The sequence below is a fragment of the Chlorocebus sabaeus genome, chromosome 20 (genome assembly GCF_047675955.1).
Source record: "Chlorocebus sabaeus isolate Y175 chromosome 20, mChlSab1.0.hap1, whole genome shotgun sequence".
Lineage (NCBI taxonomy): Eukaryota > Metazoa > Chordata > Mammalia > Primates > Cercopithecidae > Chlorocebus > Chlorocebus sabaeus.
The window spans coordinates 14,665,015-14,953,372 of NC_132923.1; the positions used below are offsets into that span (position 1 = coordinate 14,665,015).

Genomic DNA, 288,358 nt, shown 5'->3' on the forward strand with positions numbered 1-288,358 from the left:
TTCCTTATCAAAGGGGCATCGGGAGTGTCAGACACTGACTGCACTGGCTTGTGATGGCATATCACTGGCCCTGCGGGGTGGGGTGAGGAAGCAAGTGATTTGGTAGAGACCTAGGAAAGAAAAAGGGAAACAAAGGCAAAGGCACAGAAAAACTCCCGGTTGTGTAGGGGACAAACCTGCCTCTTGAGATTTCCCTGGTCACCTCTCCCATAGTACCTGATGCCTGCTTCTGTGACAAAACCTGATGTCAGCCTCTGTGGCTGAACCCACAGCTGGAGTCACTCAAAAGCAGGGGCAGGGGAGTTCCTGCAAGGGTCTTCCTGCAAGGGATTCCCCAAATGATTCCGGGATGGGGCCAGTTGGGATTCCAAAGAAAGAAGTTCTAAAATGCCAAGGTGATTAGTTAAAAGCATTTACCGTATAAGGTGAACTGTATTACAGAGGGTGCCGGAGAGCATCCTCCTGAAAGACAGTGACACAAGGGACGTCTTACCTAGGTACATCTGCAATGAGGAGGTCAGGGTATGGAGCTTATATGAGGGTTTAAGGAGTTTGACTCGGGGCTGGGGCTAGTCTCTTTCAGTGTTTTGGGCAAAAACCTAAACACCTTTATCAGTGCCTGGAAATGTTCAAGGGCCCACTTGGGTTCAAGCCTGCAGGAGAAAACATGTATCTGGCTGGGAGAGTGGAGCAGGTGCTCTGTGTTTCCTGGCAGGACCAGGAAAAAAGTCGGGGGAGTTGGAGGACACTGCAATAGTGCTTGTTTTATTCCAGGCACTGGTTGAGGTACTTTATATGCATATTAACTTATTCTTTCCTCACAACAACCCTATGATGAGGTACTACTATTATCTCTATTTTATAGATGGAGAAATGGAAACAGAGAGGTTAAGACTCTCGCCCAAAGCCGTACAACTAATAAGTGGCAGAACTGGGATTCAGATGCAAGCAGCCTGGCTCAGCGTCCATGCTTGTAACCACCACAGTGGTTCACACCTTCTACTGAAACGTGCCTTTTTCCCCTCAGTCTCAGACTGTAGATTCCTGAAGGTCAGGAACTTAGATTTACTCATTGTGGTATCCACTCTGCTTAGCTGAGTACTTGGTACATGGTATGTTCTCAACCAATGTATTCTCTTTCCCCTCAGATCCTCCATATTCCTAGGATTCTAGGAGCCCACTGAGCCCTCATAGATTTCATCCCACAATCCCCACTTCAATCCCTGCCACCCAACAGGCTTGCTCTCTCACTAGCAGGGTCCCCTACTCAAGAGTATATATTTCTTTTTTCCCTTTCTCCCCTCTCCAAATCCTACAGGGCCTTCCATGTGACAAGATCCTGCAATCAGAAATATTAATTTATGCCAATGTTAATCGTTTATAAGTTATTTCCTCTCTTGGTGGAATTTGCTATCCCAAGTGGAAAAAATTCCAAATCCATTATTTCAGACAATCCAGCAACTCTTTAGAATCTGACTCATGAGCCTGTTCCCTTCTGAGACTGTCCCCAGGTCAGGGACAGAGTGGTACCTGCTACTTCCTTCAGTCAGTGTGATCACAGCCTCCTGTGGTGGTGTCCCGCCTGAGAGCTTCTGCCAATCCTCCTCCCTAAGGACGTTACCCCGCTCCATCCCCTCCTCGGCTCACTGGGCAGCCAACAGAACTGCAAGGACTGGAGCTCAGCTGTCCTAGGCAGCTGTAGTCCCCTCCCCTGATGGCTAAGCTGCCCACCTGAAATATTCTGCTGGTAGGCATGCAGGGATGTCTGGGGGGCTGTCATGAGATAAGGTGGTTCGTGATCAGCCTCTTTGAAGAAGTCTGGCTAAGAAGCCATGTGGGGAGAATTGGTGAGGGAAACTTTGACCCTGTCAGAACATAGGAAGCGCAGAGCCTTGTGTCTCCTGAATGAGTCATGAGACCTCTGAGTGGCCTCAAATGGCACTGCCCAATCTCTCTCCTCTCTCCCCATTACCCAAGAACTCTCTGAATGTGGAAATTTCCCCCCAGGCCTTCCTGATGCAATGAAATCAGCATGGGATTAGCACTCCAGCATGAGAATTTGCATTCTGGCCACATCATCTACTGAGTGTGTGCTGGGCATTGTGTAAGCACTCTACATGTATTAATCCACTGAATCCTTGTGCCAGCCCTAAGAGGCTGGCAACTGGTATGTCACTCTCTCTCTCTCAACCTTGGCAGTTCTCCTCCCACTCTGCACTTCTCTCTAGCTGCTGCCTTACAATGCTCTCCCATCTCAGCTAGGCTTCTGCCAAAACCTTGTCTACCTTCTCATACCTTGTTTGCTTCTCATCCCATTGCAATCATTCCCATCCTCTCTATTTTGATTGTATTGGCAAAGTCCCATAATGATCTCCATGCTGCCAATTTATATGTGTGTTTTCCTCATTTTATGTCATCTCTCTGTGGTAGTTGATGAAGTTGACTGATATCTCTTACTCAGCTTCCAAGATACTGTGTTTTCCCCTACATTCTCCTGTTGTCCTTCGAAATCTAGTTCAGACTCCACATCCCTCAGGAAACCATCTTCGATTTCTGCCTCTCTTCTCTCTACTCAGTGACTCTCTCTTTTGTGTTATGATACCTCTGAACACTGTACTTCCCTTCTTTGCTGTACTTATCACATTATACTGTAAATTTAACCCATGTATGTCCTCTATTAGGCAGAGAACTCCTCTGAGGGAAGAACCCATAATCTATCCTCTATTCCCAGTCTATTATTCATAGTAGGTCCTCAATACATTGCTTATTGCATAAATTCATAAGTGGGTAAATTGCTGAGGAAGGCCAGGTATGTGGATAGCTCATTTAATATGTTTGCTAAGGAAAGACAAATGCAACTATAGCTGTTGGTTGGAAACAGGACTAAATGATAGAAGAGTATGGTTTTGTGTGTTTGTTTTGTTTGAGGGATGACCAAGACCTAAGAGAAGTGGTCCCAGGAGACAGAAGAGGTTTTTAGAAAAGGGGAGAGCAAAGCATGTTTGCAGGCGGAGGGGGGAAAGACCATGGAATAGGCAGAAGCCTGGAATGAGTGGGGGAAGTGGCTGAAGCAAGAGTCTGTGAGGAAAAGTCAGGATGGGCCCAAGAGCACAGGTGAAGGGATTACTGTGAAGGCAGAGAAGGGCTCTCTCCTTAACCAGTTGGGTCCCTGCCTTTCACAGCTGCTGCCAGCGCTTGACCACTCCCTCAGCTGGGATTCCCACTTCCTCAGGCATCAGCACACCCATTACCACCTCAGCTGCTGCCACTGCAGAGACCCAGGGAACAGGTGCTGCTTCTCCTCTCAGTAATTCCTGAACTCTGAGGGCAGCAGGGTCACCACCCAGATGTTAAAAATGCCTCTCTTAGGCCACAGCATAGAGCCGCCATGTGCCCCTAGAGCCCTTACAGCAGCCCTAGCTCCAGAGCTTCTTTGCTGACTTGCTCCTCCTGCTTAGTGTAATTCCCTGCTTAGCTGGAGGGCCTGGCAGGGCCAGAAGACACTGTGGGTGAGACCTTGCTGTTACCAGAAATGGGTCCCGATCCAGAACCCAGGAGGGAGCTCTTGGTTCTTGGATCTCACACAAGAAAGAATTAATGGCGAGTCCACAGAGTAAAGTGATAGTAAGTTTATTAAGAAAGTAAAGGAATAAAAAATGGATACTCCATAGGCAGAGCAGCAGCATGGGCCACTCAGCAGCTTATACTTATTGTTACTTCTTGATTATATGCTAAACAAAAGGTAAATTTTTCATGAGTTTTCTAGAAAAGGGACGGGTAATTCCCAGAACTCAGGGTTTCTCCCCTTTTTAGACCATAGAGGGTAACTTCCTGACATTGTACAATATTTGTAAACCGTCACAGTGCTGGTGGGCGTGTCGTTTAGCATACTGATGCATTATAATTAGCATATAATGAGCAGTGAGGATGACCAGAGGTCACACTCATCGCCATCTTGGTTTTGGTGGGTTTCGGCTGGCATCTTTACCGCAACCTGTTTTATCAGCATGGTCTTTGTGACCTACATCTTGTGCCAACCTCCTGTCTCATTGTGTGACTGAGAATGCCTTAACCTCCGGGGACTGCAGCCCAGTAGGTCTCAGCCTTATTTTACCCAGCCCCTATTCAAAATGGAGTTGCTCTGGTTCAAACGCCTCTGACTCTATTATTTTTGTATATACTGGGGCACAAAATGGTCCAAAAAAACACAAACAAAAAATGACTCTAACTTTATGTGTGTGTTGGTGGTGGTGGTTCCAATGAGGGAAAATTTGTTTTTAGATCTGTTAGGTCTGGGTTCAGGGTCCAGCCCATGCAAGGGGAGTGGGTGGATAGCTGGAAGAACACTTGTGGGGGCCATAGGTAGGTGAAATATGGCTTTATTCAATAGCTCTCTCATCAGCAGCTCTCTTACACTGTTTGCTTTGTTATGGCTGCTTGAGTCAACCACTCCCATGCATAGCTGTGCAGCCAGCTCTCCTTTGTCTCCAGGGTCAGTAGCTTAACTCTTTCTTTCTCTGGGCACAAGCCGGTTCCTGGCTCTCCCCTGCCTGCCTGCAAGACAGACAGCTTTGGCTCTCTCTCTCTCTCTGGGCACCAGTTTGCAGAGGCATATCGACCTATGTCCAGAAGCTGAGCCGATCCATGTTCCCCATGCACAGCATCAGCAGGGCAGTTATACCTTTTCAAACAATAGTGGCTCCAAGGCAAGTATGAACTTATGCAAACAGGTTGTATAAAAAGTGGAGTAGGCAGAAGATGGGTGATTTCTGCATTTCCAACTGAGGTACCGGGTTCATCTCACTGGGGCTTGCCAGACAGTGGGTGCAGGACAGTGGGTGCAGCCCAGTGAGCATGAGCTGAAGCAGAGCGAGGCACTGCCTCATCTGGGAAGTGCAAGGGGTCAGGGAATTCCCTTTCCTAGCCAAGGGAAGCTGTGACAGACCTGGAAAATTGAGTCACTCTCACCCTAATACTGTGCTTTTCCAATGGTCTTAGCAAACAGCACACCAGGAGATTGTATCCTGCACCTGGCTCAGAGGGTCCCACACACATGGAACCTCACTAGCACAGCAGTCTGAGATTGAACTGCAAGGCGGCAGTGAGGCTGGGGTAGGGGCACCTGCCATTACTGTGGTTTGAGTAGGTAAACAAAGCCGCCCAAGAAGCTCTAACTGGGTGGAGCCCACCTCAGCTCAAGGAGGCCTGCTTGCCTCTGTAGACTCCACCTCTGGGGGCAGTGCATAGCCGAACAAACGGAAGCAGAAACCTCTGCAGACTTAAATGTCCCTTTCTGACAGCTTTGAAGAGAGTAGTGGTTCTCCCAGCACAGAATTTGAGATCTGAGAACGGACAGACTGACTCCTCAAGTTGGTCCCTGACTCCCGAGTAGCCTAACTGGGAGGCACCCCCCAGTAGGGGCAGACTGACACCCCACATGGCCAGGTACCCCTCTGAGATGAAGCTTCCAGAGGAATGATCAGGCAGCAACATTTGCTGTTCAGCAATATTTGCTGTTCTGCAGCCTCCGCTGCTGATACCCAGGCAAACAGGGTCTGGAGTGGACCTCCAGCAAATTCCAACAGATCTGCAGCTGAGGGTCCTAACTGTTAGAAGGAAAACTAACAATCAGAAAAGACAGCCACACCAGAACTCCATCTGTACATCACCATCATCAAAGACCAAAGGTAGATACAACCACAAAGATGGGGAAAAAACAGCAGAAAAGCTGAAAATTCTAAAAATCAGAGCTCCTCTCCCCCTCCAAAGGAATGCCTCTCCTCGCCAGCAAAGAAACAAAGCTGGACGGGAAATGACTTTGACAAGTTCACAGAAGTAGGCGTCAGACGATCAAACTTCTCCAAGCTAAAGGAGGAAGTTTGAACCCATTACAAAGAAGCTAAAAACTTTGAAAAAAGATTAGACGAATGGCTAACTGGAATAACCAGTGTAAAGAAGTCGTTAAATGACCTGATGGAGCTGAAAACCATGGCACAAGAACTACATGATGAATGCACAAGCTTCAGTAGCTGATTTGATCAAGTGGAAGAAAGGGTATCAGTGATTGAAGATCAAATGAATGAAATGAAGTGAAAAGAGAAGTTTGGAGAAAAAAGAGTAAAAAGAAACGAACAAAGCCTCCAAGAAATATGGGACTATGTGAAAAGACCAAATCTACGTCTGATTGGTGGACCTGAAAGTGACGGGGAGAATGGAACCAAGTTGGAAAACAGTCTGCAGGATATTATCCAGGAGAACTTCCCCAACCTGGGAAGGCAGGCCAACATTCAAATTGAGGAAATACACAGAACGCCACAAAGATACTCCTTGAGAAGAGCAACTCCAAGACACATAATAGTCAGATTCATCAAAGTTGAAATGAAGGAAAAAATGTTAAGGGCAGCCAGAGAGAAAGGTCAGGTTACCCACAAAGGGAAGCCCATCCGACTAACAGCAGATCTTTCAGCAGAAACTCTATGAGCCAGAAGAGAGTGGGGCCCAATATTCAACATTCTGAAAGAAAAGAATTTTCAACCCAGAATTTCATATCCAGCCAAACTAAGCTTCATAAGTGAAGGAGAAATAAAGTCTTTTACAGACAAGCAAATGCTGAGAGATTTTGTCACCACCAGGCCTGCCCTACAAGAGATCCTGAAGGAAGCACTAAATATGGAAAGGAACAACTGGTACCAGGCACTGAAAAAACATGCCAAATTGTAAAGACCATTGGTTCTAGGAAGAAACTGCATCAACCAATGAACAAAATAACCAGCTAACATCATAATGACAGGATCAAGTTCGCACATAACAATATTAAACTTAAACGTAAATGGGCTAAATGCTCCAATAAAAAGACACAGACTGGCAAATTGGATAAAGAGTCAAGACCCATCAGTGTGAGGTATTCAGGAAACCCATCTCACGTGCAGAGACACACATAGGCTCAAAATAAAGGGATGAAGGAAAATCTACCAAGCAAATGGAAAGCAAAAAAAAGCAGGGGTTGCAATCCTACTTTCTGATAAAACAGACTTTAAACCAACAAAGATCAAAAGAGACAAGGCCATTACATAATGGTAAAGAGATCAATTCAACAAGAAGAGCTAACTATCCTAAATATATATGCATCCAATACGGGAGCACCCAGATTCATAAAGCAAGTCCTTAGAGACCTACAAAGAGACTTAGACTCCCATACAATAATAATGGGAGACTTTAACACCCCACTGTCAACATTAGACAGATCAACAAGACAGAAAGTTAACAAGGATATCCAGGAGTTGAACTCAGCTCTGCACCAAGCAGACCTAATAGACATCTACAGAACTCTCCACCCCAAATCAACAGAATATACATTCTTCTCAGAACCACATCATGCTTATTCCAAAATTGATCACATAGTTGGAAGTAAAGCACTCCTCAGCAAATGTAAGAGAACAGAAATTATAACAAACTGTCTCTCAGACCACAGTGCAATCAAACTAGAACTCAGGATTAAGAAACTCACTCAAACTGCTCAACTACATGGAAACTGGACAACTTGCTCCTGAATGACTACTGGGTACATAACGAAATAAGGTAGAAATAAAGATGTTCTTTGAAAACAATGAGAACAAAGACACAACATACCAGAATCTCTGGGACACATTTAAAGCACTGCGTAGAGGGAAATTTATAGCACTAAATGCCCACAAGAGAAAGCAGGAAAGATCTAAAACTGACACTCTAAAATCACAATCAAAAGAACTAGAGAAGCAAGAGCAAATACATTCAAAAGCTAGCAGAAGGCAAGAAATAACTAAGATCAGAGCAGAACTGAAGAAGATAGAAACACAAAAAACCCTTCAAAAAATCAAAGAATCCAGGAGTTGGTTTTTTGAAAAGATCAACAAAATTGATAGACTGCTAGAAAGACTAATAAAGAAGAAAAGAGAGAAAAATCAAACAGATACAATAAAAAATGATAAACGGGATATCACCACTGATCCCATAGAAATACAAACTACCATCAGAGAATACTATAAACACCTCTATGCAAATAAACTAGAAAATCTAGAAGAAATGGATAAATTCCTGGACACATACACCCTCCCAAGACTAAACGAGGAAGAAGTTGAATCCCTGAATAGACCAATAACAGGCTGTGAAATTGAGGCAATAATTAATAGCCTACCAACCAAAAAAAGTCCAGGACCAGACGGATTCACAGCCAAATTCTACCAGAGGTACAAGGAGGAGCTGGTACCATTTCTTCTGAAACTATTCCAATCAATAGGAAAAGAGGGAATCCTCCCTAATTCATTTTATGAGGCCAACATCACCCTGATACTAAAACATGGCAGAGACAAAACAAAAAAAAGAGAATTTTAGACCAATATCCCTGATGAACATCGATGTAAAAATCCTCAATAAAATACTGGCAAGCCAAATCCAGCAGCACATCAAAAAGCTTATCCACCATGATCAAGTGGGCTTCATCCCTGGGATGCAAGACTGGTTCAAAATATGCAAATCAATAAATGTAATCCAGCATATAAACAGAAACAAAGACAAAAAACACATGATTATCTCAATAGATGCAGAAAAGGCCTTTGACAAAATTCAACAGCCCTTCATGCTAAAAACTCTCAATACATTAGGTATTGATGGGACATATCTCAAAATAAGAGGAGCTATTTATGACAAACCCACAGCCAATATCATACTGAATGGGCAAAAACGGGAAGTATTCCCTTAGAAAACTGGCATAAGACAAGGATGCCCTCTCTCACCACTCCTATTCAACATAGTGTTGGAAGTTCTGGCCAGGGAAATCAGGCAAGAGAAAGAAATAAAGGGTATCCAATTAGGAAAAGAGGAAGTCAAATTATCCCTGTTTGCAGATGACATGATTGCATATTTAGAAAACCCCATCGTCTCAGCCCAAAATCTCCTTAAGCTGATAAGCAACTTCAGCAAAGTCTCAGAACACAAAATCAATGTGCAAAAATCACAAGCATTCTTATACACCAATAACAGACAAACAGAGAGCCAAATCATGAGTGAACTCCCATTTGCAATTGCTTCAAAGAGAATAAAATACCTAGGAATGCAACTTATGAGGGATTTGAAGGACTTCTTCAAGGAGAACTACAAGCCACTGTTCAACGAAATAAAAGATAACACAAACAAATGGAAGAATATTCCATGCTCATGGATAGGAAGAATCAATATCATGAAAATGACCATATTGCCCAAGGTAATTTATAGATTCAATGCCATCCCCATCAAGCTACCAATGACTTTCTTCACAGAATTGGAAAAAAGTACTTCGAAGTTCATATGGAACCACGAAAGAGCCCACATTGCCAAGACAATCCTAAGCCAAAAGAACAAAGCTGGGGGCATCATGCTACCTGACTTCAAACTATACTACAAGGCTACAGTAACCAAAACAGCATGTTACTAGTACCAAAACAGAGATATAGACCAATGGAATGGAACAGAGTCCTCAGAAATAACACCACACATCTACAACTGTCTGATCTTTGACAAACATGACAAAAACAAGAAATGGGGAAATAATTCCCTGTTTAATAAATGGTGCTGGGAAAACTGGCTAACCATATGTAGAAAGCTGCAACTGGATCCTTTCCTTACTCCTTACACGAAAATTAATTCAAGATGGATTAAAGACTTAAATGTTAGACCTAAAACCACAAAAACCCTAGAAGAAAATCTAGGCAATACCATTCAGGACATAGGCATGGGCAAGGACTTCATGACTAAAACACCAAAAGCAAGGGTAACAAAAGCCAAAATTGACAAATGGGATCTAATTAAACTAAAGAGCTTCCGCATCAGCAAAAGAAACTCCCATCAGCATAAACAGGCAACCTACAGAATGGGAGAAAATTTTTGCAATCTACCCATCTGACAAAGGGCTAATATCCAGAATCTAGAAAGAATTCAAACAAACTTAGAAGAAAAAAACAGACAACCCCATCAAAAAGTGGGCAAAGGATATGAACAGACACTTCTCAAAAGAAGACATTTATGCAGCCAACAGACACATGAAAAAATGCTCATCATCACTGCTCATCAGAGAAATGCAAATCAAAACCACAATGAGATACCATCTCACACCAGTTAGAATGGTGATCATTAAAAAGTCAGGAAACAACAGATGCTGGAGACGATGTGGAGAAATAGGAACGCTTTTACACTGTTAGTAGCACTGTAAACTAGTTCAACCATTGTGGAAGACAGTGTGGCGATTCCTCAAGGATCTAGAACTAGAAATACCATTTGACCCAGCCATCCTATTTTTGGGTATATACCCAAAGGATTATAAATCATGCTGCTATAAAGACACATGCACATGTATGTTTATTGTGACACTATTCACAATAGCAAAGACTTGGAATCCACCCAAATGTCCATCAATGATAGACTGGATTAAGATAATGTGGCACATATACACCATGGAATACTATGCAGCCATAAAAAAGGATGAGTTCATGTCCTTTGCAGGGACATGGATGAAGCTGGAAACCATCATTCTCAGCAAACTATTGCAAGGACAAAAAAACCAAACACCGCATGTTCTCACTCATAGGTGGGAACTGAACAATGAGAACACTAGGACACAGGAAGGGGAACATCACAAACCGGGGCCTGTCGTGGGGGGGCGGGGGGAAGGGGGCAGGCAGGAGGGATAGCATTAGGAGACATACCTAATGTAAATAACGAGTTAATGGGTGTGCAACACACCCACATGGCACATGTATACCTAGGTAACAAACCTGCATGTTGTGCACATGTACCCTAGAGCTTGAAGTATAATAATTAAAAAAAAGTAGAGTATGCATCTGTGCCCTAAACCTGCTGAGTCATTCTGTTCCAGATGTCTGCCTCAGTTTTGTTGACCAAAGCACATCCATGTACTTTACACTCCACCCCCTAAGCTGAGGGAGACATAGATTTTGGACACATAGGTCCAATTCACAGGTTTGGCACATAGGCCCCAACCCAGACTCACACGTCTGACACATAAGCTTTTGGCCCACAGGCCCGATACATACACATATGCTTGACACATAAGCCTGGCACATAAGCTTTAGGCATGCAGGCCCAATATACACACATAGACTTGACACGTAAGCCTGGGCACACAGGCCTGATACATAAACATAGGCTTCTGGGCACACAGGCCCATTACATACATAGGCCCTGAAAAACTGCCCAGCTATTGGCGCAGACTACCTTAGGTATCACCTCCTTGGTGATTACCATTTACATTGCCCTGAGTTCAGCTCATTAGCTACTCTGTCTACACCTGGTTTCAAACCACATTGGTGTCAGAACTAGGCTGGACTGCACCAGCAGTCCAGGCAGCAGTAGCACCCTGGCTAGACCTAGCTATGTACCATGCCCTATCAGGAATGGGAGGTCACCCTTCCTTAAACGGTGATGGCTCAGGGTCTAGGGGTGCCTCAGGCCCCATGGCCTTATCTCGCATTAGGACTATAGGCCCTAAAACCTCTTGTAACTCTGCTGCTAAGGGACTTGTACTCAGCGTACTCCGCTGTTCCAAGTAGACACCCCACTTCACTAAAATGGATGTCTACGCCATCCCTGTCCGGCAGGGGTGGTTACCCATGAATGTACCCATCCCACTATTGGGTAAGTCACCCAGACGATGACTGTAGCCCATCCTGCCACACTCTTATGAGCCCAAAGGGCAGCATATGCAGTTGCTAACTGCTTTCCCAGTCCAAAGGGTTGTTACCCATGAATGCACCCATCCCGCTCTTACTGCTTCTATATTAAGGAATACCAGAACTCAGCTCCCTTCCACAGCTGGCACCAAAAGCCTGTTGGTGTTCTCAGGTGCTCCGTGTGCTGCTATAGGCCCTAACTGAAACTATCTGTGGTCACACGTACATTTAGCTCAAATGGGCACCCCTGGCTAACTACCCATAGGGTTTGTGTCTGCTAAATAGCCTGCTCGGCTACCAGGAAGGCTGTCTCATCCGCACCATCCCAATCCCAGGAAAGAGGGGTGTTATCCCTTCTAAACCTGTAAGAGAATCAGAGGTTAATATAACATCATCAATAAGGCCATGACACACGGTAGGGCTAGGCATATAGCCCGGCAGCAACACTGTGAAAGTCTATTGTCACCTTCCTATGAAGGCAAACTGTTCGTGGCTCTCTGGAGCGACGTCAATTAAGAGGAATGCACTAGCCAAGTCCACCACACAGTGGCACCATCCCTGTTCCACTGTCAAGCAGTCCATCAGATCTGTGATAGAGGGTACCGCTGCGTGCAGAGGGGGTGTCACCTTATTCAGTTCCCGATAATCCACTGTCATCTGCCAAGTCCCATCAGGCTTTCTGATTGGCCATACTGGAGAACTGTAGGAGCTATCGGTGCCACACACTATTTGCACCTCCTCTAACTTCTTAGTAGTCTTGGTTATCTCTGTCTGCTCCCCTGGCAAGCAGTATTGATGAGTAGAAGTAACCTGTTGGGGTTGTGGCAGAGCTTGGGACTGGTGATGTGTGTGTCCCCACAGTACTAGCTTTACTATACAACCTCGGAGTCTGAATTCTCTAGCCATGGTGTGCAAGTCCAGACCATGCAAAATGTCCACTCCCAGAATATATTCAGGTGTGGGAGAGACATACAGAGTATATAGGCAGGGAACTGAGCGGCCAATGCCAAGATGCAAAGACACAGGTTTCACTTTCACTGACTGGCCCCCATAACCGTCAATGAATGCAGCTTTGCCCAGAAACTTATCTGGGTTCGGGGACCAGTGGATTGCCAAGTTCACATATGGCCTTTGGTTGTCCAGTGTCCCCCACGAGCTGGTCACTTTGGCCAGTTCTCTTATCAAACAGAAAAGGCACTTTCGCCTGACTGCAGCAGGTAATTTTGAACTGGAACGCTTGGGTGGGACTGGGTTGCACAGCAACGTCCTTCTCCCAAATGACTTATACTAAGTCTGTACATGACTGCCGACATTACTTGCTGAACTCCCGCAACTCAGCAGGGGCACAGGAACCATAGAAAATGTGTTCCACCACAATAAGGGGGGTCCCTGGGCTCACCCTTGGGGCCCGTCACCCTTCTGACAGATCCCTGGGCAAGCCTGCAACAGAGGTTCTTCTTCCTCCCTGCGCTGTGTCCCACAGGGACTGGGCATGCACTTCCTGCAGCACAGTCACAAACGCCCATCTGACTCTACTGGCAAAGGCATGTTCCTCCTTGGTGTTGTGCACCTCCAGGTACTTCAGCGCCTTCTCCATACTCATGGCGGACCTGTCCGTTGCCTCTCACATTTCCACCAGGGCCCATCCAAGCAGCACCACTGCCACTGGGTACCACAGCCCATGCTGTGGCCACATAGCTGACCCGGGAGCCCTAAGGGTCTGAAGACCCACTCATCTTATCCTGCTGATGTCACCAATTGTTAGGTCCACCCCCTGTTTAGCATATAATCAAGAAATAACCATACAAATGGGCAACCAGCAGCCCTTGGGGCTGCTCTGCCTATGGAGCAGCCATTCTTCACTCCTTTACTTTCTTAACAAACTTGCTTTCATCTTACTCTATAGATTTGCCTCGAATTCTTTCTTGAGTGAGATCCAAGAACCTTCTCTTGGGGTCTGGACTGGGACCCCTTTCCAGTAACAAGGAGACCAAAAATAAACATCCTGTGAAAGAAAAATAAATCTCAGGATCCCAAGATCACTAAGCCAAAGGGAAAAGTCAAGCTGGGAACTGCATCAGGCAAACCTGCCTCCCATTTTATTCCTAAATAAGAGAGTTACGAAGATAAAAAAGCCACATACTTCCTTCATGATTCGGCCACTATGAAATTCCTTGTGAGCCTCAAGATCTTTACCCTAAAAGGGTTCTGTTGAGTTTTACCCTGACAATGTAAATTGACAGCTTATCCTCAGAGGCAGGACAAAGGACAGAACTCTAAGTCGTCCCTCTGCTCACCTGAGACAAATGCATATCTGATTGCTTCCTCTGATGTAAAAATGCAGATTCACTGAGCTAGACTCTTCTTCTACCTACCCCCCTCGTCATGTGTAAATTTTGTATTCAGTGAAAGACTGCTCAAAAAATCAAAAGAATACAACTGTTTGTCTCTTATCTACCCACACCTTTAAGAATTTTCTTTCTCTTTCCCCAAAAGCTGCCCTTTTCCCTAAATATGGAAGCCCTCAAAGTCATCTTTGGAGAAAGGCACAGAGCTGCCTCCCAGGCGCACATCCTTAACCATGGCAAAGAAAACTTTCTAAATTCATTGAGACCTGTCTCAGATATTTTTGGTTTACAATCTTAAATAAATAACTTGTATAATGTATTAGAAGGTGATAAGGACTATGGAGAAAATCAAGCAAAGATGTGGTAGCCAACCTCCAAGATGGCCCCCAGTTCCTCACCTCCTGGAAACACACCTTGTATTTCTTCCCACATTTAATGGAGCTGGCCTGTGAGACGGACACCAATAGGATATGGCAGAAGTAATGGTGTATGACTTCCAAGGCTAGATTTTAAAAGATATTGCAGCTTCTGCCTCGCTGTCTTGGATTGCTTGTTCTGGGGGAAGCCAGCTGCCATGTCATGAAGCACACCCAAGCATTCTTGGGAGAGGTCTGTGTGGGCAGAACTGAGGCCTTCTGCCAACAGCCATGTGAATAAGCCATCTTGGAAGCCGATCCTCTATCCTGGCTGACATGTGACTGTAACCTGATAAGAGATCCCAAGCCAGAACCATTCAGCTAAAGCGCTCCCTAATTCCTAACCCACAGAAACTGTGCAAGATAATGAATGTCTGTTGTTATTTAAGCTATTAAGTTTGAGGGTAATATGCTACACAGCAATAGTTAATGAATACACAAGGGACCAGGAGTGACAACAAGGTGGGGTGGGGGGTGAAATTTTAAATTGGATGATCAGAGTGGTGCTCACTTAAAAGGTGATATGAGCAGTGATTTAAAAGAGGTCTGGGAGCTAGGCAGGCACATATCCGGGGGAAAGCATCCCAGGGAAAGGAAAAAGCCAGTGCAAAGGCCTGAGGAGACAGCCTGCCTAGATTTGAGGAACAGTAAGGACAGCGTGCTGCAGTGAAGAAAGGAGGGAGAGAAGTCAGAGATAAGTCTGAAGAGGTCATGAGGGGAAGGACAGTGGCCGATCATGAGAAATGGCTATTGGATTGAGCTCCAAAGAAGTCATTGTTGACCTTGACGAAAGTAGTTTCAGTGAAATGATGGAGATGAACGCCTGCTTGGAGTGGATTTACAACGTAACAGAAAAAAGGAATTGAAGGCAGCCACTCTTTCAAGGAGTTTTGCTGTAAAGAAGAAAAGAGAAATCAGATGCAGCTACACAAGAAAGTGGGGTCAAGAAAAGATTGATTTTTTAGATGGGAGAAATAATAGCATGTGGGCATGCTAATGAGAATGATGCAGTGATGACAGATGATAAAGAGACAAAGATAAGGAAAACTGCTAAGCAATATCCTTGAGTAGGTGAAAGGGGATGGGATTGAAGACAGAGGCAGAAGAGTCAGACTTAGAGAGGAGACAGAGGGTTCGTCTGTGTTAGAAGCAGAAAGGCAGAGTATATGGGACAGATATTGTAGGAGAGTAGATGTAGTGATAGAAGGCTATGGTACTTCTTGTCTAATTATTTATCTTTGTTTATTGGAGGAAGTCAAAGATTTTCCTGGCAATATACTGATAAAAACTGCATATAAAATGAACCTCTAGCCAATACATAAGAAAAACAGAAAATAAAAGTCCAAGACGAAGAAAAACATACCTCAGCATAGCCTGTTGTTTAGAAAAAATGGCATGGCACACAGACGGGAATCTATAGAACTAGAATAAGAGAATTATGAATTTGACCAGAACACGGGTAATTCTTTTATCAGACCTAAGGATTTTTATCAGTTCTTTAGCATGTCTACTTTATATCCTTTATAATTTGTGTATGCATTTATGTGTGACTTAGCCATATGGTAAAGATATAAAGTTCTAACTCCAGAATGTGGGCTCAATTATTCTTAATTAATTCAGCCATCTTCATAAGGTTCCAAGGTAAAAAGATACTTTTCTTATAGAGAGGGATCTGGATTGAATGGACCTTACACAACTTTCGAAGTGGTTCAAAGGTGCCCAAAGTGGTCAGAATCAGCAAAGACAGAGAATCCCTTGAGATTTTCCCAGGAGGGCATACTATATTATATATCATCACTCAATGTTATATTCACAATCATTCCTCCGCTTATACCCAGTGTCCCTAAATTGAGTTGGTACACTTGTCTGTCCCTTCCCTCCAGGTAAAATGTTTCAGTGTGGAACTTTAAAATGCATCTCTCAGAATGATGGTTCGGAATGATGGTTAGCAAACTATTGCAAGGACAAAACCAAACACTGCATGTTCTCACTCATAGGTGGGAATTGAATGAGAACACTTGGACAGAGGGTGGGGAAACATCACACACTGGGGCCTGTTGTGGGGTGAGGGGAGGGGTGAGGGATAGCATTAGGAGATACACCTAATGTCAATGATGAGTTAATGGGTGCAGCACACCAACATGGCACATGTATACACATGTAACAAACCTGCACGTTGTGCACATGTACCCTAGAACTTAAAGGATAATTTTTTAAAATGGCATCTCTCTTACGATCTACAATTATTACAGGCAATTATTAGCTCCAATTGGTCCCATCTCCCTTGAGGCTCATTAAGCCCCTATACAAACAGAACCAGTGGCAGGGTACCCTGCATACTCCGACATGCTTTGATATGCTTGAGCTCCCTAAACAGGAAGGCTGACTTAGCTCCTCCACCCTAGGCTCTCCCTACCTCCCCTTTGTTCCATAAACTGAGGGGGAGAATATTTCTTTTTTTTTTAATTTATTATGACCCATCTAGGAAAAGTTAAATAGCCTGCTGATTTTCCCTAAACATCATGAGTTATTTTCAAGTCTCTTTAGGTGGCACTGGGGGAGGTTGGTGGAGAAAGTGGCAGAGGGAGTGTTTGACTAATGTTTGAGAAATGTACTACAATAAAAAGATTTCCTTAAAAACTTAGATTCCTTCTGTACGTGATTTTCATTCAAATACAAAGCTTCTCTTTATTTAAGAAAAAATCCTTATTGTACTAACACTGCATTACCAAAGTCCTCAAATTAAATTATAAGAGAACTGAGAAAATCAGGCTATTAAAATATTTGAGTTACTTACTGAAGTTGAGTGAGGGGAAATAAAAGACTGTTCCAGCTTCCCCCTACCTTCTACCCACTACGTTGCTTCTCTCTCCCCCACCCTCTCTCTCTTGCTATCACTTTCACTCTCTCTGTCTCTCTCTGTCCTACTCTGACAGGGGAAATAGCTTTTGGAGAATGGCACGAGGGGCCCTTGGGAACAGGGTCCTGCCACAGATTTAAGTGACTGTCATGAGGACCCTGTTCTACTCCTCCTTTTCATGACATTCCAACTGGAATCACTCAGTCCATAGGCACTGCATTCCTACTATGTCCATAGCACTATGATCTATAATTTGAGAGGAGGAGAGGCTTAAAGAATTGAAGACAATAGTCTCTTTATAAAGAGAAATCATATATGAAATACATACAGCACCAGATTTAACAAGTCTTTAAGTATAAACACCATATTGTGTTAAAGGAGAAGGGAAGAGAGAGGGATAGAGAACTAAGATTTATAAGTTGCCTCCTATTTGCCAGGCACACTGTGCTAGAGGATTCACATATGATCTCTCATGTACTCTCCAAAACATGACACAGATACAGACCCCACCCATTTCTTTAGAGACAGGGTCTTGCTCTGTTGCCCAGGCTTGAGTGCAGTGGTGCAATCTTGGTTCACTGCAGCCTTGAACTGCTGGGCTCAAGCAATCCTCCTGCCTCAGACTCCCAATTAGCTAGGACTTTAGGTGTGTGTCACACCTGGCCAGTTTTTTAAAATTTACTTTTTGCAGAGATGAGTTCTCACTATGTTACCCAGGCTGGTCTTGAATTCCTGGACTCAAGGATTATAGGCATGAGCCACTGTGCCCAGCTCAGACCTCTTTTATGGTTGAAGAAAGTAAGGATTTGAAAGGACAAGGAACTCACCCAAAATTACATAGATGGTAAGGAAGGAGTGGTCACTCTCAATGAGAAAAGATGAATAAGATGGAATTTTAAAGATTGACAGGGGGCAGGTGCAGTGGCTCAAGTCTGTAATCCCAGTAATTTTGAAGGCCAAGGTGGACAGATCACCTGAGGTCAGGAGTTCAAGACCAGACCATCCTGGCCAACATGGTAAAACCCTGTCTAAACTAAAAATACAAAAATTAGCCAAGCGTGGTGGCAGGCACTTGTTATTCCAGCTACTTGGGAGGCTGAGGCAGGAGAATTGCTTGAATCTGTGAGGCAGAGGTTGCAGTGAGCTGAGATTGCTCCATTGCACTCCAGCCTGGGCAACAAAAGCGAAATTCCATACCAAAAAAAAAAAAAAAAAAAAAAAGAGATTGACAGGAAGGAGAGGAGAGAGCATCCCAGGCTGTGGGCAGAAATCCCTGGAGCCAGGTCAGAATTAAAAGAACACTGGGTTGGCAGAGCTTGGGGAACCAACTCAAATCACCCTACAAATAGTACAATGGCCCATTGTGGGTTAGGGTCCTGCACTTACAGGGAAACAGATACTTAGATTTAAGACTTGTTAGGGAGAAGAGTCTCACACTCACTGCCATCCAGTATCAATTAAAATCTAGACCAGTACACCACAGTGAACTGGCTCCCTGGAGTGCTGCTTTTCTTCCTTTTTTTTTTTCCTTTTAATTAAAAAAAAAGGATTCTGTTCCAAGATGGCTGAATAGGAACAGCTCTGGTCTGCAGCTCCCAGTGTGATCGACACAGAAGATGGGTGATTTCTACATTTCCAACTGAGGTACGTGGTTCATCTCACTGGGACTGGTTGGACAGTGTGTGCAGGTCATGGAGGGTGAGCAGAACCAGGGTGAGGCATCGCCTCACCCGGGAAGCACAAGGGGTCGGGGGATTTCCCTTTCCTAGCCAAGGGAACCTGTACCTTCACCGAAGACTGTACCTGGAAAAACGAGACATTCCCGCCCAAATACTGTGCTTTTCCAATGGTCTTAGCAAATGACACACCAGGAGATTATATCCCGTGCCTGGCTCGGAAGTCCCACACCCACACAGCCTTCCTCACTGCTGGTGCAGCAGTCTGAGATCCACCTGCAAGGCAGCAGCCTAGCAGGGGGAGAGGCACCTGCCATTACTGAGGCTTGAGTAGGTAAACAAAGTGGCCAGGAAGCTTGAACTCAAGGGAGCCCACCACAGCTCAGCAAGGCCTGTGTCTCTGTAGGCTCCACCTCTGGGGGCAGGGCATAGCTGTACAAAAGGCAGCAGAAACTTCTGCAGACTTAAACATCCCTGTCTGACAGCTAAGAGAGCAGTGGTTCTCCCAGCACAGTGGTTGAGCTCGGAGAACAGACAGACTGCCTCCTCAAGTGGGTCCCTGACCCCCGAGTAGCCTGATCACCTCCCAGCAGGGGCCAACTGACACTTCATAAAGGTGGGTGCCCCTCTGGGATGAAGCTTCCAGAGGAAGGATCAGGCAGCAAAATTTGTTGTTCTCCAATATTTGCTATTCTGCAGCCTCTGCTGGTGATACTCAGGCAAACAGAGTCTGGAGCGGACCTACAGCAAACTCCAACAGACCTGCAGCTGAGGGTTCTGACTCTCAGAAGGAAAACTAACAAACAGAAAGGAAAAGCATCAACATCAACAAAAAGGACATCCACACCAAAACCCCATCTGTAGGTCACCAACATCAAAGACCAAAGGTAGATAAAACCACGAAGATGTGGAGAAACCAGAGCAGAAAAGCTGAAAATTCTAAAAACCAGAGTGCCTCTTCTCCTCCAAAGGATTGCAGCTCCTCGCCAGCAATGGAACAAAGCTGGACGGAGAATGGCTTTGATGAACTGACAAAAGTAGACTTCAGAAGGTTGGTAATAACAAACTTCTCTGAGGAAAAGGAGGATATTCAAACCCATCGCAAGGAAGCTAAATCCTTGAAAAAAGATTAGACGAATGGTAACTACAATAAATAGTGTAGAGAAGACCTTAAATGACCTCATGGAGCTGAAAACCATAACATGATAACTAAGTGATGCGTGCACAAGCTTCAACAGCTAATTCGATCAAGTGGAAGAAAGGGTAACAGTGATTGAAGATCAAACGAATGAAATGAAGCGAAAAGAGAAGTTTAGAGAAAAAAGAGTAAAAAGAAATGAACAAAGCCTCCAAGAAATATGGCACTATGTGAAAAGACCAAATCTACATCTAATTGGTGGACCTGAAAGTGACGGGGAGAATGGAACCAAGTTGGAAAACAGTCTGCAGGATATTATCCAGGAGAACTTTCCCTACCTAGGAAGAGAGGCCAACATTCAAATTCAGGAAATACGGAGAACACCACAAAGATACTCCTTGAGAAGAGCAACCCCAAGACACATAATTGTGAGATTTTCCAAGGTTGAAATGAAGGAAAAAATATTAAGGGCAGCCAGAGAGAAAGGTCAGGTTACCCACAAAGGGAAGCCCATCAGATTAACAGCAGACCTATCAGCAGAAACTCTACAAGCCAGAAGAGAGTGGGAGCCAATATTCAACATTCTTAAAGAAAAGAATTTTAAACCCAGAATTTCATATCCAGCCAAACTAAGCTTCATAAGTGAAGAAGAAATAAAATCTTTTACAGACAAGCAAATGCTGAGAGATTTTGTCACCACCAGGCATGCCCTACAAGAGCTCCTGAAGGAAGCACTAAACATGAAAAGGAACAACTGGTACCAGCCACTGAAAAAACATGCCAAATTGTAAAGACCATTGATGCTAGGAAGAAACTGCATCAACTAATGAGCAAAATAACCAGTTAACATCATAATGACAGGATCAAATTCACACATAACAATATTAACCTTAACTATAAATGGGCTAAATGCCCCAATTAAAAGACACAGACTGGAAAATTGGATAAAAGTCAAGATCCATAAGTGTGCTGCATTCAGGAGACCCATCTCACGTGCAGAGACACACATAGGCTCAAAATAAAGGGATGGAGGAAGATCTAACAAGCAAACAGAAAGCAGAAAAAGAAAAAGCAGGGGTTGCAATCCTAGTCTCTGATAAAACAGACTTTAAACCAACAAAGATCAAAAGAGACAAAGCAGGCCATTATATAATGGTAAAGGGATCAATTCAACAAGAAGAGCTAACTATCCTAAATATATAGGCACCCAATACAGGAGCACCCAGATTCATAAAGCAAGTCCTTAGAGACCTACAGAGACTTAAAGACTCCCACACAACCATAATGGGAGACTTTAACACCCCACTGTCAATATTAGACAGATCAACAAGACAGAAAGTTCAGAAGGATATCCAGGAAAGCAGACCTAATAGACATCTAGAGAACTCTCCACCCCAAATCAACAGAATATACATTCTTCTCAGCACCACATCACACTTACTCCAAAATAGACCACGTAGTTGAAAATAAAGCACTCCTCAGCAAATGTAAAAGAATAGAAATCACAACAAACTGGCTCTCAGACCACAGTGCAATCCAATTAGAACTCAGGATTAAGAAACTAACTCGAAATTGCACAACTACATGGAAACTGAACTCACTCATAGGTGGGAATTGAACAATCAGATCACATGGACACGGGAAGGGGAACATCACACACCTGGGCCTATTGTGGGGGGTGGGGAGGGAGGAGGGATGGCACTGGGAGTTACACCTGATGTAAATGACAAGTTGATGGGTACTGATGAGTTGATGGGTGCACTACACCAACATGGCACATGTATACATATGTAACAAACCTGCACGTTGTGCACATGTACCCTAGAACTTAAAGTATAATAATAAAAATAATAATTAAAAAAAAAGGAATAGAAACCTGTTCAGATCAGAGCATCAGAGCTAGTCGGTTGCAGGAGTCATGAAGCATGATATGCTGTTAGGAGGAGCTCCAGAGAGCAGAGCCCTGTATGAACCATAAGCAAGAACTGTTTGATCCTCACCCAGATTTCCAAGCTCAGCAAGAGAAAAGGAAGGAAAGTAGAGGGAAAAAAATGTCTTTTCTGTGTTGCTACTCATTATTAGGAATGATTTGGAAATGCCAGTTCATAATATTATCCTAGAATTGAGCTTCTGCTTCTAATAGTTTCAGTGATCTTGTTATACCTATGGTGTTAAAATATGTACATTTATGTAGTCCTGAAGTACTCAAGGTCTCTGGCCTTTTAATACACAAATAACAATAGCTAAGTCCCTATCCTCTATCCTCTAGGGCTGCAGAAAATCTCTTTTATCAGGCTCGCCTCCTCAAGTATCTCCAGTGGTCACTGAGAAAAGCTCCCTGGTTCCATAAACCCTCTCTGTTTGTCACATGTCATCTCAGCTCAAGCCCTTGCCCCCCAGAATAGTGAGGTGCCATGCTCCTGCTTTCACCTCTTGTCATCTTGTAACTCCAGGAATACCATCTCCCTCGACATGCAGTGCCTTAAATATGCATATAGCTGTGTTCCTTAGCTTCCCAAACGTGGCTAATCTGAATCTAATCTGGGTGTGTAATAAATGCCCTTGGAACAAAGACATACAACAGAGAGTAGCTGACAAAGGTCATTATATCTCCATGCCCAGAATCTAGGCTCAATTTCCACCAGACCCAAAGATCTCCCCCATTTTCAGTCCAAAGCCCACCTCATTTCTCTGTCTCTGTAGAGCATCTACTGTCTTTCATTCTCTTACAGGGCACAGTGAGGCCCTATTTTGTAACAAAAATGGCCTATTCTGTACTAAATAAAACCATGTGGCACAAGAAACAGTCCACATCCTCTCCAGTCTGTTATCTGGTGTGCAGTAAAGAGACAATAAGGCCTGTGCATCACACCTGCCATAACCTTGCCTCCTGTGCTCAGTGTGCAAATGCTTGAGCAAAACCCATATGCATTTCATACACATAGAATGCACAGAATACCACAGCTCAAATCCATGTGTAGAAAAAAAAGGTCCTAAATCTGCAGGTCACACTCCAGATAACAGATCCAAATAGAATACTTAGCAGGTTTCCCCAAGGACAAGTGGATTCTTACATCTGCCTGACCAAAGAGATCACTTACAAGACTCTCTCAGAAAAAAAGGGTCTCAAAACAAGAGAAGGATCTTAATACACTCCAGTATCCTCACCTGAGTGCAGAGGCTGTTTACAGGCCTCTAGCTGGCACTTTTCCTGCTCCATTCATGCAAAGATCGACCCGTCACTTGAAAACCTATTAATTACCCCTCTATGATACCTTCATTGTATCTATTCCTGATTCTGGTTCTAATATCCTCAAAGGTAGCAAAAAGTCTTATGCACAAAACTTAAACATCTGAAAATGTCCAAACCAGCTGCTAATCTAAATAACTATTGTCATTGCATTGTAGTGATATCACAGTGCCTGTGATACCTTGTCATTTATGTTTTTTTCAATAGCAACTTGATCATTTTAGTTCGAGGTTGTGTCTCCATAAATAGTTGGGTTGAATATGAGAATAAGTAATTTTTTTAACTTTCATAAGAGGCAGGAACTGAATAAAGAATCAATCCCTAAAGAGAGTCACTCCAGTTATCCTGAAGACTCAAATAACTACGTGAGTTTAGTTGACATACGTCAGCCTTCTAAAACTTGGACACTCCTGGGTTACTGGTAAAATGGATCCTATGAAGCTGAAGACCAGTCTCCATATTTATGATGAGCTCCCAAAGTGTGGCCATGGCATGAGGACCTTCCTGGGCCATCACCATCCAGCTTCTCTTTGGCAACGCTTTAGCTATAGCAGCACACAGGTGCCAGATAAGGGGTACTTTTTGCTAAATAACAAGGACCTTGTTATCAAATTTAGCTTGAATGAATAGTACTCTCACCTGTAGAAACCCTAAGATTTATTTTCAGCTCTTGATCACTTGCTGCTGCTATTTTTGGCTATCATATTTTGTTACTAAGTGCCAATCTCTGTGATAAGCTATTTTTGTATATTATCTCTAAGCTTTAAGAAAATCCTGTGAGGTGGCCATTATTTTCATATTTTAAAGATAATAACAGGAAAGTTCAGCAAGATGAAATGCCTTGTCTACAGCCACCCAGAGGTGGCAAAACTGGGATCCAAATGCATATGTCTAACTCAGACACTCTCTTTCTTACTTACATTCTGATCATTTCTTGACAGTTTATCAGAGTATAAATATTAGTAGCCATCTGTATAAATTGGAATCCAATAAAGAGAGATATCACATAGTAATATGAGCAGAGAAAGTATAATATAATATAATATAATTCACCATAACAGAGAGTTGGAGTAAAGAATTATCTAGTAAAAAGTGAAGGAGAGTTCTGATAACTCAATGATAAGAAGGCAAACAATTCATTTTTTAAAAAAATAGACAAAGGACTTGAACAGATATTTCACCAACGAAGATATATGAATGACTAATAAGTGCATGAAAAGATGCTCAACACCATCAGTGCCCTGTCTGAAGACAGCAGTTGCTACTTCACTCCAGTCAACTGCAAGGTGGAAATACAGGTATGGAATTGCCAGATCACCTAGTTGTCCCCCCACCAAAAGCTAGAAATTCAGATTTTTATCTAAGATTTTCCTTTTTCCCATGTTGAAAACAAATTCAAAATATTTCTTAAAACATCACATAGTTGAAACAAAGCATATCAACAGGACTGATATGACTTGTTCGTGACTTCCTTCATAGGTTTTCTATCTGGGCAGGGACATGGGAGAAGCAGTGTTTCGGGAAGATATTTCTGGCAGCAGTATGCACAGTCTAGACTGAAGAGGAGAGGGTGAATCCAAGAAAAACTAGAAACAAGTCCAGGGATGGAAAGGAACAGACCTGACTAGGGTGGTGGCACTGGCACAAAGGAGAGCATGCCATGTTCATCCTTCCCTCCACAAAGCAGCTGGAGGAGACCCAACCAGAGATGGGATCTCTGTAGCATCATTTTCCAGAGGAACCTGGCACACACCAAGTGCTGCCTCCATTTCAAAGTCCATTCATCTACCGACATTCACCTACCCTCTCAGCCTTGATCCCACTCTCCTGAGGTGCCTGAGGGATCTTGCCACTGTCCACATGGCACTAAGGAACTCTGCCTGCCAGTCCCAGAACTGCCCTTGTCTCACTCTGTTACCTTATGCAAATGGAAGGCATGGGGAGCCTGTTGCTCCATCTGGGAAATCCTCTGGACCACCCAACCTTCCTCTCAAAGAAAGTAAAGGGAGCAATAAGGAAATATTTGCCAAGCCCTCTACAACCACCTGTTTGCAGAGAGAGGGAGAGTTGCCATATTAATTATTAAGCAGACCGATCTAAGCCAAAGAGAGTCATGGAAACTTCATTATCATGCGTGGTATGTGGCTGTCTTTGGAATATTCTGCTTGCTTGGTTTCTAATTTCCTTTTCTTACGTGAGTCTTTCTCCCTCATAAATCTTTGCATCTCAGTGTTCTGTTCTCTCCTCCTTTGTGTTCTGAACTAGGAGTTCCCACAAGCCCTCTGTGGTTAAATCTACTCCTCCAAACACCACAGGCTCCAGGCAGCATCGTGCAGGGTTATTGCTCAAGAAGGTGGGTGACACCCTTTGGCCTCCACCCTCTGGAAGGGCCTGCTGAGTGAAGGCCCAGTTAGGGAGGGGAGGGGTGGAGGGGTATTGAGGAGAGTGAGGTAGGCAGGGAGTCCCCCCACCTCTCCCAGCTGCCCAAGGAAACACTCTCCAACTGTTTCTCTAGAACAAACCAACCAACAAGCGCCAGGAGCTTTCTGTGAATCTGACAGCCGGCTGATCACAGAATCCTCCCAGCAGTGGCACTTAGCCCAGAACTGGCAGCAAGTGCCCTCTAGAGGGAGTCAGAGGCACCTTCTCTGAGAGGCAAATTCTAATGTTCTGCCTGAATTGGGTATTTAGAGGGGCTTAGCAAATGATACCAATGGGGTGGGGGGGAAAAGGAAAGAAGAGAAAAGTGGGGCAACTGCTGTCTTCATCACTAAAAGACAGAGAGAAGGCTTCCTTTGGTATCAAGAGGAGTCTAACAGACTGTGCGATTCAAATTAGGCTACATTTCTGTGGCAGAAGCAGTGCGCACGGCAGAACCAGCAGTGGGGCGTGAGCTCCACGGGCTCACTCTGGGAATCTGCCTCTAGCACACAAGGTGCCAGGCCTTAATTTGGTCTTCCTGTTGCTCCTGCTTCTGAAATGTGTTGAAGCAGATACAGCTGTTTAAACTGGCATCCCTGTTTATCTTTGTGTTCCCAGTGTCTAGTATTTAAGTACCTGAACTGAATTTAAATTGCCATCAGCTTGTTAACTGCAAAATAATAGAACAATTTCAGGAAGATGGTGGTTGGGGCCGTATTTCGACCACTCCGCTTTCTCATACAGACACCTTGCTCCCCAGGCCTTCTGCCAGATATCAAAAGAAGAGGGTATGTGCTAGGCCTGGTTTTTTAATGCCCTGAGGATGAACACAGTGTAGTGAGAAAATCCTGGCTTTTGGAGTCAGACCCGACTGGATTTCCGTATGAGTCCCTCACTTACTAGCTGTGAGACTGGAGACGTTTTTAAAACTTTCTACACATTAGTTTGCCCATCTTTAAAATGAAAATATTAGTACTTATCTCAGAATCTATATACTTTATTTAACATAATATAAACGATTTAAATCACACATACATTTTTAATAACATGGAAAATGCATGATATATTAAGGAAAAAATAAGGTGGTTATGGAACATTGTTATAGACTGAAATCACACCATTGTGTGGCTGCCTCAAGTTTTCTGTGGTGTTTGGGTCCACTGCTACCACATACACATCGCACCATGTTGGAAATACATGGATCCACCTAGTACATGGGTCCCTATTCACTCCTGCTGGTTTTCGTCGAGACCACTGCCTCCTGATCTCTACTGCTCTCCAGGGAGGAATCTCTGTGTCTTTTGCCATCACCACTTGCGTCCTTTTTTCTTCATAAAAGCATCCTTTGGGGGTTGGCATTCCAGGCCAGAGAGTAAGGAATACCGGTGAGCTGATGAGAAGAGCTTTACACTTTACAGTTTCAGGTTTTCTACGCATATGACCCAAAGGGAATTAATCTCACCTAAGAAGCAAAAGACTCCATACTGTCACCAATTAATATTTAACCAATAATTATCTCTTCTATAAAATGATAGAAAAAATGCATTGAAATGGGCCTTCTGATGCCCTGTTGTACTCTGTTGACAGTAAAAACTGATTCAACCCTTTGGAAAATTATCCATCAAGAGCACTGAAAATGGCATACCTGGGTGGGCACAGTTACTCATGCCTGTAATCCCAACACTTTGGGAGGCTGAGGCAGGAGAATGGCTTGAGCCCAGGAGTTTGAGACCAGTCTGGGCAACATAGCAAGACTCTGCCTCTACAAAAAAAAAAAAAGAAAGAAAAACAGCCAGGCATGATGGCATGTGCCTGTAGTCCCAGCTACTTGGGAGGCTTAGGTGGGAGGATTGCTTAAGCCCAGGAATATGAGGCTGCAGTGAGCTATGATCACGTTACTGCACTCCAGCCTGGGTGTCAGAGTGAGACCCTGTCTCAACAACAACAAAAATCTTACTCTGTAAACCAGTAATTCTACACCTGGGAATCTATCCTAAGAAAATAATTTAGAACACATGAAAACCTTTATTGCACAAAGATATTTATTGTAGCATTACTTAAACTAGTGAAAAACTAGAAAAAAATACTAGAAAAAGTATTAATTGTTCAAGGGATAAATACATTATGATACACCCAAAGGTTAAAACAGTTACTTACAATTATGGCAAGTGGTCTCCAAACATTGTGAGTGATGTTTTTCTTTCTACTTGAATATTCACCTCATTCTAAAAGAATAATAATTTTGAATTTGGAAAAAATAAACTTTATTATTTCAAAAAGAGTTTGGGTTAGGTAATCTCTAAAATCACTTGTCACAGGTTGGGTTCTTTGGAGGCAGATATTGAGTCGAAGTTTGGCTGTAAGATGTTTATTCAGGATCAACACCTGTGAAAGGAAGACGCAGAGAGTGGATTAAGCAGTGGAAGAAGTTAAACTGCAGTACAGACTCAAGAGAGCTTTAGAACAAACACTACCAACAAGGGTGTTCTACACTGGGTCAAAATGGCCTGGTTTTTATATTCTCACCTCACTTAGACACCAAATGCACCCAAAGGTCATGACCTGAGGTGAGGGGCTTTCTGTAATGAGACCAAATCTGAGAAAGCTACAGCTAGAGGATATCTGCACATTATACTCCCGACAGCTGTAAGTCTTTCCTGGAAAGGAGAAGGAGATCTGAGTGGGGCCTTTCCATGTCTGTTACCTCCCCCCTAGGTCTGTATTCTTGTGCTCCAATTTCATATGCTTATTTGTTGAACAAACACATTAGCAATAATAATACAATCTTATGTAGCACTTTTATAATGCTTTCACGTATGGCATGCCTCCCTAATTCACAGTACTGAACCAAGGAGTCTGAAGGATATTTTTTTTAAAAGTACTGTACAGATTTTTAATGACATTTGCTTTCACCACATTTCAGTAAGACCGTTTCATCAGAGTAGTTAAAATTGTGAAATAGGTAACATTTGTGCTGCTGCTTCTCAACACATCACTCTCCTGCTCCTATAACTCTTCTCCTTTTCCCTGTCAGACAGTTATAGCTCTAATATTGGTAAAAGTCTCTTTGCTCATTGTAGCATCCTACCCCAAACGCTCCTTCAGGTAGCTCACTCTCTTTTCTAAACTAAACTTCAACTGGCTGAAATTGGAAAATGACCAATACATTTATGCATACATGTTCTATGACTAATGACAGTGTGCTATCCTTTTAAACATTTCCTTTTTGCTTTTCAAAAGTAATTCCTGGATATAATACCAAAAGCACAGGCAACAGAAGAAAAAAAGTTGGACTTCAAAATTAAAAACTTGTGTCTCAAAGGACACTACTTTAACAGAGTGAAAAGGCAACTCACAGAACGGCAGAAATATTTGCAAATCATATATTAAATATTTGATAAGAGATTGATACCTGGACTATATAAAGAGCTCCTGCAACTCAAAAACAAAACAGACAATCCAATGCAACACTGGGCAAGGGACTTAAACAGACATTTCTCCAAAAAACAGATATACAAATGGCCAAAAATCACATGAAAAGATTCTCAGCATCACCAATCATTAGGAAAATTGCAAATCAAAGCCAATGAGATACCACATCATACCCATTAGGATCGCTGTTATTTAAGAAAAACAAAAACAGAAAATAACAAGTGTTGTCAAGGCTGTGGAATAATTGGAACCCTCGTGTATTGCTGGTGGGAATGTGAAATGGTGTAGCCACTATGGAAAACATTATGGTTGCTCCTTAAAGAGTTAAACATAGAATTACCACATGATCCAGCAATCCCACTTCTGGGTATGTACCCAAAAGAATGGAAAGTAAGAACGCAAACAGACATTTGTACACTCACGTTCACAACAACATTACTTACAATAGCCAACAGATAGGAAAAAATCCCAAATGTCCATCAACAAAATGTGATATGTACATACAGTAGAATATTGTTCTGCCTTAAAAGGGAAATACATTCCGATACATGCTACAGCATGGATGAAACCTGAAGACATTCTGCTACATGAAGTAATCCAAACACAAAAGGACAAATATTGTATGATTGCACTTATATGAGATACCTAGAGTAGTCAAACTCATAAAGACAGAACACAGAAAGGTGGTTGCCAGGGTCTGGGGGAGGAAGGAGTCAGTGGTTCTTGTTTGATATGATGGAAATTTCTGGAGATGGATGGTAGTGCTAGTTGCACAATATGGTGGAAGTATTTAACATCACTAAACTTTACTCTCAAAAGTGGTTAAAATAGTAAATTTCATGTCATGTATATTTTACAATTTCTTAAAAAAAAAAAAAAGTGATTCCCACTGACTGGCAAGGCTGTAAGGCCATTGGGGTATAAGCTCTTTGAAAGCATGGGCTACATGGCATAGTACCCAGAATTTGAAATCAGACAGTCATGAGTCCTAGTCCTCTCTCTAATACATATATTAGCAATGAGAATTTGAGTAACATACGCTAACTTCCCAAGCCATAATTTCCTTATCTCTAAAGTGGAGTTTATTATAACTACTGTAATGGTCTCTGTCTATCCAGTATCTATTTTCCTTTCACATAATAGGATGCCAAATTACCCTAGAGAACTACTCTTCCTTCACTCTTAGCCCATAAGGTTTAATTGGCTGAGTCCACTCTCTAGAAAGTAAAGAGGGCGGCCGGGCGTGGTGGCTCACGCCTGTAATCCCAGCACTTTGGGAGGCCAAGGCAGGTGGATCATGAGGTCAGAAGTTCGAGAGCAGCCTGACCAACATGGTAAAACCCTGTCTCTACTAAAAATACAAAAATTAGCCAGGCGTGGTGGTGCGCACCTATAAGCCCAGCCACTCAGGAGGCTGTGGCCGAAGAATCACTTGAACCCGGGAGGCAGAGGTTGCAGTGAGCCGAGATCGCGCCACTGCACTCCAGCCTGGTGAGAGAGCGCGAGTCCGTCTCAAAAAATCTATAAATAAATTTAAAAAATAAAATAAAGAGAGCATATGATCCAGGTCTAGTCAATTAGTATATTTCCTCCCTTTGGGCACAGCCCAAAGGTTCAGGAATGGGCTTGAGATCTGAGGAAGTTCAACAGAGGTAATCCCAAAACTTTTGCTGGAGCAGCTAGAAAGAATCTTTCTCTTTTGACAAGGGCTGCCAACAAGATGGAAGGTAATTGTGGAGGTCCTGGCAGCCACTAATGACTATGAAGGGAAAGCCTACCAAAGAATAAAGAAGACACAGGAAAAACAGAGCCAAGAGATGGAGAGAGAGATAGCATCAAGACAGGATCATCCAGTCCTGGGATCCAGCAGCACCTGAAGTCTACATCTGCATATTTTGGATACATGAGCCAATACATTTGATTTTCTTTTGTTTTATGTCATTAAGTTGTCTTTTTATCTCTTGCAACCAGAAAAATCCTGACTAACACACTTTTGTTACTGGAGGAAGTAAATGTAATAATTATACAGCAGCCTGGCACATTGTACTTTGTCCTATTCACCTCTGAATCCCACCCAGAACATGGTAAGTGCCCAACAAATTTTGTTAGACGGATAGAGTCATGAGAACACAAAATTGGGAATTCTGTGTCTGACCCACATTGTGCAAACTCAGAGTATGAGTATAAACCTAGCAAAGGATTGTGCTTCCCTGGGTAGTGAGTTCCCTCTTTCATGAAGCTGGAACTGGTATGCTGTGCTGGCAGACTAACACTCTACCAGTATAGGGTCATCACTTCAGAATAATTACACTGAACACTTATTTAGTGCTTACTATGAGCAAAGCACTGATGAAAAGAACGGTGAACACAAGCAGACAAATGCAATCAAACACAGAAGGTTTTTTAGAGATGATCACCTGCCATGGTTTGAATGTATCTCTCAAAGTTCACGTGTTGCAAACTTAATCCCCAGTTGACCTATGTTGAGAGGTGAGATCTTTAAGAGGTGATTAAGTCATGAGTGCTTTGCTCTGACAGATTAATGCCATTAGGAGTAGGTTCCTGATATAAAGGAACCTTCCCCTCCTGCTCTCTCTTGTGTGCTTTCTTGCCCTTCAGTCTTCCACCAGGGGACGATGCAGCACTAAGGCTCCTCCCAGATGCCACTGTCTTGATACTGGACTTCCCAGCCTACACAACTGTGATAAATAAATTCCTCGTCTTTATAAATTAACCAGTATGTGGCATTCTATAATACCAACCTAAAAGAAACCAAGACAGCACTTAAGGATTGGAGTGTAGTAAATGGAAGTCTGTCACTCTGCTTATGGAACCAGGGAAGGCATTTCTCAGGGAAGGTGGCCTCGAAAATGAGCTAGGTCTCAAAAATGAATATGCACATACACTAACATTTCCTAGGAAAAGAATACCTATGAGCAGATATAGCCTGTCCTGTTTTGGGATTGCAGGAGAGTGGGCCCATTTAGCACTCCTATATAAATTAGCCTCTGGAAGGGACTTGAGAAATTAGGCATTAGTTTATTTTAGTTTGTTTTTTCCACCAATTCTACCCACTTCCTCCTTTGGGGGAAAAAAATCTTCCCCTATGGCAAACAATATAATGTTAGTTAAAAAATCATCACATCAAAGTATGACGCTTGTAATTATTTGAAAAACAGTTTAATAAACTAAGTTCTGCAGCTGGAGGAGGGATATGGATTGATTTCCAGGTAATTTAAGGGATCCTGAGCACATAATTATAACACAGCTGTTTCTAGGACTCAGGGAGAACTAGTCTTTCCAAGGCAAATGTCCCATTGGTTTATCCTGCCAAAAGTTCTGGGCTTCTCGATGAAGCAGTGACTGTGGGGTTAGATGAGTAACAGTGGATTAGATCCTTAAAATCACCACATCTCACCTTGAATGAGCCATAGCTGCAGAAAGAGTATTTCATTAAGGAAAAAGCCATATTTCCTACCCAAGAGGTAAAGTGATTTCATGGATTTAAAATCACAAGGTACTAAAATAACATTATCTGACAGAAAGGTAGAGAGGGCTCCTGAACTTAGAAATACTTGGACTGAGAGTCTGAGTGTCTTGATGTAATAATGATCTAGGCTGCCATTTTCTCTTATTAGTCTAGTTACTAGCAAACTATGGATCCCTCAAAAATCAATTCAGTACCATACGACCTGCCAATTCTACTCCTAGGTATATACCCAAGAGAACTGAAAACTTGCTCATGAAAGACTTGTACACGGATGTTCATAGCAGCATTATTCACAATAGCCTTTATTCACATAGCATTACAGAATGCTATGTGAATAGCATAGAATAATGTGCTATAGCATTATTCACATAGCACATTATTCACAATGCCTATCAACAGATAAGTGGATAAATAAAATGTATATTATAATGTGGAATATTATTCAGTCATAAAAATGAAGTACCAATTCATGCTACAACGCAAAGCTTAAAAACATTACACATTATGCTAAGTGAAAGAAGTCAGACACAAAATGCCACATATTGGATGATTCCATTTATATGAAATGCCTAGAATTAGGGAATCCCTAGTGACAGAAAGTAGGTTACTGGTTGCTAGGGGTTCAGGGAAGGGAAGAATGAAGAGTGACTGCAAATGGGCTTGGGGTAATAAATGTGTTCTGGAATTAGATAGTGGTAATGATTGCGTGATTTTGTGAACATACTAAAAATCAGTGAATTGTAATCTTCAAAAGGGTGAATTTTATGGTACCTTTTAAATTTTAGCTCATTTAAAGTACAAAACCATTCAGACATATCCAATTTCATGAAGACGTCCATGAGCCTCATGGTTAGAACTAACTCTTCCCTCCTGTGCACAACCTTTAGATCACACTTTTATTGTGGACACATGCAATTTTTCAATATATGCCGGCCTCCTCTGATAATAGTAAGCTCTTCAGAAGCAGGATTATGTCTTGTCTATGTCTGTATCCTCAACTGGACACAGTGCTTGAAATTCAGCACATATTCAATAAATATACGTTGAATTGAAGAGATTATTTTCCAAGACTTTTACAATCAGTAATATTGAACAATCCATTTATAAATATAATAAATAGTACACATAAACTGTGTGTAAGTCTTTTGTGATATAAAAATGAAAGAGGCATAGTCTCTACCTTTGAGGAACTTATACATTTTTTATAAAAATAAGTAGACTTAAATAACTACAAAACAAGGAAGAAAATAAGTGCTATGTGAACGGCATAATGATCCACACCTAATAGTTCAAAGAAGTAAAAATTACTACCTGAGCATGATGGGGAAGATTTTTTAAAAAGATACCTGTATGAAAGTGAGCTTTAGGGATATTACAAGATGTTAAAATGAAAGCTTCAGCTAAGGCACATTACAGAGCTATGTGTTGGACCAAAATGCAAACACTTTCAAAGTAGGTGGTAAAAAGGGGTGGAGGGGTTGGTAACTCTTTTTTTATTAATTTTTTCTTTGAGATGGAGTCTCTCTCTGTCACCATCCTGGAGTAGTGGTGTGATCTCAGGTCAATACAACCTCCACCTCCTGGGTTCAAGCGATTCTCCTGCCTCAGCCTCCCAAGTAGCTGAGACCACAGGTGCATGCCACCACGCCCGGCTAATTTTTGTATTTTTAGTACAGACAGGGTTTCACCATGTTGGCCAGCATAGTCTTGATCTCTTGACCTCATGATCTGCCCGCCTTGGCCTCCCAAAGTGCTGGGATTACAGGCATGAACCACCATGCCTGGCCCTGGGGTTGGTAACTCTTAAATTGTTACCCACACTGATGGCGTAAAGGGATGCTGAATTGGAGATCAGGAAGATTTTTGAGAAGGATTTCTTTGGAGAGAAGTATTGGGTTCCAAGAATTCTATCCTTCTCATTATGGGGGAAAAAGAGGAGAAGAGAAAGAGGAGAGGAGAGGAGAGGAGAGGAGAGGAGAGGAGAGGAGAGGAGAGGGGAGGGAAAGGGGGAGAAAGAAGGTGAGGGTGGGAAGGGGGGATATCTGCTCCTTAAATCAAACCAAAGGACAGAACTTTTATGGAACCATCTGTGGAGCTTAATATGTGACTTCTACAGTTTGAGGGACACAGGGGACTTCTGACTGGTTCATACTTGAGAAATCTAAATCCAGAGTGCTGAGTTGTGGGGAAGCGGCTGCACTCCCAGAGTTTTCCTGGACAAACATGTTTCCTATGGACCAGATGTGGCCCAAGAGGGAAAGGGAGTTGTGTGGTGTTGCTTAGCCCCTGTTTATAATGACCTCCTGCAGGAGTGAGGAGCCTCAATAAAGGAAAGCTGGAGATGAACTGCTGCTGAATACCTAAGGTTGCAGAAAGGTGGGGAAAAGGAAGAGTCTCAGAGCAACCCATGAAAATCCCTTAAAAGAGCAATCAGCTTTAAACATCTGCAAAGGCCAGAGAGCACCAACTTGATCACCTGCACAGCACCAGTCAACTAAGAACTTTGTTAGTATTCCTTCTTTGATCTCCCTTCCTAAGCTCCAGATCCTAGAGTGATCAGAATCAGCTTTAGAAAGATGGTAAAAGGAGAAGAATCATGAGATTATCCCCTACCCCACTTTCAAATTTCAGACTTCTAGCCTGTGGCCAGTACAAACTGGAGGAGAGGAGGAGAAATTTCAAGGTTAAAATTATCATTCTTACCTATGACTGCCATTTTAATTCCTGATTTCCAGCATGTTTTGTGACTTTAAAAATGGCTGAGTACCTTTAACATCTCTGAGGGGCAACCTCTGTTTTTTCTAGGGTCAAGGAGAACAGCTCCTCAGTGAGGATTTAAAAAGATAGTCAAAAACGAATTTGCTTTAAGATTCCATTCTACCAGTTGTGTTTGTTCCATATAAACATTACAGATAGAAATAGGAAAAGGGGTCTTGATCAAAGGAATCGAGGTAGCCAGATCCAAGGTCTATTTGGAAAAGGACACACAGATAAAAACATCTACCTCTGGGATGGAAATAGTGGATGTAGATGGGAGGCTGATTGAAAGGACCTCCAGTACCAAACTGAAGTGTCATTTAAATATGGGAGTATAATTTCAGTATATTTTGGTATTTCAGTATATTTTGTATTGACATATTTTCAGTACTTGAGATCAGTAAAACTAAGTATTTAATACTCCTAATTATTTATTTCTTTAATTAACCAGTAAAAATTGTATGTGTTTGTGGTATACAACATGATATTCTGTTTGTTGGTTTTTTGGGTTTTTTTTGTTTTGTTTTGCCATGTCCAATAGTTTTTTTTTTCTTTTTTTTATTATTATACTTTAAGTTCTAGGGTACATGTGCACAATGTGCAGGTTTGTTACATATGTATACTTGTGCCATGTTGGTGTGCTGCACCCATCAACTCGTCAGCACCCATCAACTTGTCATTTACATCAGGCATAACTCCCAATGCCATCCTTCCGTCCTCCCCCCTCCCCATAATAGGCCCCGGTGTGTGATGTTCCCCTTCCCGAGTCCAGGTGATCTCATTGTTCAATTCCCACCTATGAGTGAGAACATGCGGTGTTTGGTTTTCTGTTCTTTTGATAGTTTGCTGAGAATGATGGTTTCCAGCTGCATCCATGTCCCTACAAAAGACACAAACTCATCCCTTTTTATGGCTGCATAGTATTCCATGGTGCATATGTGCCACATTTTCTCAATCCAGTCTGTCACTGATGGACATTTGGGTTGATTCCAAGTCTTTGCTATTGTGAATAGTGCTGCAATAAACATACGTGTTCATGTGTCTTTATAGCAGCATGATTTATAATCCTTTGGGTATATACCCAGTAATGGGATGGCTGGGTCATATGGTACATCTAGTTCTAGATCCTTGAGGAATCGCCATACTGTTTTCCACAATGACAACATGATGTTTTAATATGTGTATACATTGTGAAATGGCTGAATCAACCTAATTAACCATCACCTAAATATCTATCATCTAAGATACTTATTTCTTGTGGTGAGAATATTTAAAATCTATTCTCAACAATTTTCAATTATATATCATCATTAACTATAGTCAACAAGGTGAACAATATATCTTCTGAACTTATTCCTCCTGTCTACCTGAAATTTTGTGTCCTTTGACTAATATCTCCCCAATCCTCCCATCCCTCAGCCTCTGGTAAGTATCACTTTACTCCTTATTTCTATAAGTTTGAGAGTTTTTTTTTAAGAGATGGGGCCTCACTATGTTGCCCAGGCTGGAGTGCAGTGGCTATTCACAGGCACCATCCTACCACTGATAAGCACAGGATATTTGACCTGCTCCATTTCTGATCTGGGCTAGTTCACCCCTCCTTAGATAACCTAGCGGTCCCCTGCTTTCAAAAAGGTCACCTACTGATGCTAAACTTAGTGTGGACACCCTATTGGCATAGCACACTACAGCCCAGAACTCCTGGACTTAAGCAATCATCCTGCCTCAGCCTCTGGATTAGCTGGACTACAGGCATGTGCCACTTAGCCACTGGCTAATTTTGAGTTTTTAAACACTCCACATATGAGATTATGTGGTATTTGTCATTCTGTGCCTGACTTATTTCACTTAACATAATGTTCTCCAAGTTCATCCATGTTGTCATAAATGAGAGGATTGTTTTTATTTTCTAGGTTGAATAGTATTCCATTATGTATGTATAACACATTCTCTTTACCCAATCATCCATTGATGGACACTTAGGTTGGTTCCGTATCTTGAACATTGTGAATAATGCCGCAGTGAACATGGCATTGTAGGTGCCTGTTCAACATACAGATTTTATTTCTTTTGGATATAGACCCAGGAGTGGGATTGTGGGATTTTATGGTACTGTAGTCCAATTTTTAATTTTTTGAGAAAACCTCATACTGCTTTCTGTAATGACTGTACCAATTTACATGCCCACCAAGTGTACAAGGTTTTCTTTTCTTCACATCCTCAAAACTTATCTTTCATCTTTTTTGACAGTAGTCATTCTAACAAGTGTGATATATCTCATTGTGGCTTTGATTTGTGTTTCCCTGGTGATTAGTGGTTTTTTGTTTTTGTTTTTGTTTTGTTTTGTTTTGTTTTTTTGAGATGGAGTCTCGGTCTGTCACCCAGGCTAGAGTGCAGTGGTGTGATCTTGGCTCACTGCAACCTCTGACTCCTCGGCTCAAGCGATTCTTCTGCTTCAGTCTCCCCAGTAGCTGGGACTACAGGCACCCGCCACCACGCCCAGCTAATTTTTGTATTTTTAGTAGAGATGGCGTTTCACCGTATTGGCCAGGCTGGTCTTGAGCTCCGGATCTTGTGATCCACCCACCTCAGACTCCCAAAGTCCTGGGATTATAGGCGTGAGCCACTGCGCCCTGCCTGATTAGTGTTATTGAGCATTTTTTCATATACTAGTGGATATCTATATGTCTTCTTTTGAAAAATGTCTATTCAGGTCCCTTGCCCATTTTTTATTTGGGTTATTTGTTTTCCTACTATTGAATTGTTTGAGTTCCTTATATACTTTGTATATTAACCTCTTATTGGATGTACGGCTTGCAAATATATCCTGTCATTCTACATGTTGTCTCTTCACTCTGTTGATTGTTTCCTTTGCTATGTAGAAGTTTTTTAGTTTGATGTAATTCCATCTGTCTACTTTCACTTTTGTTGCTTTTGCTTTTGGGGTCATATCAAAATAATCTTTGCCCCAACCAATGTCTTGGAGATTTTTGTCTACTGATTTTACAGTTTCAAGTTTTACATTTAAGATTTTAATTCATTTTGAGTTAATTTTGTATAAATATATGGTGTGAGAGGAGGATCTAATTTTATTCTTCTGCATGTGGATATCCATTTTCCCTAGCACCATTTATTGAAGGAGGTATTCTTTCTCCATTTTGTGTTCTTGGCAACTTTGTCAAAAATCAATTGACTATAAATGCATGGATTTATTTTTGAGCTCTCTCTTCCATTTCATTGGTCTATGTGTCTGTTTTTATACCAGTACAATACACTTTTGATTCTTCTAGTTTTGTGTAAATTTTGATTCTTCTAGTTTTGTAGTAAATTTTCAAGGCAACTAGTGTGATGGCTCTGGCTTTGTTCTTTTTGCTCACAATTGGTTTGGCTATTTGGGGTCTTGGGGTCTTTTATGTTTCCATATACATTTTAGGTTTTTTTCCTATTTCTGTGAAAAATGTCATTAAAATTTTGATAGAGATTGCATTGAATCTGCGGATTGCCTTGGGTGGTGTCTTAGTCCATTTGTGTTGCTATAAAGGAATACCTGAGGCTGGTAATTTATGAAGAAAAGAGGTTTATTTGGCTTATAGTTCTGCAGGCTGTACAAGAAGCATAGTGATAACATCTGCTTCTGAAGAGGGCATCAGGATGCTTTCATTCATGGTTGAAGGTGAAGAGGAGCCAGTGTATGCAGAGATCACATGGCAAGACAGGAAGCAAGAAAGAGAGGCAGGAGGCGACAGCCTCTTTTTCACAATTAGTTCTCATGGGAACTAACAGAGTGAGAATGCACTCACCGTTTGCCTATAACATGATCTTATATCCCCATAGGGAGGGCATTAATCTATTCCTGAGGAATCTACCCTCATGACCCAAACACCTCCCATTAGGCCCCACCTCCATCTTTGGGGATCAAATGTCAACATGAGATTTAGAGGAGACAAACATTCAAACTCTAGCAGGCAGTACAGAATTAATAATATTAATTATTCCAATCTATGAACACAGGATATCTTTTCATTTATTTGTGTTTTCTTCTGTTTCTTTAATCAATGTTTTATAATTTTCAGTGTACAGGTATTTCACCTCCTTAGTTAAATTCATTGCAACTTATTTTATTTTTTCTAGCTATTGTAAATGGGATTGTTTTCTTGATTTCTTTTTTTGAATAGTTTGTTATTAGTGTGTAGAATCCTGCTGATCATATGTTGATTTTGCCTCCTGCAACTTTACTAAATTTGTTTACTAGTTCTAACAGTTTTTGGCAGTCTTTAATGTTTTCTTTATATAAGATCATATCGCCTGTAAACAGAGACAATTTAACTTATTTTTTCCCAATTTGGATATATTTTATTCTTTTTCTTGCCTAATTGCTCTGGCTAGGACTTCTAGTACCATATTGAATAAAAGTGGTGAGAGTGGGCATCCCTGTCTTAGTCCTGGTCTTAGAGAAAAAGCTTTCAACTTCTCACCATTGAATATGTTATCTATGGGCTTATTGTATATGATCTTTATTGTATTGAGGTACATTCCTTCTATTTCTAATTTGTTGAATGATTTTTATCAAAAAGGGATACTGAATTTTGTCAAATGCCTTTTCTGCATCTATTGAGATGATCATTATGGTTTTTGTCCTTCATCTGTTATTGATTCGTATATGTTGAACCCTTCCTGCATCCCAGGGATAAATCCCACTTGATCATGGTAAATGATCCATTTATTTATTTATTTATTTATTTGAGATGGAGTCTTGTTCTGTCACCCAGGCTGGAGTACAGTGGTGCAATCTTGGTTCACTGCAACCTCCCTCTCCCAGGTTCTTTCTTTTTTTTCTTTTCTTTTTTTTTTTTTTTTTGAGATGGAGTCTCACTCATTGCCCAGGCTGGAGTGCAGTGGTGCAATCTCAGCTCATGTAAGCTCTCCCTTCCGAGTTCACGCCATTCTCCTGCCTCAGCCTCCCGAGTAGCTGTGACTACAGGCACCCACCAACACGACCGGCTAATTTTTTGTATTTTTAGTAGAGACAGGGTTTCACAGTGTTAGCCAGGATGGTCTTGATCTCCTGACCTCATGATCCACCCGTCTTGGCCTCCCAAAGTGCTGGGATTACAGGCATGAGCCACCGTGCCTGGCCTCCCAAGTTCAAGTGACTCTTCTGCCTCAGCCTCCCAAGTAGCTGGGAGTACAGGCGTGGGCCACCATGCCCAGCTACTTTTTTGTATTTTTAGTAGAGATGGGGTTTTAACATGTTGGCCAGTCTGGTCTTGAACTCCTGACCTCAGGTGATCCACCCGCTTTGGCCTCCCAAGTGATTAATGATCCTTTTAATGTGCTGCTGAATTCCATTTGCCAGTATTTTGTTGAGAACATTTATATCTATGCTCAGCAGGGATATTGGCTTGTAACTGTTTTTCTCATGGTGCCTTTGTTTGACTTTGGTAACAGGGTATTGCTGGCCTTGTAAAATGACTCTAGAAGTTGTCCCTCTGTCATAGTCTGTTCAGGTTCCTATAGCAAAATACCTTAGACTGGGTGATTAATAAACAATAGAAATGTATTGCTTATAGTTCTGGATGCTAGGAAGTCCAAAATCAAGATGTCAGTACATTTGATGTCTGGTAAGAACTTGCTCTGCTTTAAAGATGGTGCCTTTTGTTGCATTCTTACATGGCAGAAGGGGCAAACATTATCCCTCCATCTCTTTTACAAGGGCACTACTTCCATTCACAAGGGCAGAGCCCTCATGACTTAACCACATCCCCAAAGGCCCTACCTCTTAATACTATCACATTGGGGATTATATTTAAATGTATGAATTTTGCAGGGAAGCCAACATGCAGACCATAGTACCCTTCTATTTAACTTTTTGGAAGAGTTTGAGAAGAATTGTTATTAGTTCTTTAAATGTTAAGTAAAATTCAGCAATGAAGCCATCAGGTTTCAGGCTTTTCTTTGATGGAAGACTTTTTGTTACTGATTCAATCTCCTTACTCATTATTCTGTTCAGATTTTCTATTTCCTCAAGAGTTAGTCTTAATAGGTTATATGTCTAATAATTATCAATTTTTATAGGTTATACAATTTTCAGGGATATAACTGCACATAGCAGTCTCTTATGATATTGTGTATTTCTATGGTATAATATCAATTATAATGTCTCCTCTTTTATTCCTAATTCTATTTATTTGAGTCTTTTTATCTTAGCTAGTCTAGCTAATGGTTTGTTAGTTTCTTTTCTCTTTGCAAAAAAACAGCTCTTAGTTTAGTTTATTTTTTCTATTGTTTTCTAGTCTCTGTTTCATTTATTTCTGATCTGATCATTTCCTTCCTTTTAGTAATTTTAGGATTGGTTTATTCTTTTTTTTTTTTAGTTCCTTGCGGTGTAACATTAGGCTATGTATTTCTTCTTTTTTGATGTAGGCATTTATTGCCATCTATAAATTTTGGTATACTGCATGTCCATTTTCATTTGTCTCAAGATATTTTTCAATTTCTATTTTAATTTGTTCTTTGACCCATTGGTTGTTTAGAAGCATGTTGCTTAATTTCCACATCTTTGTGAATTTTCTGAAATTTCTTCTCTTATTGATTTCTAGTTTCATACCATTGTCATTGGAAAAGCTACTTGATATGCTTCTATACTCTTAAATTTTCTAAGACATGTTTTATAGCCAAACATATGATCTATCCTGGTGAATACTGCAATGCACTTGAGAAGAATGTGTGTTCTGCTGCTATTGTATGGAATATTCTATAAATGTCTATTAGGTCCATTTGGTCTAAAGTGTAGTTCAAGTTCAATGTTTCCTCATTGATTTTTCTGTCTGGATGATCTATCCATTGTTGAAAGTAGGGTATTTAAGTCCCCTGCTATTACTGTATTGCAATCCATCTCTCTCTTCAGATTTATTAATATATTTGCCTTATATATTTAGGTGCTCCAAATGTTGGAACATATATATTTACAATTGTTATATCTTTGATGACCCCTTTATTATTGTATATTGACTTCCATTGTCTCCTTTTACAGCTTTTGACTTAAAGTCTATTTTATCTGCTATAAGTATAGCTACCCTCACTCTTTTTTGGTTTTCATTTGCATGGAATATTTTTTTCCATCCTTTTACTTTCAATTCATGTGTGTCCTTACAAGTGAAGTGAGTTTCTTGTAGGCTATGTATATTTGGTCTTCTTTTCTTATCCATTCAGCCACTCTATGTCTTTTGATTGGATAATTTACTCCATTTACATTTAATTAATGATAGGTAAAAACTTACTACTTCCATTTTGTTAATTGTTTTCTGGTTGTTTTGTAGGTCCTTTGTTTCTTTTTTCTCCCTTGATGTCTTCTTTTGTGATTAGATTATTTTCTCCAATGGTATGCTTTGATTCCTTTCTATCTTTTATGTATCTACTATAATATAATTTTTTGCTCTGTGGCTACCATGAGGCTTACATAAAACATCTTATAGTCATAAAAGGCAATTTTAAGCAAATAAGAAGTTAATGTTAACTACATAAAATAACTACACTTTTACTTTACCCACTCACACATTCTGTTTTTGAGGTCACAATTCACATATTTTACACTGTATATCCCTTAAAAATTATTGTTGCTATTATTATTTTTAATACTTGTTTTTTAACCTTCACACTAAAGATATAAGTGATTTACATACCACCATTACAGTGTTATAGTGTTCTAAACTTGACTGTGTACTTAATTTTACCAGTGAGCTTTATTCTTTCATATGTTGCGCTACTATTAATAATTAGCATCCTTTTTGCTCTGCATGAAGAATTCCCTTTAGCATTTCTTGTAAGACAGATCATGTGGAATGAACTCACTCAGCTTTTGTTTATCTGGAAAAGTTTTCATCATTCTTTTATTTCTGAAGGACAGCTTTGCTGGGTATAGTATTTTTGGTTGATAGTGGTTTTTTTTCCCTTCAGCACTTTTAATATATTATCCCAATATTTCTTGGCCTGCAGAGTTTCTGCTGAGGAATCCACTGATAGCCTTTAATTTTATATTTTATTTTATTTTATTTTACTTTACTTTTTATTATTATACTTTAAGTTCTAGGGTATGTGTGCATAACGTGCAGGTTTGTTACATATATATACTTGTGCCATGTTGGTGTGCTGCACCCATCAACTTGTCAGCACCCATCAACTCGTCATTTACATCAGGTATAACTCCCAATGCCATCCCTCCCCGCTCCCCGCTCCCCATGATAGGCCCTGGTGTGTGATGTTCCCCTTCCCATGTCCAAGTGATCTCATTGTTCAATTCCCACCTATGAGTGAGAACATGTGGTGTTTGGTTTTCTGTTCTTTTGATAGTTTGCTGAGAATGATGGTTTCCAGCTGCATCCATGTCCCTACAAAGGACACGAACTCATCCTTCTTTATGGCTGCATAGTATTCCATGGTGTATATGTGCCACATTTTCTCAATCCAGTCTGTCACTGATGGACATTTGGGTTGATTTCAAGTCTTTGCTATTGTGAATAGTGCTGCAATGAACATACGTGTGCATGTGTCTTTATAGCAGCATGATTTATAATCCTTTGGGTATATACCCAGTAATGGGATGGCTGGGTTGTATAGTACTTCTAGTTCTAGATCCTTGAGGAATCACCATACTGTTTTCCATAATAGTTGAACTAGTTTACAGTCCCATCAACAGTATAAAAGTGTTCCTGTTTCTCCACATCCTCTCCAGCACCTGTTGTTTCCTGACTTTTGAATGATTGCATTCTAACTGGTGTGAGATGGTATCTCACTGTGGTTTTGATTTGCATTTCTCTGATGGCCAGTGATGACGAGCATTTTTTCATGTGTCTGTTGGCTGTATGAATGTCTTCTTTTGAGAAGTGTCTGTTCATATCCCTTGCCCACTTTTTGATGGGGTTGTCTGTTTTTTTCTTGTAAATTTGTTTGAGTTCTTTGTAGATTCTGGATATTAGCCCTTTGTCAGATGAGTAGATTGCAAAAATTTTCTCCCATTCTGTAGGTTGCCTGTTCACGCTGATGGGAGTTTCTTTTGCTGTGCAGAAGCTCTTTAGTTTAATTAGATCCCATTTGTCAATTTTGGCTTTTGTTGCCATTGCTTTTGGTGTTTTAGACATGAAGTCCTTGCCCATGCCTATGTCCTGAATGGTATTACCTAGGTTTTCTTCTAGGGTCTTTAATCCATCATGAATTAATTTTCATATAAGGAGTAAGGAAAGGATCCAGTTTCAGCTTTCTACTTATGGCTAGCCAATTTTCCCAGCATCATTTATTAAATAAGGAATCTTTTCCCCATTTCTTGTTTTTGTCAGGTTTATCAAACATCAGATGGCTGTAGATGTGTGGTATTATTTCTGAGGACTCTGTTCTGTTCCATTGGTCTATATCTCTGTTTTGGTACCAGTAACGTGCTGTTTTGGTTACTGTAGCCTTGTAGTATAGTTTGAAGTCAGGTAGCATGATGCCTCCAGCCTTGTTCTTTTGACTTAGGATTGTCTTGGCAATGTGGGCTCTTTTTTGGTTCCATATGAACTTTAAAGTACTTTTTTCCAATTCTGTGAAGAAAGTCATTGGTAGCTTGATGGGGATGGCATTGAATCTATAAATTACCTTGGGCAGTGTGGCCATTTTCACGATATTGATTCTTCCTATCCATGAGCATGGTATGTTCTTCCATTTGTTTGTGTCCTCTTTTATTTCACTGAGCAGTGGTTTGTAGTTCTCCTTGAAGAGGTCCTTTACACCCCTTGTAAGTTGGATTTCTAGGTATTTTATTCTCTTTGAAGCAATTGTGAATGTAAGTTCATTCATGATTTGGCTCTCTGTTTGTCTGTAATTGGTGTATAAGAATGCTTGTGATTTTTGCTTACAAAGAGACTTAGACTCCCATATAATAATAATGGGAGACTTCAACACCCCACTGTCAACATTAGACAGATCAATGAGACAGAAAGTTAACAAGGATATCCAGGAATTGAACTCATCTCTGCAACAAGTGGAGCTAATAGACATCTACAGAACTCTCCACCCCAAATCAACAGAATATACATTCTTCTCAGCACCACATCACACTTATTCCAAAATTGACCACATAATTGGAAGTGAAGCACTCCTCAGAAAATGTACAAGAACAGAAATTATAACAAACTGTCTCTCAGACCACAGTGCAATCAAACTAGAACTCAGGACTAAGAAACTCAATCAACACCGCTCAACTACATGGAAACTGAACAACCTGCTCCTGAATGACTACTGGGTACATAACGAAATAAGGTAGAAATAAAGATGTTCTTTGAAACCAATGAGAACAAAGATACAATATATCAGAATCTCTGGGACACATTTAAAGCAGTGTGTCGAGGGAAATTTATAGCACTAAATGCCCACAAGAGAAAGCTGGAAACATCTAAAATTGACACTGTAACAGCACAATTAAAAGAACTAGAGAAGCAAGAGCAAACACATTCAAAAGCTAGCAGAAGGCAAGAAATAACTAAGATCAGAGCAGAACTGAAGGAGATAGAGACACAAAAAACCCTCCAAAAAACCAATGAATCTTTTGAAAAGATCAACAAAATTGATAGACTGCTAGCAAGACTAATAAAGAAGAAAAGAGAGAAGAATCAAATAGACGCAATAAAAAATGACAAAGGGGATATCACCACCGACCCCACAGAAATACAAACTACCATCAGAGAATACTATAAACACCTCTACACAAATAAACTAGAAAATCTAGAAGAAATGGATAATTTCCTGGACACTTACACTCTCCCAAGACCAAACCAGGAAGAAGTTGAATCCCTGAATAGACCAATAGCAGGCTCTGAAATTGAGGCAATAATTAATAGCCTACCAACCAAAAAAAGTCCAGGACCAGATGGATTCACAGCTGAATTCTATGAGAGGTACAAGGAGGAGCTGGTACCATTCCTTCTGAAACTATTCCAATCAATAGAAAAAGAGGGACTCCTCCCTAACTCATTTTATGAGGCCAACATCATCCTGATACCAAAGCCTGGCAGAGACACAACAAAAAAAGAGAATTTTAGACCAATATCCCTGATGAACATCGATTCAAAAATCCTCAATAAAATACTGGCAAACCGAATCCAGCAGCACATCAAAAAGCTTGTCCACCATGATCAAGTGGGCTTCATCCCTGGGATGCTAGGCTGGTTCAACATATGCAAATCAATAAATGTAATCCAGCATATAAACAGACCCAAAGACAAAAATTACATGATTATCTCAATAGATGCAGAAAAGGCCTTTGACAAAATTCATCAGCTCTTCATGCTAAAAACTCTCAATAAATTAGGTATTGATGGGATGTATCTCAAAATAATAAGAGCTATTTATGATAATCCCACAGCCAATATCATACTGAATGGGCAAAAACTGGAAGCATTCCTTTTTGAAACTTGCACAAGACAGGGATGCCCTCTCTCACCACTCCTATTCAACATAGTGTTGGAAGTTCTGGCTAGGGCAATTAGGCAAGAGAAAGAAATAAAGGGTATTCAGTTAGGAAAAGAAGAAGTCAAATTGTCCCTGTTTGCAGATGACATGATTGTATATTTAGAAAACCCCATCATCTCAGCCCAAAATCTCCTTAAGCTGATAAGCAACTTCAGCAAAGTCTCAGGATACAAAACTAATGTGCAAAAATCATGATAGCCTTTTAAGAATTCCTTTATAGATGATTAGCTTCTTTCCTCTTGCTGTTTTCAGTGTCCTCTTTTTATTTTTGATTTTTGACAGTTTGATTATGTCTTACAGTCTTGTTTGGCTTGAGTCTAATCAGATTCCTGTGACCTTCCTGTACCTGGATATTTCTTTGTCAGATTTAATTTATTTTCTGTGATTATTTCTTTAAATAAACTTACAGATTTCTCTCTTTCTTCTCCTTTAACTCCTATAACTTAAACATTTGCTTTTTTGATACTGTTCCATAAATCCCATAAGCTTTCATCATTCCTTTTCATTCTTTTTTCCTTTTTCTCTTCTTGCTGCATATTTTCAAATAATTGTCTTTGAGTTTGCAGGTTCTTTCTTCTGTTTATCAATTCTGCTGTCAATGCTCTCTATTGCATTTTAGAATTTAATTCATTGTATTTTTCAGCTACAGAATTTGGTTACTTTTTCATAATTTCAATCTCTGTTAAATTTCTTGTTTTGGTCATTTATTGTTTTCTTGATTTCAATGAATTATTTCTCTGCATTTTATTGAAGTTTGCTATACAGCTATCATTTTGAATTATTTATCAGGCAGTTTATATCTCTATTTCTTTAGTGTCAGTTACTCATATTTTATTTTCTTCCATTGGTGATGACATGCTTCCCTGATTATTTTTGATCTTTGTGGCCATTTGCTGGTGTCTGCTCATTTAAGAAGTGGAGACTTATTCCAATCTTTGCAAACTGGCTTTGTTTGGGAGATCCTTTGCCAATCAGCAAGTCCAGAGATTCTTGGCAGTCCGTCTAGCGTGGCCTGTTGGCGTACTTGCTGCTGGAGTCCTTGGATGAGTGGGCCTTGTGCTTGGGTCAGCAAATGGGCAGACTTGGTGCCTGGGTCCGTAAGGTTGAGCTTGGATCCTGGATTCCCTGAGGTAGATGTATTGATTGGGTCTGCAGAGGTGAGCCTGGAGCCTAGGTCCAAGGGCAGACCTAAAGCCTATATCCATGGGGGGTGGCTTGAAGCCTGGTTCCATAGTAGCTGATCTGACACTAGGGTGAGCCTTAAACCTGAGTCTGTAGGGGTTGGCTAGGCCCTGGAATAGGTCTGGAGCCTGGGTCCACTAGGATGAGCCCAGAGCCTGTGTCCATGGGGGCTGACCTGGCACTGGGGTAGACCTGTATCCTGAGTTCATGGAGTTTTGGGTCTATGGGGGCTGGCCTAGAACCTGGGTATTGAGGAGTAGCCCTGGAGCCTAGGTCCATGAGGGTCAGCTTAGCACTGAGGTCTACTGGGACAAATCTGGCCCTCACATCTGCTGGAACATGGGACTGTAGGGGCCAGCCTGGAGTATGGGGCCATAGGGATCAGCCTGGCACTAGGCCCACCTGAAACCTGTCTGTGGTATGAGGCTTGTGCCTGAGATGTACTGACCTGGCACTGAGATGGGCCTAAAGCGTTAGGCTGTGTGGGCTGACATGGCTTTGGACTGATCTTAAACTAGGGCAGGTCTGTAGCTTGCAGCTGCAGGAGCTAGCCTTATCGTCGGCAGTCCTGGAACCTGTATCTGCAGGCCAGCCTGAAGGCTGAGTGCTGGCCTGATGATTAGGGTCATAGGGGTTGGCCTAGTTCTGAGATAGTCATGAAGCCTGGTACTATGGGGCCCAGCCTGATGCTGGGTTGGGGGGCATCCAGAGCCTGGGACCATTGGGACTGGTCTGACCCTGAAGTAAACCTGAAGACGGACTCTTCAGGGTAGGCCTGGAGCCTGATCTGTGAGGGCTGGCCTGGCACTATAGTGAGCTCAAAGCCTGAGGCATGGGAGCCAGCTAGGTGTTGGGGTCAGAATGGAGCATAGGGATGTTAGGTTGGCCTGGAGATTGAGACTAGGGAGCAGACCTGGAGCCTGGGAATGTAGGATCTGGCCTGGTGTCAGGATGGGCCTAGAATCTGGGGCTGTGGGGGCCTTCCCAGTGCTGGGTTTTATCGATGGGCCCAGTATTGGGGTTTGAGGCAAAGTCTGATGCTTATTTTCCTCATTTTCCCCAAAGTGAAAGGTATTTCTCTGTGGACTGTGCTGCCTGGTATGGAGGTAAGGGTGATGTGGGTAATGTAAAGTTGCCCTTCCTATCCTCTTCAATGTGTCTTTTCTTATTTCTGTGCTACACCCAGGTGCTATAATCTCTCACTTGGTTTTCTTCACTCTTGTGAAGGTATTTTTATGCATGGATAGTTTTTCAAATTGATGTTTCTGTGGAGAGACTAGCACTGGAAAGTTCTTTTCTGCCATCTTGCTGATTAAGACACAATACTTTTCAAATTCAAAAATTAATAACCATAAGTAAAATGTAAATATACTTGAACATATTAAAAATAATTTAGTCTAATATAAAAATAAAATATTGTTTACATACTAAAGTTTGAACTTAAAAATAAAACAGAATTATAATTTTTTAATGTGTACTTGGTCCATCAATGATGTCATCACTGAGCTGTGTAAAGCTTTCCAGTGCTGAAAACCTCTCTCTGAATCTATGCAGTTAAGAGAATGATAAAGATACTGTTATAAACTGCTCTTAAATATTTTTCTCTAATCCACTGCTGTGGTTTAAATGTGTCCCCCAAAGTTCATACATTGGAAACTTAATCCTCAGTGCAAGCATGTTGAGAGGTGGGACCTCTAAGAGGTGATTAAGCCATGAGGGCACCAGTCTCATGAATGATGAATGCTATTATTATGGGAATCTGTTCCCTATAAAAGGACAAGTTCAGCCCCACTTTGCTATCTCTCACCCCTGTACCTTCCGCCATGGGATGATGCAGCAAGAAGGCCTTCACCAGATGCCAGTGCCTCAATCTTAGACTTCTCAACCTCCAGAATTGTGAGCCAATACATTTCTGTTCATTATAAATGACCCGGTCTCAGGTATTATGCTGTAGCAGTACAAAATAGACTAAGACACCCATTATCTATAAACAATCCTATCTCTTGGTTAATAACTTTGAGGAGAATTTTTTTCGGGGGGCAAGGTTTCATTTCTTTGTAAGAACAGTTTTTTAAATTTCTAACTGTTATGGTTTGAATGTTTGTATCCCTCAAGAATTCGTTTTGAAACATAATTACAATTGTAAAAGTAAAGTAGAGGTTTCTCTTTAAAAACACTTTCCTCCCTGTCTAATTAGGAATAAATAGTAACTTCACTTAGAAGCAAAATTTATTCAAAGACCTGTGCTAACATTCTTAGATATCTGCAAGCCGTAATAAAGAAATCAATGTACTTTGTGTTCTTAGCTCCCACAATTTAGCCTAAATATTTGCCCTGGCATGCTTATACTGGTCCAAGCAAACATTAGGTAATAGCCTGTTCCTCTTCTTTATTTGGAGGTGTATTTTACCTTTCTCAGCATTCCACAAGTTACTTCCTCCTTTCTTTGTTCTCCACTGCCTTTGCCTCTTTTAGAAAGTTCTAAGTTGCTAGCCAATTGAGACAAATACAGAATGTGAGGTCCTGTTCCAGCCAATGGAAACTGGACACAGCAGTAGGGTGGACGTGTGAGGTTATAAATAACCTCGTCTCCTTTGTTTGGTGTACTCTCATGGCAAAACTGCTGGCGAGTGTACCCTTTCTGCAGAAAGTAAAAATGGCCTTGCTGAGAAAATTAAATTTATGTTCAAGTGCTATTTCTTTACGGCATCGGGAAACAAGCATTTCTAACACAATGCAACAGTATTAAGAGGTGGAGACTTTAGAAGGTGATTAGGTCATGAGGGCTCCACTCTCATGGATGGGATTAGTGCCCATAAAAAAAGGCTTGAGGGAGTTCTCCCTGTTTAGCCCTTTATTGCCCTTCTGCCCTTTCATCATATGAGCATGCAACAACAGTACTATCTGTGGAGCAGAGAGCAAACTTTCACCAGATAAGAAATCTGCCGGCACCGTGATCTTTGATATCCCAGACTTCAGAACTGTGAAAAGTAAATTTCTATTATTTATAAATTATCTAATCTTAGATATTTTGTTATAGCATCCTAAGTGGGCTAAGACAGTAACAAACTTTTTTTTTTTTTTTTTTTTTTTGCTTCAAAGAAAGTATTTCTGGTTTGTCTTTATTTTTCCATCTCATCTTCCATAAATGAAGATTCTAACACAGACACCTTATTCATACCAATAGTGTTCCGTTCATGTCCATTTGTTGTAAACTATTTGTGATAGATAATACTTATTCTTGTATTAGAAGCTTTGCTTTGTTTTCTTTTTTCTTGAGGATTATAAAGGCATATAAGACAGTTTTCTAAACACATTCACCTACATGTGATTCCCAAATTTTAATGAAACATGTCTCTGGTATGTCTCAGAACATAAATGTTTCAGATTTCATATTTTTTTTAACTTCAAACTAACAGTATCATACCAACAGAAGTACCAGTATTCTAGCACCTTTGAAAACAGCATGGAATATCAGAGTAGTGGAACATTGAAAACTGGTATTGTAAGTCACTCTTCTGTGGGCAATGGGGAGCCAATAAAGATGTTTAAACAAGGAAATTACAAAGATGTATAGACACACACATACTCTGTTAGAGTTGTAGGAGTTGCAGAGTATTAAGCCCACCTCCCTCCGTCCCTCTGTCGGAAGGTCAGCAACTTCAGCATGAGTCACCAACAATGCACATAGGAAGTTGATTAATGAGCAAAGAAGAGAATGGAGAAAGGCATGGAGGACATCTATTATTCTCCCCTCATCATTCATTCACTCTCTTTTTAAAGTAAAAACAGTTATCTGAACCTCTTTTGAAGAATCGCCTGAACCCCCTAGTAGCTCATTTAGTTTGGGTGGGTTTGATTTCCCCTTCAACTTCAGGGATGGCTGGAAATGATTGGTTCAAGAATTAATCATATATCTCAAATCTGGAAAAAAATTCTGAGGCCCAGAATTTCTGCTTGTGTGGGGAAAAGAGCTCTTTATTTCCAGTTAGACTGCTTGAGTCATTGTATAATGAAGGGGTGAGCTCTGAGTCACCAGATAAAGTTTGAGGACAAAGGCAAAACAGTGGGAGATGGAACTGGAGGCTACAAAAGAAATAAAAAATCAATATTAACTGAGCTTCTATCCAGCTAAGCCTGAAGGCAGTTCTGAAATTTTCAATTGTGTGGGTTAATCAACTCTTTTGTCTTTTTTCCTGTTAAACCAGTTTGAATCAGGTCTTCTGCCACTTGCAACAGAAAGAGTCCTAAGTAACACTAAGGAAAAAACAGGAAGCCATCCATCAGGACTGAGGAAATGGTAGGAAGAAAGAGACTTATTGGACAGAAGTCACAAAGGAAAGTTTTAATCTCTCATTTTACAGGGGTATTATTCATGCTAAATATCACACAAATTGCTACCTCTTCCCTAATATAAGTTAAGCATTATAATATCTGTAATATCTGTGACTCATAGTGTGGGCCCAGATGCCAGAAAAACATGGGTTCAAATTTAGTTTACTCACTTTCTGCCACTTAAGATCTGTGCATTCTTGGGCAAGTTACTTCTCTGTTCTCTAATTTCAATTTCTTCCTTTACAAAATGGTGACAGCAGCTGCAACTTGAGTTACTATAAGGATTAAATGCCACATTACATAATGCCACGTATATGGTTATGGTAAGCACTTAATTCAATTATATTATTGATATTTTTCTTTTTCCAAGCTTATTGGAGATATCACTGGGGGAAATAATTTGTTAGATGTGAAACTACCAATCTTCCCTGCTTCACCATCTATCTTTACCTCTTCCTCTTCCATTTTAATACAAGTGATGACCCTTAATGAAAGATGCAACCCTTCTCCCCTGTCCAAGGGTGACCCTTCCTCTTTTCTTCTTTATCACACATTCTCTCAACTCCTTAGGAATTTTTCTCTACCAATTATTTCTTTTTGTCTTCTTGTTTCCCCTCCACTGGGAATTGTCCTCATTGTCTTAGTTAATTTTATGTTGCTATAAGGGAATATCTGAAGCTGGATAATTTATAGAGAAACAAGTTTTATTTGGCTTATAATTCTGGATGGCTGGAAAATTCAAGGTTGGGCATATGCATTAGGTGCTTCCACTCATGGTGGAAGATGAAGGGGAGCCAGTGAGTGCAGAGATAACGTGATGAGAAATGAAGCAAGGAGGTGGGGAGGTACCACGTTCTTTATAACAACCAGCTTTTGTAGAGTGAGAATTTATTCACTTCTGAGGGAGGGCAACCGCCTATTACTGATAAGGGATCTACTGCCATGACCCAACACTTCCCATTAGGCCCCACTTCTAACACTGGATCAAATTTCAACATGAGGTTTAGAGGAGACAAACATCCAAACTACAGCACCCATTTTACAAAAAACACCTCCATACTAAAACTATCCTCTCTTTGACTCTCTATCCATAGTTTTCAATGTGTGATCTGAAGAGCTTCTGTATCAGAATCACCTGGATGCTTGTTTAAAATGCAGAGTTCCAGGCTCCACTCAGCTGTAGTAAGACATATTGGTGCTCCTGTACCTACATTCTAACAAATAAGCCAAGTGATTATGATGTACCGTAAAGTTGGAGAAAACTGTTCTCTGGGCTCTCCATGGTACCTGGCAATCCTCTAGCTATCTAGCTGCGACCCTCTCTCGTGTATACTGTGGGTATTTTACTTTCTCACATTCCTCAAATTGTCAAGAGCATGAATCACCACTCCTCTAACTCATACTCTGATTTTGCAGAAAAAAAAAATCAAAGAAAAAAGCCCCATGAATCTCCATACCATGATTGTATTTCACCCATGCCTATTCTTTCTTATTTCCCTCCTGTAAACATGGAAAATACACACTTTGCTTTCTGAAGCTAATTATGCCACTTAAGCTCATTTCTCATTTTCTCCTGCCCTAAGCACTTCATCGAATTTCTTATCCTGTCTTTCCTTATCTGCAAACTTATTTCTATCAGCATTTAAACATATATAAAGCTTCTCTCATTTTCAAAAGACAATTCTCCCTTAATTTCATGAACCAAACACCTCCAGCTACTGCATTTTTTCATTCCCTCTTCTCAGCTAAACTTTTAAAGATGTCTACACTTACTTCCCACTTGCATTCAATTTCTGCCCCACTATTGGATTAGGACCCCACTATTTCACTGAGACTGCTCTCACTTAATTAACAGAAGATTAATTTGTTGTTAAATCCACTGGACACTGGACCTTACATTACTTGGCTTCTCAGTTCCATTTGACACTATTGTCCATTCTTTTTTTAAAAAACCTTTTTTCTCTTGGCTTCCTTGATACCTAAGTACCTTATAATCTACATATTCAAAATTAACTTGGTAATTTCTGCTTAACCTCCTTCCCAGGTGAATGGCATCATCTGCAAGTTGTCCAAGCCAGAAACGTAGAGTAGTCATCCTTGACTCCTTCCTCCTTCTCACTTGTTAACTACCTCTTACATGTTTCATAGCTGAATTGCTGCAACAGCCTCCTAACTGCCCTTTCTCCAGTTTTGTTCCCATCCAATCCAGAGTAATACTCTGGAGGGAAAGATCACAGTTATACTGGCCACTAGATTCTAAATATTTGCTATAGGTAAGTTTGAAATTAGGCATCAAACTTCCTGACAACCAAGGCAAAATTGAAGGGAAAGTAATCTTCATACTTCTTAATGCTTGTTCTAATTCTAACACTCTAAACCAAATTTCTTAGGAGGAGATTTATAAAGGAAGCAATAAATGATGTAATGAACAATGGCTCAACAACATTCCTATGATATATCCTATAATTTCATTTGGCAAGTATTTATGGAGTACTTACTACAAGCCAGGCACCATGCTTACCACTGGGGATAAAACAGTGAATGTAGCTGTTTCTTATCTAATCTCATTATTAAAACCGAGTTTTTGCATAATATTAAATGCAATCCTTTGAAGACAATTTGGCTGGGAAAGGGCTTATTTCCCAAGCCATCCCTGCCTGGTAGTTTAAAACCAGGGTCAAAATAACAGCTACTCAGTGTTCCCCTGCTTCCTGCAACCACCCTAACACTGCCACCTACATGGTCCTGCCCTGGGTCAGGACTTCCTCTCTCTCTTTTTTTTTTTTTTTTTGAGATGGAATCTCACTCTGCCGCCCAGACTGAAGTGCAGTGGCACAATCTCAGCTCACTGCAACCTCTGCCCCCACCCGTGTTCAAGCGATTCTCCTGCCTCAGCCTCTCGAGTAGCTGGGATTACAGATGTGTGCCACCACACCTGGCTAATTTTTGTATTTTTGGTAGAGACAGCGTTTCACCATGTTGCCCAGGCTGGTTTCAATCTCCTGACCTGAGGTGATCTGCCTGCCTCAGCCTTGCAAAGTGCTGGGATTACAGGCGTGAGCCACCGCACCCGGCCCAGCCTCTTTTAAATTGCAGCTCACTGACACTACTATCACACACAAAATATGTCTGGACTCCCCATGGTCTCACGTGTTGACAAACAGTGCTTTTAACAACCACATGAAATCTGCTATTTTCCACCCTCACTTACTCTGGTTTCCTTTGGAGATCTGCTGCTAAGTTGTTCCCCACACCTCCCCATACTCCCCCTCCAACACAACACGTGAGCCCCGACAGGACCATTGCTGTATTAGTCCATTTTCACACTGCTATAAAGATACTACAACTTATAAACAAAGGAGTAAACTTACTCACAGTTCCGCATGGTTGGGGAGCGGGGAGGCCTCAAGAAACTTACAGTCATGGCAGAAGGGGAAGCAGGCACCTTTTTCACAAGTTGGCAGACTAGAGAGGAGAAAGAAGGAGGAATTTCCAAACACTTATAAAACCATCAGATCTCCTGTGTGGAGAGAGAGAGATCCTTCTTTCTCTTCTTATAAAGCCATCAATCCTACCGGATTAGGACCTCACATTTATATCTTCACTTAACGAAAATTGTTACTGGAAAGGGGTCCTGATCCAGACTCCAAGAGAGAGTTCCTGGATCTTGGGCAAGAAAGAATTTGGGGTGAGTCCATAAAGTGAAAGCAAGTGTATTAGAGAAAAAGAGAAACGAAAGAATGGCTACTCCATAGACAGTGCAGGGGCATGGGCTGCTCGACTGAATATATGTATGGTTGTTTCTTAATTATATGCCAAACAAGGGGTGGATCATTCATGAATTTTCTGGGAAAGGAGTAGGATTTCCTGGAACTGAGGGTTCTCCCCACTTTAGACCATATAGGGTAACAGCTGGCCGCAGCATTCGTAAATTGTCATGGTGCTGATGGGAGTCTTTTAGCATGCTAATGCATTATAATTAATGTATAACGAGCAGTGAGTTTGACCAGAGGTCACTTCCATCAACATCTTGCATTTGGTGGGTGTTGGCCAGCTTCTTTACCACATCTTGTTTTATCAGGAGGGTCTTTTTGACCGGTTTCTCATGATACCAGTCCTGCTGACCTCCCACCTCATCCTGTGACTGAGAATGCCTAACCTCCTGGGAATGCAGCCCAGTAGGTCTCAGCCTCATTTTACCCAGCCCCGATTCAAGATGGAGTCACTATGGTTCAGATGCCTCTGACAAAATCACCTCTGTCCAAATACAGTCACTTAGTGGGTACAAATTTGGGGGGGGGGGGAACACAACTGAGTCCATGGCAAACAGTATGTGATTTTGAATCACATCAGCACACACAATAAGACTCTGAAAAGTGAGTCCGTTGGCTTGGCTGGGGAGAAAACTGTGACAATGTGTAGTGTTCCAAAATGATCCTTCCTGCATCAGGGAGCACTCAGAACCTTCCAGCTTGGTGAACAGAATTTGCTCTCAGGCCAGAAGCCATGCTCTGTAAGTATGTTGTCTTTACATCTGGCCCAGTTCGATCCAAAGATAGGATTTAGAATGATTAAAGAAATAGATGGCATACACCGACTCTCCTCACAAATGTGTCTCCTCTCAATTTGGCCTTCACCTTCAGATAGACACATAATGGATCCCAGATCGTGTCCTGTTGCAAAGATCCGGGAATACAGGCTTGGGATACCTGTATATCAACAGAAACCAGACTAGCAGGTGGTAAGCTTGGCATTGTCCTGTGTTCTTAGGCTCTTTTTCTTTCTTTCTTTCTTTTGAGATGGAGTCTCCCTCTGTCGCCCAGGCTGGAGTCCAGTGGCTTGATCCCGGCTCACTCAAACTCCGCCTCCCGGGTTCACGCCATTCTCCTGCCTCAGCCTCCCGAGTAGCTGGGACTACAGGCCCCCACCACCACGCCTGGCTAGTTTTTTTTGTTTTTTTTTTTTTTTTGTATTTTTGGTAGAGACTGGGTTTCACCGTGTTAGTGAGGATGGTCTCGACCTCCTGACCTTGTGATCCGCCCGCCTCGGCCTCCCAAAGTGCTGGGATTACAGGCGTGAGCCACCGCGCCAACTTAATCACTGGGACACCCACAGGCAAGGCCTGGCTTTTTCCACAAAAAATATTCTGGATGGAAGTAAACACATCAGTGAGCTTAAAGTTCTACATGATCACAGTGACTTAAACTTGAGAATTTTTTAAAAAGAGAGAAGGGAGTAGTAAATGACTAAATATAAAGCACCTAGTGCTGTATTTCGCAAATGGTAATCACTCAGCAGGTGTCTCAGCTCCTCGCTTCAGCAACCAGGCTTCCAGGACCGGAAGGAAGTCTTCTGCATTCAAAACTAGACTCAAACTACTCCCCTCCACCACCCAGTTCTACTCCTGTGCTCGCGCTCCTCCTGCCTGGCAAATTCCATGGCCCGACAGATTCACTTCCATTCCACGGCCGGACCAGGAACGTCAGTGGGCCACCCATGCCTGGAAAACGGCTGGCTGGGCCACAGCGGCGAGGTCCGCTGCAGAGCCGGGCTGGTACAAGCCACTTCTTGGGAGCCGCGGTACGCGCAGCCTTGTGGGAGCTGTAGTTCCCGCAACTCCGAGTCTCCAGGCGAGGCGTCACTGCAGGACTCGTTTTCCCGTGCTCCTGTGCGCGGGTCCACTTGGGACGGGTCCCTGGGTAGGTGAGGTGGGTAGGAGCTTGCTTATAGAAAAGTGGAATCGAGTCGTCCTTGTTAGTGGAGCCGCTGCCGCCAGGGAACTCAGAGCCGGTTCCTGTTCCTTCAAGAGTGCTGGAGGCCAAACTTGAAATACAAGTTTAAGTTTCCCCATCGGGCAAAAGATAAGGATCCGAACTCCCCCGGCCCGGTGTGCAGCAGGAGCGACCAACCCCGACCCGGGTTAAAACTCCCAGGGACTCTTCGCTGCCGCCACCTCCTGTTCTCTCCCCACGTTCCCACTCGGGGTCTCCCTCAAGGCCGGGAGGCACAGCGGTCCCTGCTTGTTGAGGGGCTGGATGTACGCACCCGCGGGTTCCCGCGGACTTGGGGGCGCCCGCTAGCCCCGGCGCCCGCAGAGGGCTTGTGTTTGCCACCTGCAGCCTCAACCCGGAGGGCAGCGAGGGCCTACCACCATGATCACTGGTGTCTTCAGCATGCGCTTGTGGACCCCGGTGGGCGTCCTGACCTCGCTGGCGTACTGTCTCCACCAGCGGCGGGTGGCCCTGGCCGAGCTGCAGGGGGCCGATGACCAGCGTCCAGTCGACTGCAGCCTGCTGAAGTTGAAAATGGTGCAGGTCGTGTTTCGACACGGGGCGCGGAGTCCTCTCAAGCCGCTCCCGCTGGAGGAGCAGGTGAGAGGTCGGCCCGGGCCGGGGCTGGTGGGGCGAGGACCGTGTGCCAGGCCAGGCGTCTCGCCGGAACACACATCTTCAGAGCTTTACTCGCGCGGAGCGGGGCTTAGGTTGGGTCCAGAAGAGGGGAAAACAGCAGTAGCCAGTTCCTCCCCAGGCTCTTGAGCAAAGGACCTGCTGCGGGTAGGACAGCCCCGGAACTTCCCGTTTTGCCCTGATGGCGCAGTAAGCGCTTAAGACGCATGGGAATCGCCTGGGGATCCTGCTACGTTGCAGATTCTGATTCAGCAAGTGTGGAGTAGTGCCCCAGGTCAGCATTTCTATTAAGTGGCTGGGTGAACATGAGTACAAGGGTGCAGTGCACTTCTGTGTGACAATTTTGAAGGTGGTTTGTCAGCTGAAGGGACTTTAGTGACAGGAACCACTCTTAACTGAGATCACAGTGGATAAGGTCGTTGCCTTTGGAAACAAACTTTATAACAGTTTTTTCTCAGGGTTTGCTGGAGGCCATTTGAGATCTGAAGTTTTTTTTTTTTTTTTTGTAACAAGTGTATTCTAGAGTTCTCTTTTTCTGTTTAAGGTTACTAAACCTATAGTGGAAGGGATTTGAGGTCGGAAAAAATTAAAAATGGGCTAGTCTGTGGCTGTTATGTCTTAAAAGTCTGCCTGGTTTTGTCAGGATAATTATAACTAAAGCACGAATAGTTTTTAAAAAATTACTATCTTTCCTGGATGTGACTTTTCACAGCAGAAAGGCCTAGTGAAGAGGAATAGGCAACCTGAAATCGCCAAACACCCAGGTATTACACTTGTGGAGTGATGTATCGTTGGTCTTCCAGGTTGGTGTTGGAGGAGGTCCAACAGATTGTCCAAAATTGATGTTAGGTATACTCTTCATAATCACAGTTACTTTCTAGAAACCTTCAGGATTGTGTCTTTACATTGTACAACTGGAAACCTATTTTTCAAAATTGGCCACACATGAAATTAAACTTCTACAGCATTTTCCACATACATAAATACATTTGGAAGGCACTTAATTCTATTACCAGGTTTCTAGTTAGCCTTACTCTGGCTGTACCACTTGCTCTCTAGTACTGGGATTTCTTCTTTCATTTTGATTCTTTGATTTTTTTTTCAGTCTCTTACTTTGCCTTTTTATATTAGATCACTAAATTTTCCTTATGATTTTTTATACAGCCCATCTCTGATGCTCCCCTTCCCCCACTTCTTCTCTATTCTTGGTACAGAAGGACTGGGGAATCATATGTAGGAATATATATTATATTTACCTAGAAGACAAAAAGTTATCAGTGGTAACAGAGAGTAAAACTTTGAATGTGCAGGCCTAGACCTAGTATGTACCATATATATACACCCTGAAGGCCCTAGGAAAAGATTTAGATTCTTTTAGGGCTTTGTCCGTGAGGGAGAGTGGGTATGTGATGGGTATCTTCTGCCTTTATGGTTGAAGGGTCCATTGTAGCTTAGGATACCAGCTTCATTCATCTTCAATCTGTGTAGCCACAAAATAGCATCTGAATCCATGGCCTGACTTTGCAATTAGAGAAGGCATATTACCTCTCCTCTCTGCTCATATTCTCCAGAATTTAGGCAGATGCTTTAAACATCTTTGGTTATCTAGTATAAAGTCATGTGCATAAAAATCAGGGGTGAACCAACTCTCTTTCAGTTTAGGCTGTGAGCAAATATTAACCTCTTAAAACGTGTTTCTGGATAGTCTCTGTCAGGTGTTCATTTCAAGATCCAATTTGATAGAGATTGTTATTGGAATTTTTTATTTTATTTTATTTTTTTCTGAGACAGAATCTTACTCTGTTGCAAGGCGGGAGTGCAGTGGTGCGATCTCGGCTCACTGTCATCTCCGCCTCCTGGGTTCAAGCAATTCTCTTGCCTCAGCCTCCGGAGTAGCTGGGACTACAGGCACACGCCACCACACCTGGCTAATTTTTGTATTCTTAGTAGAGACGAGATTTCACCATGTTGGCCAGGATGGTCTTGATATCTTGATCTCATGATACACCCGCTTCAAGCCTCCCAAAGTGCTGGAATTACAGGTGTGAGCCAGCGCCCAGCCATTATTGGGATTTTTTAATCTTCTTGGTTCTGCTATTAATTATAGTCAGAAGGGACTTCCTGGCAAAACTTTTTTGTCTTTAGTACATGTTTCCTGATTTCTGACTGGTTTATAGATTAATGTATGTGACAAGTCACTTCATTCAGTCATCTCACAAATTCTCAGAAAGTAGCATGATTTAAAATTAGATGTTTTGGCTCGGTGTGGTAGCCCACGCCTGTAATCCCAGCACTTTGGGTGCAGTCCCAGCTACTCGAGAGGCTGAGGCAGGAGAATGGTGTGAACCTGGGAGGCAGAGCTTGCAGTGAGTTGTGATCGCGCCACTGCACTCCAGCCTGGGCAACAGAGGAAGACTCTGTCTGCAAAAAAAAAAAAAAGAAAAAAAAAAACACTAGATGTTTTGGCTGGGTGCAGTGGCTCACGCCTGTAATCCCAGCACTTTGGGAGGCTGAGGCAGGTGGATCACAAGGTCCGGAGTTCAAGATCAGCCTGGCCAAGATGGCGAAACCTCCTCTCTACTAAAAATACAAAAATTAGCCTGGTGTGGTGGGGGGCGCCTGTAATCCCAGCTACTCAGGAGGCTGAGGCAGGAGAATTGCTTGAACCCAGGAGGCGGAGGTTGCAGTGAGCCGAGATCATGCCACTGCACTCTAGCCTGGGTAATAGAGCAAGACTCCATCTCAAAAACAAAAAACTAGATGTTTTATTGTTTTCTTATGGCTTGAATGGCTGTTGGTTTAACCTGTTTTGCTAAAAGATTGTGCTTTGGACATAAAAATATAGAACTTGATTGGCCTTTTTTAATTTTTCCTAATCATTAGAGTAGATCCAAATGCACTATCAAAAGAAAAGATTTGGCACTGCTTCCAGGCTTCCCTCAACTCCCCTGGGTGTCAAGATGGCCTCCACCCAGGGAGGTTCCTCAAAAGAAAAGATTTGGCACTGCTTCCAGGCTTCCCTCAACTCCCCTGGGTGTCAAGATGGCCTCCACCCAGGGAGGTTCCTCAGTTTTTATAAAATAAAGTCTAACCTACCCCAGCTTCACTGTTAATTAAGACATTTGGGTCCTTATTTATTTGACAATATAGATGAGCTGGGAAGCATGTCAGTATCTTTTGTTGCTTAGTACCTTTCCAAAGCTCAGCTAAAAGAAGTGGTATTCAAGAAGCATTACATGAGGGATGTGCTAGTCAGTCCACCCATTCTTCGGGATCAATAGTTCTTAACCGTGGTGGAACATTGAAGTCAACTGGGAAGCTTTAAAAAATATACATGCCAGGTTCTCCTTCTGAAGAATTCTAATTTAATTGGTCCAGGGTATCCAGATAATGTAAAAGACTCTCTGGTGACGCTTGAGAATTATCTGGACTGAAGAGCATTAAAAAAGTGGAGGCCTCCCTTTTTGGGGGGATAATCCAAATGTGATTATCCCAGGATGGGACTCAGGCATCAGTAACTTTTAAAAAATGTCCTGGTAATACCAGTGTACAGACAAGGTTTAATATGATTGCTTTATTTTAAAATCTACACCTGGAAGGTTTTTCTTTACTTTTATGTAGATTTCTTCTTTTATTTGGAATGTAGTATATCAATCCCAGTACAGAATTGCCTTCGCTGAAATGTGCTTTGGTAAGAGGCTATCATTCTGTGTTGAGAGAACTAGGAGAAACAGTCCCACAGAACTCATTGCTGTGACTGCTGAAAAGATGTTCATTATATTACTCTATCCTCTTTATGAGGACCCTTGGGAAGAATTTGTCTGTTAGCATTAGAAATGGTGTGCTTCTCCTGCACAATTGGCTTGCCTTTTTCTTTAGTCTAGCTGATCAAGTTTCTTTCTTTATGTAAAAGTCCAGAAGCTGGGTGCCAAGTCTGTTGCCCACCTATAGTAAGTAAACGGATCTTCTTCTTGTACATATTTTAGTAACCGTGTTACTACATCCATTTCTTTGTCCCTACATTTGTTTGCTTTTGTCTTTCTTGCCTACTTGGGATTGGTTGTCTTACTATATTTTAATTTTTGCTCTATCTACTTTATTACCCCTTGAAGTTGGGTATACATAAAATAAGTAAAGTTATCAAGTTAGTCTTTGCCACTAACTGGGAAGCTTAAGAGCAGGAATGAGATGAGAGTGTGTATGTGGAGTGGACACTATTATATGAAACTGATGTATCATCCGTTCTTGAAAATCTGAAAACTTGTACTCTAGACTTGACATGACCTGGACTCCAGTCTCCTAGGAGACACCAAGGGTCCTCTCTTGGTGAATGTGCCTAACAGGAGATTTCTTAGTGAGGCTGAATGGCCCTGTGGAGCTTTGTGTCACGCCCTGACACTGGAACTACATGAATGGATAATTCAGTCTTGCCTTTAAAGGAGTTTTCAATGTGATAAAGGAGAGAGACAACAGACAACAATTAAGGGAATATGTTGGGAGCACTGGGAACACAAAGGAGGTGTCTCCAAATGTCCAAAACTGAAATCAGCTTTCCACCTGTTTTTCTGTCTCAGTCTTAGTTTTAGTCAAGGAATACCTCCATTACTAGGCTCAAAAATCAAAGTAGTCATTTTTGTTGTTGTTGTTCCTCTGTGTTTACCTACCAACACAGTCCCCAAATAAAGCTTTCATTTACTCACTTGCCAAGTCTAACTCACATGTCTTACATCTATCTCTTCTATTCCTACTGGCTTAGATGAGGCCTTAGGCTCTCACGTGGGCTATTGCTAACATCTCAAAATAGGCTTTTCTGCATCTAGTCTTCCCATTCCAATTGTGATATATGCTGCCAGGTTTCAGATTTATTCTGTGGAGCCCCTGGGCTAAGGTGATGTTGAGCAGCTGGGGCTGTAGGATCCTACTCCTACTTCAACTAGAGAAATTCCAGTTTTTGCCTTATGTGTACAAATCTAAGTTTAACTTTACTCGGTGTTTTCTGATTTAAAAATTGGAAAACCATTCCCTGGTTGAGGCAGACCAAACCACTTCTTTGCCATACACATTCTTCACCATCTCTGCTTTGCTCAAGCTTTCTAGTTATTTTTGGAATTCTGAATGCCACCCTTTTTAAGTACAGATACTTGCTTGTCTAAATACTATTCATTTAAAATGCTATTCCCTCAATGAAACTTCTCCTGAATCCCCAGCCAGAAGAGAAGGTCTGTCTTGCTTTTGAACTGCTATGCCTTCGTATGGTTTCTTGCAGCACATGTCAGCTTCTATTATGGCATTGCTGCCATTTACATTCACAGCTGGCCTTTTTTTCTTTACTAACTTGAAAACCCAGGAAAGGCAGGGTCAAGTTTTCTCAAGATGGGTATCTTCTACAAGAGCTGGCAAATTGTTAGAGGTATTAATTGTACCTACTGTGTGTGAGGCCCTTTGCTGGGAAACAGAGGTCAGTAGATGACCCAGTCTCTGTTCTCAGGAAGCCAAGTCTACTGAACAGGACAGACCAATAAAGGAGCTTGTTTAATACACTTTGGTAAAGGCTACTAAAGAGAGCCACTGAAGCAACGGTGAAAGCATAAGGCCATGACCAAGGTTTCTGGGAACATTTAAGTTGAGTCTTATGGAGTGAACAAAAGTCTTTCTAGATGAATGAGGAAAGAAAATTCCAGGCATAAGAAACATGATACTGAAAGGTCTTGAAATATGAGAAAGAAAACAAAGTTGTGTGGCTAGAGAGTTAAGTGTGTAGAATAGGGAAGAAGTGGTAAGGGGGCTGCTAGAGAGGAGGTGGGGCCACATGAGCCATGAATCCTTGAAGGGTTTTTTATCCAGAGGGCTTAGAGTGTCAGAAAGAGGGAGAAGTGATTAACTGTGAAAGAAGGAGGAAGGCCTCTCTATGAACATCTGGTCCTCTGATGTGTCAGAAGGAGGTTCAGGTGTTGGAGACCAGGTGCCAGTGGGACTGACACGTGCCTTTGGGAAGAATGGAGGGCTCCCTCTATGCAAAGAGAATCTGAGGCTCCCAGTGCCATTATCCTGGGATAGTTCTGGGAGGGATGAAGATAAATATGATGATATGTGACATAGTAGGTTTCTAAATGTTAGTTTTAAAACTAAACAAAGTAGTAGGAAATTGAGTTAAATTTTTTTTATTATAAATGTTATAGGAATTCATATTTAGAAGATAACCATTGAAAGCTGGAGTGGTCAGTGATGGGGAAGTAAGATTTGAGCTATCCTTGAACATTGAAAACAAAGTGATGGACAGATAGGAACAGGAGTCCCTCCAAGCAAGAGAAGCAAGCTGGAAGGCATCTTTGCAAAAGCAGTGGGCAACCAGGGGAGGAGAGAAGCAGTGAAGCTGAGTACAGGGGCTGGGCAAAGGGGTAGAAGTCCTTTTATAAAATTTATTTTTTTAAGAGATGAGGTCTTGCTATGTTGCCTAGGCTGATCTTGTACTCCTGGTCTCAAGTGATCCTCCCACCTCAGCCTCCCAAAGTGCTAGGATTACAGGTATGAGCCACTGCACCCAGCCATGATGTAGAAGTCCTTGAAGGACAGATGTTTACCTCTGGGACATTAGGAAAAAGCTAATGTCTTAGCTTTTTTAAGCTACAAGTATGTAGCTTAAAAAGCTTACATACCTGTAAGATGCAAGTGGCTTAGCAAGATTAATTAGGTGATTTTGAAATATACAATGCATTATTATCGTAGTCACCATCCTGTACAATCGATCACTAAAGCTTATTCTTCCTGTTTAACTGAAATTTTGTACCCATTAATAAAAATCTCTCCTTTCCCCATTCACTGCACGCCCCCCCAGCCTCTGATAACCACCATTCTGCTCTCTAATTCTGTGAGTTTGACTGTTTTAGATTCTACATATACAAGCATATCGTGAAGATATTGCAGATTCAGGTCTAGACCACCATAATAAAGCAAATATCGCAATAGAGTGAGTCTCACAATTTTTTTTTTGTTTCCCAGTGCATATAAAAGTTATGTTTACACTGTTCTGTATCCTGTTATGCAATAGCATGTCTAAAAATGTACATACCTTAATTAAAAAATGCTTTGTTGTTAAAAAGTGCTAGTGATCACCTGAGCCTTCAGTGAGTCATGATCTTTTTGCTAATGGAAGGTCTTGCCTTGAGTTGATGGCTGCTGACTGATCAGGGTAGTAGTTGCTAAAGGTTGGGGTGGCTGTGACAATTTTTAAAAATAAGGCAACAGTGAAGTTTGCCACATTGATAGACTCTTCCTTTCATGAAATATTTCTCTGTAGCTTGTGACACAGTTTAATAGCATTTTACCCACAGTAGAACTTATTTTGAAATTGGAGTCAATCTTCCCAAACTCTGCCACTGCTTTGTCGATTAAGTTTCTGTAATAAATCCATTGTCGTAATTTCAACAGTGTTCACACCATCTTCACCAGGACTAGATTCCCTCTCCAGGAACCACTTCTTTGAAGTAACTTCTCATGCATTCAAGTTTTATCATGAGATTGCAGCAATTCAGTCAAAACTTAAGGTTCCACATGTAATTCTAGTTCTCTTGCTATTTCCATCACATCTGCAGTTACTTCTTCCACGAAAGTCTTGAATTTTCAAAGTCATCCATGAGGGTTGGAATCAAATCTTCCAAACTTCTCTTAATGTTGCTATTCTGACCTCCTCCTCATAAATGTTCTTAATGGCATCTAGAATGGTGAATTCTTTCCATAAGGTTTTCAATTTACTTTGCCCAGATTCATCAGAGGAATCACCATCTAGGGCAACAATAGCCTTACAAGATGTATTTCTTAAATAATAAAGACTTGAAAGTCAAAATTACTCCTTGGGCCGTGGGCTACAGAAAGGACATTGTGTTAGCAGACACAAAAACAACATTAATTTTGTACATCTGCATTAGAGCCTTTGGGTGACTAGGTGCATTGTCAATGAGCAGTAATATTTGGAAGGGAATCCATTTTTTCTTTTGAGCAGTAGGTCTCAACAGTGGGCTTAAAATATTAAGTAAACCATGCTGTAAACAGATGTGCTGCCATACAGGCTTTGTTGTTCCATTTATACAGCACAGTCAGTACATTTAGCATAATTCTTAAGGGCTGTAGTATTTGCAGAGTAGTAAGTGAGCCTTGGCTTCAACTTAAAGAAACCAGCTGCATTAATCTCTAATGAGAGTCAGCCTGTCCTTTGAAGCTTTGAAGCCAGGCATTGACTTTTTCTCTTTAGCTGTGAAAGTCCTAGCTGGGATCTTCTTCCTGTATAGGCTGTTTCTTCTGCATTGAATATCTCCATGTTATCAATAAGGTTGTTTCACTTTCTTATTGTTTGTGTGTTCACCAGAGTAGTACTTTTAATTTCCTCCAAGAACTTTTCCTTTGCATTCATAACTTGTAAGAGGCATAGGCTTTGGCTTTTCTTAGCTTTCTACATGCCTTCCTCACTAAGCTTAATCATTTCTAACTTTTGATTTAAAGTGAGAAACTTGCAACTTCTCCTTTCACTTGAACACTTAGAGGCCATTGTAGGGTTATTAACTGGACTAATTGTAATATTGTTGTGTCTCAGGAAATAAGGAGGCTCCAGGAGAGGGAGAGAGATGGAGGAAAAGCCAGTCAGCAGAGCACTCAGAAAATACATAACATTTATTGATTAAGTTTGCCATCTTACATGGGTGTGGTTTATGGCACTCCCAAATAGTTAAAATAGTAGCATCAAAGATCACGGAGTTTAGGATCAGCCTGGGCAACATGGCCAGATCCCATTTCAAAACAAAAAGTAAATCACAAATCATAGATCACTTTGACAGATTTAATAATAATGAAAAAGTTTGAAATATTATGACGATTACCAAATTTTACACAGAGACATGAATGAGCACATGCTGTTGGAAAAATGGCACTGATAGACTTGCTCAATGCAGAGTTACTCCAAACTTTCAATTTGTGAAAAATGCAGTATCTGTAAGGAGCAATAAAATGATGTATGCCTATGTTACTAAAAGGTTGACTTTACATATTTTCACCATGTAAAAATGAAAGCATGTGAGCTGGTAAATTTTGTTTACATTAATCATATATCAAACGTAAATGTATATCAAAACATCACATTATACTCCATAAATATATACAATATACAGTTATTTGTCAATTAAAATATAAAATATTTAAATGCAATAAAAAATATTTTTTCCAAAAAGATTAATTAGTTGGCTATGGATGGATGGATTGTGCAGGTAAAAGGGAGGAGTTTGTCACAGGCTTTTGCCTGTAGTAATAAAATTTACATTGTACAATAAGATAATGTAAGGACCATTGGGGAGGACTTTTCTTCTAGGCAGTGATCAACAGGGCTTGGTGTAGGGATGGTGGATCCACAGGGAGCCAAGGGTATGAGGTTTGGGGCCTAGGAGAACTGTGGTAACATTGAGAGGGACATAATAGATTGGGAAGGGGAACTGGTCTATGGGATTAGACTTGTTTTTAAAATTGAAGTCATCACATCTGACTCAATGAGTGTCAGAGTTCTATGGACAGTTGGAGCTAGGAGACCTGTGGCCACTAGTGATGTTTTGAAATCATTACAGCACAGCTGGGGCAGGAGCCAGATTGCAAGAAATAACGGAAGATCATGAAAAAGCAACATCTTCCTAGATGGCAGCTGCTTGTTTCACGAATTGCATGAAAGGAGGAGAAAAATGTAGTAGTTACAAGGGACATTAAGTAGAATCTTTAAGCTGGGATACGGCATAGAAACCTCCAGATTAATTCCTTATAAATTCTTACACACATATGGTCACTGATATCATATTTCTTTCATCCATCTCTTCATTCATTCACTATGTATCCGCATGCCAGGCATTCTGGTCACTTCTCCCCTTTACTTCAGTGTGGGCTAAGTGCCAGAGCAGCCCCTTAGCAGTCATTACTAGTGTAGCAATAACAGGACTTAGGCTAAGGACACCTGGAATAATAAATCACCGTCTTTTCTTCCCTTAATTTCAGCTAACATTTCTTTCCTTCCATCCCATGGGAAGGTGCAGGCCTAGTGTCAGTGATTCCAGCCATGTGTTCTGAGTACTTTGAGATGTTAATGCAGTACATTTCAAGAACCATTTTTAAACAATATTTTTTTTTTGTTTTTGTTTTGTTTTGTTTTGTTTGTGTGATACTAACAGGTAGCGTGGAACCCGCAGCTATTAGAGGTCCCACCCCAAACTCAGTTTGATTACACAGTCACTAGTCTAACTGGTGGTCCGAAACCATATTCTCCTTATGACTCTCAATACCGTGAGACCACCCTGAAGGTAAGTAATGCTTCCTTGCTCTGGGGAGCCCCACTGCAAAGGTTGGGTGGTTTTCTCTGGGCTGAGTTCAGCAGGCTGTCAGGTGTTTTCATTCTTCTTTCTCTTTCTTCCCTACTTTAGGGGGGCATGTTTGCTGGGCAGCTGACCAAGGTGGGCATGCAGCAGATGTTTGCCTTGGGAGAGAGACTGAGGAAGAACTATGTGGAAGACATTCCCTTTCTTTCACCAACCTTCAACCCACAGGAGGTCTTGTGAGTCACTTGAAAAGGGATGTTGCACTTAATTTAAGGTCTTGAGCGTGAGGATACCTGTCCTGACTCCCAAAGATTGTTCCCACTCTCACCCAAGGTAGTTTGGGGGACAATTTGTCATGCTGCCTACCCTTATGTCACAGGATCTGGTGAACAGGTAGTTCCTGGAGGTCACATTCATTGGACTTTGAGTCTCTTGAGGGCAGACATCCCACAGAGAAGTAAAGCTTTCTTCCTAGTTCCATAGCTCTCCTTATGTGCTCTTGAAAGACCCCTGGAGCCTCTGTGGAATAAAATAAGAGTGTATATAATTAAATATTCCTTTTATGACTGTCACTGTCTTCTCATTTTTTTAGTATTCGTTCCACTAACATTTTTCGGAATCTGGAGTCCACCCGTTGTTTGCTGGCTGGGCTTTTCCAGTGTCAGAAAGAAGGTTCGTATTTGGGATCCCAGTCAGTCCCTGTCCCTGGGGTTCTTGCTTCTCGCTTCCAAAGCCCCTGTCTCTTTCTTGGTGCCTGTTCCCTTGATTTTTTTTCTCCTGCATGCGTGACTTCCAGTGTGTACCTAGTCCGGTGGGTCCTTCCCTGTCTGGCCTTATGGTGCCCCTGCCAGCCTGACCTCCACAGTAGCAGCAGTGGAGCAGCTGCTCTGATCTGCCTCTGGCTCCTGGCTTCTCCCCTCCAGCTTCTACACAAGCTGCACAAGGCAGTCTTAACCATGTTTTGTGAACAATCGAGGGGACTTTTTGTTTAGGTGAGACATTGCTGGAAAGGAAGGACACTGGGCCCCAACACTGCTGCTACTGCCCTAATCTTGGTAATAATCCATAGCATGAACAGTGTTCTGTCTAGCCTTTCCTAGTTGAGAAAGTCCATCAAGTTTGGGTTTTGATATATTCAGCCCCTGAATGGTTGTAGTCAGTGGTTCCTAACCTTGTCATCCCCAAGGACTGAGTTAATTATTTTCCCTCGTGGATCCCACGTATTGAGAGCCTTTGGCCATCACATGAAGCTTCATTTTGTCATTTGTAATTGACTCAAATTTACATTTAATCACTGGTCTGAGTTTCAGATTATCATGGCCTCAACTAAACAGGTACCACAAAGCAAAGGCGCGGTGGCTCACGCCTGTAATCCCAGCACTTTGGGAGGCCGAGGCGGGCGGATCACAAGGTCAGGAGATCGAGATCATGGTGAAACCCCGTCTCTACTAAAAATAGAAAAAATTAGCCGGGCGCAGTGGCGGGCGCCTGTAGTCCCAGCTACTCGGGAGGCTGAGGTAGGAGAATGGCGTGAACCCGGGAGGCGGAGCTTGCAGTGAGCCGAGATTGCGCCACTGCACTCCAGCCTGGGCGACAGAGCGAGACTCCGTCTCAAAAAAAAAAACAAAAACAAAGCAAAGGTTCTTGTTACTTTGTTTAGCTTTTTGGCAGTACCTCAAATAGAAACAAAATTTCCATCACACTTTTTAAGAAATATGTAAAATAATAGAACCTTCAGGAAAGAGGAGTCTGGTCTTACCCCCAACTGGGTTGGATACTGTTGCTAGTTCTGGCTGTAGTTGGCTGCTGCACACAAACAGTACGTGTCTAGGTAACATAAAGCAGTTTGGGCTGCCCCTTACTTCTTGGGAGGCCTTGAGTTTAGGAATGACCCACAGCACCTGATCTTCTGAAAGCTCTCAATTGCTCAGCTTCTAAAAGGCAAAGATCTTCTTAGAAACATCAGAAGTGGTACTGAGAAGGAAAGATGTTTCTTGGTGGCAACATTTTCTTTAGGCAAGTCCCAGACTGGGAATGTCCCAGGTTTCCAGCACGGAAGGAAATCACTAGCCTCAGGTGCAGGTGTCTGGGTAGCAGCTCCCTGCGCTGGACCCACAGGTGTTGGGACTCCAGTTTGACTTCTTTCCTAGCTACTTCCATGCCTTTCCTATATGAAGGGACTTGAATAAAGAATCTCAGAAGGGGCCGGGTATGGTGGCTCACGCTTGTAATCCCAGCACTTTGGGAGGCTAAGGCGGGTAGATCATAAGGTCAGGAGTTCAAGACCAGCCTGGCCAAGATGGTGAAACCCCCATCTCTACTAAAAATACAAAAATTAGCCAGGCATGGTGGTGGGCGCCTGTAATCCCAGCTATTCAGGAGGCTGAGGCAGGAGAATTGCTTGAACTTGGGAGGTGGAGCTTGCAGTGAGCCAAGATCACACCACTGCACTCCAGCTTGGGTAACAGAACAAGACTCCATCTCAGGAAAAAAAAAAGAATCCCAGAAGGTGGCACTGTTGATGGAAATGCTGCAACTTTGGGATATTGCTTTAGGAGTAAAATCCTAGAAAAATCCCAGAGGTTACATGTAAGCTACAGAGAATCAGGCTGTGGGGAAAGCTGGAGATTGTTGGTCTGCCCACTTGGCCAGTCATTTGCTCAGTGTACATTTGTCTACTCAAGTGTGCCTTATTTATCATAAACTGGGGGTCCAAAATCCAGACAGCATTATCAGACCCCAGATGGAAATATTAGAGGTTTATAATTTTATTAGTGTTATATAAGTTTAAGTCATAGTTCTAACACATAAAGGACCTAGTACAGTCATTTCACAGTATCCAAAAGGGATTGGTTCCAGGACAACCCTCTCCCCTGGCAGATACCAAAATTTACAGATGCTCAAGTCCCTTTTATAAAATGGCATAGCTTTTCTCATAACCTATGCCCGTCCTCCCATGTACTTCATACCATCTCCAGATTACTTTTAATACCCAATACAACCCAAATGCTATGTTATCCTGTACTGTTTTCTAATTTGTTATTTTTATTATGTTATTTTGTATTGTTCTTTTTTTCTCAAATATTGTTAATCCATGGTTGATTGAATCCATGGATGTGGAACCCAAGGATGTGGAGGACCAATTGTATGCAACAAACTTTGTTCTAAGAACTTTACATATATTAACTTGTTTAATTCTTGTAATAACCCTACGAGGTAGGTATCATTATCCCCTTTTACAGATAAGAGAACCAAGACACAGAGAGACTCAATGACTTGCCCAGGGACACAAAACTGGTAAATGGTGGAATTAGGATTCAAACTCTGGCAGTCTTGGTTCAGAATCCTACTTTTTCCTTTTATGCTCAACTGTTTCTTTGAGGACATGTATATCTGGAGGCGGCATCAGATCATTTGGTTTGTCCTTTTCACAACACATCTTGCAGAACCCCAGGATTCTTCAGAGGGGTCTCAGAAAGTACAGAAAAGGAGGGGATGGGACATACAAGTGGACTATGCTTTGGATCTCCACCTTGCAGCCATCAGCACCTCTTCTTTTATTATTATGCTTTACACAATAGCGGGAGGTTGGAGGAGGTTCTGTGGCTGATACAGTCCCACCCCTTCGATGTACAGATGAACCCCAGAGAACAGTAGTGACTTCCCAAGGCGACTCTGCTGGTTAGTTGTGGACTGAAGACTGAACTCATGACTTTCAGTGTGGTTTCTTCTTCTGTTCAGACCAATGATGTGTGTGTGGATTCTGATATTCTAGTGAAGTTATAGGCTACTTTTAAAGCCCTTGGTTCTGACTATCAATAAGTTGGGAATAAATACCCCTTAGGGACTTTGATTCAGCTGATCACTCTGTAGACTGACCTCAGTGAATCCCAAATTGCTGCTGGGGAGCTACTTCTTTTGCCATCAGGCTTGAGTGGTGTGGAAAAAGAACCTACCACACAGAGATGGCACTTGCCATCTCCGGCACAGAGCAAAGCCTGGGAAGGTGTTAGAACACCTTCTTTGGGCATTGACAGGAGGGGACAACGGTACTGAGGAGCTGTGAACAGCAGTGAGCTGCCATGAGAGACATAAGAAACATTGTTTGTAGTTTCTTTGGTTAGATCTTTGGTTAGACCAGCCATTCATCTAAAAGCCTGGCTTTTTATTTTGGGCAAGGCTATGGGGTTTCTGAGAGGATCTGTGGCCTTGCGTTCACTTTTCTCAGTTTGTTATGTGATAAGTCACCATAGTGGCCTATAGGATCAGGCTTCGGGAAGCAAGAAAGTAACTTAGTTCTGATAATGCTACTCTATTAGAATGCCCAGATGCTGGTAGTGCTTTATAGCAGGGATTTTTTGGAAAGGGTCAGGGAGTTGCCAGTCTGATTCAGGTCTATTACCTGCTCTAGTCTATTTGTGGCCCAATAGGAGGGCTTGTGCTAGACAGAACAAGGCTGCTGTGACTTACTTTTTCCATTGCTCAGATTATAGGAGAGCCCCCTTTGGCAGGGCCAGGGCATGTGGAGGGCATTCTCTGTCCTTAAGGAGTAACCTTGATGATCTGCCTCTCAGAGCAGATCTCTGCTCCATCTCTGTAGACAAAGAGAAGCGGGTGGAGATGCTGGGAAGAACAAGCTGAAGCCTCTGCCTGCCTGTGCTTCCTACCTTTCTTCCAGGACCCATCATCATCCACACTGATGAAGCAGACTCAGAAGTCTTGTATCCCAACTACCAAAGCTGCTGGAGCCTGAGGCAGAGAACCAGGTAACTGCTCCTGGTTTCTTGCTCACCAGTGGGGGACAGCCTTTTACCACCTTTGCTGGCAGAACTGTCTGTACTGAGGGCCTGCCCAGGCTTACCCTACTGGCGAATAATGGATGGGAAGGTTTAAATTACACTTAAATGTGACATCAGCTGTCTAGGAAGTGAAGAAGTCTTATTCACAGTGACAGACCCATGGTGAAGGTCAGGAATTCTGAGAAGAGCCGCACGTTGGGCTAGCAAGATGATACATACAGCCACGAGTGGGCTTTTGCCATTTACAAAGTATTATCCTCCTGATGAACTGGGGCTCTCAGGTGGGGCAGATGAGGAAACCAACAGGTTAAATAAAAGATGATTGAGACTGTCTTTAACATGCAAATCCAGGTGTACAAGCCCAAGAAGACACAGACTTTTCTTCTCCTACCAATATGTTTCTATGTAGGGTAGATTGGTTTGGGCTGATGACACTTTTCAGTTATTAGGTATCTCTAGGCTGCACTAAGATTATATGGCATTCCATAAAGAAAAGAGAATGCTGTTTTCAGACACATGTGGGCCATGCTTCCATCATTTTTTATATAATGCAAATGCTAGAGTGAGATTTGGAAAATTCATCCTGTTATCCTAACCTTGGTACTTGCTAACTTATGTTTACAACTCATTTGACCTTATAGAGCCTTAGTTTATGCATCTATAAAACTGGGATAATACCAGCTAACCCCAGTGGGTTGTGGGGATTAAATGGTATCCCAAATGATAATCCCAAGTGTGAAGCACACTTTGTAAACTGTTAATCACTATAGAATATGACATTACTTTTTGGTTTTTTGTCAGAGGCCGGAGGAAGACTGCCTCTTTACAGCCAGGAATCTCAGAGGATTTGAAAAAGGTGAAGGAAGGGATGGGCATTGACAGCAGTGATGAAGTGGACTTCTTCATCCTCCTGGACAATGTGGCTGCTGAGCAGGTGAGTCCTGGGGTTGGGGAGCCTGGGATAATAGCCTTGGTGGGCTGGCTCCTGAGTTAAAACTGGGGGAGAGAAGTGGGTGGAGGCCTCCTGGTTTGGAGGCAACTGTGATAGGACCTGCAGATAGAATGGATGTGGGGACTGAGGGATAGGGAGCAATCAAGGAAGACTCCTTACCCAGGTAGGAACACAGGCACTGAACTCTAGACCAGAGCTTCTTGAGGCATGTTCCCCAGAACACCCAATATGCAAGTGTGTGTTTGGGCAGGTGGGGGCAATGGTTGGAAGGGATGAGTAGGGTCTAAAAATTTTGGAATCCCTATTTATTGTATCACTTCTTGAGAGTACTATATGTACATCAACACATTAAAAAAATCTGAGATGCCCTTCGTAAAGAAAGCTGGTTAATCTTTAAGTCTGTTTTCCTTAAGCTTATTTAGCCATAGGATCTTTTTTTCTGTAATAAATATATAAAGAAGACTGATAATGGGAAAGGTTTCTCTAGATTCAGAAGTTGGACATCCAAAGGTGTATAGGATCCTCCCTCCTTCCCTTGTGAAAATAAAATGGCAGTGTACCCTGAAGGCAGAAATGCACCTTGCTCTTATGTGTAAAACAGGTTTAAGGTTAGAAGGCAAGAGTTCATATCATATATTTGTATGGCGTATTTTTTAGAAGTCATTTTGGGAAAATGAAGGTCAAGTAGGAATTTATGAATTCCTTACTTTGGATTTTATTCATCTTTTTTTTTTTTTTTTAAGTTAAAAAATACAGGCTGGGCATGGTAGCTCACGCCTGTAATCCCAGCACTTTGGGAGGCCAAGGTGGGAGGATCACGAGGTCAGGAGCTTGAGACCAGCCTGGCCAATATGGAGAAACCCTGTCTCTACTAAAAATACAAAATTTAGCCAGGCATCGTGGTGCACATCTGTAGTCCCAGCCATTCAGAAGGCTGAGGCAGAAGAATTACTTGAACGTAGGAGGCAGGGGTTGCAGTGAGCCGAGATCGCGTCACTGCATTCCAACCTGGGTGACAGGGTGAGACTCATCTCCAAAAAAAACCCAGAAAAACAGGCCAGGCACGGTGGCTCATGCCTGTAATCCCAGCATTTTGGGAGGCCAAGGCGGGCGGATCACGAGGTCGGAGATCGAGACCATCCTGGCTAACATGGTGAAACCCTGTCTCTACTAAAAATACAAAAAAAATTAGCCGAGTGTGGTGGCAGGCACCTGTAGTCCCAGCTACTCGGGAGGTTGAGGCAGGAGAATGACGTGAACCCAGGAGGTGGAGCTTGCAGTGAGACGAGATCGCACCACTGCACTCCAGCCTGGGCGACAGAGCAAGACTCCGTCTCAAAACAAAAAAAAACAAAAAACAAAAATGCTAATCATTTTGGAGTAGATGGGGAGTCATCAGAAAGGGAAGAAACCCTTTCTTTTTTTTTTTTTTTTTTTTTCCCCTGGCCTTCAGATAGCTAGTAATAGCTTTGGAAGAGCTTTACAGACATATCTTCTTGAGCTGTTAACAGACATAGCTGTTCTTGAGCCCGTCTTCTCTTCCCAGGAGAAGACAGGCTCCTGCAGGTTCCATGGGAGCTGATCAGTAGGTGAGAGGCATTTTTTTCTAAAACTCCATGTGGCCCTTTCAGGCACACAGCCTCCCAAGCTGCCCCATGCTGAAGAGATTTGCACGGATGATTGAAGAGAGAGCTGTGGACACATCCTTGTACATACTGCCCAAGGAAGACAGGTGAGGGGCCTCTCACTGCTGGCATGAAGTCACACTTGGTCAGACATCCAAGTGTATGGGGAAGAGGAGTTCATCAGGCCCACTCACGCCTGGCAGCTGATGTCTCCGTGTGTAAGGAGGCTGAACCCCACTCTGCCCGCCTGCCAGTAGGCCCTAGGTCTTTGCACTTCTGCCACTGGAACTGGTGACCTAGTGCTTCTGTTCCCTGTTATGCAGAACCAGGAGCCACCACCCTCCTGACTTTATCACTTGCCTTTTCCTTTTGCTTTAAGGTTTAAAGGATTTGGGTGGCAGGGAGCTGAAGAAAGAATATTCATTTCTTTCTTTAGTCATCATGTTACAATTTACAAATCATTTTCACATTCTCACTGTGAGGTGAGAGAGATACTTTTCTCCCTGGCTTTATAGATAAAGAAACTGAGGCTGGGAGATGCTGCCTCCCTGGTCTAGGCCCAGCTAGCAAGTGATGGAGCCAGAACTTGGACCCAGATCCACTGACTACCTATTCTGTGTTTTCGCTATATGACTCACAGTTAGGGTTCTGTTTCTAGGTGTGTTTCCTGACTACCAGAATGGAAAGTTTCCCTCTTACCAAATTTCAGAAGACACCTTTTTTTTCTGATTGGTTGAGAGCATTCAGCTTGCACTAAAAATAGGTGACTTGATAGAGGAGAGGAGGTAGGAAGTAGTCTGGGGAAAGATGAGTAGGGGGGAAAGGCATCTAACAGTTCAAGAATTTGCACAGTTGAGTGCCTAAGGATAAGAGCCCTTGACTGCATTCCTTCCACTCAGAGTCAGTGTGTCCACTTTTGTGCAAGCCTAGGGTGTCCAGAAGGTTCCTACCAAGCCACACAGCTTGCTGCCACTCCCTGGGACTTGCCAGCTTCCCTTTTCTGTTTGTGCAGGGGCCCCACCGTACCTAAGTTGTTACTTACTGCCTTCTCCTTTATCAATACACACACACACACACACACACACACATATTTAGTAAATATTTTAAGCTGTGAGGATCATGCAATTTCCGTTAAAACTACTCATCTCTGCCCTTGTAACATGAAGCAACCAAAGACAATATGCAAACAAATAGACACAACTATGTGCCAGTAAAATTTATTTACCAAAACTGGTCAAATTTGGCCTATGGTGTAGTTTGCTTTATTCTGGTGTAAATCACTTTAAACAGGCCAGGCGCAGTGGCTCACACCTGTAATCCCAGCACTTTGGGAGGCTGAGGCGGGCGGATCATGAGGTCAGGAGATCAAGACCACCCTGGCTAACACGGTGAAACCCCGTCTCTACTAAAAATACAAAAAATTAGCCGGGCGTGGTGGCAGGTGCCTGTAGTCCCAGCTACTTGGAGGCTGAGGCGGGAGAATGGTGTGAACCTGGGAGGCGGAGCTTGCAGTGAGCCGAGATTGCACCACTGCACTCCAGCCTGGGCGACAAAGCGAGACTCCATCTCAAAAAAAAAAAAAAAAAAAAAAAAAAAATCACTTTAAACAGGACCTTGTCTGTTCCATTCCAATTAGCCCTGATTTTATAAAACTAACATTTCTTCAAGGACAAATGGTTACAACCTCACAAGGTCATACAACTTGGCTTTGCCTGTATATATTCTTCTGAAAAGTATATGTTGCATACAGTATTGGTTGCCTGTTCTTCATCCATTGCCGCAACATTCCTTGACTTATAAAGATGGATTTACCCAATCACCACGAATAAGGATTTGTCTAAGCCAGTCATGGCAACCTTGTTTTCATTTGTCAGTAACTGGGTTCTGGAAATTCTAGGAGGGGTATTTTTTTCTCTTTGATAAAAAGTAAGAAGCACAAAAACAAGGAGAAGACTGGCCCCTGAAGGCTCCATGGAAGCTAATCAGCTGCTAGGATGAGTAGATGAGAAACATTTCTGTCTTCTATAGTAAGTGGACTTTGTTCACTACTGTGAGTGAATGTGCTTTAAGCTGCAGTAGTCACCTGTGGTCGTGATGTGACAGGCCTGAGAATGAAAGTGGTGAAGCCGCAGAGCCAAGCCCGGGAGCACAACCACTGAACCTCTTCTGTAAAATAAATAAGACATAAATAAGAAATGACCTTATGGTCTAAACTCCAAAAGAAGGAAGGCTGACACATAGGAAACAAAATTTAGGATGTTCTTGTTACTTCTGATTGTTTTTCTAAGGGCCTTCTAGAATTCCTGGAAATTATTACCCCTTCTCCTTCCTAGCTTTGTCAACTTTGTTCTTTGATTCCTCAAGGCCTAGTTGGTCACGGCTTATCCAGGTTATCACCCTCCTACTCCCTCAGCCCCTCCCATCTCAGTTGTGTTCACAACAGGTCTGTGTGCTGGTGCTTGTGTTGTGGGGAGTCTTTATTCACAGAGGACCCCAAGACCAGACTCAGTGCCATTTCTCTCCTTCTGGCCCATTGCTAGCCCTTATACATTACTTGCCTTTTTCTCAGCTCTGTCTGATTGGACTCATGAGGTCCTGGGGGCAGAATCAATCTGTGTCCCCTGAATGCTGAGTGCCCTCTAGGTGCTTAAATGTTGTTCACTTTTCACAGGGAAAGTCTTCAGATGGCAGTAGGCCCATTCCTCCATATCCTGGAGGGCAACCTGCTGAGAGCCATGGATTCTGCCACTGCACCCAATAACATCAGGTACCTGGCACAACAACTCTGCTTTGTGCAGCTAAGGGCCGTGGGGACTTCTGGCTGCAGGGAGGGAACTCAGATCTTAGGGAGGCAAGAATCAGGCTTTCAGTGACCAAAGGTAGATGTTTAACAGGCCCCAAGTCTCAAAAAGGTTCACAATCTTTTAACCTTTCTTCCTGCTGCATCCCTCCTACCATGTTTTGAAAATTTTATTTTAGTGAAAAGAACCTCAAATTTCCTTTTGCTTTCTCTCTCTCTCTTCTTTTTTTATTAATTGAAGATATGTCAAACAATAGCCAATTATGATGTGACACTGATTCGATATGATAATAGTCCAAAACAAAGATAATTGCTTAATGAATTGTGTAGTTTGAACCACTTTCATTGAGTGTAAAGAAGGTATGATATCCACAAGGCATTTAAAAATGTTGGAAGTGGCCGGGCGCAGTAGCTCACGCCTGTAATTCCAGCACTTTGGAAGGCCGAGGCAAGTGATCACGAGGTCAGGAGATCGAGAACATCCTGGCCAACATGGTTAAACCTAGCTCTACTAAAAATATAAAAATTATCTGGGTGTGGTGGCATGCACCTGTAGTCCCAGCTACTCGGAAGGCTGAGGCAGGAGAGTTGCTTGAACCCAGGAGGCAGAGGTTGCAGTGAGTCAAGATCATGCCACTGCACTCCAGCCTGGTGACACAGCGAGTCTCTGTCTCAAAAAAAAAAAAAAATGTTGGAAGTGGCTCATGAGCTTCCATTGCCACTTTTGTAGCCTTGAATCCGAGGTTGGGACTACGGCTGTGGAATATTATGTGTCCTAGGCACTTGCTAAGTGCAGTCTGCAGACAAACAGCTTCACCATTGCCCAAGAACTCATCAGATTCTCAGGCTCCAGCCTGATCTACTGAATCAGCATCTGCAATTGAACAAGATCCCCGGGTGATTGATATTCACCTGAATTTTGGAGAAGCACTCTTGTGGTATTATGCACAGCTAGAAGCTCATGATGGCATAAGAGGAATAGGGGACAGTGAGTTGAAACAGGAACTTTGGGCCAGGATTTGTAATAGCAAATCTTGTGAATGCCATTTCCTATCCTTCACAGTACCTGCAATGACAGTACATTTTTGCTGGCTTTTGCCACCTTGCCACCCTCTGCCTTGGATCTTTAGAATACCACAGGATCCAATGCTAGTCTTCTAGGATGGGGGTTCATAAATAAAATCCTTGGTCTTTCCTAAGAGATGGATACTGGTGTCAGGCAGATGTAGATTAAAATGGCATTCTTATTACAGATTAAAGCCACTTGGAGAATGTGCTGAGGGCCAAATGGGCTTATGAATATTCTTTTGAAATAAACTTAATACCCCAAAACTTTAAGCCTCCCCAACAAGGAGCACACCTTGCCCTACTAAACTCATCCCATGACTGAGAGTAGGAAGAGCATTCATGTAGGCTGGCAGGACCCAAAGAGAGAAGAGAGGTAGGGCCTAAGCCAGACATGCTCAGTTTCTTCTTTGAAACTCACCAGGGAGGAGTGAGTGGGTGGCAAGGAGGAGGCCAGGAGAGTTTCTCTGGCAGAGACCCTCCTCATGAAGACACAGGGAGTGGGAACAAGGGTTCTTCCCACGATCTATTGCAAAGGAGTTTTATACCAGGCTCAGCTGATTTCTAGATGTCACCTGGTTTCTCAGGCAAGTGTGTCTTACTTAAAGGAGGCAGGCCACATCCTGACCTTCAGAGTCCTGAGGTAGAGAACTGTGGAGAGCGGTTTCCTCTTGCAGAAAGCTGTATCTCTATGCGGCTCATGATGTGACCTTCATACCACTCTTAATGACCCTGGGGATTTTTGACCACAAATGGCCACCGTTTGCTGTTGACCTGACCATGGAACTCTACCAGCACCTGGAATCTAAGGAGTGGTTTGTGCAGCTCTATTACCATGGGAAGGTAATACCCCTGAGGTGGGGTTGGGTGGTGGTGAGGCGCCCTCCCACAAAACCCACCCACCTGAGTTAGCACCAAGTTCCCCTCCTCAGGCCCAGTGGAGTCTCCCTCGGCACAGTCAGCTCTCTAAATCCTATAGGGCAACTCCTGGCTATGCCCATGGGTCAGGCAGAACTTGACAGATGGTGGCAGGATGGGGCTTGGGCCTTATCTCAGTTCTGTTACGGACTCCTTCTAGGAACAGGGTCCCCCTCCTCTTCTCCTGAGTGTCCCTGTCAGGATGTAGCCTCCTGGCTGTGAGGCCTGTTTTGCAGATTGTTAATGGTATCTTTGGGAGGTGATGTGTGCTGCTGTTAGCACCCATGGTGTTGGCTGCTTCATCAGGGCTGGGGTCCAGGGCAGAGGCCGGAGCACGCCCCAGGGATGAGCCTGTTCAGGGCTCTCCCAGCTCAGGGATGTAACTTGACTGTTTCTTCCCAGTCAATTCAACACTTTTTGAGTGACTTTTACAAGCAGAGCATAGTACTTTTATTCTGGAAGCTGACCGGGTAGTGGTGCCTTCCTGTCTGTAACATGTATGCACACATATACCACGTGGGTCAGAGCCTCTCAGATCTCTGGGCTCAGCTGGAAATAGCAGAAGGACAGGCTCCTTGGTGGACCCGCTGAGTTATGTCTCTTCCACAGGAGCAAGTGCCGAGAGGTTGCCCCGATAGGCTCTGCCCGTTGGACGTGTTCTTGAACGCCATGTCAGTTTATACCTTAAGCCCAGGAGAATACCACGCACTCTGCTCTCAAACTCAGGTGATGGAAGTTGGAAATAGAGAGTAACTGATTTATACAAGCAGGATATGTTGATTTTAAAATAAAGTGCCTTTATACAATGCCTCCTGCTTTTTGTGTTTGGGAAGAGGAGAGAGCAAGGGGTAATGTACTTTAATATAAGGTAAGGATATTTTCTTTCTGTGGGTATATTAAGGTTTCTTCCTGAAAGGAAAAGGGGTATAATATTGAGACCAAAAGGATATTTCTCTATTTTGTGAGTTGGTTTCTAAGGTTAGAAGCATCTGTGTGTGACACGGGCTGGGAACATCATGACCCTATAGAATTGTGTTGGTTTTGGACTTTAGTTCTTTTCTCCTATATTAATTTCACATGTATTGAGCTACCTACTAATTAGCGATCATTATAAAGGTGAAAACATTCTGCCCTTAAGTTGTTGCAGTCCAGTGGGTCAGGCAGCTGAGTAGATCAGTGATACAGTGCAGTATGTTTTATGCTGTAATAGATATTCGAGGGGCTATTTGGGTATAGAGAAGAAACTTCCTGCTCACATGGCAGGGGATGTGGGGAACAGTCAAAGAAGGCTTCTGAGATAGTCCTGGCCTGATCTGAGTAGAGAAAGGTGGGTAGGAGTTAACCAGGAAAGCAAGGAGGAAAGCATGTTGCATGTAGGTAAAGGATAGGCTTCAAGGTCAAGGAACATTGCTGGGTGGTAAGATGGAACCCGGATGTGGAGGCCCAGCAGGAAGAAGCAGGAAGGACACTGGGCCCCTGGTGGTTTTAGTTCCAGAAACAAATGCGGGCCCCAGGGCTCTGCAATGGTAGGACCGGAACTACTGAACATAAGAGCTCCACCTTTAACTGTGCCCCCTAAGAGTACCTGATGATCCCCCTATCTCCTTGTCAATGTTCCCGTTCTTCTCCAGAATCTATTTCAACCCTTCTCTGATTTCAAACCACCAGTCACTTTACCTCTCGGAGAAAACAGCAACCACAAAAGCCTCTCCACTTCCTACTATCTTAATATTGACAACTTCTAGATCAGGGAGCTGAGATATCTCAAGCTCAGGTTTCTCTTCTGAGCTTCAGACACTTTTGCCCACTTGGATTTCACTGGCACAAAACTTGCCATGTTAGAATCAACCCCCTCTCCTCCAAGATCTGCCTCTCCCACACACTTCCCTATCTGAATGAAAGACACCTCCACTGTCCACCCAGTTGCCAAATCAGAAATCTGTCTTTGTTTTCTTTGTCTTACATTTTCCTATGTCTAATCAGTTAAGTTTTATCAATACTACCTGTTTATTTCTTTAATCTATTCACATATCTTTATCCTCAATCTTCAGTATCCCCTTTCCATCCTCAGTCTGCTGGTTGCTGTATTTCTTATTTTACTAAGAAACTAAAAGAGATCAGAAGAAAACTTCCATATCCCCCAACACCCAACCACCAAATCTGCTAACCCGGTTGCATTGGTGCTTTTATAGCCTGCCTTCCTTCCTCTTACTAAGAATGAACCAACCCTATTCCTATCCAAGCCCAACCCTCTAGCTTTACATTGACTCCTATTATCTTTTTTCTGAATTGTCCATTCTTTTCCTGACCAATTATTCTATTAGCAATACAAATATGCGGTAAAATCTCCTGTCTTAAACTTTTTTCTCTGCATCTTTGAACTGCTGTTCTCTTTTCCTTCTCCCCTTTATGGCAGAACTCCTCAAAAGAGTTGCTACCTCTGATGCTTCCCTTCCAGTTCTCTCATGAACCAACTACAATTAAGTATTCACCCCCACGACTCCATGGAAACTGCTCTTGTCAAAATCATCAATGGCCTCTGTGTGGTAAATCCAACAGCCAATTTTCATTCTTCTTACTAAGCTTCTCATCAGTATTCCTAGACTATTTCCTTCATGGGCTTCTAGGACAAATGCTCTCTTGGTTTTCCTCCAGTTTCTCAACTTTGTTCCTGTTGAATCTACCTTTTTCTAATCTGTAAGTGTTGGGGTATCCCAGGGCTTACTCCTTGGACCCTTTTTCTACCTTTTCCCCTATACTCACCCACTAGGTGATCTCAAGAATTTCCAGTTTGAGGCCAGGTATGGTGACTCACGCCTGTAATCCCAGCAGTTTGGGAGGCCAAAGCAGGCAGATCACCTGAGGCCAGGAGTTCGAGACCAACCTGGCCAACATGGCAAAACCTTGTCTCTACTAAACCTGTCTCTACTAAAAATACAAGCATTATTATATTTTATAAAATTACTATATGGAGTACAATGTGGTGTAATCCCAGCTACTTGGGAGGCTATATATTTATGTGTATATTTATGGAGTACAGTGTGCCTATAATCCCAGCTACTCGGGAGGCTGAGGCAGGAGAATCACTTCAACCTAGGAGGCAGAGGTTGCAGTGAGCCAAGATCGCGCCGTTGCACTCCAGCCTGGGCAACAAGAGTGAAAACTCCGTCTCAAAAAAAAAAAAAAATTCCAGTTTTAAATATTTACACAATATCTGCTAAATTTATACCTTCCACCTAGACCTTTCCCTGTGAATTCCAGTCTCATTTCCAACAGTCTAGTCAATGTCTCTATTGGGTGTTTAAGATACACAATAGGTATCAAACTTCCCATTGTCCACAATAAAGTCTCAATTTCTGGGCCTTTTCAAACTTACTCCGTCCACAGGCTTTCCCATCTAGGTAAATGGCACCACCATTCACCCTGTTGCTTTGGCCAAGAACTTTAGAATTGCTCTTGACTCCCCTCTTTTTCTCATATCCTACCTCTACTACATCAGTAACTCCTGTTGTATCTCTCTTCAAACTATATCCAGAATTGACCATGTCCCAAGACTTCCATTGCTACCGTCTTAGTCCCAGTGTCATCTTTTACCTGGACTATTGTAAAGGCCTCATAACTAGTCTTCCTTTTTCTGCCCTTCCCTTCTCTGCCCATCTATTCTCAATGCAGTGTTGCCTTTAAAACAAAGTCAGATCATGCCACTCTTCTGCTCAAAATTCCCCATTGGTTTTCCATCTCAAACTAAGGGCCAGTCATAATGCCCTCACGGTCCTGTGACATCTCTCTGCACCCCAGCCATACGAGCCATCTTACCGTTCTGCTTTTTTTTTTGTAATACAAACTTTTTCTTTTCTTTTTAATTGACAGATAAGAATTGTGTATATTTATGGAGTACAATGTGATGTTTTGATATATGTATGCATGAGGGAATTATTAACTCAAGCTAATTAACATATCCATCACTTCATCTACTTATCACTTTCTTGTGGTGAAAATGTTTAAGATATACTCTTTAGTAGATTTCAGGTATACAGTCGCTGTGGTTTGAGTGCTTTTGTCTTCTCCAAATTTTATGTTGACACTTAGTGCCCAGCACAATGTTACTGGAAGGTGGAGCCTAACGGGGATGTTTAATGGATTAATTTGCCATTACTAAAAGAGCTTGCAGGAACGGGTTCCTTCTCTTTTGCTTTTCTGCCATGTGATGACAAAGTGTTCCTCCTCTCTGGAGGATGCAGCAACAGGCACCATCCTGGAAGCAGAGAGACCAGGCCCTAACCTGCTGGTGCCTTGATCTTGGACTTCTCAGCTTCCAGAACTATGAGAGAATAAATTTCTGTTCATTGCAAATTACTGCATCTGTGGTATTCTGTTACAGCAACATAAAATAGACTAAGACAACAGTATTCTGTTATGAACTATGGTCACCATGCTGTGCACTAGATCACAAAAACATTTCTCCTGTGTAACTGAAACTTTGTACCTTTTGACTAACATCTCCCTTTTTCCCATCATCCTATCCCATTCTTACTATCCTTGAAGATGGAGTATGCCGAGTAGCCCTGAGGGGTGAGCACAAGTTGTTCCTGTGCCTGGAATGCTCTCCTAGACATCTGGGTGGCTAGCTCCCTCTCTTCATTCAGATCTCAGCTCATTGTCATCTCAGAGAGGCCCTCCTTCTACCTCCTGCCTTAGGTACACTCAGCCACCTTCTGTCATGGGCTGAATTGTGTCCCCCCAAAATTCATATGTTGAGATCTTAACCCCTAGTACAGTAAGTCCTCACTTGACGCTGTCAATAGGCTCTTGGAAATGTTGACTTTCAGTGAAAGGACATATAGCAGATCCTTGAATAACATTGTGTTTTGTTCAACATCGCTGCCTTATACCATTGATGAGAAAAACAGCTGGTTTTCTAATACGTTGTTTTACTTAAAGCTACAGTTTCCAAGAACCTATCAATGATGTTGAGGACTGAATGTACCTCAGGTGCAATATATTTGGAGATAGGGCTTTTTAAGAGGTAGTTAAGGTAAATGATGTCATATGGGTGGGCTGTAATCCAATATGACTGGAATCCTTGTAAGAAGAGGAAATGAGGACACAGACACAGAGGGAAGATGACTGTCTACAAGCCAAGGAGAGAGGCCTCAGAAGAAACCAACGCTGCCGACACCATGATCTTGGACTTCTAACCTCTAGCACTGTGAGGAGATACATTTCTGTTGTATAAGCCACCTGGTCTGTGATACTTTGCTACAGCAGGCCCTAGCAAATGAATACACTTTGTCCTGTCTTTCCCCCTGCCCTGCAATATTTATCAGTGCTGGATATTACATATTTGTGTATCCATATGCTTATTTCCCTGACTAAAATGGAAGCTCCATGACGGCAGATTTCTTCTTGCTCCCTGATGTGTCCCTAGCACCTGGAATAGTGCCTACTGCATGCTAGTGCTCAGACACTTGGACATTTGAATGACATCCCCTCTGTCACATCTCTCTGGGGCCCAAGGCCACCCTCCTAGGTTACCACAGTGGCTTCCTAATGAGCCATACCCTCACTTGCTCTCCATTACCCCCTGAGACCTGGCCCCTGCCTACCTCTCCAGCTTCACCCCTCACCTGTCTCCCTAGCCAGACCCATAGTATGTTTTAAAAAAAGGAAATTGCACTTCTCTGGCCTCTTCACCTTGGCACACATTTTTTCCATCACCTGACCCCTGACACACAGTCCCTTTTCCTGTCTAATCCAGTTATCTCTAGACCTCCCGTGTTTCTGTTTGTCCTTCAGTAGGAGGTTGTCTTGTCTTTTATTGTATTTCTAGAACCAAGTACAGAGACTGTACAAAGTGGACCTCAGCAAAATTTACTGAATGAATAAATGAGTTCAGAACACTAAGACTTAACTCTTTTCTGTTGGCACCCAGGTGGCTTCTGTGTACTCTCCTTCCACACACCACTAGGGGACAGCATGGAGTAAAGGAAAACACCAAGGCTTTAGCTGGATTCAAATTCTGACAGCGTATTTATTTCTTTGCAACCCTTGGATGGGTGTTTCTGAGTCTGTTTTTCCTCTCATGTGAAAATGGGCATAATGATAGTACTAATTAGGGTTGTTGTGAGAATTAATTAAGGAAACGTATAAGTGCCTTCAAATGTGCTTATTTTCCCTTTTCTCTTTCATCTCACTTCCCACGAGATTCTTAACTATGGTAGGTTTCCCAAGCCAAGGGAGCCTTTGGCGATGCTCCTCTGCAGGCAGCGCCCCGTCTCCGCCTGCCCTTCCCGGGGCACTGTGCCTGTGTGTGCAAGAGATTTGTACAGAACCTGACTCCCTCACTCACCAGTTGTGTGACTGTGGGCATGTCACATATTTCTCTGAGCTTCCATTTTCCCAACTATAAAGCAGGAAAGTTAATGTTTATCTACCTGATGATTTGTCCTGAGGATGGAAAATAGGGTGTGAAAAGCTCCTCATAAATTCCTAACCTGTCCCTGCCTTGACTCCTTTCTCTAAGAGGCCTCAGGGTGCTGTCGAGGTTAAAGAATTCCCACAGCAGGCTCTCACCCGTGTATGGCAAAGTAAAAGGCTTCCCAGGACGGAGGAGAGCCAAGCTTGCCAGGGGAGGCCGACTTCATCTGCGGCTGTCCTGATAGCTCTTCCCGAGGGCCTCATGGCTTATCTTACAGAGCTCTTGGCTCTGGCAGGCCCTGGGATGAAGGACTGTCATTAGACAAGACCCTTCACTGCCGTGTGTCAATCCCCCTGTAACAGTTCCACGTGGATCTGTAAAAACGACAGCAAGGGGACAGAAACCCTGAAGGGCCCAACTGAAGAGGGAGGAGGAGAGAGTTCCCGTCCCACCCTCCCCTAGTCCTCGAAGCACCGGGATCTGGCGGGCTGACCTGTTTATCTTCATTGTAGGAAACTCAAGTCTTTGTCAGTCGCACCTGGCACCCCTTTTCCTCAGCTGGAATCCTCTAGGGTACCGTCATCTACCTGCAGAGGAGGCTGGGTGGGCTGTCGGGGGAGGGGTGGGCTAAGGGCACCTACCCTGTCTACTACATGCCAGGAAGGGATCATTCTTCAGCTCTGGGTTAGAGCGTGTCCTGGGGCTGCTAGGCAGCGATGAGTCCCTTCTGCTGGGTGGGGAATTCCCCCGGGAGACGGCTGTGTGCTCTGTTCAGACCCTGCCCTCCAGTGGCCAAGGGGACTTCGCAGCCCGGCCCCTCCCAGTCCACCCTGCCAGCCTCTAGAAACCTGGTCCCTGTCTAAGGCTGGCTGGAGAGAACTGAAAAACACTTTCCCCAGTAAAAAGCTGGTTTTCTCAGGATTCCGTTCTCCATTTGGCCTTTAAATAAAATGTGCCTTTTCCTGAAGAAATTGGGAGGGGGGCAGTGGCCCACAGTCACCATGTCTGAGAACTCAAGAGACCACTGATCTTGGAGTCATGTGCTCTGAGTTCAAGTCCTACTCTGTACCTAGTACCTGTGTGACTCTGGGCAAGTCCATTAACTTCCTGTTGATAAGCCTGTGTATCTTTATTTGTGCAGTAGGACTCTATATAGCATCTCCCTCATGGAATTATCCTAGGAATCACATAGATGAGGTATGGAAAGCACTTCCTAATATGAAAGTGTTATACAAATATAAGGCATTGCTCCTGCTATGCCAGAGAAGCCTCTTTGTGGCTCCTCCAGAGCATTCCTCAGGGCTGTGGGCAGTGGGTGCCTGGACCTAGATGGCTTGCCCCTGGGTGGTAAGATCTTGGTGGCTGAAGACTAGGCTGTTTTAGGGGATGTTTAAGTCACACGAAGGATGTTGAAAGAAGCACCTACCTTGAAGATAAGAGCCAGGGATTTGGATTCCAGTTTTACCACTTTCCTGGGCCCTGTGACCAGAGTTTCTATTTATCCATATGGAAGGATGGTGATACTATCTGCTGGGGGTGGGGGAGGGGGTATAAGCAAAATAACCCTATGAAAGGGTATGGAAGGCGCTATCTCCTCAGATACAAATTTTGAACCTGTGTCTTCTTGTATTTGGGGCTTAAGGAAACTAGGGTGCAGCAGCTTACTGTATGCCAAGAAGTTTGAGTCGCTCTCTGTTGTACAGAGATTTTTAGAGAAGGCAAGTATGTGTGCTTTCAAATCAAAGGTACGGCTAGGTCAACCAGTAAAGGGAGTGTGCCAGGAGGCTGGGACCAGTGTTGGTAGAGCTGTTTATGTTGGTAGGAAAGCAGGGCATTTTTCTCTGAGGCAAGCCTTTCACAAAGGAAAATCTGGATTTGAGAGAGATTAAAAGTCTCAAAGGTAAGGGAAAGATGTAAGGAAATGGCCTGCACTGAATCACTGCAAAGGACAGTATTCACCAGAGAATTAATTTAGAAGGAAATAGAGTGTGAAATAGCTGCAAGGCTTTCAACTCTGGGCACTGTGGCCTTAAAAACCCAAGCAGTGCTTCAGAGGCTTGCCAAGACCCAGCCTAGGAGCTACCTCCGGAAAAGCAGCTGGGGGATGCCCAGAGACCACAAATTGCTGAGCTTGGGAGGAACTGATTGAGTGTGTAATTAAGGGGAGGGTTGTATAACACTTGGGTAAGTAGAACTTGATGGGGTCAAACCAGCAGGGCTTTTGGGAGATGAGAGAGCAGTCCCTGGAGCTGTTAGTAACTGAAGCCAGCTGCATAAAGGTAGGCACAGCTTACCTGGGCCTTGCAGACAGAAGAATGGAAGAGATCAGGAAGGGGAAAGGTTGAAGGAATGGTTGTTCTCTAGGTCAAATATTCCAAAATGCTGAATACCTTAGGGGTTCAGTTCTAGGAGTAAGGTAATATTATGGAACAATGGGGAAAAATCCCTGGAAACTGAAGATCAGAGAGCCTGTGGCTTGGTGGAGGTCATATACCACCATGGAGATTTAATGGATTCTGAACTGCAATTGTGCATCTGGAGTACATCTTGGCCAGGTGGCTCACACCTGTAATCCTAGCACTCTGAGAGGCTGAGGTCAGAGGATCTCTTGAGCCCAGGAGTTCGAGGCTAGCCTGAGCAACATGGCAAAACCTCATCTCTACAAAAAATTTAAAATTTAGCTTGACATAGTAGCAAGTGCCTCTAGTCTCAGCTCCTCAGGAGGCTGAGGTGGGAAGACTGCTTGGACATGGGAAGTCAAGGCTGTGGCGGCCCATGTTCCTGCCACTGCACCCTAGCCTGGATAACAGAGCAAGACTCTCTCAAAAAAAAACAAAAACTAAAGCAAAAACAAAACAGTGTATTTTTCTGTGCCACACTGATGGTGAAGACTGGAAGGTAATGGTTTGGAGTATAAAGGGAGTGTCCTTTGATCATGTATGGGGATCAGGAAAGGAAATCGTTCACAGTATATTTGTGGACAAGATGGGTATGGATGGGCTGGATACTGAAGCAACTAGGCACGTTCACCACTGGTTAAATTACTGGAGCCCCAATCCCTGATGTACAAGGCCTCATGGAATAGGCCCCCTGCCTGCCTCTCCAGCCTCATCTTCTGCCACTCTCCCTTTTGCTCTCCCCACAGATCTCAAGGAGTTGGCTCCCTCTTGTCATTTTAGATCTCAGCTTAAATATCACCCTCTCTCACGTGGGAATATATGTGTATACGTATATATTTAACTGAGTGTTTATTTCTACAGAGACACAGTAGAAGCCCAGTGGCTAAACACACAGGCTCTGCAGATAGACCACCCCAGTTGATGCTCCATCCTTTAGGATCCATATGACCTTGAGCAAGTGACAACTTCTCTGCATTTTAATCTATAAAATGGGAACAAGAAGAGTACTTACTTCATAAGGCTTTGTGAGGAATAAACACATAAAGCATTTAGAACAATGGCTGGCACACAGGCAAGCTAAAAAATATTAGTGATTGTTTGTTTTTAAGGGTTTATTATCCCCTGTATCCTTCTCTGCAAAAAGCAGGAACTTTGGCTGGTTCACTGCTGTATGCAGTGAACATGCTGGATGCTATCTGTAGATCATGGCCTGGCATGTAGTAGGGGCTCAGTTTGTACTTATTGAATGAATTTGCTGAATTAATAAAGAAACTAATTCAGTGGTCAGCTGTTCTTCAGGGAAGTATCCCATGTTGTATGATAGGCCTTTGCCCTGTTGGACACATTTTTTTCAAAGATTTACATAAAATACAGCTGAGTAAAGATATAGGGTACAGACTGGTCACATTTACTGAAGACATAAAACTGGGGAAAATCACTTACTGGATGACTACCTGAATGACTGAATAAATGATAGATGTCTTAGATATGTTTGTGCTGATATCAGTTTTAGATCCTAGGCCAAATATTTTAAGATGAAACTTAATGGAGACAAATGCAGAGTTCTGATCTTGAGTCCTCAAAGTCAGTTGCCCACAACTGAAGAGGGGTTTTAGGGAGGGATTTGTTCAGTGTGAATCAATAGAGTCCTAAATGTGCAATGGCCATCCTAGCAATGCCTTATATTTGTCTAACACTTTTCATATTAAGAGGTGCTTTCCATACCTCATCTATGTGATTCCTAGGATAATTCCATGAGGGAGATGCTATGTTAGAGTCCTTTTGCACAAATAAAGATAGACGGGCTTATCAACAGCATGAAGGAAGTGATGTTCCGTCCTACACAATTCAGAGCACAGCCAGGGAACTGTGCTCAGATCTGAGAGCCAGACTTGATAGCAGAGCTAGCCGGGCGCGGTGGCTCACGCCTGTAATCCCAGCACTTTGGGAGGCCGAGGCGGGCGGATCACAAGGTCAGGAGATCGAGACCATGGTGAAACCTCGTCTCTTCTAAAAAAATAGAAAAAATTAGCCGGGCGCCGTGGCGGGCGCCTGTAGTCCCAGCTACTCGGGAGGCTGAGGCAGGAGAATGGCGTGAACCCGGGAGGCGGAGCTTGCAGTGAGCCGAGATTGCGCCACTGCACTCCAGCCTGGGCGACAGAGCGAGACTCCGTCTCAAAAAAAAAAAAAAAAAAAAAAAAAAAAAAAAAAAAAAAAAAAGATAGCAGAGCTAGACAAGCTTGTCAATTGGAGAAAGACCATCAAGAGGGAGGGATCAAAGAGACAGAGGGCATATCAAATATTTGATTTATGTGGGCACTGAGGACCACACGCAGAACAGTATTGTATAAGTTGCAGGGATGTATAGACTTGAGATCAACATAAGGAAAATCTTTGAAATAATCAGAGCTGACCATGAATGAATTGGGCTACCTTACAGGGTTCTTTTACTAGAGGATTATAAGCTTACACTGGCATTTAGCCAAAGTATTGTAGAGGGTCACCCACGGGCCAGTCCCTGCCTACCATGAGAATCTGAAGTTCCAGGATTCCACAGCATCCTTCATTCCCTGTGAACAGTTTGAGTCAGAGTCAGGCCTCATTTTGCTTTTCATGTGGTCAGGGATGGAGTTTGGTCCTCTAATTAGATGATTCTGAACCTTAAAAGCAGGAGGAGAGATGTGCTTGAGAATCTGGTGACCCCAGTGTAACCCTATTAAAGTGTTGCTGTTATCCCCACCTTGGGCTGGCTGGGCTTGGGGACTCCAGGGATTAGTAGCTCTTGAAAACGCCTTCCTGCTGTGGCCACCACCATTCCATCGTGGAATTTCCACTGTGCTGCTTCTTTCCCTATGGCTTTTCTGTGCTACCTTTCAGTGCCCAGGAGGGCAGCAAGAGGGGTCCCTGGGTATCCCTTCTGAAAGAAGAATCACGATTTTCTGCTCCAGCTAGAACCCTCTTACTGCCTAGCTGGTGTATCCTGTGAGCTTTCTAATTTACTCACCAGAGCAGCCATTTCATATCATTTTGCATTACAGCCTAAGGCATCTCTCAAAATGCTCTGATAACTCATATTAGGCATACACACGTTATCTGATATCAGTTTCGCAAAAAGCCTATGACATCCAAATGGGAAGCAGCCAGCTCAAAGAGATCAAAGTCAAATATCCAGGGAGAAGCAGAGGCAGGACTCAAACTTTCACCTTTGACCTGAGGATCAGCATGGTTTTCCTTCCATATCTGCACGTCTAGCTTCCGGGATGTGTCCCTTTGTCTCTTTGCTTTACCTGCTTCATCACACGTGGCACCTTTCTCCTTTCACTTCTGGTATCTTTCTTTCCCCAAAGTTTACCGCTACCTGTGCTTCAGTTCCTGTCCTGCTTCTTGTGATCTTCCTGCCAAGGATGGCAGGACTTCTTTTTTGTCCTCAATCCTTCCCACTTAATTGGTTCCTTCCTTTCTGTCTTAAATTAGTAGTATTTCCATTGTCTTAAACTTCGCTTATTTATATTTTTCTTCTACCTAACCATCCTATTTCTCTTGCCTGGTACTGCCAAACCTACTGAGCATGTATAACTCAGTATCTCTTTGCCTCTTTCACACTTACACCCTTTCCCCCGCATGCTTAGGTTTCTCTTCTGCTTTACCACAGCCACACTCTGGGAGACCAATACATAAATCAATTTCAAGTACCATCCTTAGTGCTCTCACCTTTTTTGATTGATCAGAAGTATTTGGCCCTGTGGACCACCTCCTATTTCTTGAAAGCCACTCGCCCAACCCCTCAGGACTTATGCAACTCTATAGTTTCATAGCTGCCTTAGTCACGGATTCATTTTTATCTGGACAACCATTTCCTCATCAGTTTGATGGGAGAAGTGGACTAGATAATTTCTGTTTTCTTCCTATTCCGTGAATTTCAGTTTCTTTTGCTGGAACTTCTTCCTGCCTGTGGACTGTGCCAATCCCTCATGACTGAGTTCTTGGCCCTCCACTTGGCGCTCTATTCTCTCACTCCTGTAGAGAAATAATCTATGTTCATCTCCATGTGGAGGAATTCACATCTCCATAGCTAGTCCAAACTGCTCACTCATCCCTGTCCCTAATTTCCAACTGTCCACACATAGACACCACTTCATCACTTCATACTCAACACTCTCTCAACCCCCAACAAGGACTTCTCCCCAACTTCCCCAATTTTTACTCATGATAATAGCAGAAGCCTGGGCAAGATGGGGACAGGAAGGGGAAGCTAAGGGCTCTTAAGCTGTATTCGGAGAAAAAAAGTAATGAAGAAGTAAAAGACAGGCTCGGCATCTGGGGGAGAAGATTTAATAGAGAAGAGAGAGAAAAATGAAAGCAGTTAAATCCAAGTCCCTCTCTTTCCTAGTAAGTCTTTCCTAACAAGAGAATCTACCTTTAAGCCACAAATGGCCCAAGATTGCTGGGAGGAATTGAAACCTTAGAGAGGTGAGGACAGCACCTGGTTGATTTCAATGAGTTCAGATCTTCCTATTTGGTAGGTAATACCCCGGGGTAAATAAAGTTAAGTTATAGATGTCACTTCAGACAGTAATCTATGAGAAATGAAGATACCGTCAGATTTCTAGTCTCAAAGAACCAAAATACACAGGCAAATGTGGCCCTAGTTTTTAAAACCTATAAAATCATAGACTCCAGAATTTAAAGACTGGAGAGCTCCTTGGTCTAGAGTGTGCCTTTAAACAAAGGAAAAGTCTGTGAGCACTTAGGAAAGAAAGCAGCAATCGTCACTAGGAATCAGTATTTGGCTGAACTATTTCCTTTCTCCTTTGGGTTAACAGACGAGTAGATAGACGATTCTCAGGAAATTTGATAAAATCTTTTAGGTCGCATTTCCCTGTCTTCAATGTGGGCAGCTTCCTTTTCTTTCATGCCATGACTGTGCTTGTAATTGCTTATTCAGTGTTCGACTTCTTCAGTAGACTCTGGGTTTGATGAGCCCAGGGTGGGACCACTCCTGACCAGTTCACTGCTGCATCCACAGTTCCTAGCCTTATAGAGACTGATGAATCAATCAAAGAGCCAATTACTCAATAGGTAGATGGAGAATGAGAGCTGGATGATAATAGGTAGAATTATAAGTGATTACACAAGTATATTTAAAACATTTAAAAATTACTGAATTGATGTCACTCTAAAGATTAGCTCTAACTATAAAGTCTTAGAAGACAACACAGGGGAAAAGCTTTATGATATTGTATTTCACAATGATTTCTTGGATATGATACCAAAAGCCCAAGCAAGGAAAGAAAATATAGATATGTTAGAGTTTATCAAAATTAAAAAAAAAAAAAACTTTTAGGCATCAAAGACACAATCAACAGAGTGAAAAGAGAGTCCATGGAATGGGAGAAAATATTTGAAAATCATTTATCGGATGAGGAATTAATATCCAGAAGATAAAAAGAACTCCAACACAACAACCACCAAAAATCCTCATCAAAAAACAGGCCAAGGACTTGAATACACATTTCTCCATGGAAAATACACAAATGGCCAGTAAGCACATGAAAAGATGCTCAATGTCACTCATCAGGGAAATGCAAACCAAAACCACAATAAGAAAACAAGCAAAAATGATAAATGTTGACAAGAATGTAGAGAAATTGGAACCCTCATACATTCCTAGTGGGAATGCAAAATGGTGCAGCCCTTATGGACAACAGTATGGCAATTCCTCAAAAACTTCAGAGGGAGAAATGAGAAGTTATTGTTTAATGGGTACAAAGTCAGAATTTTACATGATGAAAAAGTTAGGGAGATGGATGGCGATGATGATTGTGCAACAATGTGAATGTACTTAATGCCACAACACATTAATGTATACTTAAAAATGGTTTAAATGGTCAGTTTTTTGCTATGTATTTTTTACTGCAATTTTTTAAAATGGGTGATAAAAGCACTTCAATTATGAGCTCTAGGTCTTTATCCTGAGTCCTTGTATCACTTTGATGAAAATATTACCAGCTTTGCTTTTGATAGAAAAATTAGAACCAATATAAAGATTGTTAGAATAAGTTTCTAAGGACTTTAAGATTGTGGAACAACAGATCAGAATGAATATTGAAATTAAATAGGAATAACTAGAATTCTGAATATAGGATTTAAATAAGCAAAATAATATACAGAATTAGGAGTGATGACTTTTTTTACATGAAAAAGATCTTGAGGCTTTCATTTCCTAAAATTCCAATATAACTCCATAGCAGTTAAAAAAAAAAAAAAGATAAAAGAAACTTTTGCCTATTAGTGAAACTATGCTCAGATAAAAGAAAGTAATAGTCTCACTGTGTTCTCTGCTGATCAGATAGTACTGGGGCACCGAACACTTTATTTCTTCTTCTGAGGTATGTGTAAACTGTGATAAAACAAGATAAAACGATGAGGGCAGTTAGGGAACTCAAAACCTCATCTCATTGGTCTTGATTGATGGACCAGGGCATTTAGCTTGGGAAAAAGAAAATTAGGAGGGAAGTAATAACTGTTTTCAACTCTCTGAAGGGCTGGGATGAGAAAGAAGGACTACTGTTACTCTGTGTTTACTCCTACAGTCAGAATTGGGACGAATGGGCAAAAAGCTAAAAGAAGCCTGATTCATTAGGCAGCAGAATTTTCTAAATATTAGTGCTAATGACGTTCAGTAGAATGACATCCCATTATCGGATGGCTCAAGTGGAGGTGCTGGCCACCTGTCAGGGATGCTGTAGGGCAGTAGGGTGGCCCCTTCCAACACGATTCTACCTTTCTTTCAGCTTCTCAGTCTCAAAATCACCACATCATGTTTGATTTCTGCCTCTTCTCCAATATCTCCATGATTGCCCCCATTATCCAACGAAGTCTTGGGGGTTCTTCCTTCACAGCTGTCTTTGCTTCACCCTTTACTGTCCATTGCATCACCAGGAACCTCACCTCCTCAACCCCAGAATACGTGTATGCTTCCAGTCAGCTCTTCCAGCCTGTCCTTGCTTCAATCCATCCTGCTTGCCCCTGCCAGACTCATTTGATAAAATACTTAGAATGTAAGTCTCTAAGAACAAAGAGTGGGTCCTAGTTGCTTCCCATATCAAGATGAAATTCCTTTTCTTGGCTTTTGGGGCTATTCATTCTTCCCTCCCTTTTCAGTTTCACGTTCTATTATGCACATGATCAATTTTGTTTAAGCTGTTCCCTTCACTGTCATCTGGCCTGCTTTTCTTAATCCGTCCATTCCCACTTCCATTTCCTCATTCCTGTTGTCTCCTGTGTGTCCTCCACCCCTAGCCTCATTATAGGGTCCACCTCATGTACCACAACCAGCATGAAATCTCTCCTGGCCACCCAAGCTCATACAGATCCTTCTTCCCTCTCACTTATTTAACAGCTATTTACTGATTTTTGGTAGAGTGCAGGCACTGTGCCAGATGCTGGTGAACAAATGATGAGCAAGAAAAATTTGGTTCCTGACTTCACACAGTGGGCAAGATAAAATACATAATTGCTATGACGGATACAAACGGGGTTGTGATACAAAATGATGGGGGGTGTGTGTATGTGTGTTGGGGATAGGTAGGTATTTGACAGGGTACTCAGAGAAGACCTCTCTGAGGAGATGACAAATAAGCTGAGACACCTGAGGGGCATGGAGAAGCCAGCCATTGGGAAAGCCTGGAGTCAAGTATGCCAGTCCAAGGAACTGGTGTGGGTAAGGTCCTGCGGCAAGAAGGCCTTGGCACTCTGGAGATACTGAAATTAGCATGGTTCGGCTGGAACATAGTGGGTGGCGCGAGAAGGGCATGAAGCAAAACTGGAGAGGCACTGGGGCCTGGCAGGGCTGCCAAAAATCTTGGGTTTCATACTAATTACATTAGGAAGCCATGAAAGGTTCTTAAGGAAGAAAGTGGTATGATTCATACTTTTTTTTTTTTAAGACAGAGTCTCACTCTGGCTCACTGCAGCCTCCGCCTCCTGGGTTCAAGCAATTCTCCTGCCTCAGCCTCCTGAGTAGCTGGGATTACCAGTGCGTGCCACCACACTTGGCTAAGTTTTGTATTTTTAGTAGGGACAGGGTTTCACCGTGTTGGCCAGGATGGTCTCAATATCTTGACCACATGATCCACCCGCCTCGGCCTCCCAAAATGCAGGGATTATAGACATGAGCCACAGCGCCCAGCCAATTCATACTTTTTAAGGTTACTTTGTTTATATCGTGGAGAATAGACTGAAGAGCTAGAGTGAAAACACTGGTTAAAAAAGAAAAAAAAAAACACGTAATAAATGAGGTGAAAGATAGTAACTTCCTCCAGAGTGATGAAAAAAAGTGCATGGATTTAAGGTATGTTTTGGAAATTGACATGAAAGGATTTGCTGATGGTTTTACGTGAGGAGTAAAGAATTAGGAATGATTCCCAGGTGTCTGACATGAAAACTAGGGGATGGACATGTCATTCACTGTGATGGGGAAGTGGGATATGGAGATAAGATTTGAGAGAAATTCAGAGGTTAAGTTTAAGACATGTTAAGTTTGAGTTGCCTGTCAGATAATTTCTCTCCTGGGCCTGGTTCATGCTTTGTATGGAAGTGGTCCTTGTATTTCCTCATTGGTATTATCATACCTTTAAATAATGATGATTTTATTTTAAAGGCCTTGCAGGTACCGAGCATAACAGGAATGAAGAAAATTCTAGGGCTTCTCCAGCCTCATTGACAAGGAAAAAACAAACTACTCTTCATTGCAATGTTGATATTTCAAAACTGGCATTTAATTATTTACACACTTTCACATATTGAAGGTACATATACACGTGTATAAGTAAATCTGTATGTGTATATGTGTGTATAAAAGTTTTCAATAGCTCGACTACTCACAGCTATCCTAGAGAACTTTACCAAAGCCCAGGAGACCTTCTGCAGTTTGGAGAATAAAATAAATCACAGTAATCCACCATCCCCTGTAATCAAATACATTTTGACTGAACCCAATAACAATGACTCAGTTTGTAGCAAGGTGCCAGGCCCAGCCCTTGTCTTCATCTGACGTTGAGAACTGAGCAGCCAGAAGCCAGTACTCCAGAGCCCATAAAGCACCGTCAAAAGCGTGGCCTTAGATCACAGTGATTCATGGGGATGGGCAGGAGTCTCCAGGGAAAACAGCTCACGGGGTAGCTGGTGTGCTTCTATGTGGGAAGTGAGGAAAATGAAAGCTCCTGGGCGCTTGGTAAAGATAAGAAACAAACATGAGCTCCCGGGGTCTTTAATAAAAAGAACTTTGGCTGTAGAAAAACAAACAAACAAAAATTATTGAAAACTTAAATTCACCCTCAACACGAATTAATTGGACACTTGGATATAACTGAGATTTGTAAGCTGTTTCTGCCCTTGACCCTGGCTCCAGCCTCTGGAGAACGAAAGAGGGTGGCTAGCACAGAACTGCGGGTCAGCCCCTCAGGACGGGGGTTGCTGGTTTAGGTGCAGCTGGTGAGGTATGAGAAACCCAACCACCCAGAACCGCACAGCAACACGCCCAGCCGGCCCCAGTGAAGACATGCAGTTTCCTAGGGCTGGGTTTCTTTATCCTGTTCTTTGGAACCCCAGGGTACCCGCATAATTGTTTGGGGACACTAAGCGGGTATTTGCAAGAGAAATCTGAGTTCTTTCGTGTTTGGTGAAATAACTGAATTTTCCCATGCTTTATGTGTGAGGAAATAATTTCTGATTCTTCTCTTTATTTTCTCTTTCTATCGTCATACATATACTTACCGCCTTCCTCTGACAGTATTGATTACCAAGCACAATTAAGCACTGAGACAGAAAGTTAACAGCTGACGTGGGGTCACCTATAGGCAGAAAATAGATTCGTGTCTGTTTAACAGTAACCCAGATAAGAAGCCATGTGAGATAGAGACAACTTCTATTACAATCCTCATAGCACACCTTCCTTTTAACATTATTTTTATGATTTAGCTCCCTCCAATAGGAAATGTTTGGCCACCCACTGGTTTTGTGCTTTATACACTTATTGCTTTAAACGTGTTACTAAAATCTTACCACCAAATTAGGACTCCATGACTTTTCTTAAATGTAAGGGTTTGTGACTTTGAAAAAAACTACAGGTCTGAGTTAGAGAAAAGAAAGTGGCAGTGAGGCTCAAGTTGTCTAAGCAGCATGGGAAATATGATACAATTTAATGTTATTTAAAGCAAAAGAGATGAGTCTAAGGATTTTGTAAAATAAGCAAATTTTTGCAAGTGATCTTCCTGTGGTTCTCTCACCCCGTGCCCAGCCTATCTTCCCCATCCCGGCCAATCTGATTACCTGATCCCTTGCTTAAAACTTCAAAGTTCAAAGTCTTTAGTGGGTCACACTGGGCTCTCTGTGACCCACTCTCTCTCTAGGCTTATTTTATTATTATTATTATTATTTATTTTATTTTTTTTTGAGACAGAGTCTCACTCTGTTGCCCAGGCTGCGGTGCAGTGACGCAATCTCAGCTCACTGCAAGCTCTGCCTCCTGGGTTCTGGACATTCTCCTACCTCAGCCTCCTGAGTAGCTGGGACTACAGGCGCCTGCCACTACACCCGGCTAATTTTTTGTATTTTTAGTAGAGACGGGGTTTCACCGTGTTAGCCAGGATGGTCTCGATCTCCTGACCTCGTGACCCGCCCGCCTCGGCCTCCCAAAGTGCTGGGATTACAGGCGTGAGCCACCGCGCCCGGCCTAGGCTTATTTCTTACTTCTTTACTTCTTCCTCCCTTAAAGAGGCCATCCCATCAGTAGGCCCTTGCTGTTCCCATTTCCTCTGCTTCAATGCTCACCACCATCCTCCAGGACTGCTCTCTCCTTTAAGAGTCAGTTCAAAAAATCACCTTTCCTTTGAGCATTCATTGAATTTTCCTTTCTGGCCCATTGCATCCTGTCCATACCTTCACTGTAGCAGTCATTGTATCGCAATAACTGGTTTACACACCTGTTTCCACATCCCAGCCTTTGCACAGTTCTTGATACACAGTAAGTGCTCTATAAATATTTGCTAAATAAATGATTCCTTGGGTTAAAATGCAACTTCCCTCTCCTTTCAGCACCTTGAAATTACTCAGAAAAGGAAAAGGAAATGACTGAAGTGTAGACAGTTTAAGCGGAACATAGCAAGTATCCTGGCCACCTGTTAAGTAGCAAGAATAAATATGGAGACTGGGGTCGCAGCACCTCTGTGGAGCTGTTGTGATTTCTGTTTACAACAGCCTGGCTAAGCAATCTGTGGGACTCAGGGCAAAATGGAAATGTGGAGCCCCTATTCAATAATGAAGAACTCCAAACAGTGACTGTGGAGCATTAAACCAAGCTGGGTCCTGTCCAACTGCACAGGTGGCACATCCATGAGGCTGGCCCTGATGACCACAGTTGCGTTGTGATGATAATATCAAGAAATATAGAGCGCAGGGAGGCTGCGAGAGATGTTGGATCCATTTTTTAAGGAGTAGCTTTAAATATGTAAAATTGTTTTCAATTTATTTTCTCATGCCGCCTCCTTCATAAGACTCCTATAATTATGTCTGTTTTCATTTATAAGTGTAAAATCTTTTCTAAAGAAAATTATTTTATTTTACATTGTTTCAGGGAAAATGCCACATACTTCTAGTTAGTCCTTAAGAAAAAATGCTATGAGTCACACACACTCCACCACTTATCCTGAAGTGAACAAGTTACTACTGCATTTTCTCCATTCAGTCCCAAAATTCAGGAGAGGAAGGAGAGAAGATTGGCTGGGCTTTCACAGGAATGTGTTAATATGAAACATCTTCATCACTCTTTCACTGATTTTTTAAAAATCTTGCATCAGTTCTCCATGCAGTAGCATCCAGTCTAAATGTAATTTTATTTTGTAACAATCTTAGTAAATGAGAAATTGTTGTATTTAGACCCTAAATTTGGCTTGTCAGAGATGATCGTGATGAAATGGCATGTGCTGATTTAAAAAGTGAAGGAAGATGTATGATGGGGTATTTTTAAAAACCAGGTGGGGAAGTTGCTCTGCACTGCCGCAAGTTCTCCAGCAGGGGGCTGTGAGAGGAGTGCCACACATCCAGCTGCCCACAGCAGCCAGACCCACCGGTCTCTTGCTAGCCCTCTAAGTGGGTACTTGCTCTGCTTTGTGGCTACCTTTTATGCCTTGACTCCCTGTCTGTGAGAGTAACAACAGGACCACACACCATTAGTGACTGCAACACTTGGGTACAGCAAGGAGGGGAGCGCCCCAAGAAGCCAGACCAGAGGGCAAATGCCAGGTAGGGCCCTTCCTTCACGTTCTCATCTTGTGCTGCCCATGCTTGGCTGTCAGTCTGTTCTCATCTATAGACTTTAAAGCCAGAGAACCCAGAAACATGGCTAAGTTTGTGAAACAAAATCTTCATTTTACTCTCCTAATTTCTCTACAACATGAAAGTTTCACTACCCAGCACCAACACAATACACCAGATTGAATCAGAATCCTTAAACTTGTGAGCTCAGTTTTCTCATCTGCAAATGAGATCATTATCACTCACGTCATAGAGCCCCTTAAAAATCAGCAAGATGAAGTGTGCGGAGACAACTGGTAGAGTAGGCACTCAAATGTTCATCTCCACATTTTCTGTTGTCTGGGACACTTGCATTACTGAGAAGACAGGGCTGCTGAAAACGAAGAGAAAATGGCTCTCCAAAACAATTGTCGGAGAGAAAAGCTCAGACTGTGAAACACCAGCAGAGCCCAATTTGTACAAGTCTGCAGATGACTCTGCACCTGCCGCTCCTCGCTTAGATTCTCTCACCTAAGAACAAACACGCACACAGACGCCCACTCGCTGAGCTAAAAACACCTACAACAACTCAAAAGAAATACACACACCAGAACAGAATTAACTGCACAGAAGCACAACAGCGAGTCCATTAGACACATAACTTGCAGGATACACACTGATCTGCTGAAGATGTGTGTGGTGGGAACTGAACTGTGCACAAAGACTGAGCAGGGTTAGCAGAGGTGATGGAGATGGGGGGAGGTGGGGAGCCAGAAAGGACCACGGAAACCCACGGACTGTGGAAACCCATAATTTGCAGGTATGGTAATAATATTCTACCTTAACAAGACCCAGAGACACCTCATAGCTTATTCAAATAACTAAACATACAACCTTAATTACTTCATACCACTAAACTGGCTCTCACAAACATTCCTAATGAAGACCATTAATTGCCCTGGAGGTAAAGTTCAGCAATGGGACCAGGGTTACTCTTCTGCTCATAACTAGGATTTCATGACTTGAGATAGGAACAGTACAGAATAAACCTGTATGAGTAGTTATTCCTTAACAGCATGGAATACGCTTTGAGAAGGTACTTTTATTTGCTTTCCCTAACCATCACCTTATTGATCAACTCCAATACAAAGAGTTTACGCCTCTGGGTCACATGGCAACCGGTATGCCCAGTACTAAACAATCAGGAATCCAAATGAACAAAAAAGGCAGTTCAATTTTGTAAGAAACAATATATTTTATTTTTCTGACACCACAGCTCTGGCGAGTGGTTTTGTACCAAATTTAATGGAGGTTACACAGAACGTCTTACGCATGGGAGGGGGAGGAAAGGGAAGGAACCACAAAATTGAAAACAAACAGAAACAAAATCCTGGATAGCTTTTAGCATCTGTTCCACTCCCACATTAATAAAATTCACTTGGGAATTCCTAATAAAAGGAGAACAGAAAACAAGGTGGGCAGGGAAGGGTATGATGGGGAAGAGAAAGACTTAGGGGAAGAAAAGACCAGAGAGCATCCCAAGGACAGACCTCTCCCTCCCAGAGCCAGGAGGACGCTCGGCACGGAAGGCGAGGCTTTGCTAGATTTATTTCCCCAAAATAACACTGTGTATTGCAGCTGCCAAAGGGAAAGAGAGAGGGAAGCAGAGGGTCACCAGCGGGGGGCACAAGGGAAGGAAACACTTAACTGAGGAGACAGAGCAAAATGGGAGAGAGAAAACGAGAAAAATGTGCCAGTGGGTTGGTATACTGGGAGACAGACAGTGCTGAAGAGCACTTGAACTGAAAAACAAATGTCCTAAGAGTCATTATTTTTTCAAAAGAAAAATCTCCCCCCTCCCCCCACCCCTCGCTGAACTTAGTTCCTTTTTTTGTGCTTTTCATTAATACTCTGCTCTGAGGTCGCTGTTTGGTTTTTCTATACACTGGAGTTGAAAGAAAATAGTCCAAAGGTCTGAAGATGGATTCTCCACCTAAAGTAAACAGCCCAGCATTCCTGTTCTCCTCTTGCCCCAAAGACTAAAGTCTCTGCTAAAATCCCTTTTACAATATAGTACAGTACACACAAAAAAAATAAAGCCCAAATCAAAAAAACAAAACCAGAAAAGAATCCTGGGAGAAGCCAGTCCAAAGGACGTAAACATACAGAGAACGGTGCAACACATGACCGATGGCAATTCTCAAAGCACAGCTACAGATTCCCAAAAGTAGGTGCCATCATGGATACCCAAGTCCACAAAAATAATTTTTAAAAAATAAATCTTAAAAAAAACACACCTGTTGATTAAATGAATAATTTGTTTTCAGGTAAATCCATACATTCTCAAGTTCCCCCCTCCCCCAAAGCAGCCCTCGGGTCTCTGTTCTCCTATTGCATGACCAATAGTAAGTACTCCTGGAACTCCCTCAAAGCAGCTCTCAGGACCTGGAATCTCATCTTGACAAGGATCGGCACATCCAATCTTAGCAGCTTAAAACATCATGTTTCCTGGGTTGCCAGGTCCTTGGCTAAATCCACCCATGCCCACGTCAGCAGCCATGCCTCGGGGCCTCATCTGCGGAGGGATCATGATGTTCTGTTGGGGTCCCATCATGCCCTGCATGGACATCATCATGCCTGGAGAGCCCACAGGCCCAGGGTGGGTGTAGAGCCCAGCAGGCCCCCGATCCTTGCCAGGAATCATGCCCACGGCAGCGGCTGGATTGCTCATCAGGGTGGGCTGGCCGGGCATTGTAGATTGTGCTGGTGACATCATCCGATGGTGAGGTCCCATCATGCCTTGTTGGAGAAAGGCTGGTGGTCTCATGGGGTTGTGGCCTGGCATGGATGGAGCTGTACCAAGAGGGATGTCCGGAGTTCCCACTGGCCCTGGACCTCCCATGCCAGGTAATGCTAGTCCCATTCTGGGGGCTTGTTCGCCCATCATCCCCTGCATATGTGAAAACCCAGGTCCAGGACCCTGGGGCTGTTTACGGCCTGGAACTTCCCCTCGAGGGAAATATTGCAGCGTCTGGCTGGGCTTCTCAGATGGAATAATGCGGGACAGATCAAACTCAGGAATTCCGGTAGCTCCAGGTCGGATGACCTCCTGCAGATCTGGGTCTGTAAACACTGAAGGCATGCTGTTCCCCAGGACAGTGAAGGAGTCAGGACCCCCAGGGCCTCCAGGCTTGCAAAGTGCTGCATCTGCTGAACTTTGGGGCAGGTTGCTGGGACGGCCAAGGGGGCCTTCTCCTGGGAAACCCATCCCTCCTGGGAAGCTGCCCTGCCCCCCACTGGGGCCATTGTGAGGGAATGGAACCTGCTGTGGGGGAGACTGTACTGGAGGGAAGCCCTGGGGGAAGCCCATCCGTCCTTGAGGTACCATCGGTGGCTCCTGGGACCCATGCCCCATGATAGGATTGTGTGACATCAAGCCAGGCCCCATTGGGACCCCATGAGGAGGTATGTTGGGTCCCATGGCATTTGGAGAGGGCATCTGACTGGAGTGAGAAAGTGGCTGGGTCATTCCCATTGGGCTGAGGGTTGGCATCGGAACCACGGGGTTTGGACCTGAAATTCGAGGATTCTGTGTATTAATGCCCATTCCTAGAAAAATAAAGATATCAAAGGAATCAACTTAACCAAAAATCAACTCAGAAAAACTATAATAAATTAACAAAAAAATTATTGTGCATCCAATGCGCATAGTATAATGCTGGGAAAACATACAACACACAATCCCCGCCATCAATAAGATCATAATACATCTGGGGACATACAAACCAAGAGCTCTACAGGACAATATATTATTGAGTCTTAAACTGTATGATTTAAGAGTGTGTAGAAGATAGCAAGGGAGAAATTCTCATGTGTGAAAAGTTATAAATTAGCACATAAATGAGTTTCGTCTTCCTCACTGGAGACATTTAACACAGAAGAAAACAATTTGCCTGAATGACTCAAGTACGGTCCTTTTGGCGAAATCAGTACTACAATCCCAATGATCAGGAATCCTAACAAACTATCAACAGGTCATTTTCCAATTGGCATTTGGCATTATTTTATAGTGCCTTATAGAGAAAGCATTTAAAACTCGAGATTACATGAAATGTTCAAGAAATAACTTTTAATAGAAAAGGAAAGTAACATATTCTAATACAGTCCCTGGGACACTGAAGTATTTCTGGAATTACCACCGAGTGTGGTACGAGGCTTATGCTCTTCCTGGTACATGTACTAACCTGGTTAATTAGAGTTACTGATAAATACATAGCATGCATAACAATCAGAATAGAACTGGAACCAGAAACTCATGGCTGAAAACTCATGGTCTCTTTGCTGATCGCTTTCACCATCCTGATCATTTTCTGTTAGTCAGGTGGCAGGGGTCGAGGTGAGGGGTGGGTATAAGGAATGAAGGTGTACCGAATGTGTAGGGAAGGGAAGGATTTTATTACCTCCCTAGTCCTTAAAAAAAAAAAAAAGAAGAAGAAAAAAAAAAGGCTTCTCTAGGAAATAGGAGCTTTCCACTGTCTGAAATCCTGTGGCTGCTTGTGGTTTGAGGCTGCTCTTCCAGAAAAAAGTACTTGAGAACTAAAGACTTTCCAATCAGCCTGTTAGAAACTGCTCTCTCTATTGCTACATGAGGACCCAAAGAGAAAAAAACAAAAACAACAAACCCTCAAAACCATCCAGGTACACAGAAGCATCAGAACTATAAAGAAACCTGCTTTCTTACAAATAAGGAATCAAGCTAATAAGAAATTATCTTCCTCTAGTCAAGACACTTTCATTCTACTGAAACTACCTTAGATGGAAGATTTTTTCTACTTGTTGAACTTCCACCTATTCAAGTGTACAGCCATTGAGAAAACGCTTCAAGAGGTTTCTCTTTGGTCTAGCACTCACTCCACAACCTGCCTTTCTGATTTCTTACCTGGCATATTATTCATTGATGGCAAGTTGGGAGAACGAGCTGGAGGGGAGTCGTCATCTGAGCTGGCCACAGTCTTGATGGCATCATGGTATAACGGGGTGGAACTGGGCATTGCAAACTTGGACATTCGAGACATCATAATAGAGAGTGGGTTCTGGGAAAGGGTGGGCTCTGGAGGCATGGTATAAGGTGTACTAGAGGGAAGACTTCCAGGGATATTCACAGAGGCAGGCTGGCTGGCTGTAGGAGGTGGGGGGCCACCTAAAAGGAAGCAAAATAAAACAAAACGGGCAGGGAATTAGATTCCTTTTGAAGGGTATTGGGCCCTATGATTATGAACTAGCAAGGCCAGGAATGAAACAGATGAACAGGACAGTGTTATTAGACCCCAGACACAAATCATCAATCTTCTAGTCAAGCTCTGTGTGAGTGCAGAGGGAGACCGCGGCGTGATATGGAGGTGACATGACGAATCAGCAGATGTGAAGACAAACACACCAGAATGTGTTAGAAATATTAGTTCAAGCTTGGGGAAAATATGGTTTACAGACAACCATTTCACTGAATAGAATGTGAAATAAGTGGATCTCTTTCCCTTGCCAATCACAGTTTAGAATTCGACTCAGGTATTAGTATGCCATGAAGCCAGACTAGTGATATAGCCCCAAGTACTAACGACATCACCCTACACGCATTCTTGATTAATTTCCACAACCAAGACGTTTGAACCAAAAAGGTCTGAGGGGGCTGTTCCACTGTACTGCTTCAGTGAACTGCTACTCCACAGAGAGACACTTTAGCTTGGTAGGATAAATCTTCTATCTTGCTCTGATTCTAGTCTTTCTCAGGTGGAGACAGCGCCAACCTAGTATTTACACCTTGGTGCTACTTCCACTGACCACCTCAAGTACCACTCACAAAACCATCAGCAGCAGCAAGAATCTCTCCCAGGAAGAAAATCCTCCTAAATTGTAGCTGATCTGTGAAAACTGTGGTCTACTAAGGAGAAGGTTTTGGTAACTGTTTCTGTGGTCAACAGGTATTTACAAGAACCACACAAGTCTTACAGCAGCTTGCCCTGTTTAGGATTATACCCAGAATCTCGATTCAAGGGCAGCCGCCTGCAGTGGGTCCAGTATTTAAAGAAGCCACATTCATCCACCGTTAAGACATTTTATTGCATCTGTTCATTGTGCGAATGTAAATTATTCTGTGAACCCAATACATATTCCCCATTTCCCCTCTTCCTTTTAACAGTCCCTCTGACACACATATTTTTTGCTGAGATTGGGCACTTCTGCATAACCCCATGGAAACACTGATTATGCACCTTGCCACGAATACGGCCATTTCAACAAAGACTGCTAGAGGTGTACTCAAGACGCCAGTTTTCTTAAAGTAACTGTATCAGGCTCTAGCAGTCTCCAGCTACAAGGTGCAACTGTGAGGATGCAAGCATACTGACCTGACTCTACATTTCCCAGCATGGCTGGGGAGGCCATGGTGAGCGGTGCTTTATGGTTTGGAGGGATCCCAGGACTCTGAAGGGGAGGTTTTGGAGAAGAGGTCCATCCAGGTGACGGGGCAGGAAGTGATGGAGACTTGAGGTGGACAGGTGAAGCAGCAGCAGACCCCAAAACAGGGGGGGACTTAATGGAAGCAGCAGCAGCTGGGCCCGCCAGCATGCCTGCCAGCTGCGATGGAGTCTGGGGCGACTTGAGGTTCCCCGAGGGCGAGCCCAGCATTGGTGACTGGACTTGGTGCATCGTGGGAGACTTCAGAGGGTTAATGCCTGGGGAATGCACCTGGCTGCCTGCCACAGATATATCCAGGGGCTTCCGCCCCAGGCCGCGCTGAACTGGAGGAGCTGTGTTGAGGCTGGTGGGGTTACTGGAAGGGTTGAGAGGTAGTGGTGGCATATGACTGAGCCGGCTGTTAGTCCTTTGGTCGGGCCCAATTGGTTCTCTGAGATTCCGCAAGCCACTGTTGCTGCCTGGACCCTGAGACATGGGAAGGAATGGTCTGGGACCCATGCCATACTCCTGCTGGGGGTGCTCACCAAATGGCAGTGGCACCATCTTCTGCTGAGCAGGCAGCATGTCTGAGCCACCTGGGCGTAATTTCAGCATCTCCTCAGGGCCCGCCCCAGCCTCTCTCATCTTCTGAGGTATCATCTGAGAGTTGGATCCCATGTTGACGTTTAGATTGACATCTCCCTTCATCCCACTAGGAACCATCCCAAACTCAAGTTCCCGACCAGGGCCCATCTGTGGGGGCATTCCTTTTGGAAAGTCACCCCTAGAAGGACTCAGAGGGCCCTCAACTGGTATTCGAGGGAAAATGGGGTTATTCCCAGGCTCCATGTGGCGCTGGGAGCCTGGAATCATCCTGTTCATCTCCATGCTGGGCCTGATGCCTTCCATGGCCATCCCTGGGGGGAGACCCAGCTGTTTCTCTGCCAGCTGCTGCTGAAACATCTCTTCAGACAATCCTTGGGGGTTTGGGAAGCGTTCCCCTCGGCCAGGACCGCTGAAGACGCCCTGGCCAGGAGGAAAATTTCGACCATCTGGGATTTTTGGCACATCATCTGGCCAACTGACTCCAGAAAGACCTGGTCTAGATGCAGGGTTGGGGACATTTGGCCCTTCCATTTCAGAGTTTATCATGCCTGCAAATCCAGGGAGGCGCATCTGGCTCCCTGGCATGTTAGGGTGGGGAGCCATGCCCCTCGGGGGCAGAGAATGTGGCATGTTGATACCATCAGAAAATGGCTCTGCACCCCCAGGTGCCCAGCCTTCACTAGGGGTCATCTGGTATGGAGGGGGGGGCCCTCGGACCACTCCCCGAGGCCCGTGCTGATGGACCATCATGTCCTGGAGGGAACATTGCTGGACAACCACTTGTTCCTGCTTCCTCCTCTTCTCTTCATAAAACTCCTGCTGCAGTTTCAGCCACGCTATCTGCTCGGGAGTCATATGGTCGAGGTGGTCGGGTCCTATGGTCCCAGACTGCGAGTTCATAGAAGGTGGAACCATTTCATCTGGAGAAAAGGGCACATCTCTATGTCCTTGAGGGCCAAATGGAGCTCCCACGTCTGTCCGGGGCCCAGGTCCCTTACCTAGGCTTTGGGATTGGGCCATCATGGCCTGTATTGGCCCTTCTGGTTTTTTCTGAGGCCCATCTAATACCCCAGGATTCTGCTGGGGTCCCCCACTTTGTGCTCCTGTGAATTCTTTCTCATCAGGAAAAAGCATGCGCTGGATATCTCTGAGAGTTTGTAAGGAGCGCTCCCGGTGCTCCAGCTGCTCCTGAGATAGGCCATCGGGATTCTCTCCCAGTGTGGGGGGCTCACCACTGGACACTGGTGGAGGCGGAGGGGCTTTGGGATCTGCTGAAGAGCTATTGCTCCCCTGGGAGACGGGGGTCACCGCCCGATTGTTGGGTGTTGAGTTGGGCCCAGTACCATCTGGGGGCAGTGGAGTGGAGCTGGCAGGACTTCCTACAGAAGGAATCAGTTTGTTTTCTACCCCAGGACTCTCCCGGTCCAGGGGACGTGGGGGTGCGGCAGGCTTGGGTGCTGGTGCCGGAATGGGTGGAGTTGGCTGCAGTCTGGTATTCTGGGAAGAATTCTGGTCCTGGTTGGCTGGAGCTGGGGGCTGTTGTGGGAGAGGTTTCGGATCATTCCGAAGGGCAGATATCTGTGTGTTCTGAAGACAAACAAATATTTTAAAAATCATTGGTAAACTGAACAGAAGGGCAATTAAAAGAGCAAGATATGTTATAAAGGAATTGTACCCAGTCACATAAATCTAACTGACACTGGCTGTAGAAAGTGCTCATGTACAACCCTCTTTTGGGCAAGGATTTTTTTTTTTTTTTTAAACTTACTGTCAAATGGCATCCTCTTTCCCGTGCTGAAGATTAGATTTCAATAACTTTAAAAGTATGCCAGGGGAGAGCCACTCTGCCAAAGTGAATACATTTCAGTATCTATTTTGAGGAACAGGTTTGATATCACATGTCTACTATGTGTTTCTGATTCAGAGAGAGATTAGTTTCTTGGTATGTGGGAGGCTGTACCTAACACCTTTTTCTTTTCCCTGAAAGTATAACTGGGTATGTAGACTTCTCATTGTCAATCAAAAGGCCTGATGTTGCCATCTGAAAGAGAAAGCGTAAGTCACTTGCAGCTCTCTACTCTACCAGCCGAGGAAGCGCGTAAGGCTGCTCCATTTCAACGTCTACTCTGGCAGGGTGACTACTGAGACGCTCCCCTCCTGGAGTTTCCAGGGGGTCTGACATCTCCGGTTTCTGTTTTTGGTTTGTGATCACTGATTCCATATTTGATACGAATTTGTACATTAACTGTAGTGAGATAATCTGCAGACAGGAAGCTTCTGTGGAGAAATCTGAGGCTATCTATCTTATGGTGTCTCTTGAACTGTTCTTTCTAGTAGACAGTAGACTGCCCTTTTATAACATGCTGGACGATTGCCTTATTATTATTTATTAAGTACCAATGCTATATAAGTCCAGGGTAGAAGCACACTCACCTACAATAGCTGACATGGACACCTTGAATGTTTGGAAGAGGGATGTATATGTTCTGGGTCTAAACCAATAGCACTGCTGAAATGTAAGAGGGCACTGACAAATAGAAGGGCTTGATCTACAAACTCTGTCTCAGAGACCTTTCACCAAAGGCCTTTCTCCAGACCCTTTTTTCATGTTCATTTGCTCCTACTTGTTCACTTAATCCAGTCCATATTTCCAAACCCTTCAGGCTCTTACCTCCTCACCTACTCTCTGGAATGTTTACCTGTGTGCAAATATGTAAACAAATAATTATGTGTATCTCTGCATATGAACAATTTGTGTTATATATACACGAAAACATATCTTTGAGTACTTATATGCTGTGAATACATACATAAATGTTGGATTTGGAGGTATCCATGCACTTCTGTCTGTAGGTATCGAGTTGTGTAAGATCGGCTGAATCTTATATGATTCTGTACAGTCAAAAGTATATTTCACGTCCACAACTCCTAACTGGAGTGTAGACGTCACCTTGATTTTCCTTCTAGTGCCATTTTAAGTTTGGTTTTGTTAGTCAGGTTTTGTTTGTCGTGGGTGGGTACTGATTTCATATAAGGAAACCATGACAGCAGAAAACATTTAGATGGGGAACAATGGATTATTCCCAATTCCTTCCTTAACTCCTTTCCTGATTTTAGTACCAGAGACGGTGTAGGTGTAGTATTAATATTAAGAACTACCATTAAGTCAATAAAAGGTTGGTTTCAGCTGCACTGTACTGTATTCATTCCAGGACAATACGCATTTTAAATATAATGGTATGCATCTTCTACCCTCGAGTAGTCAAGATGCATGGGGAATGTGAAATTCCTTTTCTAAGTGTAGGAAGGCCTAAGCTCTGCTTATGTCTACAAAGATGGAGACTTTCCTGATACACAAAATAGGAAAGATGCCACCTATTTTATCTTGAATTGTCACTTTGATCATTTATTGTCAATTAACTTTTCCCATGTTTAAGACTCATCCCAAGGGCCGGGCGCCGTGGCTCACGCCTATAATCCCAGCACTTTTGGAGGAGATCGAGACCATCCTGGCTAACACGGTGAAACCCTGTCTCTACTAAAAAATACAAAAAATTAGCCAGGCGTGGTGGCGGGCACCTGTAGTCCCAGCTACTTGGGAGGCTGAGGCAGGAAAATGGCATGAACCTGGGAGGCGGAGCTTGCAGCGAGCCAAGATGGCGCCACTGCATTCTGTCCTGGGTGACACAGCAAGACTCCGTCTCAAAAAAAAAAAAAAAAAAAAGACTCATCCCAGTATTAGATTTCATGCTCCCTGAAAGCAGGGACTGTGTCTTGAACCTCTTAGTATCTCCCATAGCATTTGGTGCAATGGCTTGATGATGCCAGATACAAGAAATATCTTTTGGTTCAATTTGATAAACTACATCCACTGTATGCTTTTTCTAATGGAGTTTATAGCAGGTGCTTAAGATCCAGATAGAAAACAGACTAACATTTATTACAATTTTACAAATATCAAGCAATTAAAAGCCTTCAATGGTCTTATCACTTTGAAATAAATATGAATCACTTTGAAAGTTGATGAGGCTCTGATTATGATATTGTCATCATGTACTCCAGAAGTTGTAGTTGCTGCTTTTTTTCTGTTCTTTGTTATTCAACTAGCTCAAGAGTGTTATTTTTAAAAAACCTGCTCTGTACACAGGGTCTGAATTTAGATTTTCCCAGACACGATTACATGAAGGAAACCCAAAGATATTTTTGTAGGTCCTCTTTTAGTTTGCATCTTCTTCCCCCTAGCAATTCATCAACCTACTATCTTTCTCGTAGAAAACGCTAGTACAGTATGATATGCCTAATGCCCCACAATGTCAGAATTAGGTTAAATGCCAAGAACACAGCTCATACCATCAAGACTACCTTCCTATCAATTAAATTCACCACCTCCTTTCCTTTGCAGTCACTGTAGAATCATTAAACCATTACTCGGTTTCTGAAACAACATACCAGAGGGGCTGTGCTTCTCTCTGTCTTGCTGTTAGAAACGTTCTGGATGTGGAAAGACACGATAGTTTCAACCTGGCCCTTCAAAACAGCTTCTGCAGCTCTGCAAAGATGGAAGAGACAGCACACACTAGAACTTGTTTCTATTTCACTAACTGTAATTCCAAAGCACTTTAATCCCACAATAAACTTGTAAGGGAGAAGAAGGAATATAAAGAACCACCACAAATGTTGAAGAAGAAATCAAGACAAACATGCTTCATTATTTATGTTTACCACTTACCATCAAAATTCTAAAATTAAAAGATAGCCATGTGCAAATCCCAAAAGAGGCATTAAAAAACAAAAACCAAGATTTTCTCCGGAAACCAATCCACTGTGGTAGGCGTTTTATAGAGAATCTGAGTTCAAAATCCCAACCCAAGAAGGTGGAAGATAAGATCGTACAATACCTAGTGATAGTTTAAGGCTGTTAAGATTCACTTTTTATCTTAAGTGAAAAACAAGTCAGAAAACCATATGTAGGGTATAATCACAGTTCTGATAAATAAAAATTGATTCATCCATCCGCTAGAAATTTATATATAAAAATGTTTACAGTAGTTATCTCTGCAAATTCCAGAGATACTAATTTTTAGTTATACTTTCTAATTTTTCTAGAATGGACATTTATTACTTGTGTTGTTTAGAAAACAACAACAGGTAGGTTGCAGAAAAGTGTGTATTGTGCAATCAATTTCTTCTCTAAAAAGAGATATATATGGCCAGGTGCGGTGGCTCATGCCTGTAATCCCAGCATTTTGCGAGGCTGAGGCAGGCAGATCACCTGAGGCTAGGAGTTCAAGACCAGCCTGGCCAACATGGTGAAACCCCATCTCTACTAAAAAATACAAAAAATTAGCTGGGCGTGGTGATGGGTTCCTGTAATCCCAGCTAATCGGGAGGCTGAGGGAGAAGAATTGCTTGATCCCAGGAAGTGGAGGTTGCAGTGAGCTGAGATCGCCACTGCACTCCAGCCTAGGCAACAGAGACAGATACCATCTCAAAAAAACAAAAAGAGGTATATAAGTATATCTGTACACGCATGAAAAATTTCTGAAAGGGAAGCAAAGGATATATTATCAGTGGTTGCCTCTGGGGGAGTTTGGGTTGGGGAGGTTTTATGTTTTATCTCTTTCTGTACTGTTAACTTTAGGTGATAATAAAAGATCAATCTGCAATGGGAATAAGAACTTAGGTCCCCAGACAAGCCCTGCCCAACAGCAAGACACAGCCATCAACTTACTTATTGGCCATCTCAGTAGAAAACACATACACCACTTTGGCTGGAGTCTTCTGAGCAGGTGTGGGCTCTGGGGCAGTAGTTTGGCCATGGGAGGGGGTGGAAGACCTGGGGGCTGTAGCATTTGATGGGGTCATCGAGTGTGGTGTGTGCTGGGAATCCTGGGACTTTATGTGGTCAGCAGAATTACATTCTAAAAGAATAAAATGACTCGTCATAGAAAGAATACAATTTCCTTTCTTCTGCTAGCATTTATAGCATCACAACACAAACCAACCTTGAGAATTTCAAGGAAGTACCACCTTGCTAAGAGGAAACCTCTTCTACTCATAAAATTTCAAATACTCTTCTCTCTCAAATGACTAATCATAGAGCAGTCTTCTCCCACTTCCTTACCTCTCTATTACACCTCCTTCATATATTAGCCTAAATGTCCCTTCTTCCTGGTAACCTTTTTGAAACCTCCTAGACTTAACTGGGGATGGATCTCGCAGCCCTCTAACTTCTCTTATTTCAGCATTTATCATCTTTTACTGTAACTGTTAATCAGGTTTCTAGGTGCATTCAAATCTTTGAGGACAACAGCTGTATCTATCTTGCTGACCATGGCCCCCCAACATAGTGCTCGCACTTATAGCAGGCCTGCCAAAACACTTGAGGGAGGAGGGGAGGAAGGGAGGAGAAACAATCACCCAGGTTTTCATTTCTAATTTGGGTTGGAAAATCATACTTCCATTCCTTGAATACTAACTTCATGTTCTGGCCTACAGTTAAGACTTTTGGTCTTATACTGGGAGGCAAAAAGCCTAAAACCACAGCTGTTGGTCCCATAGCCTTCTTGGCTCACCCCATTTTGGTACCTGCCAAATCTCTACACATCTGGTAGCCACTCATTCCTGCTACACTAAAATCAGCTGTAACAAATCTGGACTACTGCCAGGGCCATGAAGGCTTCCTCTCGTGCCTGCAAGTGTGGCAAAATGGCAACTAGAGAATACAAGCCCCAAGCCTTGGAGGATTGCTCTGATGGAGGAGAGAAGGGGATACCAGAAACACTGCCCCAGTGGGGGCTGCTGGCACAGACAAACTAGAGTGACTGGCTTGAAACGAAAGTACAAACAGCACAGAGGCCAGAAACGTGTACAAACAGGGTTAGGCCTGTGAAACATCCTACCATAACCCCTAAATCATTGCATCCTTAAGGGCAAGAACTCCTCAGCTAGGAGGTTCCAAACAATTCTTCAGCTAGTAACAAAATGAGAAGAAATAGTTCCATCATAAACTGTAAGAACTCCTGCATCTGATACCTACTCTCCCCACTTGTCTGATACTAGGCTCTCTGGCCTCTGTCGAATGTCAGAGGCTTTCCCTCAGGAGGCTTTCCCTCAGGAATTTTTTTTTTTTTTTTTTTTTTTTTTTTTTGAGACAGAGTCTCGCTGTGTCACCCAGGCTGGAGTGCAGTGGCGCAATCTCGGCTCACTGCAAGCTCCGCCTCCCGGGTTTTACGCCATTCTCCTGCCTCAGCCTCCGAGTAGCTGGGACTACAGGCGCCCGCCACCTCGCCCGGCTAGTTTTTTGTATTTTTAGTAGAGACGGGGTTTCACTGTGTTAGCCAGGATGGTCTCGATCTCCTGACCTCGTGATCCACCCGCCTCGGCCTCCCAAAGTGCTGGGATTACAGGCTTGAGCCACCGCGCCCAGCCTCCCTCAGGAATTACCTACTTCCCTCTGAGTCTCAAAGATCTTATAGACATACCTTTAATGTCAGAGTCATCGTTTGGAGTCCCAGGATCTCTCTGATCAAAGGAGTCGGCGGAAATACTTCGCTCCCTTTTCCCCTTGCCCTTGGCACCATTTCCAGCCCCATTCTTCAGCCCCATGCTCCCACCTGGGCCAGGGAGTGCTTTAGGGGTATGGCCCCCACTCTTGGAGTCACAGGGGGATGGCTGGGATTGGCTGGCTGAGCCCCCCTGTTTACCCTGATTGGAGAATTTGGAATCCAGCTGGGGGTTTCCAGATGGGGACATCACTGTAGGGGGACGGACCATCACCTCCTGCTTTGACTTAGGGCTACTAAAAGAAACAAATAACAAAGGAAGATCAGACACCAGACACAACTGGTCAGCACAAATTAGGGAGAAGCAGTTTCTATTGAGGGTCAAGGAAACCCTTAGGACTAAAATAACCACCCCATGATTCACCTCAGCCATTTGCTTGCTCCCACCACCCCGATCCCATCTCAGAGCTATCAGTAGACAGGAGGATCAAGCAGAGTGGCCAGCCAGGTTTCAGGAACCCTAGAGTCACATGGGGACCCATCTCCAGGGCTTCTGTCAATAAAGGACAACGGTTTCTATGTACATAGAGAAGTGACTCTTACACTAAGACTAGCTCAGAGTAAACAAGCAGGCATCGTTAAGATCAAAATACTACCCAGCCCCAGGCTGACGACAAGAACAGCTGTAGGAGAGCCTCACTTCCCTGATGGAAAATGCAAGCAGGTCCCAAAGAGCACGGGAGCTGGTGACTGTCAGGTTAGGGAAATCCTCCAGGATACTAATCCCTCCCAACAAGCAGTATTCCACCAAAGTAGATAAACCAACCACTGCCCTCAGGGAGTGAGGACAAAATTCTTTTAGAGTAACAGTTTAAGTACTGGGAAACAGGAAAAAGCGTCACAGTGGGAGTCTGGGGAATAATGTTTTAGTTCTAAGGCGTCAGGCCTCCTCACCATTCCAGGCCTCAGTTTCCCTGTTTGCCAACTTGGGCAGATTGTACTGGTTGGTCTCTATGGTCCTTTTGTTTGTGCTTTGGCAGGGAGGTGGGTGGAGAGGTCAGGGAATGATGAACAGAAGAATAACAAAGGAAAACTCTAACATAATCTTTGATTACACTGTATCCTGCTCACTCTTATATTACTATTTACTAATCTATTTTCTCTTCCTTTCCCATTTGGGTTTCGTTTACTTCTAATTCAACATACTGTTTCACCAATGAGTGTTCATGGTGTGACTATGGCATCCCCAAGGGGCTGCAGGAAGAGGCCCTAGCCCTTACCTCTGTGTGTTTCCTGATGGAGAGTTCCTCACTTTAGGGTTACTGGAATGCATTGATTGAAATCCTGAGCTTGCAGTCACAAACGGGACAGGCTCACCGAGTTCCTCTCGGGTTGCAGCAGAAACAGCTGCTGGGGGCAGTGGCACTGGCCCACTGCTTGCTGGGTGCGTTCCTTAGCGCTGGCTGCCTGTATGCCTTTTTCCTCTTTGTTTTTCTCTGCTGTGGAAGTGGGTCCTTTCCCCTTGCAGCTCCAGCATTCTCTGGGTGCGTACCTCCTGCTGCCAAAGGAAAATCTCGCATCTCCAGGGCACACTACAGGAAAAGGCCACCCAAAAAAAGTTGGGAGCAAAAACAGAGACATAAAATACCCTTACAATTGGATCAAGGTGAAAGCACTAGCCAACTCAGCGAAGCAGCTAGACCATGCCTCCACTTCCAGCAGGGTGAAAGGAAAGGGTGATGCTCCCATTGTGGACAAATGTTCAGGGGCCACACCAGCTGGAGGGTGACTAGGACTTCCTGTCAAGGATGCAAGCCTCCCACCCAAGTAGCATGGACCAGGCGAGGGTGAGCAGGGTGAGAAAGGCAGTTTTCTCTTTAGCTATGTATTCTCCCTTACATTTCTGCAGTTTTGAATACAAAACCCTCAAAAACTTGTGTCTTTCTTTTTTCAAAACAATGCTTTGAAACCCCTTGATACCGCACATCCATAGTGACTCTCTGCTGTTTCAGTTCTGATGGCAAACAACAGCACTGAAATGAAACAACCCTCAATTTCAAACCATGATGCAAATTAATCTACATTTACACTCTCAGGGCCTTGGGGGTGGGGGGACTTAAAAGGAGATACTTCTGAAATCAAATATTGAGCCAACACCAAATACAATCAGTTCTGCCCCCTGATTTCCATGATCTTTCTATTAAATTATGCTGAGTATGTGTCTCGTGTTCTCACTGCTTAATGACAGGGACTGCAGGCATGGGTAAGCATGGGAATGATCCATAATTCTGAAAGTAAAAGAACATCTTTGAAGGCTAAGATATTTTTTGAGCCAATTTGCAAGGCTAATTTGAAGCATAAAGGTCAAGAAAATATTCCCAAACCTAGCTAGAGAACAAATGAGAAAGTCCTTTATTTAGGGAAGCCTAGATGAATTCAGGTAAAACCAAGACACACTTTAAGTCTCTGCTCCCTCCCAGGGCAATTCCATTATGGTTTTCTTGTAACCACTATCCCCTTATCAACCCCCTTCCAGCTTCTAGTATCTTACTGACAAAGTATAGCAATGAAGCAGGAGATTATTAGGTGCAGGACTAGTGACTACAGAACCAAAGGGAGTTAGAAACAGCTCAGGTGCTGCAGCTTACATGTACTTTGAGAGAATGGAGACTGGGCTAAAACTGGGAGGTTGTAGCACTGTGATCACTGTCACACGTTAAAGGTCTATTTATTCAATTAGAAATCTGCAATAGTCCCAGCTATTTTACCTGGGACAGTGAAAGAAATTTATGGAAGTTCTGAGTACATCCAATTACATTTTTTCCTTTTTAAATAAAAAAGTCAGGAAAAAGAACTAGAATGAAAACATTATGAATGTTTCTATGCCGACCTCAGGAGAGAGCATGTTAAAAAACATTTTGGTCTTGATTATATTTAAGGTTCTATTTTTATCTCCCATCATCTTCCAGCTTTTTTTTTTTGGTTTAGACTAAGAAATGGATTGCGGTTGTCAAGTTTGACATATATAATAATAAACCATTTTGTAACCTCTCAATGAACATTAGAAATCACTGGGAAAATAGAAGTAGAAAATGAATCTTGCATGGACAAAGCCATCAGAAAACATTTACCTCAGGAAAAGAAAAGCAGTTACCACCTATATAGTCTCCCTCCATAACTTCTTCTAGTACTTTCTGTCTGCTTCTAGCACTCCATCACATGTCATACTGAATAATCCTAGGTGTGTATTTTATCACCCTGTTAAGACTATGTTCTTAGAAGACAAGAACCTTGTTTTAAAGTTCTTCTGTTTTTCCAAAACACTCAGCATGATGTACTAAGAATGTAGTTAGATCCTCTGTGACTTACTCAGGTTCTCCCATAACAGGAACACCTGGCATCTGTGTTACACACGTCTTCCAAAGAAACTCAAAACATTACAATTATCAAATCACCTCATTAATCTGCCAAGCATTTATGATGAGCTGGTAGCAAAGATGATTTCTAATAATAATGCTGTGAACATAAAACACTTTTATTTTCGAAGTACTTCTACATACAGTTTCATTTTCTCATAATTTGCCTGACTTTGATTGACAGGCATTTTAGAGATGAATGAATGGAGCACATGGGGTGTGAATGGTTTCTTCCAGGTTTCCAGTCACTGCTCTCAGACCCTGGCTCCTTCCTTGAAGCCATCTTCCTTCCCATTACTTTATGGAGGCAGAGACAGCACGGAGGTTGAAATAAGCATGTGGGCTCACCCAGTGACTGGGATCAAAAACTAGGTTTCTCAATCCCTAATCCAAGGAAATAAGTTGTCCCTACTTTTAGCCTTTCTGATGATCAAAACGACTGAGCAAAAAAATCTGCTAAACATATAGTTCCAAAGAATAAAATTAGGCTCTTCAGGAGGTTAGCGTTCAACTGTTTAACCTTTAAGGACTGTAAAGGATCTTCCATAGAATCATTATAGCCAGAGAGATTTTTTCTTTCCCCAACATAACTACATCCCCTAACACCTTAGATCCACTTATACGATGTTTTTCTCTTCTATTCTTAAATTAAAACTTAAAATTTTTACTATGTGCCATGCATTGTTCTGAGTACTGTACAAACATGTTAACACAGTCACAAAAACCCCAGGAGGCAGGTGCCACTACTATTTCTATTTTAGAGATGAGAAAACGGGCTCTGTAACCTGCCCAAGCTCACACCCTAGTAAATGGTAGAGTGGGCCTTTAACCAGCACTCTGGTCACTCCAGCCCCAAAGTCTGTGCTCCTCATCACTGTAGTGCCTGTCAAAGTAGAGCCTTGGTGGGCAAGGTGAGCTAGTTCATATAAAGTGTTCAGCAGTATAACGTAAGCACTCCAGTGTTAAGTATTACTATGACTACTACTACTCTCTAGCGAGCACGCTGACTTATCACGCCTGAATCCATTTCAAAATACCTTCTACATCTCCTAGGTACCACATTTCCTTCCTTCCTTCCCACTCCCAATACCTGCACTTGCCCAGTACTTAATAAGAAGAGATGTTGCCAGGCAGAAAGTTCTTACTAGTAAATACACAAACCAATTTTCATCAATAGCTATCTCTTCTTTCTTTTCTATTACTGAAACAAAAAAATAGCCCACTTTCTCCCAAGTCAGTCCAGCCACAGGTGAACTAGGCCTATCCCTTCCAGCCTTCTGAGAGCTATCATTCTCCCCTCTGGCCATTCCCTCTGTCTGTTGGATCTTTCCAATCAGCATTCAGACAGGCTGTAGAATCTTCCAGTGCAAAAAAAAAAAAGCAAAACAAAACCCAGGTCTAGCATTCTATTACCCTTCAGAGCCAAATTTCTGCACAGAGTTGACAAGACACAGTGTTCACTTCATCCTTTAATCATTTTAAACCAACTTCCACCCCAGATCATAACGACCACTATTTTTGTTAAGGTCACCACTGGCCACTTTTCTAATCTCATCTTACTCCATCTCTTAGATTCTGCCAGTTGCTCACTTCGTTCTTGTAACTCCTCTCCTGGTTTCCATAATACCTCATTTTCCTAGCCTTCCTCCCACCTCTCCAGGCCTTCTTCATCTGCTTCCTTTGCAGGCCTCTTTTTTACCTGATCTCTAAACTTTAGAGATCCTCTGGACTCGACTCTGAGTCATCTTCTCTTCTCATGCTCTAAGTTCTCTCCATGCCAACAACTCCCAAATTCACAGGTCCAGTCCAGCAGGTCTGTATATACATCTACCTGCTTTACATCTCCCTGGATGTCTCAAACTTAACAGGATCAAATATGAATTCTTCAATTCTGCATATAGCCTTCCTCCTAAAACCTTTTTCCTTCAGTTTTCCATATCTTAATAAATGGCTCCTTTATCCACCCAGTTGCTCATGCCAGAAATTCGGAAGTCATTGTTGACACCTCTCTCCCTAAACTTCAACTTTCCTATATCAAGTTTGAATAGTTTTGTTGAATGAATGAAGTCTTGGCTTAAGTGTTTCTTTTTCAGAGGAGAATCCCTTAATGCCATCAATCTACATGAAATTTTATATTATATTCTTTTTAAAGCATCTAGGGTTTTTCAACATGTTTCATGCTTTGTAATTATATACGCAATTTATGTGATCATCTGTGTAACATTCATCTCTCCAATTAGACCACAAGCTCCATGAAGGTAGGGACCATAACTGACTTATTCATCTCTGTATACCCAGCAATTACTACAGTGCCTAGCAGATGGTATTTGCTTAAAAAAAAATTTGTTGTGTTATCCAAAGGAAATGAAATCAGTATGTGGAAGTGATACTCGCCCTCCCATGTTCACTGCAGCATTATTTACAATAACTAAGACAGGGAACTAAGTATCCAACAACAGAGGAATGGATAAAGAAAATGTAGTATATATGTACAATGCAATACTATTCGGCCTTTAAAAAGAAGGAAATCCTGTCATTTGCAACAATGTAGATGAACTTGGAGACAGTAGGTTAAGTGAAATGAGCCAGGCACAGAAAGAAAAATGCTACATGATCTCACTTATATGTGGAATCTTAAAAAGTTGGCAGTAGAAGCAGAGAGTAAAATGGTAGTAGTGACCAAGGGCAGGGGCTGGGTGGAGGTGGCGGGGTGAGGGTTGGGTGATGTAAAGGAAAAAAAATCGTTAAATAAAAGCTGAAGCTTTTCCCTAAGCTCGTTCTTCTAAGCCAGGCATGTGCTCCAGTGCTATCAGCCATCAGTGTACTCACCAAAACCCCAAGGGTCACGACACTGCAGTGCTCATCCTGGAGGTGAGGAGTCCAGGAACCCCTTTCTCTAAGATGACCCTCGTCTAGAAGAGGAAAAAAAAAAATCCCAAGCAGATTTTTTAAAAAATCAAAAACATCAATTTGTCAATGACTATCTTAAGACAAAAACAGGTTTCTTATTTATTCCAGAATATCAGTTTCAGAGGAAGCTGTCATCCCCCACACAAATAGAATCAACTCTCAATTTTTAAAGAGTTATATCTGATCTGTAGCCAGTTCAAGGCTCGTGTGGCTTTTCCTCCTTCCCAGCAGCACATTTTATTTTCAGAGGCTGGAGAAATATAAAGTGCAAATCAAGTTTTCTACTTTTTAGAATTCTGGAAATGTAGTAGAAAGAAACCCCTCATAATGTTGCTTCTTCCCATTCCTTACTAGTATAGAGATCTGAAAGCTGACCGTAAAGGTGAGAAGAGACAAAATTCCAGATATGTCTCTGAACTTACAAAGTGAAGATCATTCACAGTTCTCCCTACTCTCAACCATAACTCTACATCCGGCAAGAACATTTATTTTCATACACTTTTGGGGGAACTTAAGAGCTGAATAACGTGACCAGATGACTTCCTTTTATTCAGTGCCTACTGTGTGCAAAGTGTGGTACTGAATTGAGCTAGCTAAGTCAATAAAACACGAAGTACTGGCCAAGCAGAACAATTTCCACCATTATTCCTTATAAACTAGAATTACGACACTGAGCCTCCCTCTTTGCCCAGAATTTACAGTTTTGAAATAGCAAGGGAGAAGTAAGTTGCATACTGTCTTAGGGCTAAATTATTTAGGAATCTTTAAAAGGATTCCTAGAGAGGCATGCCATCAAGTTGTTTAAGTAAATTCACAAATTAATCTAACCAAGCTCAGAATCACCTCTTTGATTCCAATTTCAACTCTTCCAGTGATGCTTTCCCATTTCCCTGCTGTAAGAAGTCCAGTTTATTAGAACGATGTCATGTTTAACAAATTTCATTTCTATGCTATGACCACTACTCCATAAAAGGCATAGTATCAAACTTAGAATGTGGAACTAAAAGGCCTCAGGATTCCATTCCTAGCTCATTCTTAACTTCTGGCATACCGACTACTAAAAAGCTTCCTCTCAGAAACAGTACACAATAGGAAAAACCAATCTTTCCCCAACATGTGGCGAAAAGTAAACTATGCAATGGGCATGTAGAGAAAACCTTGGTCCAAGCAAAATATTAATGTACATTTTAGTACTCGTGGGGTAAAAACACCTCTGTCACCTTTCAATAGCTAACTTTAAGCAAATAAAATTTTATATCAAGCTAAAGATTTCTGACAAAATTCAAGCATTCAAAAATGAATTTCAACTATCACCATCTGGAATAATGGCTACCCAGAATATTATTTCAGCACAGATGCCCCTTCTCTGTGAAACTCTCCTTGATTACTAACTCTCCTCTGTATGTCCTCCATGGCCCCCGGCATTATAATCACAATACTATTATAACACAAAACTGTCTGTGTAGACATGGAACTCCCTGAGGGCACTGTCATTCCTCCTCTCAGCACCTGATACCTGGTAGAAACTCAATTAATGCTGTTTGATCCATGTATTATAAAGAGCTTGGGGCTTCTTGTATCGCTACCTTTACCTTGCATTCACACAAACTAAAGATGACATGATAAATACCCGTTTAACTTCTCACCACCTGCCTTTATCCTTGGCCCTGTGAAATGAGTTACTGCACAAGTCCCTGCTCACAGAAAGGTGTAAGATAATTGCTCTTATATTTTTGACTTGCATTTAGTTTGATGATTTTTGCCTTCAGAATTCTTAGAATAATGAATAAATGTAGTTTTAACTTACAAGAGGCCCTATGGAAACAGAAACAAAAATCCAACATATTCAGACTGAATCACAAAAGTAACTGACTTATCAGGATGTTCTTTACCTTTCAATATGTCCAATTTGCTATTTCTTCTACATCAGGACATGGAAGAACTTTCCAAAAATGATCTCTACCGCCCAATCAGATGGGAATGTCACGGTCAAAGCGGAATGACACCAACTGGTCCCACATTCAGTCCTATAGGGATAAGGAAAAAGTAAAGTTCATACCTCAATTCATACTGATTCCAAGGAAAACCACCCATTCCCCAATGCTCCGCAGCCAAAGCAATCTTTGGAAGAAGAAACAGTAAGAAAACAATTAGGTCAAAAATGGAGAAGGAAGGCAAAACCACTAAAACTCAAAATACAAGAAGTCCAAGATAGGGTCACTGCAGCCCATCTCCATCCCACTGAGGCCTAACCATGCTAATGGATGACTGGGAGCTTAGAAAAGCAAAAGCCACCAGATACAAAAGCCTCATTTTAATCATTGTTTTTAACATTTTCCACAACCAAAAACAGTCACCACAGGTTGTGAAACGGACTTTTGTTTCATGTCTTCTCTGTGCTCCTGTTCTTAGCATGGTGGAGATACTAAAAAACACTGCAAAGCCTAAAATGCAACAGGCCATGAGATAATATAACTTTCAAAAATCAGTTGGTCTAGGGTAAGAGTTCTTAACTTGGTATCCCACTGACTCCCAAGAGGTCTGTGGATAGACTTGGGGGAGGGGAAGATGTTTGTGAAACTCCTGGGGAAAGCTCAGATGTTCATTTTGACTAACCTCTAAGTAATAATTAGCATGGCCTTCAATGATGAATGGAAGTAACCATCCCTGATAGCATTAGCAATTCTGTGACCTTGTCACCAACAGAAACCACAAGACATTTTCATGTCACATAGTTTTGTTGCAGATATCTTGGTATAATATATACACTACTTCAAAAATTACAGTCTCATTAGACCTGCAGCTGTATTTTATTATTTAATAATGTGTTATAAAGAAACATATGTTACAATTAATATTCTGATGACTGTTTCCATTTCATTTATAATTCAATGTATTTCATTTTGTACATTTAAAAAACATTCTCAGAAGGGGGTCCTATGTTTCACTAGATTGCCAAAGGAATACATGGGACATTACAAGGTTAAGAACCCCTGAACTGGCCGGGCACGGTGGCTCAAGCCTGTAATCCCAACACTTTGGAAGGCCAAGGCAGGTGGATCACAAGGTCAAGAGTTCGAGATCAGCCTAGCCAACATGGTGAAAACCCTGTCTCCACTAAAAAAAAAAAAAAAAAAGAAAAAATTACACAAATTAGCTGGGCATGGTGGCGTGTGCCTGTAATCCCAGCTACTCAGGGGGCTGAGGCAGGGGAAGTGCTTGAACCCAGGAGGCGGAGGTTGCAGTGAGCTGAGATCGTGCAACTGCACTCCAGCCTGGGCAACAGAGCAAGACTCTGTCTCAATTTAAAAAAAAACAAATCAAACAAACAAGAAACCCTGATCTAGAGCAAGTAATCTTCACCAAGGCAGGAAGAGAAGTTATTCCACCAACACTATTTCATAGCTGAAGAAAATTAAGCTGCCAAGAAGCCAGGAAACATATCCAAGGCCACAGACATTTGGGGCTGGCGTAGCCCAGGTTAGCACTCACAGCATCTATCTTCCTATTCTCCCACGGGGACCTTTGCTTACATTTCTACAATTGTCATCACTATTACTGTCTTGCCACTAAAGGGAGAGAGGCATTACCTTTCAAAACTAATATAAAACAAAAACCCAAACAACAGAACAAGACAGATGTACAAGATACTCCTTTTTGTTCCTTGATAAAGCACATTACCAAAGCTGAATTTGGTCTGTTAGTGAGACAGTAGTTTTACAGAAATTGGAAGAGTTGGGCTACATAATCTTTCATTCTAAGAGATGTTCAGAGCACTTTGCAGCTAGGCACTAACCTGTCAGGCAGAAACGCCATTATGAGTGGTTAGGGCAGGTGGTCTTACTACTTTGTAGATGGGAGAACTGGAGAAATACGAGAAATATAAGGGGTTTGTTCAAAGTCACACATAAGTCAATGGGAGAATGAACTTCCTGATTCTACAACCAAGGCTCTAATTACTGTACCAAGTCACCATGAACAAACATTTAGTTGATTATAATGCTTGTGAAACATCTGTATTCTTTTTCCCCACAAACCAGAGAGCATTTTCTTTTTATTCACAGAAGCAGACACTTCTGAGGAGCCAAGTGACATACACTTACCTTATACAAAGAGAACTCTATGGAAATTGTTCTTTTATCTTTTAGCCAATGACCTCCCTATCTACCATCTCTTTTGAAATCATTATCATCTTACATTCTACATGGCTATTAACAAAATATTTTAATGGTTCAATTCCAAATCTCTAAGTCATAAAACTTCCAAATCTCATACTCCCATCCCTCATCTCAACTTTTCTCAAATTTACATTAAAATTTCTCTTCTAGGCCATGCGCAGTGGCTCACGCCTGAAATCCCAACACTTTGGGAGGCGGAAGCAGGTGAATCACGAGGTCAGGAGTTCCATACCAGCCTGGCCAACATGGTGAAACTCCGTCTCTACTAAAAATTCAAAAATTAGCTGAGCATGGTGGCGCATGCCTGTAATCCCAGCTACTGTGGAGGCTGAGGCAGGAGAATTGCTTGAACTGGGATGGGGAGGCGGAGGTTGCAGTGAGCCGAGATCGTGCCACTGCACTCCAGCCTGGGCTACAGAGGGAGACTCCATCTCAAAAAAAAAAAAAAAAAAAATTCTAGCCAGGTGCGTTGGCTCACACCTGTAATCTCAGCACTTTGGGAGGCTGAGGTAGGTGAATCACCAGAAGTCAGGAGCTCAAGACCACCCTGGCCAACATGGAGAAACCCCATCTCTACTAAAAATACAAAAATTAGCTGGACATGGTGGCGTGTGCCTGTAATCCCAGCTACTTGGGAGGCTGAGGCAGGAGAATCACTTGAACCTTGGAGGCGGAGGTTGCAGTGAGTCGAGATTAAACCACTGAACTCCAGCCTGGGAAACAGAGCAAGATTCCATCTCAAAAAATAAATAAATAAAAATAAAAATAAATAAAATACAATTTCTCTTTTTATCCAAACCCTCAAACAACTAATGGAATCTTCATTTCTCAAAGCATCCTTATGCCATTTAACTAACAGCTCCTCTTATAAACCCATCTCTGTCTTTAATAGTTTGGGTGTTTTTCAATAGTGAATAAGGAGGTCTTTCTTAAACTTTTATGTAGGGCCATTACACTATTCACACAAACATCTCTTCCTTGCTAAAACTTTCCAATCACTAGTATTCAGTAAAAAAACACAAAACAGGACAATCATGTTGCACAATTTCCACAAAGGTTCTAAACCCACGTCTTACTTCCAACATCCTTTTGCCCCCTCCTCTCATCTCTCAATGATTTTACAATTTATCCTTACTGTCTGTTAGTTCTAATTCATCACTTTGCTCAGTGCACGAGTCCAAATCTCTGCCCCAAAAACGAACATTTAATTCCTGAATATATCAAGTGATAACTAATACTCCAATACCCATCATTGACCAAAATGTAACTCTTTACATAGACAGTCATTTCCCCACTGAAATCACTGCCAGGGATTTACCTATGTTTGCTGTAACCAAAGTCAAATTTTGCATCAATTCTATCCCATCTCACAGACTCTCTACTACGAGATACTTATGTCCATTTCTCTAATTTATCTAGTAACTTTATTAGTCCCCAGCTGGACTTCAATGTAGGCTCTAAGTCTCTCCTATCACTAAAAACCCATTCTTCCTTCCCCCTCCTTCAGACCTCTTGGGAGGACAGATTTCTAGCCTCCTCCTTTATGCTTGGTAGCCTTCCCATAAGGCCCCCAGCAATACTATTATAGGCCTCTGGCCCCTCCCTCTCCTTCCCTCTGGACATAATAACCAACCCTGCTGTTGTTTTACTTAGGATATCTCCATTTCACCAGGCTCACCCAACACTAAATCAGTGACATCTTAATAGTTTCTGCAACTTTCAAAGGCCGGTGACTAGGGCTCCACTTCGGAAATCACTGGTGTGTCCCACGACCCCCACAATGACTCAGTGACCTAGACATCACCAACTCACCTGCCTCGGCCCTTAACTACTCATATATTCTCCCTAGCTTCCACCTCCCTCTACCCTTCAACAAGTCACTGGCCTGCAAAGTCGGCTTTACCTCTCTCCATCTCAGGGGTCTTACAGACCCCATCAAACTCAATCCCAATTCCCTTATTTAGCTCTCCAGCTCGCCCCTCCAACACCCCTGCATCCCAAGATCCTGGGACCGTGCTCACTCTCCTGGTTTAACCTCTCCAAGCACTGCTTGGGACACAACCTCTGAAAAAAAGAGATGCCCCCCTCTCTCCCCACCGCCCATGAAGCACCCCCACCTCCCCGCACAGGTTCCTCCAGACTCGTCTCACTAAACCCGCAACCCTGGCCCCCGCCCCTTTTCTGCCCCCCTCCACCCCGCTCTTCGTGGCTGTGGCTACCCCTGCCCCCAAACCGGCTCAAAACACGCGGACGCGGACCCGGCCCCCACTACCCCCGGCTCCGGTCCTTCCCCTCCCCCTCCCCCAGGTGCCACTTACCCCGGAGGCAGGAGTGGGGGAGGGGAGAGGAGGTGCGGAGCAGGGGAAGAGGCTTGGGGCCGGGGCGGCTCTCAGCCCCGGGGGGCCGGGGCCGGGGCCAGCGGCAGCGGCGGCGCAGCGTCTCCCCCCGGCGGCGGCAGCGGCGGCGGCGGCGCCGTCCCACTCCGGCAAGCACACATAGGCTCCATTGTCCGCCAGCGCCTCCCCCTTTCCGGCTCCCCCCTCCCGGTCCCGCCCCTTCCCTCCCTTCGGCCCTCCCCCGCCGCACCGCGCCACGAAAGGTACAGCCGGCCCCGCCTCAGACGCGAGCGGAGGGTGCCCCCTCCCCCCGGCCCGACGTCCCGCCCGCAGGGAACCGGGACCGCCCCGCCCCGCCTCAGCGTACGGCCCCGCCACCGGGAAGGGCCCGCCCCTCCAGGGAAAGTCGCTCGTTCCCCTCCCCGGACGCGCGCGATGGTACCAACCAGCCGCTGCCTCCTCCCGCCCCCACCTTCCCGCAGGGCCCCGCCCACCAGGCAGCCGCGCCTCCCGCCGCCCCGCCCCCGATATTTTACTACGGGCCCGCCCACCGCCGGCACCACCTCCTGGTTTGCATAGGCACGCCCGCCAGGGCCCACCCCAGACCGTCACCCGGCCGGAGGGGACGCCCACTCCCCAGCTTAAAGCGGCAGAGCTCTAGTCCCCAACTCCAGAGCCTCCCGAGGGGCCGGCGGGGCGGGAGGTGCGGCCCGGGAGGGTCTCCTCTTCCCGTCCCTTCCTCCCCACGCGCGCACTCTCCCGGACCTCCCCGCCGCCTCGCGCAGCCCTGGGAGCAACCGAGCTGGGCTAGGAAAGGCGCGGAGGGGGAAGGGCAGCGTGGAATTTGGCCATCTTTGACAGAAACGAATTGAAGAGCCGGTCTTTCCTTCACTCTTCCCTGCCGCCCAGGTCCCGGCCTAGCCCTCAACCTTCAAGGCCACCTCCTCACACCTCCGGGACGCAGTTCCACCCTGCTTTCCGGTCCCTTCTCTCCACCCCTGAGTCTGCACCGCCTGGGCCATGGCCGGCTTTCTCCCCTCGCAGGGGAGCAACCCCTGCCCGGGACTGCGCTCTCCTCCACCCTCTGCGAAGTGCAGGAGTCCCGCTGATGCGCCAGGGGTGCCAGGTCTCCTTTCACATCAGGCCTGGCCCAGCCTGGCTCAGGCATCGCTGCCTGGTGCCCACAGAGGGGACCTCTGTCCAGGACCTCACGTCGCTTCACAGCCGGGGTAGCTCCCCTAATTTTTTGGAAGATCTCTGCTCTGGAGGGCTCAAAGTCCGAGGATCCCGGCGCTGTCGTGAGAGGGTAGCCCATTAGATTACACTTTTTCTCAGAAGGATAAAATGACGGCGTCATGGTTAGAGCATGTGGCTGAATCAAAGCTCAGATTCGGGCTATTCCTGCTTCATCTGTGTGGCCCTGGTTGCTGCTGTGAACAACTGTTATTATAGATCTGTCTGCTCTGCACCCTCCCCAAAATACACTGTTGTTGCACCTCTGTGCTTGTGCCTTGTGGGGTCTTGATCTAAGTAAGCTGCTTCGGCAACTGTGCACTGACCCCGCAGCTCTTCTGAATCAGTTAGGTGAAGACTGCCCATGTTAGAGTGTACTGCGTGTTCTCCCTGGAGACAGATGGAGGCAATATGGCCAGGTGAACGAGATAAGTCGTCTGCTCTTGCTTCTGTCACCCATGGTTTTAACCAGGGTACTTATTCCTGTGTCGGTTTCCCTTCCTAAAGGAAAACTTCCTTGGGCAACCTTTTAAGGAATGGTGCTAGTTGTAAAGGATGGTCAAGAGAGCCCTAAATGATAAAGCTGATCTGCTTTAGAAATCATTTAAAACTCTTTAACTGGTCAATGTAAGTTACTATACCCTGCCTCCCCTGCTTAGATCCTATGAAAAACTGTGGCAAGGTATTTTCTCTTTGTCTTCTGTCATGACTGAGGATATAAATTAAAGAAGAAAGGCAATAGTTGGTATAAACAATATTAAGATCAATTGAAGAATTCCAAACAGAAAATAATTTAAATGCCTTTTGTTAAGTTTGGGGCATAGAATATTTGATGTAACATAGCTAAGAACCCTTGTAAGAAAAGGCAGGAGGAAAAAGTCAGGTATGGACCTAACGGACTTTTCTTATGGTATTAGAAAAGAAAACCAAATCAGGAATATGCAAGAAACATTTGGGATTGCTAATGTTAGGTGGAAAGAGGTGGAAAGAAGGAACTTACAGAACTTATCTGTATGAGAAAACCACTGCCAAAATAAGCTCTGGCCTGGGGGGAATCCCAGACCAGATCACCTCTGCTCAGCAAGCTCAAAACAAACTCAATAACAATAATACACATGTTAAAAGAAAGTCTTAGCCATTTTACTAAGCATTAAGCCCTCATGCAGCCATATGTGTCAAACTTCAAAATTATTATTGAATCAGAAGAAAAATACAAACTAATATTAAACATACGACACTAGGGTAAAAGAATAATAATATTGAGAATTTAAGCATGCTAAAAGTCATGAAATCTAAAGGTTAGAGGTTCCATAGAAATGGTAATTTAGCTACATTGCGGATGGGATAGAAATGTGTTTTAAAATAGAATTTATTCTATTAAATAATTTATTTTACTAGAATTTTTGCGCTCTGAATTTTCTACCTTGTATGCATTTTCATCTCACTTGAGAAAGAATTCTATTTTGGTGTATAAGGATTTAACACACGGTATATACATAAACATTAATGGATAATGAAATGCTTTTTTAAAAGCATCCTATGAATAAAAGCTTCAAACTGTTACTGCTACTCTAGAAATTTTAAGATAAGAAATCATTTTTTTACCCAAATGGTAAAATTGCTAAAAATAAAGGATTTTGATGCTAAAGAGACTTGGTTTTGATTTTCTCACTTACTGAAATTTGCTTCTCATAATGATGAGCACTCACTGTGTTGCAAACATAGATGATGTAAGTTTGACTTCTTAGTTCTTTAGCTAATCATAGCATTTATGTTAGGTTTGCCTCCAGTTTTTCCACCTGTAAACTCCACTTTCAAGTTGAGGCAACAAGTGCTTTTGTTTCCTCAGTTCTTGATAAACTTACACCTAAATTTTAGGATTGGAAGGAATTCCATCCTGTCTTACAGAATGCTAAGGCATAAAAGTTCAATGATTTGCCAAGATTATGCTCAGTTTTAGGGACTAGAATTTGAGTCCAAGACTCCACAGCAGTATTCTAAATTACAATGATTGTTCATTCCTAACAATATTTATTATTGTAGGAGAGAATATGAAAGTCTACCTCAGAAATGATGAAACCAAGACTAAGAAAGGTTGAGCCCACTCGGCCAGCTGGTATCAGGGTTATGAGAAGGCTTAACAAATTCTTGCCTTGGTCAAAGCCCTCAGCTTGTCCGTGGGCTCCTGCTGCTTGTACTATTAATATTTATTACCAGTTCATCTACCTCATTGTTCACCAAAACTGGTGAATTTCAGCTTCAAAAGAATACTATCAAGAGAGTCATTAATGATTGAAAATGAAGGGTAAGAATGGAATAGCATCTAACCATTAGAAAGGCAATCTAATCTCTTGACTTTCATAGTGCTGTGCCCCAATGCTGTGATAACATGGCCAGGAAATTATTTCTTTTTTAGGTTTCCTAGGAAAAAGAAACAAATCTCCTTATCCTACTTTTCACCAGTCTATTGAAGTCAATGGGGGAGTCCCAGAGCTTCATCCCTGGCTTGAAAATTTAAAACTAATTGTCTCCTTTGTTAGGTGGAAATCAATTTTCCCGCCTCCTTTCCTCCTGCAGCTTCACCTGAGGCCCCTGGCATTCGATGAGAGCTTGAGTCTTGTTCTGTGTCACCACATACCTGTTCTTCACAACTTGGGAATCAGAGTCACCATTATTATGAAGCTTTGAAGTGACATTCAGATCCTACCACCAATGCTTCCCCTTTGTTTTCATCCTCAAACCTACATGGTTGTGCTTCCTATTCTCATTACCTTCTAAAATTCAGGTTTTATGACATTCTCATTTCCTGAGCCCTAAATGATTGACATAATGATCCTGATCCTTACCACTTTTCCTATTTAACCATTGTCCATCATGCCTGAGCAAAGGACAATCTACGTGTTCCACATGCTTTAACCATTTCTCTCCAAATCTATTGATCTTCATACCAGTTCTTCACATCAATTCTTAGAATCTCACTTTCCTTTTCTTCCTCAATTTCCACTAATTTATTATTTAGAGATAGTCTCCTATGTTGCCCAGGCTGGTCTCAAATTCCTAGCCTCAAGCAATCCTCCTGCCTTGGCCTACCAAAGGGTTGGGATTATAGGCATAAACCACTGAACCCAGCCTCATTTCTTATTCATAACTGCTTTCCCAACAATAATTCTGGGTGTTTCTACTACTTTGTTTAATTCTCCTAGACATTTCCGTAGGAATTTTGCCCTCCAGATGACCTATTTTGTTTTTCCTGATTTCAGCCTGTGCTACTGGACTCTTCCCAGCTCACACAATCAATCTCTTCCCAGTTTCTCTAGAATTACTACCCAACTATTTCAGCCTTGATTTCACCTTTATGGTTTGCATTCAGGTTGCACTCACTGGCCACTTTGTCTCCATGGAATCCTTGACCATCCACCATTCTGGCCATGGAAACTCCCAATGCTAAGATGTACTTTCACTTCCTTGTTTCCACATCTGGTCAACCAGATATTGCTAGAAAAAACATGAAGCCAATAAAATGGATCCCAACCAAAATTAAGGTGATGGCATTGAATTTCTTTACTTACCACTTTGTAATCCTTTTATGTATCCTCATTGTTGTCTCTATCATTTTCCACAGCAATTATTCCAAATTCTATCCATACTTCTTCTACACTGCAAGACCAACCTTGTCATCTCATCTCACCTCTGAAGGACCTTGCTCACTCTTCTCCCATCCATTGGCTTCTTACTCTTTAGAATCTTCAGTAAAATTTTTCTTACATTAGTACCCTTTTCCCCCCCCCTTTTTTTTCAATTCCCAATTTATCTAGAGGGCAACCTACATTCTCTGCCACAACAATTGTGTTTCCTCCTCTGTAATTTAACCCAACCATTCTACCAAAATGCTCTGTCCAATATGGCCAAACCTAATTGCCAAATTCATGTAACGAATATCCTTTCCTCCCTGAATCTCTTTTTAGTTGTTAATTCCAAGATGTGGTGATATTACAGTTTTGCCTTCTTCATTGATTTAAATTCTTCCCATTGTCTCCTAATTGTGGATGTTCTTTAAAGTTTTTGGTTCTTTGATCTTGTCTCTCTCCAATTTTCCCTAGGTCATTTCACTCTCCTAACTTTAGCTATCATCTCTTTGAAGTTTAAAGAACTTTAGCTATGACCAGCACATCTACAGGTCTAGCTCAGGCCTCTCTTGAACTTAATCCTGCATTTCTACCTACTCAGCTTGCTCATCTAAAGTGACTTAACATGTCAAAAAGCAAACTCACCATCTGTCAAGATTAAGTCTCACTTCTGAATTCCCTATATCTTTCACTTAGACTTAAAACTTTGTGGTAATCCTGACTCAACATCTTCTGTCTTTGTCTCCTCTCATCACCAGTGTCCACAAATTCCTCCTTAAATCAATTTCTTGTTTTCTGTTTCCAAGATGGGACTGTTGCAATAGATATCCCTGCCTCCAGCCTCTCCCCTCATCAGTCAATTCTACATGCTCTTGCCAGATAGATCTTTCTTTAAAAAGCAGTTTACATATACCACCATTTTTTACATAGTTCATGCAGTGTCTATTCCTTTTTAATTATTTAAGCCCCGCTGGTTCTTCTGGGCCCAATGAGGGCCCCTCTATCTACCTTAAGATCTCAACAATATGCCTTATCGTCCAGGGCCTGTTTCCCTGTAGCAGCTCCCTATTGCTGGAGAAGGAGAAAAGTGCCCAAGATCCTTTCAGGATTAATGTATTCAAAAAGGAAATAAAAAATACTCAATATGCAAAAGTCTTGTGAAGAAAATGAAGGAAAACCACAGAACATGCCAAAGGCCGAGGAAGATCGCCCTTTGGAGGATGTACCACAGGAGGCAGAAGGAAATCGTCAACCTTCCGAAGAAGGTGTAAGCCAGGAGGCAGAAGGAAACAGCCTGGCCAGGGATTTAAAGAGGACACACCCGTCAGGCCTTTGAACCCTGAAGAAATGATAAGAGGAGTAGATGAGCTTGAAAGGCTTAGGGAAGAGAGAAGAAGAGTAAGAAACAAGTTTGTGATGATGCATTGGAAGCAAAGACATTCACGCAGCTGTCCTTATCCTGTGTGCTTTAGGCCTTGAATTCATTTTTGCCTAATATTAAAATCTGGCCCAAGCTTGCTTTCTGTTAGCATTTTCTGTTGTATCTTTGACCTCCATTTTACTTTTAATAATCTGATGAAATTTTGTTTTAGGTAGTTTCCTTGGTACCAGCACCTCATTGGATTTTGGATTTTGACCCATTTTCCAGGTCTATTTCTCAATTGGAAACTTTCACACATTTGCGTGGGAATGTGTTCATTCCATGTTGTAAAGTAAAACATAACAGGTTATGGCAAAGCAGCATATTTAATATCAGCTCACATATATAGGATAAAATTCCAAACTTTGTGTGTGTGCATGTGTGTATACATGCATCCATATAACATACATCAAAAACTTAACCAAGCTTATTTCTGTGTGATGTGAAATTTTATTTGTTTGCTTCTTTTTATTCTTTTTGCTTATATGTGCTTTTTAGTGAACACGTGTCTCACACACAAAAAGAATTAAGGATTTTTTTTACAAGTAAGAGTCAAATAATTTGCAACCAGCTTATGAGGGCAATGGGGGCAACTAAACTCTTGATGAAAGAACAATAAAAAAGAAATGTAAACCTCAAATTACCTCTGGATCTCTTAGCCAGAGGAATAAACTGGCAATTATTACAGATAAAAAAAAAAAGCTCTCAACAATATTGTATAACAGAAACAATACTGGTTTTAGAGTCATATGGACCTGGGTTTAGATATTAAACTATATTTTTGTAGCCAAGTAATTTTGGTCAAAAACAATGTTTTCTCTCTCATCTATTTTAGTGGTAGATGTTTATTATAATCAACTTAAAAATATAGCCTAGATATGCAAACTTTTACTCTAGGTCCCAGTCTTCCCCCATATCCCAAGAGCAGAATCTCACATCTCTTTTGTTTTTCAATTATTTATTTATCGTAATATTTATTGAGCAACTACTAAGTGCAGGGCTTGGGGGATACAAAAAATGAATCCGACATTCAATTCTGTTTTCAAAGTATAATCAGATTTGTATGGAGGGTTCATTCATTAATAAGAAAAAAAAAAAGAGTTTACTAAGTGCCTACCATGTGCTGGGTATTGTGCAAAGTACTGAAGATTCAAAAAAAGTATAACTTAACTCCCCTGATGTTGGGATCTGGGATCTAGCTTGTTAAAAATATTGACAAGTAAACACTTATAATCAGTTATAATGAGTGGCAGAATATGAATAAATGCCAAGTGTTTGGGAATACAGAAGAGAGGTATCTAGTCCCGGCAGGAGAGTCAGGGTATGCAATAAGACCTGAGTGGAATCTTAAAGAATGTGTAGGAGTCAGCCAGGCAAAGGACCTAGCAATGTGACAGTGTATATAAATAACCGCAATGCAAGATAGAAGGTAATAAATAAATGGCAGAGCAGAAACAAAAAGTAAATCGGCAATCAGAGGAAATACATTATTTGAGGGAGAAGACATGAGCAGAACTACTTCACAGAGGTGGAAGCACTTGAGGCAATCTGAGGGTCAGGTTGATTCAGGCATACAGTGGGGCTGGATGCCTCTTTGTCTTCTCAGCACCTCATGCAGTGCCCTGCATACACAGGGACAGCACCTTGTTTGCTGTGATGATGATGGTGATGGTAATAATGATAATACCTGGGTTTGTTTCTCAGGAAGTTTGTTCCTCTGTTTTCTCAGAATGTTTACAAGGGGAGACGTGTGATTCAAAAACCCACTTCTGGGTGAAAACCACCTGATTTTGAATCCTACCTCTGCCATGAGCAGGCTATATAACCTTGGAAAAATTACTTAACCTCTCTAGGGTTTTCTCCCCCCGCATAAAGTGGAGTACTGATAATAGGTATTTTTCTCCCAGAGTAGTGTGGGAATAAATGAGTGACTGTAGACATGTAGGAATAGTACCTAGCACATAGTTAAGTGCCCGATAAATGTTGGTTCTTATTGTTGCATTTGGTCATCTCTGGATTTTCCAAAATGGAATTGCCCTGTGGGGAGATTTTAGGGACACTGAAAGGCTACCCCCTCAATACCTCACTCATTCTCACACCCAACCTCGCTTACTGATAAATCCTCAACTCTCCTGACACACTCTTGTAAATTCTGACATTAGAAATTCATACTTTGGATTTAAGATGTCATTTCGCCCAGCCCCTGGCGGGGATAACATAATAAAAGGTTAGCCCTGTTTCATTTTAATAAGTTATCTGGCCAGGCCTCTATCCTCCTTAACTGCTAACTGTACTGAGGGAATATCGTGGAGAAGAAAGAAAAGGCTAATTTTGAAGCTTGGAGAACTTTCTCCAGAAATTCAAGATAGAGGGAAAGATACTCAGAGGGCTTTCTGAGGGCAGCAAGTCCTCTGGGATTGGAAGAAGTGGTTGAGATTGGCGAGAGATGCCAAGAAGTGATGAGGAAAACAAAAACAAGGTCATCAGTGCCAGTAAAGACAGGCTTTGCTAACTTAAACAGTGCTGACCTTGATTTGGGGGCTCTGCATCAACTGCTCTTTTCTCTACTCTCTGCAAGTGTTTTGGAATAACACTGCTCAGGCTCACTTTTGATTCACAGTCACTGAGGGCACTATCCAGGTGGTTAAGGAACCCCTGTTTGTAAAATCTCACAATTACTTTTATGTGTTTGCTTTCGTAGTTATTGTTTATCAGTCAAGCATTAATAAGCCCCTACTACGTGTCTAGTGCCAAACTAAGCAGAGTGAGAGCTTCATTGGAAGCTGAATAAATATCCCTCCTCCACAACCTTACGGTCCAGTCGAGGAAACAACTACAACAGAAGATGTTTAATAATTAATTTCTAAACAGAATTACAGACACTGCACAAACGATAGATTTCCGGGGAGTGGGAGGGCGGGATGAGAAGCAATGATTAGAATCTGGAGTAGTGTGTGATAATTTTGTGAAGGATCAGAAGCTGAACTGGCCTTGAAGAATAGGATTTGGGCAGTTCCAGGAGGGGAGGACGGCCAGGAGGGAGAGACAAGGAGTCAAGCCAGAGACTGAAAGGAGCACAGCTTATGTGCGGGTAGTGAATCAGAAAATGATAGTGGTAAAGGTGAGTAGAAACAAACATAATGGCAGCCGCTGTTTATTGAGTATTTAGTATATGCATGTGCCAAGCACTATTCTAAGGACTTTCTATGATCTTATTTATATACACAATAACCCCATGAGGTATGAATTGCTCTCCCTCAACTGTTTTGCAGTTGAGGGGCTAGATACTTAAAAAGGTAAGGTAACTGTGCTGAGTCATGTGTCTAGAGAGTGGTGGAGCTGAGATTAAAGCCAAAGTCAGCCTGAGGTGAAAATGCTTAATCTTTCCACATTATAGCCTCTCTTCAATGTATGTGTTAGGATCAGTGGGGAATACAGATAGATAAATAAGGTGGGAATTAATTATGAAGAATATAATTTAGAGAAAGTATATAAGAAGAATACACTGAGGGTTTTTTTTAAAAAAAGCTACAGTTTACAGAATACTGGCTGTGGAATAGGCACCATTCTGACAGCATTATCCTGAATGTGATTTATAATTATACCCATTTTACAGATGAGAAAACCGAAATGGAGAGGGTAAATGATTTGTTCAAGCCTCGCAACGGTTAAAAAGCACAGTCCGGATTTGAATGCCAGGCTAATGGCAAAGTCTGTATTCTTGCTGCTATCCTGCACTGCCTTTCTCCTTATGCAAGGGAAAAAAACATGTAAAAATAACACCATTGCAATTTGCACGGTATTTTTCAAAGTATTTTTTATATTCACAGCCACACTTGATCCTTATGACAACCATCTGATAGGCCTAGTAGATAGCTCCCATCATAATGACTAATAATAATAGTCATAATAATCATTAAAATAACAACATTTGCCAGCACTGATTGAGTGTTCCTCATACATCCGGGCACTGTGCTAAGGGCTTTGCATGTATTATATAACAACTCTATAAGAAAGGTTCTATAATTATCCTTAATTTGCATATGAGGAAACTGGGGCTCAGAGAGGTTAAGTAACTTAACAAAGGAGCTGGACTCAGGTAAGTTAAGAGACTAGTTCAAGGTCACGTGATGATGAGTGGTGATTCCTGAACTAGAACACAGATCCCCCGATTCCATATCCATGCATGCTCTTTTCATGTTACTATTTTAACCATTAATCTGCAGCTATACGAAGGAAGATTCGAAGAAAGAGCTACCACAGGCAAGGAGAGAAGCCAGAAAACAGCAGAAATTCAGGTGTGAAATGATGCAGATTCAGGTAGGGCAATGTAAAGATAAATGAAGAAGTAGGAGATTCAGGTGCTAGCTGAAGAAGATTGTAGCAGCTTACTTCTGAAGCATATAAAGGTAAGAGGAAGGAAGAATAGTGTGTTTGGTTTCTAGCCATAAAATTGGCGGAAAGTGGGGGCAGTATGGTCAGAAGTGAGACGAATTAAAAAATGACACTGGGTAGAATGTGCTGGTGGCTCATGCTGGTAATCTTAGCACTTTGGGAGGCTGAGGCAGGAGGATGGCTTAAGCCCAGGAGTTAGAGACCAGCTTAGGCAAGATGGCAAGATCTCATTTCTATAAAAATAAAATAAAAAGTGACACTGGTCTACAGTGAGCTACTACTACACATCAGCTAGGAATGGCTATAATAAAAAAGAAAGACAATGGTAAGTGTTGGTGAGAATGGGGAGAAACTATCACTTTCATGCATTGCTGGTGGGAATGTAAAATGCTGTAGTCACCTTCAAAAACAGTTTAGCAGTTTCTTAAAAAGTTCAATGTAAGTTTACCATGTGACTCAGAAATTCTACTTCTAGGTGTCTGAGAGAAATAAAAATGTATGTCTACACAAAGAATTGTATGTGAATGTTCCTAGCAGTATTATTCCTAATAGCCAAAAAGTGGAATCAATCTGAATGTCCATCAACTGATGAATGGTTAAATAAAATGCAATCTATCCATACAACGAAATATTATTCAGCAATAGGAAATGAACTGCTGATACACACTACAACATGGATGTATCTCAAAACCCCTTTGCTAAGCAAAAGAAGCCTGAAAGAAGCCAGATGCAAAAAGACTACATATTGCATGATTTCATTTACATGAAATGTCCTGTAAACGTAAATCTATAGAGACGGAAAGCAGATTAGTGGGGGTGGGAATGGGGATCGACTGCAGATAGTATAGGGATCTTTTTGGGGTAAAGTAAATGTTCTAAAAGTGGATTTTAGTGGTGGTTGCACAACACTGTAAATTTACCAAAAAAATCATTAAATCATACACTTAAAATGGGTAAATTTTATGGTTTGTAAATTATACCTCAATAAAGCTGTGTTTTAGAAAAGTGAAGCTGATTTGTAAAAAGACGAAAGAGAGTAAAGTTTTAGAATTATGGGTGACTGAACACCAAAATGGAGATGTCTTGCCAGGTGAGAGGACAGGCTGGAGGTGCAGAGGTGAGAGCTGAAGCCAGGAAAATGAATGAGCTCACCAAAGGAAAACATATGCAAGAGAAAAGGAAGATGTCAAGGGTAAAGCTTTCAGTGTCACTACCATTAGGAGCAGGGATGATGGTTTGCCTGGGCTGATAGGGTGCTCACCCTGGTAACAACATGTCCAGGTAATGTTAAAATTCACTGATATCCTCTAAGCATGCACCCACTGAGAGCAGAGTTATGTATAAGCCCCAAGGCATGGCAAACAGTAGGGTAAATCTGTCTGGAGGAAAATTGCCTCTAAATGACTAAAATACACAAAGATAACTGGGAATGGATTGAAGATGTTCCCTGTATTTTGGGTTTAAAAAGAAAACTGAACAAACACTTTAACCTAAATGAGAAATCACATCAGCATTAGGGAGTGCAGGGTCTCAAAAGCAGTATTTCACTTAGTCACTGGGGATATGATGCTGGCCCACCCCTACAACAGTGCTCTTTGGTCACGATATTGGCTTCTGACTTTAGAAAGAGCTAGCAGAGACTCTCAGGTAAACTCTGCAACTGCTTTCCCACCTCTGAATTTGGGACAAACCCTCCTCTTCCTCCTGGCTTCGCCCCACCCCACCCCATCGATAGCACTTCTGGGAGGGGGTGCTCCCACGCTAGGAAACTAGTGAGCCTCTCTTTCTCCCAAAGTCTGACATCTTGATGCCTTGGTGATAGAGGGAGAACCCAAACAATCCTTTTTGTTTCATCTTATTTCATATTTCTGTAAATGAAGTCAATGTACACTGTCCTTTTTTGTTAAAGGGTGAAAAATAAGAATCTGAGAGTTCAAGGTCAAAGTAGCGGTGAATAGAAAAGGAAGCCTAGGGTCCGAAATGGCACTGGCTTCAGGACCACCCACATCATATTGAGGGTTCAGCTAAGTCGGGCCTCTTAACCTTGAGTCCGCAACGGAAACTAAGGCTAGAACTTGGATGGAGAAAAAAAATACATCTTTGCTTCCATTAGTTAATGAAAATTATCATTTCCTTCAATTATGGATCCAGGCAACAGATCAAGGTGGTATGAGCAGCTCATGATGTTTTAACCAGCAGAATCACAGATATCCCAAATATCGCTTACAGTCATCACTATGGCAGTACAATAATTATAAGACCTGCCAGTAGACTTTTAATTAATGCTCTAATAAAGAAGCACATATTACTATATCACAAACTTGACTTTTAAAATATTTAGATCATTATATTTCATTATAACCTATTTTTGTAATCCTAAGTAATTTATTTTATGTGTCTAAAATTATTATTCTGTTCATAGGCTTCACGAGACTGTTCATGGGGGCCCATAGCACAGAAAAGTGGAAACATCCCTGGGCTGGAGGAACTCTTCCCTAATCCCCATCAAACACCACACACACACACACACACACACACACACACACGCCTCCCTACAAGGCCTGAAATCCCACCATTAGAGAACATTTCCTTTGAGTTTTTAAGATTCCCATTAAAATGCAAATGCCCCCTAAGGAGAAGAACTTCTCAGAGTGTTATTAGTTAACCCCTTAAATGAGATTGTTTAGCAGCTAGCTGGGCACAACATCCTACAACTCAATTAAACAAACGTTTACTGCCCTCCTGCCATGGTTAAGGCGCCAGACTTGGGGATAGGGAGCAAAATCCCACAAGGTTTCTCCCCTCAAGGGGGCTTGCAATCTAGTAGGGTGAGTAAAGGAAGTACAAAAAAGGCAGGAAGAGAAACGCAACGCCAGAGGTGCAAAGAGCAAAGCCTGTTCCGGGGGAGGGCGGCTGGGAAGCAAGAGATCCATTCATGCGTGCATTCTAGAAGGACTGACTGCCTGTGGACTCCGGGCTAGGTCCTCAGAACACAGCCTGAGCCAAGTTCACTGCCTAGCGTTCAAGTTAAACAGATAAACCACAAGTAAGCTACTGTCGTTGGGTTCTCTCGGGCGTATAAAGTCTGGGGAAGCACAGAGGAGGGAGTGACTTAGCGGCTATAGGGGCGGGGAAGAGTCTAGAAAGGCTGTCGTTGTGATGGATGTGGCACGGAGTAAGTGACATATGAGCCGAGTCTATCTAGCAGGGTAAGTTTAGGAGAGACGGGGTTGGGTGGGGGGAGAGGGAGAGAGAGAGAGAGAGAGAGGGAGAGCGAACCACATTCCTGGCGGAGGTATGTGTAAAGGGCCTATGCTGAGAACCATTTCGGTGTGGTGGGAGCGCTTAGCGATAGTGGAGGAACCAGGCAGGAAGGCAGGAGGATGGGCCTGGAATTGTAAAACAGGGCATCTTAAATTTAAGGCTAAGGAGTTTGCATCTTATCCATTTGGAACAATCAGAAAATTCTTCACTGCCAGGAGGCAGTGAAGAAGGTATTTGAAGAAGGAAGTATTTGAGCTGGGCCTTAAAGCATGAGAAAAATTTCAACAGGTGGAGAGGGGGCTGAGAGAGCGTTTCAGGGTAAAAGAACAGCATAGCCGGGCACAGGGGCTGAAGACTCCGGGCTTGGGAAAAGCCTGCGAGAGCAGTGTGTGGTCCAGAGGGTCCAGAGCACTGGGATCACATGGAGGCCTATTAAGGGCGGGTCCCCTGGCCCCGGAGCAGACCCGCCAAATCAGAATCGCTCACGGCAGGCGCCTGCTAGCCAAGCTCTTGATGCGCAGTAAAGTTGTTCAGTGGCTTAGTAGGCGAGAACGCCAAAAAGGAAAGTGACCTCTGAGTGCAGGGTAAAAATCTGCACTTAAATAGGAAGGCTCCTGAGAAAGGACCCAGTGGGAGAGTGGCATTTATCAGAGCCTTACTTGAGGAAGGTTTACCAGACAGAAGAACTTAGGATGGAAAGTGTGGAAACCCAGTTAGACGCTATTACAGTAGTCCAGGTAGCGGGTAATGAGGACCGAATTTTGGTAGTGGGAGGGGGAAGAAGGGAGAAGGGACAAATGTAAGACATTTGGGTGGCAGAATCTACATGGCTTCCCGGGCAACTGAAGTGGGTGGAAAGGCTGAGTCACACATGACTTCAGGGAGCTAAGCTGGGCGGTGGGGAAAACAGCAGAGCCTTTAAAAGAAAAGCAGAGTTAATAAGGCGACTTTATGGGGAAGGTGATCGGTTGAGAGAGACAGTGCCAAGCACAGAGAAGCCAATACTAGTGATGGTTTTTATTTTGCATCCCACTGTAGTTAGTGGGATACAGGATGGAGCACAGGTGGTACTCCTGGGCTGACAGCGGGCTGAATTTATCACCATTTTGTTGAGGATCCCCTAACAAGGTGGCAGGAGCGCTGAGCTATAAACCCAGGCAAGTCCCTTCGCCTCTTAGGAGCTCCTGTTTCCTCCTTGGAAAAGCAGGTGATAATAAAACCTATCACCCACTCATCCCTTGGGAGTACTGCGAAGAGCAACCAATATACATACATAAATACGCTTGAAGCTCTCAGCAAGAACAAAGTGTGCTAGAAATGCTAAACAATAATAAATTCAGCCACCCCCAGTTCACCATGATAATAAACAAGGTGTCTTTTTTAAAAGCAGGGTAGTTAACTAGGTAATAACTTTGAGGCTGTCTTACATAGCCTCTAACAACAGGTAATTAAATCTGAACTCGATTTTCAAGAGTACCCTCATGAGAGGGTCTCAGAATGACCCTAATACCTCCACGAAACCGAGGTCTGGACTACATAGCAATTAATTAACATGAAAATTGCTTTATTGTCCCCTCCCCATCCTTGGCATCATGTGTGACTAATATCAGCATCCAAACTACAGGCAGTCCCCACCATCCCCCCAAGCTGTACTCTTTGTCACATGTCACACCCCTGAGGTCCGTCTCTTGGCAGAATGGTGCCATATAAAATATTCAGATCCTAGGTAGGATGTGTGCAACCTACATGGAAAAGAAGGCTGTCAGAAAAACAGAACGCAAAAAACGGCACTCCTAAAATGACAAAGATTGCAAATCCAGTTTTAAAGGAATACATCTCTAATTATATGTTCCATGCATAGCAAATCTCTTTTAATAAATCCCACCACAATCTCTGCTCCCCTAAAGAGCAGACCTGATAGGTAATAACTCCCCTCCTCTGTGGTAAAATCCAATTTTCACACCTGGTAAATGAAATAACTCCACTGTGAACCAAGGTTGGGTTGGGGTGAGCTGTTAACAGAAGGTTAGGGGCTGTGCATCATGTAACAGCTCTTCTGGGAGCCCCTTCCAGATATTTGCTCTTTTTATGCCAGTTGATGCTATTTGGCCAGAAAACCTCCAACCTCCAAGGTTACAAAGTTAAAGTCTTTGTCACCTGGAGTGGTTATGAATGAGCACCACGGTTCATGGTTCACCTATGTGCAAGGGCCCGCCCTGGCCCTCATCTCTTGTTTAGTTGGAAGGTTCCCTACCATTTGTGTACTTTAGGAGCTAAACTTCTACTCCATTCGTGACAAATTGACCAAACGAAGGAAAGATGCTACTGAAATTTACAGTAGAAAAGGAGTAGTACCTGGGAGGTGCACACAAGATATAAATCTGAAAATCCTGCCAGCGTCTGTATTCCGTGTAGGCCTAATCAGGAACAATAAGGTGGACATCCACAAGGAATCAGCAACAGAAACAAGAGACACACACACCATTGAACATAACTGGGAATTGATGAAGGTGACATCACAGATAAGTGGATTAAAAAAAAGATAAGTCAACAAATACTATTGGAATAATTCTTCTACTGTCTGGAAGAAAATTTAAGATCCTCATCTCATACCACACAACAAATAATTCCAGAGGTTCTATAGGCTGGAGTTGAAGAAAAAAAAAATTACAGAGGGATGAAAGAGGCAAATATAAAAATGAATCCGGCCTCGCACGGTGGCTCACACCTGTAATCCCAGCACTTTGGGAGGCCAAGGAGGGCAGATCACCTAAGGTCAGGAATTCAAGACCAGCCTGACCAACATGGCAAAAGCCCATCTCTACTAAAAATACAAAATTAGCTGGGTGTGGTGGCGTGCGCCTGTAATGCCAGCTACTTGGGAGGTTGAGGCAGGAGAATCACTTGAACCCAGGAAGCAGAGGTTGCAGTGAGCCGAGATCAGGCCATTGCACTCCAGCTTGGGCAACAAGAGTGAAACTCCATCTCAAAAAAAAAACAGGCCGGGCGCGGTGGCTCAAGCCTGTAATCCCAGCACTTTGGGAGGCCAAGACGGGTGGATCACGAGGTCAGGAGATTGAGACCATCCTGGCTGACACGGTGAAACCCCGTCTCTACTAAAAAATACAAAAAACTAGCCGGGCGAGGTGGCGGGCGCCTGTAGTCCCAGCTACTCGGGAGACTGAGGCAGGAGAATGGCGTGAACCCGGGAGGCGGAGCTTGCAGTGAGCTGAGATCCGGCCACTGCACTCCAGTCAGGGGGGCAGAGCGAGACTCCATCTCAAAAAAAAAACAAAAAAAAACAAAAACAAAAAACAAAAAAAACGAATCCATTAAAGAAATGACAGAAAATAAAGGTGAATATTTATCTGAACTTGGGGACAGGGAAAGATACTTTTAAAATAAATTTTTCTTCTTTTTGAGACAGAGTCTCGCTCTTGTCATTCAGGCTGGAGGGAAGGCAGTGGTGTGATCTCAGCGCACTGCAACCTCCACCTCCCTGGTTCAAGCAATTCTCCTGCCTCAGCCTCCTGAGTAGCTGGGATTACAAGCGCCAGCCACCACGCCTGGCTAATTTTTGTACTTTTAGCAGAGATGGGGTTTTGCCATGTTGGCCAGGCTGGTCTCAAACTCCTGACCTCAGGTGATCTGCCCACCTTGGCCTCCCAAAGTGCTGGGATTACAGGTGTGAGCCACCTCGCCCAGCCAAAAATTTTTAAAAATTGAATAGACTTGACTACATACAAATGCAAAATTGTGTGTAAAAAAAAAAAAAAATCATACAATTAAAAGGCGAACGATCTAGGCTGGGCACAGTGGCTCACGCCTGTAATTCCAGCACTTTGGGAGGCCAAGGTAGACAGATGACCTGAGGCCAGGAGTTCGAGACCAGCCTGGCCAACATGGTGAAACCCCGTCTCTACTAAAAATACAAAAATTAGCTGAGCATGGTGGTGCATGCTTATAATCCCAGCAACTTGGGAGGCTGAGGTGGGAGGATTACTTGAACCTGGGAAGTGGAGGTTGCAGTGAGCCGAGATTGTGCCCATGCACTCCAGCCTGGGGAACAGAGCAAGACTCCATCTCAAAAAAAGTAAAACTAAATAAATAAATAATAAATAAATAAATGGCAAACAATCTAATAAAAGCAAAATATTTCCAACAACTATGATTTCAACAAATGACTGAAAAGACATTAATATTCTTTGTATATAAAGAGCTCATACAAAGGGATATGAAAAATGTAAATGCCTGAGTTGAAATGTAAATATTTCATATACACAGAATATGAATACAAAAAAATTTTCATGAACTTATGGAAAAACTCATACTAACTCATAATCAAAGAAATGCTAAGTTAATTGTATTTTTCATGAGGGCCTGGTCCATGGCAAACACTTGGTAAGTATTTGTTGACTTGCTCAAATTAACAAAGAATAAAAAAATTCCAGCTTTCAATGTTAGTATGTGTGTGGTCAACTGAACACTTTCATATGCAGCTTGTGGGATTACATACTAAAGCAGGGATCAGTAAACAATTTCTGTAAAGGGCAGATTGTAAATATTTTTGGATTTGCAGGCCATATAGTCTCTATTGCAACTACTCAGCTCTGCCACTGTCAGGTGAAAGCAGTCACAGACAATATGTAAATGAATGAGCATAGTTTTGCTTCAGAAATACTTTATTTATGGACCCTAAAATGTGAATTTCATATAATTTTCACAGGTGATGCAGTATTATTATTCTGTTGATTTTTTTCCCTAAGCATTTAAACATGTAAAAACCATTCTTAGCTCACAGTCTGTACAAAAACAGGCCACAGGACAGATTTGGCCCTCGGGTCTTAGTTTGCCACCCGGTACTACAGGAACATTTCTGGAAATTAATTTGGCACTAAAAGCAAGAGGCTTTTAAAAGGCTGTCTGTATTAAAATGACCAAGTATAAATATGTTTTTAAATAAAAAAATTAACTGTTCATACTCTTTGCCCTAATTGCCTTAATAATTCCCTTTCTAGGAATAAGTTACAAAGCAAAAGGAAATGGAGAAACTTGGACGGAAATTTATACAAAAAACATCTAAACACAGAGCAGAATAGGAATTGGTTAAATAAACCTTGGTGCATTCATATGATGAACTATTATGCAGACATAAATCTTTCACAGAAACATTTTATCATATGCAAGAAATGCTCATGACATAAAGTTATATGCAACAGTAAGATACAAAATGCATACATGGTCTTATCCCAATTTTGCAAAACATATCCATACATACAATTTATATAGACAGAAACATATATGTGTAGAGAAAGGATGGAAGAAAATGCAATAAAATGTGAAAAGTGCTCTGGATGCTGGGTTTATGGGTGATTCAAATCTTCTCTTCTTTTGTTCTAATTCTCCACAATGAATAGTTATTAATTTTGTAATCAGGAAAGTATATAAATATTATGTCTAAAATAATTTGGAAAAAAAAATCCAGAATCAGAAGTTCACACAGAATAGTCAGAGAAGAAAAAAAGAAAAGCTTTCAAAATGCAACCTAGATGTAAAAATCTGACAAATATCTGCAATGAAAAACAGACTCAGGCAACTGAAAGTCGCCAGCGTCTAAAATTCATGCAAAATCACCACAGGAAGCAAAAAAAAAAGTTCTGATCAAAAGCAGCTGAGACCTGGAATCTACAACTGACCCTACACTGAATGTATCCAGAAAAAGAAGCATGAGATTAAAGAGCTGCCGTAGGTCCTGTGCACAGTGTGGCTCGGGGACTCACGGGGTTTCCTTTTTCCTACCCTACAGCAACCCACCTTCCCCCAAACAAAAGACCAAAAAACAACCTTCGGTTCACACTTTAGAAGGATGAAATTCTACAGCTAACACTTGCTTCTTTTGTTTTATTATTGAAGAAGTATGACTTCTCTCTTCCAAGTGTTCACAGCCACTTACACCTTGATGCATTTTTCTAGAAGGTGAGAGTGACAGGAATGAGGATGAGGAATTTAAGAAAACAGAGGCTTCCCTTAAGCGGGAGTTCAGCTATTTCACAGTTTGGTCTAGAACCTGACCTACACACAATTAGCGAATGGCTGTTATTTTGGGAGTTTACTGTTTCCCAGTTGATATGCCATGTCTTTCTATCTTTTGCTTCATTTAATGCTAAGAAGAAGCCAATAAGGAAGCCTTTTCCCAATGTTATCTAAGCAATTGTCATACCAGACAAGACATACCAGATAAGACTTTAGAGAGGTCTAATTTGCCCAGGGTCACGTTGGTAATTAGAGGCAGAGCCAGGTTTCAAACCCACCTCCAAGTTTGTGACATCGCTGGCCAAAATACTTCTAAAACCAGATTTGAAGGAGAGGCAGGGAGGAGCAGCAGTGTTATCATCACACACACCTGGATACAAGGCTTGAGTTCATAGTTGGGCAATGGTTTTTTCCGAGCCCCAGTTTTTTTCACTTATAAAAATGGTAGTAATACAATCTCTCTCTCAGAAGTTTTGGAAGTTCAGAGATAATACAAGGGAAATACTCAGCACATAGTAGGTCCTCAATTATGGTGGCTATTAGAGGAACAGAGCTACTAATAATTTCCATTGCTAAGTCACAACAGGCACAAGGTCTCTACCAGGAAAACAAAGGAAAATTAAGGTGAGGTAGGGAAATTGCTTAGGTAACTTGGGAAAAGGGCTTTTCCTCTCCTTCATTTCCCAGAGAGCTTTAATTCTTTGCTTTTCTATTTACAATAAGAGAAGCATGTTTGGGACAATGGATTAGAAATGGAGGTGCTTTGTGGCATGTTTATGCTTTCAAAATTAAGTCTAAACTCTTTAAGACCACAAACCACTGTGCACGATGCTTTTCTAGAAGGGTAGGAGGGATAAACATATTCCTATAGGAAGACTCAGTCTCACAGAGCCCATTAGATGAGCCAAAGGAGAATCTTCTACCCACAAAGAGGAAAGTGGTAACGTCCTTCACTTCCTTTGTGGTTTTAATCTAAACCACAACTCCTCCCTTTTAGTTATAAGTCTTTTCTTTACATACATTCAGATGTGTGTTAGGTTTCTTCCATCTCATCTGTCACTCCTTTCCCTGCCACATGGGGAAATATCATAGGCTTCTCTTCCTCCAAGGAAAGCTTCTCCAGCACACAGGATTGGTTTTGAGGGGCTTTCACAATCCATCTATTCTATCCATAGCTGCCTGCAATGAGAGTCTGTTCCCCAAGACCTCTGGAAGACTCCAGAGTTCTTCCAATGCCCAGGCCTGTGGCACGGAGGCAGGGAGGATGAATAAACATGCTGTACATCACTTAGGCAAAAGAGGGAAAGCCTTCTGTCTGAAATGAATGAGAACATCCGAGTTTCCAGTCAGAGATGAATGGAGGAAATATAATGTCTTGTTTTTGCTTTTTAAGAGAAGAGGAAGAATGAATGAAAGGGGGAATAAACACAATGCTCAAGCCAAGGAAAGGAAAATCAGAAAAACCCAAAGTGATAGTCAGGAAGGTGGGTAGACTGCTTGCTGCCTCCTAACTGCTGCTGTGGTTCGAGTTAATATTTGCCAGACTTAGCATTCCTGTGAGTGCCGTTGGGATAATGGGCCCCACTCAGCATCACGTGAGTTCTCCATCTCAGCCGAGGGACAGGATTTCAACCATATCACACACAGCTCTCATTACTTGCAAGGAAATGATCTTACTGAGGAAAGCAGCACAAACCATAAACACATTTACTTAAAAAGGCAAAGCTGTTAGGTGTGCCCCTATTCATGACTAACACAGTGTGCTAGTCTCAGTTTCTGATGTCCAAGTCCAGGATAGCATTTCCCAGCTTGGGTCTGAGAGTCCCTTTAGGACATGGGCTATAAGAGGGACACCTTCAGGTTTAACTTCTTGCTAGCAGGGGTAGAACAGCAGTCATTTTCTAAGGAAGCATTTATTAAGCACCATCTGTGTCAAGCAGTGTATATATTCCGTAGAGTAGAGAAAGGAAATTCTCTGCATTTGAGAAGTTCGTGATTTTGTCAGGGAATGAATATGCCAAAAATCAAAATGCTAGGGTTAGAAAGAACCCTAGGAATCATTTGACCCATTCCTGCCTCACCTCTCCCTCCATCTTTTAGATAAAAAAATTTGAAATCTATGGAAGTTGAATGGACTGTCCTTAGTCACTCAACTAGCATATTAGCAGAGATGAAAACCAAGTTTCAGCCGGGCACGATGGCTCATGCCTGTAATCCCAGCACTCTGGGAGGCCAAGACAGGTGGATCAATTGAGGTCAGGAGTTCGAGACCAGCCTGACCAACATGGCAACCCATCTCTACTAAAAGTACGAAAATTAGCCGGGCATGGTGGTGGGTGCCTGTAATCCCAGCTGTTTGGGAGACTGAGACAAGAGAGTCGCTTGAACCCAGGAGGCGGAGGTAGCAGTGAGCCGAGATTGTGCCACTGCACTCTAGCCTGGGCAACAGAGCGAGGCTTCATCTCAAAAAAAAAAAGAAAGAAAACCAAGTTTCATGACTCCAAGTCTGGGTCCTTTCCCTCATACTTCACATATAATTCAAAAGGAATAACAAGAACAAATAACTACACAAGTTAACATGATACAAACCATGTGCACAGAAGTGTCATGAAATGCAAATTAAGAGAATGCAAAGTCTGAATTGAGTTAGTCCAGAAAGGTTTCTTTGGAGGAAGTTCTGAAGGATGCCAGGGGTAGGAAATTGTCAGAAATTCAGTTTAATTCAACAACCATTTTCTGAATGCCTAGTAGAAGATTGAGTATCCCTTCTCTGATATGCTTGTGATCAGAAATGTTTCAGATTACTTTACATTTTGGAATATTTGCATATACCTAATGAGATATCTTGGAGGTGAGATCCAAGTTTAAATACAAAATTCGTTTATGTTTCATATGCACCTTATACACATAGCCTAAAGGTAATTCTATTTTTTCCTTGAGGATACTGAATAAACTGCTTTCTGACTGTGACCTGCCACATGAAAGTCAGGTGTGGAATTTTCCCTCACGTTGGTGCTCAAAAACTTTTGGATTTTGGATTTTTGGATTAGGGATGCTCAACCTCTATATGCAAACACTTGACATGGAAGGAGGAAGTCCAATAAGATGAGTATCACATGGTTCCCACTGTAAAAGAAAGCAGTACTAACTAAATTAATGGAGAACGGGGAATAATTGAAGTCAGTCACACAGTCATTCGCCAGCAGGAGGAGAAATGCAGACAGACTTTTGGAAATGCCGTGATGGCAAACAGAAGCTGGCCCATGAAAAGCTATTCCTTGAGAGGGAAAACTCAAACCGTGTTAAGGTTTGGGAGGGGAAGGTTTTCTACATCTAAGCTGAATAAAAGGGGAAATAATCAATTAACTCATGTATCAAAACTAATTGGACTTTGTCTTTACAGACTAATGTCTCCATTTGTCATATCAATTATAGCCACATTCATTCAGAGCTTGATATCATGAAGACATTTACTTACACACACACACACACACACACACACACACACAAAAAGATATTGGTAGAAAAACTTTAGAAGCACTGCTCCAAAGTTCGGATGGTAGACTCTTAGAATGCCAAAGACAAAAGGGGCCTTAGGAATCAATTGATCCAACATACCATTACAATGGAAAGATCCAGGTCCAGAAAAACAAAACACAAAATTATCTTTCCACTAAGGACAGCAAAAAGGGTTGGGCCCAACTCTAGAGACACTTTGTTCCAGCTCTAGTGGTTATATTTTCTAAGCCAAAAATTGACACAAAATAACAATGGAACAGAGTACTTAAAATAAAGACAAAAGATTACGGTGGTCTTAGATGATACCTCCAGAACATTCCACAGCATTCGTCTTTTTGTTTGCCAAAGACACATTCCAGAAGAAAATCACACCCTACTCAGTCATGAGTGCCTTCCATAGTCATGAAAGAAGAGCATCAGCATCTGTCTCCATCCAAGAAAAGAAAAGCCACAGGGACTGCAGCAAGTCTTTGATAAACAAAAGGAGATGATAAATAACTGAAGACCATCAGTTCGTAGGCCATCAAGTTTTCTACAGAGCCGAGCATGTGCAGGGCTCAATAAATTCTAAATATAAATTATCAAAAGCTGACGATGACCTTGGCTAGTGTACTCCTTGGATATCGTAAGATACTCATGCTACAACTACTTAAACCCAGTTTATCTGTAGGCTTGTCCAAATGCAATTCAATTATTGTAATTTCTTGGTTCAGTCACTTCTGATTATTCAAAAGCCAGAAACAATAAAAAAAAGTTAGCATACTAACTGCAGGAAGCTTTATGAATTTTCTTGCACTAAAATAATCATCCAAAGATTCATTAAGCCCCGTCCACACAAAATAATATAATGATGATACTTTTTGTATCAACAGACATTTCTCTTTTGACGGTAATAGATAGATTCTGCAAATCTATTACCATCAAAAGAGAAATGTCTGTTGATATAAAAGGTATCATCTTTACATTATTTTCCACACTGTAGGCTACTTAAGTGAGGAAACTTACTGCTGGTCTTTTGTCACTTTCTCACCCGCCTCCTCTAGTGACAAGAGACCAACAGTAAGGTTCCTCACTTAAGTTCCCTACAGTGACTGGAACCTACCAGCTTGGCTTCTTTATTGCTGGTATTGAGATAAATCGCCACACAGAAACATCATCTAAGAGTTAATCAGAACAGAAAACCCAGGAAGATTCAGGACCCACACTGGATATCATTATTGTCGTAAGTCAAGCAGCATTTCTCCTTCATTATTACCACATTTCATTACAATATATCACCACAATGCTTAGTAATAGTTTTACAAGAAAACAGACTTACAAAGCGTTGTGCCTTTGGTTTCTATGTAGTGAATTTCTCATTATCACTTTCTGTCTTTGCTTAAACTGAAAAGTGAGTGAATTGACCTTTATGAGTCAGTGTGCACTCTGGTGTTTTACCAAGAAATAATACCTTTAAAATTATATATTTGCATATGCATAGAATATTCCAGAAAGATATGCAAGACTGATTTATCTCTAGAGTGGCCAGGAGATGGGGGAAAGGTGGAAGGGGCCTTTTCACTTAGACATTTTTGTGAATTTTATACTTTGTGCAAGTGTCATCTACTAATTTTTAAAAATTATGTTAACACTTTTTAATGAATAAACAAAAATTCTTGTTAAGGTTCTTAATCCCTGAATATATTTCAGCAGTGACCAAGATTAAATAGCAATGATTTCCAAAGAGTCAAAGGCATTGGCTCCATTCTGATCTAGATCTCCAATCTGTTTCTTATTCCTCCACAATGCATCATGTGGCATGTTTTCTTTTAAATATCCAAAAAAGTTAATTTGAAAAAAAAACTGAGAATTTTATGTCACTATTCAGAATAACTGGAGATTCTTAGGGTGTGCCAAAACCACAGCTGTGAGTCACTGAAATACAGATTCCGAAAGTGTTAGGTACATTTTTAAAGATTTGCAGAATCCAGTGATGTATAAATGCATATAAGTTCTATCTGGTTTATTCTAATTCTCTTGGGCTTATTAAATTCAGTGACCAATTATTTGAATATGCACACAATGATCTAAATTATAACATAAGGTTGAAGCATTAAGTAGATAAATATAGTGAATGGTAAAGGCATCTATTGCAGAATTTTTAAAAAGCACTTTGAAATGAGAGGAAAGAAAATCTCTATTCCCCATCCTTCCTCAAAATCCATGTTTATTATACTTGTGCTACCTAGAAACTTTGGAGTTTTTAACATTAGAAAAAAAAGAAGCATGATGTAATGGAAAACACAGGACTACAGAATCGCACAGAGTTGGGTTCAAATCATCCAATCAGTTGGGTAACTTCTGACAATTCATTTGGCTCTTACTCCTTGAACACCTACTACATTGCTGGCACTTAGATTGGTGTTGGGCACTGGGCAAAAGCAGTGAACAAGGCAAAAATGAGCTTACGGTTTGGTGGGAAAGGCAGACAATGAAATTATATTAAAGTGTATGAAGGGAAATTACAAGGAGCTGTGTCAGGAAACTAACATGGTCTAGGGATCAGAAGTAGCTTTCTAGAGGAGTGATGCTTAAGGCAAGACCTGAAGGGTAACACAGACTTACTTGGGTTAAGCAACTCCCTCATCTTCAGGTCCTTATTTGTAAAACAGGGACTGTAATAGCTGCCTCAGAGGGTTTTTTGAAGTTTTAATGAATTTGACATTTAAAGCATTTAGCACAGCATCCAGCACATAGTAAATGCTCAATAAACATTAGTTATTATTATTTGTCCTTTTTGTACAGTCTTCCCTGGTTATATATGAGTCAGTCCTCAAAGGTATAAAGGTTACAAAGTGCCCCTCAACAATATACTTATGTTTTCCTATACTTTCTATGTGGGAGTCAAAGGGTGGAATAGACCAAGGACTCATCCTCTCTGCAAAAATGCCTTTGGCTCAGAGCTGTACACTCACCTTGGCCACTGAGGTAGGTCCCCATATCTTTTTTGTCACAGGGTTAACATGCTATGTGAGTCAGATCTAAAATTTTGGCCCCTTCAAAGGCTGCTGGGTCTCCCTGTTTAATCAGACATGAAACAAATCGCGTGCTGTGGCAGAGGCGTACAAACACGCTTTAATTACAATATTGTAACACCAATTAGAGATCTATCTAATCGAGGACTCGGCACTTCCTGCTCGGATATTACTCCCATGTTGGGATAATTACTGCTAATTAAGCTTGGAACTAATTAGGCTAAATGATCTCATTTATACCAACAAAGATGACTTCTAGGAGTTCATAAGAAAAACTAGGGTGATTTTATCATTCCTGGACTATTTGGCATTTCACACTGGAAATAAAACACCTTCCCCTGACATGGAGGTGCACAGATGGTTGGTTCCTCCGGAATTCTGGTCCTAAATGGCAGTAGGTTCTTCATTTGTCTACACAGATTCTCCTACACAGTGAAACAAATACTGTAAGAACACTGTCCACTCAAATCACACCATGTTCTTCCACAAATGACAACTGCAGTCTCAGGAAGGGGCTGCCACTGAGAGTGGAGACAGTGGCAAAAGCTGACCCCCACACAGCCTTGTCCAGGGTGCCTTTTGCCTTGCAGTGACATTTGCTAGACCTCAATATTCTTACCACAGTCATCACAGGATAGTGATGGGTTTGAGGGTCAGATAGGCCTGGGTTTATGTAAATTAGTCTACCTAAGCCTCAGTTTTCTATCTCTAGAGTGGGGATAATAACAATGTCATATAGTGATTCTGTGAGGATTAAAGAGGAAACACATATAGAATGCAGGATGGTACTTGGCACATAGTAGCCCTCAATGAACCCTCAATAGGATTTTTTTTTTTCCTTCAAGGCACTATAATATCCACCTCTGAACTAAGCTCCACATCTTATCTGTCTTGCTACTCTTTTATGGCATAGTGCAGTGATAGCGGGAAAAAAACACATTACTGAGAGTTAGGAAATCTAGTTAAGTTCAGGTTATCTCTAACTAACTAGCTGTGTGGCTTAAAGAGGTCACTTCTCCTTCCTGGAAAATAACAATATTCACTGCATATAGTGAAGCAGGCATTGTGTTGAATGTAGCACATGAATTTTCTGACCTAACTTTTACAGCAATGCTCCTCATTTTAGAGATAAGGAAATTGAGACCTAAATAAATAAATAATTTAAAACAAAACAAACCCTCACTTTTATTAAATGACAAGGTCAGGAAGTGAACCCCGGTCTCACTCTGGAGCCTATCCTCTCAATCACTGTCCCACCGAATTGCTTCCACTCCCTTTTGTAACTGAAGGAACCGGGGAAAACACCTTCAAGAATGAGCCTTTCAACCTTATTCTTTTTTTTTTTTTTTTTTTTTTCGAGATGTAGTTTCACTCCTGTTGCCCAGGCTGCAGTGTAGTGGCCTGATCTCAACTCACTGCAACCTCTGCCTTGGGGATTTAAGTGATTCCTTCCTCAGCCTCCCAAGTAGCTGGGATTATAGGCGTGCACTACCACGCCCGGCTGATTTTTTTGTATTTTTAGTAAAGATGGGGTTTCACCGTGTTAGTCAGGCTGGTCTTGAACTCCTGACCTCAAATGATCCACCCACATGGTCCTCTCAAAGTGCTGGGATTACAGGAGTGAGCCACCGCGCCTGGCCTCAACCTTGTTCTTAACAATATTCATCAATTATTAAGTCTTCATTGTGTGTCTAATAAGTCTTCCATCCTATGGAGAATAAGATGCTCACCCCAATACAAAACACCATGACAAATAAGGCTAATAAGACATTCCACAAATATGTGGGTACACAAACACATGTGAGTACACACATACACAAACACATATAGGTGTTCTTTGCTGGATTGTTCCATCCAGAGAAACAAAAATGAATGACCAAAGCCCCAGCTTCTCATCTTAAATGTTACCACCGAGAACTGAATTCTTCTACCTGTGGCCAGGTGTAGCAACTCATGCCTGTAACCCCAGCACTTTGGGAGGCTGAGGTAGGCAGGTCACTTGAGGTCAGGAGTTCAAGACCAGCCTGGCCAGCATGGCAAAACTCCATCTCTACTAAAAATACAAAAATTAGCCGGGCGTGGTGATGTGCATCTGTAGTCCCAGCTACTCAAGAGGCTGAGGCGGGAAAATCGCTTGAATCCAGGAGGCAGAGGTGGCGATAAGCCAATATTGTGCCACTGTACTGCAGCCTGGGTGACAGAGCAAGACTCTGTCTCAAAAACAAACAAAAACTTCTTTTTTTTTTTTTTTTTTTTTTTTTTTTTGAGACGGAGTCTCGCTCTGTCGCCCAGGCTGGAGTGCAGTGGCCGGATCTCAGCTCACTGCAAGCTCCGCCTCCCGGGTTCACGCCATTCTCCTGCCTCAGCCTCCCGAGTAGCTGGGACTACAGGCGCCCGCCACCTCGCCCGGCTAGTTTTTTGTATTTTTTAGTAGAGACGGGGTTTCACCGTGTCAGCCAGGATGGTCTCGATCTCCTGACCTCGTGATCCGCCCGTCTTGGCCTCCCAAAGTGCTGGGATTACAGGCTTGAGCCACCGCGCCCGGCCCAAACAAAAACTTCTACCTGTGAATCTTTCCTTTTAAAGAGGTGTTAAGGTGATCAGAATGCATACTGGCTGGTCACCTATGGTCAGCTCAGGTCAAAAGTCTTCCCAGCCAGCAGAGCTCTAGCCTGTCCTGGAAGTGATGTCTATCAATGTTAGGAGAGGTTGAAATGGAAACACATTGGTCACTTACCTCTTAGGAGCCTTTTCTGAGAAAGTCTGCTCCACACCTGGCCTTTAGTCTTATACCCCACAAGAATGTAAACTCCAGGACAGAATTGTGTTTTATGGTGTTTTATCTGTTTTTTTTGTTTGTTTGTTTTTTGTGGGGTTTTTTTGTTTGTTTGTTTTTTGAGACAGTCTCACTCTGTCGCCCAGGCTAGAGTGCAGTGGCGCGATCTCGGCTCACTGCAAGGTCCGCCTCTCAGGTTCACGCCATTCTCCTGCCTCAGCCTCTTGAGTAGCTGGGACTATAGGCACCCGCCACCACGCCTGGCTAATTTTTTTTTTTTTTTTTTTTTTTTTTTTTTGTATTTTTAATAGAGACGGGGTTTCGCCGTGTTAGCCAGGATGATTTTGATCTCCTGACCTCGTGATCTGCCCGTCTCGGCCTCCCAAAGTGCTGGGATTACAGGCATGATGTTTTATCTCTTATACCCGAACAGGGCCTGGCTTATAGTAGAGGCTCAATAAATGTATGTGGATCAAATGCATAGAGAAAATGAATAGAGTCCTGGGTTCTCGTACAGGAGTTTGGGGCAAAACGAAGGAAACTTAGATGCTGCTTCAGGTATGCAGAGGTCTGGGAAGGCGTATATTCTCTCCTCTTCCTGTGTTATCTCTGCAGGAGGCAACCCTCAGCAGGTCCAGCTTTTCTTACAACTGTGTCTGGAGGGCTGCCTATGGCCACACCTTGTTGTGAGGCCATTTCCTCTGTCTGATTGCCATCACCCTGAGGTCTCTCTGTAGGAAAATGGGAGTGGGATACAGAGAAAAGGGTGCTTTTTCAACGTTTGAGGAAGAACTCAGGGATTTCAACATAACCTGGGGAGGGGCTAGTGGTAAACTCTCCCCCAAATTCCCAGATCATTGAGTTCCTCCCAACCCAGGAGCTTTGCTTTGATGAAAAGGAGGGTCTCTAGCTGCACCTACTTTTTTGGAGATTAGAAAACCCAGAACCACCCTTGCCTCTGTCTGAAATACACCACCCGGGGTGGTGTCAGGTTGGTCTTTCTGCAGAGAAAGGGAGTATCAGTGATGGTTGGCCAGAAGGCTCAAGGAGGAAGGAAGGAAGGAAGGAAGGATTTGGAATCACAAGACTCAGATCTGAGACCAGACTGTCTCATTTTTTTTTTCTAGGTAAAATGGGGATAATAAAAACAATCGTACCCACCTCAGAGCTGTCAGAATTAAAAATGAAAAGTTCTGAGAACAAATACCACAACCAATTACACAGTACACATGCCGTAACAGTGAGCTATTACCGCCTGACCATGAATCGTCTCTATGATGAAACATGCCTTGGAATGTGTGTGACCTACTATGTTCTCAAGGGTACCTGGTGGGTCCCAGGGTGTACAGCCTGGTGGATGGGAGATGCACACAAATACCCTGATAGCAAGTATGAGTCCATCTCTACCAGATATTAATTCTGGCTGCCTATCTAGCAGGGTGGCTTAGAGCCTTAAATCTAAGCAGCAGGTAACAAACTTACGATCTTGCTGGCCTCTATATCTTATTTTGCTGGGGATGGATTTATATGGATGAAGACCAATGAGAGCTAAGGATTCCTTCCTCATTTTCTACTGGCCACAAGGATTGGTTCTTCACCACTCCTAAGATTATGGGCAGCCCTGGCAAGTGAGGGCCTCAGGGAAAGGCCCTTGGTCGCAGAAAATCCCAGTTTGACATATTAGAAGAGCACATTTTTAAGAAATCCTGAAAGAGGGGAGAAACCTGCCTTTTAAAAGGCCTTAAAACATAACAGGTGATTTATTTAAGAGGATTAAAAATGAATACATAAATGTTTTGGCAAAATTAAGAAATTTTTTTTTTTTTTTTTTTTTTTTTTGAGACAGGGTCTTGCTCTGTCACCCAGGCTGGAGTGCGGTGGCGCGATCTCGGCTCAGTGCAAACTCCACCTCCCAGGCTCAAGTGATTCTTCCACCTCAGCTTCCTGTGTAGCTGGGACTATAAGCATGAGCCACTGTGTCTGTCTGAACCTTTTAAAAGGGGATTCATCTGGTCATTCTCCTGATTCTCATTTTGTTTTTTATGTAAATACAGAGTTTTAATATATCACTTTGGTTTCCTCAATATAATTGAGATCCTCAGCTTCCTGTGCCTCTAATATACATCAGACAGAGAGATGAGAGCTTCAGTGGCTAGGGTGGAGAGGGAACTATTATGAACCCCTGAATCAAGGCAGAGCAGATCTGAGGAAGAAGTTGATTAAGTCAACCAACTCCTTTATTTAGCAGATGAAATAGCTGTGGCCCAGAATGTTTGTGCGACATGCCCAAGTCCACACTATGCCCCTCTGAAGACAGAATGTTGGGATATTTGCCTGAGAAAACACACCGGCTTTCCTCATCTGAGGCAAAAGAAAATAAAAAATGTTTTACAATTGTCGCTTTAGGGGAAAAAAGTCAGTAAAGTTGCCAGAAAATAAGGCCTTTTATTTATTGGCCTCAGAGAAATCCCCCAGCGAATGTAGGATTATCAGCAATCCAAGACTGACTTCTACAAACAACAAAGGGGCTTGGAAGTCACCTGAGGAAGAGGTGTTAGGAAGCCCATGTCCTGTCTATTCCTGTACCCCCACATAGCCAGGAGAAGCCCCAAATGAGGTTGATTTATTCAGGACTGTGTATGTCCAGTTACTCCCCTTCAAGGAAAATGCCTGTCCTTGAAAATATCATACATATTATTTTAAAATATTTATATGTGTTATTTACAAGACACACGCAAACAAAAATTTGGGTGCTGAAGGGTTAGAATCTTCCTAGTAAAACCTCACCTAAAGGCCAACCTTTAAAATTGGTCTTCCTAAAAAGTCTTTAAAGCCAGTATCTGCTGTGGTATGAAAGTGGTTCCTTAAAGCGAGGGATCTGATTCACAGCTCTCCTCTGCAGTCAAGCTTTTGCTCATTCATATTTGTTCAACTGGCACTTCCTGGGTTCCTATTCTGAGCTATATTAGGGTAGGTCTTGGGAAGACAGTGTCCCTGCAAGAAAGATTAATTGATTTCTAGTAATTACCCCCCACCTCCAACCCTTGAGGACCAGGTTACCTATCACTCTTCCTACCTGGAAAGCGTTTTCCTCTACGGGAGAGGCAAGAAGGGGAAATTCATAACTGGTTGGTTTAATGCATCCAATGTTCTCTAGCCAAAGGTCAGGTGACACCCAACTAAAAATAAAGTGAAGGAACTGGGTTGACAGGCAGATCACAGGACAGAAATGGTGGAGCCACAGGTAGAGAAATGGTTCCATAAGGTTCTGGATGGTAAAGCAAATGTCAGCTATGAAATGGCCTTTTTCATTCATTTATTCATTCAACAAATATGTGTTGACCATCTGCCAGGTGCTAGGTACTGTACTGAAGGCATGGTTATAAGATTAAGTAAGGCAACAATCTTATTCTCAAGGATCTAAGGATTTAGAGGAGGAGACATGCACAGAACAAAATTATGATGAAATGAAATAATTCCTATTAGAAATATGTACACAGTGGAGAAAGAAAATGCTACATTTGGGCCGGGCGCGGTGGCTCACACCTGTAATTCCAGCACTTTGGGGGGATCACGAGGTGAGGAGTTTGAGACCAGCCTGATCAACATGGTGAAACTTTGTCTCTACTAAAAATACAAAAATTAGCCATGTGTAGTGGCATGCACATGTAATCCCAGCTACTCAGGAGGCTGAGGCAGGAGAATCTTTTCAACTGGGGAGGCAAAGGTTGCAGTGAGCCAAGATCGCGCCACTGCACTCCAGCCTGGGTGACAGAGTGAGACTCCGTCTGAAAGAGAGAGAGAAGGAAGGAAGGAAGGAAGGAAGGAAGGAAGGAAGGAAGGAAGGAAGGAAGGAAGGGAAGGGAAGGAGTGGAATACATGTGGAGACATTTTTAAGGTAAAGGCGATAAATCCACATGCATATTTAGATGTAGAAATTAAGGAAGAGAAAAAATTTGATGAGGCCCCTTAGGGGACTGGATGAAAGGTTAGATATTATTTAGGAAAGGGAATACAGGAGAAAATTCAGGCTTTTTGGATGAAAGTGAATGTGTTTTGTTTTGCTCAAGGTGCCCATGGAAGATCAAGTTTGGGGTGTCCATGGGTAACAGAAAATGTGTCTGGAACTCAGGAGAGAAGTAAAAGTATTAAAGAAATAATATAGATGGATGGTTTTGAAGCCATGGGAAACCCTAGGGAAAGTAAAGGAAACACTGATTAGAAAATCAGTCAATGGGTCTGGCGCGGTGACTCACACCTGTAATCCCAGCACTTTGGGAGTCCGAGGCAGGCAGATCACCTGAAGTCGGGAGTTCAAGACTAGCCTGACCAATACGGCAAAACCCGGTCTCTACTAAAAATACAGAATTGGCTGAGCATGGTGACACGTGCCTGTAATCCCAGCTACTCAGGAGGCTGAGGCAGGAGAATCACTTGAACCAAGGAGGTGGAGGTTGCAGTGAGCCGAGATCACGCCATTGCACTCCAGCTTGGGCAACAAGAGCAAAATTCCATCTCCAAAAAAAAAAAAAAAGAAAAGAAAAAGAAAATCAGTCAATGGGCTGGGTGTGGTGGCTCATGCCTGTAATCCCAGCACTTTGGGAGGCCAAGGCAGTCAGATCACCTGAGGTCGGGAGTTCGAGACCAGCCTGACCAACATGGAGAAACCCCATCTCTACTAAAAATACAAAATTAGCCAGGCATGGTGGCACATGCCTGTAATCCCAGCTACTCAGGAGGCTGAAGCAGGAGAATCACTTGAACCCGGGAGGCAGAGGTTTCAGTGAGCTAAGATCGTGCCATTGCACACCAGCCTGTGCAACAAGAGCGAAATTCCATCTCAAAAAAAAGAAAATCAGTCAATAATTTTGTGTTAGGAAGAGTGGGAATGGGGAGCAAAGGGATAGGATGAGGAACAGAGAAGCAAAAGGCAGACAGTGTAAATAGATAAGAATTTGAAAATATAATTTTTGCCCCAAAGAGGATGATACTGCAAAGCTTCCACCTACTCCGCTTCATAGAAACTGCTTTCGCCAAGGTCACAAATGACTTCAAATTGTCAAATCCAGAAGGCGCCTTCCTGCCTACATCTTGCCCCACCTCTTTGTGGGATTTGGACTATTGACTCCTTAATGCTTCCTGAAGTTCTCTTCCTGACATGGCTTCTGTGACACCATCTTTCTCCTTTTCCTTAGCTATTTCTTCCACCTTTTCATTAAATATCGGGGATCTCCAGAGTCCCATCCCAAGACTTTCTCTTTTCATTCATCATGCTCCTTCTAGGTGATTTTCCATAGTTTCAATTGCTGCTTACAAACAGATGGCTCTCAAACCAATAGCTCTAGCTCAGACATCCTGTTAAACACAATATTTAACACACAGAAAATAAGCAGTAAATGTCTGACAAAACTAGAGTTCTAGCTAGATTTTTCCAACCACAAGCTCTGTTAGACATCACCATCAGGATGTCCCACAGAGTCTTTACATTCAACATAAATAGAACTAATCTTCTCCTGTGTCTGATTCTTCTTTTTTAACTCCTTTTTTTCCCCTTCAGAAAATGGCCTCTTTAATATTCAGATGCCTAAGCCAGAAACCTGATTCATCTTAGACTCTTTCTACTCCTTCACTCCTACATTATCCTGCAGATTCTATCTCCAAAATGTTCTAAATACATCCCTTCCTCCTCTTTCTCACTGCCATAGGCCCTCGTCACCTTTCACCTATGTCACTACGACAGTCTGCTAGTATCTCCATCTCCAGTCTTGCTGTGTTCCGAAGTACTATAGAATGATTTCTTCTTTTTTTTTTTTTTTGAGAGGGAGTCTCACTCTGTTATCCAAGCTGGAGTGCAGTGGCAAGATCTTGGCTCACCTCAGCCTCCGTCTCCCGGGTCCAAGCAATTCTCCTGCCTCAGCCTCCTGTGTAGCTAGGATTACAGGCACATGCCACCACACTTGGCTAATTTTATTTTTTATTTTTTTATTTTTGTATTTTGGTAGAGACAGTGTTTCACCATGTTGCCCAGGCTGGTCTTGAACTCCTGAGCTCAGGTGATCCACCCTCCTCAGCTTCCCAAAGTGCTGGGATTACAGGCGTGAGCCACTGCACCCAGCCAAGTTTAAATTTCTTATCATGAGACAGACCCTTCCTCTTCTGGCCCTTTGCTCATTTCCTTTTAGTCTCTCCAAAAAGAATCTTTTTCAAGAAAATACCTATGTATTAAAAAGGCTTTTAGTTCTTTAATAGCTCCATGACCTTGCACATTCCCTCTTCCTCGCTGCCCTTCTTCTACCTGACTCTTTTGTCCATTTGTTCACCCAGAAACCTCCTCCAGACCTATAGAACTCATTCTAAGAGTTTTCTCCTCCTGCTTCCGCCAGCAACCTGTTGGTTAGATCCTTCTTCCTCCAGGTTTCCATAAATAATTTTTGTCACTTTATATTGGACTGCTTATTCATCACTGCTCTATACAGTGTGCTCCCTGAAGGGAAGACATTTATCTTATGATTTCTAGAGATACTTAGCACTTGTCAGAATGGTAGGTACTCAGGGAATGACTGACTGAATTAATGAATGAATGAGAATGGTAGGAAAAACAAGATAGACATACAGTCATGAGAAAAATGAAAGAACCTATATAATGACACATTTAAAGAAATGTATACATTTAAAGAAATGTATTCCTTCTTTTGGAATGCCCAATGCCCTAAGGCTAGACACAGCTGACTGTTTTTCAAAGATGGCCTCACGTCTTACTATCTAACTTACCATGTCTTTTAGGAAGATCTGTAGGGATGGAGGGAAGCAGATAAGAGAAGGAGATTGTTAATAGTCCTCTTGAATCAGCTCTCCTATTTCATCTAACCCCTTTCTACATTTGAAAAAGAGAAAAACAAAATCCCCCCCCAGTAGGTGTACAGAAATCGCAAAATATTAATTCTTGTTCTGTTGGATCCAGGTGAAATGACTAAGAAACTTGTTTTTTTTTTCTTTTCTTTTCTTTTTTGCTTTTTCTTCCAACAAGCTTTCTATTTGAACGGTGCCCAACTATGAAATTTAATGATAGAAAGAATTTAAGCCTTCAGTTAGAATACATTGTGATTCCTTCTAACTCAGAAACTTTGTAATTCCATGAAGCGGAGCATTCTAGGTTGTATCCGTCAACAGAGCATTTATTAGGAAGAATTTGCTGTTAGATTTTAAAGCCTCTCGAGGCTATAGAACTGCATTTCTTAGGAGGTGATCTGACCACATCAGATGATGCTTCCCCCTAAAGTGCTTCAGTCCTATGACAGCCTACTGGGATAAGTAACAAGACTAGGACTTTTTTGAGAATAACAGGGTAGCTTGGACATTTCTGAAAGGAAGAGGCATTGATTACAGAGGTAGGTGAGATCATTAGCATTTCTAAAGCTTAATATGCAAGGGCTTCCATAAGAAAGGAGTTAGCATGCTTTGTCACAGAGAGATGCAGCTATATGAGGTTTGCTAGTGTTGTGTGTGCATGTGAGTTGCAGAGCAGTAAGGCACACACTTTCAAGGTGTGATTGTTAGAGCTGCAGTGGAATATAAAATTTGAAATAGATAGCCAGCAATGGAGCAGAAAGGCAGTCAGACCTGCTGGGTCACTAGCAATGCCACCCTGGAAGTAGATAAGGGGATCTGCACATTAGAAGGAAGGAGAGATTGGTTCCTGGCAGGGGGAGGGGGAAGGGGTGGGCTCCTAAGACAAGAACGGTTTTAAGCTTCATTGTGCAGAACACTACTTGCTTTCACGTCTTGTGGTCTCATTATTTCCCCACATATTTTCCTTCAACAGAGTTAGGCATTATTCTCCTTGAGGGTCAGTTACATGCCAAATTTGATGCTTTAAAGATATTGAATTTTGTGCCATTAATTGTTGAGTATACCTTTTTCATAAGTGAAATATTTTATTCTTGCTTTTACTTGACTTAAAAATAAATGACTGGGTTCCATTTTGTCTTTCCTTCCCAAATTTCCTTTAGGGATATACCAAGTATGGGTGGAAATGTCAACTCAAATAGAATATTTTGGAAATAAGTTATTTACAATTGTAAAAAGCAGGCCAGAGTAGCATTCTCTTCCTGTACTTACTGGTGATGTTACTATTGCAATAGTATCAATAATCTCCATTAAGGAGATTTAAACAAACCAAAAATTATCTTCTGAAAAATTTCACTTGATTTCCTCAACTCTGTACAGTCCATGAATTCACTCTTACAAGAAAACATCACCAAAGCCAATGGGTTTGTATAATCCACTTGTTGAAACTGTGTGTGTCAGGAGAAGGAGGGTTGGGAAGGGGTTGCTTTTCTTAGAAAACAAGAAATTAATCAAATAATACATAATCCCTTCACTAAGTAAAATAAAACTGTAAACAGATAATATCAGTATTGGAGTGAAACTCCTTACCCACGTTGGAAGAGGCTCTTGTCCTTCTATTAAGCTTCCCAACCACCCAGACTCTGTTTCCCACAGGGCCCAATTTAATGCTTTTTTTCTAGCTTCCGTACAAGATTAGTTAGTAAACAGTGCCTGATGCAATAACTTTACATATTCAGACTCTTTCTGTGATTAGCTTCCACCTAGCATTCCCTTATCACCCCAAATGTGAGTATCTTAAACATAAACAAATACTCACAGTTCATCCTTTACACAAAGGCCAACGAAACTTTAGCTTTATGGCCCATGACTTTCTTTTTTTTCTTTGTGAGACAGAGTCTCCCTGTCACCCAGGCTGGAGTGCAGTGGCACAATCTCGGTTCACTGCAAACGCCACCTGCCAGGTTCACATCATTCTCCTGCCTCAGCCTCCCAAGTAACTGGGACTACAGGTGCCCGCTACCATGCCTGGCTAATTTTTTGTATTTTTAGTAGAAATGGGGTTTCACCGTGTTAGCCAGGATGGTCTTGATCTCCTGACCTCGTGATCCACCTGCCTCAGCCTCCCAAAGTGCTGGGATTACAGGCGTGAGCCACCGCGCCCAGCCATGGCCGGCCCATGACTTTCATAGTCTCCTTCCAAGGCCCTGCATCTAAGTAATTTTGAATATTATTTTCTTCAAGGGGATCCCCTGAATTGAGGAAGCTTCAGGCTCCAAAAAACCTAGACCCACTCCTGCCTAAACATATATTTTGTTCTCAGGTACCCAGCTAACCTCTTTGCCAGTAGGGCCCCAACATTCAATTTTCACCTGAAGAATGGACCCTATAGCATATTGGAGAAATAGAGCAACTACACAGTGAAGTTTTTGGCATGTTTCCTGCCTCAACTGTGGTGCTGGTTGGTGGAAATGCTTTTCCACCAACCAGCTCCTCTGTCTTGATGCTAAATGTCTTCATGATAAACATTACAAATATCCCCCCTCCCCCACCAACTTTACAACTGTTAGGTACACTGTACCCTTGATTATGGACTCTCAATGAAGATTAATCAATGGGAAAATAATTGTAAGAAACAGTAGTTTGGGGTTCTGGCAACAAGAAGATGGGAATTGCAAGTCTTGTGTTGGGTATCTAGAAAAGGGCTGGCCTCTGGTAAGTGGATGGGGGTGGAAGTGGGTAGATCTGGAGGGGAGGGAATTAAACATCTACCAGGTACCTACTATGTCCCAAGAGCTATGTCAAATATCTACTGGGCACCTACGACACACCAAGAGCTATGAGCAAGAGTGTTTTATATCTATATTGCATGCAATCCTGGGAGACAACAATCTCCATTCCAAATTCTCTAGAAGTTTGCTTAAAGATCCAATATTTCATAGTTTAAATGAGTGTGTAAAGAAGTAAGGCCTATCCCAGGGGATTTGAGCTGGGTCTGGGGAATTGTGAATCACAGATTACTCTAGCTCCCAAAGCAGCCATCCTTCTAGGACACTTGTAATTGAACAGAGGTAGAGCTGGAAAGGGGTGCTATCCAACTTTCACCATATCTTCACTGTAACATAACGAGCACTCACCAACAGCACTTGGCCAGGCAAGAGGAAGAATGCACACTGATAACAGCTAGCAACTTGTAAGTTCTGTCTCAGGCATATTTTCTTCTGAGATGGAAGGTATTAGCAGTTCTGAGAAAGGAACGTAAGCCTCCTCTATTACTCATGTATATGTAGTTACATTGTGGAAATAGTAGTGGAAATCCATTGAAGAGTTGCATGGGCTTGAGCGAGTGATTTCACCTCTTTGAGCTTACATTTTCTCATGTATAAAATTAAAAGCTTAGAGTAGAGGATGGCTAATAGCCTTTAGATTCTTGACAGCCTGTGATGCAGTCATTGGCAAGTACACTGGGTTATTAACTAAAGAATAACTAGCTTGGTTTTATCATGGCTAAAGATGGGAGAGAAAGCATTAAAAAAATGGAATTCAAGAGAATCAACAACAGCGTTGTCCACTAGAACATTCTGCAGAGATGGCAATGTTCTCTATCTGCACTGCCCAATATGGTAGCCACTAGTTACATGTGGCTATTGAGTACTTGAAATTAGGCTAGTGTGACTAAAGAGCTGAATTTTAAAGTTTTTATTTATTAATCTAAATTTAAATGGCCACATATGGGTAGTGGTTACCATATTGGACCGGGTAGATATTAACTTTATGTAAGCCAGACTTTAGGTATAAAGATAAAAGAACAAGGGAGTGGTTTGAGAACTGTTTCAACAGAAGAATAAAGGAAGGCACAGGTTTAATTTAGGCAATTCACAAATAGAGCACATTTATTCTTTTAGACCTTCTAAAAAGGAGGATAGACTCTCATTTTATAATGCAGGCAATGATAATAGTACCTTACAGTTGTACATAACTTTACGCTCCCCAAAAGTTCTTCACAGCTACAGTTTGATCCTCAAAACAGCTCTCAGGATGTAGAAGAGAAGAAATATTTTCTCATTTTACAGATGAGGAAATTGAGACCCAGACGTTTTCCCCAAGGTCTCAGACTTCAAACATAATAAAGCTGTAATTTGAACCAATCACTTCAGACTTTATTTTTCCAGTTCCTTTCACAGACAGTACAACCTCCAATCCCTCACCTTGCCTGACTTCAACATGGAAATGGTAACAATTAATAAAATACTAAATATAATAATAGGAAAGATGAGAAAATGCCAGGGGCTCAATAATCCACCAACTAGATAATCAAACCCTGACCGAATCAAGAGCTACTTGTGTCTGTTATGAGAAACGGAAAGGAGCAAAAACTTATTTTCCCACAATGTGCCAGGTGTTTTACAGATTGCACTCAACAGAACAATCCTACGAGAAAGCATTCGTAGCATCATTTTATCGTTGAGGAAGTTACTAGTCTGAGATCACACGCCTATAGAATGGCACAACCGGGATTCTGTTCTATAGCTTCTGGCTGTTTTCAAGTCACATCCACATGCAAAGGAAGTGAAGGTTCCCACCCTTTCACCCCAACTCCTCTTAGAATGCTGCAAAGTCATTAACAAGCCAGCTTTGGAGTCACTCAGAATGAACCTGAACCTCAGATCTCACACCGTTCAAAGGATTTAACGTTTCTGAGTCTCAATTTCCTCAACTGCAATATTGGAGAATCATTTTACCCATTTTCAGGATTATGAAGTGGATTAATGTGTGACAACAGTTAGCACAGCGCTTGGTACGAGTGTGTAATGAGTAGTGTTGTTAATAGTTTACATTGTGAAAGTGCTGCCGACTCTATAGGCAATTCTAAAATAGAAATTCCAAAAATGACTTCAGACGTGGTAGCATTTCTGCCAAAGTCTACCAAGTAGATGATGTCAGGACACTCACTTGGACACTGAAGATTAAGTCAGTTGGATATCACAGGTTTTCAAACAGTCATTGATAGGATCAGTGGCTATGGCAGAAGCACTGAAGTGATGCCTTTGTTCAAAAAGGCCCACAAATGGTCATTCCTTCCCCTGATTTTTCATCTCCTGAAAGCAGATGTCAAATCTAGCCCTCTCTTGAGTCCTAACCCCATGTATCTAGGTCCTTGTTGCCCGTGTCTACCTAAATGTTGTTATACCTGCATGAGAAGCTAACATTCCCTTAACTGAACCCACTCATTTATTCATCCATTCGATGACTAGGTATGTGCATGTGCTAGGCTCGGTTCTAATAATCAGAGCACGGCAATGAACAAGACACACTCTAGCGGCTTACTTTTGGTGAAGAGGAGCTCACATAAACAGAGTAAACAAAGAAGATCATTTCAGATTTTAGTAAGTGCTGTGAAGAATAAAAAGCAGGACCATGGGATAAAGAGTGACTGTGAACGAAGAGTAAGAGAATTAATTGGTTAGGAACGGCTCTCTGAAGAGGTGACATTTAAGCTAAGGCCTGACTGACAAGAAGGGGCCAACCATGTGAAGATCTGGGGACAGAGTGTTCTGGGCAGAGGTTACAGTGAAGGCAAAGGCCCTGAGGCAGAAATGAACTCAGTGCGTTTGAGGAACTGAAAAAAGGCCAGTGTGGCTAACGCTAAACCAAAGGAGAGCGTTTTAAGAGATGAGGTCAGGGAAAAGCAGGGACCAGATCATGTAGGACTTCCACCACGCCATGGTAAGGGGTTCGGATTTTATTCTAAATGCAGTGGAAAGCCATTTTGATATTAAGTGGGGCAGCAATGAGATTTGGTTTGCCTTTTAAAAAGATTACTTCTAATCCTGCCACCCCCCGTCCACGCTCCTAAGTATAAATGTGCAAGTGCATGCACCCACTTTCTCTTAAGAGCATCATTATTTTGCCAGTTAGGTAGTCACATGTGAGTCTCCCCTTGCCTCCATTCAGTCTATTCCCAAATCCCATCAAGTCAGCCTCAATAGTGTTTATGAAGCTCAACTCCCCTTTGCATTTCTATTGCCATCATTCTATTTCAAGTCCTCATCATTTCTCCCTAGAATTACTTCAGTAACTCTCAAACTAGTCTTCTGATCCTTCTGCAATCCAACCCATGCACTACTGTCAGATTATGTCTCTGAAAAATAAAGGCCTACATATGTCACTCCTGCTCAAGAACGTTTAATGGCTCCCCAGTACCCAAGAAACGAAATTGTAATTTTCTAACCCACTGTTTAAGATCCTCTACCAGGTATCTTTATTTATTTATTTATTTATTTATTTATTTATTTATTTTGAGACGGAATTTCGCTCTTGTTGTCCAGTCTGGAGTGCAATGGTACGATCTCGGCTCACTGCAACCTCTGCCTCCTGAGTTCAAGCGATTCTCCTGCCTCAGCCTCCCCAGTATCTGGGATTACAGGCATGCACCACCACTCCCGGCTAATTTTGTATTTTTAGTAGAGACAGGGTTTCTCCATGTTGGTCAGGCTGGTCTTGAACTCCCAACCTCAGGTGATCTGCCCACCTCAGCCTCCCAACGTGCTGGGATTACAGGCATGAGCCACCATGCCTGGCCTCTCCCAGGTATCTTGAACTGCTCTTCTCTTTCCTCTCCACATTTGCCTATATTTGTCCTAAGTTCTGGCCAAACTGGTTTACTTCCTCTTCTCGGAACATGACTCTTTTTATGTATGCCATTTTCTGGGTCTGAATTGACATTTCCTCCAATAACATCTGTTGAGCTCCTATACTAGTCAATCCCTAGAGAGTCAAATGATACCATCTCCCTGGCACTCTCTCTGCTTTCTGACTAGATGTGAGCCTCCCACAGGATTTCATCTGAACCTTTTTAAGGCATTTATTATATTCTTTGTATTACAGTTATCTGTGTACATGTCTTACTCCCCTATTATATTATTAGCTCCTTAAGGGTGGAGACTGAATCTTCTTCATTTTTTATGCCTATTAAGTTCCTAGCAGAGAACATGATGTGAAGGAGGTCCTTGATAAGTATTTGTTGAAGAATGAATGAACAAATGAATAAATAGACAAATAGACCCTAAAATTCATCTTTGAGCTGCATCACTCAATAAGATGATTTTAGAAAAATTATGAATAATCATAAGAGGGAATGAAAAGGGTCTAGCCCTTTAATCTTCACAATGGCGTTGAAGGGCCCCTGGGAAACACAAATAAGCCTGGAAATAGGTTTCCATTGTTTTACATGGAATGGATGTCAGAAAAGGTCACTTGGGAGTTGCTGAAAATTATGCACTGTGTTAACAGTGCCCCAGGACATAGATTCCATGTCTGTGCCTCCCTGCTATCCATGGTCCTTCAATCCCCATGGTGGGTTTATGGGAAATAATGTAAAACCATCTCCCTTAGCAATTAATTTTGAGTTGAGCAGTTCCTTTTCAGAAAGAAAGATAAAAGTTTCAGTTAATTTCCTAATTCTTTGCTGTACTATATCAGCATTCCAGAAAGACTAAAGTGTGTGTTGGGGTTTACCTCAATCAATTGCATTGGTGAGTTCACTTATCTTAAGTGACTTTGCTTTGGAACAATGATAGTCAATGAACCTCCTCATGGAACAAAGACTTCTGTTTATGTAGCAAATGGGCATAATATTTGCTTGGAAAGCAATGAGGCAACTTTTCCTCACTCACTATCTTTTGCCTCAGGCACTGACCTTGACTCTATGAGTAAGAGGATACCTAGGTGTCCCTGTTGTTATTTAAATTACACATATTGTTAGTACATTGTAAACCATCTGTTACTAATTATGGCTGAGAATCATGAAACTCCATGAAGTAAGGATGCCTTGTTTTTATTAGTTTAAAAAAATTATTTATGTATATATTTATTTTTATAAAGATGAGGTCGCACTACATTGCCAGGACTGGTCTTAAACTCCTAGGCTCAAGTCATCCCCACAAAGCCCCTTAGCCTCCCAAAATGCTGGGATTACAGGAGTGAGTCACTGCTTCTGGCCTTATTCGTTTTTTGTTTTTTGGTTTTTTTTGTTTTTGAGATGAAGTCTCACTCTTGCCCTCAGGCTGGAGTGGGATGGCGTGAGCTCCACTTGACTCACTGCAACCTCCGCCTCCCAAGTTCAATCGATTCTCCTGCCTTGGCGCCCCCTCCACTCCCCCGCCCCCCGAGTAGCTGGGATTACAGGCGCCCGCCACCAAGCCGGGTTAATTTTTGCATTTTTGGTAGAGACAGGGTTTCACCATGTTGGCCAGGCTGGTCTAGAACTCCTGACCTCAGGTGATCCACCTGCCTCGTCCTCCCAAAGTGCTGGGATTACAGGTGCGAGCCACCGCGCCTGGCCTCGCCTTATTCCTTTTTGTTAAAAAGACTCCTCCTGAAAGATTAAGGAATCCACCAAAGATCAGTCCCTCAGTGAGAGACAGAAGCATGGCATTGCACACTCACCTTGGGCTACTGCTCCTCATGAATTTCGTCTATCCCACACACCTTGCCTACTAACAAGCTTGATAGCAGCTGTGGTCTGAATAGCACGAGTGTTTCTCTGCATCATTTACGTTCTTTTTCTGTTCTGTTCTTTTAACTTTACAACAGTCTGAACTTATTCTGAAATACGAAGTCCTCTTAGCATATCCTAGAGGAAGAGAGTGAAAGCAAGGCTTTCGAACTCTGGTTTCCAAGACTTTAGGTAACCAGCGTTTTATTAAGCTTCTTAAAGTCTCTGTTTTCTCTGGGTCTTAGTTCCCGGCCTTCAGGACCCCAATAACTGTTCCATTGCTCAGACAGCCCAGAAAAGAATCTTCTTTTTCAAATGCTATTTTTCTATCTGTTTCTAAAAGAAGTCAGTGGGGAAGGTAAGGGTGTGAGTACTGTCCTTAGAGAGGAATGAGGTATTTACTCTCTTGCTTATGGTTCTCTGAAGAAAGAAGGAAGAGAGTACATTTCTATTATAACATTTGGCTCCTTGGGGTCAAAAGCACTCTCTTGTAGTCCAGGAAAATTAGGTAAAAATACCATCTCTGCATTTCATCAAGGTAATCCACAATGGGTACAACCACGACAGAGTAGAAGGGACATGAAAGCTTGGGTGCAAATCCTGGTTCTGCTTTTATCAAACAGGGAAAATATGGGCAAACTGCTTCACCTATCTGTAGTTTGGCTTGCCTAACCTAAACAGGAATGAAAGTACTTGGTATATGAAATTTTGCAGTTTAAGTGGAATGGCACATATAAAGCAACTGCTATTTTTATAGACAAGATAGAGAAATACAAGCTGATGACAGAGGAATCTGATGGATTGGTAACAGGACAATGAAAAGATTTCTTACGACCTCCCAAAGAGCTCTGTCTTTGAGCCTGTCCTACTCAATTTACATAGCAATGATTTGGCTAAAACTACAGAAAATACTTTTAAAAATCTCATTTGAGGATGTTACAAAATTAGGAGATCACTGACTTTCCTGGTAAAGAAGAAAAAAATTAGGAGAGATGACCATCAAATGACAAAAAAAAAGAAAGAAAAAAAATCTTCAAAATACCAACTCTAACAAGACAAATTTCAAAAGTGATAAAAGCAAAAATAATTTAAGCCCTACATAAAAATTACAGAAGTCCAAGTTGCCTACCTAGAAGCATGTGTTTAAAAGGAGGAGGAGAAAAGGTGAGAGTAAAGGCGATGCAGTAGGGGGAGGAGGATTTTATACTTATGTGATGAGGTGCTGGAAATATCAAATGCACTCTCAGGCTGCACCCAGAGAAGTGTGTCCTAAAGCAAGGGAGGTGATAGGTCACCTACTCCTTGTAGAGCCCCGCAATCAATTTTGAATGCCTCTGTTTAAAAGGACTACAAACAAACTGAGGTGTATTCAGTATAGCAACTGGAGAGAGAGAGAGATTTCTATATCACGTCCTATAAGGAACTCAGAATGTTCCACTAGAAGAAAAGTCTTCAGGAGACTCTCACACCTGTTTTCAAATGCAGGAAGGGCCATGTCATGGTAAGATGGGTAAGGCTCACTCTCCATGTCTCCACAGATAGAACCAGGACCAACAAGTAGATAAAAGCAAAGCCCACTTGTGCTTCCACAGAGCATGTGTGCTTCCTTGGGGTTGGTGGGGGCAGCAGGCATTATCAGACACCAGAGGGAGACCAGACCAAGGAACGCAAGATCTCCTTCTACTCTTAGAAATCTATGGCAGCCATTGACTCCAGAGCCATCCACAGTTTTCTCTGAGGAAAGGTCCTTGGGAGAGAAGTTCAAAGATAAGTGCTTTTGGTGGGATACCAAGCATTTATTTATTTAGCTCTGAGTTCTGGGCAAGTGCTGATTTCAATCAGCAGCATGGTACTAAGGACAGCTTACTGGATTTTGAGACAGACTAATCTGGGTCAAACCCCAGCTCTGACACTTACATGCTATTTGACTTTAGGCAAATTACTTGACTTCTGCAAGCCTCACTTTCTTCATCTACCCATATTATTACTTAGTTTAAGGGTTGTTGGGAGAATTAAATGGCATACCACATCTCACTGATTCTAAGATGCACATTTTTTAACATTGATGGTATGTATGGTATACGTACAGTTTGATTGGGTATGTTTCTTTTTTCTTTCATAGTGGCACATAAACTAATGTGGGTCTTACAAAAATCAATGGCAACTTATATTCAAAGGAATATGGTGACATATATTAAATAATTAGCATAATGGCTGACACACAATGAGTACTCAGTACAATGTTAATTTCATCCTTCCTTTTTTAGACAACTGCTTCACAACCTCTTGAGGAACAGGGAGGTCCTAAATAATTAATAATTGGAAGGAGCCTACAGATTTCCAATATGGAAAATTAATGAGAAAGTTTGCACCCATCGGATCCTATGGAAGATTATTTCTATTCTACACATGCATATATAAAATATACATGTATATATATATTTTTCTCATCCCATTTCCTACAGTAGGGTAAATATTCTACAACTTTCCAACTCTGCTTGCTCAGTATATTTTAGTTCAATGTGAAATTCATCCATTGAGCACAAAACTAAATGTGTTTGCCTGCTTTATCTTAGAAAAGAGGATATCCCTGCGATCACCAAGCCTCAACCCCTATCTTCCAAACCAGTCACTTACCACAGAATGTCTTTGTCAAGTTGAATATCCTTCAGATCCGACTTCTTTCCTCTACTGGTGCTCAATACAAGATGCTTTACTTTGTCACAAGAAGCATATAATAAACTCAACGCTGCAAGGATATATCTGTAAGGGAAATTTTTTCTTGATCTGGCTGGCCTTGAACATAATCATCAGAAAGACTTTCTGTGCTCAGATATTATGGTTGTAAATGAGGATTTTTTTTCCCTCACGTAAGAACATATCTAATCTACTATATAAAATGTTATCAAGCAAGTTGTGTCACTGTTATTTTGTGCTAGTGAGTTACCCAGGTTAATTACATATTACTACAAAGTTCTTTATAGCTGCCTTACATTTTAAAACGATTTAACGGTATATATCATCTTGTCCTGCAATATTAGAATTTCGTTTGCTAGATCTGTCTCTGTCTCTCTCCCCCTTGTTCAACTTCTAGACAGTGGATTGCTGCTTGGTACCCCTTCCTGAGGATGTGCAGTGGCAAAGCCAAGTTTGTTTTTTCAGTATGGTCAATTAGCTAGTCAGTCAATGGTCACTGAGGGCCCACTGTATACCCATCACTGCTCTAGGTTCTGAGACTAACTAGAAAGATACAAGCTAGACCTTCAAGGCATTCATCTATGGCAAAGACATGAAACAGATGTCATATTGAGCAGGAGCTGTCTCAAGTGACCAACACTTAAGTGATTAATCTGTGGTCTCCATTCACTCCTTAAATGTAAAGATGGCCAGGTGCAGTGGCTCACACCTGTAATCCCAGCACTTTGGGAGGTCAAGGTGGGAGGATCACTTGAGCCCAAAAGTTCAAGACCAGCCTGGGCAACATAATGAGACCCTGTCTCTACAAACAAATTTAAAAATTAGCTAGGCGTGGTGATGCACTCCTGTAGTTTCAGCTACTCAGGCTGAGGTGGGAGAACTGCTTAAGCCTGAGAGGTCAAAGTTGCAGTGACTGTGATTGTACCACTGCATTCCAGCCTGGGTGACAAAGGGAGACTCCATCTCAAAAAAAATAAATAAAAAATAAATAAATAAATAAATAAAGCTGGGAGCGGTGGCTCACACCTGTAATCCCAGCACTTTGGGAGGCCAAGGCAGGCAGATCATGAGGTCAGGAGCTCGAGACCAGCCTAGCCAACATAGTGAAATCCAGTCTCTACTAAAAGATACCAAAAAAAAAAAAAAAAAAGTCAGGCGTGGTAGCAGGCACCTGTAATCCCAGCTACTCGGGAGGCCGAGGCAGGAGAATTGCTTGAACCCTGGAGGCAGAGATTGCAGTGAGCCAAGATGGAGCCATTGCACTCCAGCCCAGACAACACTGTGAGACTCCATCTCAAAATAAATAAGTAAATAAATAAATAAATAAATAAATAAATAAATAAATAAATGTAAAGACATAAAGCCTTCGATCTGCTGAGCCTCACTGCTAGTAGTAGGCTACTCTAGGACACCTTCATGCCCTTGCTCCCACCAGTGGAGCTGTCTGCTCACCAGGAGTCAGCGTTTGTTCCCAGGCCTATTTGTGCTAGTTCTTCCTATTATTGTAATTACATAATTTAATTAAACTTACTTAAAGTGATGAAATATGAGTGCAAAAAAGAGGTTGTTTCTGTAAGATCTAAGGTGAATGTTTAGAAAAGGCTTTAAAAATGAGTCACTAAAAAATGTGCTGTCAACTTAGGCATGAGAGAGCCAACCATAAAACATCATTAAATCTGGAAAATCTGATTGCCTCACAAATGTCTTTAAGATCTTGCTCCACTTTAAAGAACCCGGGACACAAAATGATTGGGAAAGCCTCAGGGGTGTGACTTCTGTAAGAAACAAGACTCAGAAGTCTAATAGGAAGCCTTCAACTCCAAAGACGGTGCCTTGGCTCAACATCAAAAACCTGAGGCATGTTTTAAGTTAAAATAAAAGCATAAAGTATGATTCCATCATTTTGTATGATTCCTGCCTTAACTAACTTGTTCAACTAAATCGCTAATTATTAATGGAATTGGGTATAAGGGTTTCTACTGTTGTTAACCAAATAATACGTTAAAAGCTACAATACAGGGTGTGAAGGCACACAAGATGATCTCTTACAGGGGAAGAGAAGGCTTAGGACAGCCTCCGTGGGGGCAGGTGAGTCCTGAGTTGGGTGCCAAAGTATAGAGTAGGAGGTCCTAGGGAAATAAGGAAAGCCAGTCACTTCCCAGGGTAGAAATCAGTATAGTCATATGACTCAGTTTTCTAGACTTCGTAAACCAACCTAGAGGCATGATAGCATAAGTTTGACTCTTTAGTCTGCCATTACTGTGTGTTCTTAAACAAGTCTTCTATGTCTCAGGGTCTGCATCTGAAAGATGAGGATAATAGCAGTACCCATCTCAAAGGGCTGCTGTGAAGATTACATAAGATGACCTCTAATTAATCATACATTAATAAAAACGAGTGCAAAATTATTTTAAGGCTTTCCGGGAGCAAGGGAGTAGGAATGCTGATTCTGGAGATAAAGAAAATGTTTTATACTTCTAAAATCTCTTGCCAAGATCGTAAGAAGTAGGAGATTGAAGAGAAAGAAAGGTGGGGTGTAAGCACCAGAGACCTGGAGATATGTCGGCCCCTGAGGCAAGCACTCTCAACAACCAATTCTCAACCTGCACAGTCCAGCCATCACTTCCAACTAGCTCACTCATTTCCCCCAAAGATCCTGTAAAACAACTATTTCCACTATCTCCATTTTACATATGTAGGAACTAGGTCTCATAGAAGTTAAACACTTCATTCAAAGTTGTGCAGACAATAAACAGGGAGCAAGGACTAGAACCCAGGTCACCCGATTCCAAATTCTGTGGACTTCTCAATAGCCCAGGTTGCCTGTCTCATGTTCACTTCACAAACCCTGAGCTGTCGTGTCTGGTATTATATTTATTCATTTGTTAAAACTACTGGTAGGACAGGATGCTGCAACTAACAGCTAAAACGAGGATTGGAGATTATCAAGGATTCCAATTATCCTGCCTATCTCTGACCTCCATTACTAAGGATAAACAGAAGCCAGCTCTAGCAATTTTCTGAAATTTTCATTAATTTTAAATTAATTTATACAATGTCATCTTTCCCTTTACCCAAAATTAAAATGTCCTTGTCTTTTCAGTTTCTCATTACAGACAAATCCCTGTATGTCTTTGAGACTGTCTGTTGTTTTTCTCTGGATCCTTTGTGTTTCTGCTTTGTTTTCTTTGAAATGAAAGGACCCAGTGCTGATTTCTGATTTTAAGGTGAAGTCATAACATCAATGTATATCATTAAAATGTTTTATTATAATTACAGAAATAGTCAATGCCAAATTATGCACACTATATTATTTTCTGCATTATTCTTTATCCCATTCTCAAAGTTAATACAGCCTATTATATCTCATTCATTCTTCTGACTGCTGCAGCACAGTGAGCAGATGTCTCCATTGAGCAATCCACAATGAATCTGAGATCTTTTTCCTGAGCACTTACAAGTAGAGTAATTCAGAGCCCATCAGTGAGTATGAGCTGTTTCAATTGTTCCTTCCAGTGTACATTAGTTTGCACTTGTCTACATAAAATTTCAAAGAATCATAGATATTAAAGAGGGAAAAGACCAGTTAGTTTATCAAACCTGCCAACTCTGCCGGCAAAAGCAAGCAAAGGAAGTAATCCTATCAGTTCATGCTATTTTAATGATGCTGATTAATAATAATTACAATTACTGCTTATATTACATGGTGTCTTTCATCCCAAAATCAGTTAAGATGCTTTTTATTTTTAAGGCAGCATTTCTTTTCCAAAAGGGAACTGGGGCACAGACATTAATGTTACCATACTCAAAGCAAATCCAATGAAGCCAAGAATTCAATTCAGTTGGGTTCAGTAAACATCTTGAGCACAACCACTTGAAAGGAGAGGAACTCTGCTGGGTGCTCTTGGGGATGCAGAGGTAAATAGGACCTAAATCCTTACCCTCTGGTTTACTCTCTAGTAAGGGATTTATGACAGCAAACACGTATAGCTAATATGACCATTCTAAGCAAAGTAGAAGATAACATGGACACAAGAGTCCTCTGGCTTTAGGAATTGAAAAAGACTGTGAAGAATGTGACATTTGAGCCAGACCTTGAAAGAAGAATGAGTCTAATGTCCATCTGCAGAGTTTGGGAAAAAAGAAGCTGAGCAAAGAACCAAACCAAAACAGAACAAGAGAGCTTAGCTGGGGTTCTACCTTATAGTGTAAAGACCAGTCAGTATGCACTTCGTCACAGCAAGTAAATAAAGTCCATAATGCAGAAGACATCTACTAGGCTCTCTTTAAACAGGATTAGGATGTGAAAACTCAATATACCTGAACAACCTGAAATAGCTACCAGAATATATTGACTACCAATCATGAATATGCTTATGGAGACAAGGCAGAATGTTTTAAATTAGGACTGTCTCCAAAAAACCCACCAAATCCAGAAAGCCTGGTATTGTATGTAAAAAAAAAAAAAAAAAAAAAAATTGGAAATTCCCAACTACACACTAAAATCTCAAACATTAGATGAATAAATGACCCATCTGTCAGTACCTTAGTACTCCTTTGTACTACAAGAACTCACACTAGGGTCCCATATGGTCACACCAGGGATTGATAGGCCCTTGTTAGATTGCTGTTCAACTCTAGAACCCAAACCTAGAAAGCACGGAACAGGGTATTTCATTGTGTGATTCCTTCAATAGAACTCTGGGAAAGTACAGACTAGGAAAATGCCAATATATTCTTATGGTTGGTAAGAGTAGATATTTCTCTGCTTTCATTCAAAGAAACCAGTCTTTGAAAGCATTATTATCTGTCAATCTTTGTTTGTTTGTTTTATTTTTTGAGACAGAGTTTCACTGTTTTTGCCCGGGCTGGAGCTCAGTGGCGCGATCTCGGCTCACCGCAACTTCTGCCTCCTGGGTTCAAGTGATTCTCCTGCCTCGGTCTCCCGAGTAACTGGGATTACAGGCATGCACCACCACGCCCGGCTAATTTCGCGTTTTTTAGTAGAGACAGGGTTTCGTCATGTTGGCCAGGGTGGTCTTGAACTCCTGACCTCAGTTGATCCATCATCCTTGGCCTCCGAAAGTGTTACGATTACAGGCGTGAGCCACTGCGCCTGGCCTCAATCTATTATTCAGTCATTACAATGCTACTTTATATCACCCTTTATAAAACCACTGGAGTGAAGAAAAAGGAAACTATAGAAGACTTCTAGTACTTCCACATTCATCCCTCAAGGACCATTGCAAATGTCATCCCCTTCATGAAGCATTCCCCAATTCCTTCCACCATTATTCCCTTCACCACCAAATTAATTGTTCTCTCCCGTGACTACCACAGTTCTTTTGATCCATTGGTATATGCTTTATAATTAGTTCTGTGAATATCTGTCTCTCTCCACCAGGATGAAAGCAACTTAAAGGTAGGGATTCAAGCCTCAATCATCTTGCACCCCGCAATGCCAAGCTCATTTTCATTGCCTGACATACAACAGATATTTATCATGTTTGTTAAATCACTTCCTCAGGTCTCAGAGACCTTATGTTGACATATTTAAATTATTAAAACTTTAAAAAAATCTATACTTTAGTCCATTTTCTGCTGCTATAACAGGATACCACAGACTGCGTCGTTTATAAAGAAAAGAAATTTATTTGCTAGAGTCCGGAAAGTCCAAGATCAAGGGGCCACATCTGGTGAGGGTCACTCCATTGCAGAAGGCATCACATGCTTAGTGAACACGTGGGCATGGCAGAGAGAAAATGGGGGCCAAATTCATCCTTTTATCGGGAGCCCACTCCGTCAGTAACTAACCCACTCCCAAGATAACAGCGCTAATCCGTTCATGAAAGTGAAGTCCTTAAGGATTCTCCACATCTTTAAGGTCTCACCTCTTAATACTTTCATAATGGCAATTAAATTTGAACCTAAGTTATGGAGGGAACAGCTGAACCATAACAGTACCCTATCCAAAACTTACCCTTGTCTAACCATGGCATTCAGAGTCAGATGCGAGACCCTTATAGGTAGGTGTGTGTCTGCCACTATCCTTCATTCAATCAGCATGTACCTCTGGCTGTGCACTGAAGAAGTACTGCCCTTAACAAGACCTGAGCCTTGACTCTGTCACTTAGCAATTATATAACTTTGGAAATCCTTTACAGTCAGACCGACCCAGCTTTAGACAGACTTATACTCTAACGGTCACTTACTAATTGTATGATGTTTGGCAAGTTATACTCTCTAGACCACAGTGTCCTCAACTATGAGATGAAGGTATTAATAGCACCTATCTCAGTTTGAATGAGACAATGCCTGAAAGAGTTTAGCTCAGTGGCACGTAGCGAATACTCAATTATTATTACTGTCTCCTCATTTATAAAGTGGAAATAATAATACAAGTCCCTCAGGACTGTTGTAAGGAATAAATGATCTAAAAAGCGGAATTTTACCCAGCACATTGTTCCATCAACATTTCCTTCCTCCTTATGTTCTAGAATAATCGCTACAACTGATTGAGTGCCTTTTACATATCAGGTAATGTGTATCAGTCACTTTAAATATATGATCCCATCTAATTTAATTTTTAAGACAAGCTATTTAAATAACAATTATTATCCCTATTTTACAGATGATGAACTGAGTTTCAGAGAGAACAAATAATCAGCCCAAGGTCACATAACCAGTTCAGGACAGACTGTTCCAGAAGCTACAGACAAGTTGGATCAAGTACAAAACAGGGAAGCATAGGAAGAAAGCACAGGAAGAAAGCACAGGCTTTGAAGCTCCCTATGGAGTTGAGCATTTCTATTTATCCTCATCCTGGTCCCCAATTCCAGTACTACGCTTGCTTTTTAGACTAGCCTCTGGGATCCATGTCAATATATTCTCACTCTCACTATTCACCTACTCTTGCTTTTTGATAAATACATGAAATGACGTCTCTCATGTAAGAGCTAACTCTAATACACTTCCCTCTCCCAATTTTTTTTGTTATAAATTGGCTATTGCTCCCATGGTCTTTTTATCTCAGTTGTACTAATTGTTACCCATGAAAATTTTAATTTTTAGTAATCTAGTTAGCCTTAATTTCCTAGACTTCCATTATGGGCTTATATTAGCTGTGTCAAATATGTTCCTTGCCAGCCACATGGAAGGGAAGATGGCCCTTCCATGGTTCATACTAAAAGACAGTCCAGTTTTATACCAAGTGACAACCGCTCTACCCCTACCCATCTCCCTTTACCACAGCACCCTAGACTAGAGGTGAGCTTCTGACTCATGGACAGCTCCAACCTCAAGCTGGCTAAGAACCTATAAAGCATGGCAGTGAAAAGATGAGTTGGGTTAGTTGGATCCTTTCTTGGGAATCTAAATTAGGGAATTCTGAGAGAAGGAAGCAATTATCATGGAAAATTGCAGCTGAAAGAATGGAAGGAAAGAAACCATGAGGAGAAGCCATGAAGCGGGGAGACTAGAAAGAGTAGATACTGGACATGGTGCTCTTGACAAGTCAAAGAAGCAACAATTAGGGGTGTAATTAAAAAGCTATGAGATTGAGAGAGCTTACTCAGAATACAGCTAGAAGATCAAAGCAGTGAGTAGCAAAAGAGCCTGAGTAAGGCAAACACAGAGGGAGAGAATCGGACTGATATGAACGAGAAGGTTGTCCCTAGAGCTGCCTCAGCACCTAAAAGGTCTCCAAGTTTGATTGCAGGTTCTATCTGTGAGCATCTTCACAATGAATGTCACTTTCCTAGGGGGAACCTGAGTGAGTCAGTTTTTTGCAACCAGAAGCCCTTTTCTAGACGGTTTAGCACTTAAAACCTTTTTAAGAAAATGAAAATTAAATTACAGTGACTCCTTCTTTGTTTCAGATGGTCACAACTGCAGATTCCTGGAAGTCAGGCATTCACCTTACTATCCTATCCTCTGATTGTCCAGACTTCCTCAAAGATCTCTTGATTTTTCCTGTTTCTGAGCTAGAAGAAACTTCTCCTCTTTAGTCACTACCTAAATATCAATAAATAGCAGGTAAGATAAGCAAACTTAACTAACTGATTCATCATCTGTGATTCTTTGACATAAAAAATAAACTCATAGGAAATCACAAGGTCCAAGAATGGGAAACATGAAAGACAAAAGCTTTAGGGGGAAAAAGCTGGGCATAAGAAAGGAGAGGAGGCTGAGTGTGGTGGCTCATGCCTGTAATCCCAGCACTTTGGGAGGTTGAGGTGGGCGGATCACTTAAGGTCAGGAGTTTGAGACCAGCCTGGCCAACATGGCAAAACTCTGTCTCTACTAAATATACAAAAATTATCTGGGCATCGTGGTGCACACCTGTAATCCCAGCTACTTGGAAGGTCAAGGCAGGAGAATCGCTTGAACCCAGGAGACAGAGGCTGCAGTGAGCCGAAATCTTGCCACAGTACTCCAGCCTGGGCAACAGAGCAAAACTCTGTCTCAAAAAAAAAAAAAAAAGAAAGAAAGAAAAGGAGAGAATTTGAGAGTATATAAAATGCTTTATTATGATTGTGTATTTTATTCTTTGCAACAGGAGAGAAGACGAATACCCTACGAGAAATTTCCTTTTTTTTTAATGCAACACAAGGTTGCAATTTAAGATTCTTCTTGTCAATTCTTTTTGTATTTATACCTTGTTTTTTGAGACAGGGTCTCACTATCTCGCCCAGGCTGGTCTCAAGCAATTCTCCCACCTCAGCCTCTGGATGTATATTTAATTAAATTCATTAATAAGCTTTATTTCAATGTGAACTGTTTATTCATTCACCAGCATTTATGGATTGCCTGCTCTGTTTCACCCTGTGCTAAGGATTAGGGGTACAAAAACTACAAACAATTCAACCTTTGAGGGACCACAGCCCAGAGCAGGAGGCAGACGATTCTAGTGCAGTGTGATAAGAGCCACATAAGTGCATACTAGGAGGTGGTGGAGCAGGAATGACCTGGTTTGGGTCCAGGAAGCTTCCCAGAAGAAATGCCCGGGATCAATCTTGAAAGGAGCAGCTAGAGCTGGCTTGGAAAAGCTAAGGCAAAAAGACATTCCAGGCAGAGACAGCAACGTGGGCACTGGCACAGAAGTTAAAGTCCTGAATTCTTTAGACTATGGTTGCCTTAAACACTCCAGTGTGTCATGGATGTCTATATGGTAAACCACCAATCCAAGCATCCTTGGAGAAAGTATGACCTTAACCTTCACTCAGAATGATCCTTGTCCACAGACCCTCAGCAAAATTTCTCTCCTCAAACATATACTAACTACACAAGCCCTAAGGATAACAGAAAGTCCAATATATCTAGTATTATCCCAGATAAAAAGTTACCTCAAGGTTCATAAGTTTCTCTTCTGAGCAAATGACGGCTTGGTTTCCTTCAAATGCTATTAGTGGTAGTTTTGAGTTTGTGTATTTTTCAGGAAAAAGAGTGATTGTGATTTTCATGGAATTACTAAAGCTCTCCAAAGTTTTAAACTAAAGGCATTTTGAATCTTTAAGACTACTTTTGGTAACTACTTAGATCATTAAAAATTAGATTGGCAACAATAATATATAGAATATGCTTTCCTTTTCCCTTTATAATGTTTAGCATTCATCGGTAACCAAACACTTCACAAATTTCTACAGAGTACATTCTTAGGTTCTAAAAGTCTTACTGGCATGTCCACTTCACTAAACTATTTCTGTTTTCCTGTCTTTGAAGTTAATAATACATTTCTCTTATGTATCTACTTATTATTATTGTTATGATATTAAGCAACATATTCAATATCAGGAATTTTAAGCAACCCAGAATAAAGACACATTGTAAATCAAAAAATTATTACATAAGGTGTGCAAAATCCTCTTTCCCAGCTAGAAAGTAATTATATCTTACATATTATTTTTTTCCAGATGAAAAAACGTAAAACTAATTAAAATAGAGTCAGTGGTTTACTAACTGTCAAAGTAACCTTAAACTGGTTTCCCTTGCTCCAAACAAGATGATATTCCTAAAACATGGCAGGAAAATGTACTCTGGGGTTCTAAAAATTATATTAAGAGCCACTGTGTAAAATTTTTAAATTATATATTTTCAAAGGTTTAACCAATTTCAAATGAATAGTGCTTGGAATTAGTCATAGAGATGACATGATTAATGAAACCATTATTCATTCTCTACCCTCTGTCTCACCCTCAATCACATTTCAGAAGCAGATTATTACTTATATCTTAAAGGCATATATAATATATATGCACACACATATATTATACACACACACATATGTAACTATCAGCAAGTCTTCAATAATCTCTTTCAGGAGTTTCATGTCATAAAGATTGCCAATGGTCCCGTCATCCCCAAAAGCATAGTGTTAAACGCATAGCATGTATCATCAGCACTACAGTTGCTTACACTGTTCCTTTGCATCCTCAAAACAACATGTGAGCACAATACAAAAAAAAAAAACAACACGATTTTTATGAAAAAGCCTGTGAGAACAGCAAAGCTAAGAGATGTACCCAGTGTCCATCCATTTTAAATTCATACTTATACAGAAAAACACGCATTCAAAACAGCCTCTTCTTTTGGAAATGGTTCTTTCGTCTCTTGCACATGTGCCTGCATGCTGACTGGCAAATTCTCCAAAAGATACAAATTAAACTCTCACTTCTTCCTATTGAGCTTTTCACTTCAAAATGTCAACATAGTCAGTATGATAGATATATACGTATAGGAATGAATCCTATATATCCACAAAACCCACTACCCTTTCCCCTTTAATAACTATAGTTCTTGAATTGGGCTTCATATAAGATGACCAAAGACCAGATTCATTAAGTACCCTATTCACAGAATCAGAAAAACACTGAATAGCAGAGCTGGAAGGAAGCTCAAAGATGATTTAGTCTGATTCCCTCATTCCGAGAGGTCCAGAGAAGTAGAATGGGGATTTCTAGGCCATAGACCGGCAAAACCAAAGATAGAGGCTGGTCCATTGCACTTTGTAGAAAACATGTCATTATTAAACTAGAACTAGGGATCCTTTTTTCGATGAACACTCTAAATCCTACCATTTAAAAAAAAAAAGGGTGGGGGAAGGCAAAACTAAGGCAATTATTATTATTTATTATTATTATTATTATTATTATTATTATTATTATTATTGAGATGGAGTCTCGCTCTGTCACCCAGGCTGGAGTGCAGTGGCGCGATTTCAGCTCACTGCAAGCTCTGCCTCCCGGGTTCACACCATTCTCCTCCTTGAGCCTCCCCAGCAGCTGGGACTACAGGCGCTTACCACCACGCCCCGCTAATTTTTTTGTATTTTTAGTAAACATGGGGTTTCACCATGTTAGCCAGGATGATTTCCATCTCCTGACTTCCTGATCCGCCTGCCTCAGCCTCCCAAAGTGCTGGGATTACAGGCGTGAGCCACCGCGCCCGGCCCAAGGCAATTATTTTAATGCCAAGTCAACACAGTACCTTTAATCTGAAAGTCGTGGTGATTGCCTCTGTTCTCTGCTTCTCATCTCTTGCAAAGATGGCCTAACAGGGAGATTTAATTAGCTAGCAGTTTCACCCCTCATTTTCTTGTGAGTCCTTGGGTGAGTCACATAACCTTACTCAAATATAACAGAAGGATAACAATACTATTTAATTCACAGAGCTGTTATAATAGAGAACTAGGCAGATATTTTAAAGTGCATTAAAACGTCAAGGTTTAAAAGGAATGGAGAAAATTTCCATTGTACATCTTATATTTATGTCTCTTGGGAGTAGAAAAACTACAAAATCCCCTTTAGTAAAGCTCCATGCAAAAGCCATATTTGTAACTAATGAGTTTTGGAAATGTCCTGCACCTTGTGTTGGTTTTACTTTCGGCAGGACTAGAGACTCCAGAATTGTTATTTATGCAGAGTACCTACACATTGCACCCTTTAAAATGTCATAACAGTCTTCAGTCTTCTTCCCCCGGAGTTAAAGATGACCTGTATCACTGCTGTCTGGCTCTCCAGTTCTGTTAAATCTTTCCTCTGACCAGATCCTTGTTTTACTCACTCCTCAACTCCCCACTTGGATTACTCCTCTTTTTGGATTACTCTTCCAATGCCAACTCAGACTGCCTCCCCAAGAGGCAGCTCCCCGGTGAGTAACACACTTGGGGTGGGGGAGAGTATGTCGGAAGTGATCAAAGACTTGCAAATGAAGTGCATACCGCTCAGAGGAGGAGGCGTTGGCCACAGGTGCCAAATGCAGACCACAGCAAGCTGGCAAGCTCCGGTTTAGGTTGTTGCTACAATGTGGGCTGGGCACATCCCTGTGTAACAATGCTGGGTATGTAGAACTGACTCTTATTTTTCTCATGACACGGCTTAACCACACATTATGTGTGGGTTCCTAAAGTATAGGCATCAAACCTATGATTTATGTGTGGGTGAGCATGTGTGCCTTCTAAAAAAACTATCAAATTAATCTTAAAAAAAAAGATGGATGGGCAACACTGAAGACAAACTCCGCTGAGTACTAGAGAAAGACACGATGTAGAAAATGGTGACGCCAGCATTAACACAAATCTGCCTCCGTGGAAATGACTGGGATTTCAACCAGACACTATATTCTTTCCAAGAAAGGCCACAAATAGGAGGAAGAGAGAGAGAGAGAGAGAAAGAAAAAAAAAAGGTTCTATCTTTGATATCACTAAACCAGTCAGATTTTAATAACACAACCAGAGATCTGCTAAAAAGGTATTTAATTTTTTTTCCCTTTATGAGTCCTTGCTGGGAGGGGTAGGATATGTTTCCTTGCTGGGAGGGGTAGGAAAGGTCATTTTATTATATTGTCTTTGGAATTCCAAGATGACAGTGATAATGGTGGAGACTCTTGCAGCTGAGTGTTTAGTACCAGCCCTAGAAGAACGATGGAATCAGTAAAACGAGATCAGAGTCTCACTAACCGCAGTCAACATGAATTATCCAGGTAGCAATGTTAGGCTGCTCACTACAAGAGTGAAGTTACTTCACAGTACAAGCGTAGGGGATTAGCAGATATTATTTGTTGGTCTGTGTGCTGAGAAAAAGAGAGAGAGTGAAGGATGATGAGAGACGGAAGGAGAATTTTCTGCTCTTCGGAATTGCTGGGCTCCCTGTGAATAGGAATGACACCAGAGGAACGGAAGTTGGCTGGGGCAAGGGGAACTCAGCCACAAAGAGAAAGAGAACAGTTAGCTTATGTCTAGTTACACACTTTGAGTCAATAACTTATGCAACTCTATGCACTCCGCCATAATACTTGCATGCTGTTCAATAAGTATTATCAATATTAGGATTACTAGTTTGTGTGACCATGTGGTTAATGTGGATCATACCAACAAGACTGTAAGTTCCCTGAGGGCAGGGGTATATCCGCCTTTCTCTTTCCTATATCCTCAGTGCCCAGTGTTTGCCTGCTGCAGAGTAAAGATCCCCAAAATATTAGTTGAATGAACAAATGAATACATGAATGAATTTATGCAAATTCATGTTGTGGACCCATGTTTGTCATATTTGTGCTATTTGATGACATGAGCAGGGCAGAGCATGCGGCTGTAATCCAGCACAGCAAGCAGAACTACAAAAGGTGCCTCTCTTTGGTTGGCCAAGTGCTGGAGTATGTAAAATCAAATGTGAGTGTGAGGTAAAGGTACGTGGCATGAAGACCCTCCGGGTACTCTGAACTCCCGGGTGTGGTCTAGATGTTACCACAGCTTTGTTGCGCCCCTCAGATCAGTGCTTATCTCTTTTGGACCTTAACATCCTCATCTATAACATAATGGAATAACACTTCTTTTTCCTTGCAGTCCTTAAATTCTAACATTTTAGGAACATATCTGGACCCTGAAATCTTGTCAGGAACAACTGTGGTAAGATCTCTGCCTATAAAGTAGAAAACAATTAAGTTTTCAGATATATATATATATATAAAATACAGCTTTATTTTAATAAAACATTAAATGTAGGGGGACCTTCTTGCCAGATCCAGGCCAACTAATGGCTTTCCTTCAGCTTTTCCCACACTCAGAAGTCAGGTTTCCAGGCCTCTGTGAGAAGCACATAAATATTCTCAACCAGGGTTGGTCCTTTGCTTCAACCTCCAGCTATCACAGGGAGTCAGTCTGATAAACATTTGCAGTTAGAATGGAAGGAGGCACAGACTCCTAGAGTTTTACAGATTTTTTTGGACAAGTAGCAGAGTCACAGAAAACCTAGAATTAGGTAAGAAAGCAGAATTCCCCCAGAGAATTCAGAGAGAGCTACAACTGAGAGCCTTTAAACAATCACTGTGTAGGAACAGAAGAAAGGAAATCCACAACTCAAGAAAATAAGCAGACATTTTTTTCTTCAAAAAAAAATTTTAAAGATGCATGTTAGGCACTGATTTTAGCCCTCTATTCCATCCCTCAAGATGTCACTTCAAAAAGGAAAAGGTTTTATCCACAAAACCACCAGCGAGTAAACAGCCTTCACATTCTTAGCCTCATACACACACAGTGAGATATTTACTCTCTGATAAACAGCAATTGTAAATAAATCTCATTTAATCTCTAAAAGCCACAATAAAAATCTTTAACCTCCAAGGTAGAGTTTACAGATGTGTCTGCATGCCCTGCCAGTGCCAGAAAACACAAGGTCTTGAATAAACTACTATACCAGGAGGCACATTTTCTCGCTCAAGCATCTTACATTGACCTTCTTTAAAACAAAAATATGTACAAGGAGGAGGAAAGGGGAAAACCCAACCCCTCCCACCCCATTCTCTGTACAAATCGGCCAATAAATCTAACGAAAAGACACAAGAGAAAAGGACAGAAGCCAACAGGTGGAACAAGGCTTTTTGTTTCCTTAGAAATGCTCAGACACTTGATCTATGCTCCTCAGTCTATTTGTCTCAGGGTGTCTTTAATGATGGTTTTATTACCCTGATGATGATGATCAAGAATAATGATAACACTTCTACTCTGTGATTCCACAGCATCTCTAGCTGACGATTTCTCCACGCGTTTCAGACACAGTGATCTGTTCTGTTTCGCTCAATCCCAGGGAGGCATACAGCATCCCTGATCAGCTCCCTTGATTTTACAGATGGGGAAACTGAGGTACGGGGCACCCCACAACTCTACAGTCTCTACGACCAGAGGAATCCCTGAGACTGGAAAAGTTTCTGGATCGTCTTGTGGCAGAGTTCTCTTGCTCTCCCTTCTTGCCTGCCATGCCGCTCCTCCTCGGAGAGTCTGGGCTGGGGTGGTAAGGATCGGGGTGCCTCCCCTTCACAGCAAGGCACACCAGGGCAGTGTGTGGGAAGTCCGCATGCACACACAGACCCACCGGCACACTGGCACACACAAAGCTCGATGCAATCTCTGCAGTCACTCGGCGGAGCCCTGGCCGGCCCTTGCTCAGCCTGAGAATGCACAGCTTGGAGCCCGCAAGGCCTCCCTGGGCTCTGGGCTGGGGCTTCCCTGAACGAAGGCTCTGCCCTTCTCTCCCTCTCTTTCAGGCTTCCCTCTCTCTCGCTCCCTCTCTCTCTCTCTCTTTTCCCTCCCACACTCACACCCTCCTCCCACCCCTCTCCATCCACCCCTTCTCCCCCACCAACCCAGAGGCACAGATCGTGTTACTGGGGTTCCCTCGAAAGAGGGGCCATCCCCAGCCCTGGGCGCCTTGAAAGACTTCCAGGGGCAACGCAGGAGCTCCAATCGCAGGACCCCAGTGCTCCTCCAGAGCAGCGCAGGAATGAGACCCCCACTTCCAGGCACAGGCGAACAAGCCTGCCACCGAAGAAGGAATTGTTAGGGCTCTTACCTTTTTTATGAGGAGAAATTCTGGAGAATCATTTCAGAAACTGAGGGGGGAAAGTGAATGAAGACAAAAAAGACCCTTTTCCTGCAATCCCTGGCCTCCTGGTATCAAGACACCAGGACAACATCAAAGCAACTTAGGGGGAACACTTTAGGGGCCTATTGTCTGCTCTGGTCTGATCTGTTTTTCTTCTGACTCCCCCTCTTGCTGCGGTGACACTTGGTACGGCCCAGGCATTCATGCCAAGTAGCTTTCACACATGGAAGCTTGTCTCAAGCAATTGCTGACAAGCCACAAACAAGACATTCTCCCTCCCTTCTCTACGCCCCCCCTACTCCTCCCCCCTCCACCTTTTCCTCCTCCCCTCTTGTCTCCCCTCCTCCTTTCTTCTGAATGCAAACTAAAACTCTCCAGTGACAGGCAGGCTCGCAGGCTTGGCCTAGCTGCGCACGCAGACACACACACACACACACACTCTCTCTCTCTCTCTCTCTCTCTCTCTCTCTCTCTCTCTCTCTGTCTGTCTCTCTCTCAAGCAGCTCAGCTAGTTGCTGCTGCACTGGTGGAGTTAAGAGACAGGAAAAAGCCCAGGCTGAGTTGGGGGCAGGGAGAAAAAGAGAGAGGGAGAGCGAGAGCAGAGAGCCGCCTCCTGTGTCCTAGTAAAATGGCAGAAGAGAGGTGAGCCCTTTGGAAGAACAGCAGTGGCCACACACGTGTGCACACATACACAGACTCAGGCCATCTCAGCGCCAGGAAAAGTGAAATAAATGACCCGACAAAGGAAAAAACAAAGTCCCATTAGCTGGAGATTGGGGGAGTAGGGAGATAAGAGGGTGGGTGGCCCCAGGACTGGGGTTTCTGTTGAGTGGTTAGGTGATTTTTTCTTCTTTACAATGGAGAAAAAATTGTTTCCTGAGGATCTAGCCTTCTTTCACTGCATAATTGAGCATGGACTTGAGCTACTAGTTACAATAAAATCATGAAATGTGTAAATGTGTGAGTAAACTTAACTGTAGGTTCAACTTGTACCCAGGATATTTTTAAAGTGAAGCTTTTTTTTTTTTCTTTTAGCAGAAACCCTAGAGAGCAGTAGCAAGGAGCGTAGTAACAAGTAGTGTAAACTAGGAGAGCTGTGAAGTGTGATGCTAAAGTTACTGATTGCCAGGCTGCTGGAATTTATGGAGGGTGGGCCTGAGAGTTGGAGGAGGGGAGGGTGAGTCTGTGTGCTGTTTTCTAGGAATAAGAGGGGAATGAGGTAGGATAATGAATATGGCAAGAAACAAGCAGGAATTTGATTGGTGTGGAGGGAGGAGGTGGGGGCTGTAAAGGAGTGGAGAGAGAGAGAGAGACAGAAACAACACTGCATTAAAAACAGAAGAAAAATGGAAACCCAGAGAGATTGAAACATGCAGAGTAAATGAGATGGTAAAAGAAGGCATAAAATGTGAGCAAAAAGGAGCACAAAGGATGTGCAAATTTGCAGATGGCATGAAATCAGGAGGGCCAATTGACATCAGGAAGAAGAATGACAGGATGATTATATGACATTGATATTTTTAGATACTGTGGACTCACAGACCTAACAAGATCTCCTCTGCCTAGGCCAGAAGAGTCACCCCTATACAACAGGATCTGAATGGAAGCTTAGCTCCTAACTGGTGCTAAATCAGATCTGTACTTTTTCATGAAGATTGTTTGACTCTATTCCTCAGAATCTTCCTCTACAAAATGGAAATTATGTGAACACACATCACTCATTCCTTCGTAGGGGTGCAGTAAAGAATAAATTATGACTTCTTTCATACTTAATACTAGCGAAATGAGGTGTCACTACCTAAAACTCACCACATCAAAGACACAGACTTGTTCCTGTTATTTTCCCCCTTAATTTGTTCTCCATTATCCCTGATCCCTGAACTGTCTGTCCCGACTCCCATTAATGATGATGATGTGGTGATAATAATGAAAATAATTACTTTTTTTTAAAGTATTTACTTGATTCTTAGCATTTTCCCATGCATTTATACCATGAAGTAATTTCTGTTAAGATCATTTCCATTTACAGATGATAGAAAAATGAGGCACAGAGAGGTTAAGCAACTTGTCTGAGGTCACACAGCAAGGTAGAGGTAGAGCTGAAATCCAACTGAGGTCTGTGTGATTCTAAAGCCCCAGCATTTACCCACCACATTGTGCCTTCTCACTGGAGTAGACCAGGTAGTCCATGGCACTTCAAGTCTAGTCAGCCATACAAGTACACTGTTTTTTCTGTACCCCAGGGTTAGGTTTGAATCCTTTCATTTTGAGCCAGGGGAACTTCTGACCTCCCCTTAATAGGTTACTGACTCACCGTCCACTTCTAAGTGGTGGTGACTCACTATACACAATGAGGCCTCCTAGGTAAGAATTGCATAAAGGGTCGACTTAACCTTCAATGACTGCACTATTTTCAGATTGCTAGGGAATGGAGAAAGGTAGCTAAGACCAGAAAAGCTTCCTTTTCTTAAGTATAAAAAAGTTTTTTAAATAAAAAAGCAAACTAAAAAGGCCCATAGATATTGATGATAATGATGATGGCAACAACTAACATTTATTAAGCATTTCCATATATTAAACAACCGCATACAGTGTAAACTATTAGTGTTTCTATTTTCTAGATGAAGGAGCTGAGGCACAGAAGTGAAGTAACGTGTTAAGGTAATCCAGCCAGGAGGTAGTGGCTGAGATATGGCCCCAGGTGGTCTACCTTTCTAGAGACCAGGATTGCCACCACTAGCTGTACTGCTACGGCAGCAAAAAAACTTGTTCCGATTGTTAGAGTGAAAATACAAATGCTCAATGAGAGAAAGAAGAAAGAGGCAGTCATGATCCTAATATTTTCACATGCATTTTAAAATCTCATGACATCTCCTGAAAGTAGTTAATGAAGAAGAAAGCATGTGCCCAGGCCCCCAAACAACCTTTAGTTTTCCAATTCCTCCACTTGGCAGAGGACAGAGAATGCCAGGCCTCCAGGCCAGAACATGTTGGTAAGAACACCAGGTCAGACTATCTTGCCTCCAGCACTGATGGCTTCCACCTGCCAACTCCAAAGAGAAAAAAGAAATTCCAAGTGGATATGTGAACAAGGTCAATGCATGAGCATTTCTAAGTGTATTTTACAAGACTTATGAATGCTGAGCATGGAGTATAGATGAAAATGTCCTAGATTCTTAGGCAGAAGACCTGGCATTCTAGTGCTTGTTCTATACTCACCAGTGTGTGAGCACAAGCCTTGCTATCTGAACCCTATTTCCTCAATTATAAAATAAGCTAATGACATTAGCTCTAAAACCCTTTCCAGTTCTGAAATGCTATCATGTTAGTAGTTATCTGGTTGATGAGGGAAAGACTGGAAACCAGACTGGGCGCAGTGGCTCATGCCCATAATCCCAGCATTTTGGGAGGCCGAGGCGGGTGGATCACGAGGTCAGGAGATCGAGACCATCCTGGCTAACACAGTGAAACCCCATCTCTACTAAAAATACGTAAAAATTAGCTGGGCGTGGCGGCATTTGCCTGTAGTCCCAGCTGCTGGGGAGGCTGAGACAGGAGAATGGTGTGAACCCAAGAGGCAGAGCTTGCGGTGAGCCGAGATTGCACCACTGCACTCCAGCCTGGGCGACAGAGCAAGACTCTGTCTAAAAAAACAAAAACAAAAAACAAAAAAGACAAAAAAACCTAGAAGCCAAGGTAACTGATGAGATGTGTTTGGCACATGTGTGTGAAAATGTGTTGGAGGGGGTGGTGGCATTAAGGAATGGAACAAGAATTAGACCCTATCTGGGCTGTTCTACCCGGATTGCAACACACCTCTTCCAAAATGCCTTCTACATGATATCCACTTTTCACTTTATTTTGTTTCACTGCTAGAGCTCCCACCGATTACAAATTCACTTGCATTATTAATAATCCTTTAAAAATGTAAACACCTCTGGAAGGGATAAGGGAAGTCAGCCTTTCCTACTTTAGCATGAATTATTTCATTAGCCTACTTTTCTACAAATTCCTAGATCATATCAAACAGCCATTTAGAGTAGAGGGAGAAGAGGAAAAAAGTAGTAGGAGCCGGTAGATACTTTTGGAACTTGGAAGACTCCTTGGTGTAAGGCAGGTCTGATTTGGGGGCTGTGCAGGGCAGTAGAAAGAGAAGGGACACTAGGAAACGAGACAAGCTATAGGAGGTGAGGAGATGTGAAAAGCAAAGACTTTCAAAACTTTTATCTAGCCCAGCCCAGAATGAATTGAAGGACCTTCATCATTCTCCATATTCCTTCTCCCTTTTCCTGCATCTGGCACAGGCTCATAATAGGTTCCTGTGGGTTCCCTATGGGACTTAAGGTTCATTCAAAACATGGGGAAAATGCTCAGATTTCTAAACAACCAACTTACAAAATAAACATAAAAACTACAGCCCATTCATAATTTGATATCTACCTACATGTATATATTTAACTGTGGAAAAGAATGTGGGAGTAGGACAAATGAGACTTCTCCTCCACATTTCTGGAAAGGTAAATTGTCTGACTTAAAGGAGAGAATCAAGCAGAAAATCAAGAAACAGATTTCAAGATTTACCAAGATAAAGGAGCAATTTAGTGGCTGGCAAGATTAGAACTCACCTAATCTGAAAATAGCTACCTCTTACTAATAATAAGTAAATTAAATTACAGGAAAACATAGCACTCCCCAATGATTAAAAGCCAAGGTAAAATGGCTGGGTTTTGGAATTGAAAGATTCAGGTTCTGATATCAGTGTGCTTACAAGCTAAATGACCTTGGCCAAGTCTTTTAACTTTTCTGAGACAGTTTCCAACGAGTTACTATGTAAACAAGCTTTACAAGCAGTGAAGTGCTATACAAATTTTAGCTAGTAATATACAATAATATTTAGTAAGAACAGCAGTGCTATGTGCTAGGCATGTGCCTTACATGCATTATCTCATTTAATCCTTGCAATTCACCCTATAAGGGGAGTACTACTATTGGGAGTACTACTAGTGGTATTTATTTACTTGGTCTCTAGACCCAGACAGACATGACATTGAGTTACAGGCTCTGCTACTTTGTGACTCTGGACAAGTTACTCAACCTTTCTGGGCTTCAATTTCTTCTTCTGTAAAATGAGGATATTAATAGTACTTTCCTCATGGGATTATTTTGAGGACAAAATGAGATAATGAATGTATGTGACATAATTAGCATAGTGCCCAGTACATAAAAAGTAATCAACAAATGTTAGATGTTATATTTGTTCTCATTTTACAGGTTTGCTGAGATTAAGTACTTTGTCCAGGGTCACACAGTTCATAACTATAAGGGCCTCAAACCTGGTTCTGTTTGACCTAAAGCCCCTGTTATTTCAGCTGTTTTATATTGTCTATCTCGCCATGGATTTTTCAGACCTACAAATAACTGAAGGGACAGACTAATTATCATCATTTGTTTTGTCCTTATTAGGTTCCCATTTGAACGGTTAGTCTGTAAACAAACACTCAAGGAAAATATTTTCTATACAGGACACCTTAGAGAAACAATGTTAATATTTAAAAATATTATTTGAGGCTGGGTGTGGTGGCTCACACCTGCAATCCCAGCACTTTGGGAGGCTGAGATGGGAGGATCGCCTGAGGCCAGGAGTTTGAGACCACCGTGGCCAACATAGTGAGACCCTGTCTCTTAAAACAAATAATAAATACTACATCAGCATAGTGCAGGAAGTTTAAAAAAAAAATAAAAAGCTCAAAAAATTTAAAAATGGAAAAAACAAAAATACTATTTGAAAAGACCCCTCAAAGTGACCTACAGTAGAGTTCAAGCATCTCAGAAAAGTACAGTGACAAATTCATGATTTAGGACTTAAACATTATTCATTTAAATTTCATCTTTTTCTCTTCTCAGCTAAGCTTCAGGTCACTAGAGAGCATTAAATGGCCAAAAGCTCCAGTATAGAAGAAAGAACAAGGCATCTGGGTAATCCACAAACTGTAGTATGTAATATGTAATATGTACTATGAGATGGGTAGAAAATTGAGAACTACAGTTTATATAAGCAAAAATATTTAAGGGAACACAACTAAATTACAAATATGTGTTAACAAGAGATTCACATTATTGAACTCTGGTGAGAGGCAGCATCATTGCAGTGAGGAACAGAAATTCCCCTATCCTTCAGAATAAATGAATGCAGCTTCTTTGTTCTTTTTAAGCAATAATAAATCAGAAGGTTGGACTCATATATGGGTAGGCCGACAGGATGGCCATTCTAGAATTGGCCAACAGACTAAATGCCCAAGATCTTAACATTTTTTTTTAAAAGCATAGCTATTTTTTTTCTGGACCACTTTCTGAAAAACCTCTAATTGTTGCAGAAGACCTAAGAAGGATCCTGATTAACTGATAAAGGAGAGTGAAAGAGATTTGCTTGAGTTCATATGCATTTGATTTGTATTTGTAATTGTTACTTAAATGCATTAACTAATGATAAATTGGAGTTTTGCGCATTTCATGTAGAGATGCGGCACATTATGTACGTGAACACTCACACAGTGTCCTCTTGCAGAAGGATCAGCAGGATTGTACCTTATTAGAACCCCAGATTTGAAAGTCTTAGAATGTCTATTATGAACATAGTATATGCGTAATAATACAACTGACATTTCAGTAGGACAGAAAAGCCACTTTGTCCTGTCCCCAACTCCTCCTAATGGAGATGTGGAAAGGAGCTTAGAACACTCTGAAAAAGGCCTTAGGAATCGATATGAGCCAAAGCAAGGAAGGCACAAACAAGAACAAGCTGCATTTGCTGTGGGCTGTGTTTGTAACGCCCCTTCCCTGAAATATGCTTCTGCCAGAAGCTTGCAGCTCATCAGAGCAGAAAGAGGCAGCGGAGCTACCAGTGGGAGCAACTGGTTTTGGTAAACAATGAACCAGCTTCTCCCCCAGGGGAGCAGATCAGAGGAGATGTAATAAACTATGGAGAGAAACTCTCCAGCCATTCGCAGAGACTCATTCGCCAGAAAGAGACTGCCTCTTCTGATTGACCTTCGCTGCTGCAATGGTGTTGAACATGAGCTTACGCTGGCCTTGGTTAATGGGCAGAGAGTTTCAGGTATGACCTGGGGCACACAGCTGTTCTCAGGGCTGCTTAGATGCCTGCAGAGGCAACAGCTACCTAGGCCACTAGCCACAGCTCGGTAGATTCTCTGCTGAAACTAATCTTGAGTTCAGTTTGGACTGATTCTGAGAGGGCTATGTATAAAAGGATTTCTCACCAGCTGGGCTCCAGAGTTCGAGTTGTTCTGCCCTACAGAGCTGGATGGAGATAATTGCTCTGAAACTATTATAGTTGCATTCATAGTACATCTGGATCTGAGGTTGTTTGACCTCTGGAAACTTAAAATGGAAATAATGCAATTATCTGAGCTAAAGACAATTTAATAAAAAACAGTACTGAAGCCAGGAAAAGGAAATTTATCTTTTATACCATGTCTTTTGCCTAGCAATGGAATGTGTACCTTTCATAAAGATGAAAGATGCATGAAAGACTGAATAGAAGGTAGTGTTTTTCATTCAGTTCAATAAGTGTTTGCTGTTACCTATTACGTGCAAAAGACTGTGCTAGGACTGGGGACACCAAAATTAGGAAGACTTTTTCCCTGTTCTAAAGGAGCATTCCATCTAGATAGCAGAAAAGAGAAAGATGTATGCTAGTAACCATGATACAGCCATCATGAAATAAATGAAGCCAGCAAGTATTATAGGCATTTTGAAGTGTCTGCACAACACATTCCCTCTGTTTTTGGAAAATAATCCCTAGACTACCCGTTCAGTTAAGCTTCTGCACTTATATATATACTGTATGACCAGTTCCCCCGGCCAATCCGATTCTCTCTCCCATAAATTTATTTATTTATTTATTTATTTTGAGACAGAGTCTAGCTCTGTCTCTCAGGCTGGAGTGCAGTGGTGCGATCTCAGCTCACTGTAACCTCCGCCTCTGGGTTCAAGCGATTCTCCTGCCTCAGCCTCCCGAGTAGTTGAGATTACAGGCACACACCAGCATACCCGGCTAATTTTTGTATTTTTAGTAGAGACAGGGTTTCACCATGTTGACCAGGCTGGTATCAAACTCTTGACTCCTCAGGTGATCCACCCACCTCGGCCTCCCTAAGTGCTGGGATTACAGGTGTGAGTCACCGTGCCTGGCCTTCTCCCAGAAATTTAAAACTAGGGTTCATAGAAGCTAGTTGATCTCTATTAGTTCTTGAACTAATAAAACTGATGAGGAAAAAAAAAAAAGTAGACCCACTCAGAGACATAGAGATAAGAATCCATGTGGCCTAAGACAGAGAGAGAGAGAAAGAGAGAAAGAGAGAGAGAGAGAGAGCGAGGGAGAGAGAATGAAGCCCAAAGCCCTGGTGGAGGTTTCCTACACTAAGATGTTCCTAGTTCTAAATAGTTCCCCTTTCTCCCTCCCACTAGACTGGTTCTAATGGATTCCTTTTGCTTGCACCAACAGAGTGAAAGCGAAGCTTTATGGTTCAACCCAACCCTTCTCGGTTGCCAAGCACTGTGCTAGTTCTGGATGAACAGCAGTAAATTGAACACGCAAGGACTTTGAGGCTTCATAGGAATTTTGGTATGGGGGGGACACTCAGTGTTTAGTATATACTATAAAGAAGTGCTTAGAGGACTCTGAGGAGGCAACAACTTTTAATTCTTCAGGGGAATTTTAACAGGTGTGGTGGGATCACGCATCTCAAGAAGAGGAAAAGGCGCTATTCACTGAAAAGGCAGGAAGGTTATATTAAGATGTTACTTCTACACTTCATTGCCCCTCTAACTTTCAACCAGGCTCCAGAATGGCAAGCTAGCTTGCTCCCTGTGACCCGCAGGCCAAATCCAGCCTGCCACCTGTTTTTGCACAGTACTGTGTGCAAGCTCAGAATGGTTATTACGTTTTAAAATAGTGGTTGGAAAAAAATTAAAAGAATATTTCATGGCACTTGAAAATTATAGGAAATTCAAATTATCAATCTCCATAAAGTGTTATTGGGGCTGGGCATGGTAACTCACACCTGTAATCCCAACGTTTTGGTAGGTGGAGGTGGGAGGATCACTTGAAGCCAGGAGTTCAAGACCAGCCCGGGCGACATAGTAAGACCTCATTTCTACAAAAATCAAAAATTAGCCAGGCATGGTGGTGTATGCCTGTAGTCCCAGCTACTCAGGAGGCTGAGGCAGGAGGATGACTTGAGCCCAGGAGCTCCAGGTTACAGGGAGCTATGATTGCATGACTGTACTCCAACTTGGACAACAGAGCAAGACCTTGTCTCAAAACAAACTAAAAAGAAGTTTTATTGGAACATAGCCTCTCTCATTTGTTCACGTATTGTCTGTGGTTGCTTTTGCACTACAACCACAGCATTAAGTAGCTGCAACGGAGACTGTATGGTCTGCAAAGCTTAAACTGTTTCTGTCTGGTCCTTCACGTAAAAAACGTTGCTGACCAGGCTGGGCACAGTGGCTCACGCCTGTAATCCCAGCACTTTGGGAGGCCAAGGCAGGTGGATCACCTGAGGTCAGGAGTTCGAGACCAGCCTGGCCAAAATGGTGAAACCCCATCTCTACTACAAATACAAAAAATTTGCCAGGTGTGATGGTGGGCGCCTATAATCCCAGCTACTCGGGAGGCTAAGGCAGGAGAATTGCTTGAACCCGAGAGATGGAGGTTTCCGTGAGCCGAGATCATGCAATTGCACTCCAGCCTTGGCAACAAGAGTGAAACTCCGTCTCAAAAAAAAAAAAAAAAAAAGGTTGGTGACTCATCCACCCATTCAGAGGTTTCCTCTGAACATTTGGGAGGTGGAGATGCAACCTTAGAAGAAATATAATGGAAACAAAACCATGTATCAATAAGTACTTCGTAAGATTGTTTTAAGAATCATCCATACTATTTGTCAAATGAATAAAGACATGTAAAAAAGTGTATATGTTTTGGATCTCATAGAATGTATATATAGATATACATATATCTAGCCTGAAAAGTATGCAATAAGCTATGAATATAGGTTATTTCTTTTTCTTTCTTTTTTTTCTTTTCTTTCTTTCTTTTTTTTTTTTTTTTTTTTTTTTGTGATGGAGTCTTGCTCTGTTGCCCAGGCTGGAAGTGCAATGATGCAATCTTGGCTCACTGCAACCTCTACCTCCCAGGTTTAAGTGAGTCTCCTGCCTCAAAATCCCAGGTAGCTGGGACCACAGGCGCACACCATCACGCCCTGCTAATTTTTGTAGTTTTAGTAGAGATGGGGTTTCACCATGTTGGCCAGGCTGGTCTTGAACTTCTGACCTCAGGTGATCCACCCGCCTCGGCCTCCCAAAATGCTGGGATTACAGGCATGAGCCACCGTGCCTGGCCAATATGGGTTACTTCTGACATGTGGATCATGGAGAATTTTATTTATTAAAAAATAATATAAATAATAACCGCTTTATATGGACTTCTTACTATGTGCAGAGGAATGTGCTCATTGCCTTATGTATATAGCATCTTATTTAAATTTCCCAAGAACACTAGATGTTAGAACTATCATTGCTGTCATTTAACAAATAAGAAAACTGGAGCATAGAAGAGTTAAATAAGACCACCCAGTGAGTATTAGAAGAACCAGAAAGTAAACATAGACAGTCTGCTGTGCTTTTTATGTGACTTTTTATAAGGCATTGGTCAGCAACATTTTTATGTGCTTTCCCTCTTTCTAGTGCACCACACTTGGACTTTTTATGTTATGCATTTCTCGTTAGAATTTTTAAACACTGGTTACTTTTGTAATTAGGAAAAAATATACTTAAAAATGTATATAAAGTACCTAGTGTGGTTACTGGCAGACGGTGAAGGTGGTGATAATGAGAAAGAGGAGGAGGAGGAGGAGGAGGAGGAGGATGACAGCTTGCATTTGTTGACTTCTTCCTATGATTCAGGTTTTGGAACGATGTACCAGGCACCTTACATGCTAGTTTAATTGAGGAGACATTTGATAAATGATTATTGCTGTTATTATTCCTGTCACTATCAGGTGTTTCTTAGAGCCCCAGAGACGGGCTGGGGCTGAGTGGGTCTGGGATGGAGCATGTCATCTCAAGTCTCTAGCCCAAAGGTTAGGAAGAAGTTGTCCCTAATACTTCCAGCTCTCCCTTGCAATTTCAGGTGGTCAGAATATGACTGGGTGGCCAGATGACTGCGGGCTTGAGTGATGTAGAGTTCTAAATCTGGCTCCAGAACCTATTAGCTCTGCGGCCTTGCTGTAGTTCTTACATTGTCACAGTTGGATATATTTATCCCATTTTCCCAATCCCACCTTGCCTAGTGGGGCAACAGGTATTCAAGACCACTGGGAAGGCCCTGCTGTCCCACTGGCAGGCCTCCCATAGCCTAAGAGCCTTTCCTGAAACATTCATTTCCTTGGGTTAAAGCTCTGCCAGGGAGAGGTGACATATTAAGCCACCGACACCATGGCAATTTAATTTCATGGAATCACAAGATGTTAGAGCTGGGAGTCACCTAGCATCTAAAGCCTCATTATTCCTGCATCTAAACCCATCCTTTCCTTTTTCCATTTACAGTGGGAGAGGTGTCCCTGCTCCTGTCTAAGCGAATCCTTCTTGCAATGTGGATCTCACCTGCCATTATTCCCTCTTTCCCACACCGGCACCACTGCTGGCCTCTCTCCATCAGTATTTAAATAAGCTCATAAGCTCAACAGTCTCTTAACTTCTCAGTCAAGCTTCTTTTTTTTTTTTTTTTTGAGACAGAGTCTAGGTCTGTCACCCAGGCTACAGTGCAGTGGCGTGATCTCAGCTCACTGCAACCTCCGCCTCCCAGATTCAAGTGGTTCTCCTGCCTCAGCCTCCAAGTAGCTGGGACTACAGGTGCCTGCCACCATGTCCGGCTAATTTTTTTTGTATTTTTAGTAGAGATGGGGTTTCACCATGCTGGCCAGGCTGGTCTTGAACTCCTGACCTTGTGATCCACCTGCCTCAGCCTCCCAAAGTGCTGGGGTTACAGGCGTGAGCCACTATGCCCAGCCTCAGTCAAACTTCTTATGAGAATTGCCTGTAAACTTTGAGGGGCAGATGGGAGAGCTCTGGGTATTTAGGGCAAGCCTTTGTTTAGGGGAACCTGGGTCGCTTGGAGGAGGAAGAGTGAGTGACACAGAAGTTGGTTGAGAAATGGAGGAGGGAAAGTGGAAGGTGCCTGTGAACAAACTACTGTCTTCCTAATTTTACCTAAAACCAATACTAACTTTTCACAACAACTAATAAATTATATTGGGTTTGGGTACCTGCTCTGAGTACGCTAGCCAGGTCCTGTGGGGGATATAGCTCAGTACCCACCACATCACTGCCTTTGATATGTTCACAGCTGCATCTGGATACTCAGTTACAGTATCAGCACAGGGTAGTGCATGATTAAGGCTAAATCAATGGAACAGGTTAGGGGTTCCCAGACAAGAAGCATCAGCGAGGGTCATTTGGGAACTTGTTAGCAAGGTAAATTCTCAGGCCCTGGCCCAGACCTACTGAGTCAGAAACTCTGGGAATCAGAAACTCTGGGAGTCCTAGCAACCTGTGTTTTCAAATGCCCCCTGAGTGATTCTGATGCATGCTAGGGTTTGAGAACTGCTGGTACAGGCAATAAGAACCAGTGTAGGCTGGAGTTTCAGGTCAGACTTACAGGGCATTCAGCACTTAAATTTGATTCTGATCAATGAAGTAGAGCAAAGGGTAGAGAGTGATCCAGAAAGAGTAAACCAGATGAACAAATGTATAGATATTGGGTTGTGTAAACTAGAGAAAGGGTGGGGGGTTACTGAGGGGGGTAGAAGGAGGAGCAGCCTGGCCTGGGTTGACGTGGAGATGCCTGCAGAGGATGATGGTGAGGCCAGGAAGCCTTGACTACTAGCTATCATCTGGGGAAACAGAAACCTCTTCTGTGTCTCTCTGTAGAGAGTGCTCCACCTACCACATCTAAGTTCTTTCTTTCCTTTACCTTCACAGCCATTCTCTTCCAGCCTCTCATCTCCTGAGGTGAGGATCACCCCTCTCCTTTGACGTTCACAGCTCTGATCCAGGATGGCATTTCTTTTCCTGCCTCCCCCATCAGTACTTCCTCCTTCTTCCTCTGAATCCACCCCCTCACTACTGCTACAGATGAAAAATTATAAAACACTCTTGAAAAACTGTTCCTAGAGAGGCTACATGATTTGAACAAGTTCCTATTCAAAGCATCAGGGGAGCGACACCTGCCTCTTAAATCCTGACGGCGTATACCAGGGATTCATTAGGCATGAACAGAGGATGGTTTTTGGAGCTGGCTTTCTACTGTGCCTCGACAGTTAGTTACACAGGGACCTTGCAGAAGGCTGAATGTGTTATGATTGGAAGCAGTTCTCTGTGGGAAGTCCCTTCCAAAGCCCAGAGGAATCCTTTAAGGTGGTGCAGACTTGTTTCCCAGTGGGATCTTCTCAGAAGACAGAGCCTCCAAATGCACGTTTAGGCTCTGATGTTTAGAGCACCTTATTCCCGAGAGGCAGCCTGGTGTTGTGGGATGTGCAGCAGGTGATGAATGCACTGGAAGAAGGGTTTCTTTTTTCTCTTAAAGGTTTTTATTGGAAGACCAAGGTGTTAAGCCTGAGCTCTTCCATTTGCTAGCCAGATGATTTTGTCTCATTGAGCTAACTTTTCTTGGTTGCCCTACCTGTAAAATGAGGCTAGTAAGGCCAACTTGCAGAGACACTATGAGGATCAAACGAGCGGTCAAAGTGCACCGTAAGTTACACAGTCCCGCACTACACTGCTGTGACTGCAATAGTCTCTCAGTTGGTCTGCCTGTTTCCTGTCCTCTCCCTCGTCCATTAGACCTCGTCCGAGTGCTGTGAACTGGTTTTCCCAAAATACGATTTTAATTAAATGGCAGGATAATATTCAAGATATTATTAATATTTCCCACCTCTGCTTCACCTGCAACATTCCTTTTCATATCCTGGTGGATATAGGTGACATGAGGGACAAAACAAAGAGACAAGTGCTTGTGAATACAAGGGTTCCAGCCCTTCACCACTTTCAGACCAGGAAAGACCTTGCAACCCTCATGAGGAGCTGTGGCTGGGAACCTTGTGGAGTAGAGCTACAGGATGAGAATGTCCCAGGGGCACGAGGGGGAAAGCGGTCAAGGACCAGCTCCCTTCCCCAGTGCCTGCTAAGCCCCCCAGAACCTGGTCTTCACCCTGAGCATGGGGGACTGGCCCATCCTTACCGAGATGTTGCTTTCACCAGAGACCGGAAGCAAGGTTGGAAATAAAATTCCGTGTCAGTTCTTGGATATTTTAGTTTGAGGCTTGACATTTGAAAAGTTGTTACTGACCATGTTGCTTCCGTAATCAAAAGGCCTCAGCGACTCCTTACAGTCTTCAAATTCAAGTCCATACATTATCCTGTCATCTCAGCTTCCTGCAACCTAATCAACCCTCCCTGCCCTAGCCAATCCGTCAGATTTCCCAGTCTCTTCTTCCAGCCCATTCCTGGCTCCTAAGCTCCAGCTGGGTCTGTCCCACTCCCCACTAGGATCTCTGCCATGGAGTCCTACAGCTTCCTCAACTCATTATCTCCTCACCTCCTTTACTTCCTATAGTTCCTCTCACTGGTAGCAGCCTCACACGAGACACACTTAGAGGAGCAGAACCTGGGAGTCATTCCAGTCCTCCCTCCACATTTCTCCCTGCATCTAATCAATCCTAACATCTGGTAGAGCCTACTTACTCAACATTTCTGGATTCTGTTTCTTTCTCTGTATTCTCACCCCTACTGCTTTAGTTCTGGCCTCATTATTTTTCATTCTGACTTCGGCTCCTGCCTCTTTCCTCACCACCCCCTTGCCTCCCTCCTCCATGCTGCAGAAGTAGCAGAGTATAAGGGTTAAGAGTTTGGCCCTGGAGACAGAGCATCTTTCTACTCCTTACTACTCAACTGACTTGGGGCAAGTGTGCATGCATCTCTCTGGAGATGATTAACATTATTGTGAGGCTCGATGTTTAAATCATAGTTGGCCCTAAATAGTGTAAATAATATAAGACAATGTCATAATTTATTATCTTTCTAAAATGCACATGTAGTATGTCCTTTCCTATGAAACCTTTCAGTGATTGCCCTGTCCTCTGAATAAAGCCCAAATTCCATAGAACGTCCTCAACGTGCCTTTATGATCTGATCTCTACCCATCTAACTACCTCATTTCCCATCCCTCTCTGGTGGCCCTTGTACCCCTTCCTCTAATGTACCTCCTAAAGGGCCTCTGCAGCCCTTTGTGCTTGCAGCACCATGGCTCCCTCCTCACTCTCTGAGCCCCCAGCTCATTCCCCGGGAGAACCTTCTGCATGCAACTTTACACCTACCTTGGCTAATACACTTACCACACTGTAATAGACGTCTTTCTTTGTGTGTTTGTCTCCCCCATTAAACTACAAACTGTTTGAGGGAAAGAATGATGATGTGTTCATCTTTCAAGCACATAATAGATATTTCAAAACAAAAGTTTGTTCAGTGCATTGATGAATCAATAATATAACAGCCATGATCATCCCTGCCTCCGTGAGCTTCCTCCTAGTGTCTTCTTGCTTGGGATGCCATCCTTCACTCCCATCTGTTTAGCTAATACCACACCTTCAAGGTCCAAATCAAGTCCCACCACCCTCAAAAAGCCATACCAGACTACTCAACCAGGCAACTCCGATAACACTCACCCCAAGCAAGCTCTGTGGCCTCATAAAGCATGATCACATTCTGCCCTGTATTGGAGTTATTCTTATATAGATTGACACCAACTCAATGAAGCATAGGTTCCTTGAGGGAAGGGAACCCATCCCAAGCTCCCTGTCTCTTATGGCCTTTGGTGTAGTGGGTGCTTAGTGTCTTTTAGATAATGAGTCAGTAAATGAATATATGCGAGCATGAACAAATGAATTAATGTCTCCCTTGTCCTAACTTACTGTAGCAGTTTCCTGTTTAGCGCACTTTGAGATGTGATCATATATGATCTTGCTTTATGATTTAACATATTCTCTCTGCAAGAGTTAGGGCTGCCGTGTAGGGCTTTTCTTTTTCCCACAACCCCAATGGCAGGGCTGAAAAAAAAAATACGAGTTTTGTAACTACTTCTTGAGGAATTGAACCAGCTCCTCTGACTAGGAATGGAAATAAAATGTAGAAAAGAAGAAATTGGTCTGGTATATTGCAACCAGTTACATTCAGTGTATGTGCTTCTGCAAGGCACTGTTTTTCTCCTGTTCAAGTCTGTTTCTCTAGCCTGCGGCTAAACATTACAACCAACGCAGCTCCCACTACTCTCATCCTATTCAATGCCAATAGCAGTTTTCCTGGGGATCCTTCTTCAGTTAAAGCCTGCAATTGCCTGCTCCTATTCTAAGTTGATCCTGAGGACAAACTTTTGGCTTTATCATCAACTGGCAGACCTGGTAAGATCAGAATGATTTTTTTTTCAATAACAACAACAACAGCCAGCATTTAGTGAGTGCTTACAATGTAGCAGGTGATGAGCTAACTGCCTAAAAATATTTAGTAATAATAATACCTGATTACATTTTATTATAAGAGACTTGAGGCCAGGTGCGGTGGCTCACATCTGTAATCCCAGCACTTTGGGAAGCCGAGGTGGGAAGATCACTTGATGTTAGGAGTTCGAGACCAGCCTGGCCAACATGGCGAAACCCCATTCTCTACTAAAAATACGAAAATTAGCCAGGCACGGTGGCACATGCCTGTAGTCCCAGCTACTCGGGAGCCTGAGGCACCAGAATTACTTGAACCCAGGAGGTAGAGGTTGCAGTGAGCCGAGATCATACCACTGCACTCCACCCTGGGGGTAGGGGGCAGAGCAAGACTATATTTCAAAGACAAAGAGAGAGAGAGATTTGAGTAGTTCAGAAGTATATAGAATAAAACATGAAATTCTCACCATTTTTCTGGATTTAGTCAATTAACCCTTATAACAATAGTGAACTGATATATAGTCAGGCACTATTTTCTGCTTTTCACATACATTAACTTGTTTTAAGCCTCACAACAATCTTTTGAGGTAGGTGTTCTGTTATCATCCCCATTTCCACTGACAAGGAAACTGAGGCACAGAGCAGCGTAGAAAGATTCACTAACCTGCCAAGTGGCAGTGATGGAAGCGGCTGAGCCCAAATTCAAATCCAGGGAGTCTGGCTCCAGCATCCACGTTCCTTATCATGATTTTACTGCCTTTGGAGTAGTAATAAGGTTATTCTCATTTTATAGATTTATTTATTCACTCAGCAAATATGTATTGCCAGGTGCAATACGAGGCTCTAGGGCTATTGTAGAGAATAAAGCAGACTTCATGGAGCTCCCATTCTAGATGAGGAAACAGTGGCCCCAGAAGGTAAATACTTGTTGAGCAAGGGTTGTTTAGCCAATAAACAGCTCTGGGACCCTTGGGTCTGACTCCAAGGCTAATGTTCGTAATCCTAGGCCGTACTGCTTCCCTGAAGAGAGTCCCATATTACAGGCCCGGGAAGACTGTGTGAGGATTCCTGCAGATGGGCTGCCTGTGGTGACCTGAAACGTGCCACAGCAATGACCAATGTCATTCTCTCACCTTTCCTTCTCCGCTGTCCTCTCTCCCTTCTTCTCCTTATCACTTTCATGTGCCTTCAAGTGTACAAGGGTAGAATCTGACGGGGGCACTCAGGGCTGGAGAGATTGCTGTGAAGAAAAGGCCCACGCCCACCACTCTCTCCAAGCATTGCCTGAGCCATGTCTAAACTACCTGAACTTTTAAAAATGTTGCCAGAACAAAAATACTTAGCAATCCTTTCTTCACGCTCTCCAATTATCTTTCCCCTCTCACCTCCCCAGCAAATTCAAGGCCTTCCACAGTCTTCGCAAGGCGAAAGTTCTGTCTTGCCCCAGTCTCCCACATCGTGTCCTCCTCTGGGCTGAGTGGGCATCCTTGCACTTCCTGCCTTTTCGAGAAGGTAAGCTGCCCCACTTCTCTAAGGGTGCAGGCTAAAGCTGTTTTTCAAACTCATATCCCTTTGATTGCTTTATCTTATTTTACTTTTTTTTTGAGACAGGATCTTGCTCTGTCATTCAGGCTGTAATGCAACTTGTAGCTCACTGTAAACATGAATTTCTGGCCTCAAGCAATCCTCCTGCTTCAAGTGACCCTCCCACTTCAGCCTCCCAGAGTGCTGAGATTACAAGCATGAGCCACCATGCCCTGCCCTTCGGTTGCTTTAGATCCTCTCCAAGTTCTTGTTATCACACTTCACTTGTGAGGCATAAAACCCAGCATGGTCTATGCTCAGAAAGAATCAGGACTATTACCAAGATCAGACCAGCTTCTGAGCATGGCTTCTGGTGGATATATTCTGGGGCTGGGTGGGCTGGTGGTCCTGGGAAGATCCCAGCCCAGTGCTGAGGTCTGAGAACTTAAAGAGGTGGTAGGGATGGGAGTCCCACAAAGGATGTTTCAGGGAGGCTGAGGGTCAGCTTTCTCCCTCCCTGCAGTCCTTGGCCTGGGAACGCAAGAACCCCTTTCAGCTTTCAGAGATGTCTGAAGGAATTGGGGAAGGAGAGGAGGGCTTGGCTGCGTCACTCTCAGTGAAATGTCGCCTACCACATGGGTGTGAGGCTTCCCATCACTCAGGCTTCAGGGAGCCCTTTAAAGACCTCTGGTGGCTCTAAGTGAAGTCCCCAAAAGATTGAGCAAAAGGTGGGAGCCAGTTAGGGGTTTGGGAGGTGTAGTGAAGAGAATCTGCATCTTCTCCCTGTGCCATGTGGTTCAGCTTTCTCCTTTCTCTGGAACAGTTACTTTTCAGGGATATAGGGAAAAAACAACATGCCCATTTTTAACTTTAGTCCATGTTCCCTCCCAAAAAAGGGCTCATACAGGTGGTTGAATTGGGGGAGTTATGCTAAGAAGAAGGATTGGGACATTTGGAGTCTGTGAAGGCTGAAAGAAGGAAGAAGGAGAAGCCAATCCATGATGACTTTATCGGATCATCGTTGTGGGCAACCAGAGCTCAGTCCTACTTAGAAGGCTATGAAGCCTCTGTAGAATGCATCTCAGACTTGGCAGCCTGCAGGGTGGAAGAGGAAGTGTTAATCTACCAGTGTCTGCTCCCATTGATCAAGTATTGTCCTTTGGGTGTTAACTTCCCCATACTCTCAGGTTTGCATGTGTATCAGAATGGCCGAGCAGGTTCCTGCAGGCAGATGTGGCACAGAAACCAGGAACAGAAGGTGAGCACTGCTCTCTGCATCCAAAGACACGGCTCTGCCAGGTTTCACTTGCTCGTAGCTGGTTGCTATAGCAATGGCTGAAACAGTAAGGTGGGCCCAAAGGAGGAATGTGGGGCACTGGATTCAGGGGATGAATCCTCTTTGTACCTCCCTCCACCTTCAGATTCAGATCCTGCCAGTTCTTCAAAGACTAACTCAGTCCCCTCCTGAGAAGTTCTTCCAAAGGAATCTGACCATAGTCAACTTTTCCCTTTAAACTCTCAGAGCAGTCACTAAGTAGAACTTATTTTTGCTTGATCTGTATAATGTACTACAATCATTTTACTCTTTGGATAATAACTTATGGTCAGAGATTTCATGAACCCCAACCCCAGGACGTTGTACAGCGGTGGATGCAAAACAGGCCTGTCAGTGTTTATTGCATTGAATGGTATAACAATTATTGATAATAAGAGCTCTGCAGTTTTTAAGTATTTGCTTCCTTGTCAGCACCATAGGCTAAGTTATAGGAATGGAAGAAGAGAACCTGAGTGAAGGTTTTATTTGGGGCTCTGGATTTTAAATTTAGCCTCCAGAACCATGACACTTTCCTACTCCTCAAAGTCTTCAAGTTATCTCTAGCAGAAAATGTCCCCTGCGGCCTTCTGTTTGAAGACTTTGGCGGTGCTGGACTGGCCTTTCCAGCTGGTCATTTCTTCCCAGCCCTTTTTCTCACTTCAGCTTGGCACACCCCCTCCTCATGAAGCCTTTCTGGGTCAGATCCACTCAAGTCACGGAATTCAACTCCACATGTATCAACCCAGAGCCTTCCATGGCTAACTCCAGTGATGCACTATCCCTTTTCCTGGGCAAAAATAAAAGCAGTAAGATTTTCTTCCCCATGCCCCTCTAGAATTAGTAATGAACTTGCTCTGCTCTATCCAAATCCTTTTGCCGTTCTCTGATGTTGACTCATAGGCAAAATGAGTGATTAGGGCAGTGGCCTGTATCAGCAGAACTAAGCTTACTGCCATCTTGAGACAAGGGTAACTGGTCTTTTGGGAGTTGAACCAATGACCTGGACCTCATTGGCACAATGCTTTAGCTGACACAGACTAGTCCATCATCTACTTTTTGTTATCTAAAGAAGGGGTGCACTGGACACGAATAACAGAAGCCATAGGTAATTCAACTCAATGAAAAATTAATGAGGGCATATAGTAAGCCAGGCCTTGTGTTACACAGCAGGGTACTCTAAAAAGACCTTCGTATTTGGCAGCAGAGATCCTGGGTTTGAATCACAGCTCTGCCATTTGCTGGCTATGTGATCTTAGGTGAGTCACTTGACTGCTAGATGTCTCAGTTTTCTCATGGGTGGGATTTTTTTGAGGATCAGATGAGATACAATATGTGAAAGCACTTTTAAACAGTTGAGTGTGAGATAGTATTAGTTTTTATGTAAAGAAGAACAGGACCTGATCTCTATCTTTAAGGCTCTTACCTTTTGTCTGAGTCTGATTGGGTTGGACTTCTTCCAGAGAGAAAATTTCCTTGAGGAATAAGCTCAGGGCTCCAGTCCACTTGAGCAGAAGGGAACCTTCTTGTGGGAAGAAGTCATCTTCCCTCCATGTGGTCCAACTTTGCAATCAGGGAGGAGGCTGCTGGTGTCCATCCATCTGAGCAGGTGGCAGTTGAATGCCATAGGTAAGGGCACACAGCCTGGAATATGTATTCATGGATTACAGAGAATTCACAGATCTCTCTGGGTAGACCCCCAAGGTATATAGGTAGATATTTTGGGTAAATTGTTCTAGACAAATGGTTTAAAAATCAAATTTTCCATGCTGGGCACAGTGGCTAACGCCCGTAATCCCAGCACTTTGGGAGGCCAAGGTGGGTGGATCACAAGGTCAGGAGGTTGAGACCATCCTGGCTAACACAGTGAAACCCTGTCTCTACTAAAAATGCAAAAAATTAGCCTGTTGTGGTGGCGGGCGCCTGTAGTCCCAGCTAGTCGGGAGGCTGAGGCAGGAGAATGGCGCGGACCCGGGAGGCGGAGCTTGCAGTGAGCTGAGATCACGCCACTCCACTCCAGCTTCAGCGACAGAGCGAGACTCCGTCTCAAAACAAAACAAAACAAACAAAAAATTAATTTTTAAAAAATCAAATTTTTCCGTAATTGACAGAAACCTTCTCCCCATAAGTCCCACTCAATTTGAGAAGATGTGTACATTCTGACCAGTAACCAGTCAGACCTCAAACAACTAATTAAGTTGTAGAAATATTAATGGCCGTGCTCATGTTTGTCTAGAACTTAATGAAGCACATGAGCTGAGAAACTAGAGTTACCCAAGTCTGGAAATCTTATAAAGTGGTTAGTGTTCAGGAAAGGTGGAAGAAAATTGAGAGGCTTTAAGAAAAATCGAGACTGGGAATATTAGAGAATCTAATCCACTAGAAAAATCATTCAGCTGGGAATAAATGAGAAATAGGTGGGTGAAAAAGTTCTATCATTTCTTTCTTTGGCATGTATTGAGTGTGATGTGGTAGGACATTTTCTAGCGACTGGGGTATGTAGTAGATCCCTGTTGTCTGGCGGAGCACCCATCCCCCAGCTACTAAGGACTCACACTTGCACCCTTCTCTGGAGCCCCGCAGCAGGGAAGCACTCCCCCCAGCGATGCCTGGATGCCTGGGAGGTTATGCTATCTTCATCCCCCCACCACACACACATACACACACACGCACTCTAGGGGCAGCTTGCAGCCAATGTCCGGTTGTTAGGGATGGGAGTAAAAGCGCAGTCCCCTTGTCTCAAGTGGGCTGACTCTGTGATGTCATTCAAGCTCCAAAGTGCCCCCTGGAATCAGGCTGAGGCTAGACCCACGGCTTGACTGATCTCTCCAGCCCTATCCAGTTTCCCTCATTCATATGAATTTCACCCTCAATAAATCACTTGAGTAAGAATTCTCATCTCAGGGTCTGCTTCTAAGGAACCCAAGTTAAGACAACAGGCAATGCCGAATAAATCAAAAGTAGTCTCCCTCTGAGAGCTTTTACTGGGGGAGGATACGGACAAATACACAAGCATTTATAATGTAGAGTCACAGTGGTAGCTTCAGAAGATACACGGTGCTCTGGGAACAGCAATGGTCACAGGGTGTTTCTTAGAGTTGAACATTTCTGAGCTGAGAACTGAAGTATAACTAGGAGCGGGCTGGGTAAAGAGTTTAGGGAAATAAAGAATTTCTCAAGCGGAGGAAAAATAAGATATTGAGGATGAATGGAAAATACTGCAATATATGCCCCCTACGTCATAAATGGTTCAGTATGACTGAAGCCAAGGGTGAGAGTAGCAAGAAAAGACACCAGATACAGATTATGAAGGGCATAGTGAGATATTAACACATTTCTATTGTATCCCTGGGCAAATGAAAAATAATGAAGAATTTTAAGTGGAGGACAGATGATAATGAGAGGTGAAGCCAGCTGGACATTTCTGGGTTGAGTGGGGGACTTGGAGAATTTTTCTGTCTAGCTAGAGGATTGTAAACACACCAATCAGTGCTCTGTGTCTAGCCAAAAGATTGCAAATGCACTCTGTAAAAATGGACCAATCAGCACTCTGTAAAATGAGCCTATCAGCTCTCTGTAAAATGGACCAATCAGCAGGATGTGGGTGGGGACAAATAAGGGAATAAAAGCTGGCCACCCCCTGGCACCCAGCTGGCAGCTGCAACTCGCTGGGTCGGTATCCGTGTGGAAACCTTGTTTTTTCACTCTCCATAGTAAATCTTGCTCACTCTTTGCATCCGAATGAGCTCTATGAACTCTAATACTCACCGCCAGGCTTTGCGGCTTCATTCCTGAAGTCAGCGAGACCACGAACCCACCAGGAGGAACAAACAACTCTGGATTCGCCCCTCTAAGAGCTATAACACTTCCTGCAAGAGTATGTGGCTTCATTCCTGGAGTCAGTGAGACCACGAACCCACCGGAAGGAAGAAACTCCGGACACATCTGAACGTCTGAAGGAACAAACTCCGGACACACTATCTTTAAGAACTGTAACAGAACCCACCAGAAGGAATAAATTCCGGATACAGTAAGAGCACTATTTCTTAAAAATTCCTGGGCTGTAGAATGGGAAAAAAAGACTTAGAAGGCAAAGCTGATAGTAGGGATACAACATCAGTTAATATTTCAGTTGTAATATTACAGTTAAGGGCTAGAGTATTGGCATTGGAGAGAAAGGGACTAAATTCTCAGCTCCAACATTTACCAGCTTGGGTAAATTATTTATTCTCTTTAAACTTCAGTTTCCTTAATTGTAAAATGGGGCTACAGTAATAACCAGAGCAGATATGCACATTGAAGGATCTAATGTATGAAGAGGGATTTATTATTATTTTTCCAACAGTTGGCACCTTGGAAGCACCATCAAAATGATCTGTTATTATCCATGTGATCTTAACCTGGGCAACAGTAGTGGAAATGGAAAGATATAGATCGTTGGTGCTGTGGCACACACGTGTAGCTCCAGCTCCTCAGGATGCTGAGACGGGGGGAATCACTTAAATCTAGTGTGGACAACATAGCAAGACTCCATTTCTAAAAAAAGTGTAGCTGGATTCAAAAATTGTAGGAGGTGGAATTAAAGGGTTGGATGTGGAAGTGGAAATGAAAGAAAGTAAGGTGTCAAGGATTTCTGGCTTGGGCAGCAGGTAGATTGCAGCATCTTTCCTTGAGATAGGACTTTAGGAGAAGGTGAAGATTCTGAATGGAAGCTGTAGAACTGGATGTGTTGCTTTTGAAGAGCCTATGAGCTACCCAAAGTGGAATTGTCTGGAAAGTAGTTGTACATGAGAGGCTGAAATTGAAGAGAGAGATCTGAGTAGAACATACATAGGTAGGGTAGAGGAGAGAACTCAGACAGTGTGTACTGAGAATAGAGAAGAGGGCGAGGCATGGCAGTGGACCTGGGAGACAAAGGTGAGAAGACGAGACTCCCACTCTCAGGGCACTCAGTCTGGTGGGGGAAGCAGATAATTAAACAGATCATTAGAATACAGTGGAATACACTCCATACGTTCAGTTTTGGTCCAAAGCTATGGGGTGGATCCCAGAAGTTGAAGGAACTGAAGACAGAACAAGGACTCTGAAGGTCAGAGCTAAAATTGGAGATAGTCAACAGGGTGGGGATGGGGCAAGGAAGGAAAAGGTGGAACAACTTGGAAAATATTTTGAATGCTCTTAAGCCAGAGGCAAAGTAATTGACTGGAACGTCGCAGCATTAGGAAGAGTGTTAGTGCTCTTGGATTCCATGCTTCTCAGACTGTGCATCATGGAATCCTCACAGTTCTGAGGGGCCCCTATGGTTAGAGGCCACCATAGTGGAGGAGTTGAAACCAAGCAGACACCCTACTAAACCAGAGTTGTTATCTTGTTTTGTACATTAAAACTGTGTGCAAGCTTTCTTTTGAAAAAAAGAAAAGTTGTTGTGCCTGAAAAAAATTTGAAAGCTACCAGCTTAAGGTAAATCAATGTACAGATAAAGAATATGAGGCCTAGAGAAGCTAAGTCAACTTAAAATCAAATCATACAGCTAATTAGGGATCAAGTTGGGCCTAGAACCTAATTTTTGATTCTTAGGCTGGTGTTCTTTCTTGCTATGTCTGAGACCTTGTACTTCTAATTTGCATAGTCCACATGCATTTGTATCTTCAGATTTTTCTGAGCTGTAGTAAAAGAGATGTGTATTTCAAACATCATGGGAACAAGGCATGGGAGGGATCTTACAGAGTAGCAATTAAAATCATTGCTGGCATGTGGTCTTTCACAATAAAATTCTCCCCTTCCTTTTGATTCCTCTAGGCAACAGCACAAAGTTAAACCAGGAAGTCCCTCTGCCTTGCTAGGGATCCAGGCTTGCCTTCCTGTCGAGGTATCCCATTTCATCAGTTGACCTAAGTTTGAACAAACACTGCCACCTGATGCATGAAAACTCTACTGTGACCTACGTTAAAAGGTAATTTTCAAAAAAAAAAAAGATAGAATCATGACTCATACAGATTGAACATGAACATGTGTTAGAGATTTTGTATAACTCAATCAATGAAAGAACTAGGCAGATATTATAACTAACTGGCTCAAAAGAGAATACAAAGAACATGTATAGATCAAGAATATTGAAATGAATGCACAAAAAAAGGGCAAAACTGACTTTTTCCACAGAGGGAGTGGGAGTCAATTGAACCTTTACCAGAAGGGACAAAATTTGAATGTTTACAGACAATAATTATTTTGCAATGCTATCAGCTAGTTACAGTTTACAAAGTTGTGAAATAGCTCCCATAGAATCCAAATCAGATAAAAGATAGCAGAAGGGTGTGCGATGGACAACACATAGTTTTCCAAAGATGTGGAGACATTTTCCTTACAACTATTGGAAAAGCAGAAGTATCTTTTACAACAAAGCATGGGCATCCCAGGTTCCTTTTTCTGTTTTATATACATGCAAAAATATAGAACTGTGTATGTGTATATGTATTTGCATATACTTTTTACAATAAAAATTTCACAAAAAAGTACTTAACCCTGAATTCATGCAATGTACCCTGATACTTTTTATTCTATTCTTTTGTTAATGCTGGTATCCACACAAATTAATTTCGTGACTCCTTAACAGGTTACTACCCACGAATGGGTCAAGAATTCACGTTTGTAAACAGGGGACTAGATCAGTGCTCCTCAAACTGTCTGTTGTGAAGCACCAGTTTTTAAATATTTGACAGTTTTCAGTCCTTCGCATACTGACCGATGCTTTCGTAAAACACACAAAAAATAAGTTATTAGGAAAATGAAGTGAAAAAAACTCCCATAGACTTACACAATGCAAGCTCAACTTTTTATTGTTAGATTTAACAGACATAAAATTGGATGCTGGGACAGGTCAAATTCCTATTTAAAGGTTTCCAAATGCTTATTCTGTTTCTATGCTTCATTTCTGCACACTGGAACAGTGATGGATTCCACTGGTCCTTGGACCACGCTTTGAGGAGCACTGACTAAGTGGCTACCTCTGACAGTACAGTGATTTTTTGTTTTCCAGGAACTGACACGCCTTCAGACTACCTTAGTCAGTGGGGGCTTGTTGCAGCATACCTGTGGCAATGAGAGAGAGGTACATCACAGAAGCATCTGGCAGCAGCGGCCTCCTGGTGAGTGAAATGTTATATGGACACTGGAAGGATCTAACACTGAGGCGGCCCTTCATCTCTGTTCTGTTCACTGCGAGCATACCTCGGCTGCTCTTCTGTGTTCTTCCTGATGCTCCTCATGATACTGATTGATTGTTTTTTGGAATTTCCCAGTTCACATTCTCAAGAGAACCCATTGCCCTATTTAATCATCACTTCTGTTGCTGCGGAACTTTGTGCAGTACTGGGGTTGCTTGCTGCCTTAATGTCGGGGGTTGGCCAGGTATCCAGTCATAGGGCAGAGTAGGCTCTTGTGGTATAGAAATGACCACCCTCCTTCAAGGAGCAGCAGATCCTCTTCCTCAGCACAGCAGGGAATGGTGAGGAAGAGGCTAGTTTTCCTTTGAAGAGGATTTTGAGAAAAGGTTGGACCATCTAAAATACATTTTACAATTCTCTGTCCCCAAACCCTGAATAATCCTTGGAGGTCACTCACTGTGCAGGAGGCTGAAGAAGGGTAACACTGACACAACTGCAGACACAGACCCTCCTGGCTCCACCTCTATCCTACCCTAGAACTAGATTAAAGAGAGACTCTGGAGAACTTACTCATACCCGATGGGGTACTTCTGCATTTCTCTAAAGTCAGGAGACACTTTCCGTTTGTAAATATTTATACTTCTGAAGACATTTGCAGATCTTCAAACTGTTGGTTAAACAATAGTTTGTACTGTCCCCCTATAATTCAGAAATGCGTAACTTCAAACGAATGATGACTTGGCCGGGCGCCGTGGCTCACGCCTGTAATCCCTGCACTTTGGGAGGCCGAGGCAGGCGGATCACCTGAGGTCAGGAGTTTGAGATCAGCCTGCCCAACATGGCGAAACTCTGTCTCTATTAAACGTACAAAAAATTAGCCAGGCATGGTGGCGGGCGCCTGTAATCCCAGCTATTGGGGAGGCTGAGGCAGGAGAATCACTTGAACCCGGGAGGCGGTGCTTGCAGTGAGCCGAGATCGCGCCACTGCACTACAGCTTGGGCGACAAGAGTGAAACTCCGTCTCAAAAAAAAGAATGACAAACTCAATGAAGCACATAGAACAATCAAGGCGTACTGAGATGTAGACAGTAGCAGTGAACAATTCTCTACCCAAAGCTGAAGGAGAGTCATTGCCCACCATAAGTCAATCCAAATCTGAGAAAATTACAACTTAACCCCTTTACTTTAAGGGTTGCCCATGAATAGTCACAGCTAGTTATGTCAAATCCTTGAATGCCGGAGTCTGTGTTTACATCTCTACCCATATCCTTTCATTTATTTCATTTCATACCAAAATGAACAGGCCTATTACATGATGTTTAGATTTTCTAGGCTTGTCCACTTCTCCCATATATAAGATGTAATGTGTATAAAGTGCTTAATACAATGTCTGCTGCATAGTAAGCACTCCATAAATGTTAACTCTGACATACATATATATTAAACCTATACTAGCTAGATTGCTTGAGTTATTTTTTGTGCACGTGGCTGTATTGATGCCTGCTTAGGTAATAGCCATCTTCATTATTCAATAGGATTCTGGTTTCCTCTGAAGTTTAGTGAGGTGTGGTTTTTCTGTGTTGTTCTCCTCCACTAGTTTTCAAGCTCATCTTGGAAGGTCTTTTACAACCTCGATAACGCCCTGCAGTTATTAGTAGCAAGAATGCTGTGTACACTGTGGGCACCCGACACATGCTGCTGGCTGGCTGACTGATTGATTTACTATGCCCCCCCTTTGCCCATTATAAGCTTTCATCACTGCAAATGTAAGAACCTTCTTTTCTACATCTCCTGCCATCCAGAACAGTCCTCGTAGATCTCCCTGTCTCATTGAATCACCATCTCATTTCACCCTTTCTTCCTTTTTCTGGACCTTCTAACTTTTTCTCCCTGGAATATCATTTTTTCACTCAGCGTGCACACATTTTCTAGTTTTGGAAAATACTCCCTATTTGCTCCTATATCTTAATTTGGCTGTCCCCATTTCTATGCTGCCTACTAGTATAAATGAGACAATAGCTCAAAGAACAACTTGTAAAAAATGAAAAACTCCATGCAGAGAAATTAAACACATACTTTAGACCAGGAGGTGAATCTATGGGTAAGAAAGTTTCCTTAGCTGTGTTCTCTATGAAGCTGTGATTGGGTGAATTTTTTTTTTTTTTTTTTTCTTCTTGAGACGGAGTCTCGCTCGTCACCCAGGCTGGAGTGCAGTGGCCGGATCTCAGCTCACTGCAAGCTCCGCCTCCCGGGTTCACGCCATTCTCCTGCCTCAGCCTCCCGAGTAGCTGGGACTACAGGCGCCCGCCACCACGCCCGGCTAATTTTTTTGTATTTTAGTAGAGATGGGGTTTCGCCGTGTTAGCCAGGATGGTCTCGATCTCCTGACCTCGTGATCCGCCCGTCTCAGCCTCCCAAAGTGCTGGGATTACAGGCTTGAGCCACCGCGCCCAGCGGGTGAATGTTTTTAAAGGAACTCTCTGAATATGAAAGGGGGTTGGGGTGGGATGAAGCCTTGGCCATCTGGATGAGAAAGATTCAGATGCTGAAACAGATCTCTGGAGTTAATGAATTTCACAGTCCTTTGCCCTTACTTTGCTTGTCTTAGTCTAAAAACAGACACCTGATGTGAACTTGTTAAATGGCAGGAATAAGTAAGGAGTGAAAAAGAGGTAAAGCAAACTTCTTTGCAAATGCTCTCCTTGTGAAACTAAGTAGGTAGCTCTATGAGTGACGGTAACTCACACAGCCTCTTGGTTTTGTGTTGAACATAGCACCAAAGTTCACACGCATTTACACACCTATAGTTTTTTTCTCTTTTTTTGTAAATCAGGTCTGGCCTAATTACAGGATTTCATTGTATTTTTATACATATAATAATCTAGTTTCCCCTGTAAATGATTTATTTACAATTCAATTAAACAGCTAAGGAGAACCAACTGTTAAAATAAACATGTTTTTAAATAAGATACAATGTGTATAATTAGACAGAACACATACCCCTATCTTAGTGTTTGATTTGCGTGATAATACAAAATAGGTCATTTGAGGCTATGCCAAATATCAGAGATTAGATGACCTTTAAGTTCCTGCCAAGCTGGAGAGTCTATGATTTTGTGATCTGAATGAAAAATGAAAAATTTAGTGCGTCATCCAAATGTTTACAATAATCCAGCTGTTTGATGTCAGGTAGACAAAACACCTAGACAACTGACAGAGATGCTTCATTTTCATCCAGATGTTTTTGCATTGCATTGATTTAGCCTGACACATAGCAAAGTTAAGTCACTTACTCAAGATTTGTGACAAAACCTTCTGAATATACTGGCAGTAAAATTGTTGAGAGATTTGCCATTTTAGTAACAGTGGCACGAATGTTTTGCTACTGCCCCATTGACAGCTTCTGAATCCATAAGATTTGAAAATAGTCAATTCAGTTCTCTCCATTCTCCAGCTCTGTGCTCTCCTCACTGTCTCCATCCCCCACACCCCCAAAGGCCTGCGTTAACCTGAGCTCTGACCCATGACAAAGTGGTCTCCTCGATCACAGGGCTGTGTCTGTGGCCTTTGTCATGGAAGCTGCTTCTGTTCACAGTGATCACTGTGTCTTGGGGACATTGCTATCTGGGCCAAATGCTGGCCAAATCAGAATTTCCGGTCATCCTAAAGGTTGATTGCAGTAGGCAGTCATAGCCACCATTCATCCTCCCATTATCATTGTCAATAATACCACTCATCTAGGTTTGCCTGTGATTCAGGGACCTGGCTGAGGTGACTGATGATGACCAAAAGTCTTTTTTTTTTTTTTTTTTTTTTTTTTTTTGAGATGGAGTCTCACTCTGTCACCCAGCCTGGGGTGTAGTGGCATGATCTTGGCTCACTGCAAGCTCCGCCTCCCGGGTTCACGCCATTCTCCTGCCTCAGCCTCCCGACTAGCTGGGACTACGGGCACCCGCCACCATGCCCGTCTAATTTTTTGTATTTTTAGTAGAGATGGGGTTTCACCGTGTTGGCCAGGATGGTCTCGATCTCCTGACCTCGTGATCCACTGGCCTTGGCCTCCCAAAGTGCTGGGATTACAGGCATGAGCCACCGCGCCCGGCCCTGACCAAAAGTCTCATCCACACACCCGTCAATTTAAACACTGTCCTTGAGTTTGCAGCTGTAGCCACTCTATGGAGAGCCCTATGTGGTTTTCACATCAGTGTCTTTGACTCAGCTTCTTATGGTTGCCTTGACTCCCGGTGAATCCCCCAGTGCCTGATTGCTGCCCATCCCAGGCCCATCTGGTAACCCTTATGCTCCAAATGTTGCAAACTTGACCACTTAGTTTGAAATTGTGCTTCAAAGGCATCTTCCTCTGCGATCCTTCCTGGTTTCTTTTCCCCCAGCACCCTGTAGCCTCATTTTCTTTACCACTGCCTCCCTCTGGCTTTCTGCACAGGCTCCATTGCTGCCAGTCAAGCCCTGCCTGAATCTGGATAGTATGACCTTGGGTGCCCAGAGGGCTTTTGCTCAACCAAATCCCCTATGCGACCTTGAGCGAATCCCAACACTTCCCTGGGCCCCACTGTCCTAATCTTAACATGAGAATGTTGGACTAAATCAGGTCTGAGGTCCCCTCCAGTTCTAAAATTATATTATCTCTCTAATACTGTAAGACTGGCTGCCTTCCAAGGTGCCACTGCTCATCATTCTATCTAGTTGTTATGCAAGGATTTCAGGAGGAGGAAAAAATAAGGCTCCAGGAGTAATACCTTGAAAAATTACAAAATGTGTCTGCTACCTTTCTCATCTTCATGAGCCCCTTGTTTTTCTTCTGTGTTGAATTTAAAACTCAGAGACTTAAACTCACACATTATGACAGTTCTGTCACTTCCTTAAATTACGCAGTAAAAACACACAAAGGTGCAGGTAAGTTTAGCACCTTAAGTGTTTTAGAAGCAATGCTGTGCTGGGCTGAGGATGGGGGTGTGTGGTAGAAAGAGGTGCTGCACCAGAAGCCAGAAGGGAAGGAGAGCCTTTAGGGGAGAGAGACGTTAAGGGCCTGAGGGAAGGGAAGGTGCCTGAGCTCAGGGACTGTAAGGGAGGACTGCTCACCTTGAATGTCCAATCAGCACTTTCTCTGGAATTTAGATATGTTAATTCTACATGAACGTATTGCCTAAAAAAAGAAAATAAATTTAGCTTATAAACAGTCCTTGGATGCTTCCAGTGTTTAGATTTTTTAGATGAACAATCTCCTATGGTATTAGGAGCTTGTCCTTCTCTGGCAAGCACGGTCCAGGACAGATCATGTTGAGTGCTTTCTTCTAACATATTTATATTGGTTACGTCAGGTTAATGAACACCCAAGGCACTTTTCAAGAAGTCACAAAGGGGGTGAGTCTAAGGAGCAGGTGTTGAAGTAGAAAAGAAGGCCCGTCTACACACTCTCTTTTTTTTTTTTTTTTTTTTTTTGAGACGGAGTCTCGCTCTGTCGCCCAGGCTGGAGTGCAGTGGCGCAATTCACGCCATTCTCCTGCCTCAGCCTCCCGAGTAGCTGGGACTACAGGCGCCCGCCACTGCGCCCGGCTAATTTTTTCTATTTTTAGTAGAGACGGGGTTTCACTACACACTCTCTTTATGTGAATGAACCAGAGGTTTTTGCTGTTGCAGTTGTGGTTGTTTTTATAATTTGAAACCACTAACTGATACAGTGATTAACTTTCCAAAACATACCCCTGGTGGTGATTTTAAAAACTACTGAGATTATCCCCGATTTGGGCCTCTAAACTCAGGGATGGTTCTGGATAAGCAACCCTATTTCCAAGCGTGTCTTAGGTGATGCTGGTTGAGAATGGGACACCCATTCTCTGGGAGCCAGCCAGAGAAGTTACCCTGCTTTTGGAGAGATGGGCTGTCACTGAGAGAACAGTGCATCACTAGGGAGGATCGAATTCATGCTCCTCCTCCCACAACAAATCTTGTAGCTCCATAGATACTCTTTGCTTCTCCTTGTCTCCCTTTTCTCATACCCATGTCAACCTCCCTCACTCAGTAGTCGACTCATTGAGAATTTGCTTTAAAAACCTATCAACATCTTAATCTTCTCCAAATCAGCTTCTCTATGGCCAGGAGAACCGTAGGTTAGGATGTCCATCTCTCGTAAAGTTTCTGTAGCAAGTGAAAGCAAGAGGGTCCGTTGGGGTGGTAGGGCAAGAGGCTAATCCTCAGTGCAAAGGTAGTCACTAAGTGTCTTGGCAGATTAGAGGGTAAAGTGAGTGGGGAGAATCAGCTTAAAGAACCAAATTGGATTGAACCAGAGCAGAGGTATAGGTATGGAAGAGTGGTTTTGGCAGTAGCTGCTGATTGAGCCAAGTTCAGCCTGAAACTGACAGATGATATGGAAGACAACTTACCTAAGTAGCTCCTGGATCAGAAAGGAGCCTCAAAGTGAGAGAACCTGGGGCGAATCTCAGCTGGAGTCCCCTGATGGGACTTTGATACATCAAGATCTCTTGGCTGTTGAGGAGATAGTGGGTCCAGAAAGAGGATGAGGAATCTGGAAAAGTGTGGGAGATCAACCATGCACAATTTTATCATTATGGAGTGTCTTCTAGAATTTTACAGTTTACAAGGTATAATCACACATATTATCTCGTAATTTCCACAGTTACCTAATAATACTGAGAAGTAGTTTTAGCTAACTATAATTCATTCATTTGTTCATCATATTTTGAGAGCCTTTTATGCACAAGGCACTGTGCTGGATACTCGAGATACTACAACGGACAAGACTATATCAACAGTTGAAAAGTAATTGCCATGTGATGGGATTATGTTTTGGTACGTAAGGGTAGCTGGGCACAGCCAGCAGGAAGACCCGAGATGGTGTAGGCAAGTATTTTCAAAAGATGTGACATTTAAGATGAGACTGAATAGTAAAGTAAAGATGAGCTAGGTGAGGGGCAGGGGATGGAAGCATGTTACAGCTAGAGGTACAATTTATTGAAGACCCAGACATGAGAAGATCAGAGAAAGTCAGAGAAAGCAAGCAAATGAATTTGCCTTACTCTAGGAACCACACTGCAGTCATCACAGCTGGATGAAGAATGTCAGGGATGAATCAGAAGAAATGAAACTGGAAAGAGGAAGGAACCAAGTCTTGAAGGGTCTTGGAAGCCATGTTAAGAAGGATGAATGAGAGGTAAAGAAGACGACATTGAGCTTTCTCACTCGGGCAGTTGGTGGATGGCTTGTGTGAGTTTACTGAGGTAGGAAGCCTGAGAGGAAAAGCAGGTTTTGAGGGAGAGATGACTAATGCAGTTTAAGACATGTCATGTTGGAAACATCATGTGTCACTGTCCAGTAAGTAGTTGAAGACAAAGATCTGGATCTCAGGAGAGGAGCATGGGCTGAAGACGGCAATATGGAAATATTGCCACGTGGTTGGTTATTAAAGACAAAGAAGTAGCTGAGATTGCCAGGGAGAGTAGACAGAGGAGAAACAGGCCCAGAATAGAGCTCCAAGGAACTTCAAAAGTAAAAAGAAGAGAAGGAGAACCCATAAAGGAGTTGAAGAAGCTTGTTGTTCTGTTGAGAGAATATGTTCTGGCCATATGTCTCTGGGCAAGTTAGGTCACCTCTCTGAGCCATGGTCTTTTCATCTCTAACAAGGGCAATAATAGCACCTACCTTATGGAGCAGTACTTAGAAAGTTTATCGCAATTCTGTCACATAGTAAGCATCAGTTAAGGTTAGCTCATGTTTTAGTAAGAAGAATGATAACAATGAAAAAAAGCAGCAACTAGAGAAGTCAGAAGAACATGAGATGAAGGTGATGGCATGGGGGAAGAGTGTTGAGACAAGGGAAAACTGGTCAATAAGGACAAATGGGCCAGGTGAAGTGGCTTATGCCTGTAATCTCAGCACTTTGGGAGACTGAGATGGGTGGATCATTTGAGCCCAGGAATTCAAGACCAGCCTGGGCAACAAAGTGAGACCTTGTCTTTGCAAAAATTAAATACATAAATAAACAAAGACAAATGTGCTGAGGTCAAAACAAAAAGGCTGAAAATAGTCTATTGGATTTGGCAGTAGGGAGGACATTGATGACCTTTGCAAAGGTAGGACCTTTGCAAGGCTTTTAGGAGCATGGTCTGAGATGAGGAAGATCTGGAGATAATAACTGTGGGAGAAATGGATTTTCAGACGGGTTCAGTAGTTAGGCTGAGGTCATACTGCCAGTAAACTCTGTTGTCACATAGTGACTCAAACTCAGATTGTCAGACTCCAAATCTGGTTTTCTTTCCACCTTCAGGACCCAAGGAAGATAATTTAACAAATACACATAACTCCATGACTTCTGCTTAGTTAACTGAGGAGAGGAAGGAATGAAAAAATTAAAAATAGAAAGAAAGGATGGGGTATGGGGAGATAGAAATATATAGCAAAGCACAGAATTTGTCAGGAAGGGTAATTAGGCAGACCCATTCCCAGGAAGGGGAGGAAGCTGAATATAAAATCAACAAATGTTTCTTGAATGCCTCTCACGTGTCAAGCATGTGGGGACTGCAGATGAAACAGAGACATAAGACACGACTCTTGCTTCCAGGAACAAGACATAAACATGAGAAAAATTTAAGTGCTGAACAGTTGTTTAAGGCAACAATGGAAGAGCTGCCACAAAGCAATATATGATTTATTGTCAAATGAATTGTAGCAAACAATGAATGAAAAAACTTCTTCAGAATTTGCCAAGGAAAACTCACTCAGTTTCAGGTAGATGAACTGGGCCCCTCAGCAGCGCCAGGTACGGGGGCCCCTGGGAGTTGTGCCAAGAGATGGGGCTGCCCCTGCTAGTGGAGGGTGATAAGTCTTGTGGCGTAGGCCCAGAAAAGCTGGGTGACCCGTGACTGGGCTATAGGATGAGAACACTGGTCTCCACCTGGCTCGGGGTGTGTGTGTGTGTGTGTATCAGAGACAACAATTGGAGAAAGATGCATAGAAACAGATAGGTAAACACAGAGACATAGAAAAGGGTAGATGATGAAAGATAGGGAAAGAATGCCTGGCACATAGTGGCTCATTGGATAGATGAACAGACAATCCAGGAAGATTCAAAGCAAAGTGTATGAGAAAGGCTGAGCCACGTATTGGGAAATCTGAATCAGACTCAATCGTGACTCTTTACCTGTGTGCGTTTAGGCAAGGTTACTTGACATTTCTGGGTTTCCTTTTCTTTGCCAGACAGGAATAGCAACACCTACTTTGCCAGGCTGTTGTACCAGGCCTGAATGGAATAACATGTATATAAATTACCTGGTACATGGTCTGATCCGAAGTCCATGCTCAATAAATGTCATTTGTCAATGGCAGTTCAAGGTGCTTACAGATTGTCACCTTTCACTGAAGAAGTTTGAGATGCTTTATAAATATTAGCAGATGACGTCTCACAAGACACTGGAAAAGTGGAAAACAAATGTTATCATCCTTATTTTATGCATGGAGAAGCGTGGCGCTGAGAATCAGGGTTTTGCCAGAGGAATAAGCAATTCTGTGGGAGGATGGGGGAGGGAGGAGGATGAAGCAAAGCCTCAACAAAGATTCTCAAACATGGCCTGCCTTCCCTACCCGCCCTCCAGCCAGCCCTCCAGCCAGCCAGCCAGCAGGTGGTAGGGTCAGATTACATTTGCTCTCCCCTGCCGGGTCTCTAGCTCTGACTGGGGCTGGCTGGTGAGTTTGCAATGACTCAGTGTAACCCTGGGCATTATTTCTCAAAAAATCAGGCAGCATGAAAGAGGATGAGCTCTGATCAGAACCAGCACTGATTCCTTCTGAGAGCAGTCTACGAATCAGACTGTCTTTGGCAGCCTTTTCCCACCTCCTCCGTGACAACTTGATAATAGTCCGTCCTGGTGGAATTTTCTCCCCCAGGACATTCCTGCAACTGAGTTGCTTCGCCCTTTCAAAACACAAGCGAGCAGAGCCCAGACACTGCAACAGCCTTCCGGTCTCATTAGCGCGCTATGTTTCTCTGTTGTTCTGATTTGTTATTGTGGTTCCTGGGTGTGAATATGATCACTTGTTAAAGGGGCCTATTTATACGAGTCTTCTCTTTAATTTACCTCCATTTCTCAGCACCCGAGGAATAGAAGGAAATCAGTGCACTGTGCTAATGATCTCTGTGGCCCCGGTTGCTAGGTGCGAGGGCGGAGGCCCAGACCCTAAGGAGGCTTTCAATGTCTGAACCAGTGTCACTGTCGCCTCCTCCAACCCATCCTTCAGCGCACACACTAGGGAAGTACGTCGGCGTTATGGCTGACTTGTGTATGAGTTTGTGAGTCAGAAATCAGCTGCTGGAGAAGAGCAGGCGAATTAAGGTTGAATGGGGGTTGCATGCCCATGTAGACAATTATGGTGCTTCAGAAAGGCCGACTAGGAGGTCTAGAATGCAAAACAAGTGTGAAGCCTTGGAGGGTGCTTGGCACACAGTAGGTGCTCAGTAAGTGGGGGCTGAATTTGACAAAATAGAACCAAAGCTATGGCAAGAATGCCAACAATGTGGCAGGGCACGGTGGCTCACGCCTGTACACTTTGGGAGGCCGAGGCGGGCAGATCACGAGGTCGGGAGATCGAGACCATCCTGGCTAATAGTGAAACCCTGTCTCTACTAAAAAATACAAAAAATTAGCTGGGTGTGGTGGCGGGCGCCTGAAGTCCCAGCTAGTTGGGAGGCTGTGGCAGAATAGCGTGAACCTGGGAGGTGGAGCTTGCAGTGGGCTGAGATCGCGCCACTGCGCTTCAGCCTGGGCAACAGAGCAAGACTCTATCTCAAAAAAAAAAAAAAAAAAAAAAAGAATGCCAATAATGCTAGGCTGTTAGACCTGAGGCTTGGAATACTGATTCATTCCAACTCACCCTTCGCCTTAGTTAAGTCCTTATTTCAGTAGGATAAGAATGTATGTAAAGGTCCAAAACATGTTTCTATTTACATTATAAAGCTCCACAAAGTAGGAAATAGGCACCTTTCTTCCTCCTTTAGAACTCTATTCTTAATTTCTTATTAGGACAGTCTTCCCCTCTGTTTGGAAGCAAGCTCATTTCTTCTGGACCTGCCCTTGGAGGAGACGGAGAGCTCTAGTTCGCTGTTTTTGTTTGTTTGTTTGTTTGTTTTTTGAGATGGAGTCTTGCTCTGTCACCAGGCTGTATTGCAGTGGTGCAATCTCAGTTCACTTCAACCTCCGACTCCCTGGTTCAAGAGATTCTCTTGCCTCAGTCTCCTGAATAGCTGTGATTGCAGGCATGTGCCACCTCGCCCAGCTAATTTTTGTATTTTTAGTAGAGACAGGGTTTCACCATGTTGGCCAGGATGGTCTCAATCTCCTGACCTCGTGATCTGCTCACCTTGGCCGCCCAAAGTGCTGGGATTACAGGCATGTGCCACTGCGCCCGGCCTCACTGACTTTTTTAGGGAGCCCTTTATGCATCAATCCATATAATGCCTCAACCCCCTCTCTCCACAATGCCTGGTCTTATTTGCTTCCATGTTTATAAGTGATCTCATTAACCAAATGTTTACATCATCCTTTTGCCCCTGCCACAACTTCTTTCAAGGAGAAATCAGGCTGGATATGATGAGAAGATACCAATACTGGTGCAACCAATATTTCTCACTTGTCTGTCTCACTCACACCAATTCAGAATTAATAACAATGCCTAAATTAATAGTGCTCTCACCATGTGCCAGGGCTATACGTATATTATCTCAATTTATCTTTCAGCAACTCTATGATGAAAGTGCTAATAGTATTCCTGAATTATACATAAGGAAAAACAAGGCACAGAGAGATTGAGTGACTTGCCCAACGCCACAGTAAAATGCGGCAGAGTCTGGACTTGAACTCGAAGTAGTCTGATGCCAGAACTCATGCTCCTGACAACCCTGCCATGAAACCACAGGTTTGTCATGCTTCCTCCTCTGCAGTCCCACTGGGGGTTCCATTATAAACACAGTGTTTACATTCTTTTCTGCTATATTGTACGGCGTCAATCTTTTTCCATGTCTGAAGATTTTATTTTTCCTTCACTAGTTATTCCCTTCATACATTCATTTTGTTCAACATCTATTTCCTCACCACCTACTGGGCATCGGTTCTATTGTGTACTAACTCTGCTGCAGTTCCAGCGACACTTTCCAAAGCCCTGGTGGCTTCAGTCTGCTTCTCACCTTTGCTCATCTCTTGTCCTTCCTTACCTTATTCCCATAGAACATAAAGTTAAGAAGGATTTTCAAGGCTTGAAATTGAAAGAGCCTCAGAAGTTATCTACCAACCCACTCACTTTACCCATAAAAACCCAAATCAACAGAGCTAACAGTGGCAGAGCCTTGTTCTAATTAAAGTTTGTTCTCTTTCCTCTACTCCTTGCTACCTCATTTTAGGATCAGTTACATAATAGATAGTAAGTGTTATTTGGCCGTGTGTAGCAATCTGTGAGTCAATTTTTAGTTTGTAAAATGGGAATAGTATTGATATTTATCCCTTAGGATTCTAGTGAGGTTTAAATGAGTAAATACATGTAAAGAGCTTAGATTGGTGCCTGAATTGATAAATGTTAGTGATATGGCTTGACTCTGTGTCCCCACCCCAATCTTATCTTGGATTGTAATCTGAATTATAATCCCCAGGTGCAGAGGGAGGCACCTAGTGGGAGGTGATTGGATCATGGAGTTGGTTTCCCCCATGCTGTTCTTGTGATAGCGAGTTAATTCTCATAAAATCTGATGGTTTTATAAAAGGCAGTTTCCCCTTCTCTTCTCCCTCCTGCCGCCTTGTGAGGAAGGTGCCTGCCTCTCCTTCACCTTCTGCCATGATTGTAAGTTTGCCAAGGCTTCCCCAGCCATGTGGAACTCTGAGTCAATTAAACCTCCTTTCTTTATAAATTACCCGGGCTCAGGCGGTATTCTTTATAGCAGTGCGAAAACAGACGAATACAGTTAGTTTATTATTATATTTTATTCCACCCCAACATATTTCATTCTTCATTTATAAGCCGATATTTCTAAATATTTGTGTTAAGACTTTTTGTCCTAGACATGGACTTTAAAAACTGAACTTTTTTTCATCTTATGATGCCATTAATGAGCTAATAGAAGATATTATATATAATTTTTAAAGGCAAATGAAATCTTCCTAGCCCTGCTTCCCTATATAGGGACTTTGGCAGAGTCAGGTCATGCATTTTCCTTTGCTTCCAAAATACCCATTCGATCATAACTATTTCCCACTCTTACCCCTACTATACCGCGGGAAGCTTGAGCGTATAGCCTAGTCCTGTTCATCTTTTTATTTTTTAGTTTTTTGTTAACTCTTCAGCCAAGACAGAAGAAGAGGTGATTTATTGTATGGTTGTTGCACTCAGCCACAAGTGAACACAGAAATAGTCCGGGATGTTACAGGTCCAGGGCAGAGGACCAACATGGACAGTTTTTGTTATGAGCAAGGTGAGTCTCAGAGGTAGTCTCGGTGATCAGATGGCGACGAAGTTCTAGATCCATTGAGAGAAGCTCTAAAGAGTAGCTTGCATTTCAACAACTTGTACCAGCATTTCCGGCCTCTGCCATTCCATGTTTCTACTCCCATGGCCTCCACTGGTGCACAGACTAGTGATTTACTTGAACTTTTGCCTCATCTTTCTTTTGCGCTTCAGCCTGCACATTCACTTCTTCCTCCACTTGGCTGTCATGGCACAGAGGTTTCCAAGAAGATGGCACTAAGACTGAGACCTCATCTTTTTATTCAGTTCTAAGCATTCAATAGCTGGCACACAGTAAATGTTCCACACTTATTTGTTGTTGAATGAGTGAATGTAGCCTCTTCAGGTTTATGTTCTGCCCTCTCCTACCTATCTGCCTTTTTACCATAATCCCCAACTTCTTTCTACTATTGCGTGTGTGTGTGTGTGTGTGTGTGTGTGTGTGTGTGTGTATGAATATATATATTTTATTTTTCTGGACTGAGTCTTCATTCTTAACTTTAATAAACCATTGAGTTTAAAACAAGCATATAAACTCTCAAATGCAGCCAGACTGGTGGATTACAAAGAGACTATAAAAGGAACGAGTAAGCAAAAATTAGTCAGAAGTGCTCAATATTACAGAGGGAGAAGGTACTTTGAGTATAGACACACAGTGCTAACTCTTTAAGTAGCTCTAAACCTACAGAGATGGGACAAAGGGGGCAATTGAGAGCTTCAGCTTTGTAGGTAGACAGACCTGGAGTTGAATGAGGGCACTGCCCTCTCTAGGCTTCTCCTTCACCACCAGTAAAATGAAAGAGATAACCAGTGCAGGACCAAGTGAGATCATTGTTGTCCAGTGTTTGCCACATTGAGAGGTCCCGATAAGAATTAACTATAGAGTGAGGCTGTGAAGGGTCATCATACACAATCATGTCACTGCAAATAATTACTATTTTATTTTTTCTTTTCCAATTGCCATACGTTTTAATTATTTTTCTGACATTAACCCTATATGGCACAGGCCAGTACAATGTTGAATAGAAATGATAATGTTCGGTATTTTTCCACTTAATATGATTGGTTTTAATTTGTTTGTGGATACTTATTATCAGAGTGACGATATTCCCTTGTATTCCTAGTGTGCTGTGAGTTTTTATCATAAGAGGGAGCAGTATTTTGTCATATCCATTTTATGCATTGATTGAAATAATCATACTGCTTTTCTCTTCATTCATCTTCACCCCAACGAGGAGAAATGGCTTCTTAAGAACATCCCATGCTCTTTATTTCAAATCTGTGATCGTAGAGCATTTGCTCTCATGAGGGGAACTGACAACTAGGAGGAAGTGCCCCATTCCTCAACACCAACTCTGGGAACTGGTGGGAAATCTCTCCTTGTCTATGTGAATGTGTTTGCCTTCTGGTTTACCAATCATTTTTATAAGACGTTTCTCATTTGAGACTTGAACTTGAACTGACTGAGTTCAGGAGGAGACCCTGGACCTGTGGTGACTTTCCCTCTCCCCTCCCTCCAGACACACACACAAGATGCAGCCACCTGGGGAGAATTTGTCAGAAACAGCCAAGCATCTCTCACCATGTAAAGGCAACAGCAGTCATTTTCATCATGACCATCATCATCATGATAGGTTAATAGGGCACTTGTGCATTAAGGACAAATGTGAGTCATAAATATAAAAATAATAATTTAAAAGAAATAAGATCATTCGTTTTAACTCTGTTATCCACTGTCCTTTGCTTTGCTGAGATTATACAACCAATCAAGCAGCAGACAGACACCCAACTGAATGTGGTTACCAGAAACACTCCCTGCCTTGCTTTGTGATTGGTTGAATGTCTCCTGAGGGCCAAGAGCTTTTTAAGCAACTGGTGCAAATGGATGCCTTTCTGAAATTAACCAGTTGATGAATGTCACAGCCATCAGGCTCCCCTCCAGTGTTGGGCCAGACAGTGCTCAAGCTGCATGCTTCCCTCACAGCCTCCAGGATGATCTCAATCTCCTGACCTCGTGATCTGGCTACCTTGGCCTCCCAAAGTGCTGGGATTACAGGCATGAGCCACTGTGCCCAGCCTCACTGACTTCTTGACTAAGGGTAAGATGAATGGTCCAGGGCTTGGATGGGCAACCAGTTCAAAGGTAACTGCAGAGTGCTCAGCCTTTGAGGACTGATATTTCTCTCTCTTGTGCATCCTTGGATCTATGTATGGCCTCTGCCATGTCCAAAATTTCTGGATGTTTGTTTAGAACTGAGGTCTTCTGAGGAGGGGTTTATGTATGTGGTACAAAGACCCAGACTTGACCCTGGCTCAGGTGCTTATAGACTGTGGGAATGTGAGCATGTCATTACCCATTCTGAGTTTCACTTTCCTCAACTGTGTAAGGAGAAAGTAAGACCTGCTTCACATGAGCATTAAATGATACATAAAGCCTGTTTCACAGCCCCTGGAATATATCGGGTGCTCCGTAAATGGTAGGTAGGTTATTATTATTATCCTTACTACTATTATGGAAGGAACCAAGAAGGTCAGCTGAATCCAGATATCACAGAGCATAAATGCTGTTATCAGAGAGTTATTTATTTGGGTTCTTCTCCCAGTGGATCCCGTTTTTAAAAACAGATACGGATTTTGCATATACTGAGGTGTTAGTAACATACATTAGTAACCCATCTAAGTACTTTCTTCTTGATCTGAAAGAGGCAAGGGGTTATCAGACTACATTTCCTTTCATCATCATTTTGCCCAAGGTTGGACCCATGCCCAGAGGCCACTAAGCTGAGTTTAGTAACTGTGAGTTGCTCTAGTTAGCATTGGGAATGGAACCTACACTCGCAAATGCTTTATGGTCCTGGTTGTTTCTGTCCTGACAGAGTACAGGGGTGGGACCAGGAGACTGGGCTGGTCCTAGCTCTGTCACTGTCTATGTGGCTTTGGCCAGGGTCTCTCTTTGGATGTCAGTCTCTTCATCTGCAGAGTGGGAGGGTTGCATTTTATTGGTGATTCCCAAGTGGTGAACAGGGAAACAGCCCTTTAACAAACACCAGGAGTGAGGAAGAAAAGGGGTTAGGAGAGCAGACAGAGAAGAGCCAGATCACAGTTGCCGAAGGGGAAAGGGCAGGGGTAGAAAATCTGTTTGAGAAGAGTAATTCCTGCTTCCCAAAGGACCAGCACTTGGGAAACCAGACTAAATATCTCTGAGGCCATGGGAATGTGCAGCCCACTTCGGGGTAGGCAAAACTGTATATGTAACCTAAAGAGGGAAGGATTTACATAAGGCTAAACAACCACCCAGAAGAGAATTAGATTTCAAAGCCTCTGAGTTCTGGCCCACTGCTTAGCCATATGCTGCACCTGTTTCCCTTTTTTTCTTTTTACAAGCATGGGCTCTCCCTCTAACACCTACTGACCATTAATTAATGGCCAACAAATCAGTTGACATACTGTACTAAGTACTTACTGTTCACAGTCTAAGAATTTATGCAATAAATTGTATTTTTCTTAGGGATTGTTAGCATATCTGAAGGCCAGTTGTTGAGCCTGGCAAGGTGATATTTTAAGTATCTGCTTAAAATTCTATCCACAAGGTTCTGTTGCCTAGAAAATTCTTAATGAGAAGAGTTAAGCAAGCAGTTGATCAATGCAGGCACAGTTTTAGGAACACTAATGGACATCAGCTGGTTGGTGGACATTAGTTAGGGCAGGTAGGTCCACCTAAGACTCTCCTCGATTTATTCCTTTGGCTCTTGACTCTTGCCATGCTGTAATTATGACGTGCTTTGAGCGTCTCCTCAGTCCGATTCCTCTACGTGTTACTCTGTGATGTGAGAGCAGGAGTCATGGAATTAGAAAACCTGGTTCTTGTGCTCACTTGCTGCCTACCTGCTGTGCAATATTGGGCAACTGTATACTCTCTCTGAGCCTCAGCTGCCTCATCTGCAAAACAGGCCACAACTACACCCTTCCAGACTGGTTGTGACAATCAACCAAGGTCACCGGCAGGAAGAAACATATTGCAAACTGTATGGCTCTGTGAAACTGTGAGCTCCTTGAGGCCTGGTCGTGACTCTGTCTTTTTGTTGTATATAATATTTAATGCAGTAGTTCTCAACCACAGAAGAATCATCCAGAGAGCTTTTAAAAAAGACAAAGGCCTGGGCTTCACTCCCAGATATTCTTACTTAATTGTTTTAGGGTGGAGCTGCGGCATTGGTATTTTTAAAAGTTCCCAGGTGATTCCAATGTGCAGTCAGAGTCAAAAATTACATTTGGCTCTTTGCTGGAGGCTCAGTTCTGTTGGATGAATGAATGATTCTAATTATGACTTCCTCTCTGCTTCCCCTGGAGGAGCGTGCTTTGTACTGGATGGAAAGATGTTTCCTGTGTCAGGCTTTACTCAGGTGCCTGGCTATTTCTAGAACTGCTTTGGAAGAGCATCTGGACGTTCATGTTCAGAAGATGCTCACAATGACTAACTTGCTGGTGGACAGCACCTCGAGGGCCCAGGAGGGGGTGGCCCTGCAGCTGCCGCACGTGGCCACTGGGCTAGTATTTTTAAGTGGCAGTCAGCCAGGCCTCGGGTAGGCGGAAGGGAGCTGGGATTCCCTGGCCTCCCTCCTACTTCCCACCAATTAGGTCAGGTCAGCCTTTGGCTGTGTTAAATGCTTTAGGAAGTTCCTGGACCCTTTCCCGTTGTTTACCTTGTGAAGACATTTCAGCCAGAGTTTTAAAATAGAACAATGCAACATGAAATTAATTTTCTGGGCAAGCTGGTAGTGAGGTATACTGGTGTTACAACTGTAACTTTAGATTTTTTACTTCAGCTTTTGACCGTACTTCCTTTCAGGAAGAATTCTTTTATGGAATTCAACCAGCCCTAACTGTGTGTGTGTGTGTGTGTGTGTGTGTGTGTTCTCCTTCATCCATCAAACACACCATGTTTCGATGCATCAGATTAACATATACAGTTATGGCAGGGATTTCTTCTTCCCACCTCCCCAGACCAATATGAGCTTCCCCTGAAGCCATCTTGGATCCCCTCAGTTCGGGGCTGCTGCTCAGAATTCCCAGCAGCCTTCTTATTGTGACACTTCCCACATCCTCAGTCCTTACCCCTCCGGAAAGAGGGCTCAGGCAGTGCTGTGAAAGCTCAGGCAGAGCTGCGCTTAAACTCCAGAGCTTCTTTCTCCGTGTTTTCTGAAAGACCTTGGGCAAGTTATCTAACTTTTTCAGGGACTCAGTCTTCTCATCTCTAAAATCATGAGGGACTGTTGATGAATCCTTAAGGACTAATAATCACTAGCCTGACTATCATGGGAATCCATGAGGTAAGATACAGTTATAGAGAAATGCCTGGCATGAATTTGTGTTTCTTGCTGAGGGTAGGATTTGTGTGTGTCCTCCCCAAATGCCCAGGTCCCTCCTTCAATGGGCACTCAACAAACATCCATTGAAAGGGGGTGCATGAAAGGACATGCTGGAAATCTAAACCCTAGGACAGAGCAAGGAAGCCCCTTTCCTTCTCATGCTTCCTTGTTCAACTAAAGCCATACACACACACACACACACACACACACACACACACACACCCCTCCTATGGTTGTGTTTATTTGTTGTGTCTTTTAAAGCAAGACATAGTTCTCTTTGTGTGTACTCCAACATGTAGCAAATATTGTAACCAGACTGCATCATCTGGATTCATTCCTGAAAGTTGCTTCATGAGGTTGAGCGATTTCAGAGAAGAACCTGGCCTCAGCAGAAAGAGGTGAAGGCCACAGCATTGGCTGAGTATTCACTAAGTGCCAGGCCCTTCAGCTATGGCAGCGTACCAGCAGAACACACGGTACAGCAGAAGCACTCATCACCCATAAAACAGATCAAGATGCTGAAGTTCAGAGAAGTTAGGAAATTTCACTGAGCACCCAAGATAAGACACAGCAAAATGGGATTCTTGGCTCTAAAACCCATAGACTTCCATTATATCACACTGAATTTTGCATCGGAGGAACTGTGGTGGAATTGTGACTTTGCCACTAACCAGCCAGGAGGCCTTGGGATAGCCACTTAATATTTCTGAGGCTCTAATTTCCCCAGCCTACAGGGAGGGTTGGACCACTAGGCGATGGCACGGTTCTCAAATTCGGTTTCACTGGTCGTCTGTACCAGCCACTGCTAGTGTCTGCAGCCCTCTAGTGGTGCTTTGCAGGAACCGAGTGGTACCTAACCTTTCTGTGGCAGTTCTTCACAAAGGGTTGATGCAGACTGCCAGGGCACCTGGGGCCTCAATGCCTGTTCACAGTCACTGACCATGAATTAAAGATAAGCAGGGCTCAGAGGAGCCTTGGAGATAGACTTGAGCTCATTGGTCCTCAGAAGGATTATTATTTTTAAAACTTTGCATGCTGTTTGTTCTATACCATGCCTGGGACTCTCACTCACCCCTGAATGATAAAGAATGAGCCCTCCCCATAGATTAAAATTGTAATTTTAAATTTAGTCATGGTAGGTGCACATACCTGACTTTGTTCATATCCCACAGCCCTAATATAATCAGGCCATCTTGGCAGCAACAGGATTGCTGAAGGGATGCTGTGCTGTGGACCAACACATCAGGTTTAAGCCCTGGTGATGCTATGCATTGACACCACTGGGTCTTTCACCTCTCTGCACCCCAAACTCATCATGGATAAATGAGGGGTTTGATGGAAGAGGCCTTGCAAATCTGTCTTATGCATGTGCATGGAGCTGGTTCTTTAGAATGGCAGATTTTTACCATTCCATTCGGTGTTTGAGATTTTTGCTGATGGGAACATGCCTTTCAGGGAAGCTGGGACAGAGGTGTTAGGAAAATATATTATCTAGAGCTAAGGCAGAGTAAGGTGAACAAGGATGGCCTTAGGAGCCACCTACATGCTGACAATTCTTACACATATGACCTGGGCCTCTTCCCTGAGATCCAGAGTTAGTATCTACCTGTCTACTCCATTTGGAAATCTAACAGATATTTCAAACCTAGCATGGTCAAAATAGAGTTATTTATTCCCCACTCCTCCTAGATATATTCCCCCACCCTGACCTTTCCCACCTTAGTGAATGGTACCACTGTCTACCTAGTTGCTCCAGGAGCCCTATTTACTTGTCTTCTTTCAGTTATACCCCCATGTCTAGGTCTTCCAAAAACCCCTTCACTCTACCTATAAAATATATCTAAAGCTGACAATTTCTTCCATCTCTACTCTCTGCTACTGTAACTACCCTCTCTCCACCTGGATGACATGACAACCATAGCCTCTTTTTTTTTTTTTTTTTTTTTTTTTTTTTGAGACTGAGTCCCATTCTGTCACCCAGGTTAGAGTACAGTGGCGTGATCTTGGCTCACTGCAACCTCTACCTCCCGGGTTCAAGCGATTCGCCTGCCTCAGCCTCCCGAGTAGCTGGGATTACAGGCATGTGCCACCACACCCGGCTAATTTTTGTATTTTTAGTAGAGACGGGGTTTCACCATGTTGTCCAGGCTGGTCTCGAACTCCTGACCTTGGGAACTGCCTGCCTCGGCCTCCCAAAGTGTTAGGATTACAGGCGTGAGCCACCGCGCCCAGCCAGCCATAGCCTCCTAACTGGTCTTGGACTTTGACTCTTCCCCCTGGAATTCATCCTCCAGAATGATTATTCAGAAGAGCAGCACAGATTGTGTTGTCCCCTTACTGAAATCCCTCTAGTGGTTTTGCCTTTGCTTACAGAACCAAATCAAATCCCTAGTCTTGAGGCACTCCTGCTGCAACCCTCCCAGCCTCACCAGTCTTTCTCCACCCACTCCTCCTTCATCTCACATTGCTCTGGCCACCCAGGCCTTCCCTCTGTCCCTGAAGACACCAAAGTCTTTCTCCTCTTGGGGCCTGTACTGTCTTTTTTTTTTTTTTTTTTTTTTCCTGAAATGCTCTTCCTTTAGATTTTAACACAGTTGTCTTCCTCATGATCAATACTGCCTCAAGTCCCAAATGTGACCTCCTCTGAGGGGCCATCCCTACCTCCATTAACAGAAGCAGCGCCTGAGTCACAGCCACATATTTTACCTATTTTTTAACCCTTACTCCTGCCTGATTTTTTAAAATGTGTTTAGGAGCTTAACAGCACTCTCCACACTAGAATATAGCTTCCTTTGGAGCATAGAAGGTATTCCTCTTGTTCACCACTGATTCTCCAGAGCTTTGAATTATGCCTGTCACACCGTAGGTCTTCAAAAATATTTCATGATGAATGAACTGATAGCTGATGAGCCCGGCCTGCTTCATTAACTCTACACAGTTAGGCTCATCATTATAGCACACAATTTTGTCATCCAGAAGAAAGAAGAAAGTTACATGTTCTTTTGTTGTTTTGTTTTGTTTTTTAGAGGGTCTCACTCTGTCTCCAAGGCTGTAGTGCAGTGGTGGGATCTTGGCTCACTGCAACCTCCGCCTCCCGGGTTCAAGGGAGTCTCGTGCCTCAGCCTCCCGAGTAGTTAGGATTACAGGTGCCCGCCACCATGCTCGGCTAATGTTTTGTATTTTTAGTAGAGATGGGATTTCACCATTGTTGGCCAGGCTGGTCTCGAACTCCTGACCTCAGGTGATCCACCTGCTTTGACCTCCCAAAGTGCTGGGATTATAGGCATGAGCCACCGCACCCGGCCTAACAGAAAGTTTTTTCAGTTACACTGTCTTAGTTCTATTCTCTAATCTTAACTGAACGTAGTTCTCAAGATTCAATTCTGGCTATCATGGTAGCATATCTTCAAAACATGAAGAAATGTCTGCTCTGGGCTAGCAGAGATGGAGGGAATGAAGGAGTGTATGTATGTGTGATCAGTATGTATTCATATGTGCTTGTGTGTGTGTTGAGGGGCTGGGATTTCATTTTATAGTTGAGTGTGATAAATGATTTTAAGCTGCTTTACCTACAATTCTGAGTGTCACTTAGTGTAAATAAAGCACCAGGTGGCAGCAGGGGAGTATTGCTACACAGTTTTTTTTTTTAAACACTTAAGGCGTGTTCCCAGTGGATTAGCTGCTATACAAAATGGACAATTAGACACAGGCCCTGCACAAACAGCTTGCAATCTATAGATGGATCAGTTGTCATTATATAAAGCTCCGTATCTTGATTATCAAAAGCAGCTATGCTGAATGCCCTTCTCTGAAAGACTGTAGGCAAGGTCTACAGAATCTGAGCAGCCCAGGGTGAGCCTTGCTCTGTGGAGATTATGATAGAAAATAAAAAATAACAGAAATAAAAATGGGCATACAAGCTCCGAACAAGTTAAGGAATGATTAAGTATTACAAATTATTTGTTAACTTAGCTATTTATAGTTTATTGTCTGTGTCTTCCTCTAGACTGAAAGTCTTTTGAAGACAGGGACCAATCTTTTTCAACTTTAAATCCTGAAACACTTAGCAGAGAGCCCATCACATGAAAGGGACTTAATAAATGTTTGTTGAACAACTGAGAAGAAAGTTAAGAAATTAAAAAGTAAAAATGAGAAGAAAAAACTGTGGACACTGCTATACAGAAAGGAATTTGGAGCATGCCTTGTATGAATTATCTGAGTTGCACGCTCTTAGTCCCAGAGTGCAGTTTTATTTATCTTTCCTTCTTTTTTCTTCAAGAAGAGACAAGAATCCTTCCATGCCTGACTTCAGTGGAATATTGACCCCTTAGAGATTTTCAGATTAGGAAATGCAGGTAAATGAAAGAGGTTACTTTCCAGAGAAAACCATTAAGACATATTCCCATTTAGCTGGACCAGAGTTGCCCGCCATTTTTTTTATCATTAAAAAGCATCAGTGTGGACCTGGAGACCATGTTCTGTGTTTTGTAATCTTCACCGTCCTAGTATGTTTGTTATCATCCGAGAGTTGAAAGACAAAAAACCAAGCATGTTATTTCTTAGGAGTTGAGCTTCTCTTGAGATGAGGTTCCTTTCATTTCTTTTTCATGCCAGCCCACCACTTCCCAGTTCCGCAGAAACGTGGTCCTAGAGGAATTTCTTCCTCCTTGGGCAGGAAGGGTGAAAGGTGAGAAGAGGAGGAGGACTAAGGGGGCCCCTAGAGGAAAGAGGAGAGGCAAGCAGGGAGAAAGAGCCAGGCTGGAGCCAACTCTGATACAGGGGACAGGGCACTGTGAAAAAGTAACTTGGGGTGTCACGTGGCAGATCACACTCCCTACACCTGCAAATGCAGGTTAGAGTTCAGATTAGATTAGCATTAGCTTAGATTTTATCCCTAACTATAGCTTAAATTCTAAGGAGAAAAATCACCCTATGTATCTTCTCTTGCCCCAAATCCAGAATCCTTTACCAGTCCAGGGAGTCTGAACTTGAATTCCCTTGAAGGAGAGGAAAAGCTTTTCTTCTACAATAATAGATGAAAAAGCCTTACAGATTCAAATGGAAGAAACACATTGGTGTGAGCAATGTAAAAATATACCTGACAGTTTTCTTTCCTGTTTGTTTTGGGCAATTGGTGGGTAGAAAACTATAGAAGGGAGGGCTGGAGACTTTGGCTGAGCTGTTTCTCTTCATCCGTGCGCAAAAAAAGAGAGGATGCCAATCCGCTCTGTCTACAAAGATCGTTATGGACATTTCAGCAGCTCCTCGTCTCTATTTTCTCATTGTTGGTTCCACTTTTATAGTAATTTCTGAAAATAATATAAAAATATTCTGGGTTGTAGATAATTATCTTAAAAACTGACTATGGTCACCCAGTTTTAGTGCCTGAGTTTGCATCTATGATTATATTTCTGCCAAGCGAAGGCTAAATAATATCCTAGAGTGTCCTGTGAATGAAGGTTTTGCACTAGGTCAAGAAAGTAAAAGCGCTGGGAGAACTGCCATCATGACCACGTGACAGAAGAATAGAAATGTCAGACTTGAAAGAATCCGGCTGGGTGCGATGACTCACACTTGTAATCCCAGCACTTTGGGAGGCCGAGGCAGGTGGATCACGACGTCAGGAGTTCGAGACCACCCTGGCCAACACAGTGAAACCCCGTCTCTAGTAAAAATGCAAAAATTAGCTGGGCGTGGTGGCCAGCACCTGTAATCCCAGCTACTCAAGAGGCTGAGGCAGGAGAATCGATTGAACCTGGGAGGTGGAGGTTGCAGTGAGCTGAGATTGCTCCACTGCACTCCAGCCCAGGCAACAGAGCTAGACTCCGTCTCAAAAAAAAGAAAGAAAGAAAGAAAGAAGGAAGGAAGGAAGGAAGGAAGGAAGGAAGGAAGGAAGGAAGGAAGGAAGGAAAGAATCTATGCATATAGTGAGTACATTCATATGGTATTAATATTTTAAATGTTTTACTTGTATTCTTTGTTCATACCAACTTGCTACAGTTCAATAGAAGAAAATAAATATGCAACAAGTATTGTTTTTGTTAAAAAAGTTTTTAAAAATTATAATATTTTATTTGGAAGTGAATCCTTAAATTGATCTATCCAAAAATAAATCTGTGGTTATGAGTTTCTTTTTAAAAAACTGAAATGATCAGCAATCATATTGTTGATTCAAATGCAAGTTTATCATGTACAAAATAAAAAACCAAGTTAATAATAATACATTATGTCATTATCAATAAACTCTGCATTGGTGATTTTGTTTAAACAAAGCAATATTACACATCACATTAACGTAATTGATCAATTTGAAGTTCATTTGTTTTACTTATATTTATTTTATGAATTGATTTGGTTTTATAGTTACTTATATAAAAACAATATGCGTAAGGAGTGTCGTTAACACCTAGTTTTATGATTGTGCATATTGATATAACTTTATAATAAATGTAATATAAGCCAACATTTTATATGTCATGTGTTAGTTTAGGAGACGTTTTTCTGAATGAGCGTGTCCCAAAGATTATTCTGTGGAATGCTAGTTCCAGGAAATGAGCAGCAACAACATCAAAATGCTTTTGTTAACAAATGCATTTAGGAAATGCACTACAGCTACCTTTTTGGGAATTGATAGTACATGTTAGCTATTTCAACATGAGAAAACTGTGCAATTTTGACTACAGTTTTTCAAAATTATTTGCCTTTGTTAAACCATGTTTAAATGAAACAATCATTAGAATCTTACAGCGTTCTACAAAACACAGTAAAGGAAAATTGTTCTGGACTAGAAAAAAAGCAGATTATCCACTTTTCTCTGCAGAAACAAGCAAGGTAACAAAGTCAGACCCTTTAACGAGAATGTGGCTCCAGGGGGTGAAAGTATTGAAAAATAGACTTTTTTTTTTTTTTTTTTACTTCTGCAAATGCAAATGATACTGATAAGGAAGGAAAGGTTGGAGGGTGTATTGGAAGGGCTGAGACTGGCTGCATGGAATGCTGTCTGCCCTATAGTCAAACATGAAGAGGACCGTTTGTAGGAGAGATGGACCCATAGACAAGGATGATTTCTTCAGTGTGGCCCAGTGGGTAAGTTTTGGCGAAAATTACCACAGGGCCAATTTCACTATAATAGAAGGAAGACCATTCCAGTTATTAGAGATGTCCAAAGATGAAGTGACTGCTTTGGAACAGAATATGTGCCCTACCCTAAGCAGCTCAGACAAAGGCCGAATGGGGATGCAGATGAAATTCAGGTTATCAAGTAAGTGGTTGGACTGGATGATTTTTAACCTTTAGTTCTATGAGTCCATTTATTTGTGATCAAAATAGAGATATGTACACAAGATAACAATATACTCCACAGGACAATAATTAACACTCATTAAGTGATATCATGTGCCAGGCATGTTACCTATACTAAGATGTTTAATCCTCTCATCCTCCAACAACCCCACGGAGAAAGGCACTGATATCCCTGTTTTACAGATGAATAGCTGCAGTGGAGAAACACAGTCATGCTTATCACTCCCATTTTAAATTATTGACCACAAACCTCAAGTGGGCCTAATGCTGCCCGCCTATCTTACTATATCTCTCTTCCATTTACTTTCTCACTCTCCAAGATGATTGTATACTCTCTCTCTTCAAATCTCCAACACCTCCCCATCCTCACTTTCAGCTGATCCTAGTGCTTCCAACATTGAAGAGAAACAATCAAAAGAACTTGCACAACTCCTACTAACTGCCATATGTTCTGCCTTCCCACCTGGTGTCTATGCCCCTAACTACACCAACCCTTCCAAGTATGCTCCATCTCACACACTATCCTCCACTCAAGGCTGTCACTATAGCATTATCCCCTTTCTCCCACATTATCAGTTTGTTTCTTTTGACTAATTATTTTCATCTGTTATTTATCCTATCTTTGTAAAACTTCCTTTCTAACCTCATTCCCCTTCCAGCTACATCACATTTATTTGCTTCCCTTTAGAGCAAATGCCACAATAAGCTTATTCATTCTTTTTTTTTTTTTTAGACGGAGTCTTGCTCTGTCACCAGGCTGGAGTGCAGTGGCGCCATCTCTGCTCACTGCAACCTCCACCTCCTGGGTTCAAGTGATTCTCCTGCCTCAGCCTCTCGAGTAGCTGGGATTACAGGCACCTGCCACCAAGCCCGGCTAATTTTTTAAAAAAATATTTTTAGTAGAGATGGGGCTTCACCATGTTGGCCAGGTTAGTCTCCAACTCCTGACCTCAGGTGATCCGTCCGCCTAAGCCTCTCAAAGCACTGGGATTACGGGCGTGAGCCACCACACCCGGTAGCTTATTTATTCTTAATGCTTTCCATTCCTCTCTTTTCATTCTCTTGTAAACTCACTCCAGTCAGGCTTGCATCCCCACTGCTCTACCAAAACTGTTCTTGTCAAGAGGGCCAGTGACTTTCACATGTTTAAATCCAATAGTCAAGTCTCAGTCCTCATCTCCCTTGACCTGTCTGCTACATTTGACATCATTGATTGTTCGTCTTTTCTGGAAACACTTTGTGTACTTGGCTTCCTGGTCACCATACTCTCAGCTTTCTTCCTGCCTCACTGGCTCCTCCTTCTCATTTACCTACTCTTCCTTCACTCTTAACTTTGAAGTGCTCCACGGTTCAGGTTTTGAACTGCTTCTCTTTGAATTCCCTTGGTGATGTCACCTAGCCTTAAGGTTTTAAAAGTGTCACCCAAATATTGTTGACTACACATTTGTCTCTAGCCCAGCCCTTTCTCTTGAGCTCCAAGTTCTTATACTCAATTGGCTACTTAACATTTCTAGTTAGGTGTTTAATAGGCATTTCAAACATAATAAAACTAAACTTCAGATCTTTCTGTAGTGACTGCTGTGATGTGCTGGCCACATCCCCCTCAGAACTGAGGCAGTTCCCTGCCAGCTCGTAGCAAAGTCCCTCTTTAAGAATTGCCCTCAGCTGAAGGGACCTGTCTTGCTTAAGATAATACTCTTTCTTGAGGCAGTTCCTCTCCAATGCCTGAGTGATGTGACAGAGAAAAGGCCCAGTCCCACTGCCTCAGTTTGAGACAACTCTGAAGAGTCATTGCAGCTCCATGTGGGATCAGCAGAGGCCTCTGTCACAGCTCCATCGCGGTGGAGTGATGCTCGGCACTACCTCTCTGTCTGCCCCACCCTACCTCTCTCACTGCCTTTACAGGTGATGTTCCAGGGATGGGTCTCTGGGGAACACCAATCTCTGTCTGACTCTGTTTCCTGAGGAACCTGACTTAAGATAGTAAATATTGAGAACAGTGCTAGGAAACAGACTCTAAAAAGCATTTTGGAACTGGATCACCAGCCCGTTGCTGGGAATGAAAGCTCCACTACTGTTTGGTAGTTGGAATACTCACAGCCCTTGGTGTTCTGTAGTGGTTTTTAAAGCTATCATCACCTCTTGTTCTATCAACGATTAAAAAGGATGTTGAAATCGCTATTATGATTGTGGATTTATCTGTTTCTTCATTCAGGTCTATCAGTTTTTGATGCTCTTTTAGTAAGTACATACACATTTGGGCTTAGGTATAGCTTCTCAAAGAATTGACCTTTCTGTCATTTTAAATACCCTTCTTTATTCCTGGTTATATGCTTTATTCTGAAGTATACTGTGTTTCCCTTTTGCTAGTTTACTGATGTGAGTCAATATATTTCATTTTCAGCCTCCGTCATATTTATATGTTTCTTTTGTCCTTTGTTCAAGGCCCCTTTAGAAATATCTTCTCTATGAAACTTCTCAAGACAGAACTTGTTATTATTTCTAGTGTTTGTACTAAGCATGGAGTCCACTGGGTGCAAATTGCTTGTGTTGGTTTTCACTTAGCATGGATTACAGGGGTTGGCTTTAATTATGGATTGACTGCTCTTGGATCAGACACACATCTACTGTCCAAAATATGTGGTGGGGGGTGAAGGGTCATGTGATATAATATGGCTGTTTAGAGCTACCTCTTTGTTAGTGCCTATAGATGTGCCATTTCTTTAATTGAAAATAGAGAACTTTATATGCTGTATACCGTTGGCGAAGAAATATAAGGTGAAGCTGAAATATCACATGATCTCTCTTATGTTTGTAAAATTTATCTGTATTTTTGCATGTAGCTTTTGTTTGTTCACATCTTATTTAATATTGCATTGTATGAATATACCACAATCTATGTATTTTTCTGTAGATATCCATATGGAACACTATTACTTTTCTTTTTCTTTTTTTTTTTTTTTTTTGAGACGGAGTCTCACGCTGTCGCCCAGGCTGGAGTGCAGTGGCCGGATCTCAGCTCACTGCAAGCTCCGCCTCCCGGGTTTGCGCCATTCTCCTGCCTCAGCCTCCCGAGTCGCAGGGACTACAAGTGATCTTTAAAATGCTTGTTTATACTATCCGTTTATACTAACAGTTAAAACTGTGAGGTCATGTTTCTAGGAAAAATGACCAAGTCTATACATTATTCTGTCTTTTGCCATTACAATCTGGATATTTCTTGGATGTTCAAATATTATTATTTGTTTAATGTTATTTAAAGATAATCATCTCCCATCAAATGTACTTGGCAGTTCAGAATATAATAGAGTGTCCTGTAACATGAGAAATTTTGCAAATATCTGTCTTTTCTGCGTGACAACGTTGCAAGAGAAATGAAGAATGTTTCCCCCCAAACACACAAATATTTATTGTAGTTTTATTTGTAATTGTCTCAAACTGGAAATGACCCAAATTTCTATCAAAAACAGTGAATGGATAAAAATATTGTGGTTTATTTATATAATGGAATACTAATCAGCATTAAAACGTAACAAATTATTGATAAACAGAATCTCAAAATCGTTTGGTCGTGTCTGGAAGATCTATATTTACACGTTCATCTTCATGATAGTGAAGGCCAAGCAAGGTATTAAGAAGAGAGGTATGGGGGAAGGGGTGGCTATATTAAAATGGCAAAGGCAACCTCTTTGAGAAAGGAATATTTGAGATTAATCTTAAGAATGAGAATGAGCCAGCTATAGGAAGAGCTAGGAGAAAGCACTCCAGGCTAAAGGAACAGCAAGTGCAAAGTCCTTGAGGCAAGAAAAGCCTTGCTTTGTCAAACAGAGAGACCTCCTGTGACTGAAACAGAACAAAGAGAAGACCAGTATGAGATAGATGGAGAGTGGCAGGAGACAGAAGTGGTTGGAGACAGAGGCAGGAGCCAGATTATATAGAACCTATGACCTAAGGTAAGAAGCATACTTTTAAAATCAACTTTATTGGGGCTACATTATTATAATAAAATACATATAATATATTACATATGTTGTATTTTATATATGTAGACACACACACACACACACACACACACACACACACACATACACACACTTCCATTGCCCAAAAAGCTTCCCTCCTTCCTCTTTCTAGTCAATCTTCCCCATTCTCAGCCCTAGCCTTTCTTATTTCTGTCACTGTGGATTGGAATGCGGACAAAAAGGAAGGAAGCTGGAGCTCTGATTGGTGGAATGCAGGTACCTCGACCATTTATAATAAGCAATTATCTGCCTGGCTTGAGAGGCTTTCAGACACCAGACAGGAGGAACAATAACCTTAGGAATCATCTGGAGTTCCCCCAGAGCCGGAACATAGCTCAGTTACAATCATGCTAAATTTCACTAACTTAACCTTGTGAGATAATAAGGCTACTAACAGTCAAAGTGTTTCTGAACTTCATCTCCAGGACAGAGCCCATACGCCTAAGTATGGACATCAAAATGCCTTCTATGAGAGCTCATAGTAAACTCACAAACTTGTTATTGACGAGTAAATGAGAGGATTTGGGGGAAGTGCTTTAACAGTATTTGGCTCATTAAATTACAGCTAATATTGCTGTATTTTAATAATATAAAAATGGGAATCACCTGAAGCCAGGCTGGTCTTGCACTCCTGGCTTCAGGTAATTCACCTGCTTCGGCCTCCCAAAGTGCTTAATGTTTTCACTGGATGTAGATTTCTGGGCTGACCATTTCCCCTGAGAACTTTAAATATATCATTCCATTGCCTACTGGCTTGCATCGTTTCTGACAAGAAGTCTGTGATAATTCTTATCCTTGTTCCTCTCTATATAATGTCTTTTCATATGGTTGCTTTCAATATTTTCTGTTTATCAGAGGTTTTTCTTTTTAAACAATTTGATTGTAATGTACCTTGGTGGTGTTGGTGTTGATGTTGGTGATGTGATTTCTGGTTGATATTCTTGAAATATCATTTTGGCTACCTTGTAGAAAATGAATTAGAATGACGTTAAGAGCAGAATCAGAAAAAGCTGTGAGGGGGAAAAGAATATATATATGTATATATAAAATGTGTGTGTGTATATATGTATATATGTGTGTATATGTATATACATATATACACACATTATAAATACACATGCATACACATATACATACATATATATATATATATATATATATATATATATATATTTTTTTTTTTTTTTGAGACAGAATCTCACTCTTGTTGCCCAGGCTGGAGTGCGGTGGGGCAATCTTAGCTCACTGCAACCTCTGCCTCCCGGGTTCAAACAATTCTCCTGTCTCAGTCTCCCAAGTTTCTGGCATTACAGGTGCCCGCCACCATACCTGGCTAATTTTTATACTTTTGGTAGAGACGGGGTTTCCCTGTGTTGGCCAGGCTGGTCTCAAACTCCTGACATCAGGTGATCCTGCCCACCTTGGCCTCCCAAAGTGCTGGGGTTACAGGCCCCTGAACCTGGCCACCATGGGAAAAATATTATAGGAATCTGAGCAAAGACCGTTAGTGACTTGATCAGGTTTGTGGTAGGGTAGAAGGGATAGTCTTCAGAAATTTAGGTCATGAATTGAATGTGGAATATGGTTTAAGAATTGGTGGAAGATGAATAGAGGATCAGATAAAGAGCAGGGAAAACCAAAAACTTCATTTCGAACATAGTAAATTTGTAATGCCTACTAGACATTCAGGAGGAGATGTCAAAGAGGCAGTCAAATCTCTAAGTCTTAAGCTGAGGAGAGATGTATAGACTGGAAAAATACATTTGAGAGTTGCAGACATAGGGGTTTTAAAGTTATAAGAATGGATAAGGCACTCTTAAAAGGATAACTGAAGTACTAAAACTTGACATCCCCTCTTGTAGGGCATGTGGTACATTTCTTAGTTTTATTTGTAAATCTCTAACCCTGTAATATTAAAGAAGGTGAAGCAGATACTGACCTTATATATGTGGAATGTTCAATGCAGACTGGGTCAGTGGTGGACATACAGAAGATGTCTAAGAGCCTCAGGTTGCTGGGGAAATAATCCATTGCAGTGTGGAGGACAGGACTGACCCTGGTGCCTGTTATTGTGATGGTCACCAGGGTCAGTCTTATCCTATTATGGCTGTTCCCCAGCAGAGTAGTCAGGTAAATGACCAGGAAGACCAAAAAGAACATGCCCTATAGGTTGGATATTGGAAAATCCCAAGAAGACAAATTTGTTGACATTTGATTGATTGCTTACTCAAATGGCATCACAGCTACAAAACAATGAGAAAAAATAAACCACAATGAAAATGTACAGTGAGCACCGTAAGTGAGTTTGTAAACTTGTAGGGTTATGCCAAATGATTTTAGGAGCTAAGCAGCCTGGACTGTGGAGAACAGCAAGCAGGACTGCCTTCAGGAAGACCACCACTTCTTCTGATAGGATGGACCTTACCATCTCAGGCTCAGGCAGCTCCCATGTTCGCATGAATGCATTAGTTCAAACCTGTGTGAATCTCTGTGTTAAAGTGAGCTCACTTTCCAAAAGCTATGTAAACCTCCCTCTTAGCATTGCTTTCACTATATTATTATTTAACTTTATTTATGTGAAGGTCTCATTATGAATATAATAGACATTTATGAATAAAAATTATACAAAAAGATGCTTAACATCTTCCAAATAAATGTTTCACTTTGATGTATTTTGTTATGTTCTCGTTCTCTTTTCCTCTCGCCCTCTCTTCTCTACTATTCTCTTTCTGTGTCTCTCTCTTCATTTATATCTGTATATGTGTCTGTATCTTCATAAAATAGATATTTTTGTATTCAATTTTGTATCTTTTAAAAAGTAGTATCATCACCCTCAGCACAGTGGGCAGCACGTCAGTCTCATAAAAAACTAACATTATAGCACAAACATTTTCCATAGCTTTCAGTATATTTGAATGTACAATTTCCAATGGCTGTGTAATATTCCATTATATGGAAATACATATAAATTGTGTTTAATTATTCCACATTGGTCAATATTTAGGTTGTGTTCATGATTTTTCTTTTATAGAAGTATTGTGATGAGCATTTTTTTATATTATTATATACCATCTTTTGCTAATTTCCTTAAGTTAAATGTTTGAGTTCGTTTTTGTTTTTGTTTTTGTTTTTTTGAGATGGAGTTTCACTCTTGTCGCCCAGGCTGTAGGACAATGGCGCGATCTCGGCTCACCACAACCTCCGCCTCCCAGGTTCAAGTGATTCTGCTGTCTCAGCCTCCCAAGAAGCTGGGATTACAGGCATGTGCCACCAGCCCAGCTGATTTTGTATTTTTAGTAGAAACGGGATTTTACCGTGTTGGCCAGGCTGGTCTCGAACTCCTGACCTCAGGTCATCTGCCCACTTCGGCCTCCCAAAGTGCTGGGATTATGGGGGTGAGCCCAGCAAGTTCTGTTTTTTTAGCAGGTTTCTTGAGAATTTTTTTGAGAAAACGTTTTTTCTTTTGTATGGACTTTATTTTTCCTAATAATATGATTTCTCTTTGCAGAGTGCCTAAATTCTTAGAAATTTTAATCAACCAATTAATTTTATGCCAATTTCTTCTGGAATATTTTCTCATTGATATAAACTGTTACCCCAGACATCCTCTGTTAAATATTTTCTCTTTCCTAACAGCAGTCAATGTGACTACCAACTTTCTACTAGTTTATTAACTTAAACTTTGAACCCTTACTGGGTTAGTTTTCAGTGTATCTGTTTTAGAATTGGAGTCAGTGTAACTATGATGGAAAGGGTGGGCTTTGGTGCCAGGTAGATTTGAATCCTGGCTTTGTCTCTGTATGTTCTAGAAACTGTTGTCCGTGAGTCTGAGTTTATTCATCTGAATGAGAAAGATCATAGTATCTAACTCATATGTGTTTTAGAAGGATTAAATTAGATTATGTTATCAGTCCTTGTAAAAAGCTCTTAAAATACAATAGTCTCATCAAAAAGCTCTCTCTTCCGAGTGCTTTCTACCTATTTTCTCACCAGCTCTGCTGCTAACTCCCCAAACCAATCTACTACCTTCTTTCCCCTGGACTATGCAATAGCCTCTCCACTGACCTCCTACCTTACCTCTATTAGTCTTTTCCCCTCACAGCTGCCAGGGTGTTTCTTTATAGATATAAATATTTTTATTTCATACCTGTGCTCAGTTTTTCAACACATTCTCATCACATATTTAAAAAAAAAAATCTTTCACTTACTGGCAATAGTCTACTGTTTTCTATTATTTCACCCTTGCTCTATTCCCATGCTTCCCATAGATTGGAAAGGGGAGTTCTTGGCTAAAAAGCATTTAGTAGCTTTCCACATCAAGCAGAGTAAAGTCCAAAGCCCTCAGATATTCATGGCTTGCTCTTTGACCTCATCTTAAACCATTCTACCTTTTGCTCACTGTGTTGCAACTACACCAATCTACTTTCTGCTCTTACACATGTCTAGCACACTGGGCCCACCTACCAAATCAGGTATTAAATTTTATCCAGGTTAGCTTTTGTAATAAATAAGCTGAGGAGAGACTAGGATTCACCTGGGAAGGTATATGGTCCTACCAGTGAGACCGTGCATAGTCAGAGCAAGATTTGGTCAGGGCAGAGAGAAATATGCCAAAACACTGCATCATCCTCCACCTATTAAAAAATCACGTTTCTGAAAGGGGTCAGTATTGGAGATGTCAGGGTGAAAAAGCAGAAAGTGAGCTGAGGTTAGTAACTGGTAAACCTAGATATCTTTAATACTCTTAGTAACAGAAGTAAGGGAAGGCTTTTACCCTAAAAAGACTGCTGCCTTGTTCACTATGGTAGACAAAAATAATCATTCCCAAAAGATGTTCACGTCCCAATTCCCAGAACCTGTGAATGCAAAAGGGACTTTTTAGGTGTGATTCAATTAAGAATTTTGAAATGGGGATGCTATCCTGGATTATCCGGGTAAACCCAATGTAATCACAAGGATCCTTACAAGAGGGAGATGGGTGGGTCAAAGTTAGAGGAAGAACATGTGATGATGGAAGCAGAGATTGGAATGATGGACTTTGAAGAGTAAAGAAGGGCCACTGAGTCAGGGGATTCAGGCAGCCTTTGGAAACTGGAAAAGGCAAGGAAACAGATTTGGTCCTAGAGCCTTCACAAGGAATGCAGCCCTAATGATATCTTCACCTTAGAACTTCTGACTTCCAGAACTGGAAGACAATACATCTGTGTTATTTTAACCCTTAAGTATGTGGTAATTTGTTACAGTAGCAAGAGGAAATTAATACATTCACTATCACATAGACTGAATGGCTAATGATATTGTATCTGGAATCTCCATGTTGAGTTTCTTAAATTCTCTTACAATTGATTTGGGGGCAGTTCTGAAATAGGTAATTAAGTGCTGCCCAGGGGTCCATGAGATGTCAGCATAGGAGAAGATATTAGCTTGTCTTTTAAGTATTAATAGATCCTACTCCAAGGCCACTCAAAATGCTGCTTATCACATAAGGACATTGGTTGGTATGTTGCAGAGCCCAGAGGATGTCACGGTGAACTCACACTGATAAAGACATATCTGTCTTCCACTCCCTGGGTGAAGATGAGGTTAAAGTTATCCCAGACATCTTATTTCATGAAGAATGGTATGACAGAGAAGGCCCTAAAGCCTGGTGCTCAGAGGGACTGGTAATGGTCCCAAAGGATGACTGCACTGTGGCCAGTGATTCCTGGCAGAGATTTGATGTTGGAGGCCGAAAGATTGAGGGTCATGATTAACTCAGTATACCACTGGAGGCTATATGAGCAAACAGCAAACTGTTCTCATAAATGCAGAATGTTGGCAAACTGACAAACTGTGTATGCCACCCAGAAGGAATGCTGAGGGTAGTCATGCCCCAAGTGCAATGTTTCTTGTGATTAGGTACATCTGAAGCCTGTTAGTAATAATATGAACCTGTGATCAATTAAGCAGCTGACCAGTCGTTACCTCCTCTTCCTTGCTCTTGTTACCCAATAAATATGAAGGGCTGTAGAAGCTCGGGGGCTGCCCTTGCTCACTGGAAGCAGTGAGCTCTCTTCTTCCCCTGGCCCTTTCTTTAAAACAGATTGCTTTTGTCTTTGGTTTTCATTTCTGCATTCGTCCCTTTGTTCAATCTTGTAATGACAGTCTCAAGTAGTGACAGTAGAAACTGTTGTAGTGACGGTCTCAAGTAGTAACCGTGGCAGTCTGCCACATTTGACCATCATTATTTTTCTTTATGAAGAACAGTGGGGTGCCCATGTGTATATGTAAGGACTGACATATCTTTCAAAAGTGTGAGTCAATAATTTGTTTTGAGTAGTGAATCTGTTTGGTGAGTCAACAGTCCATTGACCACAGATGGATTGCAAAGCATAATACAATTCAAGTACTAAGAAAAATGAACTTACCTACATTCATGGCATTTTGCATGTAATTTCAAGAAGGAATTTCAGAATTATAAAACCTGTTGAGTTTTCATAGCACTCAGTAGATCCTGGAGTTCAAAATTCCTCATTTAGACCAGAAAGTGGGTAGACCTAGAATCATATTTAAAGAGGATGGTCTGGGCCAGGTGCAGTGGCTCATACCTGTAATCCCAGCACTTTGGGAGGCTGAGGCGGGAGGATCATGAGGTCAGGAGATCAAGACCATCCTCGCCAACATGGTGAAACTTTGTCTGTACTAAAAATACAAAAATTAGCCAGGTGTGGTGGTGTGCACCTGTAATCCCAGCTATGCAGGAGGCTGAGGCAGGAGAATCACTTGAACCCAGGAGGCAGAGGCTGCAGTGAGCTGAGATCATACCACTGTACTCCAGCCTGGTCAAAAGAGTGAGACTCAGTCTCAAAAAAAAAAAAAAAAAGGTCTTTGATGTGAAGATAGAGGTTTTGGAGTTTGGAGAGAGTCCTTGAAGCAATAGTTCAGTGCGTGGAAGCCGTTTTTTGAACATCCTAGAGTCCATGGGTGGGTATGAATTCGCTGAGCCAATTTGGTCATTAAATGATGGTGGGAATTATTGAGAAAGAACAAGTGTTAGAAACAAGATAATGAATTCATTTTGGAAATGTAAAGTGCTGTGGTGGGACTCCAGGAGGAAGTGCCCAGCCAATAATGGAAATTATAGGATTGGTACTCAGGAGAAAGACTGAAGATAGCAGTTTAAGAGTCATTGGCATGAAGGAGAGTGTTGAAGCCATGACTGTGTATGAAATGTACCAGGGAGAGTAGTTACAAAAAGAAGAAGTTGAGGATTGGGTCCTCATATATTTAAAAGGTAGAAAAAGTTGTCAAGGAAGATCTGTGATGAGTTTTCAGATACTCATCTCAATCTCCAGAGTTGGCTGCAGGCAGTGAAATTCCCAAGGCTTAGGCATTGATTTTTCAGCAAATACACCCCTTAAATGGGTTAGGAATCTGAGTATACTTGTTCCAAATTTCTCTGTAATGAGAGTGCTGCTTTTTGTGGTTTTTATCGTCTCTGATGATAAACCTCAAGTTCCTCCTCCCTTGGGAGCTGATAATACTACTTTGTCTCATGATGGAAAATCTCAAATAAATATCCCAACTTGAAGTAGGTTTATTTATAGAAGGAAAAGAAAAAAGGGAACTGTTTACATAGTTTCTCTGAGAGACACTTGCCTTGTTTTTGAATAACCAAATGAACAAAAAGGATACAGATATTCGGGGGTCAAAATTGGTTGGCTTTAGAATTAGTCTCATTGCTTATTTTAAATATCTTGATATATGACTTTTATTTACTTGAAGGTAGACCCTGAAAAATAATAGTAGACGTAATAATAATAATAGTAGTAAACCCTTATATGGAGTTCACTGCTCTGAATATCTTATGTATATTAATTCGGTTATCTTTACCATAACATTAGAAGATAGATACTATTAAGACCTTCGTTTTACAGCTGAGAAAAATGAGACACAGAAAGATTAAATAAGGTGCCCAAGTTCACTCAGCTAAGTGTCAGAAGTGAGATATAAACCCAGCTTGTAAGACTCTAGAGTCTATGCCGTCAATACTGTGCTGTGTATCCTCTATCCTGACTTGTCACCTCTAGATTGAGTTCATTATAAAATGGCAAATGCACAGGCAAATAAAATGCAGGCTATTAATTTGAAAACATGCATTTTTCACATGCCTGAATTTAACCAGGATATTCCAAATTGTGTTGTGTGTGGACACATATTAGACAGTATTATAATAATAACACTTAATGAAAACTTACTAGATGCCAGAATTTGTTGAAATTGCTTTACATGTATTAGCTATTTAATCGTTACAATACTGAGGTCATACTGTTATTCTCATTTTATAGATGAGAAATTCAAGGCATAGAGGGGTTAACTGACTATGATAATGTTATGAATTATTAGATAATATGCCATATAATATAATTATGAAATGATATGCTTTAACAATACTTTGAAATATTTAAAGCACGTGAAAAATAACGCACACTACTTATTCTTTTATTCCAAGCTTTCAAGACACATGATTAATGGGCAGATGTAGCTTTTATTAAAAATTCCAAATCTCAAAGTCTCTCTCCAGGATCTTTTGAAGTATTTATTATTCAATAGAAACTTGATACTGAAGTTCAAATTCAACAATTGCTAAAGCTAAATTTAAATGGTAGATATATAATAAGCCTAGAAGGTTCTAAGAAATACAGATGTACCTCAACAACATCGCAGGTTTGGTTTCAGACCACTGCAACAAAGCAAATCTTGCAATAAAATGAGTCATATGAATGTTTTGGTTTTCCAGTGCATATGAAAGTTATGTTTACCCTATACTGTGGTCTGTTAAGTGTGCAATAGCATTATGTATAAAAACAATGTATATTCCTTAATTTATTGCTAAAAATGCTAATAATCTTCTGAGCCTTCAGCAAGTCTTACTATTTTTGCTAGCGAAGAGTGTTGCCTCGGTGTTGATGGTTACTGATCGATCAGGGTGGTGGTTGCTAGAGGTTAAGGTGGCTGTGGCAATTTGGTAACATAAGAGACCAATAAAGTTTACTACATTGATGGATTCTTCCTTTCACAAAAGATTTTTCTGTAGCATATGATGCCATTTGATAGCATTTTACCCACAGGAGAACTCCCTTCAAAATTGGAGTCAATCCTCTGAAACCCTACTGCTGCTTTATCAACTAAGCTTATGTAACATTCTAAGTTCTTTGTTTACAGTTAAACAATGTTCATAGTATCCTCACCAGGAGTAGATTCCATCTCAAGAAACAGCTTTCTTTATTATTATTATTATTATTATACTTTTAAGTTCTAGGGTACTTGTGCACCGTGCAGGGTTGTTACATATGTATACATGTGCCATGTTGGTGTGCTGCACCTGTTAACTCGTCATTTACATTAGGTATATCTCCTAATGCTATCCCTCCCCCCTCCCCCCATCCCACAACAGGCCCCGGTATGTGATGTTTCCCTTCCTGTGTCCAAGTGTTCTCATTGTTCATTTCCCACCTATGAGTGAGAACATGCAGTGTTTGGTTTTCTGTCCTTGTGATAGTTTGCTGAGAATGATGGTTTCCAGCTTCATCCATGTCCCTACAAAGGACATGAACTCATCCTTTTTTATGGCTGCATAGTATTCTATGGTGTATATGTGCCACATTTTCTTAATCCAGTCTGTCATTGATGGACATTTGGGTTGATTCCAAGTCTTTGCTACTATGAATAGTGCCACAATAAACATACGTGTGCATGTGTCTTTATAGCAGCATGACTTATAATCCTTTGGGTATATCCCCAGTAATGGGATGGCTGGGTCAAATGGTATTTCTAGTTCTAGATCCTTGAGGAATTGCCACACTGTCTTCCACAATGGTTGAACTAGTTTACAGTCCCACCTACAGTGTAAAAGTGTTCCTATTTCTCCACATCCTCTCTAGCACCTGTTGAAGAAACCGCTTTCTTTGCTTATCTATAAGAACCAACTTTTGTCCATTCAAATTTTATCATGACATTGCAGCAATTTGGTTACATCTTCAGTTTATACTCCTAATTCTAGTTCTCTTGCTATATCCACCATATCCGCAGTTACTTCCTCCATCGAAGTCTTGAACCCTCCAAAGTCATCTGTGAGAGTTAGAATAAACTTCTTCCAAACTCCTGTTCACATTGACATTTTTGACCTCCTCCTATGAATCACAAATGTTCCTAATAGTGTCTAGAATGGTGAATCCTTTCCAGAGGACTTTCAATTTATTTTGCTCAGATCCATCAGAGGAGTCACTATCCATGGCAACTAGAGCTTTACAAACTGTATTTCTTAAATAATAAGACATGAAAGGCAAAATTACTCCTTGGTACATGGGCTGCAAAATGGTTGGTGTATTAGCAGGCATGACAACACCACTAATCTCCTTATATATCTCTGTCAGGCTCTTGCATGGCCAAGTGAATTGTCAATGAGTAATATTTTGGAATTGATTTTTTTTTTTTTGGCAGTAAGTCTCAACAGTGGGCTTAAAATATTCAGTAAATCACACTGTCAGCAAATGTGTTATTATCCAGGCTTTATTGTTCTATTTACAGGGCACAGGCAGGGCAGGTTTAGCATAATTCTTAAGAGCCCTAGGATTTGCAGAATGGTAAATGAGCATTGGCTTCAGCTTAAAGTTACTAGCTGCAGTAGCCCCTAGCAAGACTGTCAGCCCATCCTTTGAAGCTTTGAAGCTAGGCATTGACTTCTCTCTAGCTATGAAAGTCCTACATGGCATCTTCTTCCATCTTCATCAATGTAGATGAAGGTTGTTTCATCTACGTTGAAAATGTGTTGTTTAGTGTAGCCACCTTCCTCAATTATCTTAGCTAAATCTTGACAACTTGCTGCAGCTTCCACATTAGCACTGGCTGCTTCACTTTGTACTTTTATGTTATAAACAACAAACTCTGATAGCTTCAAACTTTTCTTCTGCAGCTTTCTCACCTCTCTCAGCCTTCTTAGAACTGAAGGGAGGTAAGGACTTCCTCTGGATTAGGCTTTGGTTAAGGGAATGTTGCAGCTGGTTTGACCTTCTACCCGGACCACTGAAACTTTCTCCATATAAACAATGAGGTTGTGACATTTTCTTATTATTCACATGTTCACTGGAGTAGTGTTTTTCATTTCCTTTGATAACTTTTCCTTTGCATTCACTACCTGGCTAACTATTTGGTGCAAGAGGCATAGATTTTGGCTTAATCTCAGCTTTTGACATGCTTAATCATTTACTAGTTACTTAGCTTACTTAGCTTAATCATTTCTAGCTTTTGATTTAAGATGAGAGACACGTGACTCTTCCTTTTACTTGAACACTTAGAGGCCATTGTAGAGTTATTATTGGCCTAATTTCAATATTGGTGCATCTCAGGAAATAAGGAGGCCTGTGGAGAAGGGGAGAGAAGGGGATGAGTTGGTAGAACAGTGAGACAACACACAACATTGATTAAGTTTGCCATCTTATAAGAGTGTGGTTTTTGTACCTCAAAACAATGAAAATAGTAACACCGAAGATCAATAGTCACGGATTAACATAGCAGACAAAATAATAGTGAAAAAATTTGAACTATTATGAGAATTACCAAAATACGACACAGAGACACGAAGTGAGCACATGCTGTTGGAAAAATGGAGCCGACAGACTCGCTTGTTACTGGGTTGTCACAAACTTTCAGTTTGTAAAAAATGCAGTCTCTGTGAAATGCAATACAGTGAAGCACAGTGAGTATGCCTGTCCACAATTTGCTTTGACAGAATACGAAATATCTGTTGAGTAACCTGAGAAGTTTAAACTTTCTCCCCATATTAAACGTCAGGGTGTTCAGGTTTCAACTCACAACTTACTTTGTTTACTTGTAAATCCACAAGTTTTCCCAGAGAATGTGTGATTAGCATTTGGAGAAGCTGATAAGTTCATAGTGAATTGTAATGTCATTCTCATGTTTAATTGAGGCAAGTGTGTGTTGTCATAGAAGCTTGGTTTTTAAAATTTGTCTTTGTTGTTGTTACTGTATTTGTTTTTGCTTTTCAATTCCTTGTTTTACTAATTGAACAAGCATTTTATAGCTTTTAGGGAGTAATGAGCTCCTCATGACTGAGATATTCAGGCAGAGGCTGGACCGCTTCATCCAGTGAGATCACTCTTAACAGCTCCTACCAACCATGAGTTTTTACTGTCATGCTCAGACGCTTATGTAATATAAATATGATATTATTTATAATACCGTAAGAGTTCAAACATTTCTTCTCAGTGGATTAAATCAATTAGTTCTGATGAGCAGTAGACAGTCCCTGGGACTAGGGTGTTCCTGACACTGGTTTCAAATCATCCTCTGGTCTGTTATTTTCAGGGTTGAGAATTCTCTGATTAAATCCTTACATTTGCAAGGAACACAGGAATTTTTTTGTGTTGGTCATCCTACACACCCAGTGAACAGATTAGCTCTCTGTCTCAGCTCCCCTGAAGCTCTCTTTTGTGCTCTAAGAGGGCAGAGATAGCAAAAATATGCCGCTCTCCCTAACTTAAGTTTCAAATCAGACTCTCTGTGAATAGCTGATTGTTGAAGCTCATTAGTATAACTTTGGTCAGGTTGCCTAAATTGTCATCGTTTCTTGACTTTTTTCCTAATTTATGCAAACTTGCACCTTACTGCATTTCCTCTGTATCTTAACCACTGTGTTTCTGACTATTGGGTATTGAGAGTGAGTACTCTTCAGTGGACCAAACTCAGCCCACCCCATAAGCTATGGTCTCCAACTTTAGTCATCTGCAGAGTCCTTTCCCTCTCTAGAGAACTGTGCATACCCAACAACCTTAGACATCCACAAAAACAACTAAGCCTAGGAGCAGACAACTTCAATCCTGTTATAAACATTCATGTATTCATTAATTCCACAGCAAGCACTGAGCACTTGTTTTATGTAAGGTCCATTTTAGGCACTAGAGTAACAGAAATGAAAAGACACAATTCCCAGCCTTAAGAAACTCACAGCCGTAATGCTGGTTATGCTGCTCTGTGCTTCTATGATCCAAATTGCTGTTTCTTGCTTTTTTTGAACTCTGCTCCTTACCTGTTTCCCTCAAGGCCAGTCTGAGTACCCTCCATGTTCTTCCCATGGTTATACATGCTAACAGACCTCACTACCTCAGTCTCTCTCTCTCTCTCTCTCTCTCTCTCTCTCTCTCTCTCTCTCTCTTTCTTTTAAGGCAAAGTCTGGCTCTATCATCCAGGCTGGAGTGCAGTGGCACGATCTTGGATCACTGCAACCCCTGCCTCCCGGCTCAAGTCATCCTCCCATCTCAGCTTCCCAAATAGCTGGGGCTACAGGCATGCACCACCATGCCTGGCTAAGTTGTATTTTTTGTAGAGATGGGGTTTTGCCATGTTGCCCAGGCTGGTCTCGAACTTGTGAGCTAAAGTGACTCACCTGCCTTGGCCTCCCAAAGCTGGGATTACACAAACCTCTCTGATGTATTTATTGCCTGGATTTCGGTACACCAACCGTAGCCCATGTGCTTCGTTAGACTTCACACATGGACTTTTTCCTCCAAATTGGCTGGTGTCCTTGGATACAGACCTTCTTGGACTCCATATGGCACCTTCCCTTTCTTTTGACTTACCAACCTACACTGACCTGTGCTTTGGCACCAGAACTATGGTTCTAACAATACACTTTCTTAGTACCAGCCCATGCTCTGATTGAAAATGCTTTCCTGAATGCTGTGCCTCCTGGCTTCCCCACAGCTTCCTGCAGTTCATAGGTCCCCTGATACTCTGCTTACCATTTCCCAAGACCTTGTACTAACAGCAGTTGCCTCTGTAATACAAGAAAAGAAAAAGAGAAATAGCAGCTCTTCAGGGCAAAGTTATGCCTCCAGGTCAGAGGGAAGGCAGTAGGCTTGAATAATCTTGCAATATTTCACTGCAACAAAACTAGGACAAAAACATCTGACAGTGTCAGATTTATATATCAAAAATGCAGACATCATTAGTAATTTATGTTATTTCTACTCACTAAGGAGCAATAGTGCTTATTAGAAGACTGTAGAAATGTCATAATATAGACATGTAAATTGTATGAAATCTGGGCATAGCCAACAGGCATACAAAATAGGAATATTGTAGGGAGATTCAGCTTCTACGGCCCAGCTGCTTATTTTTTAAAAAGTGCCTACACCTGAATGAATGGTCCATTTTACTAACACACACATTTACCGGTATATTTTGTGAAGAACAACCCTCTTTGCCTATTCCCAAAACAAAAGCACCAAGGCAGTTGTTTGACATATTTCTATTCATCACAATTAATGTCAAGGTGAATCTTGTGTTATTCGGCAGTTCCCAGTTCACAAATGAGTTTTGTTTACAAAACATCATTTGTAGGATTTATAAGTAATATACACAAAATTAACTCAGAATGGCTAATAGACCTAAATGTATGAGCTACAACTATGCAATTCTTAGGAAAAAAAAAAAAAAAGAAACTAGCCTAACAGCTCTTCAGGGCAAAGTTATCCCTCCAGGCCAGAGGGAAGGCCCCTGGGTCTCTGCAAGTGCCTGAGTGACTGCTTTGCCAAGACTCCACTTAGCTCTGTGTGTCAGACAGAGATTTATTAGAAATAAATCTTTATGATCTCAGGTTTGGCAGTTTGGTTTTTTAGGTGTAACACAAAAACACATGCAACAAGAGAAGAAATGAATAAATTGGACTTCATAAAATTAAAATATTTTGTGCTTTAAAGGACAACACCAAGGAAGTGAAAAAGCAGTCAACAGAATGAGAGATTATATTTACCAGTGTATATATGTTAATGGACTTGTATCTAGACTATATAAAGAATTGTTACAACTCAATAATAAAAGGTCAAATTTCTCTATTTATAAATGAGCAAAATTCTAAGTAGACATGTCACCAAAGAAGACACACATATTGGGGAGGTGGCCAAAATGGCTGACTAGAAGCAGCTAGTGTGCATGGCGCTCATGGAGAGCGGAAGGGGGAAGTAAATACAGCACCTTCAACTGAAACATCTAGGTACTAGCACTGGGACTAATCAAGGAAACAACTTGACCCATAGAGAATGGAGAAGGCAGGATGGTGGCCCACCCAAGAGGAATATAGAGCCAAGAGAACCTTCCCTACCCGGGGAAGTAATGAGTGAATGTGTGACCCTGGGAACCCACACTTCTCCCATGGATCTTTGCAACCCTTAGGTCAGGAGATCCCCTTATGAACCCACTCCACCAGGCCCTTCAGTCTGACACATAGTTACATGGAGTCTTGGCAGAGCAGCCACTCAGCACTTGCAGAGACCTGGAAGCCTTAGATACTCAGGCTATCTGGGCTTCCCAGCAAAAGTAGCTGAAACTCAGGCAAAGCAGGAGGTAAGACCCCATATGTACCCCTAGGAAAGAGGCTGAACCCAGGGGGCTGATCAGCTAGTCTGCAGGCCCCACTTCCATGGCCATCTCACAGGATAAGACCCCCACCGGCTTGGAGTTCCAGCCAGCCACTGATAGTAGCTTTGCACCTCCCTGGGACGGAGCTCCCCAGGGAAGGGGTGGGCCACTATTTTTGCTTTTTGAGTGACTTAGCCTTTCCAGCCTTTGGGCTTTAGAGAGTCCAAGCTGACCAGGGTCTGAAGTGGACCTCTTAACACAACACAGCTTCCCTACAAAAACATGGCCAGACTGCATTTTCCAGCAGGTCTCCAATCCCATTCCCCATCACTTGGTGAGGCCTCCCAACCAGGGTCTCCAGCTACCCTCACCCGTGTTCTCTGTCTGACAGAGATTCAAACCTCACTGGGATGGAGCTTCCAGAGGAAGGGTGGACCTCTGTCTTTGCTATTTGGGTGGTTTTGGAGTGTCTGAGGTGACTGGGAGCTGAAGCAGACCCCTAGCACAGCAAGATGCTCTATGAAAACATGGCCAGTGTGCTTTTTAAAGTAGGTTCCTGATCCTGTTCCTCCTCACTAGGTGGGACCTCCTAATCTGGGTCTCCAGCCACCTCCTGCAGGCACATTTGGGCTGGCACCAGGGCCCATACCTTCCTGGGATGGAGCTTCCAGAGGGAGGGACAGGCTACCATCTTTGCTGTATTGCAGCCTTCACTGATGATATCTCCACATACTGGAAAATTCAAGGCAACTAGGAACTGGAGAGGGACTCCAGCATACCACAGTAGCCCTATGGACAACTGGCCAGACTGAATGGGTGCCTATTCCTGCATCTCCTCACTGGGCAGGTTCTCCAGGGCCTCCAGCCATCCACTGCCAGAGCTATTGAGCCAGTAGCACCTCAGCAACTCCCTGGACAGAGCCTCCAGGGGCAACTGAAGGCTTCTCTGCCACTGTCTCTGCAGTAGAACTGCCATTACTGCCCTCAGACTAATGAAGGAACAAAGGCCTTAAGTGCTTTATCCATACCTCCAATAGGCTGCAGTCAATTTAAGAAGGGAGGTCAGTTCATCTTCCATCTTTTGGGTGGAGCCTTCAGGAGACAGGAAAAAGACCCTTGGTCAAAACCACTACTAAGGTCTCTTCCTCTGCTGCCTCTGAGTTGGGGAAGGATCATAAATGCTGAGATCATCCCAGAGTTACAGTGGGTAGTCCCGGAGTGACAAGCCATGATCTACAGTCAACGCTCAAGGGGGAGAGGAAGCCACACTTCCAGAAGATTGAGCGGAAACATAGCTGCAACTGTGGGGAAACGTAGAGAGCTACACAACTGAGTGAGTCTACCAACTGACCAATAAGCCTAAATGCCACCTACTGGATCACACCACAAAGCTTCAACATAAAAAATGCCTCACTAACATACCCCCATCTGAAACCAGAGACAAGAAATCAGCTTCAAATAGAGACCCTGCACAAGGCCTCAGCCAGGTGAAAACATCCAAAAGTCTATTGACTGTACTCAGTCTATATTGCAGTTAAAGGAACACCCATATGCAGAAATGAGAAGGAACCAATGCAAGAACTCTGGTAACTCAAATGGTCAGAGTTTTGTAGGTCCTCAAAATGATTGTACCAGTTCTCCAACAAGAGTTCTTAATCAGACTGAACTGGCTGGAATAGCAGAAATAAAATTTAGAATATGGATAGGAGTGAAGATCATTGAGATTCAGGAGAACAGCAAAACCCAATCCAAGGAAAATAAGAATCACAATAAAGCAATATAGGAGCTGAAGGATGAAGTAGGTGGTATAAAAAAGAACCTGACAGGTCTTACAGAGCTGATCAACACGATACAATAATTTCACAATGTAATCACAAGTATTAACAGCAGAATAAACCAAACTGAAGAAAGCATCTCAGAATTTGAAGACTAGTTCTCTGAAGCGAGACAGACAAAAATAAAGAAAAAAGAATAAAAATGAATGAACAAAACCTTCAAGAAGTATGGGATTATGTAAAGAGGCCAGATCTACACAAATCATTGGCATCCCTGAAAGGGAGAGGGAGAAAGCAAATAACTTGGAAAACATTTCAGGATATCATTCATGAAAACTTCCCCAACTTTGCTGGAGAGGCCAATAGTCAAATTCAGGAAATACAGAGAATTTCTGTAAGATTCTATACAAGAAGATTATCTCCAAGACACATAATTGTCAGATTTTCCAAGGTTAAAATGCCAGAAAGAATGTTAAAAGCAGCTAGAGAGAAGGGGCAGGTTACTGACAAAAGAACACTGTCAGGCTAACAGCAGATCTTTCAGTTGAAACCCTGTAAGCCAGACGAGATTGGGGGGCCTATATTCAATATTTTTAAAGAAAAAAATCTTCAACCAAAAATTTCATACATAGCCAAACTAAGCTTCCTGAGCAAAGAATAAATAAGATCCTTTTCAGATAAGCATATGTTGAGAAAGTTCATTACCACCAGACCTGCATTACAAGAGATTTTGAAAGGAGCATTAAACATAGAAAGGAAAGATTGCTATCAACTAATACAGAAACAGTCTTAAACACATAGACCAATGTCACTGTAAAGCAACCACACAAACAAGTCAACACAATAACCAGCTAACAACACAATGACAGGATCAAATTCGCATCTGTCAATAATAACCTTCAATGTAAATGAGCTAACTGCCCCCCACTTAAAAGGTACAGAGTGGCAAGCTGGATAAAAAAGCAAAAACCAATGGTATGCTGTCTTCAAGAGACACATTTCACATGAAGTGACACCCATAGGCTCAAAATTAAAGGATGGAGGAAAATCTACTAAGCAAATGGAAGTCAGAAAAAAAGCAGAGGTTGCAATCCTAATTTCAAGCAAAACGGACTTCAAACCAACAAAGATAAAAAAAGACAAAGAAGGGCATTACATAATGGTAAAGGGTTCAATTCAACAAGACCTAACCGTTCTAAATATTTATGCACCCAACACAGGAGCACCTGGATTCATAAAGGAAGTTCTTAGAAACCTACGAAGAGACATAGACTTTAACACAATACCATTAGGAGACTTCAACACTCTGCTGACAGTATTAGATCATTGAGGCAGAAAATTAATAAACACATTCAAGACCTGAACTCAACATTGGACCTGATGGATCTGACAGACCTCTATACAACTCTCCACCCCAAAACAAGAGAATATACATTCTTCTCATTGCCACATGTTTCATACTCTAAAATTGGCCACTTACTTGGACATAGAACAATCCTCAACAAATGCAAAAGAACTAAAGTCATACCAAGCACACTCTTGGACCACTGTGCAATAAAAATAGAAGTCAAGAATAAGAAAATTGCTCAAAACCATGCAATTACATGGAAATTAAGCAACATGCTCCTGAATGACTTTGGGTAAATAACATAAGGTGGATTTGAAACTAATGAGAACCAAGACACAATATACCAGAGTCTCTGGGACACAGCTAGGACATTATTAAGAAAGAAATTCATAGCACTAAATGCCCACATCAAAAACTTAGAAATATCCCAAATTAACAACATCAAAACACAAAGATTTAGAGAATCAAAAAAACAAAAACAAAAACAAAAAAAACCCCACAAAGCTAGCAGAAGACAAGAAAAAACCAAAGTCAAAACTGAATTGAAGGAAATTAAAACATGAAAAACCATTCAGAAGATCAGTGAATCCAGGAGTTGTTTTTTTTTTTTCAAAAAACAATAAAAAACTATGAAAAACTAATGAAATGAAGAAAACTAATGAAAAACAATGAAAAAAAAAACTAATAAAGGAGAAGATCCAAACAAACACAATTAGAAATAATGAAGTGAATGTTACCACTGATCCCTCAGAAATAGAAATAACTGTTAGAATCTACTATGAACACCTCTATGCACACAAACTAGAAAAATCTAGAAGAAATGGGTGAATTCCTGGACATATGCACCCTCCCAAGAGTGAACCAGGAAGGAATTCATTTTCTAAACAGACCAATAACACTCACTGAAATTGAATCAGTAATAAATAGTCTACCAACCAAAAAAGGCCCAGAACCAGATGGATTCACAGCCAAATTCTACCAGATGTACAAAGAAGGGCTGGTAGCATTCTTACAGAAACTATTCCAAAAAATCGAGGATGGGGGACTCCTCCTCAACCCATTCTATGAGGCCAGAAACATCCTGATGCCAAAACCTGGCAGAGACACAACAAAAAATAAAACTTCAGGCCATTATCCTCAATGAACATTGATGACAAAATTCTCAACAAAATACTTGCAAACCAAATCCAGCAGCACATCAAAAGTAAATCCATCACAATCAGGTAGGCTTCATCTCTGGGATGCAAGGTTTGTTCAGCATACACGAATGAATAAATGTGGTTCATCACATAAACAGAAATAAAGACAAAAACCACATGATTATATCAATAGACACATAAAAGGCTTTCAATAAAATTCAATACCCTTTTATGTTAAAAGCTCTCAAGAAGCTAGGCATTGAAGGAACTTACCTCAAAATAATGAAAACCATCTATGGCAAACCCACAGCCAACATTATACTGAATGGGCAAAAGCTGGAAGCATTTCCCTTGAAAACCAGCACAAGTCCTCTGTCACCATTCCTATTCAACATAGGAAATCCTAGCCAGAACAATCAAGCAAGAGAAAGGAAGAAAGGGCATCCAAGTTGGAAGAGAGGAAGTCAAGCTATTGCTATTTGCAGACAACATGATTATATATCTAAAATAACCCAGTCTCTGCCCAAAAACTCCTTCAGCTGATAAACAACTTCAGCAAAGTTTCAGAATACAAAATCAATATACATAAATTAGCATTCCTGCACACCAAAAACAGCCATGCTGAGAGCCAAATCAGAAAGGCAATCTCATTCACAATTGCAACAAAAATAATAAAATAACTAGGAATACAGCTAACCAGGGAAGTGAAAGATCGCTATAATGAGATTTACAAAACACTACTCAGAGAAATCAGAGAAGACACAAACAAATGGAAAAACATTTTATGCTCTTGGATAGTAAGACAAAATATCAGTAAAATGGCCATACTGCCAAAATCAATTCACAGATTCAATGTTATTCCTATTGAACCACCAAAAACATTCTTCACAAAACTAGAAAAAACTATTTAAAAATTTATATGGAACCAAAAAAGAGCCCAAATAGCCAAGGCAATCCTAAGCAAAAAGAACAAAACTGGAGGCATCACATTACCAGAATTCAAACTATGCTACAGGGCTACAGTAACCAAAACAGCATAATACTAGCCCAAAAATAGACACATAGACCAATGGAACAGAATAGAGAGCCCAAAAATAAGGTTGCACACCTGTGACCACCTGATCTTTGACAAAGCTAACAAAAACAAATAATGGGGAAAAGACTATCTCTATTCAATAATTGGTGCTGGGATAACTGGCTAGCCGTTTGCAGAAGACTGAAGCTGGACCCCTTTCTTACACTGTATACAAAAATCAACACAAGATGGATTAAAGACTTAAATGTACAACCCCAAACCATAAAAACCCTGGAAGACAACCTAGGCAATAATATCCTGGACATAGGAATGGGCAAATACTTCATGACAAAGATTTCATGACAAAGATAGCAAGAGCAACCTCAACAAAAGCAAAAATTGACAAATGGGATCTAATTAAATTTAAGAGCTTCTGCATAGCAGAAGAACCCATCAACAGAGTACACAGACATCCTACACAATTGGAGAACATTTTGCAAAGTGTGCATCTGACAAAGGTCTGATATCCAGCATCTATGAGAAACTTAAACATATCTACAAGAGAAAAACACCACCATTGAAAAGTGGGCAGAGGACTTTGTTGAACAAATACTTTTCAAAAGAAGACATAGTTTGTGGCGAAGAGGCGTATGAAAAAAAGCTCAATATTACTCATCATTAGAGAAATTAAAATCAAAACTACAGTGAGATACTATCTCACACTAGTCAGAATGACTATTATTAAAAAAACAAAAAATAATAGATGATGGCGAGGTTGCACAGAAAATGAAATACTTATACGCTGTTGGTAGGACTGTAAATTAGCTCAACCATTATGGAAAGCAGTGGTTTTCTCAAAGAGCTAAAAGCAGAACTACCATTTGACCCCGCAATCCCATTACTGAGTATATACTCAGAGGAATGGAAATCATTCTACCGTTACTATAAAGACACATGTACGTGAATGTTTATTGTGGCATTAGTCACAATAGCAAAGATGTGGACTCAACCTAAATGCCTATCAATGACAGATTGTAAAAAGAAAATGTGGCACATATACACCATGGAATACTAAGTAGCCATAAAAAAGAATGAGATCATGTCTTTTGGGGTAACATGGATGGAGCTAGAGGCCATTATCCTTAGCAAACTAATGCGGAAACAGGAAAAACAAATACTGCATGTTCTCACTTATAAGTGGGAGCTAAATGATGAGAACTTATGAACACAAAGAAGGAAACAACAGACTCTGGGGTCTACTTGAGGGTGGAGGGTGGGAGGAGGGAGAGAAGCAGAAAAGATAATGATTGTGTACTAGGCTTAATTCCTGGGCGATAAAATAATCTATACAGCAAACCCCCATGACATGAGTTTACCTCTCTAATGAACCTTCACATGTACCCCCAAACCTAAAATAAAAGTTAAAAAGAAGACACATAAATGGCCAATAAGCACATGAAAACACGCTCAACATCCTGAGTCATCAGAGAAAAGCAAAACAAAACCACAATGAAATATCCCTTCATACATAGTAGGATAGCTCTAATATAAAAGAGAGCTAATTAACATTGGTAGGGATGGGAAGGAATTGGGATCCTCATGCATTGTTGTTGGGGATGCAAAATGGTATAGCTGCTTTGGAAAATAGCCTGGCAGTTCTTCAAAAGGAAATGACCCAGAAATCCCACTTCTAGGTATGTTCCTAAGAAATGAAAACATGTTCAAACAAAAACTGGCACATACATGTTAATAGCAGCATCATTCATACTTGCTTCAAAGTGCAAGTAATCCAAACGTCCAACAGCTGCTGAATGGATAAATAAAATGAGGTGTACACATACAATGGAATATTATTGGACAATAAAAAGGAATTAAGTACTGATATATACTACAGTGTGGATGAACCTTGAAAACATTATGCTAAGTGAAATAGGCCAGACACAAAAGGCCACATATTGTATCATTCATTTTACATGAATTGTCCAGAATAGGCAAATTTATAGACACAGAACATGGATTAGTGGTTGCTTGGGGCTGGAAATAGAAATGGGGACTGACTGCAAGTGGAAATTAGAAATCTTTTTGAACTGATGAAAAGGTTGGTAATGTTGGGTTTGGTGATATTTGCATAGCTCTGTAAATTTATTAAAAAGCATTGAATTATACAATTTAAAAGGGCAAATTTTATTGTGTAAGTTATGTTTCAATAAAACTGTTTAAAAATCACATCAAATGATACAGATTCTACTAGAAATATTATATTGTCTAACACATCCTTTAAAACTTGAACCCTAGCTGGGTGCGATGGCTCACACCTGTAATCCCAGCACTTTGGGAGTCTGAGGCGGGCAGATCACGAAGTCAGGAGATCGAGACCATCCTGGCTAACACGGTGAAACCCTGTCTCTACTAAAAATACAAAAAAATTAGCCGGGCGTGGTGGTCGGCACCTGTAGTCCCAGCTAATCCGGAGGCTGAGGCAGGAGAATGGCGTGAACCCGGGAGGTGGAGGTTGCAGTGAGCCGAGATCGCGCCACTGCACACCAGCCTGGGTGACAAGAGTGAGACTCCCTTTTAAAAAACAAACAAAAATACTTGACTTCTTTAAAATATAAATATGGGACTATATTTAAGAAACGTTTATGCACCTAATAACCTAGTTTCAAACTACATGAAGCAAAAATTAATAGACTAAAAGGAGGTATAGACAAACCCACCATTTTGTTGAAGATTTCAACAATGCAATTAACCTACCTCTGCTAATTGATATTTATAGAGGGTGACACTGAATAACTATGGGATAAACAATTGTTTTGAATGCACATAGCACTCTAGAAATTTTTCACGGAATCTAAGAAGTTAAAGAAAAAAAGACAAGAAGAATGAGTGGGAAAATATTTTCAAAGAATAAACTTTCAGCATTTAGTTTTCTATTTCATTGATTTCTCCCAAAATTGACCTTATACTGGACCGTAAAATAAGTCTTGATAAATTCAAAATTATTTAAATAATATAAAGTATATTTCTGACCACAATGGAATTAAACTAGAAATAAACAGTAAACCAAAAAAATATAGAAAATTACAAAATATTATGAAATTAGCAACATACTTCTAAAAACTCAAGGATCAAAAAAGAAATCACAACAGAAATTTAAAATAGTTTGGATAGAATAATATGCAGATGACAATGAAAATACAACAGGTTGTAGAATTAGAACATTGTAGTTAAAACATTGCTTAGAAGGAAATGTATAGTTTTAAATGATTGTATTAGAAAATAATTGTTTTATTTGTGAACATTTATGGAATATATAAGAGATATTTTACATGTATGTAATGTGTAGTGATCAAGTCAAGGTATTTACGGTGTCCATCACCTGAGTATAATACATTATAATAAGTACAGTCATCCTACTGTGCCATCAAACATTGAATTTATTCCTTCTATCTTACTATATATTTGTAGCCTTTAATTTACTTTTCTTCATTGCTTTCCCTCACCTCAATCACCCTTTTCCGTCTCTGTAACCCATTTTTTCACTCTCTATCTCCATGTGGTCAAAATTTTTAGCTCCCATATGTGTGAGAATATGTAGTATTTGTCCCTTTTGTGCCTAGCTTATTTCACTTAAGATATTGACCTCCAGTTCTATCCATGTTGCTGTAAAATACATGATTTTCTTCTGTTATTTTATGGCTGAATAGTATTCCATCATGTATATACCACATTTTCTTTATCCATTCCTCCACCGATGGACACTTAGGTTGATTCCACATATTTGTTATTGTAAATAGTACTGCAATAAACATTTGAGTGCAGGTATCCCTTTGATACATTGATTTCTTTTCCTTTGGGTAGATACCCAGTAGTACAATTGCTGGATTGAAGAGTGATTCTAGTTTTAGTTTTTTGAGAAATCTCCATACTGTTTTCCAAAGTGGCTGTACTAGTTTAAATTCCCACCAACAGTGTATAAGACTTTGTCTGCATCCTCACCAACATCTGATATTTTTTGTGTTTTTAATGATTGCTATTCTGACTAGGGCAAAGTGTTATCTCATTGTGGTGTTGATTTCCCTTCCTTTCTCTGGTGATTAGTAATGTTGAACTTTTTTTTCATATACCTGTGGGCCATTTGTATGTCTTCTTTTGAGAAATGTCTGCTTATGTACTTTGTCCACTTTTTAATGGGATTTTTCTTTTTTCTGTTGAGTTGAGTTCCTTATATATTCTAGATCTTAGTCCCTTGTTGGATGAATAGTTTGAAAATATTTTCTTCTTTTCAACAGGTTATCTTTTCACTCTTGATTTCTTTTTCTTTTTTGCTATGTATCAGCTTTTTAGTTTAATTAAGTCCCATTTGTCTATTTTTTGTTTTTGTTGCCTGTGCTTTCAAAATCTTAGTGATAAATCCTTTGCCTTGACCAAAATCTAGGTCTTTGCCTTTGGTGATGGCAAAATGTAGGAGTTATTCTTAGATTTTCTTCTAGTATTTTTGTAGTTGCAAGTGTTATGTTTAAATCTTTAATCCATTTCAAGTTGAGTTTTTAATATGGTGAGGTATAGGGGTCCATTTTCATTGTTCTGCATGTGGCTATGCACTTTTTCCATTACCATTTATTGAGGAGGGTGTCTTTTCACCAATCAATGTTAGGTTCTTGTTGGCTTTGTCAAAGATCACTTGGCTGTTAATATGTGGCTTTATTTCTGGGTTCTCTATTTTGTTCCATTGGTCTATGTATCTATATTTATACCAATACCATGCTGTAATATATTTTAAAGTAAGGTAGTGTAATGCCCACAGCTGTTTGTTTTTTGTTTTTTGTTTTTTGTTTTTGCTCAGAGTTTATTTGGCTATTCATGTTCTTCTTTGATTCCATATGAATTTTAGGCTTGTTTTTTGTAACTCTGTGAAGAACGATGTTGGTATTTTTATCAGGATTGCATTGAATCTGTAGATTGCTTTGGACAATACAGTCATTTTAATAATGTTAATGCTTTTTATCCATGTGCATGGGATGTTTTTCCATTCATTTGTATTATCTTCAATTTCTTTTACCAGCGTTTTGTAGTTTTCCTTGTGGAGGTCTTTCACCTCCTTTGTTAAATTTTTTCCTAGATATTTCATTCTTTTTTTGTACTGATTGTAAATGACATTGCCTTCGGGATTTTTTTCCTGGCCAGATCATTATTAGTATATAGAAATGCTACTAATTTTTGCACATTGATTTTGTATCCTGCAGCTTTACTGAATTCCTTTAACAAATCTAAGAGATTTTTGTGGAGTCTTTAGGTTTTTAAAGTTATAAGATTATATCATCAGCAAAGAGAAACAATTTGACTTCCTCTTTGCCAATTTGGATGTCTTTTATTTCTTTCTCTTGTCTGATTGTGGCTGGGACTTCCAGTACTATGTTGAATAGGAATGGTGAAAGTAGGCATCCTTATCTTGTTCTAGTTCTTAGAGGAAAGTCTTTCACTTTTCCTCATTCGGTATAATGTTAGCTGTGGGTTTGTTTTATATCCTCTTTATTATTTTGAGGTATGTTACTTCTATGTTTACGGAGAGTTTATTTTATTTTATTTTATTTTATTATACTTTAAGTTCTAGGGTACATGTGCAGAACGTGCAGGTATGTTATATATGTATACATGTGCCATATTGGTGTGCTGCACCCATTAACTCATCATTTATATTAGGTATATCTCCTAATGCTATCCCTCCCCGCTCACCCCTCCCCAAATAGGGCCTGGTGTGTGATGTTCCCCTTCCTGTGTCCAGGTGATCTCATTGTTAAGTTCCCACCTATGAGTGAGAATATGTGGTATTTGGTTTTCTGTTCTTGTGATAGTTTGCTGAGAATGATGGTTTCCAGCTGCATCCATGTCCTTACAAAGGACACGAACTCATCCTTTTTTATGGCTGCATAGTATTCCATGGTGTATATGTGCCACATTTTCTTAATCCAGTCTGTCACTGATGGACATTTGGGTTGATTCCAAGTCTTTGCTATTGTGAGTAGTGCCACAATAAACATACGTGTGCATGTGTCTTTATAGCAGCATAACTTATGATCCTTTGGGTATATCCCCAGTAATGGGATGGCTGGGTCAAATGGTATTTCTAGTTCTAGATCCTTGAGGAATTGCCACACTGTTTTCCACAATGGTTGAACTAGTTTACAGTCCTACCAACAGCGTAAAAGTGTTCCTATTTCTCCACGTCCTCTCCAACATCTGTTGTTTCCTGATTTTTAAATGATTGCCATTCTAACTGGTGTGAGATGGTATCTCATTGTGGTTTTGATTTGCATTTCTCTGATGGTGAGTTATGATGAGCATTTTTTCACGTGTCTGTTGGCTGCATGAATGTCTTCTTTTGAGAAGTTTCTGTTCATATCCTTTGCCCACTTTTTGATGGTGTTGTTTTTTTCTTGTTAATTTGATTGAGTTCTTTATAGGTTCTGGATATTAGCCCTTTGTCAGATAAGTAGATTGCAAAAATTTTCTCCCATTCTGTAGGTTGCCTGTTCACTCTGATGGTAGTTTCTTTTGCTGTGCAGAAGCTCTTTAGTTTAATGAGATCCCATTTGTCAATTTTGGCTTTTGTTGCCGTTGCTTTTGGTGTTTTAGAGATGAAGTCCTTGCCCATGCCTATGTCCTGAATGGTATTACCTAGGTTTTCTTCTAGGGTTTTTATGGCTTTAGGTCTAACATTTAAGTCTCTAATCCACCTTGAATTAATTTTCGTATAAGGAGTAACAAAAGGATCCAGTTTCAGCTTTCTACTTATGGCTAGACAATTTTCCCAGCACCATTTATTAAATAGGGAATCCTTTCCCCATTTCTTGTGTTTGTCAGGTTTATCAAAGATCAGATGGCTGTAGATGTGTGGTATTATTTCTGAGGGCTCTGTTCTGTTCCATTGGTCCATCCATCTCTGTTTTGATACCAGTACCATGCTGTTTTGGTTACTATATTCTTGTAGTATAATTTGAAGTCAGGTAGCATGATGCCTCCAGCTTTGTTCTTTTGACTTAGGATTGTCTTGGCAGTGCGGGATCTTTTTTGGTTCCATATGAACTTTAAAGCAGTTTTTTCCAATTCTGTGAAGAAACTCATTGGTAGCTTGATGGGGATGGCATTGAATCTATAAATTACCTTGGGCAGTATGGCCATTTTCGCTATATTGATTCTTCCTATCCATGAGCATGGTATGTTTTTCCATTTGTTTGTGTCCTCTTTTATTTCACTGAGCAGTGGTTTGTAGTTCTCCTTGAAGAGGTCCTTTACATCCCTTGTAAGTTGGATTCCTAGGTATTTTATTCTCTTTGAAGCTATTGTGAATGGGAGTTCATTCACGATTTGGCTCTCTGTTTGTCTGTTACTGGTGTATAAGAATGCTTGTAATATTTGCACATTGATTTTGTATCCTGAGACTTTGCTGAAGTTGCTTATCAGCTTAAGGAGATTTTGGGCTGAGACAATGGGGTTTTCTAAATATACAATCATGTCATCTGCAAACAGGGACAATTTGACTTCTTCTTTTCCTAACTGAATCCCCTTGATTTCTTTCTCTTGCCTGATTGCCCTAGCCAGAACTTCCAACACTATGTTGAATAGGAGTGGTGAGAGAGGGCATCCCTCTCTTGTGCCAGTTTTCAAAGGGAATTTTTCCAGTTTTGCCCATTCAGTATGATATTGGCTGTGGGTTTGTCCTAAATAGCTCTTATTATTTTGAGATATGTTCCATCAATACCAACTTTATTGAGAGTTTTTAGCATGAAGGGCTGTTGAATTTTGTCGAAGGCCTTTTCTGCATCTTTTGAGATAATCATGTGGTTTTTGTCTCTGGTTCTGTTTATATGCTGGATTACATTTATTGATTTGCATGTGTTGAACCAGCCTTGCATCCCAGGGATGAAGCCCACTTGATCATGGTGGATAAGCTTTTTGTTGTGCTGCTAGATTTGGTTTTCCAGTATTTTATTGAGGACTTTTGCATTGATATTCATCAGGGATATTAGTCTAAAATTCTCTTTTTTTGTTGTATCTCTGTGAGGCTTTGTTATCAGGATGATGTTGGTCTCGTAAAATGAGTTAGGAAGGATTCCCTCTTTTTCTATTGATTGGAATAGTTTCAGAAGGAGTGGTACCAACTCCTCTTTGTACCTCTGTTAGAATTCGACTGTGAATCCATCTGGTCCTGGACTTTTTTTGGTTGGTAGGCTATTAATTATTGCCTCAATTTCAGAGGCTGCTATTGGTCTATTCAGGGATTCAACTTCTTCCTAGTTTAGTCTTGGGGGAGTGTAAGTGTCTAGGAAATTATCCATTTCTAGGTTTTCTAGTTTCTTTGCATAGAGGTGTTTTTAGTATTCTCTGATGGTAGTTTGTATTTCTGTGGGGTTGGTGGTGATATCCCCTTTATCATTTTTTATTGCATCTGTTTGGTTCTTCTCTCTTTTCTTCTTTATTATTCTTGCTAGCAGTCTATCAATTTTGTTGATCTTTTCAAAAAACCAGCTCCTGGATTGATTGATTTTTTGGAGGATTTTTTGTGTCTCTGTATCCTTCAGTTCTGCTCGGATCTTAGTTATTTCTTGCCTTCTGCTAGCTTTTGAATGTGTTTGCTCTTGCTTCTCTAGTTCTTTTAATTGTGATGTTAGGGTGTCAATTTTAGATCTTTCCTGCTTTCTCTTGTGGGCATTTAGTGCTATAAATTTCCCTCTACACACTGCTTTAAATATGTCCCAGAGATTCTGGTGTGTTGTGTCTTTGTTCTCATTGGTTTCAAAGAACGTCTTTATTTCCACCTTCATTTCGTTATGTACCCAGTAGTCATTCAGGAGCAGGTTGTTCAGTTTCCATGTAGTTGAGCGGTTTTGATTGAGTTTCTTAGTCCTGAGTTCTAGTTTGATTGCACTGTGGTCTGAGAGACAGTTTGTAATAATTTCTGTTATTTTACATTTGCTGAGGAGTGCTTCCAACTTTGTAGTCAATTTTGGAATAAGTGTGATGTGGTGCTGAGAAGAATGTGTATTCTGTTGATTTGGGGTGGAGAGTTCTGTAGATGTGTGTCTATTAGGTCTGCTCGGTGCAGAGTTGAGTTCAATTCCTGGATATCCTTGTTAACTTTCTGTCTCATTGATCTGTCTAATGTTTACAGTGGGGTATTAAAGTCTCCCATTATTATTGTATGGGAGTCTAAGTCTCTTTGTAAGTCTCTAAGGACTTGCTTTATGAATCTGGGTGCTCCTGTATTGGGTGCATATGTATTTAGGATAGTTAGCTCTTCTTGTTGAATTGATCCCTTTACCATTATGTAATGGCCTTTTTTGTCTGTTTTGATCTTTGATGGTTTAAAGTCTGTTTTATCAGAGACTAGGATTGCAACCCCAGCTTTTTTTTGTTTTCCATTTGCTTGGTAGATCTTCTTCCATCCCTTTATTTTGAGCCTGTGTGTGTCTCTGTGTGTGAGATGGGTCTCCTGAATACAGCAAACTGATGGGTGTTGACTCTTTATCCAATTTGCCAGTCTGTGTCTTTTAATTGGACCATTTAGTCCATTTACATTTAAGGTTAATATTGTTATGTGTGAACTTGATCCTGTCATTATGGTATTAGCTGGTTATTTTGCTTGCCAGTTGATGCAGTTTCTTCCTAGCATTGATGGACTTTACATTTTGACATGTTTTTGCAATAGGTGGTACCTGTTGTTCCTTTCTATGTTTAGTGCTTCCTTCAAGACCCCTTGTAGGGCAGGCCTGGTGGTGACATAATCTCTAAGCATTTGCTTGTCTGTAAAGGATTTTATTTCTCCTTCACTTATGAAATTTAGTTTGGCTGGATATGAAATTCTGGGTTGAAAATTCTTTTCTTTAAGAATGTTGAATATTGGCCCCCACTCTCTTCTGGCTTGGAGAGTTTCTGCCGAGAGATATGCTGTTAGTCTGATGGGCTTCCCTCTGTGTGTAACCCAACCTTTCTCTCTGGCTGCCCTTAACATTTTTTCCTTCAATTCAACTTTGGTGAATCTGACAATGATGTGTCTTGGAGTTGCTCTTCTTGAGGAGTATCTTTGTGGTGTTCTCTGTATTTCCTGAATTTGGATGTTGGCCTGCCTTACTAGGTTGGGGAAGTTTTCCTGGATGATATCCTGCAGAGTGTTTTCCAACTTGGTTCCATTTTCCCCGTCACTTTCAGGCACACCAATCAAATGTAGATTTGGTCTTTTCACATAATCCCATTCTTCTTGGAGGCTTTGTTCATTTCTTTTTACTCTTTTTTCTCCACACTTCTCTTCTCACTTCATTTCATTCATTTGATCTTTAATCGCTGATACTCTTTCTTCCAGTTGATCGAATCGGTTACTGAAGCTTGTGCATTTGACACGTAGTTCTCATGTTATGGTTTTCATCTCTATCAGTTCTTTTAAGGTCTTCTCTGCATTCATTATTCTAGTTATCCATTCATCCATTCTTTTTTCAAGGTTTTTAGTTTCTTTGTGCTGGTTGCATAGTTCCTCCTTTAGCTCTGAGAAGTTTGATCAACTGAAGCCTTCTTCTGTCAACTCGTCAAACTCATTCTCCGTCCAGCTTTGTTCTGTTGCTGGTAATGAGCTGTGTTCCTTTGGAGGGGGAAATGCGCTCTGATTTTTTGAATTTCCAGCTTTTCTGCCCCGCTTTTCCCCCATCTTTGTGGTTTTATCTGCCTTTGGTCTTTGATGATGGTGATGTACTGATGGGGTTTTTGTGTGGGTGTCCTTTCTGTTTGTTAGTTTTCCTTCTAACAGTCAGGACCCTCAGTTGTAGGTCTGTTGGAGTTTGCTTGAGGTCCACTCGAGATCCTATTTGCCAGGGTATCAGCAGCGGAGGCTGCAGAAGATAGAATATTGCTGCACAGCGAGTGTTGCTGTCTGATTCTTGCTCGGAAGCTTCATCTCAGAAGTGTACCCTGCCGTGTGGGGTGTGAGGTGTCGGTCTGCACCTAGTGGGGGATGTCTCCTAGTTAAGCTACTCCGGGGTCAGGGACCCACTTGAATAGGCAGTCTGTCTGTTCTCAGATCTCAACCTCCGTGCTAGGAGATCCACTGCTCTCTTCAAAGCTATCAGACAGGGGCATTTACTTCTGCCGAGGCTTCTGCTGCTTTTTGTTTAGCTATGCCCTGTCCCCAGAGGAGGAGTCTACAGAGGCAGGCTGGCCTCCTTGAGCTGCAGTGGGCTCCACCCAGTTCGAGCTTCCCAGCGGCTTTATTTACCTATGTAAGCCTCAGCAATGGCGGGCGCCCTTCCCCCAGCCTCACTGCCGCCTTGCAGTTAGGTCTCAGACTGCTGTGCTAGCAATAAGGGAGGCTCCATGGGTGTGGGACCCTCCAGGCCAGGTGTGGGATATGATCTCCTGGTGTGCCATTTGCTAAGACCCTTGGTAAAGCGCAGTATTTGGGTGAGAGTTACCTGATTTTTCAGGTGTTGTGTGTCTCAGTTTCCCTTGGCTAGGAAAAGGGATTCCCTTCCCCCTTGCACTTCCCATGTGAGGTGATGCCTCGCCCTGCTTCAGCTCTCGCTGGTTGGGCTGCACCAGCTGACCAGCACTGTTTGTCCAGCACTCCCCAGTGAGATGAACCTGGTACCTCAGTTGAAAATGCAGAAATCACCCATCTTCTGTGTCACTCACGCTGGGAGCTGGAGGCTGGAGCTGTTCCTGTTTGGCCATCTTGGGTGTGCCCCAAGAGTTTTTTTTTTAATCCTAAGGGAACGTTGAATTTTATCAAATGCTTTTTCTGAGTCTGTTGAGATTGTCACGTGTTTTTTTCCCCTTCATTCTGTTGATGTAATGTATTGCATTTATTGATTTGTGTGTGTTGAACTGTCCATGCATCCTTGATATAAATCCTACCTCATTGTGGTGGATTATCTTTTTGATATGCTGTTGGACTCAATTTGCTAGTATTTGAGGATTTTTGCATCTATGTTCATCAGGGATATTGGCCTGTAGTTTTCTTTTATTGCTGTGTCTTTGTCTGGTTTTGATACCAGAGCAATGCTGACTTCATAGAATGAGTTAGAGGGGATTCCTTTCTCTTTAATTCTTGGAGTAGTTTCAGGAGGAATGATATTCATTCTTTTTTGTATATCTGGCAGAATTCAGCTATGAGTCCATCTAGTTCTGGGTTTTTCCTGTTGGGAGGCTTATTACTGATTCAATCTTTTTACTCTTATTGACCTATTCAGATTTTCTCTTTCTTCGTGATTCAATCTTGGCAGGCTGTGTGTTTCCAGAAACTTATCTATTTCCTCTATGTTTTCCAGTTTGTCAGCACATAATTGTTCATAATAGTCTCTAATGATCTTTTGTTTTTCTGTAGCATCAGTTACAATGTGTCCCTTTTCATTTTTGAATTTGCTTATTTGGCTCTTTTCTTGGTTAGTCTAGCTAGTGGTTTATCAATTTTATCTTTTAGAAAAACTAACTTTTTATTTCACCTATGCTTTGTATCTTTTAGTCTCTATTTCATTTAGTTTTGTTCTGATCTTTATCATTTCTTTTCTTCTGCTAATTTTGGGTATGGTTTGTTCTTGCTTTTCTAGTTCTTTGAGGTGCATTGTTAGATGGTTAGCTTGTAACGTTTCTGCTTTTTCAATGTTGGCATTTACTGCTATAATCTTTCCTCTTACAATTGCTATTGCTTTATCCCACAGTTTGGGGTATGCTGTGTTTCATTTTGGGTATCCTTGTTTATTGGAATTTTTAAATTTCCATCTTAATTTCTTCATTGAGTTAATAATCATTAAGAAACATGTTGTTCACTTTCCATGTATTTGTATAGTTTCCAGAGTTCCTCTTGGTATTGATTTCTCATTTCACCACATTGTGGTCTGAGAAGGTACTTTATATTATTTTGATTTTAAAAAATTTGTTGAGATTTGTTTTCTGACCTAACATATGGTCTACGCTGGAGAATGTTCCATGTGCTGATGAAAAGAATGTGTATTCTGCAGTTTTTGGACAGCATGTTCTGTGAATGTCTGTTAGCTCCATTTGGTCTAAAGTCCAGTTTAAATCTCATGTTTCTGTTTTGATTTTCTGTTTAGATAATCTGTCTAATGCTGAGAGTGGGGTACTCAAGTCTCCCATTATTATTGTATTGTAGTCTGTCTCTCTCTCTTTTGATCTAGTAATGTTTGTTTTATGAATCTGAGTGCTCTAGTGTTAGGTGCATATATATTTAGAATATTATATCCTCTTGCTGGATTGATACCTTTGTCATTGTACCATGACCTTCTTTGTCCTTTTTACTCTCTTGACTTAAAGTATGTTTTATTTGTTATAAGTATAGCAACTCCTGCTCACTTTTGGTTTCTGTTTGTGTGGAATATCTTTTTCCATTCTTTTCTTCTTAGCCTATATGTGTTTTTGCTGGCAAGATGAGTTTCACACAAGCAGCATATAGTTGGATCATGTTGATTTTATCCATTCAGCCATTCTAAACTTTTTAAGAGAAGAGTTTGATCTGTTTATGTTTAAGGTTCTTATTGAACTGCCAAAAAGCAGAGACAAAGAAAATACCTTGAAAGCAACTAGAAAAGAATGATACATTATAGCCAGAGGACCAAGAGAAATTTAAATTTTCACTGACCTTTCATCATAAACAATGCAAGTCAGAAGCCAGTGGAACACAATTTTTAAAGTAGTCAAAGAAAAAAACTTTCAACCCAGAATTTTGTAGTTAGAGAAAGTATTCTTCTAGAATTAAGGTAAAATAATGACAATCTCAGATGAAAGAAAACTAAGAGATTATGTTGCTGGAAAAGCTGTATAATAGAACATGCTAAACAACATTCTTCTGGCTGAAGAGAAATGAGATCAGAATGAATCTAGAATCTTTATGAAATGATGAAAATCATCAGAAATGGTAAATGTCTAAGTAAATATAAAAAGTGATGTACCATCTGAGTACTGAACTAGGTCCTCCTTCAATTTTGTTGAAAGCAAAGTTCCTAGATAAGTAGCTAGGAGTTACTTAGGCATGTCATAGTTGAAGGCGGATATCCCAAAGAAGACCATTACCACGGTGAGGTGGGATGCCCAGGTAGAAAAGATCTTTCTCTGGCCCTGAGGAGAGGGAATCTGAAGGATAGCAGAAATGATGAGTATGCCAGATGCTGCAGTAAACAGGCAGGGGCTCAGGCCAGCAGTGGCACTGGCCCAATGGAGCACAGACTCACTGACAGAAGTGTCTGAGAAGGAGAGCCTCAGGAGCAATGGGATGCCGCAGAGCAAGTAGTGGGTCTGGTTTGGGTTCGTACAGAGTAATTGTAGCTGTCAGCACTGTGTGTGTCCCAGAATTCACCAGCCCACACATCCAGGACCAAGTCATTAAACAAACACAGACCTTCACACTCATGAGGATCCCATATTGAAGTGGGTGGCAAATAGCCACATAGTGGTCATAAGCCATAGCAGCCAAAAAGACACCCTCAAAGCCAGCTCATGTCACAAGGAGGAAGATCTGAGAAGGGCAACCCTCATAGGAGATGGTCTTCTTCTCCTGGAAGAAGTTCACTGGCATGACCAAGATGGTGGTAGACATGTAGCAGATATCCAGGAAGCCCAGATTGCTGATGAAATAACCCATTGGAGTTTGGAGGGCAGGACTGACCCTGGTGGCCTGCATTATGAGCATGTTCCCTAGGAGAGTTGTCAGGTTGTCAGGTAAGTGATCATGAAACCAGAAAGAACAAGCCCTGTCAGTTGGATGGTTGAAAAGTCCCAGGAAGACAAATCTAGTGACATTTGTTTATTTCAAATGATGTCACAGCTACAAAATGATAAGAAAAAAGAAACTATAATGAGAACTACTGAAAGCACCACTACTGGGTTTCTGAACTTGCAGAGCCATGTCAAATAATGTATACACAGCAGCCTGAAGAGGTATGCAGGAGTACCTTTAGGAAGATCACAACTTCGCACAGGGTTTTGTATGGCTGCTGGCTGGTAAGAATAAATGGAGACGTTTTAAAATCAGCAACAAGCCGTTAACCCCCATGTTAAAGTAAGCTCATTTCTCACTGGCTCTGCATTAGCTCCTTTCTAAAATTGCACTCCACTGTGTTAAATTCCTTTTTCTAAATATCTTATTTTTGAAGTAACACATTTTTATTATGAAAAATTGAGAAAATGCAGAAAGATATAAAGAAGGATAAAACCATCCGCGGAATCAATCCTTTCAGTATTATCCATTCCAGTCTTTTTCTCTATATATGAATCCTGATCTCTGCTTATGAGTTTAAAATATTAGGAGCACAAATTCCCAAAATTACACTGTATTATTCCATCACACAAAATAAATTTAGTATCTCTCTTTTGATTGAACATTTAGATGGCTTCTCTTCCTTCTGCTATTATAAATACTGGAATGAAAATTTTCAGACATGAGTATCTGTGAACATTTCTGATTATTTCTCAGAATTAAATTTTAAGTCAGCCTGGTTTTAGATAACTTTATTTTTCTCAATAAGAGTTAAAACATGTTTTTCAGGGTTTATAAGATATAAGAAATTTCAACCAATAATATATATTTTACTTATATATTTTTCTTTTTTCCTTATTAAACTTTAGTGGCCCTAGATTTAAGCTCAGAAACTATGTTCATCCTGAAAAGATAATTGATACAATTGCCAAATTTGTATTAAGCTATGCTTTCTAATCTCTGAAACATTATCGTGAACTGCAATTTTTATTTCTTTTTCTGTCTTGAAGGGAAGATGATATAGTAGAAACAGCGGGCTCTTGAGCCTAAAAGATGTAGTTTGAAATTCTACGTCTGCCATTTACTAGATGTAGACAGTGGAAAAGTTAGTTGATCTCTGTTCTTCGTTTGCTCATTGTATTCTGATATTAATGGTATCTATCTTAACAATTGTTGAGAAAACTAATATGAGATAATATAAGTTATATGCCTGCTGCATTATATGTGCTCAACACTCTTTATTAGGTTAAAAAGTTCCAGTTTGTCCCTACTTTATTGATAGGTTTTATCATGAATAGATGTTGAATTTTCTTAAATGATTTTTCTGCATCTACTGAGATAATATATGTGTTTTCTTATTTAGTCTGTTAATATGGTAAATTATATGGATTGACTTTTTAAATGATAAACTAACTTTGCATTCCTAGAATCAATCTCAATTAATTGCAATGTATTATTCTTTTTATATACTTCTGGATTCAATTTGCTAATATTTTGTTGAGGACTTTTACATCTATATTTATGATCTTTAGTTTTCTTGTAATATCTTTGTCTAGTTTTGTTATCAGTCTCATGCTGGCCATATGAAATATGTGCAGAAGTTTCTCTCCTCTTATATTTTCTGCGAGAAATTGTTTATAATTGGTGTAATGTGTTCCTTAAATGCCTGGTCAAATTCAACAGTGAAATCATATAAGCCTGATGTTCTCCCCACTCTCTTTGCCCTTCCCCAACAGGCCCCAGTGAGTGTTGTTCCCCTCCCTGTGTCCATGTGATCTCATTGTTCAGCTTTCACTTATAAGTGAGAACATGCAGCTTTTTATTTTCTGTTTCTGTGTTAGTTTGTTGAGGATAATGGCTTCCAGCTTCATCCATGTCCCTGCAAAGGATATGATCTCATTACTTTTTATGACTGTGTAGTATTCCATGATGTATATATACCACATTTTCTTTATCCGGTCTGTCATTGATGGGCATTTGAGTTGATTCCATGTCTTTGGTATTGTGAATAATGCTGTAGAGAACATATGTGTGCATGTATCTTTATAATAGAATGAGTTAGGCTGGCCACAGTGGCTCACGCCTGTAATCTCAGCACTTTGGGAGGCTGAGGTGGGTGAATCATGCGCTCAGGAAATAGAGATCATCCTGGCTAACATGGTGAAACCTTGTCCCTTCTAAAAATACAAAACAAACAAACAAACAAAAACCAAAAACAATTAGCTGGGTGTGGTGGCATGTGCCTGTAGTCCCAGCTACCCGGGAGGCTGAGACAAGAGAATCGCTTGAACCTGGGAGGCAGAGGTTGCAGTGAGCCAAGATCACGCCACTGCACTCCAGCCTGGGTGACAGAGTGAGACTCTGTCTCCAAAAAAATAAAATAAAATAAAAAGAAAGAATGATTTATATTCCTTTGGATCCATACTCAGTTAATGGGTTTGCTGGGTTAAATGGTATTTCCAGTTCTAAATCTTTGGGGAATCACCACACTGTCTTCCGCAATGGTTGAACTAATTTACATTTCTACCAACAGTGTAAAAATGTTCCTATTTCTCCACAATCTCACCAGCATCTGTTGTTTCTTGACTATTTAATAAACGCCATTCTGACTGGTGTGAGATGGTATCTCATTGTGGTTTTGATTTGCATTTCTCTAATGATCAGTGATGTCAAGCTTTTTTTCATGTTTGTTGGCTGCAAGTATGTCTTTTTTGTGAGAAGTGTCTGTTTATATCCTTTGCCCATTTTTAAATGGGGGTCATTTGCATGCTGGGCTTAATACCTAGGTGATGGGTTGTTAGGTGCAGCAAACCACCATGGCACACATTTACCTATGTAATAAACACGCACATCCTGCACGTGTACTTCAGAACTTAAAAAATTAAAATAAAAAAAGAAAATAATGTCTACTAAGGCATTATCAAGTCAGTATGTTCAAGTTTTTCCAATTATCCTGTCCTTTTTTCCTTTCCTTTCCTTTTTTTTGTTTTAGTGATTTATTGTTTGAATAAA

The 288,358-nt window shown here is 42.0% G+C and overlaps 3 protein-coding genes, 1 long non-coding RNA gene and 2 pseudogenes across 7 annotated transcripts; 2 read left to right on the forward strand and 4 right to left on the reverse strand.

Annotated features, from left to right (window-relative positions):
- Positions 1–26,823: 26,823 nt before the first annotated feature.
- LOC119624224 (uncharacterized) lies at positions 26,824–55,982 on the reverse strand. Its single transcript, XR_005240239.2, has 3 exons — positions 55,878–55,982; positions 27,966–28,193; positions 26,824–27,270 (listed from the first exon to the last, which is right to left on the reverse strand). It is a non-coding gene; the product is annotated as an uncharacterized lncRNA (long non-coding RNA).
- Positions 51,247–82,220, forward strand: ACP6 (acid phosphatase 6, lysophosphatidic). The gene is made up of 10 exons (XM_008019348.3): positions 51,247–58,877; positions 69,110–69,238; positions 69,359–69,489; positions 69,846–69,925; positions 73,932–74,019; positions 74,854–74,986; positions 76,636–76,736; positions 79,301–79,396; positions 81,172–81,337; positions 82,022–82,220. The coding sequence occupies exons 1-10, from the start codon at positions 58,659–58,661 to the stop codon at positions 82,163–82,165; spliced, it is 1,287 nt and encodes a 428-aa protein (XP_008017539.2). The 5' UTR covers positions 51,247–58,658; the 3' UTR covers positions 82,166–82,220.
- Positions 82,221–103,773: 21,553 nt separating this feature from the next.
- Positions 103,774–118,471, reverse strand: BCL9 (BCL9 transcription coactivator). 3 transcript variants are annotated; one of them, XM_008019347.3, is made up of 7 exons: positions 118,368–118,471; positions 117,289–117,383; positions 115,314–115,503; positions 114,032–114,131; positions 108,928–111,169; positions 107,463–107,723; positions 103,774–106,132 (listed from the first exon to the last, which is right to left on the reverse strand). In XM_008019347.3, the coding sequence occupies exons 1-7, from the start codon at positions 118,418–118,420 to the stop codon at positions 105,015–105,017; spliced, it is 4,059 nt and encodes a 1,352-aa protein (XP_008017538.1). In that variant the 5' UTR covers positions 118,421–118,471; the 3' UTR covers positions 103,774–105,014. The 3 variants fall into 3 exon arrangements, with proteins under 3 accessions (XP_008017538.1, XP_008017536.1, XP_008017533.1); XM_008019345.3 differs by having other exon boundaries at positions 103,774–106,096; positions 117,067–117,383; XM_008019342.3 differs by having other exon boundaries at positions 117,067–117,383.
- Positions 118,461–193,389, reverse strand: LOC140709472 (uncharacterized). Of its 2 annotated transcripts, none has more exons than XM_073008433.1 (4): positions 193,087–193,389; positions 125,306–125,440; positions 123,333–123,415; positions 118,461–118,679 (listed from the first exon to the last, which is right to left on the reverse strand). In XM_073008433.1, exon 4 carries the CDS (start codon positions 118,665–118,667, stop codon positions 118,461–118,463), a length of 207 nt encoding a protein of 68 aa, XP_072864534.1. In that variant the 5' UTR covers positions 118,668–118,679; positions 123,333–123,415; positions 125,306–125,440; positions 193,087–193,389. The 2 variants fall into 2 exon arrangements, with proteins under 2 accessions (XP_072864534.1, XP_072864533.1); XM_073008432.1 differs by lacking the exon at positions 193,087–193,389 and adding an exon at positions 129,910–130,097.
- Positions 133,375–137,102, forward strand: LOC140709351 (transcription elongation factor A protein-like 8; annotated as a pseudogene).
- A 91,224-nt stretch (positions 193,390–284,613) lies between the features above and the next one.
- On the reverse strand, positions 284,614–285,391 carry LOC103247262 (olfactory receptor 5V1-like; annotated as a pseudogene).
- Positions 285,392–288,358: the final 2,967 nt, after the last annotated feature.

Coding starts and splice junctions, on each gene's coding strand:
- LOC140709472 (XM_073008433.1), bottom strand. CDS start 118,667: ATGCGAGATTTTCCTTTGGCAGCAGGAGGTACGCACCCAGAGAATGCT.
- BCL9 (XM_008019342.3), bottom strand. CDS start 118,420: ATGCATTCCAGTAACCCTAAAGTGAGGAACTCTCCATCAGGAAACACA. Junction 117,384..118,367: donor CCATCAGGAAACACACAGAG/GTAAGGGCTAGG, acceptor TGTTTCTTTTAG/TAGCCCTAAGTCAAAGCAGG. Junction 111,170..114,031: donor AGAGAAGCACAGCCCCTCTG/GTATGTTGTTTC, acceptor GTTTGTCTTCAG/AACACACAGATATCTGCCCT.
- ACP6 (XM_008019348.3), top strand. CDS start 58,659: ATGATCACTGGTGTCTTCAGCATGCGCTTGTGGACCCCGGTGGGCGTC. Junction 58,878..69,109: donor CGCTCCCGCTGGAGGAGCAG/GTGAGAGGTCGG, acceptor TGATACTAACAG/GTAGCGTGGAACCCGCAGCT. Junction 69,239..69,358: donor ACCGTGAGACCACCCTGAAG/GTAAGTAATGCT, acceptor TCCCTACTTTAG/GGGGGCATGTTTGCTGGGCA.